We start from the raw sequence: 288,358 nt of genomic DNA, 5'->3' as shown, positions 1-288,358 counted from the left end.
AATAATTAGACAACCGTTATCGGGTGTAAGTTCTAAAGACGAATACAAGGCTCGTGATGAAAAACTAAGACAAATATATTCCAGACGGCCTTGTAACAAATAATGCGATTTTATATATACAGTTTCTAACCACAGTTCATGGTGTATAAAAACATTGTGCAAGTAGTCCTTCGCATGTTTTTTTTTAAATTTTTATTGTGATATAAAGGTTCATGATCAAGTATGCCCCGAGAAGCCAGTGGTCTGCGACGACTGTAAGGGCGAGGTTCTACGGAAGGATGAGTCCAAGCACGCCTCCGAGTGTCCAATGCGTGTTGTGTGCTGCGAGAACTGTGAAGGATCCTACGCCTACTCTTCAGAAAAGGTGAGCAATAAACTTGGTTCTACTATACGGTACGTGGACAGCGTCTTCGACTTGTGTGTTTAGGGTCCTATCGCGCCCTGACGTAACATGGTCATGTTATTGGATGTTGCGATCCTGGCGTTTGGTGCTACAAGTCGTGGCCAAAAGTACGGGTAGACGCGAGTGTCGCTGTCGTCGTAGAGACCCAACTCCTGGCTGTTAAAGCTTCCGTTCCACTGTGAAGGTGGAAAGCGACCTGCAGCTCTATAGGCGTCTGGCCGATTCACAACCGCTGCCGTAAAACCGCCAGGTTCACGCCTGGCGACAATATGAGACTTCCTTAATTTCATCAGGCGAAGCCGGAGGGACTACTTTTTAGGGGGCGGGGGAACACTCCAGTCGTAGACGCGTGCCATTCACCGTATAGTTGTACGTAGTAGGATGCCCTACTCGTGAAGGTATTATAATGTACGCTAGAGGTTCAACTGGCTCGAGTGCCTATGCGACTTCCGGGAGGCAAATTGAAGCACACAGCAACCAGTCTACTTTCGCGGTGCTCCTGTGCATTCCTATGGGAAAACGCGTGTGAATTTTTTCTCATCGCCGGGAAATAACTCGGAACATCTTGGTTATTTGGGTCGTACCGAATAATATGCACCTTAAATAACATTTTAAAAGTGTAATTGCTCTAGTTACAGCATATTTCTTTACGACTGAGCGATGTTAAACTTCGCTATATTTGAGGCCCAAACCTCTGTTCCATGGCAGGTATGTAAAGACGAGTGACGATTCTAAGCAAATAACGATCGAAAGGAATGTTGAGTGTGTTCAAGGTCCGCTAGGATTCCGGTGGCGCTTATATATCGCTAATATGATCGTCCTATCATTATATGAAAATGACTCCGTCGTGCGCATCTTTACGATCGGCTAAAAGACATTCGAACGTAAAAATGAAGTACGTGGGCTACAAAATGTGTGTCTTTTTATTATTTTCTATGTCTCAGTGACGGAAGTGCCAATTGACTTTTTGGAGCAGGCCTTGTAGCAGGCAAATGTTGTTTTGGAGCAGGTAGTGGCCCTTTTGGAGCAGGGTCCGGCACATGTTCGCATATTACTTGAAAATGAAATAATGCTGCATTGCTATATAACGCCCATCTCTATTATTGGAACACAGCGCCTGTCGCCTTTTTAAGGCAGGATATATAAAATTCAACAAAGTAAACACACAAAAAAATTTTTTTAATAAAGTGTACGCTCGTCAGATAAAAAAATACAATTAAATATGTCACACTGAGTTATGACGGTAAAGGATGTTTAGTTTTATCAGCCTGCACTTCTTTTAAGGTATTTGCAGCAGCATCTAACGATCCTCACTGTTGATTGTAGTAGTTCAGATTAGAGTTGTCTTCCGGGCAGCAGCTTCAAATATTGCGGTATCTGATATTCGCTTCAAAACTTCCGATTCATTTTCGATGTGCTAGCGAAGTCACGATCGGATCACGGCGAGTTAACCCGTTGAGTGCGCTCCTTGGCATGCACCGACGTGCCGCAGAGAAGCGACACCCGCGGAGCAGACACCGCCGTCGCGCGAGTCGCGCAGTGCTTTCTGCTCCGAAAAGGACGGTGGGGCTTTACCAACACTACATCCAGAGTTTGGTGAAACTCAAGTATACTTCGTTTCAGCTTCGGTGCGAGCGCAGCCGAAGCTACAAGCGCGCGCATAAAGCCCGTAACGGTGCCCACACTGCACGAGCCCACGCGCGAATCAGGAATGCACAGAGCATTGGGTTCGCGCTAGCTTTGTCTTCGCTGGTAGCTAGCGCACGGGAACAGGGCGGGCCAACATTGAAAACATCCACACGCTCGTGTTTTTTTTCTTTAAATAGGCTGCTCAGTGGGATGGTTCTTCGCTCAGCCTCAGCTGCTTTGGTCTCAGATGTTGCTAACGTTGTTCCTTTCAATGACGATGATGATAATGCGCCCTCGCAGCTTCGGTTTACGTAACAGCTGCGGCGCGGAAAATACCGCGGTACCGCCACGCGCTCTGATAAGACTTCAATTTTAATTTTTTATTGCTACATCTCATCTGGGCGCAGGCATGGCGCAATTCTTCGGTAAAATGACAATTTGGCGTTACATGTAGCAGGATTGCGTCCTTGGCGCAATTTGGCGCAATCGGCGCAGCACTTCCATCACTGATGTCAGGCAGTTTTTATCGCGCACCCGTTCTCTGGCTTCTCCCTATTTGCAAAGATTTTGAGCGTGCGAGTGATGATTTGAACCCAGAACAAGCATCTTCGCACATATATTCATGAGCAGAAAGAATAAAGCAGCACTTATTTACTGGAAAGCGGACTATATTACGTGGCTTTCGATCTATTTCGATCGTCTGCATGCATAAGGAGTTACTTATACAGTATTACTGCGTTTAATTCTCGCCATCTCTTGGTTTTCCACATGTCCTTCGTTCGTTTGGCACGTATATCCCCGATGCTAGAAAGCGCCGACGCCGTGTTCGCGCTAACAGTGTCCGACAGTGCACATAAATACATTTACAAAGTGGTTTTAGCCCCGTTTTTCATGCCACGGATTTAAAATAAAAACGCCGTAACTGACAAATTATTTCGACTGCGTGGCTGAGAAATGTTCCAATATGCCCAGCACGTACGGATTATTCGTGATATTCGCTCTTATAATCGAAATCAGAGAGAAAATGCACTCGCTTTTTCCCATAGAAATGCATTACCGGAAGTCAATTTCGGACTGGCTGCTGTCTGCTCCAATTTGCAGCAGCACACTAGCGCCAGTTGAACCTCTAGCGTGCATTATAATAACTCTATGGCCGTACTCATTGGTCATGTTGTTTGCTCCGAAAACGTGCTAATGTGCGATACAGAAAAGGACTAATTAAAACCATTTAATATTAATATAGACTTGAAGTATATATACTAACGTATGTTTATATATATATATTTTATTTTATTTAATAAGTGACATCTTCGTCTAAACTCCCACTGACTCTAAAAGGAAGGCGATATAAGTTTGGTTTATTCATGATTTCTTTGTAAAGTTAGCACTTGATGTCGCTGATACTAGACACTACAATTTCTACGATGCGTCAAAAAGTACGGGTTTTTTAGGCGGCTATGTTTCTCGCTGTGGAATACAGGCAAAAAAGCTATCATAACACAGCATGATTGGTTGGTTTCGTGTGAGTTCAGGAAGTGGATTACATTTGTAAATTTTGGCTTGCTTTAAATTCGCATATGTTGTACTATGCAAAAGATAACGCTCAGCATTTGAAAGCTGAGATATGTTGAGATTTTAAAGAATAAAATTTTACAGGACCGAAAAGGATGTCGGAATTTTTTTATTGTTGTCTCTGACTTGTCATACTCGTGCTCGAGTTCAAAATGTTTACCGCAAATACATCATACATCTGAAAAGAGAAATTTTTTTTTCCCATTTCTAATAGTATTAAAGCTGAGCAACCAATCTTTTCTTAAAGCCGCGTCAATGATGTTGTAATGCAATATTGACACATTATAGCCTAATCAATTTAAGCGAGTGATTGTAGAAGCACACGTTATTCCAGAAAGAAACTCTGTATGTGAACGAAGCCTTCATTGTAGAAGCGTCATTCGTTTTAATATATTTTATGGTATTAGCGTCAAATGATCATGCTTGCTAATAAGGAATAGTTTTAATAAATAAAATATAATATATAATAATTTTTGACTGGGAATGATTATAATATCTATTATGTATAGCGTTTCCAATATGATACAAATGTGTATTTAAGAATGCAATGTTTGTCCGTCTATATTAATATCATTAAAGCTGCACTAAAATAACTCTGCTCCAAGCAACAATGTTCTAAAAAACAACACATTTAGATAAACAACAACGTGGTGCCTTGACCGCAGGTTCAAAGTTAAGTTTGTACGAAAGAAGATAAACTGCTCGTGCTAGTAGCTCTTGGTTTTGGTTTATAGACAAGACGACATAGTTGGTGTTTTGGTTTATTCTTCTAGAGAGCCTGATCCATATATTTATTTACAGGAGCACAGAAAGCAGTGTGAACTAAAGAAACTTGCTTGCGAGTACTGCAAATTGTACCTGAAAGGCGATGATGAAGTGAGTATGGGTTATAAATGTCAAAACGGACATCTGACCTGATCCTTAGAGATTGATGTTAAAAGTCGGTGTCTATTCTCCCGGCAGCAAGGAAAATAATTTGCCCGAAATTCTACCGGCAGTCGCCTCCTATTGGCGGCGGCAATCAGTTCATAAATCAATGTTTCGTCGACAGATCGCTTCATCGACAAGCAATGTTTCACCGGCAGATCGTTTCATCAACAGCTCAGATTAGATTTGTTTTCTTAATGAGTCGCCCCAGACTGTCACCGCGAAGCGGCGTTAACGGGTGGGCCGAGTAGGTTATCACGCGCTCCAGTGACGCGCGACCAAATGTCCCTGCGGCGTACAATTCGCGTAACGAGTGCCAATGAAACGTATCCATGAAACGTGTATCCACAAAAACTTGTCCACAAAATATGTTTCCAAGAAATGTCGGGAAGATAAAAAAGTTAGTATTCTAACGGCAGTCGCCTCGTGATTTCAGACAACCAAAAGATTCTACCGAGTCACAGTTTAAAATTTTATTACATCGCTTTCTGCAAATTTTAAATTCACCTTCCCACCGTGGACGACCACTTTTCTTAAAGGTCTTGTGCAAAAAACAAATAGTTTTAATAGCTTTCTGAGTTCGCGAGAGAAGTGGTTAGGGAAGCCCGATTTATAAGATATTTTGAAAAGGATATATGTGTCCACGGCCTCGTGAACAACACTTGTGAGAAGATATACTTGGTCGTTGATATGAGACAACTCAAAGATAGAAGCCCAGTCAACACCCGACAGCTGGTGATACATTCCAATGTAGTCCCTCGCTGAATACATGTACGATGTGTGGGGGGAGGGGCCATTACAGAGACTGAGGACCGGAGGATCAAAAACAGAAAGAACTACATCAAGAGCAGGGTGATATCTACCCTCAGAAACCATAGAGAGTTCGCTTTGAGCAACACACGCACCGTCCGTGTTTGAAAAGCATAGATCTAAAGCGCTACCTTGGTCGTTTAGAATGTTATTGGGCTGTCGAAGATCTAAAAAAAGTAAAGTTAAGGAGATAGGTGCACCTTTGTTTACTATAAAAGTTGTCAGCAAGGACATTGAACTGTGTCCAGTTAGTAACTGGAGTTTTAAAATCCCCCAAAATTAATATCTTGCTTCCCTGTAAGTCATTCATTGCAATTTCAATGTCAGCGAGACGTCTGTGGAAATCATCGGGTGTCGTCTTACGAGGAAGGTAAACCAGACCTATTAAAATACGTTTTCTCCTAGAACACTCAATTTCCATTCACAGAGACTCGGCAAATCTTTCCAAATCATCACGTCTTCGTGAGCTATATTGTCTGTCAACTGCGACCAATGGGTCCTCCTCGGCCTCGGTAAGAGAAATTATGATCGTGATGGTAGAGATCAAAACCGGGCGGGAAGAAGTAGGAGCAACTAGCACTAGAACATAATCAAGCTTCCGTTAAGCAAACAATTGAATATTTAGAGACAGTAATGTTCGTAAAGAAACATTGAGCTTTCGTCCGCAGGCCACGGACATTCTGATAAAAGAAATTGATGTTAATTATATTCGTACTTAGTGTTAGGCTTGTGGGCTTCTTCGGACGAGTTAAGGAGCTCTTGACGAACTGCGGCTTTGAAAGGTTTAAAAAGACAATCCGTCGGCCTTAAAGCAGGGTCAGAGAGTTTCTCGAAGTCTTCTGCAACTATAGTGACGTGAAATTAGGCGTAGGTATTGTAGCGAGTCTTCAGTGAGTGGCGCTTCAAGTTTTCCAAATCGAGTGAACACAGGGGCCCAACGAACTATGTCAGTAGAGGTGGTGACCGGATCAATCTTGGGTCACAAACAATGCTCTCTGGCGGGAGGATGAGGGGGCAACACATGCCGCGGACGCTCCGGCTTGCGCAGGGATACGAGCCTTCGGGCTGATCGGGTTTGGCTTAAGCAGGCTGTGCATCATCTTTCGACGCTCACCAGCGCTGAGACCCGTGCCTTCGGGCTGATGGGGTTCGGCTTACCAGGCAGCGCATCATCTTTCGACGAGACGTTCACTGGTGCACCTGAAGATATTGCAGAGAGAGCCGAAGCGGGAGGGGAAGCGCAGGACAGCAGAAAATGTTGTTTTACCACAGAACCCTGCCTGAGCTTCAGCATCAATCTGTGCTCGCTTGCCAAGCACGTCGCGTAAGCTTTAAACTTCCGCCCACAGGCAGGCGATGGAGCCTGCCTGGAGTTCCGCTTGCTGTGTTTGCTAGCGGCGGAGACGAGCGTTGTCTACACTGAGGGAAGCAACCTCCTCGGCGAGGAAGAAAATTCCTTCCAGCACGTCGAGGCTGAAGGCTGGGGGCCCCAAGTGCGTCCAGGTCATCGGGACCGGAGACAGGTAGCGACACCGGACGAGTAGGGTAGGCCGATGGCGGCGGAGGAGAGCGGGTGAACAGGTCGTCGGGGTCATCGGAGACCGCGCCGCTGATGTTAGGCCTAGCTCCCCCGTGTATCTTCACTCAGGCCTAGAGGACAAATGAGCTCACCTCACGCTGAAGAAATGAGCGTTCGGTCTGTGGAAAGCATACGCACTTCGTATGCGCGGAAAGTTGGCACTCAGTGCAGCGCAGAAATCTTTGTCGTGCGTAAAAGCAGCGAGAGTAAATCAGACAGGCGTCCTTACTGGGCAGCATCTTCGCACTAATAATAATAGTAAAATGTATAGCAATAATAATATCAATAATAATAATAATAATTTAATAATAATATTTATTAATAATAATAATATTTAATAATAATTACGAACCAATCATTCAGTCCATCAGTCTCTATTGTACACTGCCCAGGAACAACCCTGAGGTTTTGGTGCTGGTACACTGGTGGATTGACATACATTATACAGAAAAATACAGAAGAATATACTAAACAATATGGCATGGCTCAAAAGTTCAGACATAATGTGTTTCGGGAGAATGAAATGAAAATAAATTTTTAAGCATACTAGGCAGTACAGAAGTAACTAGTAGAATTAAAAAAGATACAAGGTAGCATCAGCAGACACGCAAAACAAGGCTGTATGACAACGAATGCACAACCAAAAGGCGCGCCATGCAGATGACAAAATTCAGTCAAACAAGAGTCATTCTGGAATGCTCAACCTGCTTGAGCAAGTTTTTAATAAAACAAACGTCCTGTAGCATGGGTGAAAAATACTAAGTTTGTAAGGGTAACGACTCAAACGCTCCGCCATTCTAACAATTGGGTTTACCGGACCAAAATTTGCGGAAACCTAAGAAGATGACTGAATCCGAATATGCACACGAGGAACCGTAAGGCACAGTTCAGATAACAGGCTAGGAATATTGATGAGACCATAGAGCGTTTTAAGCAAAAATAGGAACTCCACATTTTTTCAACGCCGTTGCAGGCTAGGCAATCCAGCACGTTGTAACGCAACCTCATATGTTAAACAGTGAACATCCTCCCTAATGTAGGGATGTTTAAAAACAGAAACAATCTTTTTTTTTTTTTGCATATGTCCTATTTTCAAGGGGTGAGTTTTAGAGATTTCATTCCAAACAACTGACGCATACTCTAACTTTGGCCTTTGTAACGAAGAGTACAGCGTGATATAAGCTGTCAGGTTTTTGAACTCTCTGGTTAAGCGAGAGACATTCGCAATGACGACCCAACATTCGCAATGACGAGTTAACGAGCTTACCAACGTGACCAGATAAAAAAAAAAGTCAGAATCAACCACGACTCCGAGATCTTTTATTAAACTTTCTCGAGATATCACCCCTTGAATATTATATCAAAAATATATATTGCGAGTTTTCCGAGTCTCATGACCTTGGTTTTGGACGGGCTCAACAGAAGGTCGTTGTGAGAGCACCATCCGTAGAAAAAAACACGTATCTTCTTTGAGCTTAGCACAATCATATTCAGTGTCTATTTCTCTATAAATTATCGTATCATCAGCGTATTGCAGGAATGAAGAATTTAAAACAGCAAGAAAGACGTCATTTACAAAAATTGTGAACAGAAGGGGTTCTAAAAGATTCCAGAAAAACGCCAGAGCGTGCCATGTATAGAACAAAGAGATAATGTTGTTGACTGGAACGTACGGGTCTATTTCTGACAAGAAGGTATTAAACCAGTCGTGTACCGAGCCGCATACTCCGTAGGAGGAAAGGTTGGATAAAATAATCGTGTGATTCACCACGTTAAAGGCCTTGCTTAAGAAAAACTAGAAAACGTCTAACTCGCCTCTGTTACATATCACACGAGATGCAGCAGACATAAAAATAACAAGATTTGTAATAGTTCATCTGCAGCTCATAAATAAATGCTTATTGGGAATTGCTAAGTTTCATTACTGAAAGACAGGAATTGATGGACAGCTATTTCAAAGATCTTGGAAAATGCAGAGAGAAGAGAAATCGGTGTATAGTTACGAACATCACATTTTTTCCCCGACTTTAGTACCGGACCAACAGCAGGGACTTTCCGTATTTTAGAAAATGTTCCTACACTTAAGAAGCTGCTAAAATACTGAGCGCAATACCGGTGCGAATATGTCGTGATAAGTCTTGGTGGTCATGAACATTTATGAAGGTATACAAGAGTGTGGGGGCAACGAAAGCATTTATTGGCTTTTGTCACGCCGCCAAACTAAACATTATGAAGACAATTATGGAAGAACATCCGTGAAAGGGCAGTAACTGCCGTACAAAAAAAGTCAGCAGAAGAAAAAGGTGAAAAACAGTTAGGAAAACACAAAAAAAGCAAGATAACAATTATGATGCATAGCGGATGAGTACTAGATATAAAAATATTTTGGAAGCATAACCATTAGATAATATAAAATCCTATCATTGTCTTCAGCTGTCTCAGTGACTTAGCGTGCGGAATTTCACAACTCAAATTATTAAAGACATCAGGTACATAATATTCGCGTGTAGACCTGCCGTATCGAGTCCGCACAAAGGAAATTTTGAATGCCTCTTGAAAACAAAACGAACGAAGTAAAGGGTTTTGGTTTTAAAATCATCTCGCCAAAAGTAGCGTAGGACAACACTTTTAATAAATAGTGCTTTGAGACGTGGCAATTTCAAAAAGGGAAACAGTGCAGTGGCGTCAGGAATTAGCATGGCATAGGAAGCATTTTTCAATATATTTTTCAAAATTCAATCACTTTTTTTATGCCACTAGCCGGATCGGTGTCAAAATACAGTTACCCTATGTCTTAATACACTATATGTAAGCGCATGAATGATTATTTTACGTACTGAAAAAGGCATGAGTGATTTGTTATTATATAGCAGGCAGCGAGCACTCCTCAGTTTTGTGCAAAGAGATGTCAGTTGAGTACTCCACGTTAAACCACAGTCGAAAACTATGCCAAGGTATTTTACACATTCGACATATACAATGGAAGACCTTTGCAAGATATATATATTGAGTGATCTTAAATAATGGAAACATTTAAGTGCATGTATTTAAGGGGATTATGGAAACAAATCAGGTTGGTCTAATTTACATCGATGTCCATAAGGTTTTGTTGAAACTAGTCCGTGATCGTTGTCGCAGCGCACGACATTGAACAGGCAGCATCTTCGTAATTAATTTGGCGCGTGAAAATGACCATGTCATCTGCATAATGATAGAGTTCGGCCTCAGAAATAAATGTCTTAGTATCATTAACGAACGAATGAGACATAAGTAGAGAAAGAATGGAACCGCGAGCGACTACGCCCGCTCTCAGTATTGTTCATGTACTTCGCGACTCTGCTGTAAGTACATGTTGTAAATGGTTTGTAAAGTAGTTCGAAAATAAAAGGAAAAACAAACGAATCATGAAACCCAAAACTTTATAACGTCTTCAGTAGGAGTGAATGGCTAACGGTATGAAATGCTTTTGAAACATCTTAAAAAAAAACAAAAATAGCGTAGCTAACATGGTATTTTTCAAAACGGAAAAGTAGCAAACCTTGAAACTCCTTTGAATAGAGGCCTCACAATAGCGGTTTTTGGTTCTTCTGGAATATCGGAACTTATAGAAAAACCTTTGGGCATATACGGTAATAATAATAATGGTAATAACTATATTTGAGTAGGGTAAGGATAATGTTTATGACAATAATGTGGATTTTATCAAAATTAATATTGAGAGTATCAATATTAGTATTTTATTATATTAATAATAATATTTAATTGTAATACAGGATGTGATGCAACGTCGAGCAAGATTTGGTCGCCTCGCAACCATTTTCGGCGCCTCGGTTACTACAGTATCGCTATACCGGGAGCGAGACACAACAGAACGGGGAAGATGAAACTCGCGCCTTGCCGGAAATTCCTCGTGAACAGCTCTATACAGAAGGCGCACCGAAGTAGAAAAACTCTCAGTCTTTCCACTCCGGTGAAGAAGGAAGACCAGCGAAGCTGTACTCTGGTGGGAATGAAGTAATGGCCGGCCGCAAGTCGGCAAGCCAGAGTGGAAAGGCTGGAAAGGTTGCGCCATCTATGAGCGACGGCGGCAACCAGAGTTTTTGTCGACATTTGTTTGGTACCGGACACGATCCTGGGGAACCTAGCTCTTAACAGTTCCGCTGTAATATAAAGAAAGGAAAACGAGAAAAGTTGGAGTGTTCGGCGGGAACGTTAAAAGCCTGGACAGCTTGCTCGTTTAGCACATGCTAGAAGAAGATCGTGTCGTTGGCGTCTGCGTGATTACGTGCAGTGACTGAGCGGGAGCAACCACTCATCTATTGAGCAACAAGCGCGGCTGGCATTCGAGTTTTTAAAGGTTATAGCAATTCAAAACAAAAGTGGCAACTTCGCGTGTTTTTGCAAAAAATTGCAATATTGTAAAGGGTGTCCCCGAAAATATTTCACATCCTTCATTCCAATGATATCTACCACATATTGAAGAGCTGTCAGATTTCTTTGCGTCTGTGTCCGTGGAACGTACGATACAAAAAGCGTAAAATATGGCCTGTTTAGAAAATCGCAAATATACGAGGTGTTTCGAGAAAAAAAAAAGTCGTGTTTTTGAATTACAAATATAAACTACGCATCGCCAAGCGCGGAGTTCCCGTCCAAATGTAGCGCTACCGGGCGAAACCAGACGCCAAAGTTTTGGAAGGAGCCGTTATCTCTTTAAAAAGTTCAATATATTGGAAAATATTTAATGGTTAATTGGTGGCCGAAAAAGCCTACGAATACATGGGTCTGAATGGCAAAAACTACGGAGAGTAAGCCGCGTTTTGCCATTGAAAGGCTTAGAAAATCAGTAAACTTTTGAATAAGACAACGGTTAGTTGTAAAAGTGGAGCCTCGTACACGCCGCTAGCGCTACATTTTATTTAGCCGGAGACTGAACGTTCGGTGATTCACTTTGGCGGTGAAAATATCCCTCCTGCTGTGGTTTGTCGCACGCTGTAGGTAAAATGCCGCCTGTTAATATCTAAGTATCGTTAATTTTGATCTTCCAGAAAAAAGCACATCTTAAAATCTGCGAAGAAGCTTCAATTGAATGTGCTTTTAAAGACTTTGGATGCAAGGAGAAAGTGAGTATATTGTGTTTCGTTACATGAACAGGCGTTATACTGTCAATACTTTAGCTGGATTTAGACACGTATATACATGTATAAAATATTTCTTGGCACCCATGCCCAACAAGTTTATTTACTTTTTAGTAACGCATTTTACCTTGAGTTGATACCTCTTAAGATAGGTGCTCGTACAGTGTTTAAACCCCGAGAAATATGTTCAAAAATACATTTAGACTAATACCTTGCAGTGGATGAAGCGTGTTGCTAAATACGGTGTTTTTCGAAAGACCGCAATCCAAAAACCCTTGTAGTTAACAAAACTTGTAGCATAGATCAATCAATCAATCAATCAATTTTATTTACATCATCATCAAATAGTGATGTGGGCTGCAGAGGCAAAAAGTCAAAACAGTTGTGACTTGACAAGGCCTCTGCAGCCTTACAATTGGCATACGGTAACAAACAACAGCTACCGGGGAAAACAAGCAGACAGCGACATGGGAAAAAAAAATAAAACACTTATATACTCTATTTGCTGTTAGAGGAAGGATTTGACCTCTTACACAAAGAACGAAAAGAAACGACAGCATCTAGTGACTGGATGTATACAGGAAACAAAAATATATAAACCGGATGCATTTACAGCTCACAAAGACAATTTATTTTTTATTTGTGAAAACAAAGTTCTCGAATTTCAATGAGATGTAGGTTTTAAATGTTTGACAAATTTTTTTTTAACTTTATTTAAGACAAGTGGAAGATTATAGCTTAACATTTGAAACCCGTAGTTCGTGCGATTAAATGGAATTTTCCAGCGCTCCCTTTCCCTAACGTCATAAGGTTTAGAAATGGGAGTTAAATTTGAAATACAAGTAAAAAATGGTTCATTACATCGGAGGGTGGATCTGTATCGTGTGAGCAGAGTAAATTCATATGAATCAAGTATCGATGTTAGATGCAGCTCTTTAAACAGAGGACGAGTGTGTATGTCAAAAGACACATTTCGTATAATGCGGACAGCCATTTTTTGAAGAATATGTAATTTATTTAGGTTGGACTGGCTTGTAGTGCTCCACACCAAGCTACAGTAATTTAAAATAGGTTCAAAAAGAGCTTTATATATGAGCAATTTTAAACGACAAGGCAGTATATTTTTAAACTGGTACAATTTTCCCAGCACTTTTGAAAGGTTTTTAGCTATATTGATAATATGATCATTCCAAGACAGGTGGTTGTTAAAATAAACTCCAAGTGTTTTCACATTTTGAACGAGTTCAATTTGAGAGAGGCCAAGAACAATATTAAAATTGGAACTAACATTTCTATTCTTAGGTCTGAAAAGGACCGCCTTGCTTTTGCTCATATTAATTTCTAACGAGCTTACTACACTCCATTCATATAGCTTCTGTAGTGTGGTGTTAGTTTCATACACCAGTTCTTGTATTTCAGTGCCTGAAAAAAATAAGCTAGTATCCTCAGCATAAATGATGAAAGAGGGGGTTCTACTGATGTTAACAATATCATTTATATACAAGTTAAATAAAAGAGGACCCAAGATGCTACCTTGTGGTACTCCAGATCTGATAGGTTGAACGGTAGAACTTTGACCATTTATTACAACACATTGCCGCCGAAAATTAAGATACGATTTTATAATATCAAGTGTTACACCACGGACTCCATAACATTCAAATTTTTTTTAGAGTAATATGATCGATACGATCCAACGCTTTAGAATAATCTATAAAAATACCCAAAATTAATTTTTTTTCTTCGAAAGACTTCAAAATTAGCTCATTCTGTTGTAACAATGCCAATTCCGTTGATCGGCCTTTGCGAAAACCGAACTGAGAGTCTGTAATTATTGCAAATTTTTTACAGAAACATGTTAATCTATTATGAATGATTTTTTCAAGGCATTTAGAAAACACAGGTAATATTGATATAGGTCTATAATTTGAAAAATCGTTTTTGTTTCCACCTTTAAACAAAACAATAACTTTTGCAATCTGCATTTTTGTAGGAAATACACCACTAAACAGTGAGGCATTCACAATATGTGTTAAAACTGGTGCCAAGACATCTAATACATACTTAATTGGTTTGATCTGGAAATCATCTATATCAGAGGAGTATCATAATATCAATTATGAGGACAAATAGGGCTTAGCGGCTATCTATAATAAAGGGCAAGAACCAGCATGCTAATAATTCATGAGCCTGAACTCGCGCACGTTTTAAATACCCTGTCTAAAATATACCGACATTAAGCCAAAGGGACACCGAGTGACTTTGTTGCGCTGTGTGTGACAAATGGGACAAAAGTTGTTTCTTTAAAATTTGACAATAAAAAAGTTTATTTTGGTAATATTTTAAGCTTTAATATAGTTAATGCGTAACCATTATATATTGCTCATACTACAAGCTATTTTGAACAATTGTTTTAAGTTCCCAAGGAAAGAGATGCAGGAACATGAGAAGGACCCACACAATGCACTTCTTAATCAAGTGATCCTTGTGAGTATACGTTGTTTTTCTGCTGTGTTCCTTGTATAGGCGTCTAGTGGTCTGTCTAGTGCACTCGTATGTGGAGCGTTCCGCGAGCCGTTCGCCAAATTGTATCCGCGAAAGGTACGCATTTCTCAGAAATGGTTTGTCACCTTGGTGTCTGCGAAGAAGCCTATTTAGAAAAAACAACCTAAAAACATTTGGTATATTTAGATTCTTAATAACCTTCATTAATTAACTAATTAATAATTAAGTTTCATGTAATGGTTTTACTTATAATCTTACTTTTTCATCATTGAAAACTAGGATATCAGCGGGCCAATGGAACTTTAATTTAAATGGTCCAATTTATTCAATGGGGTGCCAATGACAGCACAATATTGTAAAACATTAGAAGCCTGTTGGCACTTCATTGGGAGTGGTATCCAACTTATCCAAAGGGGTGCCAATGAGTGCCCAATATTTGAGAACATTGGATACCCATTGCCACTTTGTTGTAAATGGTATACAATTCATCCATTGGGGTGCCAATGACCGCCCAATATTGGGCGACATTGGGAGCTCATTGGCACTTCGTTGGAAGTTGTATCCTATTTATGCAATGGGGTGCCAATGACTGCCCAATATAAAACAACATTAGGATCCCATTGGAAATTTATTGAAAGTGGTATCCAATTTATCCGTTGGGGTGCCAATGACCGTCCGATATTGGGCGACATTGGAGGCTCATTAGCACCACATTGCAAGTGGTTTCCGATTTTTCCAATAGGATTCGAATGGTATCCCAATGTTGGTCATAGAAAAGATAAAACGGGACAATCATCGCCCATTTTCTCAATACATTTTCAATATTGGTTACAGGGAGAACACAATGGGCCGCTGATGGCCCTCTTTTTCTGAGATATGCCCAATATTGGACCAATGGCCTCTGCTGCTTGGGGAGTGTTTGTTTTATTGTGTTTTCAATTACAGAAGGCGATGGACACGATTTCGGAGCTTCAACAGAAAATAAAAGATATGGAGCGGTGCAACGTATGTATATTAATTTTCAGTAAACAACAATAAAGTTAAATGTTTTTACTAGAAATGCACGTGCAACTTGTATATACTTAAGCAGTGAAATTTAATCTTTGTTAAAAACGCTTGCGAGTGTACTAACATTGAACACTGCAGCGTTCTCAATATGATCCAGATTAGCTTCGCCCGATGATCAAAAACAAAACTGCCACGCAGAGAAATTTCTTCAAGCATGTAGGAATGAACTCTTCATGTGCAGGTTTTACTCGTAGCACTTGCGAGAAATATTAATTTCTGCATTTCAGAGACTTTAAGGATTTACAAATTCCATGCTCCGTGCGAGGTTAGGGGCATTAACATACGATCATATCAGATATGATTTAGGTTAGGAGGCTCCTCACCTCATGTTAACCTGAATCGGGTACCGTGGGTCTGCACAAATGTTACTGTGCTAAAATACGGCCCACGGCCTTGTACACGTTTCTAAAAAAAAAATATAATTTAACAAATTTCAAACATTTTAGCTTAGAAATTATTCAATTAGATTACTTGATTACTAAATAATAAAGTAATTGTTCGTTACTTGAAAAGGTAGCCGTTACTTTTCCGATTTCTTTATTCTCAAGGCGTCAGATTTTTTTTGGCGGTTTGAAAACCGGTTTTTTTATCTGTTCAATATTGCATTAGGATCCACAAATCATACACTAATTATCTTCTTAAGCAAGCAATTTTTCATAAATTACCCTTCTATCGGACACTTGGTTTGATGATTTATTTGTACAGAAACCTGTAGGAACAAAGGCGCCTTTAGAAAGAAAGGGGAGGAAAAAAAATAACTTGGAAGTAATTTTGATACTTCCAAAAGTAATAAAAAATGTTTGCCATTGCTTGGTAATAAATGTATATAAATGATTAAAATTGCTACAAAATATTTTCAAGTACAAGTAAATTGATTAATTGTAGTGGGTACTGCGCAGGTGTGAATAGGGATAGTGTCAGGACCTCTGCGGCTCGCATGAGGAGCCTGGTGTAGGTCGCGACAGGTGTCGACATTGGTGCTTCTCGGGAAGGTTGGTAGAGTTGGGAGAATGCGCCGTGATAGGCAAGTTGCGATCGTTTGTAAACGCCTTGAGCAATATCTCTGAAGCTTTGCGGGCTGCAACGAATTTCTACCGTCGTGACGTCTGCCGCACCGTGATTGTTTACGCATGCAGCCTCAGAAGCTCCCATTGCCGAGTCACCTCGGTCCTAACACTACTCCACCCTCTATACTCGTAGACTGTAGAATCGTCTCCAGCCCTCCTCCTCTTTTGTCATCTCACATGCTGTCTATGATGATTTAATTCCACCCTCTTCAATTCAGTTCTGCAACTCTAAGCCAAATTTCTTATCAACGCAATTTTCGGCGTTCTGTGCCTTCGCGATGTAAATATAAAAATTGCGATGTAAAATCGCGTTGTAAATATAGGGATACGGAATTCGCAAAGTTTTTTGTGATGGTATTATTTTGAAGTCGCAATGGCATGGACATAAAGTCAAATTATCATGATTATATTTATTTATGTATGGATAAACAAGGAAATGCATCCTTCAGTGAACATAATTACTACTGTTTATTTTTTTCCAGATGTCTCTGCAGGAGGAAGCGAAAAATGAAAAAGCGAAGCTGGTAAAAAAAATACAAGAACTGGAGAACCGTCAGGTAGAGCCAAATACATTTCACTGGAATAATATTTAAATATTTCTTCGTTTTGTAACCTACCTTTAATATTAATATTAAAAATAATAACACTAATCATAATAATAATCTTTATATTCGTGTGCCGAGAAACCAGCCGAATGCTTTCACTTTAGCGCACAAAGAACGTGTAAACACCAAATTAACAGAAAACAAACAAAACACATATCAGAGATGGGTAGCGATCGCTTGCAATTTCTTGTGGTAAACAGAAAAAATCACTGAATATTCTGATACCTGGATGGTCAAAGAGGTCGAACGGTGATTGTATGCGTGACAAGGGGACCTGCAGATAGTCTTGACATAAAAGTTACAGTGATTCCTAGTCAAACGGGATGGGACATGCATTTGATGGCATTCGATTAAAGCGAATCATTATGTATAATTATATTTACTATACTGTGCAAAAAAATATATTCGCATTCTGTTCTTCTGTCAGACAGTGACCTCAGCAAGAACTTATCGAGAAGAAAGTTCTAAACAAAATAAAAGCGGCGCTGAAGATTGCGGTCGTAAACGATGCGTTTTTGTACTCTTTAAATTTTTTGTTGACTGTGTTTCTAACAACCAATTTCAAGATGCAGAACAGAATTCAAGCGTTCACCTAACTAGAGAGCAAAATAAACAAATAATGCAGGCAGGGTTTTTAAATTTCTGCAGAATGCAAGATATCAGTCAGGTAAAGTTTGTAGTTGTTTTTCCTCCTGGTGGTGTGGGAGGCAGGTTCCGCTCCGATGGTCTGGAGCGTGGTGGCACGGACGTCGCTGAATGTTACGGGTCGACTCACTGCTTGTAGAAAACTATGTGCATTTATTTACACTCTGGTTACAAGTCCCAACTTGGGAGACCATTCTGCCTCGTCTAAAGTCTCGACCCCCGTCTCCAATTTCTCTCAATCAAATCCAAAGTCCGAATCCCTCAAAATCCTCTCCGCACTCTTTTTGTAGGCCCGTAGGGGCCTCCATTTCCCTCAGGAACCGACCAATCTCTTCAAATTCCACCACTCACACGTGGTACACTGTTCTCCAATGGTCGGCGAGCTGTCATCCCGGCGCTCGAACCGCCAAACCCGAATTCCACGTAGAGTTGTTCTCTGCAATTTTCCCTGTCCAACTGGCGCCAACCACTAAATTATTGCATCGGGCAAAAAGGACAAATTTATACTAAGCGGAAAAACCCTCTACGTACATGCACATTCGCTAATAAGCCACAAGCATCTTCAAGCGCGGGCTCTCCCGGTCCCGGTCCGAGCAGACTCCCGAAACCCGAGACGTTTCTTAAAGGGACACTGACACCCCCCAAAATTTTTTTTAAATTTTTTGCCAGGCGCTTTATTATGGTGTCGGAGGACTACCCAATTAATATTTTGCAACAGAGTAGCGTATTTTTTTAATAAAGCCAAAAGACGCAACTGCTCGAAACCGAAACCGAAACCCGACGGAGGTCGGAGAAGTGGAGAGAAGAGAGTGAGTGGCGGAAGTCACGTGGCTACACCCGACCGTGTTTTTTTTTTTTTTTTCCTTTCCGGTAGCAGACGACATGCGGCGTATGGGAACTGTTCGCCGTGGGATTCTTTTGCAGTTATGTACGTTCCGCTCGTTGTTCTGTGCTCCAAGATGAGTTGTTTTGTACACTGAGGAGTTGGAGATGAGTAGTGAGTGCCCGTGGTGAATCTTGATCGGCTCCGAAAAGAATACACCCAAGATGTTGCGTGAAGAGCTGGCTCACATGTCCCTCGTCCGAAACAGAAGTGGCATTGTGCGACAGAGTTTCCGAAAGACCAACGAGATCGGGACCAATGGCTGTCTGCAATTCCTGTAGACCATTTACGGGCACCTCGGAAAGCGGACGCTACCTGATTTATATGCTCCTTGCATTTTGTGGAAAGTGATTACATTGAGTTCGCAGGTGTCAAAAAGGAAATCCCATACCATTTAATTCAGTGACGTGCCGTCCACAACATTTGCTTCTTATATTTTTTTTGTTTGTTCCTTCAGTAATAATTGTAAAAAAAAAAACAGAAATGTAGACATCAAAAAATATTAAAAAAAAAAAAAAAAAAGTTTCACGGGAGATCGAACCCGGTCCTACCGCGTGTGAAGGGGACGTCCTTCCCACTGAGCTACTGGGGCATAACGAAACTGAGGTATCTCTTTCCTTGGTAATAATTCAGCCGATAAACTGTAAGTTGGAAAGTTTTCTGCCGATTTTCCTCTAGCAAAAGCACTCCCGGGTCGAAGTCGGGATGCACCACGCATTGGCGACATTCTCACCTAGTAAAGAAATCGTACGCGTGCATATTCAACTCGAAGTAGACACGTCGCGCTTGACGTTTGCGCGAGCGATGTCTTCAGCCACAAGAAGGGAGCGACGGCTCGGTGACGTCTTCGTGCAAATCGGCTTGGTGGTCGGGCGTGTCGTACGGGATGAATACCCATTCTGTTGACCAGTCCCAAATTTCTCTTTTAAAGGCAGACAAAATGTGCCGGTACCGCGAACGACAGTTCTGAAATAGAGGTCCCAAGCCGTCCCTGCGAGTCCCATGATACGCGAAACGACGCACGCACAGAATGCTTCCGGTTGTCTGTGGAACTTTTTTTTCAATCAACGTATTTGCAGCTTTTTAGAAGCCGCAAAAAATGGGTTTCATATTTTTTTCTATTTTTAATATTGCGTGTGTGCCTTCAGTGACCCACGACTTTGATTAAATTTGGTGGTCGCATCGATACCTTAGAAAATGGCCCGTGACCGCGGAAAAGAGAGTGAGCGAGACTCGAACCGGCCAGTTCTTGATCGGCGGTTTTCGGGCGGAAAGAAACCGAATTTCGAGCCGCAAATTCTGTTCTGGGTAGTTGAGCTCTCATATGTCACGTACAACTATAAACCTCGGCGAGCATAAATACCCTGTCAGTGTCCCTTTAACGACCGCGGGGGAACAGCTCCCGCATTGCGGCCGCTCTGGCCCCGCCGACACAAACATAGAAAGCTAGAAAAAACAATGCCTACTGAACTCTGGAAAGATAAACTTTCCTAACAAAAGAAAACACCTTAATTAATAAGCATGATTTTTATATACTTAACTTCAGTCTCAACATCTTTCTCGCCCTCCCAACAATAGTGGACACATCCCAAGCAGCACGGATTTTGGCCAGGCAATGGCCAGTGGCTCGGGATGGTCTTGTTGCCAGTGGCCAAAGAGTGGCCATTCATAAGCCAATGCTTGGCCGACGGCTGATGGCCAGTGGCCAGTGGCCAATGGCCAGATAAATGCCAGGCATCGGCCAATCACTGGCCACTGTCTGGCCACTGGCCAAAGGACCATTGCCAGTCATTGGCCAATGACTGGCCAACTCTGTGCTGCTTGTGATGCAAAGAAAACTTCAGTTCATTATCTATGCTCACGCCAAGGTCTCTCAAAACAAAGGTGTGTTTGATTGAAAATACTTTTAATACATAATAGGTATGTAAAACTTTTCGACGGTTGCACAAGAACAGGACGTTTGTTTTGAAAGGATCAGTGACAAGCTATTCAGTTTTCACCAGTGAACTATGCGTGACTCATCATTTTGTAAAGTTTCGAAGTCGAAAAGGGTATGCACATTCACAAAAAAGCTTAATGTCATCTGCAAAGAACGAAAACTCGGCATTTTAAATAGATGAGACTACATCAATTACGAAGATAAGAAATAAACAGGGTGAAGTATAGATCCCTGGAGAATGCCGGAATTGGAAAAAAGAGTTATTGAGCGACTATTACCTATTCGAACACGGTTGGGACGAAATGATAAGTAACTTTGAAACAATTTGCACAACCCTGCACAACAATCATATACAAATAATTTATGTAATAACAAGTCATGGCTTACTTTATAGAACGGTGTTTACAATTTAAAATATATATAATCAATCTCACCTCTGTTCATAACTACAAGAGAACAGAAGTTAATAAAAGTGCACAAGTTACTTTCAACTGACTGTCCCGTCAGGAAACCGTGATGACAAGCTAGAAATTTCAGGCGGTAGTAAGAATAAATTCTGTTATGCATTACGCGTTCAAACACCTTAGAAGACCTAAACAACAAAGCTATGGGTCGATAGTTATTCGTAACAGAAGTGTCATACCCTTTGAAAATAGGTGCAATCACCGCGTTCTTCCAAAGCGATGGAAAAACACCGGAACTAAGGGAGAGGTTAAAGATGGTGCTTCAAAATAGGTTAAACAATTCACGACAACCCTTAATAACAAAAAGAAAAAGGAATTGAGTCAGCCCCAGGAGATAATTTTGGTTTTAGTTTCTTTACAGCTTCAGCGATTTTTTCGATATTTACTGTAATACCCGAGAAAAAGTCATGGAATTTCATTTCAATAACCTTTGGCTGAACCTTCTCTTTTTTTTTTTTTTTTTAGCGGTGGAGCAACAGTCATGGAAGTAATCGGCAAAGATATCTCCAACCTCTACAGGGTCGGAAGCATAGTTATCGTTATGTGAGCGGTCGCGTAGTCAACGAATTTGGCTAGTATCGCGCGTGTGCTCTTTTGCAAACCTCCAAAAAGCTTTTGGAATTCGGTTCAAGCAGCACTCTATTTGGTCAAGGTTTAAGCGCTTATCTTTAGAGTACAACCTTTCAGCTAAAGCACGATAAATGCTAAACTGAGTATAACATAAATCAGGCACGTAGCCAGGGGGCGGGGAAGGGGGGGCAGGGTGCATGGGGCCTGCTCCCCCCCCCCCCCCCCCCCCCCCCCCCAGAAACAAAATCCTGGCTACATGCCTGCCATAAATGATTGCCAGTTCGTTTGAAGAGTCTTTGAAAGTGAATTTGTTTTACGACGCAAACATGTTTTTTAAATCTTCGGAAAACCATTCGGGATAAATTGAAAGCCTGAATAATCGCTGAGGCACAAAAAAAGTATGAAGAACGTCTTTAACAATCGTCGAAAACGTTTCAGTCACCGTTTCCGTGTCAGTAATTGCTACAACCCCGTTCCAATCAGTTTTTGAAGTATCTGTATGTGCCAGGATAATCTAATTGGGCATAATTGTCAGTGGAGTAACTATGGAATGTTGGTCTTTTTTCGTGGAAGGTAGAAGATAACCTCGAATGGTGGTGAGACTCACCTATTCGCACTAAGTAATTTATAACAGAGGTCACAGAATTGACTGACATGTTAGATAAAACAAGGTTTAGAACACTATCAGCGCTATTTTAATTGGGTTAAGTTAATCAAGACAACACTAGTTCATGAACGAATGTTACCATGAAGCCTCTTTTGATGTTATAGGATTGTTGGCATTAACAAACCTCAGCGGACAGTCCACTCCTGGATGAATAAATCTCCATACATCTGTAATTCATGTTTCTAAAAAGGAACTTGTTTACGAAGTGTCCCCTTACAAAAATAGACATGGGCGTCCTGTGTTAAGAGTAGTGCCATTCAATTATTCCTATGTTTATCCTATAAATTCCTGTAGACAGTTCATGAACCATTTATGGACCGCTGGTTTGTCATAGAACGGCCGTAAGAACAATATAGGAATATCCCGATACAAAAGCATTTTTCATTTCTTCCCATTGCCATGCTGTGGCGCTGGTGAGTCTATGGGCACCCTAGTGCCTCTCGATAGTGTGAGAAATAGATTTTTAGATTAATAAAATGATGCCGGTAGATGTATTAATTAGTTCTAGGGAGGTGCCCGAGTTGAAGAGTTGTTAATTAAGCGCCGGGCATCAATATGTTACATTGATGTCTAGAGACATGTCCAACTTCAGGGCATATTCCATGTGGAGGTGGAAGTGTTCAGTATGTACCGAAATAATCCTTACCTTTTGTTATCTTCTTTTGTTATCTGTTATCTTATTCTGAATATGACAACAACGCCACCCTTTAGCGACGAGTTGAAACATGAAAGTTGCTTTGTACGGCTAATGCTAGAGATACTTAATGTTCCCAGAGTACCGAAACTACCAGGCTCGAGGTGCCAAGATGGCGGCTCAATGTTGTTTTCTTTACTGTGGTCATCATGAGCTTTTAGAAAGCATGTTTTTGCACAAAAGAGAAAAAAAGCTGTTTTCCTACGAGCCTTTATTGGAAATTAGTACAAAATGACCGTCGCGTGATGTTTTTTAGAATCTTTAGCTTACAAGGCTTTGCGGCAGAATTAATAGTGTTTTTTTACATGCCTGTCTCACCGGTGGTTTCAGGTAGCGGGTCTCTAGCTGAGCGCGTCCTAATTTCGGTAGTAATTCGTGGCGCGTCCGCTTGGGGGTCGGGGTTGGCATCCCTGAAATCCATTCTACCGTATTTGCTTAGGCGCCAAAATGACCGTTCAAAGCCAATATAGAAGAGTCGCAGCGGACGCAATCGAATGCGATACTCTCGAACCAATACAAGCAACTGTGCAACTGTGCAGTTCCCCGAATGGTCGCTGCAGGGGAATTGGCGGCGTTGCGATCACTAGTATTTCGGTTCTCGAGTACGGATCGGTGCCACATTTTCAGGGCAGGCTCAATGGAAGTTTCCCAACTGGGTTGTTTGAGCAACATTCGTCTCTGCGGAGCCCGTAGCTATACCCCCTGCAGACTGAGTGGCTTCTCTATGGACCCCGTTGGGGCTTCGTGGACACCCTGTATTGCTTCTCTGCAGGCAACATAAGGACCCTGTGTAGACCCTGTATAGCTTCCCTGCGACCCCCGCAGGTGCTCCCTTTTAGACCTTGAATGGGTTCTTTGCAGGCACCCTATAAACACCTTATGGATCCTGTGTAGACATTCTGTAGGGTCCGTATAGACTCTATAGCAGTGGTCTCAAACGCATTCGAGTGTGGGGGCCAGACAGCCAACACCGGAAAGGTCGCGGGCCAACGTAAGTGGGGGAGTTTTAAAGAGAAGATACCTCGCCCTCATACTTTTTGTAAAATCAGAGTTTTGCCGGTAACGTCTTTCGACTTCATTTGTTTTGTGACCACTTTGGGCCCTGATCTGATGCGATAACAAGAATTAAAATTACAGCTTCCCGCACGTGCTGGCATTTTTAATGGAACAAGAGAAGTACACCATCGTTCCCGTTGCTCAATTGGCGCAGGAATTAACCAAGCTCAACATGCCTCTAAAAAACAGTCAGCTAATTTGAGAGTTGTTGCTTTCCCGACGATTTTTATTACAACACTTTGAACTAATACTTGTAATTTGATGGTGAAATTTTTTTGAAGGCTAGAATCCTGAGCCCGTAGCTTTATGTTTGGCAGTTGCTCCTGCTGATCGAGAGTTCGCGCAGCCGAGATCCTTCCTTCCATAGGCGAAAACTTCGGGGGGGGGGGGGGGGGGGGGGGGGGGGGCATCGGGGGCTCGTGCTCCATTGGTGAAATCCGGGGAGGGGAAGGAGCAGAGGGGCCCCCCCCCCCCCCCCCCCCCCCCCCCCCCTGGGCCCGGGCCATGATTCTCACCGAGACGCTGTTTACGTGCCATGGTGTAAACAAAATAACGCCCATGTTGCCTTCATCGACAAAATACATGGGAAATGGAATTCCAGCGTGCTCCAGTTCTGGCACGCTGGGATATTCAGTTCTCGCAGCAATCTCCAGTTCTGGCGAAAAAATAACGCGCCGCGGGAAAATGGAAAGTCTACGCCACTGCATCCTTCAACGAATAGCTCGCGCTTGCAGCCTAGTAGCGGAATCGTTGTACATTGAGAAAAGCTGGGAGGCAGAACATAAAGTGAAACAAAGGGCAAATGAACACAGAAAAGCACAAAATATTTGAATATCTTAAAAGAGCAGAGCTACTTTTCGAGCGAAAATGAATAGACGACATGAGATCACTATGGTCCAATACGATATTTTCTATGGTGCATTTCTAGCGCACGTAGCCGGTAGACTCGTAGCCGGTTGCCTGCGGGCCGCGTACCATCGAGTCGCGGGCCGCGTGTTTAAGACCCCTGCTCCATAGGGTGTCTTAGTGTAAATATGGTAAAGGATGGCTTTACATCGTCACTAGAGTAGGACGTCCATAGAAAGTTCGTTGGCCAATAATAGGGCGGCCATAGGATGACTTCAGGAAGGCAACAATAGTCGTGGTCTGCCTATAGGTTCTTCCCAAGGACGCTGCTCTAAAGAACGTCTTCGGAGTGTCCATAGATATTTTTGTAAGGGTCTTGAATTGTTTTATAGAATTTACTTCATCGGACAGTGGTAGAAAATATTAGTTTCCAACCAGATACTGTAAGCCCATCGCATGCCTTAATCTCTACCCAGACACACTCAGAATATGATTCATGGTCAGAACGACGATGTGACCAAAGAAATGTATCGGTAGCAATTGAAACGCCACCACCAAACATTTGACCAGTAGACTACTAATCCCGGTCCCGGAAATACACTTCGAAACTAGGAGTAAAATATCTGTTATCGGGTATCCCATTACAGAACCAAGTTTCCCTAAGGCCGAAAAACGTCAAACTTCTGTTATCACTATGTTGGGCATGAACCCGTCAGCCTTCGGTCGCAGGTTATTCAAGCGTTGACAGCAGACACCAAGTGTTGCAGCCATTCTCGCGTGGTACCATTTTCTAATTTGTAACACGCGCATTGTTAAGGCGTCCGAAAAACCGGTGGCAGGCACTGCCCTCGTGCCAAATTTCGGATTTCTTTAGAGCTGCCAACGGTGTATCGTCGCAAGCAAAGTGAACTACGAGTACGATAAAAGTCTAGTTGTCATCCCAGATGAGACAATCGTTCTACGTTCTAGGAAAGGCTCAATCAGGAATACTATGGAAATAACAGATGTGCTCGGGTCAAGCGTGGACACAAATGGCGCGATCCGTCATACCGGGGGAAAACAGCATTCAGCTTGTCCGATTTTGCGGCCCAGACGACGGATTGGCTCGTCGCCGGGGCTTGACCAGAATGAAACCGTCATCCGTCGTGCTCGCTGAATTTGCTCCGTCGACACCCCGTCATCCAGAAAGCAGCGTCCGAAAACTACGCTCGTCGGCACTTACGGTGTCCGGTCGGCTTGTCGAACGATCCGGTAGATTCTCATAACCAAGCGTCGACGAGGGTCGACCTTGCACGTTCTGCGGCGACCGTGTTGACACAGAAGGGGCAAAAACCTAGGATGCATTTTTGTGTCCGAGACCTTTGTGGTGAAGCCGTGGAATTTGGTCGAGAACGTTCTTGCGCAGCTACAGAACTTTAGAGCGAAGACTTCGGTTTTCCGCTCTCGGAATTCAGGGATTGTTCGTCCTGTTGTCCATGACACGCATAAAACTCTCTGGAATGGACAGGCATTCTTGCGCTGCAACTGACTGACCCTCCAGGGCGTACAAAATGTCATTGGCGGTGGAAGCAGAATCGCCAGCAGCGTTCGGTGATAGGTAGGGTTCTGAGTTTTTGTTTTTTATTTTTAGAAAATTCGGCGTACCTTTTTTGGTTTTTATTTGAAAAGTAAATTTTCGCTTTTTATCGATGAATATATATATGAATGAAAATTTCCCGGTTTCTTTCGGTGAATATGTGATGCGAAATGCACTCTTTTTCAGCATGTTTGTCCAAACTATACTAGGCGAATATTTTTCATATCGGTTCCTTTCTTTTCAGTTTCACTTAATTGATTCAGACAGTGTACGGATTCCCATTTCATGTGAAGTGCAGACTTGACGTTCTCTTCTAGTGGTACTCAAGTCCTACTGTGACCTGAATTAATCGTCGCGGGAAGCATTCTCAGAGAGGACTAACATGATCTTGGCTTCCACTCGCGTCGGGAGCACACACTTTGCCTAGAGCGCGAAACACATGTACGACGAAACCATCCGATCCGACGTCCGATCAGGCAATACGACGGTCGGACGCGGCTGGTTTGGTCGTGTCGCAACGTCGGAACGGCGTTGCGGCATGCGACCGACTGTCCAGGGGTGGTAGCGGTGGTCGGATGGCTGCAGTCATTGACGACGCAGGTTCGCGGGAACGTCATGGGGACGTCAGGTTTTTGGGAGCGGGCAATACAGGAGCGAGGATACGGTTGCGAGTCCCTCTTCCTTTTCTTAGCATTTCCGGGAAGAGGAAGAGAACCCGCGCACCACTTTTTTCAGGGCTCAAAATGAGAGGGGGAACGCGTGCCTGTACCTTCCACTGCATTGCCAAGAAAAGTAGGAAATGAGGCAACACACACTGGTTACAGAACTGGGCGGAGCCGATCGCAACCGTCCGAACGACGTGTCGCAAGCTCGGTCGGAAGCAGGTGTCACGAAGAATCGTTTGCGGCGAGTCGGAGCGACGATCGGACGTCGGATCGGACGTCGGATCGGGCGTCGGATCGAACGCTTTGGTCGTACATGTGTTTCGCTCTTAAATCGCGGAATTCGCGAGCATTCGCGCCGTGATTGTTGTCTACACACGCAGCCTCAGGAGTTCCGATTGCCGAGCCGCGCCGGTCCCAATTCTACCCCATCCTCTCTTCTAGTAGACCAGTGTGGCACACGTTCCTAAAAAAAAAAAAAAAAGAAAAAGAAAGGCGAAAGTTTTTTTTTTGTTTTTTTTTATTTTTGGAACGCGTTCCCGTTACAAGTTCTATATGTGAAAAAGAAACTCGTTCCCGTTACACTTAAAAAAGTGGAACGTATCGCCACATATACGCTACTTTTGTATTTTGCAGATTACCATATTTAATTATATCAAGCAAAGTTGTTTAGTTTTGTTTTTATATCTATCCCATCAAATGGCAACATACGAATTCGACTGCAGTGATGGAAGGGCAGCAGAAGAAGACCAGCGAAAGCACGTTTATATTTGTTGATATATTCATTTTTAAAAATTTCAGCTTTTAACCATCTTTTGTGCTGGGCAGTTTAGACGAGCCAAATGTGCTGTTAACCCACATTGCCACGAGCGTTTCACAACAACCTCACACATTTTAATCTAACAAAGTCCCTTGTTCGAACTTAACAGCAGTTGCGTCTTGATGTTGCTGTCCGCAAGACGAGCAAGTGAAGAAGAGGGTAGTGCTTTTGGAAGGTCAGACTTGGAAACTACAAGCCCTTCTTTGTGATGGTTTGTTCTGAAAAAAGGTCGTGCGTCTACTTCGCCACAAAACACTCGAATAGCCAATCACCGCAACTTACGGAGGCAGCTCAGCGAATGTCGATGCCAAAACATGTTTAGACCAAAAAACGCAGTCTGAGTTGTGACATTAAGCTATGCAAGAGTGACGTTTGGCATTGCTTAATGACACAATTCAGATCGCGTTTTTTGGTCTAAACATGTGTTTCGGCATCACGATTTGCTGAGCTGCCCCCGTAAATTGCGGTGATTGGCTCTCCGTGTGTTGCGCGGGAAGGTAGACGCACGGGCTTTTTTTTGAGTTGGATTCGTTGTTCAGTTTGAAGGTGGGGGACAAGAAGAGAAGAAATAAATATTTTTTTTTTGTATCTTTTAAGTCACCAATATTTGAGATATAAGGGTGTGTTCGATGTCAGGTAACCTGTTCTCTTGTTGTAACTGTAGGTCTCTTTGTGGAAGTTCATTGATGGCTGTAGTCTGCCTTAGATTTTTGGGTGTCTGAGGATTCGTGGAAGCAAAGAAAGTAGCCGAGTTTCAATCGTCCCTCTTTCTGTGTCTTTTTCTTAGAATAAAACTTGTGCTTTTAGTACCGCGGTCTCGGGCACAAAAAAAAAAAAAAAATAACAATAATGAGTGTCATCTAGCTCTCCTACACCCGACTGTTACAAAGCGAGGACAACACAAAATAAACCCTAAGATAGGTAACCAAAATGTTAACAAGATCATATTCTTTGTATATATATTGTTTTTATACTTTTAGAATTTCCGCTTAGAAATAAAACACAAGATACCACACTGGACGAAAAAAATGACCGCATCTCCACGTGGTGAATGATGTTGATTGGGGCGAATCTCCGGTGGTGCTTGTATGCGGAGATGCTGAGCCGTAGCATGCCGTGCCTTTCATTCGTTTTCATACATGTCAGAAAGAGAATCTGTGGTATGGATCGTGGTTATATACGCATTCGAACATCTGACCGCAACGCCCTCTCCTGTATAGGCGTTGAGCGGCTACATGCAACTTCCATCCATGATATCCGCAGCTCTTGAGTTACTACCACATCACACAGCCCCCTACTCGTCCCACAGTAGTGGCCGAGTGAATAAGGCGATGGACTAGAAATCCATTGGGGTCTCCCAGCACAGGTTCGAATCCTGTCGACGGCGCAAACACTTTTTTTTATATTTTTTTTGCCCTGCACGAGCACATGAGCTCACGAGCACGAGCACCAGCAAGATCGATGTGAGCACGGACCCCGGACGGACAAGGCTAGACCCTAAAGGGGTATTCACACGAGGGAGAAATCCCCAGGATTTCTCCCTCGTGTGAATACCCCTTAAGGAGCTTCGCCCCTGAAAAAGGAACGCCGTTCCTTTTTCCGTTCCAGTCGAAATGTAACGAGTTTCCGTTCCAGTTCCACCGTTGCAAAATAAAACGGCGGCGTTCCTGGAACGCGTTCCTCCTCAAAGGAACGCGTTCCAGGAACGCCGCTCCGTACAACACCGCAGTAGACTGTAGAATTGTCTCCAGCCCTCCTCTTTTTTTTGTCATCTCACATGCTGTCTATGATGATTTAATAGCACCCTTTTCAGTTCAGTTCTGCAAGTCTATGCCAAATTTCCGAAGAACGCAATCTTCGTTGTTCTGTGCCTTTGCTACGTAAACATAAACATTGCGATGTAAAATCCCGTTGTAAATATAGGAATATGGAATCCGCATTGTTTTTCCTCTTGGTATTATCCTGAAGTCTCAATGGCACGGAAATAAAGTCAACTTATCATGATTACATTTATGTATCTTCGAATGAACAAGGAAATACGTCCTTGAGAAACATAAATACGAGTTTTTTTTTGTTTTTTTTTTGTTTTGTTTTTTCAGATGTCTAAACAAGAGGAAGCGAGGAACGAAAACGCGAAGTTGGTAAAAAGAATACAAGAACTGGAGAACCGTCAGGTACAAGCAAACACATTTAACTAGAATAATATTGAAATGTTTATTTTTTAAGCTTCCTTTAATTCGGAAGAACAACTTACTTTGCATGTGGTGAAAGGTGCTTACGAAACTAATTTCAGCTTGAGGCGGATCAATATCGCATTGACCTTGAAGACGACGTTAAGGTCCACAGGACTGTGCTGCAGGTAGGTTCAAAATTTGACTTGGGAACTTCAAACACTCCACAGAATTTGCCATAGAAACTATAAGGCGCACACCCAGCTCGACGCGCGTGAAGCGAAAGCTCGCGCTGCAGAACCCAGGGATCTTGAGTTCGAGCCCCACCCCTGCCCGTTTCGATCTGGATGAGCATCGTACCGGTGTGCGGTCGTGTATCACTACTGCGTGGTGCACGTTAAAAACCCCAGGCTAGCGGTTGTACTGCACTGGCTAAATTGCTCATCTACAGCGTGTGACTCGTCGAAACTTTAACGGCTGATCAACTACACACTGTATAAATATCCCCACAACCCCAATAAAATAGAAACTAAAGATAATAGACACCATGACACCCTGTAGAAATGTTTTTTTGTTTGATTGCCAAAAATCGTCGTTATAAATTACGTTTACATTCATGTCTTTGTTGGGAAGGTGACTTATCCACACGCAATTATGACAGGTGCAGGCGATACCACCTAAGAAGCATTCACCCACACCCTCCACAGCCACCCAAGCATGATTTATTTACTCATTAATGCAACCTCTTTGAGGTTTCAGCATGATGAAGACTTTCCTGAAGCAAACTAGACAGCAGTCTTGTCTAAATGTTAACATGGCATTAATGAAGACACCCTTCAAACTTGAATCCCTGTGATCTAGAAGAAGAAAAAAAAAAAAAGACGTAGGTAGGTAAGGTGCTATCTTCTATAGCAAAAAATCTGAAAACACTCGTGTCTTCTGCAAGTGTGAGGGGCACTTCTTTACATGATTACCCATCAATTCCCGAATAAAGGGTCGTTCCCACTACAGTTGAGACTAAAGCCAAAGCTACAAACGCTATACTCCGTTCAATGATATTGTAGTGAGTGCGGAGGCGAGCTGGTGGAAATTAACCATTCTAATGTTAGCCTGAGACTGAGGCAGGAAAAGAGGAAGTTTCAAAGTAGAAGAAAAAGGAAGTTTCGACAGTTCCTTTTTCTTCTACTTTGAAACTTCCTCTTTTCCTGCCTCAGTCTCAGGCTAACATCAGAATGGTTTATACTCCGTTCACCACTTGCAGCTCAGCCTTCAACGCGGGCTCGCTGGCTTCCGCGCTGCTTTGGTTGCGCGTGCCCGCGTGTTCACACTTGTGTTAGCAAAGGCAGAAAGCTCGCGCTGAAGGCCGAGATTCTAGTCTCAGCTTAAGGGTGAACGGGGTATTCGCGGCGAGAAGTTTGGGTATCACCGCCTGGTGGAATTTGTTCACAACCCAGAGTGAGGATACTTCAACTTCCTCTGCTGGTGTAAGCATGTGCAATTCCAAGCTTCCATGCACTATGAAAATTAAAACATAACTGCGTGGGTAGCACGTGCACTACTCGCAGTGTGGCAGAGCCGTTTATTGGGAGAGTTTGGCCATACATTGGCTTGAATAGGCGAGCATTTCGGGGCCAAATATAGGACTCGAAACAGCCTTTAGCGGTGGTCGTGAGCTGCACATATGTGACACGACTAATTTAAACCGTTTTCGCGTTGCTAGAGTGAAAAGGCATAACTCTCGGTGATTGAAAACTTGGCGCATACGAGGTTTTCGTCACGTCCGTATTCAACGGCAGAATGAACGCACGTGCGCCCCAGACACAGGGCCGACTTGCTAGAAACAGCGTCTGAGCTGAGACTGGGGGGAAGAAAGCACCGCCAAAGCCAGCGCACGAGCTGAGCGGGGCTCATTCCACGTCTCGAGACACTCGTGCGCTCCAGCCTTTAGACTGTTTTCTTTCCGTCAGTCTCAGCTAAGACGCTGTTCTACCAAGCCGGCCCAGAGCAAACTGTCACTGAGATTACAGTGTACTAGAATACTGTACCGAGACGCCGAGATTGAACGCTTCAATTTCACGCTCTAAATGCAGTTTTCAATACTGTGACGTCGCGGTCTGCTGATTGGTCGACACTGTGTTGCCCTTTTAGTTTACGCTCTAACCACGGGGGCAGTATTCGGCGCTGGCGGCGACCTTTGCTCCACCCATAGGCCAAACTCTCCCAATATACGTCTCTGCAGTGTGGAAATCAGACTCGCCCCTAGCGAGCTTCTCACCTCGAATAGCTTGCCCGGGAGATCGGGGCTTTGAAACGTTCTTCTGCAGAACGAGCTCTCGCACTGGAAAGGGACGTCTCAAAGCCAGTCGCGTGGGCTAGTTTGCGTTTCTAGCCTTAGCTGTAGTCTCAGCATGTTTAAAGGAGCTGTGCAACGATATTCAATTGGAATGTTTTTCTCTCTACACTAGCTTACTGGCACACCTCGGACTCAAGGATACTCACACGCAACACCATTGGCCAAGAAACTCCTTTGTTGTGGTGTAATTTCAAGGACAAAAGCGATCATTTTCATTCAATCTCTCCTTTGCAAAATTTGATGACGTAACTCGGGGATCCCAGTACACCCAAGTGACGATATTTGAATGCGGTTCATAGATTGGACCCGAGCATTGCGTGGGCACTCGACTTGGGCTCGTGACAATTGCTAGCTCGAGAAGCATTCGGGTTGTGACCCGTGTCCAATCGCTGCAACGACGACAACAGCCGAGCCATAACAATGTCTGGAACTCAGCGCGTGTCCTGCGCTTTGCCAACCCCTGCGCGTGGCTATGATCAACACTGGCGGCATATAATCGGCTCCAGATCACGTGGCCGCTTGTTCTGGCTGCGAGTTGAGGGGGTGAACGCCGCTCGCTTTTCTTAAATTTTTTTCTGGGACTTCTATTGCGTGGGGTGAAAAACGAACGCGTGTTTCATAGGTCATTAACGTTAGGGATCCGATTTAAGCGGTATTTGTGCACAGTACAAAAATTGTTGCATCGCTCCTTTAAGAAGTATTAGCGGCGAGTTGTTTTGGTGGCGCCCTCCTATGGTTCCCCTTTGTGACGTCATTACCTTGCGAACAACAACTTCGATGGTGTTTGCAAATAGCATGGTGCAAGCCTGAAATCATTGCGCTCTCAAAGCAACACTGCCAACACCGTCGAAATTAAAGTTCTTTCATTCCTCTTATTTCCGTCGATGGTATACCCTTTCCGACGTCATAGTCAGCTTTTGCGCCAATCGTGGAAGGCCGACCATAGCGACGCTTTCGGTCGCGCACGTCGTCAATAGGCCGTTGCAAGCATGGCGTCAAAGCCGGTGCCCCCTCCGTGCAAGCACATGCGGCATGCACGTGACGGTACCTTTCCCAGGCTCGCGATTGCGAATGCGTTCTCGCTCAAGTAGAAAGATGGCCGTGGCCAGGTTCTTGCTTGCAATCGTCTGAAGCTCTCGTCAGCATCGCGTCGAACGTCTTAGCAGCGTTTCATAACTAGCGCGACGCTGTCAGGCGGAGACGCCAAGACGGGCGCGTTGCACGCTGCAGCGACCGCCGAAGAGCTTCGGCTTGTTATCCGCTTGGGCCTTCCAGGGGTCCACAAATGAACACGTCACGTATACGCCTTGCATAGGTGATGCATAGGAATTCAGCAGAAACGTAGTATAGGGGGCATAGGTGGAGGTGGAGCTCTTTCGTTTCTCTGGTCGGGCCATGTGCGCTGGGGCCTCGGTGCTGCCTTGGCTGGACGAACTCGGAACCGTTCCATGGAGTGCTCTCGGTCCTGGTTGGATTGACAGGGAGGATACGGCATAACGCCCCCTGAACTTCGACGATTCTTCTACACACATGGTACATTAACTTAAGGGCCGATTGATTATTATCCCTCTATCTCCTCTAGACAACTATACCCCCTTCATTGGTGATATACCATGTACCTTCCGTCGTCCGTTCAGCTTTTATTCGTTTTATACTACGATAAAAGCTATATATGCACAGACACAAGGGTAGTATGAATGTATGCTATATATGACGGATCGTGTTAGAATAATTCCCCCTGAATATACTCGGTTGCTTTTTCGTGTTCAATTCCGGATCGCTCCCTGGCTTCACCCCCTCTCCTTTCTCTCTCACTCGCACATACACACACACATACACCGGGTCGTGTAGATGTTTGAGCGTGTTAATTATTAATTTACGATAAGGAAAGAGGGATATTTAAGACAGGCAAGACCGTGACCAATATATTCAGCAAAAAGCAAAAACTCTCGACTGCCACAAAGTCTTTCTTGGGTGGTCTTTCCCTTTTTTTTCCAGCTTATCTAACCCAATTTATTTATTTCAATTAAATATTGTAAATATGGTGATGGCGCGGTGATAAAGAATGACATGCATTTACGTAGCTTCTGTTTTTCCTTTCTCACCAGAACCTAGAAGATAAAGTCGGTCGCATCTCAAGGGAAGCAGTCACCCGAAGGAGAGTGGAAATGCTCAACGAACGAGTCGAGACGTACCTTGGTCCTTTAGAACGGCTGCTGAACGGCCTGCGTGATGTAGACAAAGAATGAATCGCACTCCCCCACATGTACCTGTCCCCGATTTTGTCTGTATTGAACTGCTGTGTTTCGAGCATTCCAAAACCAACAATTCTGTCGACTGCATGCAAGTGGCCAGAATGCTATGATTAGACTTGGAGTTTTCAAAAGTACATGTTTTCAGGCGTTAAATAAAATTAGTGGTTTCCAGATATATACATTCTTCGTGCTTCATGACGTGGCTTGCGGATTCTTATTTTGTTCAGAAATCCGAAGTATCTTTTGTGAAGAAAACCTAAAAGATGTTGTGAATTCGCTATCTTCGCGTTAGCATGGTAAACAATAGGGAGTTTTAGTACATCGTTTTCAAAGGCCCGCTACCGCTACAAGCGCGCGCTTCAGAGCATGCATCGAAGGGGCAGCGCAAGCTCCCGCTACGATTAGCGTGGCCTGAAAACACAATCTACTAAAACTCTCTATTAATGATTTTTTTTTATTACCCGCCCTATTTAAGACAACGGTGTACATAGCGTTTACTACATAATTGCGTCTTGTCATGTGGCTGCACAATGTAAGTTTTAAATTCCGTAAGGTTAGTTCTGAATTCGCCTGAAACTCATTAAGGACATTAGATTTTTATACAGAACTATAGACAATTCCAATACTTGCCATCTCCGAGCCGCCATGTTTTTTTACTTGGCCGTGGAACGCATTCTAAGCATGTGCCGATTTTTTTTTCTTTGGAATTTTAGTGGGTGCGCACGCAACATTCGATGTACCGCAATTCTGATATTGCTTGAAATTTATAGGTTTTCTCATCTTATAATTGACTCGAAGTCGTAGTGTGAATATGTCTAGCCAACAGTATGCTGTTCACGTCATTATCTTAGTGGTATGTCTTTACGCCATGACTGCGCAAACTAGGAAATCAGGTCCGGGCCTGACACCAGGCACCCGTCGACAAACTGGTTGAACACGTGTGGCAGCCAGTCTTGGCGGTAACGCGTTAGCTGTAAAGGCGTTACCGGTAACGGTTGGATTTCCTTTAACGTAGTAACTTACAAGCTAAATTTTTTATGAACAGTAACGTATAACGTACTTGCGTTACCGAATTCAAGGAATTGGTATCGTTGTTACGTAACTAATATCTCTTCCCCCCCCCAAAAAAAAAAAAAAAAACTAACAAAAAAACCATTACGTTTGGGAACGTTTTTGTGTTTGTAAGTGCCAAGTTAAAATAATTCTGGCGTTTTTACCTTTTTATTTCGCGCTATTTTCCCCGAGCATTCAGCTGGAACCTTGAACAAGAAAAGGTAATTATATACAATTCTCCATGAACATTAAGGCCTGTTCGCACATACAGCGGAGCGCTATTAGCGCCGAGATATTTCGGTGGCCCCCTCTAATGGTTTCCATCCGTGACGCCACGACTGGGATTTGCCTCGTCGTGACGTCACCAGTTGTTATCCTGGCTACTTACCATCAGGTGCGACGACGAGTTCGGTGGTGTCTTTAAAAAGCACAGTGGAAGCTAGGAGCCCTCGCAATCCGAAACCACCACCGTCAAAGTTGGCAATTTGACAATGCTCATATGCCCATGGTCCGGCCAATCCTGGAAAGCTGACCACAGCGACGCTTCTGGTCGCGCACATCGCTAATTGGCAACGAGATGTTTTGGCGGCGCCCTCCTATGGTTTTCTCTCGTGACGGCATTACCTTGCGAACAAGAAGTTCGATGGTGTTTGTAAGGAGCATGGTTGAAGCCTGAAATCACTGTGCTCCGAAACCAACACTGCCAACACCGCCAAAATTAAAGTTCTTCCATTCCTCTTATTTCCGTCAATGAGACATATCTTGCTGACGTCAAAGTCATCATTCGGCCAATCATGGAAGACCGACCACAGCGGCGCTTTCAGTCACGCACGTCGCCAATAAGCACAGCGCGGACTGCGCTAAGCGCGTGATAACGGGAGCGTTCTCCAGATTTTTATCGCACCATCAAAATGTTTGCTCATAGCAGACGATAAGTAGCCGACGGCACGTGAACAGCGCTGTTGGCGAGGTGCGCGATCGAAACCGTCGCTGTGATCGGCCTTCCACTATTGGCGGAATGCGGAGTATGACGTCAGCAAAGGATTTCTTCGACGAAAATTAGAGGAATGTAAGAACTTTTATTCTGTTGGTGTTGGCAGTGTTGGTTTCAGAACGCTATGCATTTCAAGCTCCCACCATGCTCATTACAAACACCATCGAACTTGCAGTTCGCAACGTGATGGCGTCACGAGACGTAAACATACGAGGGCGCCACCAAAACATCTCGCCGCTAATATCAGCGTTCCACTGGATGTGGAAACCGGTTAGGAATACTTCTAACGTCAAGAGTAAAAAGTTTAAATTCAGAGATAAAATAAACACGAAAAGTAATCTCGCCAACTTTAGCACAACCTAGGTTTGTAACGCGTTCCTTTTATTTGCAAGTTCGGAAAAAACGTATTTCTTTATTTTTCTTCAGTAACGCGCCTACGACACGAGTGTCAGCAGAACGCTGACTCAGCGCTGATGTCCGATCTGTGCCGGCACTCGGTCAAGGTGTGATGACGGAACACTAAGTTCACAGGCCTTTCTAAACTGAACTCTGTTCTGTTTAGAAAGGTCGTGCAATAAAAAAGCGGTGCAACAAAAAACAAACAAACAGTATTTAAAAGCTTATTTCGGACTTGTATCTGTTTCTAATAATGTTGCGACGAAACCTTTTTTCTCGCAATATTTGCGTTCTCAGACGCAATTTATATGAGGTCATACAAGTCATGGCGGCCGCTATAAGCCCACCCACAAATCAGTGACCTCGCCCATTACTACTGGACTGGCTTGCCTGCTCGACCGAACGAGCTGACAACGTGGACAAGTCTAGTGTCTCCTTTTCGCGAAATCCGATTCGTCTAGTCTGGCGTCGTATACTGCCTGCTAGTCGTGTGAGCAGACGCGCGGCGGCCTGCAGCATCGTTTGCTATTTCACCACCGTCTATCGTCGTCTGCAATGCACGTGAGAAGCGAACACAAAAGCTGCACTTCGGCGTCCTGTTTTCGCGTCCGCCCATCCGTTATTCCGTCCCCGTCTAAAAACTTCTGCAACGCTTAGAAGACTCGACCATGAAAGTGGCGTTCTAGCGTTCCATCGTGCATGAGCCAAGAATCAATGCGGCGACCAAGTCGCCTGCTTCTTGCGCAGGTGTTGCGGTGGGGTCAGAACGACGCTGAGCTCTGATTGGCTTTCAAAGGAAGGATAGTGGGTAGACCTCAATGCTAGATGCCTTGAGGTCTACCCACTATTGTTTCAAACAGCCAAAAAAAGCTCCGCGCTCTGACATCATCTCAACCCCTGTGCAAGAAGCAGACGAACTTGCACTCCAGATACAAGCTTATGTCAGCGTCTATCGATGTGCAGGAATAAGCAACCGAAAGGACTAAAAAACAACAACAAAGTAAATATGCAGTCCTTCCAGCTTTAGTGTTCTTGTGTGTGTTCTTTTTTTTGCATTGCATTCTTGAGCAAGGTGGGTAAACGTCATGACGCACATCTAAAACCCGACGTAGAAATATTCGCTTTGGTAGGCTAGGTGCGCTGCAATACTTGAGATCTACTTGCTTTTCGATGAGAAATGACTGAAACATAAACAAACTAACGCTCGATTGCCTAACCAAAGTTCTCGCAAATTCTCACCCGTGAAGGTAGGCATTTTCTCGGTATTCAACCATGGTTACAATCACAACGGTTGCTCACTACCCAGAGTAGCGGGGCCGTTTTGACGGGAACCAACATCTTCATTCATCATCATCACGGCCGAAGAGAGAAATCAAGCCAGATATGTGCAAATAGTTGATCTGGGATGCTAGGCTTAGGGCAGTCCCGCTACGAAAACAAGCATCAGTAGCACCTGAACTTGCGGCAGTCGTTTGTTGCAAACTACGTCGGTTGAGGAGATCTTCCTCTAAACAGCTCCGTGAACTTAAAACCACTCGCACTCATCAAAATTGACGAGCTCAACGAGCTTCGCTCGTTCAGCACTCTGCAGACGCTGGCAGTCACGTTTGTTAACGTTCCAAACAGAAGCTAGAGAAGTAATCTTACAATACATTTGATAACAACAATGACTATCTTGATTATTTGCTTCTCAAGCATTAAAGAAGAGTCGATTAAAATACTATTACGGTACGGAGATACAAATTTACAACCAACCTTTCACACGTCAATCATCTCTCCAGCCAATGAGAGATGCAAGTAGTTTGTAAGCACGAGGCGGGGATTATTGGGCTGCGACCTCCTCCTTCTGCACCTGAATTGCGTCTGACAGGAAAAATATTGAGCAATAATCTTTTTTTTTGTGGAAAAATTGTTTTAAAAATAACATGTACCATTTTTTGCCCCTTAAATCCTTTTTTTATCGGTGGCCCTTTAATGTGAAACAGAGCATAAGCGGTGTGTTCATAGCTTACTAACATGCAGTGAAGGTATCGCCGAAGTTTCAACAAATCCGTCAAAGGAGCCGGCGTGTCACACTACGCTTGTTTTATATCATGGAGGTTGGTTATACAAGATGAGTCAAAGGAATCATTAGCCCTTTAATGGCATCGCTTGAGGGCCGCACTTCTCATACACCATACAAAAGACAGTCTGCAAACACAAGTCGACGCAATATCCGTGGTCCGAATGCCCCATGCCAAACGTTTCTCCCTGAACTCATTAATTGCCATGCGGCATTCGAAGTACTGATATCGCGGTGACTCGCGTTCGAATTTGTACGGAGAATGTGTTTTGTATGATGTATAAGCAGTGTGACCTCGGCTGAACATATCGTGCTTAGACTTTGTGAAAAGGGTGCCAAAGACTGTTCCTTTCCAAGGATGAAATTACCTGAGTAAAGAATACAAAGTAACGAAGCTGATTACCCGACCTTGGGCCTCCGTCTGCTAACAAAAGACGTCTTATTGGCGCAACAGTAGGCTGATAGTGGCAAGTAGGGATGCCGCGAACTTTTTTCGAATCGAAGTTTCGATGATCGAATCAAGCGGTTCGAAAGGTTCGAAATATTTCGATTTTTCGAATTGTCTATACCGTAAAATTCGACGGAGGTCGAATTTTCGAACTTGTTAAGCTAAGAAGTTCGACGCTTTTCGAACCGTCGAACTTATTACGCTAAAAAATTCGATCTTTTTCAAACTTTCGAACTTATTGCGCTGCAAGGTTCGATGCTTGTCGAACTTTCGAACTTGACTGACCAAAAAATTCGATAAATTTCGAACTTTCGAACTTATTTATCAAGAAAATTCGAAAAGTTTCGAACTTTCGAATTCTGAAAAGTCAGAAGTTCGACGAACTCGAACTTATAGGGTAAAAGTTCGACGTTCGTCGAACTTCGAAAGAACGGCGGATGGTTTCATTTGATTTCAAGTAGTGGGGTACATTCGTAATTTTTTTTCTCGAACTTTTACACGCGGTGCTGCGTTCCTTACGAAAGACAATGTCATTTATTTCAATGTTCTGGCATGCTTAGGTTTAAAGAAATAAATCCCCGAAGGGGCGAGGACGGACGACGGGTTTTTGACGATTATCGTTTGTGCCAGATTTGAAGCACGCTGCAGCCGGAGCAATTTATGGTAGATATGTTATACTTTTTTTTAAGAATGATCTATGTATAGCGTAGGTAAGTGCCGTCTTAAGATGTGATTATTGTTATTCAACGTGAGTTTCGAAGAAATGTCCAAACATGTATCTGCATGCAATTATGACCTAAACTTGATATTTATTTTCGTCTAAGTTGTTTGAGGTATCGCATTTAAATTAATACCACAGACAGTACATATCATTGCCATCTGCAGAATACAAAATAATATATTTATTGTTTTTTCACGTTAAGGAATAAATTAACTCATGGCAGAAGATTTCTAGTAATGTTCAAGTTCAGCACGTCATTAAAAGAAAACTTTTTTTTTTTTCGCTTCACGTTCCTGGGACGTGTTTCTTTTAGCCTGTACACATTTTGGTAAAAGAAACTTGTTTCGAAGTTCTGAACCTCGGAATATGCAAGAATAGAACACTTCCGACGAATTCTTGATAGTTTTTTTTTTTTTCTCCTGCTTTTTATTCCCGCATTTATTCTTTTTTTTTTTTTTCTTTTGTTACTATCGGCACAGGTGTTTAGGTCGAAAAGACAGCTTTGAACTTCCGAACCACTAAGCATGTGACGAGCAGTGCCTTCTGACAACGAGTTTCTAACAATGACCATCTACGCAACCTTTTATGCAGTGAAGAGCGACAGTAGCTATACATATGCATAAATAGTTTCAGATTAAAATAAGCTCGAACACGCCCTCTTTCCCCGTATTGTTTTCTTTAACAGTTCGAAATACCTGCAAGAAGGAGAAAGAGACTGAAGCCCCCCCCCCCCCCCCCCCCCCCCCCCCGCTACCCTCTTTCCCCCCGTTTTTCCTTTTCCGACGCCACTTGTATGGTAGAACGCTCCTCGACCTCGAGTTGTGTCGGCTTTTGTGCTTTTTGCGAGGCGATTCCTCCGTCCCAGAAAATAAACCTCCAGTACAATTATAAACTTCACCGGATCGGATTACTACCAGCGTGCAAGGGGTGGCGAGCTAGTTTTCCAGGTCGCTTCAAGGTTTCTCTGAGCCTCAACCTCCTGCTTGCCCCTGGCCGTTTCGAACTGGATGAGTCTCGTAAAACAGTGTGTTCGTGCAATCACTACTGCATGATAAAGGCCCGACCCCCCCCCCCCCCCCCGGGGGCTGGCGGTCACAATTCTGCACTGGCAAATATTCTAGCACGTCCGGGACACTCGTCGTCTCATTTAATTGCCTTACCAACTTCGCAGAATCTAGATATCACACCCTAACTTTTCTAAACTTGATTTTGTGAAAACAAGCGAGTCGTGAAAACGTTATTTGAAACTGAAACTGTAGAAAAACCTGAAAATCGGACTTCAAACTTTGAAAACTTGGATTAAAAAAAATTCAAAATCTTCAAAGTTTTTTTTTTTTTTTTGAATTTAGCGTTATAAGAGAATCGAAACTTTCGAACTTTTCGAACTTTATGCCAAAAGAAATTCGAAATCTTCGAATTGTTCGAACTTCATGTCTATAAAAATTCGAAGCGTTCGAAGTTTTCGAATTTTTTTTACAAAGAATTTCGAAATCTTCGAATTTATCGAACCTGAAGTAAAAAAATATTCGAAATATTCGAATTCGAAATTTTAGAAACCGTGAAAGCTTCGAAATTTTCGAATTCGAAACTCCGCTGTGGACAAAAGTTGCGAATTTTTCGAAATCGAACCTCGGTCGGTACGAAAATATCGAAATTTTTCGAAATCGAACCTAAGTTCGCTTTGCAAATATCGAAACCTTTCGAAGTCGAACCTAGGGTGGTTCGCGACATCCCTAGTGGCAAGTAAGAGTAGGGGCGTGGTGGGGGAGGTCTGTAAAAGATGACGTGACGGGACAAGCGTTGCACAAATTTGTTTTATTGACCTAATTTCTGCCACGTCACCAAAAACCAAACATTTCTACATTTGTTCCCAAAAATGCTGTTGTATGGTGTTCTTTCCATTAGAAAGGTGACGTCGATGAGCTTAGGGGAGCACTCGCTCCCCTAAGCTGATCTAAGCTCATTGTATAGAAGTATACGTCACATTACGGGTCGTACAAGTTTAAGGGAAACAAGACAGTGATCTGGTGTATTTAATAAACGTAATACCCTAATTGGTTTTCCAGTTCGAACTACCTTATTTATTTAATTATGCATTTCAATAAATAATTGAAAGTTATGGGAATGCCGTTGTGATAAATCTAAAATAGATTCACCGTAGCTAGCTCACTTTTTAGTTTTGTTTCTCACCAGAACCTAGATGTAGGTAGTCGGGCGCATTTTAAAGGAAGCAGTCACCGAAACAAGAATGGACAAGCTCAGCGAACAAGTCGAAACGTACCATTGGTTTTTTTGGGACGGCTGCTGAACGGCCTACGTTATGTGGATGAAGAGTGACTGGCAATTTTCTTCCCTGCGCCTCCCCCCCCCCCCCCCCCCCCCCCCCTCTTCTGTACAGTGCTAATCGAGCGGCTTTCTCCGGGGAGCGCTAGACTGGTGGCATTCGCGGAAACTAAGCTAGTCACGTGGACCAACATAGAACGGCCCGCTCGAGGGGTGTCCTGCCCACTCTATCAGCTTGATAAGCGATAAAAGTAAAGTGCTTTATGTTATATTTTTGTTTTTTGATAACGACATCGTTGTTACGTTTTCATGTGTTTATTGTTCTAGCAATGATGTTTGTAAAAAGCGTGCAAGCAGCCTTCCGCGTTCGCCGCCAGCTGATAGAGTGAACAGGACGACACCCCTCGAGCGGGCCGTTCCATGTTGCGCCACGTGACTAGCTTAGTTTCCGCGAATGCCACCAGTCTAGCGCTCCCCGGAGAAAGCCGCACGCACGCGCGTTATAGACAAGTGTGATTAGCGCTGTACCTTTCCACAATTCAGTCGGTATCAATCTGCTGCGTTCCGAGCACTCCACCGCCAAGAATTCTGACGGCTAAATGCGATCGGCCAGAATACATTGATTAAACACGGCGTCTTCAAAAGTGAAAGCGTTGAGGCGTTAAAATAAAGGAGTGCTTTCTCCATAGATTATATCTATCGGGCTTCACAACATTGCTTGGGGTTTCTTATTTTGTTCAGAAATCCGGAGTACCTTTTGTGAAGACAACCTAATGAACGTTGTTGTGAATTTGTTTGCTTTGCGTTAATGCGGTAAGCACTAGTGCTATATACCCCTCTATTTTAAGACAGCGGTATACATAGCGTTCACTACATCAGTGGTTCTCAACCATCGATATTTCGCGGACCTCTTGTGGATTGGCGGAGATGACGGAGGATCCCGTTCGTGGTGAGGGGAAGGGAAAGTATAGGTGAAATAATAATAATAATAATAATAATCTTTATTTTTCGGGTGCCCTAAAACGGCCGAGCGGCCTTCTCTTAGGTACACCAACTCGTACAATAAAAACTCTTAAACAAAAATCCTACTCATTAAAAAGAAATAGATATGCATATACACTGACGCGCTATGAAGTGACGAAAAGTTGTCCAACTGACAGCGAAATGTAGGTAGGGGTGTGGTGATGTCAACTTGAGGTGGCACAATGCTGTTATACAATGTCTGTAAACGAGAAAGAGGTGACACACGGCATGGTGAGCAAATATCAAAACAGGTGAGCTGTCTCGTCGCACGGAAAGGAACATGGAAATAGATTTTACTAATAAGCTATGAAGAATCAGTGGCACCATTAATGATCTTATGCAGGAATACCAAGTCAAGGACTGTTCTTCTGTGCGATAAAAGCTTCAGCGAAAATCTATTCAGTAAGCATTCATAGTCATAATACATGCGTCGTCCAATCCATCTATCATAAACAATTCGTACAAATCTTTTTGCACAGGTTCTATGATCAAAGCCTGTGTTACAGATATTGAATTCCAAATCACAGAAGCAAACTCAAGCCTTGAAACCACTAAGGAATGAAAAAGATGTATTGAACAATGGGGCTTTTTAAAATGCTTGGTCAAACGCGATATAACTCCTAGAACTTTCATTGCAGAGCTGAGAACAAAAGAGACATGATTTTTAAAAGTTAATCCGCAGTCAATGAACACACCAAGATCCCTTACAATTGACACTCGTTCATTCGGATTTCCCTCAAGATTATAAGTGTTATTTATGATCGCACGGCGTCTGCACAAAGATATCACTTTTGTTTTTAAAGGATTAAGAAATAACTGATTTTTTTTTACACCACTGTGCTATATTAGACACATAATGTTGTATCAGATCACAATCTAAAGGACAGTGAACACTCTTGAACAACTTGATGTCGTCAGCAAATAAAAGCAGTTCAACGTTCTTTACACATGACGCTATATCATTTATAAAAATTTAAAACAGTAGAGGACCCAAAATTGAACCCTGGGGCACGCCTGATATTGAAAAAAAACTCTTTGGAATAACTGCCAGCGACCCGAACACTATTTGATCGGAAAGACAAATAACTCTTAAACCAGTTACACAATTCTGTACAGACACCATACAGATGTAACTTGGACAAAAACAACACGTGACTCACTTTATCGAAGGCTTTTGACAAATCAAAGTATATTGCATCTACTTGTTCTCTGTTTAAAACAAACGGCACACAGTAATTTAAAAAGGTACACAAATTTGTTTCCACAGACCTACCCTTTAAGAAACCGTGCTGCAAGGGCGTTATTTTTTGACGGAAATAAAAAGTCATCCTGCTATGCACAACAATCTCAAAAACCTTGGAAAAAGCACAAAGCAGAGAAGCTGGACGGTAGTTCGCAACTACAGATGCGTCACCGCCTTTTAAGATAGGAACAACAACTGATTTTTTCCAGAGCGAAGGGAAAACGCCTGAACTGAGTGACATATTAAAAATGTGTTTCAAAATAGGAATGAACGGCTGACCGCAACCTTTGATAACAAAGCCTGGTACATTATCTACACCAGAACAAAAATTGGGTTTTAACTTTCTTATCGCCTCGGCAATATCAAGAGAGTCCACTCTTATGGAACTCAAAAAATCGTGACAAATCAGCTCCTTATCCTCCGGTAGAACGGATTGCTGATTGTCAGAGAAACATTTGGCAAAATAATCAACGAAAACATCTGCAACTTCATGAGGTGATGAAACATAACGATATAATAAATGAACATATCTTGGAACGCCTACTACGAATGCGCTAGGGCTTATAAATCAGCAATAAATCACGCCAAAACCAAATTCTATAGTATCGACCTCCCCAACATACTAAACACGAAACCAAAGAAGTTTTGGAAAATAATCAATCCGGCACTTTCACTTCCTTTGCAATTTGTAGATGACGACGGACTTCCGCTTTCTGATAAACACGGCGCTCTTGCTATTAACAATTTCTTCTGCTCCATCTCTACTAACGAGGACTTACTAAATATTCCCGACTCGTGCCAATCCATTCACCCTCTCATGGATCCTATCGTAATTGACCGTACTGGAGTACTTAAGGCTATAGATCAACTAAAGGTGTCCTCCAGCTCCGGAGATGACCAAATTAACTCTAAGGTATTAATAAACACTAAACACATTTCTTCCACTTTCCTCTGCAACATATTCTCTCAATCTCTTAAACTCTCTGAAGTGCCATCAGACTGGAAAGTTGCTAACGTCATACCCGTTCATAAAACAGGCGATCGCCAGCTAATCAGCAACTATCGTCCCATCTCGCTCACCAGCGTTTCATGCAAACTCTTGGAGCACATTCTCTATTCTAACATAATAAATTTCCTAGACTCTCATAACCTCCTTTTTAAGCACCAGCACGGATTTCGCAAGTCCTACTCATGCGAAACTCAGCTAACAGCATTTCTAACTGACGTTTACTCAAATTTCGATTCCAATGTTCAAACTGACGCCATCTTTATTGACTTCTCCAAAGCATTTGACAGGGTCCCTCATCAACGTCTTTTAATGAAACTAAGAAATATTAATCTTCACCCCTCAGTAGTCAATTGGATTTCTGAATTCCTTACTAATCGCACACAGTACACTTCTATTAACAATATAAAATCTACCACAAGCGCAGTAACGTCTGGCGTCCCTCAGGGAAGCGTTCTTGGCCCCCTTCTTTTTTTAATCTACATTAATGATCTCCATCATTGCATCACTTCTGAAGTACGTTTGTTCGCCGATGACTGTGTCATATATAGACCCATTCATTCACGCCACGATCAGCTAACCTTGCAAAACGATCTCCAACTTATAATTCAGTGGTGTCATAAATGGCAAATGGCTTTAAACTATAATAAATGTAAATCGCTATCTTTTTCCCGCAGTTCACATGTTCTATCCTCCTCTTACCACTTTTCTGGCATCCCAGTAACTGCTTGTTCATCGTATAAATATCTAGGAATTCATCTGACATCTGACCTGTCATGGACCACTCATATAACAACTGTCATCGCCGATGCTAACCGCACTCTCGGATTTCTTCGCCGTAACCTCAGACAAGCTACATCCCCCGTAAAACAACTAGCTTATACTACCTTGGTCAGAACTAAATTAGAATTCGCTTCTTCCATATGGCCACCGTGGCAGGCATACCTAACTAACAACCTGGAATCCGTTCAAAGCAGGGCCCTCCGTTTTATTTATTCCGACTATTCCCCATACGCAAGCATATCAGGACTTCGCCAATCAGCTAACCTTGACACTCTTTCTCACCGCCGCAGGGTGTCTCGTCTTTCTCTTCTTCATCGGATCTTTTATTACAACAGTCATCTCAGACAAAGTTTGTTATCACCTCCTTACCGCATTTTCCCTCGTCTCGACCATTCTTGTAAACTCCGTCCGATTTCATCGTCAACCGTCACTCACCAAATGTCTACTCTACCATTGGCCATTGACGACTGGAACTCACTGCCTGACGTAATTGTTACCTTATCTGATACTAAGAAATTTTCTGCAGCCATTAGCTTATTTTTTCTAACCCATAACTAGATTGCAGCGTGTTTTTGTAGATAAATTGTTTTGTTACTTGTTTGTTTTTTAAGCGTTCACTCCCTTGTGTAATGCCCCCTGGGCCTTCAAGGAATAATAAATGATGATGATGATGAAGGGCTACTGTGAAGTAGTCCTGTGTTGTTGACATACACGCAAGATAACTCGCCCGAAAACTGAAATCTTTTTCTCGATCTGAAAAAGAAAGACAACTTTTGTTGCCGTGCTTGATTGATGAGGCAGGGTTTCGCGGACTCCTAGAACGTCTTCGCGGACCTCGAAGGGTCCGCAGACCCTTATTTGAAAACCACTGCACTACATAATTGCCTGTTCTTATGCGACAGAAAAATGTACGTTCGAAACTACACTAGGCTAGTTCTGGGGTAGAAACTCGTTAATCGGAATATATATGTTATCCGAAACTATAGTTAATTCCAATAATCGCCATCTCCGAGCCGCCATGTTTTTCTGCTTGGGCGTGCAACGCATTCTGAGCATGTGACGTAATTGTTTTTCGCTCGGATTATCAGATGCTGTGCATGCAACATCCAATATCCCGAAATTCTCATATTCACTGAATTGACATAGTGCTTGACATTTATATGTTCCCCCATCTCAAAATTAATTGGAAATCATAGTATGACACCCGAAACCCGTCTCTGACAGATATCTTTAGCCAACAGTATTCAGTTTATGTCATTATTTTTCTTAGTGACACTCCATTCTACCACGACTGCACAAACTCGGCAATTAGGCCCGAGCCTGAGGGCAAGTGTCCGTCAACAAACTGATCGAACACGTGTGGCAGCCAATGTTGGCAATAACTCGTTACCAGTAACGCCTTGGCGTTTTCGGTAACGTGTCAAGGTACACGTTACGGATTTTTTTTTCTCTTTACAAAACAGTATTAGACAACGTACTTTCGTTACTGACTTCGAGTAGCGCGTAGCGTTGTTAGGTAACTAATTATAGCTTCCAAAAAGAGACAAAAAAATCTTAATTTTTCGTGCCTCTAGGCACCAAATAATATATGTATTCTTGCGTTTTTACCTATTTATTCCGCGCTATTTCTAACGAGCATTCAGGTGGAACCATGAACAAGATAAGGTAATTGTATTGAATTCCGCATGAACATTATAAATTTTTTTAAATATATAGCGCTGAATACGTCTAACTTCAAAACAGTAAAAAGTTTCAATTCATAACCAACGAAAAGTAACGCGCGTCACTTTTTTTTTATCTGCATGTAACGCCGTTTATTTTTTTATTTTAGCGTAACGTAGGTTCGTTTATGCGTTCCTTTTATTTGCACGTAACAAATAACGTATCCTGTTGCTTTTTATTTTTTTTCTTCCGCACCGCTCACCTACGACGCGAGTGCAAGCTGCACGCTGGCGCACCACTCGTGTGCGATCTGCGCGGCCCTCGGTCGTGGTGCCGTGACGTCACACTTTAAGTTCACGGGCCTTTATAGCCCGCTTTAGTGCTGCCACTGCTACAATGTGATGGAACCATTAGGGAGTGTTTGTACACCGGGTTGGCCCCCTCCGTTAAGCCCTCCGCAACGAGGAAGCCGCGACGTGAAAATCCTGATTGGTCGATAGGGTCATGACGTCACAGCCATATGGCATAGGCTCGACTGTATGGAGGAGCGTAGAGTTTCCATCGGTCGCGGAGGAACGGAAAGTTTCCGTTCGTCGACGAGTTCACCCAGTGGCGCTGCGATTCTGCCTTCATTAAGGTCCCTATATTCTAAGCCGTCAACATCCGTCTGTGGAGAATGCGTACCCCGCCGCGGGACCGCCTCTAGGCCGCCGGGAGAGAACACGTGTGCGATGGATGCGGTGCCGTCCATAAGTACGGGGCGCTCTTCTGAGTCGTCGTCTTCCACGAGTGCGACAGAGCCGTATATGTAGAGAGTTTGGCCATTCGTTGGGAAGTATAGGAGACAAATGAGGAGGCGCCATTGGCTGAAAGCGGGCTGGGCGTGTTCCAGGGCGTCTTCAGAAATTCGAATGTGACCAACCAGAAGCCGGAAATAATACTCTGGCGGTGGTCGCGAAAAACAAACCTGATAACTGCATTGGAGTAACTCTCGATGACTGAAAATATGGTACACATGATGTTTCAATCACGCTCATCCAAAATGATGGTAGAAGAGTGCGACTAGCGGAACGATCGACATAATCCGTACGCCAAGTACCGAGGGCCGGGAATCTGCCGTCCGGGCGGTCACACTCTGTCCGAAAAAAACAGAGTTGAGCGGCGCATTCGTTTCTTACATCTTTCTTCATGATCATGATCAAAACAACACGTGCACCTTATTTTCAATCACAAAGAGTTACTACATTTTACTCTTACGCGCTTATTAAAACCATTTAGGAACATAGACCTTTGATCAGAACTGTTTCTCGCTATCACCGCTAGGGGATTCTTTTCGGCTTCTGGTTGGTCAAGAGAGCATGCCAAGCCCTCTTTCCGAGTCTGGTGCAGGCCTTGGCGCTGCCCGCGGCTCCCCATTGACCAAACTCTCTACATATACGGCTCTGGAGTGCGAAGGCTGCATCCACGTCTGCTCCTGCTCGTCGACGGGGTCGGCTGCGTAAGACTGAAGCCGAGATGGCGGAGACGAAGGCTAGGCGTGCAGAGGCGATGCGCCACAAGCGGGCCGAGGATTTGAGGACGCTATCGCGTCCCACTCTTAAAGGTGAAGCTTAAGCGTTCTGCGACATTTCTCGGCTCTCATTGGTTGGAGAGGTGATTGACGTGTGAAATGTTGGTCGTAAAATTGTCTCACCATGTCATAATAGTATTTATATCGACAATATTTTTATATTTGGGAAACAAATTATCTAGATATAGTCATTATTGTTTAAAGAAAAAAATATCCCGAGTTTGCCTTTCCGCTTCGGTTGTGTGAATATTTTTAGGTCCAGCTTTAGTTGTACGTCATGACGCTCACTTATCTTGCTCGCGGATGCCATGCGAAGAAATAACAAGAACAGAAAAACTGGAAGGACTACGACGAAAATAACCCCTGGAGATAATCATAACCTTAAATTGCAAGCTTCACCCCTGTTCGTGTTAGACTGGTGGCAGCTAATAAAACCCCTTTCTCTACTGGCGTCTAAAACCTGGAGGAGGGGAACAAGAGGGACAAAGGACAAACACAAATAGGCGACTGGTGCGCGACCGAAAAAATCCGCCTGGTCCGGGTATCGAACCCGGGACCTCTCCATTACAGGTGGAGAACTCTACCAACTGAGGTAACCAGGGGTTGATAGACGTGCTGCGCTGCGAAGTTCTACAGAATAAACGCGTGACTAAAAAATTGAAAATGAAAAGGATGAGTTTACATTGAGATGAGGAGAAACACAACGAACACAAATGGGCGCAGACTAACAACTCATCAGTTGTTAGTCTGCGCCCATTTGTGTTCGTTGTGTTTCTCCTCATCTCAATGTAAACTCATCCTTTTCATTTTCAATTTTTTAGTCACGCGTTTGTTCTGTAGAACTTCGCAGCGCAGCACGTCTATCAATGTACAACCAACTAGCCCAAACCCAAGTCCAAGCTTTATTAACCAGGGGTTAGACGTCAGTAGAGAAAACGGGTTTTATCAGCTGCCACCAGTCTAACGCGAACAGGGGTGAAGCTTGCAATTTAAGGTTATGATTATAATGTAATGAAGTGCTAGGGTGCAAGCGATCTGGACAAGAATGACGAAAATAATCGTTGGAGAAGGGGAACAAGAGGGACAAAGGACAAACACAAATCTCCAAACACAGCTAGGTGACTGGTGCGCGACCGAAAAAATTTTTCTACTGACGTCTAACCCCTGGTTAGCTCAGTTGGTACAGCGCTCCACCTGTAATGGAGAGGTCCTGGGTTCGATACCCGAACCAAGCGGATTTTTTCGGTCGCGCACCTGTCGCCTAGCTGTGTTTGGATATTTGTGTTTGTCTTTTGTCCCTCCTGTTCCCCTCCTCCAGGGATTATTTTCGTCATTCTTGTCCAGCTTGCTTGCAACTTTGTATTTAATTGCATTATAATCAAAAACAATTTGGAAGGACTTCATATTTATTTTAATGATATTTTTTTTTTAAGTCTTCTCGGTAACTTTTACCGCACTTTGACAGATGCCGACAGAGTCTTGACTTGGACCGTGGCTCGTACATTATGGAACGCTAAAAAGCCGATTTCTAATCACGTCTTGCAAGCGTTGCAGATCTTTTTAGACAGGGGCGGAATAGCAGACGGACGTAGGCGAAAACGGACGCCGACGCGCAGCTTTCATGTCCGCGTCTGGGCATTGCAGGCGACGATACACGGTGGTGGGGAATAGCAGACGATGCCGGAGGCTGACGTACGTTTCCTCGCACGGCTATCTGGCGGCGCCAGACTTCCAGACTCGGCGCACCGGATGTCGGGAGAAGGGAGACAATAGGTTTCCGAGCATGTTCGGCCGAGTAACTAAGTAAATCCAGTAGTAATGGAAAAGGCCGTGACCTACACCTAAATTTCCTCTAGCGTCGTAAATATTTCACAACCTTTTTTTTTTTTTTTTTCGTGCAATATTATGAAAAACGACACGTGTCCCAGATATGCCGTTCAAAGAAAAAGCGTAGTTTTTTTCACTTCCGTGCTGTTTAATATAAAAGAGCGTAAGCGCATCTTGTTCAGCCTACATAGCTGCCACGTAGCGGAGAATCGCCGAGGTGTTAACAAAATTCGTTAAAGAAGCCAGCGTTTCTACGCGATGTCATTGTTCTGGAGCTTAGTTATACAAGGCGAGTCAAAAGAATCGTTAGCCGTTTCATGGCACCGCATAAATCAGTTCCTTAACGTGTCGTGCAAAGGTTTTGTATGCAGGTAGCCGATGATTGTATATTTCAAAGAGGGAACTTACCCGGGAAAAGATTACAAAAATACAAACCTGGTTAGGCGTCCTACGGACTTGGTCTGCTATCAAGAGGCGTTTGATTGGCGCAGAGGCAGACCGATAGGGGCAGGTAAGGGTGGGGGCGGGTTCGTCGAGGTCTGTATAAAGCCCCTTCATGTTTTAAAAGTAGCGCAATGTTCGTCGATGCACGAGGCACGTGCCACGTGCAGCCCTTGGGAAGATCATGGCGGCACAGCGCAGCACTGAGCTAGATTTCAGACGCCATGAATTTCCCAGAAGTGGCGCGCGGCACGTGCCTCGAGCATTTCTACAACAATGAATGACGCCACTTTTCCCAGTATGGAGGGGCTTTAGGTCTGCAAAGAGGGGACGTCACGGGCGAAGCGTTGCACACATTTGTTTTGTTGACCTAATCACTGCCGTGTCTCCAAAACTAAATAATTCTACATCTTTTTCCAAAAAAACTACTGGTGTATGACGAGCTCAGGGAAAGGGTTACCGCCCCCCTTCCCTTAAATCTGCCCCTGGTCACAACCCGTTGACAAACAGAAACACACACAAAACGAAACATTAGAAGTCACGCTCCCTTTCAAATGCTCTTTTTGTGATTTTTGTTCTTGTTCATTCGTCGGGCGACGCTAGCTCCAACTGATATGATTATCGCGTTGCCACGGGCGACTGTGCTGTGCTGCGAGAATGCCGCGGTTATCAAAACGGAAAACCGGGATACGTCTGCGAACCGAAGAAGCCCGTCGGACTTCGTTGCTTTCGGCGTGGATCGCAAACATCAACATCAGGATGGCGGACGGGACGCTGCAGCCCGAGTAAGCTGCTGTCTGTTTTGCACTTTGAGCTTTTAATTCCCAGCCTGTAGATGATTAACAACGCACCCACTGTGGCGGTTGCTTTATGTGTTGGCAGAGTCAGCTGAAGTTTTAGCCAAACCTGTGGTCTTTCTTCTGTATATTCGTTGGAGTGTGGTGTACGTTACCCGTTGGTGGCGAAATTTATGGCGGTATACTGGTTGGTGGAGGGTGTGCCAATTATCTTTGGCTGATGTATAGAAGTTTTCCAATTATGTGGCGGTTGAAACAAAGGCTTTATAAAAAAACACTTACAGAACCCGTAAGGTGAAACACTGCGACAGCTGAGACGTGATGTCAGAGCCGCTGTTTCGGACCATCTGGACAGAATGCATGGTAAAAGTGGGAGCTCGCACCATAAGATCCGCATAAGCGTTTCGTATTAAACCGAGGAACGCACCGGACGAAAATTACATACCGTTTTGGAACCAAAAAAGGTGTATTAAGTAGAGAATTTAGCTGTCTGCATAAGAGGAGAGCGTGTTTTGGCACGTCACTTCGGTACAATTAGTCGCACGTGCTAAACGAAAAGCGCCGAATAAACATGGACAAGGATGTAGACAATACGAAGTGCTTAATGTTTTGGCTAATTCTGGGTCACATGGAAACCTATCCCAGTTCACTGCCAGATTGCCCGGCAGGGATAGTTTTACTGACGATGCATATTATTAAGGCGAAAGACTTGTATGTCCCATTACGCGAAAAGGCGTCGGCGTTGTGCCCGAAAGATGGCCATAAAATACGTCCACAAGCACGCGCTGCTCAAGGTCAAAGCGGACGCGCCTCTGAAATAAAATACAAAGAAAACCATAACAACGCAGATGATTCGTCACGAAGCCGTGAAGCTGGCGGTGGCACTGCGCCTGCGCAATGGGAGAGCGTGATGTCACCGCCGGAGCGCCGTGTGCGATAGGTGCGCTTCGGACTTCATCGGTGCTCGTTGTGTGCTTCGTGCAATGGACTGTGAGGTGACCGCGCGGGATAATAATGCTTTCGCATTCCTACACGTAAGCGGTCTTAAGTGTTCCGTAATTTTCTTACTATCTTGCCTGACCACGCACGTTATCTTGCTTGCTATCTGGTTATCAGCGGCCCGTGGAATGCTTTTGGCGGGGAGCCGAAAATGGCCGGCGTCCATGTGGAACATGGTCGACGGCTCGAAACCGCGTGGTGTTCCACTAACGGCTGTCGCCGTAAATCGCTGTGATATCGCTGCAAAAAAGCGAAAATAGCTTTGGCACTAATATTTTGCTGCCAAAACTTATTTGGCCCAAGTTGGGCACACAGGATTGGCAACCTTGGTCTAAGTTCTGCGTTGACCTAATGTGCTGCCCAGGATTGTAAATACCATCCTAAATAATTTTGATGTTAAATGGAAAGTTGTAGATTGGGGGGCTTTGCAAAACAGCATACTAAGTTGGTTAAAAATGGTACGTTTTGAGCTCTGATTTTGTTTCTGCCTAAAACAAACAGAAAATAAATTGACAACGCGCCTCTTCTAATTACGACTCGCGATCAATTGGCTTTCTTTTGGGGCTGTAGAAAAGCACAGAAATCGTGTCACTCGGGCCTTTACAGGGCGCTCTATGGCTTTCCAATTGATGAGACGGCCATTGGAAACATTCGGAGAGTTAAATAATTAAGCGTAACAATGATTAAACTAGGCTCACTCAACAAAGTACTGGCCCTTTCGCAAGACGATTGGTATCAAAACACGGCTGGTATCCTTCGCGGAAGGTGAGTTTTTTTGTAGCCTTCGCGTATGTTGAGACACTCGGTGTATAAAGAATTTCACGTTTTAACGCCAGCTGAATCTACGTGTTTACTAATTACCGGAATGCAAGACTACCAAATGCCACTCCTTGTCGTCATGTTCTGTCCACCTTCGCTGTTTTTTAGGGCCAAAACAGCCACGGTGTGCTACCTAGTATCTTGAGAAATATGTAATCCTCAATACAACATTCGGCGTTTTTTTTTATAGGTTCAACATTTCTTACCGTGAAGTGAAGGGATTCACCGGGCTAGGCGTGTGTGTCCTGAGATTTCCATACCAGGTGCCGGACCACGCAAGATGTAAACATTGCAACTGCATTCCGAGAAGAATCTATCACCTTCTGTGCTTTCGCCATGGCCTCTGTTTTCACTGCAGAAAAGATTGCGATGGATATTATTGCGATGAATGTCGTATAGACATAACCCCTGAACAAGTAAGCAGATATGATTTTTGTTCGAGAGCTAGAGGAGAAGGGCGAGTTTATGAAGATGACTAACAACTTTTTATTTCTACATAAGAACCTTTGTGTAGCTTTATTCACTTTTACCAAAATTGTTTTCCTCTGAAGGCATTCCAAGAATCCTTACTCCCCGTCCTAATTTTCATGAAGTAGCGTAATTTTTAAAATTAAAATTAATAAGACAGGTGAGCAAATTATTTGGGGTTCATATGAAAAAAAAAATGAACCATAAGTTTCTTTCTGAGCAGATATGGCAAAATATAGAAAATTTGAACGCATCGCAACTACAAACGTTGTCTAGCTGTCCTTTTAGTAGCTGTTTTCCCATTATTTTTGGTGGCGTTTGCCGGTTAAGGCAGCCGCTAAATCCTAATGTTCAGACGATATCATGTTATTCATTTATATTCTGCAAAATGCCTTATTATAAAATAAACCTGATATACGAAACGAGGCAAATAACATCAAATGTTGTTGTCATTAATTCTCCTTCCATACTATTAATGGTACGATTATTTTCTATCTGAAATACAAGTAAAGAGTAAATTCAGCCCTATGCTCGAGGTGGCGTTAGTGAGGCGTCGGAAAGATGCAGTGTAACTTCGCTCTTCCTACATGCATGCATCAGCGTGAGAAGCGGTCGGTTTTACTGACTGCAAGCAATCTTACCAAATGCAGAAGCAAGTGATCGTGATCAATTGTTTGGAGTAAACAATGCAAAGGGTACGCAACGCCTGGGGACGATAGTTATTTAACAACAGTGAACCGAGGGCTCTGGTAGATTACGAGCAGAAATATTTGAATATGATAAATACAAGATAATAAATAAAATGCCACAGACAACATTCTAGCCTTTATCCACCACAAAGAACCCTTCCTGTAAAAGTAATATTTTAAATTGCGTTTTCTTCCGCGAGCTTTTAGGGAGCGGAACATGTTGCACTTAAAATAAATTTGCTTGAATATCTATTCAGATTAACCAATTGGGAATATCGTGTTCTTGTCTGCATTGTTTGACGTATTGCTCTGTTTGTTATTTTGAAATGTCTTACTTTTAACAACCGTTGGTTTTATTCAAACTGTCTTTGCTTACACTAGACGTAAGTATTCGCTCACTTTTTTCTTGTCATCTATTCTTAAAGAGCAACTCCGGTCCATACTTTCGATTTTGGGATTATGACTGTTTTTAGCGCAGTCAGCGTCCCTGAAGGTGTAATTTTTTTTTTCTCGTTATTGTGCGTAGTTTTAAAGATATCGACGCTTCAAAGTTTTGTATGGGGCGCGGCCAACAAAACCGAAACTAGCCGCTCGAGGCCCCGGCAACACTAGAAATCAGCCGCTATGTGAACGTGACGTCAGGATCGTTCTCGTTCAACGAGTACGCAGGCCGAGCGGCACCTACCTCTGCTGCGCTAGCCGTCTAAAGATAGGAAGTAAGCTGATTTTGTTTTAATTCTGTATGCGTGGTAGTTATCCAGCATATGTAGCAAGAGTTAGTGCGTATACCCAAAAGCTAGCGACTTGAAAAGCCGTGAACTCGAACGGTGCCGTACTCGGCCGCCGCTGCCGTGTGTGCGCTATGCCGTACTCGTCGCTTGTATACCCAAAAGCTAGCGGCCGGAAAACGAGGGAACTCGTTCGCTGCCGTACTCGTCGCTAGGCCTAAATTGTCATCGGTGCTCCGTGGATGGAGCGGCGTTGCTCTACGCCGCGCTGCCAGTGACGTACAGTACTGGGGGCCCTCTCGCTTTCGCGCTTCGGGTCAGTCCCAGACACGAAGCTTTGAGGCTCTCCGGCGCGGGCCGCGGCGCCCGAACACACGTGTGCTGGGCTGTACGCGTCTGTCTTTTCGTTCTTTTTTCCTCAAACGCCTAAAAGCGGAAGTCCACACTCCACTCGTCGAACAGCGTTCACCCACACCTTCTTCAATTTCCGGTCCGTTGAAAGCTTGTGAAAAAGCACCTCCTGGTTGCGCAGCGGGTTGTTTGAGCAGCCCACAGCGCTACAAGTTGCACTCGGCATCTTTTGAGGAACAGCTGGGCAGTTTTAGGCGCACCGAGTTGCTCGCTAAAACGAGTCTTGGAGTCCTCACAAGCAAATAAACAAAAGGCTACACCAAAGCTACACGGGCTACAGATAAAAGCAACGGCTAAACACGCCAATCACAACCCGAAGTAGCGGTGGTAACGGCTCAAAGAAGCGCACGCCGTGCAACGCTCGGACCGGAGGAAAAAAAAAAGAGAACGATACTGACGTCACGGCCCAATGTTGCTTTAGCGATCGAAAACCCGCTGATTGCCCGCTAAAGAGCAGCGGCTCGCGGCGGGTCGCATTTTTATTATCGGCGTTAGTTGAGAATGCGGCGTCCCACGGACGTAATATTTTGGCTGGGGTCGTATTTTGTGTCACTACAGCGATACCAGTAATTTATTTAATTTTGAGTTTTGGCCGGAGTTGCCCTTTAAGTGTGATCTATTTGGCAGGTGTGTCATATTGAAGGTATAATTTGGTTAACGGGCATTTTAATCGATATATATGTGGGAATTTTGATTTACGGCAATAATTAAAATAGAAAAAGTTTCTCCCTGGTTTTTTTCACTGCTGAGAAAGTCCTGGGTTGAGACTAATAGTATTAATGAACCAATAAAATTATTTTCAGCTTGGCGCTCTCCGCTCAGATTACAACCTTGATGGTATACTGCTGAAAGTGCTATGTGGCGTGTGCGACAAGGAACTTCCCCTTGGAGAGCTGGAGGTAGGAAAATACCAAAAACGGTCCGTTGTAAATCTATGGCGCGTCAACAAAAAAAAAAAAAAAAGATCTAAAGGAATTTAGGTGCCCGATTGGCGGGTGGCGTCAGTGTTGTCCAAAACTTAAAGATTACGCCATATTTGAAAAAAAACAACAGCGAAATGCTCAAATTTTATGAGTTATTCTACTCTTGCGAACTTCTCGCAGGTGGCTGAATATCGAGTTGCCATTTTCTAAACTGTTACATTGTGAACAAAAACAAAGCAAAAAGTTCCTTAAAAATTGTTTGCCAATACAAGGTGTCAATTGCGTTTGGACAGTTTGTTTGTGGTACTTATCAAAGCGATACAACGCAATTATCCTCGCTTACATATAAAAGGATGAGTTTCTCCTAGTGCAAACTCCCTCCTCGCCCCTTGCTGGATGCCACAAGCTAGTTTCCAAGGTTAGCAACCAGGGACAGCTCTCGTTGTGAAGTACAGTCACGTTTCATCGCATAGACTTTGTGCATTTTTGCAATATTCGGCTACATATACTCAAACGATACATTGGCGTGAGCAGTTGCTGTAGATCAGCTGGATCATTTATGTGCCTTGTTTATAACGTTACAATGCATTTTAAACGAGATTAATGAACCGTATGGCCGAATTCGAAACATACCAAACAGCTATTAAAGTTTTCTAACAAAAAATATGAAAAGAGCAGTGGTACAGCATGGTGTCCCATTAATTACTCATCCGCCCTTCGGTCAGTCTTCATACAAAGCTGAGTATAATCATGAACCACGACAATGACCTCGCAATATAATCTAGCATCTCAATAACACTGTTGGCAACGCATGCATTTGAAATCTCGAATTTTTTAGGAACACCTGTGTAAGCACACTAATCAGGGTCGCATGGAGGCTTCAAAAGTTCAACAAACGGCAAATCAGGTAAGCGGTAATTTGAGATATGTTGACATATTAGAGGTGAAATAAACTAATTAAGAAGGGTTCTTGGCACTGGTTTAACGTACTGCCGCTCGAACTACAACGGCTTGAAATCTTGATTTCTACGACCGCAGCTATAGAAGTTCAGGGAACTAGATTTGTGGAAAGACATGCCCAGACCCTGGACGCGGAGCACCGTTTGGGCATAGCACGTTTGAATTTTTAAAATGTAGTGCGCCACAACTATGTCTTAGTTTGAAAACTACAATAGATAAGGAATTGGATCTATCGAAGGGATTTGATAATAAATACTGAAGATGAGGACAAACCAACTAGCATTCTACATTTCTAGAACCATTTAACGAGTGTATTGAAGCTTATATCTTAAACAACACATCTTCAAAATAAAGCAATACTAGAAACTGGAGCAGAAGGACTGAACAGTTACACAATAAAATCTGGAAAACAACGTACAAAACAAAAAACAAAAATATCGCTTTTTGTTTTTCGAAGTGACTTGTCTTTAAGCTCCTCGTCTTTCCGAAAAGTGAATGTATAGTTTTTATGATCCCGTTCAAAAAGTCATGTAAATGTGCGTAATGCTTATAGTGTATACACGCAGGGATCAAGAAAATAGAAAATGCTAAAAAAGTTTAACAAGTACAATAAGTGGCATTACACCTGTGAGCAATCGCAACCCCACCACGTTCTTTGTGCAATACCTATGTTCACTTTTCTCCTTTTGCGTATTAAAATTAGTGTTACTTAGCGCGGAGGTCGATATCTTCGATAGTAAAAGCTAATTTAAAGATGTCCAAAACACTCAGTTTAATTAATGTCAGTAGTTTTGTTTTGTGCTTGTGTTATTTTGTTGCTTTAGTATGTTTTAAGATAGTATGTGTGTGTACCGGCACTTCGGCTTCGACTGCTCCTGCACTCAAGAAAGAAAGAATAATACGTGATATTATAATTGGGGTGACGCTATAAGCGTGGAGTGTCATTTCACTATTAATATATTACTTGATTTTTGTAATTTAATATTAAAATGTTGATACATTCCGACGCGTTGCGAAACGTTTCTTGGGGAAACAATTAAAATTAACTATTTCGTCGTTTACTCTGAGACTGTTTTTTTTTAGAAGAGCAGAAGTAACAGAATTCTGTTACTTCTGCTCTTCTAAAAAAAACCAGTCTCAGGGTAAACGACGAAATGGTTGACTTCCACCAGCTAGCCTTTACTTTGACTCTTTTCTAATTAAAATTAGTCGGGTGACGCTTTCTTCGTGTCCAGGGAACGGTATATACCAACATCTCTCTTATGAAACAAGCAAAACGAATATTTTGGCTGTTTTTTACGTTTTTAATTTGTATTACCGCAGTAGGTTCCTTGATGCCCAGTTATTCATTCATCCTTCAGACCTGAAATCTCTATGCGTACAAGCCTGGTATTCGGGACGTCAATACAAAAAAACCTGGAATTCTAGATCAGTCTTGCGCACGTTTTTAGTAATTCTGTTGCACCTGTACACACGAAAGTTTGGAAAAGAAGGGAACAATTCAGCATCTCATATGTCGGGATTCAGCCATGTTTCAGTAAGAACAACGAAGTCAGCGTTACATGTTTGAATCAAGGAATTCACATAATCCCTCTTTGGGATAAGGCTTCTAATGTTAGTAAAGAAAATATAATTAATAGAAGATATCGAATTGATAATATGGGGATTCGCAGTTTGATTGTGAGTGGGCCAACGGGAAAAACACCGGCATTGCTACGTGCATCTTTCAGTAGCCGAGCCAATAGCGTCATTGAATACAAAACACTTGCCATCTATAAACAGTTTATCGTGACGCAGCTGAAAAGGCGTTCCCTTTGGTCTGGCAAAATCAAAAGACGACGGCGTGCAAGCCTTGCGGAAAGTGGAAAATCTTCGTTAATTACAACGCGTGAGCCCTTAAGCTTGTGCGCAGAACCAAGAATGCCCTCTTTTTCTTCGGACGATGAAAACTTGACAATGATGGGATGACTTTTCTGCGGATAGAATGCTTCTAAACGGGGAGCTCCTTTAATTCCGGAAGGTACGAATTTGATACCAAGTTCCTCGCCTACTTTTCGTCGCGATCAGTCGGCTAATTAACAAAGACATGTTTCTCTTAACTTCTTAATAAACCACTGCTGCCAAAGCGGTGACGCGCCCGAGCGAGCGTATGGTTCCTTATCATTCGCCTTTTTCCCTGCTAGCGTTGTGCCTGTTGAACCAGCGGTACATTTAACGTAGTGCTGAGTTTCTGAACGGTGCCAAGCAAGTTTGAACCCTATGTTTACATTCAATAAAAAAATAGCTAAAACGTTTATTTAATCATGCGACTTATCGTGGCGATCAGCCCACTATTTTATATCTCTGGTCGTCCAACACCCTCGCACGCACCACGTTAGTGTATCCTTCCGGATTTTTAAAAACAAATCTAATTCCTAAAAATAAAAACAAAAACACTCTTAGCTCCAGGGCAGTGAACAGGAGGCGCTTCAGTCGGCTGGTAGTCAGCGCGGCTGGTGGCCAAAAAGGGCAACTTTGGGAAGGCAAAGTCACCTAGCAGTTGGACACGAGCGCTGCCTCGCAGTTCGGAACAGCGCTCGGAGGTTTACGCTCAAGATCGGGTCCAATGATCGAGGCTGTGGGTCGTCTCACAGTTGCGAAAATTTGCATTAACAAATGATCACTTGTGGGTATAATATAATGAAAACATGTCCTATCTCATCCTTTTTATTGTGCGCACCACTAAAATATTATGATTTCGCTACATACCAGCACCAAACCCACTGCAAAAAGTTTAAAGGGCTGTGAAACTAAAGGCTATCCTAAGAATAACTGTACCGACGATGTTTTTCTGACGCTGTTAGTAGTCCGGAGGGCATTTGTGTTATGTACGAAAAACATTATTAATTAATAATAAATAATAATAGTAATAGTGATGCAAGGTGATAATGACGATGACTACGACGATGATGATAATAATGATGATGATCTTTCCTCAAATTGCCACGAAACAAATACAGTTGTCTTTAGTATATAGTTAACCTGTATGAGCAAGTACGGCGGACGAACACAGAGAAGTGTGCAAGGACAAGGGGAGCTTCCAACTGTTCTTGCCCTTGTCCACTCTTTCGTGTTCGTTATCTGTGTTTGTGTACACAAGTTTACTTCCTACCGTGAACCAACTAGCCCAATAACAAGTCTTGGTAAAATGGTCTTTTGATTGGAGCACTTCCACAAAAACACCCTAAAAGAGAGAAATACATACTGGATTACATTGTAGACGCGCTGATACAAATATAGTGCAAGACGCAAATAAAAACACATATGAGGTACTAAATATCGAATTAATGTACAAACGGCTGAACTCCAGGCTGATCCTCGGATGTCTAGGTACTAAGTGGCGACACTGTTGTAAAGATTCTGAATCCGAGAAAGGAATTAAAAGTTGCAGAGCAAGCAAAAAAAAAAAAAAAAAAAAAGAGAGAAAAAAAAATGCCGAGTAGTTCCGAAGTAGACGTAAAAATTAACTTTACAGAGATATGAGCTGAGTCAATATCGCTATTTGCAACCTTATGTAGAAGAACAAAGTCACGCGCCTCCCTCCTTTTTCTTAAAAGAGTGAAAGATATTTTCCTTGCAGATTTTGATAGTTAAAAAAAATATGGCATTCTAAGTGAATGTCGTAAGCCATACGAATAATTTTTTTCTGAACTCGTTTGATATTCATGGCTTATGCTTTTGATAAAAAATTCTCACCACGAGTCGCGACCATACTGAAAAGTTGAAAATATTATTTAAGCTAAAAGGGTTCCTGAAATTTAAAGAACGCGTGAAAAAAGTCCCAATACTCTTAGTTAAACATATAAAATAGCTAAAAAGAAGAAGAAGAAAAAAAAAAACGGGACAAGTAAACAAAACAAGTGATAACTTTCATCCAGTTTTACTCAGGAAGAGCGAACCGTATATAAACACGCCACACGCGAAGCGGCAACACATAAAAGTTACCATTTTAGTATCCCATCATTAAAAAACTGAAATTAATTCCCATGGAGCACAATTGACGTGTCGCTGACACATGCCGTCCCACTTTTATTATTATTATTATTATTATTATTAAGACGACGACGACGATGATTATTATGAACGCCTTCAAAAGTTCACGAGCGACAGTCTCACGGCTTCCCCTCAGAATTCTTATCTGCTGAAGTCGTGGAACATTGCAATGTAGGCAAATGCGAGCCGTATTTAATTTTTACTGATAGTGCCTGCTCTCGTGCTCGGTTATTGACGCACCGCCCCGTTTGGCCGATGTAGACTTTACCCCAACCCAGTGGGATATCGTAGACCACGTCCACTGTACAGTTCACGTAAGGGGTGACGCGTTTTTATCACATGGCCTTTTTGCTTTTCAACAGAAATGCGGGAGCACAATCCAGCCAACTTCGTTTTTGGGGCAGAAAAGACAACAAGCGCATCGTACTTGTTTTGTTGTTTACCACTTTCTTTAGATTGTGGGCAAGGTTATGGACGTACGGAATAACTTCTGGTCTTTTTGTTTTTTGCCTCGTTGGGATCTTTCTTTTAAGCCCCCTCATTTTTTATAGGGCAGTTTCCGCGACAAAAACCAAGACCAAACACGGGAAGCCAGCCAATTTCAGTCTAGAAATCTGGTATTTCACCAGGACTTCACTGCTGAAGTCCTGGTGGTCACAGGACTTCAGCAGTGAAGACCCCAGGCACGAAGTCGCACTAGCTCTCCTAACCTTCTTCGAATGAGTTCACCAAAAGGAAGTAACTCTTTGCGTGCGCGAGGTCGATACACCCAACACACACGTCGCTCGGTGATGGCGATGTTAATATCTAAAAACTGCAACTGATTGTTGTTACGGAGCTCATGAGTAAAGCGAAAACCTTTCCCATGTTGTTCGAAAGACGACAGAACGGTTTGTACAGTATCAAAGTGCGTCACAGAGGTGCTAGTTCTTAAAAGTAGAAGAAATCTTCCCCATATCTAAAATCCTCAAGAACATTGTTAGCGCCGAAGACTAAATTCAATTCACGATCAACAGCGGACAGAAAAATGTTACAAAGCACAAGAGGGACACATGACCTAACACAAATGCCCTTGCGCTGGATAAACAGCTTGTCATCGAACGACATAAACCTGCTACCCAGATAAAATTCCAGTAATGCCATGAAGCTGTCCAGAAGAATACCAAACGCATTCTGGAAAGCCACCACACCGCCTTTTTCGATACAGGCAATAACAGAACGGCACATTTCTTTTTGCGGCACTAAATAAAACAAATTTCCTATCCATCAATAGAGAAAGCGCACCCACAGAGCTAATAATTCTTAATTCTTCTATACTTTAAATATTCTCATCGCGCTGCCCACAATAAATGATACATGATTTTCAAATGTTAAGGCACTAGCTATACACACGCCAAGACCTTTCACAAAAGAGACTCGCTGCACAAGCATTTCCTCAAGATTATATGTGTTGTCAACACGAGTACGACGTCGGTAGAACGAAAACGCTTTTCTGTTTTTGTTTTTGTAGGGTTCGGCAGCAGCTGATTCTCTTTTCACCATAGAAGAGTACGTGAGACGTCGGTTTGTAATACACTGCCGTTTTCTGATGACTGGATTTTTTTAAACGACAGAACGTCATCGAAAAAAACAAACAAACAGCATGTCAGAACATTAACCACATAAGACTATATATAAAAAAAAATTAAAAATAGAACCAGGCACAAACCCGATTTTTGAGGAACGCCAGGCGTTGAAGTAAGGCTGAGGGAGAAACTGTCTTTAACATGAACTGTGTTCGTGCGAAGCAACAAATAGCCATTAAACCAATTACATAACTTGGGACAAACACCATGTAGGAAAGGTTGAAGTTTGGGCTAGTTAATGTGACATTTTTAAAAAAGGTTAAAGCAGCGGAAACGACGATGGACGAGAAGCACAAGGACACATACACAGCGCTGTGTATGTGTCCTACTGCTTCTCGATCCTCGTTGTTTGCGCTGTTTTAACCTTTTAACCATGTAGGAATAACTTGAGCAACAATAATTTGTGACAGACTTTGTCAAGCGTTTGGCCATGTAAAAAAATCTTGCATAAACTTGCCCCTTATTCGTGAAAAATGCAAGGTTACTACTTGAGCGTCTCAAAAGCGTATTACAATTTAGCTTTAGTTTCAAGTTATTTTTTATGACAGAAAAGGTCATGAGAGCAGTATATCTGAGCACCAGAGATAAATTAATGCGGTAACCCTAGAACAAGGAGCTTATTTCCGAGGGTTACTATAAGTCTAAAACCAAATCGCTTGCATTCTGGCTTTAGAGATAAAAAAAAAAGTAAAGATAATTTTGCAAGAAAGAAAATTATGTATACCAACAAATGTGTACAAAAATACGCGGAACTTGATGTATGACTCTAAAATGATTCTTCAAGGAAGTAAGTGTGATTTTCTAGTCATCCCTGTGGGAAACATGTTTCAAAAAGTCCAATTTGAAGTTGAATCTGTACATAGTTTTTTATTCTTTTCTAGGAGCACTATGAAAATAGCGGTGAAGACCCAGTTGCCTGCTCTCTTTGCCACTTGCTTGTGCAACGTGACAAATTTTGGAAACATGCTCTCTTTTCATGCACAGAACGTGAAATTTACTGCAAGCTTTGCAACTCTTCATTTCACTGCTCGACGGAAGAGTTAGGAAACAAAATTTGTTAATTATTGAATTCACATATTATTCTTTGTGGTACTGTGTTTGAAATCTGTTGCGTTAAAATAGAAAAAAGGCGAGGTTACATAAACTACGAAATTGGATGAGTGCATTTAGACACGTTTTTTTTTTTTTTTTTAGATGCGGAGCATCTCTTGCTCGGGTCTATGTCCCGCGGCGTCGTAGTCCGCACTCACACTACGCATGCGCAACTCTCCTCCTTCCCTCTCTCCAGCAGCTGCGCGTTACTCTCTCCGCTCTCTCTCTCTACCAGCTGCGTGCACTTCGTGTGCGTTCACTTCTACTCACACCGCGCGCGCATGCGCAACTCTCCTCCTCTAGTCTCCTCTCCTTCAAGTGTGAATTAAGCAGCGGTAGCGCGCGTTCAAGGGGAGGAAGTGGCCGAGTGGGCTAACGCGTCTCAGCTCGGAGCGTGGAGCGAAAGCTTGCGCTGGGAACCTCCTGGGTTCGATCCCCCCCGCCCGTTTCGATCTGGATGAGTTTCGTACCGGCACGCGTTTGTGTGATCACTACTGCGTGATGCACGTTAAAAAATTACACCATCTTTCCGAGGGGACCATTGAGCGATGCGGAGCATCGCGGATTTTCGCACAACGTTCACGCGATGTGTGGTAACCAACGCAAGTTAACAACGTAATAACACGCAAGTTAACAACGTTACTAACACCATTAATAACAATCCGAGGTGCTCCGCATCACCCCAAGGTTCCCCTCGGGAAGATGGTGCAATTTTTTATTGTAACAAGCGTTTGGCTTCAATTTTTACCCAAATGTTTTTTGTATGGTTATATCACCTTACAACAAGAATTGATGTGTTATTCAAACAGGGTTTGTAGAACGTCAAGAAGCAGCAGTACGTAAAGTTGGTAATATGCAACTTTTACGTAATTTTAGAATTCATGCAATAACTTCGAGCCGTCGTCAGGAAATAATTATATGAAAATAATGCAATTATTAAAAATACACTTTAGTATCCCTGCTTTATTGCGCCGCTTTAGAATACAAAGTGATACTTTTGTAATGGCAATGTTTGCGTTTTCGACACAAATACTCAAAACAATTTTAACAGCTGGCAATTATAAAAGAAAGTTAACTCTTGGCATTGAAAAATGCCCTCCGATGTTAAGAACGGTACTTTTCAACATGAAAGGGGCTGTAGCCTCTTCCATACCGATCCAGTTTTTCGAAGTCAAACTCAATCCTTGGATCGCAAGTTGCCTTTAACCTGAACAGTGGCCTCTAGTCACCCAATTGCTTAAATACCGGAATGACCTGAGACTTCGCACGGGTTGTGGAACAAATATTACACTGAAGCAGTTCTATTATATGTCAATTAAAGGTTTTGCATAAAAAAAACACGGAACAAAATGTTGGGAACACATAGTAATGACAAGTAATCATGTAAATGCCTTCATAAAAAGAGAAGTCGCATAGCCTTAGGACCTATCGGTGCCATTTTCAAGGTACCGGCTGCCCTCTGACGCATGACTACCGCACAGAACCTAAAAAATTGAAGTTTTTTTTTGTGCGATGAACGGCTTGTTTGTGAACCTGTTGATGTACTGGCGGGTTTATTTTATTTTGATACCGAAAGTTTCTGCGAATACCTTAAATATTCACATAAAATTTACCAAATAATGTTTTAATTTGTGAAAATATACATGTGGCTCCAATTAGAAATTTGATGAGCGTCACTAAAAAACCAAAAGTCCGTAAATTTAAGAAAGACTTGAACCACGCGGAAGGTCGAGGGTGCGCTAAAGTTCCCCTTCGTGCAACAGCCTTAAGGCTGACGATGCGAAAACACTTTAGGAAGACGATTATCTACGTTTTTGCATCGCCAGCCTTCCGCACGCTACACGAGTGGTAACTCTTGGGCACGCCCGTGCTGGCCACGTGCTTCAAGTGTTCCTAAAATTAACTTATTTAGAGGCTTTTGATGACGCGCAGCAAGTTTGTAATGAAAACCATGTTTATTTTCACTAATTATATAGTAATAAGTAAATTTTAGGTAATTATAATGCTAATGAGTGTGTTTTTGTTTGCAATCCAGGACGTTCGCCGCAACTGTATGTTCGTGACAAGTTTTTTTTTCTCAACCATCCTATTTTTTAGAGATTTCTGAAAGCATTCTCAAAAACACCTAGTATTTTTTTTTCTGATAGTCAGCAAAATGACTGAGATTTTAATTATCTGTTTCCAGTTTGTAACCCACTCTGGATTTTTTATAAATACTCTTTACCAATGCGTGCACAAGTGTATGATTTTTCCCAGACACCCATGTCTCAGTGTCCGAAGATAAAAAGGGAGTGTTCGGACTGCGGTGTCAACGTTCTCAACGAATACCTACAACATCATCTAGACACGGAGTGCCAGAAGCGAGTGGTTCTTTGCGGCGCCTGCAACAGTATGATGCGTTACGATGAATGTGGCGTAAGTTGTTTTTAAGCCGTGGAAATAGATGGAGCACTTGTTTGTCTCACTCTCACGTTGTTGTTTTAAAACGACATGTTTTAAATAACGCTAAATAATAAAAAAAAACTAAGTAATTCAAAATTGCACAAAAAAAAAAGCGCCCGAAGCCCCGCTTGCCAAACAACAGTAACGTACTTATTTTTGCAATGTGGTCCATATCTCAACGGAGCGTTGTCGGCACCTCCACTAAGGACGCGCAACCGAAATAGTGAGTTCGTCCGTATTACATGCACCAGCTGCACTCGGTATTGCAGACTGCCACGGGTGAAGCCTATCTGAAAAAGCAAGCGGAAGTATATCGATATGCACTTTCCTGCACCGGTGTAGGCTAATGCAGGTAAATCGAATGAGTCGAGTGACAACGTGACTAAGGCGACAACGTCACTCTTGTAAACATAATTGTGAGCAGGGCTTCGGGCGCTCTTTTTGGGCGCAATTTTGAAGATCTGGCGAAGAATGGCGACAACACGTCGATGGCTTAAAAAGCCATTGCCTGTAAGCAAACTCTTTAAATTGGCGTGGCCCCTCAGTAATTTCCGCCAATAACGCAATTGCAACGTGACCATAAAACCAATATTTTTGAAAGTTAATCAACACGTGTTAATTAATTAGAAAACTTAAGTTACGGCTAGCTCTTAATTAATGTCCGTTGAGCCTGATAAATACGTGCTGGATGTAAAGCCATGTTATTCTCAGCATTTGTTTTAAAGAAGTCAGGTAAAAATAAAACTAAACAGCATGTATTTTTTATGGCGTGGGGAACATACTGATTTTATTTGACGTATGGCAATAGCTCCTAGATGATATCATTGTAGCGTGACGAGCAGTCTTTTTAAACGTCAACGAAACTAATATTTATTTTATTTGTTCGTAAAGCTGACCTGTTCAATATTGAAAACATGCTACAATCAGCCTTTGCGGTCAGTGAAAGTTGTCGACCGCATTCTTAATAAAAAAAACACTTTAATAAATATACTTCCCGAAGTTTTAAAAACGTTTGAATTTCGGAGAGCAATGTGATGGGTATACAGTCAAACTCGTTTATTACGAACCGCAGGAAAGGCTACGATCAGTTCGATATAGCAAGTAGTTCGATATACCAAATAAAAAACACATTTACAACGAACTTCCGCGATGAGTTAGTTGTAAGGCCCGAGAGCTTCTCTTTCTTTCTCATCTCTTGACTTCCGCCTTGTAACAACGCGCTGAAAAGTTTTTTTTTTTTTTTTTTGCAAGCGTGCAGAATTTTTTTAAAGCTTATCTCCCCTTCTTAATCGCTTCTCTTCGTGGGGAAGCGCTTTGGGATGATAAGTTTTTTTTTTGTGCGTGCGTGCAGAGTGTATTCTTTAGCTTTCTCCCTTTCTGAATTGCTTCTCTCGCTCAATTTCGTTCGCAACTTGAGCTTATGGAATTTTCTTTCCTTCCTACTTCTTTTTTGGGGGAAGGGACAGGCTACGCGTTTTTAAAAGCCTTCCCGGGGAAAAAGTTCGATATAGCCATTATGTTGTTCGTCATAAAACATACTTTTTACATGCATTTTTGTTTAAATTTTCCGTGAGTTCGATATCGACAATAATTCGCTGTACGTGGGTTTGTTCTAAACGGATTTCACTGTACTACGATATTTTACCTTGAATGAACTAATAAGGTCAAGATAAATTAGTTGATACTATTTCTATATTTTTTTTATTTTTTCCCCTGTTTTTACTGCACATCAAGACTTTGTAACAGCTCGCCCCCGAAATTACTTTCGTTTAAAGAATAGAAGCAACAATACAAGCCATTAACAACTGGAGCGAACCTGGCTTCGTGTCAAACATATTATGATAGATTTTATTTTTCATCATTACATAACCGAAACAAACAACCGCGTTACATACGAGTAAACAAAAAAAGCGCCCTTGGAAGAATATTTAAACAACAGTTATCGAGTCTAAGCTCTAAAGACGATTACAAGGTGATTCGTGAAAAACTAAGCTTAAAAATACAATTATAATCTTGACTGCCTTGTCATTAATACATCAATTTTATATGCATAGTTTATGACTACAGTTCGGCATGTATGAAAAACATAATGCAGGGAGTCCTTAGCATGCTTTATATTTTTATCGCCATTTGAAGGTACATGATCAAGAATGCCCCGAGAAGCCAGTGGTCTGCGACGGCTGTGAGTGTGAGGTACTACGGAAGGAGAAGTCCAAGCATGCCCCCGAGTGCCCAATGCGTGTTGTGCACTGCGGGAACTGTGGAGGATTTTACGCCTACTCTTTAAGGCTCTGTTATACTCCGACGTAACGCGTGCGCGCGTGCGAGCGCGTCACAGCGACGCTACGTCGGCGAAAACCCGACGCTCTATACTCCGGCGTCTTGGCGTAACCGACGCGACCGGCGGCGTTCGACGCAGCATAACCGCCTCGGCGCCAAAATGGAGCATGCCGTATTCCGCGCCGGCCGCGCCAGCGACGCCGGACCAGGATGCATCACGCGCTGGCTCCCAGTAACCCTCGCGGCGAATACGAGCAATAGCAGACGACGGGAGCACCACTCCGTGTGGCGTCATGTTTGAAGAATCGGACTCGATTGTCGACAAGCTGATTGTGGGAATTCGTCCTCACCCGTGTGTCTACGACACGAGGAAGCTTGAGTGCCGTAGACCGTGCGCTTGTCAAAGATGTACCGTGTGTACATTGACCGCCTAGGCTTGCGGCGCAAGCTGTGCACCAACAGTGCAAGCGTCAGTTTTCGTCGTGCAAGGTACGTCCACGGAATCGCTCGAACTTGGCCATCAAGAAGCGCGAGAATTTTTGTCTGCTATTTGAAACAAAAATTAACCGGAAGTGGCCCACTCTCGCAGGAAACGGGTCCTCGTAGTCAGATTCTGCGCATGCGCCGCGCCGGTGGCCCACCGACGCGCGCCGCGGGAGTCGCCAGGGCCGCCGGCATGCCGCCGGAGTATTCGCGACTCCAGCAAAACGGACGCCACCAAGCGGGAAAACCGGGAACCCGCCGGTCCAGGTCGCTCCTCGCCCCTCCGCGTCTCCGGTGGCTTTCGCGGACACGTGTTGTCGGCGCGGTGGTGGACAATGTATATTGACTAATTGGTCCGAACATTTCTTAAGTTTGCTGAGAGTTCATTACTGTGGTGAAGCCTCGGTAGATTGTTTCCTTCCATCACGTTTTTGAAAGCCCATTCGAAGCACACGGTCGCGTGCTTTCGATTTCTTGGATGGGGGGGAATCACGGAAAAACGTTTTGATTTCTTGTCTGTCTCGAACCACATTGAAAGTGACGACTAGTTGGTAACTGATGAGTGGTTTCTTCATAAGGATGTAGAACAGTGGGAGGACGACAGACGAGGCATTTCACTGGAGGGAACACCAATGTTGCAGTCAAGTAAATGAAAAGGTTCAATAGCTGCTTTTTTTTTTTTTTTTTTTTTTTTTTTTTTTAGTTTGGTTGTATTCGGTTAGCTTCAAGTTTGAGCCACCCACGCCGGTCGGTGCGTTGGCTATTCATCTTGGCTGTTTTTCGCCGAAAAAGCCTCTGGACCACACTGAAAGAGTTTGGCTGATTTCGCAATTACTTGATTCAGGAAAACCTGCTCGCTGCAAATGATGAATGAGGGAAATTATCTGTTTTTAAAAGGCGAGGGACGAGTCTCGCAACGTTAGAGGCTGTCACGGCATTTTGATCTATCGCGCCTCCCAACATTAATATTATACCCCCATTGAAGCCAGCAGCAATATACGTCTGCATTCCTCAGGCTGACCGGCCACAAAATATACTCATTTTCTCCGTTCAGGATTCGAAGCAAAATTCAATGCAGAGAGGTTCTGCGTGAATCTCCAATGAAGACTCTGTTCAGTTTGTCTTCGTGCTGCCGGCTAGAACCATTTGGCTAAGTTTAAGTAGCCTCTCTGTCTGTGAAATATATTTTTGTTCAGCAGTTCGCCTAATAGGTAGTGAACTAAGCTCATATTTCAACCCGAAAAATATACTAATATCGTTTTAGTGGGACATAGTGCGTAATATAATACATAACCCGCTCGTCAAAATGGCCTCTCCATTGCTACTAAAACCTCAATTGAAATACGAGTATCAGCTACTTAGTGGGGCGCCAGCGGGTTAACATACTCTTTGGCTCAAGAAGCGCTTGCTTAATTTTCGTAATTTTCCTGCAGCCTGTGTTGTTGACCGAGCAGATGACTGGAGCTGTTTCTTAAACGCGGATACGCACAAAAGTTCGATTTCGCGGACAGATAAGTCGTATGGTCGAGGCATGCTAATTGGCTGAAAATTACTCTCGGTGGAACAATTCTGTAGTCATCGCCACTTTCCTTAGATGATCAAAACTGATTAGTATATTACCGTCTCTCCGGAGCCCATAGTTTCGGTTTCGAACGAAATTTTCGAAACGAAAGTTTGATATGAAAAGAACAAAAAACACCGGGAAAACAAAACTATGCTTTGCAAGTTTATGTGCACCGGCTACACTTAACCGTCTCAGTTCAAATACCTATAAAATTGGGCATTAAACATAAGAAAATCGGTTAAATTGAATGCGCCACCTGTTCAGGCAGCCCGGCCGAGCCAACGCGACCTGGACTCAGCCGCCATGTTTCTTTGGTGGTGGCGCCCCCTACAGGTCGCTGGAGTCGCGAATAGAGAGGGCGAATTTTTGACGCGCGCGGCGTGACTGACGTGACGTCGCCGACTTCGGCCAGCGTTCGCTTGCGCGCGCGTTACGTCGGAGTATAACAGAGCCTTTAGAGAAGGTGAGGAAAATGGTCGCGATTCGTTGTACTAAGGTGCCTGAAGCGTACCTTCGACTTCTGTGTTTAGCGTCCAATCGCGTCCATGCATTAAAAGTGGTAAAGAAGGGGTAACAAATCACGTCACAAAAGCTAAATTGTTATGTTATCGGATGTTGTGATCCTGGCGTTTGATGCTACAAGTCGTTTACAAAAAGTAAGGCTGAACGCAAGTGTCCCTGCCGTCGTGGACACCTAACCCCTGGCTGCTAAAGCTTCCATGCCACTGTCAAGCTGGAAAACGATTTGCAGTAGAACAGGCGTCTGCCAGAGTCACTACCGCCGCTGTGACACTGCTTGGATTGCGGTCGGCGACAACGTTACGCTTCTGTGACGACATTAGGCGGAAAATGGACAGACTACTTTTTAGAACAAGGTAAACACACAAGGCGGACACGCGTTTCATGTAACGTAGTTGCACGTATTGCGCTGCCGTCACAAAATTTAAGTAGTCACGTTTTTTTTGCTGCAACGCGCTAATGTAAGGTACAAAAAAGGGCTAGTCAAAACCTGATAATATTGTTATACACTTGAAGTATACAATAATATATGCCAACATATTTCTTCATTTTTTTTAAAACTCCTAGTCATTCTGAAGGGAGGGCGATAAGTGGGGTTTGTTTAAGCTTTGTTTTACGCGATGAAATACAAAAGAAAAGCTGTCAAAACACAACATTGTTGGGTGGTTTTATTTGAGTTCTGGAAATAACGTACCCCTGTAATCTTTTTTGTGTTGGGGCGTGAATTAAAAAAAAAAAAGACGATTTTCTATCTTTCAAAGCTGAGATATGTTTAGTTTTTAAAGAATAAAATTCACCAGGAGCGTGAAGGACGGCGGAAATCTTGTTATTGCAGTGTCTAACATGTTACATTTCCTGTGTAGTCCAAAATAGTAGCCAGAGATACTTTATACACCTGAAAAAGAAAGTATTTTCGTTTCCTATTTCTATATGTACGAAAGACGCGCAAGAAATCTTTTCTTTCAGCCAAGTCAATGATGATGTCACGCAATATTGTCGCAGTATAGTCTTTAATCAATTTGAGCAAGTGTTCGTTCTCCAAAAACAAATTTTGTTGGCGAGCAAAGCCACCTTTTAAGGTATTAGCATAGAAAGATTCAATTCAATTCAATGTTTGATTTCTCGTGCTTACCGGCAGCTCAAAGGCCTTTGCGGTAAAGCACGAAGCATAAAAACTTATTCATCACAAATTTACAAACTTCAAATTTTACACATGTTTTAAAACTTATGCATATGCTTTACTGTAATACACATGATAAAAGTTTAGGCAATGTTAGAGCAACCCTGTACAAACAAGAGGCAATTTTGTACCAAAATATCAACATTGCAAACCTTCGTGTCTAAAACATGTTGAACACGTGATACCGGTGGCAAGTGGCTATGAATATCTGGGTAAAAAAAAGATTTCTAGAGTTTACACTGATCGGAATGCGGAAGTCTAAAGAAGCAAGAAGTGCAGGACTGTCTATGAACCCATGAAGCAACCTCTGCCAAAACTTAACATTCCGGACAGATCTCCTGTTACGTAGAGTGCACGGTTTTAGTTTTGGATAAAATAAAATTATATTCAAAATAATATTTACGACCAAAATATCTGTCATAGACAATCCGCAGAACAGATTTTTGTGTATGTTCAATTTTTTTTACTCGTTAGAGTTCCAATTGACGGATGCAAATATAAGTTTAGAGTGTACATGAGTACTGAGGAGTCGCAACAGACAATAATGAGTGCTGAATGGTCTAGTTATGCTGGCCAATACCCAAAATGCGCCGACTCTGGTTAACAGTGGAGTTCACACGAGAATAAAAAAAAAGTTGATCATTCACAAACACCCACAGATCTTTAAGTATTGTGGTCCGGCTTATAGTTTCATTTCTCACAATACATATGAGATAATGTGCTACGCTTTCTGGACGGAGGCATCACTTAGGTTTTGCGAGGGTTCAGAACTAAATTGTTCAGAATACACCATCTTTGTACTTAATAGGCACCTTGCAGCAAAGCAGAGTCAGTGACAATGTTCACCTCCCGAAACAGTTTCACGTCGTCTGCAAAACATGAGCACCCACGAGTATTTCACGTAGAACAGTAAATCATTTATAAAATAATAAACAACAGCGGACAAAGATTCGAGCCCTGTGGTACACCCAAAATAGACATTAAAGGTTGTGACAAGTAGGCAAAAACACTAACACGGTTCTGTCTTTCATGTAAAAAACTCCCGAACCACGTACTGTATTCAAGACAAAGCCCATAGTCCCAAAGTTATATCAATAGTAGTGCATGATTGACCTTGTCGAAGGCTTTGCACACATCCAAAAATACTGCATCTACCTGACTCCGGCTCTGAACAGTTGGCATTGAACAATTGAGAAATGTGCGTAAATTTGTTTCAACGGATCTTCTTGCTAGAAATCCATGCTGTATAGAAACTATCTTTCGTTTAAAATAATTATATAGGCGGTTGTACATCACCTTGTCGAATACTCTTAAGAATGCATTGAAAAGAGATATTGGACGATAATCGCAGACGTCACTAGAATTGCCAGATATAAAAATTGGGACAATATTTGGATATTTCCAAAAACACCCGTTTGCAGCGACAAGCGAAACAACTTCTCAAGAATAGGAGCAAAAATTTCGCAGCAGCCCTTTACGAAAAAAGTGAAAATACCATCGCATAATGTTTGCTAATAAATTATACGCTTTTGAATAATTAAAAAAAAATAAATGAATGCTAGCTGAAAATAATTATAATTCCTATTTGTATAGCGTTTCCAAAATAGCACGAATATGTATTTAATAATGGAATGTTCTTTCGTCTGTATTAATTAGATAATAAAAGTTGTACCAATGTAACTGTTTCAAAACAACAAAGTAAAAGAAAATAGTTTAACAACAAAGCGGTGCCTTGACCGCAGTACTTGAGAGCTAGGTTTGTGCAAAAAAAATTCAGATAAACTAATAGAGCTAGAGGCTCTTGGTATTGTTCTATAAACAGGGTGACATTGATTATTGTAGTTGATGCTTTCGATTATTCTTCTAGATAGCCTGAACTATATATTGCCACCCGCAGAGCCGAGAAGGCAACGCTCGGTCACGGTCTTCTAGAAGATTCCCGGTCATTCTCGCAGCAGACGTAACTTTCCTTCTGCTTTGTTATTCTCGAAAGTGCCAGTTCATCCTCGCCCCGAGCGCGCGACGCTCGAACCTTCTTTGCCGAACTTTCGAGATAGTGACGCAGGGTAGATAAGCGGCTCCCGCGACCTTGTCGAGTCAGTCCCAGTCTCGCTAGCGCTCTGTAGAGCCGCCGAACCGCCGCCCGTTTTTTTTGCTACCTCGACGCACTTTCGTTATTTATTTTTGGTTGGCACAAGTTCGCCCATTAAATCTTTATTTTCAGTTCACTGTTTGGCTTTTCGTCACCTTCATTCGTGACATTTTTGGTGGAGGTGCGGGGTACTTTGCACGGATTTCATACGGTCTACTGCCGAAGAAGACCAACCAGTCGACGAAGCCGACCATGGACCCCCAGTCGTCGCAGTCCCCGACTGTCGCCCCCGTCGTCTACCTGCCCGTCGCCCCTCGTACACCGACGTCCTTCCACGGCGAGATCTACGAAGACGTCGAAGATTGGTTGCAGCAATACGAACGGGTGGCTCTGCACAACCAATGGACTCCGGAACAGCGTCTTCAAAACGTCTATTTTTCCCTCGAGGGAACGGCACGACACTGGTTCGAGAATCGTGAAACCTCGATTACGTCATGGGACCAGCTGAAAGGAGAGCTCCGAGGGACGTTCGCCAGTCAGCACCGAAGGGAGAGAGCCGAAGACCTCCTTCGGACGAGGACGCAAGGCCCCAACGAAAGCGTCACCAGCTTCGTTCAAGACGTCCTGCGACTGAGCGCGCGTGCCGACCCACAATCCACCGAAGACAAGAAGCTGCGTGTCCTTATGCGCGGGGTGAGGGACGGCATCTTTGGGGGCCTCGTCGGCTACCCGCCGACCACCGTCGAAGCGTTTGTCACGGAAGCAACGAACATGGAGCGCGCCCTCCAAGCACGCGCCTCCTACTACCAACGACATCCCGGCGTCGTTGCCTCCACCGACATCGGCGCCCGCACCCGGGACATACGCGACGTTATCCGGGACGTCGTCCGAGAGGAGCTCCGAAAGCTGCTCCCCGCCACTGAGCGCCCGGCGTCGCTGTCAGTCGCCGAGATCGTGCGCGACGAGGTACAGCGGGCCTTGCAGCCTGAAACTCCCGTCAACGAGCAAGCCCCTGAGGAACCGAGGCTGACCTACACCGCCATGGCCAGACGACCGCCGCAAGCTCCCCGCCAAGCTACGGTGCCACCACGACGTCAACCTCCTGCACCGCAACGACGAGACACACCAGCACCGCCGTACCTCCGACGTCTCGACGACCGACCTCAGTGCGTCCGGCGAGAACAACCGGCGCCCAGGAAGACTGACGTGTGGCGGACGGCTGATCGACGCCCCCTGTGCTACCACTGTGGTGAAGCAGACCACATCTACCGACGATGCCCCTACCGACAGCTGGGCTTACGAGGCTTCCACCCCGACGACCCGCGACCACGTTACGGAGAGCGACCTAGGGACATCGACGAATACCTTCGCCGTTCGCCATCCCCAGGACCGTCTCCCCGCCGCGGTTACCGATCGCCATCACCGCAACGCCCTGCATCGCCTCATCGTAGGTCCCGCCGAGAGAGCCTGTCTCCCGTGTCCCGCCGGGAAAACTGAGTGCGGCAATACCGGGAGGTGGTATTGCCGATGACGAACGACGCCAATATCCTCCACAAACGTCGGAGGGCTCCCACACTAGCCACGAGACGGATAGGAACGACGGTTCTTTGACGGTGTCGAATAACCTCGACGTTACCATCGACGGCCACGACGCGAAGGCGCTCATCGACACCGGAGCAGACTATTCGGTTTTAAGTGGGAAGCTCTCTCGCCGCCTTCGGAAGGTGATGATGCCGTGGGAAGGTCCGAAAATACGAACCGCCGGTGGACATCTCATCACACCAGTGGGAAGGTGTACTGCGCGCGTGGACATCCACGGAGAGACCTGCCCCGTGAAGTTCGTCGTCCTCAAAGACTGTTCGAGAGACGTCATCCTTGGCATGGACTTCCTCTGTGAGTACGGTGCAGTGATCGACCTTGGAGCAAACAGGTTGACGCTGCGAAAGCCCGTGCTACCTCCAGAGGGATCCAAAACGTCGCCAGCCGCCGTCCGAGTCATTGCGGACCACGTGAACCTGCCGCCACGGTCGAGTGTTCTTGTGCCCGTCGTTACCGACGCAGTTGCCAGCGGGAAAGTTCTTCTGGAAGGCAACGTCCAACTGCTTCTCGGAAGAGGAATAGGCGTCGCAAGGGGCGTAGCAGAGCTGCAGGATGGACGTTGTGTGGTCCTCGTGACGAACTTTCGACCGGAGACGCAGCATCTCACGAAAGGTGCCACTATAGGACACGTCGAGGAACTCCAGGCCGACGCCGAAATCGCCGCGATCTCCGACGAGCCCTCGCCATGTCAGCCGTCCAGTACAGTGCCGCCACAGCTCGACGTTAACCCCAAGCTCAGCACCACGGAACGACGACAGCTCGGAGACCTCCTCGCCGAGTTCGGCGACTGCTTTGCGACGACGTCGAGGGTGCGCCAGACAACAGTTGCGAAACACCGCATCATTACCAACGAGGACGCGCTCCCTGTGCATCGGCCGCCGTACCGGGTCTCCCCAAAGGAACGAGAGGCCATCCACGAACAAGTACAGGAAATGCTCAACGACGACATCATTCAGCCTTCAAGCAGCCCGTGGGCCTCTCCAGTCGTGCTGGTAAAGAAGAAAGACGGAACGCTTCGATTCTGCGTTGACTACCGGCGGCTCAACGCGGTCACGAAGAAAGACGTGTATCCGCTCCCCCGCATCGACGACACGCTGGACCGGCTGCGCCACTCCCGATACTTTTCGTCGATGGACCTTAAGAGTGGCTACTGGCAGATCGAAGTCGACGAACGGGACCGAGAAAAGACTGCCTTCGTCACGCCCGACGGACTGTTTGAGTTCAAGGTGATGCCCTTCGGACTGTGCACGGCGCCGGCAACGTTCCAACGTGTCATGGACACCGTCCTGGCAGGCCTCAAGTGGCAGAGCTGTCTCGTTTACCTCGATGACGTCGTGGTATTCTCGGCCAACTTCGACGAGCATTTACGACGCCTTCGGGCCGTTTTAGAGGCAATCAGGACCGCAGGACTCACCCTCAAGCCGACGAAGTGCCGGTTTGCCTACGGAGAACTGAAGTTCCTGGGCCACGTGGTGAGCAACGAAGGTGTAAGTCCTGACCCTGAGAAGACTCGCGCCGTAGCGGCCTTTCCACCGCCCACCGACAAAACTGCCGTCCGAAGATTCCTTGGACTTTGCGCATACTACCGGCGATTCGTTCAGGATTTCGCCAAGCTTTCTGCGCCGCTAACGCACCTTACGAAAGACGCCGTGAACTTCGACTGGGGTGAAGAACAACAACAGGCATTCGACGAACTAAAGCGACGGCTCCAGTCACCACCGATTCTCGGCCACTTCGACCAATCAGCCGAAACGGAGGTCCACACGGACGCCAGTAATACAGGGCTCGGAGCGGTACTGGTCCAACGACAAGACGGTGCGGAGCGCGTGATCGCATACGCTAGCCGGACGCTGTCGAACGCGGAACGCAATTACTCAACGACCGAGAAGGAATGTCTGGCCGTCGTCTGGGCCATCACGAAATTCCGCCCATACCTGTACGGGACTCCTTTTCGGGTGGTCACCGACCACCATTCGCTGTGTTGGTTAGCGAGCCTGAAGGACCCATCGGGACGCCTCGCTCGATGGAGCCTACGACTGCAAGAGTACGACGTAACCGTGGTCTACAAGTCAGGCCGAAAACACAGCGACGCCGACTGCCTGTCCAGAGCCCCTGTCGAGTCAGCTGCCGGATGTGCCAAAGACGACGACGACGACCACTTTCTTGGCCCGGTGAGCATTCACGGCATGGCAGCGCTCCAGCGGGACGATCCTGAGCTGCGTGCATTGATCGACCACTTGGAGGGACGAGGGGGTACGATTCCCCGAGCCTTCTCACGTGACCTGCCAAGATTCGCCGCCCGGAGAGGTATCCTCTATAAAGAAAACTTCGGGGACAACAACTCGACGTGGTTGTTAGTGATTCCTGCTAGTCTTCGAGAAGAGATCTTCCAAGCCTGCCACGACGACCCAACATCTGGTCACCTTGGCTACAGTAGGACTCTTGCTCGAATCCGAGAAAAATACTACTGGCCCAAGCTTCCGAAGACTGTCCACCTCTACGTCCGTTCGTGCCACGAATGCCAACGACGCAAGAAACCACCGACGAAGCCGGCAGGTCTCTTGCAACCGATCGCGCCCCCGACTGCACCATTTTAGCAGGTTGGAATGGATCTTCTCGGACCTTTCCCACCGTCGGCGCAGGGAAACCGGTGGATAATCGTGGCAACTGATTATCTCACCAGGTACGCCGAGACAAAAGCCCTCCCGTCGGGGACCGCCGTGGAAGTAGCCAAATTCTTCGTGGAGTCTATCGTCCTCCGACACGGCGCTCCCCAAGTCCTGATTACGGACCGAGGATCCTCGTTCATGGCGCAACTGACACAAGAGATACTCCGCCTGAGCCACACCGACCACCGCCGGACCACGGCATACCACCCGCAGACCAACGGGCTGACGGAGCGACTGAACAAGACCATCTCCGACATGATTTCTATGTACGTGGACGTGGAACACAAGACGTGGGATGAAGTGCTGCCCTACGTCACGTTTGCGTACAACACGGCGATTCAAGAAACTACCGGCGTTACACCCTTTCAGCTGGTGCACGGCAGAAAGGTGACGACGATGCTCGACGCCATGCTGCCCCACGACCCGACGGATGACGGCACTGACGACGCCCAGCTGGTCACCCAACGAGCAGAAGAAGTACGCCAGCTAGCCCGTCTTCGAATAAAGGACCAGCAACGTGTGGACGCTGGCCGGTACAATCTTCGCCGCCGCGACGTGGAGTTCCAGCCCGGAGACAGGGTATGGGTGTGGACGCCCATTCGCCGCCGCGGCCTCAGCGAGAAACTGTTAAAACGCTACTTCGGACCCTACAAGGTCATCCGCCGCCTTGGGGACTTGAACTACGAGGTGCTCCCCGACGGAACTCGCCCATCAGGACGCCGCCAGCCACGACCCGAAGTCGTCCACGTAGTTCGACTTAAGCCGTTCTACGCGCGTTAGGATTGTGAAACTGCATGTTTCTTTTGTTTCGCCGTAATTGTTTTAGCCATTTCCGTTTTCCTTTCGTTTTGCATCGGGGCGATGCACTTTTAAAGGGGGGGATAATGCCACCCGCAGAGCCGAGAAGGCAACGCTCGGTCACGGTCTTCTAGAAGATTCCCGGTCATTCTCGCAGCAGACGTAACTTTCCTTCTGCTTTGTTATTCTCGAAAGTGCCAGTTCATCCTCGCCCCGAGCGCGCGACGCTCGAACCTTCTTTGCCGAACTTTCGAGATAGTGACGCAGGGTAGATAAGCGGCTCCCGCGACCTTGTCGAGTCAGTCCCAGTCTCGCTAGCGCTCTGTAGAGCCGCCGAACCGCCGCCCGTTTTTTTTTGCTACCTCGACGCACTTTCGTTATTTATTTTTGGTTGGCACAAGTTCGCCCATTAAATCTTTATTTTCAGTTCACTGTTTGGCTTTTCGTCACCTTCATTCGTGACAATATTTAATTACAGGAGCACAGGGAGCAGTGTGAAAAAAAGAAACTTGCTTGCGAGTACTACAAATTGGAACTGAAAGGCGATCATGAAGTGAGTAGGGGTTATAAACGTCAAAACGGACATTTTACTTGATTATGACAGTACCATGTTAAAAGAAAGTGCCTATTCACCCGACAGCAAAGATAATAATTTCCCCCAAACTCTACTGGCAGTCGCTCCTCATTGGCAGTGCCAATCGGTTCATGGAACGACGTTTTGTCCATAGGCAGTGTTTCATCAACAGCTCAGATGAGCTTCATTCTGTAATGAGCCGCCCCAGACTGTCGTCGCGAAGCGGCGTTAACGGGTGGGCCGAGTGGGTTATTGCGAGCTCCAGTGACGCGCGACGAAACGTCCCTACATTGTGCAATTCGCGTAACGAGTGTTAATAAAACGTGTTCATTAAACGTGTTTCTAGGAAATGCCGGAATAATAAGAAAGGCAGTACGCTAACGCTAGACGTCGCATGATTTCAGACAGCTAATGGGAGATGACTGCCTGTAGAATTTTGAGGAAATATTCTGCCGGGTGCCACGAGAGCAGACACTGTAATGTTTAGATTGTTTAGGGCGGCGCGAAACGCACTTATTGTTTTCACGCACGACAGTATCAATTGTTCATCTAGTTCTGGCCCGACGAAGATTGATCTGCAAATTGGAACTTATTTTTCGTTGTGTCAAATTATTCATTAGGGGCAGCTTCCTCTCAGAAAAAGAATCCTTCGTTTCCACTACCATCGTGGCAAGGGCAATTTTAATACTGGATGTGACACAGGCTAGACTCGATCGCAGTGCCGCTGTTTTCAACTCCGCGGCAACTCCAGTATGAACTCCGGGAGCGTAACATAAGACAACGGAGAAGATGAAACTCGCACTGTGCCGCGAATTCCTCGTGAACGGCCCTATACAGGAGGCTCACCGGAGTGGAAAAAGAAGAAAACAAGAAGATAAAGATAGGAGTGCTGGGCAGGAACGCTAAAAGCCCGGACAGCTTGCTTGTTTCGCACGAGGAGATGAGCACGTTGTCCGCTCTTAGAAATAGGGGATGAACAGGGGTACATCCCTTGCCTCATATGTAACACCCCAAAACTACATTTCGTCGTTCTGTCCACTGACGTCGAGCTGGCGATAGCAACTTTTACGAGCGGCGTTATAGGTGTTGGATATTACGTACTAAATAGCTTATGTGCGCATCAAAGACTGAAAAAGTATCACTGAAGTTTTGCAGCAGGGTCAAAACCTTTATTTTTTTACTGCAGCCTTTAATGAGTGCATTAGCTATTTTAAAAGCTAATGTACTCATTAGCTATGTACATATTAGCTATTAATGAGTAAATATATGATGTACTTAATAGCATACGCGCTCATCTGTTTAACTCTTTTAATAAGTTGTATCGCTCGACCATCAAGCCTCTTAAAAGTTGGTATCGCCAGCTGTACGTCGGTGGACAGAACGTCGAAATGTAGTTTTGAGGCGTTACATATGAGACAAGGGGCGTGCCCCTGAACACCGGCTATTTCTGAGAGTGTTGGCATCTGCTTGGTTACGTGTTTGACACCACGGTAGTAACTAGGCAACTACTGACCAAGACGAGCGGCTGGCCCTCAAGTAACTTGCATCTACTCAAGAAAACGCGAGGCTAGCACTCGCGTTTTTAAATGCTCATTTAAAAACACGTGTGGCCAGCTCCTCGCGTTTTCGATTATGATTGTAATATTATGAAGGCTGTCCCCAAACATTTTTCATATCCTTCATACTATAGATATGTACCATACATTGACGAGCTGAGAGACTTCTTCGTGCCCGTGTTCGCGGAATGTACAATACAAAACGATAATTGCGAATATACAAGGTCCAAATGTAGCGCTAGCAGGCGGAACTAGACGCCAAAGTTTCGCAAGGAGTCGTTATATCGTTAAAAAGTTCGATATTTTGGGAACTTTTTAATGGTAAATTGGTGGCCGAAAAAGCCTACGAATACATGGGCCTGAACGGCGAAAACTACGGAGAATAAGCCCCGTTTTTTTATTGAAAGGCTTAAAAGATAAGTAATCTTTTGAATAAGATAACGGTTAGTTCCAAAACTGGAGCCTCGTACAGACCGCTGGCGCTACATATTGTTTGGCCGGAAACTGAACGTTCTGTGATTCATTTTGCCGGTGAAAATATCCCTGCTACTGTGGTTTGTTGCACGCTGTAGATAAAATGTCGCCTGTTAATATCAAAGTATCGTTAATTTTGATCTCGCAGAAAAACGCGCACCTTGAAATCTGCGAAGACGCTTCGATTGAATGTGCTTTTAAAGAGTTTGGATGCAGCGAGAGAGTGAGTATATTGTGTTTCGTTACATAAACAGGTGTTATACTGTCAATACTTTAACTGGATTTAGACACGTACATACATGTATAAAATATTTCTTGGCATCCATGTCCAACAAGTTTATTTATTTTTTTAGTAACGCATTTTACCTTCAGTTGATACCTCGGAAGATAGGCGCTCGTATAGTGTTTCGACCCAGACAAATATGTTCAAAAATACATTTAGACTAATACCTTGGAGTGGAGAAAGCATATTGCTAAATATGGTTTTTTTCGATAGACTGCAATCCAAAAACCCTTGTAGTTAACGAAAACATATAGCATAGATCAATTATTAGGACGAATAGGGCTTAGCGGCTATCTATAATAAAGAGCGAGAGCCAGCATGCTAATAATATGAGCCTAAACTCAAACACGTTTTAAATACCCTGTCTAAAATATATCGACATTAAGCCAAAGGGACACTTGTGACTTTGTTGAGCTGTGTGTGTTTGCACAAATGGGACAAAAGTTGTTCTCCGTAAAATTTGACAACGAAAAAGTTTATTTTGGTAATATGTTAAGCTTTAATATAGCTAATGCGTAACCACTAGATATTGCTCATATTACAAGCTATTTTAAACAAGCGTTTTAAGGCCCCAAGAAAAGAGATGCAGGAACATGAGAAGGACCCACAAAATGCACTTCTTAATCAAGTGATCTTTGTGAGCATACGTTCTTTTTCTGTTGTGTGTCTTGTATAGGCGTTTAGTGGCCCTTGTCTAGTGCACTCGTATGTGGAGCGTTCCGTGAGCCGTTCGCCAAATTGTATCCGCGAAAAGTACGCGTTTCTCAGAAAGAGTTTGTCACGTTGGTGTCTGCCAAGAAGCCTATTTAGAAAAAAAACAAAAACAGCCTAGAAACGTTTGGTATAATTAGATCCTTAATAACCTTTGATAATGAACTAATTAATAAATAAGTTTCATGTAATGGTTTTACTTACTTTTTCATCATTGAAAACTACGATATCAGCGGGCCAATGGAACTTTAGTTTAAGTGGTCCAATTTATTCAATGGGGTGCCAATGACAGCACAATATTGTAAAACATTAGAAGCCTGTTGGCACTTCATTGGAAGTGGTATCCAACTTATCCAAAATGGTGCCAATGACTGTCCAATATTTGAGAACATTGGACACCCATTGCCACTTTGTTGTAAATGGTATCCAATTTATCCATTGAGGTGCCAATGACCATCCAATATTGGGCGACATTGGGAGCTCATTGGCACTTCGTTGGAAGTTGTATCCTATTTATGCAATGGGGTGCCAATGACTGCCCAATATAAAATAACATTAGGATCCCATTGGAACTTTATTGAAAGTGGTATCCAATTTATCCGTTGGGGTGTCAATGACCTTTTGATATTGGGCGACATTGGAAGCTCATTAGCACCACATTGGAAGTGGTTTCCGATTCTTCCAATAGGATTCCAATGGTTTCCCAATATTGGTCATAGAAAAGATAAAGCGGGCCAATCATTGCTCATTTTCTCAATAGATTTTCAATGTTGGTTACAGAGATAACACAATGGGCCGTTGATGGCCCTCTTTTTCCGAGATATGCCCAATATTGGACCAATGGCCTCTGCTGCTTGGGGAGTGTTTCTTTTATTGTGTTTCCTATTACAGAAGGCGATAGGCACAATTTCGGAGCTTCAACAGAAAATAAAAGATATGGAGCGGCGCAACGTATGTATATTCATTTTCAGTAAACAACAATATAGTTAAACGTTTTTACTAGAAATGCTTGTGCAACTTGTATAGACTTAAGCAGTGCAATTGAATATTTGTTAAAAACGCTTGCGAGTGTACTAACATTGAACAGTGCATCGTTCTCAATATGATCCGGATTAGCTTCGCCTGATGATCGAAAACAAAACTGCCACGCAGAAGAAATTTCTTCAAGCATGTAGGAATGAACTCTTCATGTGCAGGTTTTACTCGTAGCATTTGCGAGAAATATTAATTTCTGCAATTCAGACTTTAAGAATTTACAAATTCCATGCTCCGTGCGAGGTTATGGGTATTATCATACGATCATATCAAATATGATTTGGGTTAGGAGGCTCTTCACCTCGTGTTAACCTCAATCGGATACTGTGGCTCTGCATAAATGTTACTGTGCTAAAATACGGCCCATGGCCTTGTACACGTTATAAAAAAAATTATAATTTAACACATTTCAAACATTTTAGCTTAGAAATTATTCAATTAGATTACTTGATTACTAAATAATAAAGTACTTGTTCGTTACTTGAAAAGGTAGCTGTTACTTTTCCGATTCCTTGATTCTCAAGGCGTCAGATTTTTTTTGGGCGGTTTGAAAACGGGTTTTTTGAAGTGTTCATTATTGCATTAAGATCCACAAATCATACACTACTTATCTTCTTAAGCAAGTAATTTTTTATAAATTACTCTTCTAACGCAGACTTGGTTTGATGATTTATTTGTGCAGAAACTTGTAGGAACAAAGGCGCCTTTATAAAGGGGAGGGGAAAAAATAACTGTTGGAAGTAATTTTGATACTTCCGTAAGTAATAGAAAAATATTTGCCATTACTTGGTAATAAATGTATATAAATGATTAAAATTGCTACAAAATATATTCAAGTACAAGCAAATTGATTAATTGTAGTGGGTACTTTACAGGTGTGAATAGGGGTAGTGTCAGGACCTCAGCGGCTCGCATGAGGAGCCTGGTGTAGGTCGCGAAAGGTGTCGACATTGGTGCTTCTTGGGTAGGTTGGTAGAGTTGGGAGCATGCTCCGTGATAGGCAAGTTGCGATCGTTTGTAAACGCCTTAAGCAATGTCTTTCAAGCTTGGCAGGCTGCAGCGAATTTCTGCTATCGTGACGATTGCCGCGCCGTGATTGTTTACACATGCAGCCTCATAATCTCCCACTGCCGAGTCGCCTTGGACCCAACACTACCCCACCCTCTATTCTCGTAGACTGTAGAATCGTTTCCAGCCGTTCTTCTCTTTTGTCACCTCACATGCTGTCTATGATGATTTAATTCCACCCTCTTCAATTCAGTTCTGCAACTCTAAGCCAAAGTTCTTAAGAACGCAATTTTCGGCGTTCTGTGCCTTCGCGATGTAAATATAAAAATTGCGATGTAAATTCGCGTTGTAAATATAGGAATACGGAATTCGAAAAGTTTATTGTGATGGTATTATTTTGAAGTCGCAATGGAATGGACTTAAGGTCAAAGTATCATGATTATATTTATTTATGTATGGATAAACAAAGAAATACATCCTTTACTGAACATAATTACGACTGTTTATTTTTTTCCAGATGTCTCAACAGGAGGAAGCGAAAAATAAAGAAGCGAAGCTGGTAAAAAAAATACAAGAACTGGAGAACCGTCAGGTAGAGCCAAATACATTTCACTGGAATAATATTTAAATATTTTTTCGATTTGTAACCTACCTTTAATATTAATACTAAAATTAATTTTGCTATTAATAATATTTATTATTAATAATTGTTATTATTAATAATAATATTTATTATTAATAATAATATTTATTATTAATAATTGTTAATATTAATACTTGTTATTAATAATAAAAATAATCATAATAATATTCCTTATATTCGTGTGCCCAAAAATTTTTTTCACTTCAGCGCACAAAGAACGTGTAAACACCAAATTAACACAAAACAAACCAAACACATATCAGAGATGGGTAGCGATCGCTTGCAATTTTTTGTGGTAAACAAAAACAAAATCACTGAATATTCCAATACCTGAATGGTCAAAGAGGTTAAACAGTGGTTGTATGCGTGACAAGGGGACCTGCAGATAGTCTTGATATAAACATTACAGTGGTTCCTAGTGGAACGGGAGGGGACATGCATCTGATTGCATTTGATTTAAGCGAATCATTATCTATAATTTTATTTACTATATTTTGAGAAAAAATACTATTCGCATTCTGTTCTCCTGTCAGACAGTGACCTCAGCAAGAACTTATCTAGAAGAAAGTTCCAAACAAAATAAATGCGGCGCTGAAGATTGCGGTCGTAAACGATGCGTTTTTGCACACTTTCAATTTTGTTGACTGCGTTTCTAATAACCCATTCCAAGATACAGAAGAGAATTCAAGCCCCGACCTAGCTAGAGAGCAAAAGAAACGAATAATGCAGGCAGAAATTTTAAATTTCTGCAGGATGCAAGATATCAGTCCAACATCTTTGTCGCACTGCCAAGAATAGTGGACACATAAGAAGAAAACTTCAGTTCATTATCTATGCTCACGCCAAGGTCTCTTAAAACAAAGATGTACTTGATTGAAAATACTTTTAATAAATAATAGTTATGTAATACCTTAAGATGTCTGCACAGGGACAGGACGTTTGTTTTGAGAGGGTTCAGTAACAAGCTATTCACACTTCACCACTGAACTATGCGTGATTCATCATTCTGTAAAGTTTCGAAGTCGAAAAGGATATGAACATTCATAAAAAACTTAATGTCATCTGCAGACAACGACAATTTGGAATTTTCAATAAATGAGTCTACATCAATTACGAAGATAAGAAATAACCAGGGTTAAGTATAGATCCTTGGAGAATGCCGGAATTGAAAAAAAAAAAAAAAGAGTTCTTGAGCGACAATTATCTATTCGAACACGGTTGGGACGAAACGATAGGTAACTTTGAAACAATTTGCACAACTCTGCAAAACAACTATATAAAATAATTTATGTAATAACAAGCCTTGGCTTACTTTATTAAACGGTTTTCACATTTTAAAATATATACAATCAATTTGACCTCTGTTCATAACAACAGGGGCACAGAAGTTAAAAAAATTGCACAATGTACTTTCAACTGACTGTCCCGTCAAGAAACCGTGATGGCAGGCTAGAAATTTTCAGAGGAAGAAAAATATATTTGGCTATACATTACGCGTTCAATCACATTAGAAAACCCAGACAATAAGGATATGGGGCGATAGTTCTTAGTAACAGAAGCGTCACCTTTGAAAATTGGTACACTCACCGCTTCTTCCAAAGCGATGGAAAAACACCGGAACTAAAAGAAAGGCTAAAGATGTGCTTCAAAATATGTTAAACAGTTCACGGCAACTATTAATAGTAAAAGAAGGAATGAAGTCAGCCCCAGGAGATAATTTTGTTTTAGTTTCTTTATAGCTTCAGCGATTTTTTCGATACCTTCTCTATGCCCGCCAAAAATCATGGCAGTTCATTTTAATATTCGTAGGTTGAACGGTTGAGCAACAGTCACTGATGCAATCGGCAATCATACCTGCAACCACTACAGGGACGGAGACATATGTGTCGTTGTGTGAGAGGTCGCGTATTCAAATAATTTGGGTAGTATCGCGCGTTTGCTGTTTCGCAAACCTCCAAAAATCTTTTGGGCTTCGGTTCAAGCAACGCTCTATTTGGTCAAGGTTTAAGCGCTTATCTTTATAGTACAACTTTTAGCTAGAGCACGATAAATGCTAAACTGAGTATACCATAAGGTATTGCCTGTTCGTTTAAAGCATGTGAAAGTGAATTTGTTTTACGCAAACAAGTTTTTTAAGTTTTAGGGAATCCATTCGGGATAACTTGAAGGCTTGAAAATCCGCTGAGGCACAAAATAATGAATCACATCTTTAACAATTCACGAAAACGGCTGAGTCAGGGTTTCTGTGTCAGTAATTGCAAGAGCCCCGCTCCAATCAAAGTTTTTGAAGTATCTGTGCATGCTCAGATAATATACTTGGGCATAGTTGTAATTAGAACAACTACGGTATTGTGGCTTTTTTCGTGGAAGGCAGAAGATAACCTTGAATTGTGGGTGAAACTCACTTATTCGCACTATGTAATTTATAACAGGGATCTCAGAATCGACTGATATGTTAGATAAAACAAGGTCTAGACGATTTCTGCTCTACTTTTAATTAGATTAAGTCGGTCAAGACAACAGTAGTCCATGAGCGACAGTAACCATAAAGTAATCTTTGATGTTATAGGATTGTTGGCAATAGCAAACGACATCGGCCAGTCCACTCCTGGATGATTAAAATCTCCATATATCTGTACTTTGTATTTCTGAAAATTTAGTTGTTTACTAAGTGTCCACCTTACAAAAATAGGTATGGACGTCTTATGCTCATACTATTGCCATTCAATTATCCCTGTGTCCACCCCATGAATTCCCGTAGACAATTCATGGACCATTTCTGGACCGCTGGTTTGTCATAGAATGGCCATAACAACGATAAAGGAATCTCCCGATACAAAAACGTTTTTCATTCCTTCATATTGCCATGCTATGGCCCTGGTGGTCTATGCACACGCTAGTGCTTCTCGATGGTTTGAGCTACAGATTGGTAGATTAATAAAGTGATTCCGGTTAGATGTTTTCGTTAGGTGTAGGGAGGTGGCCGAGTTAAAGAGTTGTTAATTAAGCGCCGGGCATCAATATGTTGCATTGATGTCTAGATACATGTCCAACTTCAGGGAATATTCAATGTGGCGGAGGAAGGGTTCAATATGTACCGAAATAATTCTTACCTGTTGTTATCTTATTCTGTTATCTGTTATCTTATTCTAAATACGATAACAGCGCCACCTTTTAGCGACGAGTTGAAACATGAAAGTTGCTTTGAATGGCTAATGCTAGATATACTTAATGTTCCCAGAGTACCGAAACTCCCAGGCTCGAGGTGCCAAGAAGGCGGTTCAATCTTTTCTTTACTGAGGTCAGCATGGGCTTTTAGAAACCATTTTTTGCGTAAAAACAAACAGAAAAAATGAAAGCCGTTTACAACTCCCTGTAACACCGAATTAGAGCCCAGCTCTTGAGGAGGAGGGGAAGGTACGGAGAAGAGGATATGCCCCTCCTCCTCTCTTGCTCGCCTTTTAATTAGGGGAATATTTTCCGCTAGATATAGCGGGGAAATTGTTTCGCCAAACTTAGCGGGGAAACTTTACCGCTAAATTTAGCGGGAAAATATTTTCCATTAGACTTAGCGGGGTAATTTTTTCGCTACATTTAGCGGGGAGATTTTCCGCTTTAGCGGGGAAATTTTTCCGCTAGATTTACCGAAGAAACTTTTTCCGCTAGATTTATCGGGGAAACTTTTTCCGCTAGATTTAGAGGGGAAAATTTTTCTCTAAATTTAGCGGGGATATTTACCTATAATACACCGCGCGGTTACGCCGACGGCGACGGCGAGGGAGACGCCGACGCCGCTCAAGCCGGAAACGGGCGCCCAAGAGCTGCGGTCTAAAAGCTCCCTTTGTAGTAACGTTAGTTGGAGGTCAGCACAAAATGACTGGCGCATGATGTTTGCTAGAATCTTTAGTTTACAAGGCTTTGCGACTGAAATAATATTGTTTTTATACAAACATGTCTCACCGGTGGTTTCAGAAAGCGCGTGTCGACCTGGGCGCGTCCTAGCTTCGGTAGTAATTCGCTGCGCGTCCACTTGGGGGTCGGGGGTGGGCATCCCTGAAATCCCTTTCGCCGCATATGTTTCGGAGCCCAAATGGCCGATTAACATGAAAATAGAAGGGTCGCAGCGGACGCTGTCGAATGCCATACTCCCGAACCAATAGAAGCAACCGTGCTGAACCCCGAGTAGTCGCTGCGGGAGAAATGGCGGCGTTGCGATCGCTATTATTTCGGTTCTTGAGTACGAATCGGTACCCCACTTTCAGGGCAGGCTCTATGGAGGTTTCCTAACGGAGTTTTTCTAGTAATATTAGTCACTCTGGACCTCGTAGCTACCCCCTGCAGACTGAATGGCTTTTCTAAGGACCCCGTTGTGCAGACCCTGTGTGACTTCTCTGCAGACCCCATAAGGACCCGGACCCTGTGTAGACCCTGTATCGCTTCCCTGCGGACCCCGTAGGTATATACCCTGTAGACCTTGTATGAGTTCTTTGCAGGCACCTTATGGATCTTGGGTAGAAACCCTATGGGGTCTACGTGAACTCTATAGGGTGTCTTAGTATAAATAGGGTATAGGATGGGATATAGGGTGGTTCAAAGCAGAGATATTTAAGAGTGAATATATCAACAAATGAAAACGCGCTTTCGCCCTTCCATCACTGCAGTCAAATTCGTATGTTGCCATTTGATGGGATAGACATAAAAACTGAACTAAAAAACATTTCTTTATATAATTAAGAATGGTAATCTGCAAAATATAAATGTAACGTATATGTGGCGATACGTTCCACTTTTTTAAGTGTAACGGGAACGAGTTTTTTTTTCACATATAGAACTTGTAACGGGAACGCGTTCCAAAAATGAGAAAAAACGATGAAGGAGCTTTCGTTTTTTTTTTTTTTTTTTGTTTATGAACGTGTACAACACTGGTCTACTAGAATAGAGGGTGGGGTAGAGTTGGGACCGGCGCGGCTCGGCAATTGGAACTCGTGAGGCTGCGTGTGTCGACAAAAATCACGGCGCGAATGCTCGCGAATTCCGCGACTTAAGCGCGAAACACATGTACGACGAGAGCGTTCGATCCGACGTCCAATCCGACGTCCGATCCGACGTCCGATCCGACGTCCGATCCGACATCCGGTCGCCGCTCCGACTCGCCGCAAACGATTCTTCGAGACACCGGCTTCCGACCGAGGTTACGACGCGTCGTTCCGAAGGTTGCGATCGGCTCCGCCCAGTTCTGTAAGGGTGTGTTCAATGTCAGGTAACCTGTTCTCTTGTTGTAACTGTAGGTCTCTTTGTGAAAGTTAAGTGATGGCTGTAGTCTGCCTTAGATTTTTGGGTGTCTGAAGATTCGTGGAAGCAAAGAAAGTAGCCGAGTTTCAAACGTCCCTCGTTCTGTGTGTTTTTCTTCGACTAAAACTTGTGCTTTTAGTACCACAGTCTCGTGCACAAAAAAAATAAAAATAATGGGTGTCCACTAGCTCTCCTGCACCCGACTGTTACAAAGCGAGGACAACAGAAAATAAACCCTCAGATAAGTAACCAAAAATGTTAACGAGATCCTATTCTTCGTAAATATATTGTTTTTATACTTTTAGAATTTCCGCTTGGAAATAAAATACAAAATACCACACTGGACGAAAAAAATGACCGCAGCTCCACGTGGTGAATGATGTTGATTGGGGCGAAGCTCCGGTGGTGCTTGTCTGCGTAGACGCTGAGCCGCAGCATGCCGAGCCTTTCGTTCGTTCTCATCCATGTCAGAAAGAGAATTTGTGGTATGGAACGTGGTTATATACGCATTTGAGCATTTGACCGCAGCGCCCTCTCCTGTATAGGCTTGAGCGGCTACATGCAACGTTTCATCCATGACATCCTCAGCTCTTGAGTTACTACCACATTACAGAGCCCCCTACTCGTCCCGCAGCCGTGGCCGAGTGGATAAGGCGATGGACTAGAAATCCATTGGGGTCTTCCAGCACAGGACTGCGCAAACATTTATTTTTTATCTTTTTTTTTTGCCCTGCACGAGCACGTGAGCACACGAGCACGAGCACCAGCAAGATCGATGTGAGGACGGACGACGGACGGACAAGAATGACCCTAAGGAGCATCGCCCCTAAAAAAGGAACGCCGTTCCTTTTTTCGTTCCAGTTGAAATGTAACGAGTTTCCGTTCCAGTTCCACCGATGCAAAATGGAACGGCGGCGTTACTGGAACGCGTTCCTCCTCAAAGGAACGCGTTCCAGGAACGCCGTTACTTGGAATGCCGTTCCGTACAACACCGCAGTAGACTGTAGAATTGTCTCCAGCCCTCCTCCTTTTTTGTCATCTCACATGTTCTCTGTGATGGTTTAATCCCACCCTCTTCAGTTCAGTTCTGCAAGTCTAAGCCAAAGTTCCGAAGAACGCAATCTTCGGTGTTCTGTGCCTTCGCGATGTAAATATGAACATTGCGATGTAAAATCCCGTTGTAAATATAGGAATATCGAATTCGCATAGTTTTTCCTGATGGTATTATCCTGAAGTCTCAATGGCACGGAAATAAAGTCAACCTATCATGATTACATTTATGTATCTTCGAACGAACAATATACGTCCTTGAGTAAACATAAATACGAGTTTTTTTGTTTTTTTTTCAGATGTCTAAACAAGAGGAAGCGAGGAATGAAAACGCGAAGCTGGTAAAAAGAATACAAGAACTGGAGAACTGTCAGGTACAGGCAACTACACTTAACTAGAATAATATTGAATTGTTTCTTCCTTTTTTAAGCTACCTTTATTTCGGAAGAACAACTCACATTACATGTGGTGTAAAAGGTGCTTACGAAACTAATTTCAGCTTGAGGCGGATCAATATCGCATTAACCTTGAAGACGACGTTAAGGTCTACAGGTCTGTGCTGCAGGTAGGTTCAAAATTTTACTTGAAAACTTCAAACACTTCATAGAGGTTGCCTTAGGAATTAAAGATAATAGACACCATGATACCCTGCAGAAATGTTTTTTTTTGTTGACCAAAAATCGTCGTTATAAATTACGTTTACATTCATGTCTTTTTGGGAAGATGACTTATCCACACGCAATTATGACAGGTTCAGGTGATGCCACCCAAAAAACAATGACGGGGCATTCACCCCTACCCTACACGGCCACCCAAGCATAATTTACTTATTCATTAATGCAACCTCCTTGAGGTTTCAGCATGATGAGCACTTTGCTGAAGCAAAGTAGACAGCAGTCTTGTCTAAATTTTAACACGCCATAAATGAAGAAACCATTCAAAGTTGAATCCCTATGACCTAGAAGAAAAAAAAGAAAAGGCGTAGGTAGGTAAGGTGCTATCTTCTGTAGCAAAACATCTGAAAACACTCGTTGTGTCCTCAGCTAGTGTGAGGGGCACTTCTTTACATGATTACCCATCAATGCCCGAATAAAGGGTCGTTCCCACTACAGTTGAGACTAAAGCCAAAGCTACAAACGCTATACTCCGTTCACCACTAGCAGCTCAGCCTTCAACGCGGGCTCGCTGGCTTCCGCGGTGGTTTGGTTGCGTGTGCCCCCGTGTTCACACTTGTTTTAGCAAAGGCAGAAAGCTCGAGCTGAAGGCTGAGCTTCTAGTCTCAGCGTAAGGGCGTACTGAGTATTCGCGGCGAGAAGTTTGGGTATCAGCGCCTGGTAGAATTTGCTCACAACCCACAGTGAGGATACTTCAACTTCCTCTGCTGGTGCAAGTATGTGCAATTCCAAGCTTCTATGCACTATGAAAATTAAAACATAACCTCGTGGGTAGCACGTGCACTACTCGCAGTGTGGCAGAGCCGTTTATTGGGAGAGTTTGGCCATACATTGGTTCGAATAGGCGAGCATTTCGGGGCCAATTATAGGACTCGAAACTGCCCCTAGCAGTGGTCGTGAGCTCTAAATATGTGACACGACTAATTTAAACCGTTTTCGCGTTGCTAGAGTGAACAGGTACAACTCTCGGTGGCTGAAAACTTGGCGCATGTGAAGTTTTCGTCACGTCCATATTCAACGGCAGAATGAACGAACGTGCGCCCCAGACACAGGGCTGACTTGCTAGAAACAGCGTCTGAGCTGAGACTGGGGGGAAGAAAGCACTGCCAAAGCCAGCGTACGAGCTGCGCGAGGCTCATTGCACGTCTCGAGACACTCGTGGGCCTTTAGACTGTTTTTTTTTTTTTTTCAGTCAGTCTCAGCTAAGACGCTGTTCTACCAAGCCGGCCCAGAGCAAACTGTCACCGAGACTACACCGAGACGCCGAGATTGAACGCTTCAATTTCACGCTTTAAATGCAGTTTTCAATATTGTGACGTCGCGGTCTGCTGACTGGTCGACAGTGTGTTGCCCTTTTAGTTTACGCTCTAACGATGGGGGCAGTATTCGGCGCTGGCGTCGACCTTTGCGCCACCCATAGGCCAAACTCTCCCAATATACGGCTCTGCAGTGTGGAAATCAGACTCGCCCTTAGCGAGCTTCTCACCTCGAACAGCTTGCCCGGGAGATCGGGGCTTTGAAACGTTCTTCTGCAGAACGAGCTCTCGCGCTGGAAAGGCACGTCTCAAAGCCAGTAGCGCGGGCTAGTTTGCGTTTCTAGCCTTAACTGCAGTCTCAGCATAAGAGCTTAAGGAGTATAAGCCGTTGCAAGCATGGCGTTAAAGCCGGAGCCCCCTCCGTGAAAGCACATGCGGCATGGGCGTGACGGCACCTTTCCCTGGCTCGCGAGTGTGAATGCTTTCTCGCTCAAATCGAGAGATGGCCGTGGCAAGGTTGCCTGCTTGCAATCGTCTGAAGCTCTCGTCAGCATCGCGTCGAACGTCTTAGTAGCGTTTCATAACTTGCGTGACGCTGTCAGGCGGAGACGCCAAGACGGGCGCGTTGTACGCTGCAGCGACTTTTGAATGGCTTCGGCGTGTTGTCCGCTTGAGGCGGGCCAGGGATCCACAAATGATCACGCCACGTATACGCCTTGCATAGGTGATGCATAGGACCTCAACAGAAACGAAGTATAGGGGACATAGGTGGAGGTGGAGCTCTTTCGTTTCTCTGGTCAGGCCATGTGCGCTGGGGCCTCGGTGGTGACTTGGCTGGACGAACTCGGGACCGTTCCATGGAGTGCTCTCGGTCCTGATTGGATTGGCAGGGAGGACACAGCATAACGCCCCCTGAACTTTGACGATTCTTCTACACACATGGTACATTAACTGAAGGGCCGATTGATAATTATCCCTCCATCTCCTCTAGACAACTATACCCCCTTCATTGGTGATATACCATGTACCTTCTGTCGTCCATTCAGCTTTATTTCGTCTTATATTATGATAAAAGCTATATATGCGCAGACTCAAGGGTCGTATGAATTTATGCTATATATGACGGATCGTGTTAGAATAATTCCCCCTGAATATACTCGGTTGCTTTTTCGCGTTCAATTCCGGATCGCTACCTGGCCCGACCCCCTTCCCTTTCTCTCTCACTCACACAAACACACACACATACACCGGGTTGAGCGTGTTGGTTAGTAATTCACGATAAGGAAAGAGGAATATTTAAGACAAACAGACAAGACAGTGACCAATATATTCAGCAAAAAGCAAAAACTCTCGGCTGCCACAAAGTCTTTCTTGGGCCGTCTTTCCCGTTTTTTTCCAGCTTAATTAACCCAATTTATTTATTTCAATTAAATATTGAAACCTTTGGTGATGGCGCGGTGATAAAGTATGACATATGTTTACGTAGCTTCTCTTTTTTTCTTTCTCACCAGAGCCTAGAAGATAAAGTCGGTCGCATGTCAAAGGAAGCAGCCACCCGAAGGAGAGTGGAAATGCTCAACGAACGAGTCGAAACGTACCTTGGTCCTTTAGAACGGCTGCTGAACGGCCTGCGTGATGTAGACAAAGAATGAATGACACTCCTTCACTTGTACCTGTCCCCGATTTTGCCTGTATTGAACTGCTGTGTTTCGAGCATTCCAAAACCAACAATTCTGTCGACTGCATGCAAGTGGCCAGAATGCTGTGATTAGACTTGGAGTTTTCAAAAGTACACGTTTTCAGGCGTTAAATAAAATTTGTGGTTTCCAGATATATACATTCTTCGTGCTTCATGACGTGGCTTGCGGATTCTTATCTTGTTCAGAAATCCGAAGTATCTTTTGTGAAGAAAACCTAAAAGATGTTGTGAATTCGGTATCTTCGCGTTAGCACGGTAAACAATAGGGAGTTTTAGTAGATCGTTTTCAAAGGCCCGCTACCGCTACAAGCGCGCGCTTCAGAGCATGCATCGAAGTGGCAGCGCGAGCTCCCGCTACGATTAGCGTAGCCTGAAAACACAATCTACTAAAACTCTCTATTACAGATTTTTTTATAACCTGCCCTATTTAAGACAACGGTATACATAGCGTTTACTACATAATTGCCTCTTGTAATGTGACTGCAAAATGTAAGTTTTAAACTCCATAAGGTTAGTTTTGAATTTGTCTGAAACTCATTAAGGGCATTAGATCTTTATACAAAACTATAGTTTTGTATAGTTTTATGGTTTCATTCAAAAGGTTTACATTCAACTCACTCAGGCGATTTAAAAAACGAGGCACTATATATTTCAATGTCTGATTTCCGTAGTTCGTTCTGGAGTGCGGCACTAACCATGCGTCTGCAGACCTAGTTTCATAAGTAACCTCCCTCATCCTAAGGTTGAAAATAGATATGAATATATTTTCTTTTTGGCAAAAATATATTTTCAATGCAAGAAAAAGTTTATAATAATACTGATTAGTAATCTGTACAATATTCAATTTAATAAATAATGGACTAGTATGACTATTATACTCAGTATTACATATGATACGAACCGCTTTTTTTTGTAGAGTATGTAGCAGTTTTATGCTCGTAGTGGTCGTATTCCCCCATACCAAGAAGCAATAATTATATTTTGAGTAGAAAAAGGAATTATATATAAGGAGCATAACCGAGATCGGGAGGATGTAGAAGTAATTATAGCTTCCAAAAAGAGACAAAAAAATCTTAATTTTTCGTGCTTCTGGGCACCAAATAATATATGTATTCTTGCGTTTTTACCTTTTTATTCCGCGCTATTTCTAACGAGCATTCAGGTGGAACCATGAACAAGATAAGGTAATTGTATTCAATACCGCATGAACATTATAAATCTTTTTAAATATATAGCGCTGAATACGTCTAACTTCAAAACAGTAAAAAGTTTCAATTCATAACCAACGAAAAGTAACGCGCGTCACTTTCTTTTTTTTTATCTGCATGTAACGCCCTCTCTTTTATTTTAACGTAACGTAGGTCCGTTTATGCGTTCCTTTTATTTGCACGTAACAGATAACGTATCCTGTTGCTTTTTCTTTTTTTTTCTTCGGCACCGCGCACTTACGACGCGAGTGCCAGCCGCACGCTGGCGCACCACTCGTTTGCGATCTGCGCGGCCCTCGGTCGTGGTGCCGTGACGTCACACTTTAAGTTCACGGGCCTTTATAGCCCGCTTTAGTGCTGCCACTGCTACGATCTGATGGAACCATTAGGGAGTGTTTGTACACCGGGGTGGCCCCCTCCGTTAAGCCCTCCGCAACGAGGAAGCCGCGACGTGAAAATCCTGATTGGTCGATAGGGTCATGACGTCACAGCCATATGGCATAGGCGACTGTATGGAGGAGCGTACAGTTTCCATCGGTCGCGGAGGAACGGAAAGTTTCCGTTCGTCGACGAGTTCACCCAGTGGCGCTGCGATCCTGGCTTCATTAAGGTCCCTATATTCTAAGCCGTCAACATTCGTCTGTGGAGAATGCGTACCCCGCCGCGGGACCGCCTCTAGGCCGCCGGGAGAGAACACGTGTGCGATGGATGCGGTGCCGTCCACAAGTGCGGGGCGCTCTTCTGAGTCGTCGTCTTCTACGAGTGCGACAGAGCCGTATATGTAGAGAGTTTGGCCATTCGTTGGGAAGTATAGGAGACAAATGAGGAGGCGCCATTGGCTGAAAGCGGGCTGGGCGTGTTCCAGGGCGTCTTCAGAAATTCGAATGTGACCGACCAGAAGCCGGAAATAATACCCTGGCGGTGGTCGCAAAAAACAAACCTGATAACTGCATTAGAGTAACTCTCGATGACTGAAAATATGGTACACGTGATGTTTCAATCACGCTCATCCAAAATGATGGTGGAAGAGTGCGACTAGCGGAACGATCGACATAATCCGTACGCCAAGCACCGAGGGCCGGGAATCTGCCGTCCGGGTGGTCACACTCTGTCTGAAAAAAACAGAGTTGAGCGGCGCATTCGTTTTTTACATCTTTCTTCATGATCATGATCAAAACAACACGTGCACCCTATTTTCAATCACAAAGAGTTACTACATTTTACTCTTACGCGCTTATTAAAACCATTTAGGAACATAGACCTTTGATCAGAACTGTTTCTCGCTATCACCGCCAGGGGATTCTTTTCGGCTTCTGGTTGGTCAAGAGAGCGTGCCAAGCCCTCTTTCCGAGTCTGGTGCAGGCCTTGGCGCTGCCCGCGGCTCCCCATTGACCAAACTCTCTACATATACGGCTCTGGAGTGCGAATGCTGCATCCACGTCTGCTCCTGCTCGTCGACGGGGTCGGCTGCGTAAGACTGAAGCCGAGATGGTGGAGACGAAGGCTAGGCGTGCAGAGGCGATGCGCCACAAGCGGGCCGAGGATTTGAGGACGCTATCGCGTCCCACTCTTAAAGGTGAAGCTTAAGCGTTCTGCGACATTTCTCGGCTCTCATTGGTTGGAGAGGTGATTGACGTGTGAAATGTTGGTCGTAAAATTGTCTCACCATGCCATAATAGTATTTATACCGGAAATATTTTTTATATTTGGGAAACAAATTATCTAGATATAGTCATTATTGTTCACAGAAAAAGTATACCGAGTTTGCCTTTCCGCTTCGGTTGTGTGAGTATTTTTAGGTCCAGTTTTAGTTGTACGTCATGACGCTCACTTACCTTGCTCGCGGATGCCATGCGAAGAAATAACAAGAACAGAAAAACTGGAAGGACTACGACGAAAATAATCCCTGGAGATAATCATAACCTTAAATTGCAAGCTTCACCCCTGTTCGTGTTAGACTGGTGGCAGCTAATAAGACCCCCTTTTCTACTGGCGTCTAACCCCTGGAGGGGGGGAACAAGATGGACAAAGGACAAACATAAATAGGCGACTGGTGCGCGACCGAAAAAATCCGCCTGGTCCGGGTATCGAACCCGGGACCTCTCCATTACAGGTGGAGAGCTCTACCAACTGAGGTAACCAGGGGTTAGACGCCAGTAGAGAAAACTGGTTTTATCAGCTGCCACCAGTCTAACACGAACAGGGGTGAAGCTTGCAATTTAAGGTTATGATTATAATGTAATTAAATGCTAGGGTGCAAGCGAGCTGGACAAGAATGACGAAAATAATCCCTGGAGAAGGGGAACAAGAGGGACAAAAGACAAACACAAATCTCCAAACACAGCTAGGTGACTGTTGCGCGACCGAAAAAATTTTTCTACTGACGTCTAACCCCTGGTTAGCTCAGTTGGTACAGCGCTCCACCTGTAATGGAGAGGTCCTGGGTTCGATATCCGGACCAGGCGGATTTGTTTGGTCGCGCACCTGTCGCCTAGCTGTGTTTGGATATTTGTGTTTGTGTTTTGTCCCTCTTGTTCCCCTCCAGGGATTATTTTCGTCATTCTTGTCCAGCTCGCTTGCAACTTTGTATTCAATTGCATTATAATCAAAAACAATTCGGAAGGACTTCATATTTATTTTAATGATATTTTTTTTTAAGTCCTCTCGGTAACTTTTACCGCACTTTGACAGATGCCGACAGAGTCTTGACTTGGACCGTGGCTCGTACATTATGGAACGCTAAAAAGCCGATTTCTAATCGCGTCTTGCAAGAGTTGCAGATGTTTTTAGACAGGGGAGGAATAGCAGACGGACGTAGGCGAAAACGGACGCCGACGCGCAGCTTTCATGTCCGCGTCTGGGCAATGCAGGCGACGATACAGGGTGGTGGGGAATAGCAGACGATGCCGGAGGCTGACGCACGTTTGTTCGCACGGCTATCTGGCGGCGCCAGACTTCCAGACTCGGCGTACCGGATGTCGGGAGAAGGGAGACAATAGGCTTCCGAGCATGTTCGGCCGAGTAATTAAGTAAATCCAGTAGCAATGGAAAACGCCGCTTATTTGTGGGCGGGGCTTAAAACGGGCCGTGACCTACATTTAAATTTACTCTAGCAACGTAAATATTTCACCAACTTTTTTTTTCGTGCAATATTATGAAAAACGACACGTGTCCCAGATATGCCGTTCAAAGAAAAAACGTAGTTTTTTTCACTTCCGTGCTGTTTAATATGAAAGAGCGTAAGCGCATCTTGTTCAGCCTACTACATAGCTGCCACGTAGCGGAGAATGGCCGAAGTGTCAACAAAATTTGTTCAAAGAAGCCAGCGTGTCTACGCGATGTCATTGTTCTGGAGGTTAGTTACACAAGTCGAGTCAAAAGAATCGTTAGCCGTTTCATTGCATCGCATAAATCGGTTCCTTAACGTGTCGTGCAAAAGTTTTGTATGCAGGTAGCCGATGATTGTATATTTCAAAGTGGGAACTTACCCGGGAAAAGAGTACAAAAATACAAACCTGGTTAGGCGTCCTACGGACTTGGTCTGCTATCAAGAGGCGTTTGATTGGCGCAGAGGCGGACCGATAGGGGCAGGTAAGGGTGGAGGCGGGTTCGTCGAGGTCTGTATAAAGCCCCTTCATGTTTCAAAAGTAGCGCAATGTTCGTCGATGCACGAGGCACGTGCCACGTGCAGCCCTTGGGAAGATCATGGCGGCACAGCGCAGCACTGAGCTAGATTTCAGACGCCATGAATTTCCCAGAAGTGGCGCGCGGCACGTGCCTCGAGCATTTCTACAACAATGAATGACGCCACTTTTCCCAGTATAGAGGGGCTTTAGGTCTGTAAAGAGGGGACGTCACGGGCGAAGCGTTGCACACATTTGTTTTGTTGACCTAATCACTGCCGTGTCTCCAAAACTAAATAATTCTACATCTTTTTCCTAAAAAAATACTGGTGTATGACGAGCTCAGGGAAAGGGTTACCGCCCCCCTTCCCTTAAATCTGCCCCTGGTCACAACCCGTTGACAAACAGAAACACACACAAAACGAAACATTAGAAGTCACGCTCCCTTTCAAATGCTCTTTTTGTGATTTTTGTTCTTGTTCATTCGTCGGGCGACGCTAGCTCCAACTGATATGATTATCGCGTTGCCACGGGCGACTGTGCTGTGCTGCGAGAATGCCGCGGTTATCAAAACGGAAAACCGGGATACGTCTGCGAACCGAAGAAGCCCGTCGGACTTCGTTGCTTTCGGCGCGGATCGCAAACATCAACATCAGGATGGCGGACGGGACGCCGCAGCCCGAGTAAGCTGCTGTCTGTTTTGTACTTTGAGCTTTTAATTCCCAGCCTGTAGATGATTAACAACGCACCCACTGTGGCGGTTGCTTTATGTGTTGGCAGAGTCAGCTGAAGTTTGAGCCAAACTTGTGGTCTTTCTTCTGTACATTCGTTGGAATGTGGTGTACGCTACCCGTTGGTGGCGGAATTTATGGCGGTAGTGGTTGGTGAAACGTGTGCCAATTATCTTTGACTGATGTATAGAAGTTTGCCAATTATGTGGCGGTTGAAACAAAGGCTTTATAAAAAACACTTACATAACCCGTAAGGTGAAACACTGCGACAGCTGAGACGTGATGTCGGAGACGCTGTTTCGGACCAGCTGGACAGAATGCATGGTAAAGGTGGGAGCTCGCACCATAAAATCCGCATAGGCGTTTCGTATTAAACCGAGGAACACACCGGACGAAAATTACATACCGTTTTGGAACCAAAAAGGGTGTATTAAGTAGAGAATTTCAGCTGTCTGCGTAAAAGGAGAGCGTATTTTGGCACGTCACTTCGGTACAAATAGTCACACGTGCTAAACGAAAAGCGCCGAATAAACATGGACAAGGATGTAGACAATACGAAGTGCTTAATGTTTTGGCTAATTCTGGGTCACATGGAAACCTATCCCAGTTCACTGCCAGATTGCCCGGCAGGGACAGTTTTACTGACCATGCATATTATTAAGGCGAAAGACTTGTATGTCCCATTACGCGAAAAGGCGTCGGCGTTGTGCCCGAAAGATGGCCATAAAATACGTCAACAAGCACGCGCTGCTCAGGGTCAAAGCGGACGCGCCTCTGAAATAAAATACAAAGAAAACCATAACAACGCAGATGACTCGTCACGGAAGCCGTGAAGCCGGCGGTGGCACCGCGCCTGCGAAGTAGGAGAGCGTGATGTCACCGCTGGAGCGCCGTGCGCGATAGGTGCGCTTCGGACTTCATCTGTGCTTGATGTGTGCTTCGTGCAATGGACTGTGAGGCGACCGCACGGGACTATAATGCTTTCGCATTCCTACGCGTAAGCAGTCTTACAGTGTCCTCCTGTAATTTCTTGCCTATCTTGCATGACCATGCACGTTATCTTGCTTGCTATCTGGTTATCAGCGGCCCGTGGAATGTTTTTGGCGGGGAGCCGAAAATGGCCGGCGTCCATGTGGAACACGGTCGACGGCTCGAAACCGCGTGGTGTTCCACTAACGGCTGTCGCCGTAAATAGCTGTAATATCGCTGCTAAAAAGTGAAAATCGCTTTGGCACTAGCATTTTGCTGCCAAAACTTATTTGGCCCAAGTTGGGCACACAGGATTGGCAAACTTGGTCTAAGTTCTGCATTGATCTAGTGTGCCGCCCAGGATTGTAAATACCATCCTAAATAATTTTGATGTTAAATGGAAAGTTGTAGATTGCCTTGCAAAACAGCATACTTAGTTGGTTAAAAATGGTACGTTTTGAGCTCTGATTTTGTATTTGCCTAAAACAAACAGAAAATAAATTGAAAAAGCGCCTCTTCTAACTACGACTCGCGAGCACGTGGCTTACTTTTTGGGCTGTAGAAAAGCACAGAAATTGTGTCCTGCTGCAATCCCTTCAATCCGGCCTTTTCAGGGCGATCTATGGCTTTCCATTGATGAGACGGCCATTGGAAATATTCGGAGAGTTAAATAACTGAGCCTAATAATGATTAAACTAGGCTCACTCCAAAAGTACTCGCCCCTTCGTAAGATGATCGGTATCAAAATACGGCTGGTATCCTTCGCGGAAGGTGGTTTTTTTTGTAACCTTCGCGTATGTTGAGACACTCGGTGTATATAGAATTTCACGTTTTTAACGCCAGCTGAATCTACGTGTTTACTAATTACCATAATGCAAGACTACCAAATGCCACTTCTTGCCGTCATGTTCTGTCCACCTTCGCTGCTTTTTTACGGCCAAAACAGCCACGGTGTGCTACCTAGTATATTGAGAAATATGTAGTCCTCAATACAACATTCGGCGTTTTTTTTTATAGGTTCAACACCACTTACCATGAAGTGAAGGGATTCACCGAGCTAAGCGTGGATTTCCTGAGATTTACATGCCAGGTGCCGGACCGAGCAAGGTGTAAACATTGCGACTGCATTCCGAAAAGAATATATAACCTTATGTGTCCTCGTCATGGCCTCTGTTCGGACTGCAGAAGAGATTGCGAAGGATATTATTGCGATGAATGTCGTCTACACACAATACCTGAACAAGTAAGCAGATTTGATTGTTGTTCTAGAGCTAGAGGAGAAGAGCGAGTTTACGAAGATGACTAACAACTTTTTATTTCTACATAAGAACCGTTGTGTAGCTTTATTCACTTTTACCAAAATTGTTTTCCTCTGAAGGCATTCCAAGAATCCTTACTCCCCGTCCTAATTTTCATGAAGTAACGTAATTTTTAAAATTAAAACTAATAAGACAGGTGAGCAAATTATTTGGGGTTTGTGTGAAAAAAATGAACCATAAGTTTCTTTCTGAGCAGATATGGCAAAATATAGAAAACTTTAACGCATCGCAACTTCAAACGTTGTCTAGCTGTCCTTTTAGTAGCTGTTTTCCCATTATTTTTGGTGGCGTTTGCCGGTTAAGGTAGCCGCTAAATCCTAAGGTTCAACGATATCATGTTATTCATTTATATTCTGCAAAATGCCTTATTATAAAATAAACCTGATATACGAAACGAGGCAAATAACATAAAATGTTGTTGTCATTAATTCTCCTTCCCTACTATTAATGGTACGATTATTTTCTATCTGAAATACAAGTAAAGAGTAAATTCAGCCCCATGCTCGAGGTGGCGTTAGTGAGGCGTCGGAAAGATGCAGTGTAACTTCGCTCTTCCTACAGGCATGCATCAGCGTGAGAAGCGGTCGGTTTTACTGACTGCAAGCAATCTTACCAAATGCAGAAGCAAGCGATCGTGATCAATTGTTTAGAGTAAACAATGCAAAGGGTACGCAACGCCTGGGGACGATAGTTACTTAACAACAGTGAACCGAGGGCTCTGGTAGATTACAAGCAGAAATATTTGAATATGATAAATACAAGATAATAAATAAAATGCCACAGACAACATTCTAGCCTTTATCCACCACAAAGAACTCTTCCTGTAAAAGTAATATTTTAAATTACGTTTTCTTCCGCGAGCTTTTAGGGAGCGGAACATGTTGCACTTAAAATAAATTTGCTTGAATATCTATTCAGATTAACCAATTGGGAAAATCGTGTTCTTGTCTGCATTGTTTGACGTATTGCTCTGTTATTTTGAAATGTCTTACTTTTAACAACCGTTGGTTTTATTCAAACTGTCTTTGCTTACACTAGACGTAAGTATTCGCTCACTTTTTTCTTGTCATCTTTTTTTAAAGAGCAACTCCCGTCCATACTTTCGATTTTGGGATTATGACTGTTTTTAGCGCAGTCAGCGTCCCTGAATTGCAAGGTGTAATTTTTTTTTTCTCGTTATTGTGCGTAGTTTTAAAGATATCGACGCTTCAAAGTTTTGTATGGGGCGCGGCCAACAAAACCGAAACTAGCCGCTCGAGGCCCCGGCAACACTGCAAATCAGCCGCTATGTGAACGTGACGTCAGGATCGTTCTCGTTCAACGAGTACGCAGGCTGAGCGGCACCTACCTCTGTTGCGCTAGCCGTCTAAAGATAGGAAGTAAGCTGATTTTGTTTTAATTCTGTATGCGTGGTAGTTATCCAGCATATGTAGCAAGAGTTAGTGCGTATACCCAAAAGCTAGCGACTTGAAAAGCCGTGAACTCGTACGGTGCCGTACTCGGCCGCCGCTGCCGTGTGTGCGCTATGCCGTACTCGTCGCTTGTATACCCAAAAGCTAGCGGCCGGAAAACGAGGGAACTCGTTCGCTGCCGTACTCGGCGGCTGTCGCCGTGTGTGCGGTCTTCCGTACTCGTCGCTAGGCCTAAATTGTCATCGGGGCTCCGTGGATGGAGCGGCGTTGCTCTACGCCGCGCTGCCAGTGACGTACAGTACTGGGGGCCCTCTCGCTTTCGTGCTTCGGGTCAGTCCCAGACACGAAGCTTTGAGGCTCTCCAGCGCGGGCCGCGGCGCCCGAACACACGTGTGCTGTGCTGTACACGTCTGTTTTTTCGTTCTTTTTACCTCGGACGCCTAAAAGCGGAAGTCCACACTCCACTCGTCGAATAGCGTTCACCCACACCTTCTTCAATTTCCGGTCCGTTGAAAGCTTGTGAAAAAGCACCTCCTGGTTGCGCAGCGGGTTGTTTGAGCAGCCCACAGCGCTACAAGTTGCACTCGGCATCTTTCGAGGAACAGCTATAGGCAGTATCGGGGAGTTGCTCGCTAAAACGAGTCTTGAAGTCCTCACAAGCAAATAAACAAAAGGCTATACCGAAGCTACACGGGCTACGCATAAAAGCAACGGCTAAACACGCCAATCACAACCCGAAGTAGCGGTGGTAGCGGCTCAAAGAAGCGCACTCCGTGCAACGCCCGGACCGGAGGAAAAAAAAAAGAGAACGATACTGACATCACGGCCCAATGTTGCTTTAGCGATCGGCAACCCGCTGACTGCCCGCTAAGGAGCAGCGGCTCGCGGCGGGGCGCATTTTTATTATCGGCGTTAGTTGAGAATGCGGCGTCCCACGGGCGTAATATTTTGGCTGGGGTCGTATTTTGTGTCACTACAGCGATACCAGTAATTTATTTAATTTTGAGTTTTGGCCGGAGTTTCCCTTTAAGTGTGATCTATTTGGCAGGTGTGTCATATTGAAGGTATAATTTGGTTAACGGGCATTTTAATCGATATATAAGTGGGCATTTTGATTTGCGGCAATAATTAAAATAGTAGACGTTTCTCCCTGGCTCTTTTCACTGCTGAGAAAGTCCTGGGTTGAGACTAATAGTATTAATGAACCAATAAAATTATTTTCAGCTTGGCGCTCTCCGCTCAGATTACAACCTTGATGGTACACTTCTGGTTGTGCAATGTGACGTGTGCGATAAGGAAGTTCTCCTTGGACAGCTTGAGGTAGGAAAATACCAAAAACGGTCCGTTGTAAATCTATGGCGCGTCAATAAAAAAAAAAAAAAAAAGAAAAGATCTAAAGGAACTCAGGTGCCCGATTGGCGGTTGGCGTCAGTATTGTCCAATACTTAAAGATTACGCCACATTTGAAAAAAACAACAACAAAATGCTCAAATTTTATGAGTTATTCTACTCTTGCGAACTTCTCGCAGGTGGCTGGATATAGAGTTGCCACTTTCTAAACTGTTACACTGTGAACAAAAACAAAGCAATAAGTTCTTTAAAAATTGTTTGCCAATATAAGGTGTCAATTGCGTTTGGAAAGTTGGTTTGTGGTGCTTATCAAAGCGATACAACGCAATGATCCTCGCTTACATATAAAAGGATGCGTTTCTCCTAGTGCAAACTCCCTCCTCGCCCCTTGCTGGATGCCACAAGCTAGTTTCCAAGGTTAGGGACCAGGGACAGCTCTCGTTGTGAAGTACAGTCACGTTTCATCACATAGACTTTGTGCATTTTTGCAATATTCGGCTACATATACTCAAACGATACATTGGCGTGAGCAGTTGCTGTAGATCAGCTGGATCATTCATGTGCCTTGTTTATAACGTTACAATGCATTTTAAAAGAAATTAATCAACCGTATGGCCGAATCCGAAACATACCAAACAGCTATTAAAGTTTTCTAACAAGAAATATGAAAAGAGCAGTGGTATAGCATGGTGCCCCCCTAATTACTCACCCGCCCTTCGGTCAGTCTTCATACAAAGCTGAGTATAATCATGAACCACGACAATGACCTCGCAATATAATCTAGCATCTGAATAACACTGTTGGCAACGCATGCATTTGATATCTCGAATCTTTTAGGACCACCTGTGGGAGCACACTAATCAAGGTGACATGGAGTGTTCAAAAGTTCAAGAAACGACAAATCAGGTAAGCGGTAATTTGAGATATGTTGACATATTAAAGGTGAAATAAACTAATCAAGGAGGGTTCTTGGCACTGGTTTAACGTACTGCCGCTCGGACTACAACGGTTTGAAATCTTGATTTCTACGACCGCAGCTATAAAAGTTCAGGAAACTAGATTTGTGGAAAGACATGCCCAGACCCCGGACGCGGAGCACGGTTTGGACATAGCGCGTTTGAATTTTTAATATGTAGTGCGCCACAACTATGTCTTAGTTTGAAAACTACAATCGATAAGGAATTGGATCTATCAAAGGGATTTGATAATAAATACTGAAGATGAGGAAAAACCAACCAGCATTCTACATTTGTAGAACCATTTAACGAGAGTATTGAAGCTTATATCTTAAACAACACATCTTCAAAATAAAGCAATACTAGAAACTGGAGCAGAAGGACTGAACAGTTACACAATAAAATCTGGAAAACAACGTACAAAACAAAAAACAAAAATATCGCTTTTTGTTTTTCGAAGTGACTTGTCTTTAAGCTCCTCGTCTTTCCGAAAAGTGAATGTGCGTAATGCTTATAGTGTACACACGCAGGGATCAAGAAAATAAAAAATGCTAAAAAAGTTTAACGAGTACAATAAGTGGCATTACACCTGTGAGCAATCGCAACCCCACCACGTTCTTTGTGCAATACCTATGTTCACTTTCCTCCTTTTGCGTATTAAAATTAGTGTTAATACACTTAGCGCGGAGGTCGATATCTTCGATAGTAAAAGCTCATTTAAAGATGTCCAAAACACTCAGTTTAATTAATGTCAGTAGTTTTGTTTTGTGCTTGTGTTATTTTGTTGCTTTAGTATGTTTTAAGATAGTATCTGTGTGTACCGGCACTTCGGCTTCGACTGTTCCTGCACACAAGAAAGAAAGAATGATACGTGATATTTTAATTGGGGTGACGCTATAAGCGTGGAGTGTCATTTCACTATTAATATATTACTTGAGTTTTGTAATTTGGTATTAAAATGTTGTGATACATTCCGACGCGTTGCGAAACGTTTCTTGAGGAAACAATAAAAATTAGTCGGGTGACGCTTTCTTCGTGTCCAGGGAACAGCGTATACCGACATCTCTCTTATGAAACAAGCTAATCGCATATTTTGGGCTGTTTTCTACGTTTTTAATTTGTATTACCGCAGTAGGTTCCTTGATGCCCAGTTCTTCATCCATCCTTCAGATCTGAAATCTCTATGCGTACAAGTCTAGTATTCGGGACGTCAATACAAAAAAAACTTGGAATTCTAGATTAGTCTTGCACACGTTTCTAGTAATTCTGTTGCACCTGTACACACGAAAGTTTGGATAAGAAGGGAACAATTCAGCATCTGATATGTCGGGATTCAGCCATGTTTCAGTAAGAACAACGAAGTCGGCGTTACATGTTTGAATCAAGGAATTCACATAATCTCTCTTTGGAATAAGTCTTCTAATGTTAGTAAAGAAAATATAATTAATAGAAGATAATGAATTGATAATATGGGGTTTCGCAGTTTGATTGTGAGTGGGCCAACGGGAAAAACACCGGCATTGCTACGTGCATCTTTCAGTAGCCGAGCCAATAGCGTCATTGAATACAAAACACTTGCCATCTATAAACAGTTTATCGTGACGCAGCTGAAAAGGCGTTCCCTTTGGTCTGGCAAAATCAAAAGACGACAGCGTGCAAGCCTTGCGGGAAGTGGAAAATCTTCGCTAATTACAACGCGTGAGCCCTTAAGCTTGTGCGCAGAACCAAGAATGCCCTCTTCTTCTTCGGACGATGAAAACTTGACAATGATGGGATGACTTTTCTGCGGATAGAATGCTTCTAAACGGGGAGCTCTTTTAATTCCGGAAGGTACGAATTTGATACCAAGTTTCTCGCCTACTTATCGTCGCGATCAGTCGGCTAATTAACAAAGACATGTTTCTCTTAACTTCTTAATAAACCACTGCTGCCAAAGCGGTGACGCGCCCGAGCGAGCGTTTGGTTCCTTATCATTCGCCTTTTTCCCTGCTAGCGTTGTGCCTGTTGAACCAGCGGTACATTTAACGTAGTGCTGAGTTTCTGAACGGTGCCAAGCAAGTTTGAACCCTATGTTTACATTCAATAAAAAAATAGCTAAAACGTTTATTTAATCATGCGACTTATCGTGGCGATCAGCCCACTATTTTATATCTCTGGCCGTCCAACACCCTCGCACGCACCACGTTAGTGTATCCTTCCGGATTTTTAAAAACAAATCTAATTCCTAAAAATAAAAACAAAAACACTCTTAGCTCCAGGGCAGTGAACAGGAGGCGCTTCAGTCGGCTGCTAGTCAGCGCGGCTGGTGGCCAAAAAGGGCAACTTTGGGAAGGCAAAGTCACCTAGCAGTTGGACACGAGCGCTGCCTCGCAGTTCGGAACAGCGCTCGGAGGTTCACGCTCAAGATCGGGTCCAATGATCGATGCCGTGGGTCGTCTCACAGTTGCGAAAATTCGCATTAACAAATCATCACTTGTGGGTATAATATAATGAAAACATGTCCTATCTCATCCTTTTTATTGTGCGCACCGCTAAAATATTATGATTTCGCTACATACCAGCACCAAACCCACTGCAAAAAGTTTAAAGGGTTGTGAAACTAAAGGCTATCCTAAGAATAACTGTACCGACGATGTTTTCCTGATGTTGTTAGTAGTCCGGAGGGCATTTTTGTTATGTACGAAAGACTTTATTAACTAATAATAATAATAATAATAATAATAATAGTGATGCCGGTGATGATGACGATGACTACGACGATGATGATAATAATAATAATGATGATGATCTTTCTTCAAATTGCCACGAAACAAATACAGTTGTCTTTAGTATATAGTCAACCTGTATGAGCAAGCACAGGGGACGAACACAGAGAAGTGTGCAAGGACAAGGGGAGCTTCCAACTGTTCTTGCCCTTGTCCACTCTTTCGTGTTCGTTATCTGTGTTTGTGTACACAAGTTTACTTCCTACCATGAACCAACTAGCCCAATAACAAGACTTGCTAAAATGGTCTTTTGATTGGAGCACTTCCATAAAAACACCCAAAAAGAGAGAAATACATACTGGATTACATTGTAGACGCGCTGATACAAATATAGTGCAAGACGCAAATAAAAACACAAAATAGGTACTCAATATCGAATTAATGTACAGGCGGCTGAACTCCAGGCTGATCCTCGGATGTCTAGATACTAAGTGGCGACACTGTTGTAAAGATTCTGAATCCGAGAAAGGAATAAAATGTTGCAAAGTGAGCGAAAAAAAAAAATGCCGAGTAGTCCCGAAGTTGACATAAAAATTAACTTTACAGAGATATGAGCTGAGTCAATATCGCTATTTGCAACCTTATGTAAAAGAAGAAAGTCACGCGCCTCCCTCCTTCTTGACAAAAGTGAAAGATATTTTCCTTGCAGATTTCATAGTTAAAAACAAAAATATCGCATTCTAAGGGAATGTCGTAAGCCATACGAATAATGTTTTTCTGAACTCGTTCGATATTCATGGCTTATGTTTTTGATAAAAAAATTCTCATCACGGTCGCTATATCAAATCGCGACCATACTAAAAAGTTGAAAATATTTGAGCTAAAAGGGTCCCTGAAATTTAAAGAACTCGTGAAAAAAGTCCCAATACTCTTAGTTAAATATATAAAATAGCGCAAAAAAAACAAAAAAAAACGGGACAAGTAAACAAAACAAGTGATAACTTTCAACTAGTTTTACTCAGGAAAAGCGAACCGTATATAAACACGCCACACGCGAAGCGGCAACACATAAAAGTTACCACTTATAGTATCCCATCATTCAAAAACTGAAATTCATTCCCATGGAGCACAACTGACATGTCGCTGACACATGCCGTCCCACTTTTATTATTATTATTATTATTATTAAGACGACGACGACGACGATGATTATTATGAACGCCTTCAAAAGTTCGCGAGCGACAGTCTCACGGCTTCTCCTCAGAATCCTTATCTGCTGAAGTCGTGGAACACAGCCGCACGTGTTGCAATGTAGGTAAATGCGAGCCGTATTTAATTTTTACTGATAGTGCCTGCTCCCGTGCTCGGTTATTGACGCACCGCCCCGTCTGGCCAATGTAGACTTTACTCCAACCCAGTGGGATATCGTAGACCACGCCCACTGTACAGTTCACGTAAGGGGTGACGCGTTTTTATCATATGTCCTTTTTGCTTTTCATCAGAAATGCGGGAGCACAATTCAGCCAACTTCGTTTTTGGGGCAGAAAACACAACGAGCGCATCGTACTTGTTTTGTTGTTTACCACTTTCTTTAGATTGTGGGCAAGGTTATGGACGTACGGGATAACTTCTGGTCTTTTTGTTTTTTGCATCGTTGGGATCTTTCTTTTAAACCCCTTCATTTTTATAGGGCAGTTTCCGCGACAGAAACCAAGACCGAACACGGGAAGCCAGCCAATTTCAGTCTAGAAATCTGGTATTTAAAACTAGCATCCGCCTGGTGTTCGCAGGACTTCAGCAGTGAAGACTTCAGGCACGAAGTCGCACTAGCCCTCCTAACCTTCTTCGAATGAGTTCACCAAAAGGAAGTAACTCTTTGCGTGCGCGAGGTCGATACACCCGACACACACGTCGCTCGGTGATGGCGATGTTAATATCTAAAAACTGCAACTGATTGTGGTTTCGGAGCTCATGAGTAAAACGCAAACCTTTCCCATGTTGTTCGAAAGACGACAGAACGCTTTGTACTGTAACAAAGTGCATCACAGAGGTGCTAGTTCTTAAAAGTAGAAGAAATCTTCCCCGCATCTAAAATCCCCAAGAACATTGTCAGCACCGAAGACTAAATTCAATTTACGATAAACAGAGGACAGAAAAATGTTACAAAGCACAGGAGGGACACATGACCTAATACAAATGCCCTTGCGCTGGATAAACAGCTTGTCATCGAACGACATAAATGTGCTACCTAGATAAAATTCCCGTAATGCCATGAAGCTGTCCAGAAGAATACCAAACGCATTCTGGAAAGCCACCACATTGCCTTTTTCGATACAGGCAATAACAGAACGGCACATTTCTTCATGCGGCACTAAATAAAACAAATTTCCTATCCATCAATAGAGAAAGCGCACCCACAGAGCTGTTAATTCTTAATTCTTCAATCACTTCCAATATTCTCATCGCGCTGCCCACAATAAATGATACATGATTTTCAAATGTTAAGGCACTAGCTATGCACACGCCAAGACCTTTCACAAGAGAGACTCACTGCACAAGCACTCCATCAAGATTATATGTGTTGTCAACACGAGTACGACGTCGGCAGAACGAAAACACTTTTTTGTTTTTGTTTTTGTAGGGTTCGGCAGCAGCTGATTCTCTTTTCTCCATAGAAGAGTACGTGACACGTCGGTTTGTAATACACTGCCGTTTTCTGACGACTGGATTTTTTTAAACGACAGAACGTCATCGAAAAAAAAAACAGCATGCCAGAATATTAATTACATACGACTATATCATAAATAAAAATTAAAAATAAAACCAGGCACATACCCGATTTTTGAGGAACGCCAGGCGTTGAAGTAAGGCTGAGGGAGAAACTGTCTTCAACATGAACTGTGTTCTTGCGAAGTAACAAATAGCCATTAAACCAATTACATAACTCGGGACAAACACCATGTAGGAAAGGTTGAAGTTTGGGCTAGTTAGTGTGACATTTTTAAAAAGGGTAAAACAGCGGAAACGACGATGGACAAGATGCAGAGGGACACATACACAGCGCTGTGTATATGTCCTTCTGCTTCTCGAGCCTCGTTGTTTGCGCTGTTTTAACATTTTAACCAGTAGGAATAACTTGAGCAACAATAATTTGTGACAGACTTTGTCAAGCGCTTTGGCCATGTAAAAAAATCTTGCATAAACTTGCCCCTTATTCGTGAAAAATGCAAGGTTACTACTTGAGCGTCTCAAAAGCGTATTACAATTTAGCTTTAGTTTCAAGTTATTTTTTATGACAGAAAAGGTCATGAGAGCAGTATATCTGAGCACCAGAGATAAATTAATGCGGTAACCCTAGAACAAGGAGTTTAATTCCGAGGGTTACTATAAGTCTAAAACCAAATCGCTTGCATTCTGGCTTTAGAGATAAAAAAAAAAAGTAAAGATAATTTTGCAAGAAAGAAAATTATGTATACCAACAAATGTGTACAAAAATACGCGGAACTTGATGCATGACTCTAAAATGATTCTTCAAGGAAGTAAGTGTGATTTTCTAGTCATCCCTGTGGGAAACATGTTTCAAAAAGTCCAATTTGAAATTGAATCTGTACATAGTTTTTTATTCTTTTCTAGGAGCACTATGAAAATAGCGGTGAAGACCCAGTTGCCTGCTCTCTTTGCCACTTGCTTGTGCAACGTGACAAATTTTGGAAACATGCTCTCTTTTCATGCACAGAACGTGAAATTTACTGCAAGCTTTGCAACTCTTCATTTCACTGCTCGACGGAAGAGTTAGGAAACAAAACTTGTTAATTATTGAATTCACATATTATTCTTTGTGGTACTGTGTTTGAAATCTGTTGCGTTAAAATAGAAAAAAGGCGAGGTTACATAAACTACGAAATTGGATGAGTGCATTTAGACACGTTTTTTTTTTTTTTTTAGATGCGGAGCATCTCTTGCTCGGGTCTACGTCCCGCGGCGTCGTAGTCCGCACTCACACTACGCATGCGCAACTCTCCTCCTTCCCTCTCTCCAGCAGCTGCGCGTTACTCTCTCCGCTCTCTCTCTCTACCAGCTGCGTGCACTTCGTGTGCGTTCACTTCTACTCACACCGCGCGCGCATGCGCAACTCTCCTCCTCTAGTCTCCTCTCCTTCAAGTGTGAATTAAGCAGCGGTAGCGCGCGTTCAAGGGGAGGAAGTGGCCGAGTAGGCTAACGCGTCTCAGCTCGGAGCGTGGAGCGAAAGCTTGCGCTGGGAACCTCCTGGGTTCGATCCCCCCCGCCCGTTTCGATCTGGATGAGTTTCGTACCGGCACGCGTTTGTGTGATCACTACTGCGTGATGCACGTTAAAAAATTACACCATCTTTCCGAGGGGACCATTGAGCGATGCGGCCATCGCGGATTTTCGCACAACGTTCACGCGATGTGTGGTAACCAACGCAAGTTAACAACGTAATAACACGCAAGTTAACAACGTTACTAACACCATTAATAACAATCCGAGGTGCTCCGCATCACCCCAAGGTTCCCCTCGGGAAGATGGTGCAATTTTTTATTGTAACAAGCGTTTGTCTTCAATTTTTACCCAAATGTTTTTTGTATGGTTATATCACCTTACAACAAGAATTGATGTGTTATTCAAACCGGGTTTGTAGAACGTCAAGAAGCAGCAGTACGTAAAGTTGGTAATATGCAACTTTTACGTAATTTTAGAATTCATGCAATAACTTCGAGCCGTCGTCAGGAAATAATTATATGAAAATAATGCAATTATTAAAAATACACTTTAGTATCCCTGCTTTATTGCGCCGCTTTAGAATACAAAGTGATACTTTTGTAATGGCAATGTTTGCGTTTTCGACACAAATACTCAAAACAATTTTAACAGCTGGCAATTATAAAAGAAAGTTAACTCTTGGCATTGAAAAATGCCCTCCGATGTTAAGAACGGTACTTTTCAACATGAAAGGGGCTGTAGCCTCTTCCATACCGATCCAGTTTTTCGAAGTCAAACTCAATCCTTGGATCGCAAGTTGCCTTTAACCTGAACAGTGGCCTCTAGTCACCCAATTGCTTAAATACCGGAATGACCTGAGACTTCGCACGGGTTGCGGAACAAATATTACACTGAAGCAGTTCTATTATATGTCAATTAAAGGTTTTGCATAAAAAAAACACGGAACAAAATGTTGGGAACACATAGTAATGACAAGTAATCATGTAAATGCCTTTATAAAAAGAGAAGTCGCATAGCCTTAGGACCTATCGGTGCCATTTTCAAGGTACCGGCTGCCCTCTGACGCATGACTACCGCACAGAACCTAAAAAATTGAAGTTTTTTTTTGTGCGATGAACGGCTTGTTTGTGAACCTGTTGATGTCCTGGCGGGTTTATTTTATTTTGATACCGAAAGTTTCTGCGAATACCTTAAATATTCACATAAAATTTACCAAATAATGTTTTAATTTGTGAAAATATACATGTGGCTCCAATTAGAAATTTGATGAGCGTCACTAAAAAACCAAAAGTCCGTAAATTTAAGAAAGACTTGAACGACGCGGAAGGTCGAGGGTGCGCTAAAGTTCCCCTTCGTGCAACAGCCTTAAGGCTGACGATGCGAAAACACTTTAGGAAGACGATTATCTACGTTTTTGCATCGCCAGCCTTCCGCACGCTACACGAGTGGTAACTCTTGGGCACGCCCGTGCTGGCCACGTGCTTCAAGTGTTCCTAAAATTAACTTATTTAGAGGCTTTTGATGACGCGCAGCAAGTTTGTAATGAAAACCATGTTTATTTTCACTAATTATATAGTAATAAGTAAATTTTAGGTAATTATAATGCTAATGAGTGTGTTTTTGTTTGCAATCCAGGACGTTCGCCGCAACTGTATGTTCGTGACAAGTTTTTTTTTCTCAACCATCCTATTTTTTAGAGATTTCTGAAAGCATTCTCAAAAACACCTAGTATTTTTTTTTTCTGATAGTCAGCAAAAGGACTGAGATTTTAATTATCTGTTTCCAGTTTGTAACCCACTCTGGATTTTTTATAAATACTCTTTACCAATGCGTGCACAAGTGTATGATTTTTCCCAGACACCCATGTCTCAGTGTCCGAAGATAAAAAGGGAGTGTTCGGACTGCGGTGTTAACGTTCTCAACGAATACCTACAACATCATCTAGACACGGAGTGCCAGAAGCGAGTGGTTCTTTGCGGCGCCTGCAACAGTATGATGCGTTACGATGAATGTGGCGTAAGTTGTTTTTAAGGCGTGGAAATAGATGGAGCACTTGTTTGTCTCACTCTCACGTTGTTGTTTTAAAACGACATGTTTTAAATAACGCTAAATAATAAAAAAAAAACTATGTAATTCAAAATTGCACAAAAAAAAAAGCGCCCGAAGCCCCGCTTGCCAAACAAGAGTAACGTACTCATTTCTGCAATGTGGTCCATATCTCAACGGAGCGTTGTCGGCACCTCCACTAAGGACGCGCAACCGAAATAGTGAGTTCGTCCGTATTACATGCACCAGCTGCACTCGGTATTGCAGACTGCCACGGGTGAAGCCTATCTGAAAGCAAGCGGAAGTATATCGATATGCACTTTCCTGCACCGGTGTAGGCTAATGCAGGTAAATCGAATGAGTCGAGTGACAACGTGACTAAGGAGACAACGTCACTCTTGTAAACATAATTGTGAGCAGGGCTTCGGGCGCTCTTTTTGGGCGCAATTTTGAAGATCTGGCGAAGAATGGCGACAACACATCGATGGCTTAAAAAGCCATTGCCTGTAAGCAAACTCTTTAAATTGGCGTGGCCCCACAGTAATTTCCGCCAATAACGCAATTGCAACGTGACCATAAAACCAATATTTTTGAAAGTTAATCAACACGTGTTAATTAATTAGAAAACTTAAGTTACGGCTATTCTCTTAATTAATGTCCGTTGAGCCTGATAAATACGTGCTGGATGTAAAGCCATGTAACTCTCAGCATTTGTTTTAAAGAAGTCAGGTAAAAATAAAACTAAACAGCATGTATTTGTTATGGTGTGGGGAACATACTGATTTTATTTGACGTATGGCAATAGCTCCTAGATGATATCATTGTAGCGTGACAAGCAGTCTTTTTAAACGTCAACGAAACTAATATTTATTTTATTTGTTCGTAAAGCTGACCTGTTCAATATTGAAAACATGCTACAATCAGCCTTTGCGGTCAGTGAAAGTTGTCGACCGCATTCTTAATAAAAAAAAAACACTTTAATAAATATACTTCCCGAAGTTTTAAAAACGTTTGAATTTCGGAGAGCAATGTGATGGGTATACAGTCAAACTCGTTTATTACGAACCGCAGGAAAGGCTACGATCAGTTCGATATAGCAAGTAGTTCGATATACCAAATAAAAAACACATTTACAACGAACTTCCGCGATGAGTTAGTTGTAAGGCCCGAGAGCTTCTCTTTCTTTCTCATCTCTTGACTTCTGCCTTGTAACAACGAGCTGAAAAGTTTTTTTTTTTTTTCTTTTGCAAGCGTGCAGAATTTTTTTAAAGCTTATCTCCCCTTCTTAATCGCTTCTCTTCGTGGGGAAGCGCTTTGGGATGATAAGTTTTTTTTTTGTGCGTGCGTGCAGAGTGTATTCTTTAGCTTTCTCCCTTTCTGAATTGCTTCTCTCGCTCAATTTCGTTCGCAACTTGAGCTTATGGAATTTTCTTTCCTTCCTACTTCTTTTTTGGGGGAAGGGACAGGCTACGCGTTTTTAAAAGCCTTCCCGGGGAAAAAGTTCGATATAGCCATTATGTTGTTCGTCATAAAACATACTTTTTACATGCATTTTTGTTTAAATTTTCCGTGAGTTCGATATCGACAATAATTCGCTGTACGTGGGTTTGTTCTAAATGGATTTCACTGTACTACGATATTTTACCTTGAATGAACTAATAAGGTCAAGATAAATTAGTTGATACTATTTCTATATTTTTTTATTTTTTCCCCTGTTTTTACTGCACATCAAGACTTTGTAACAGCTCGCCCCCGAAATTACTTTCGTTTAAAGAATAGAAGCAACAATACAAGCCATTAACAACTGGAGCGAACCTGGCTTCGTGTCAAACATATTATGATAGATTTTATTTTTCATCATTACATAACCGAAACAAACAACCGCGTTACATACGAGTAAACAAAAAAAGCGCCCTTGGAAGAATATTTAAACAACAGTTACCGAGTCTAAGTTCTAAAGACGATTACAAGGTGATTCGTGAAAAACTAAGCTTAAAAATACAATTATTATCTTGACTGCCTTGTCATTAATACATCAGTTTTATATGCATAGTTTATGACTACAGTTCGGCATGTAGGAAAAACATAATGCAGGGAGTCCTTAGCATGCTTTATATTTTTATCGCCATTTGAAGGTACATGATCAAGAATGCCCCGAGAAGCCAGTGGTCTGCGACGGCTGTGAGTGTGAGGTACTACGGAAGGAGAAGTCCAAGCATGCCCCCGAGCGCCCAATGCGTGTTGTGCACTGCGGGAACTGTGGAGGATTTTACGCCTACTCTTTAAGGCTCTGTTATACTCCGACGTAACGCGTGCGCGCGTGCGAGCGCGTCACAGCGACGCTACGTCGGCGAAAACTCGACGCTCTATACTCCGGCGTCTTGGCGTAACCGACGCGACCGGCGGCGTTCGACGCAGCATAACCGCCTCGGCGCCAAAATGGAGCATGCCGTATTCCGCGCCGGCCGCGCCAGCGACGCCGGACCAGGACGCATCACGCGCTGGCTCCCAGTAGCCCTCGCGGCGAATACGAGCAATAGCAGACGACGGGAGCACCACTCCGTGTGGCGTCATGTTTGAAGAATCGGACTCGATTGTCGACAAGCTGATTGTGGGAATTCGTCCTCACCCGTGTGTCTACGACACGAGGAAGCTTGAGTACCGTAGACCGTGCGCTTGTCAAAGATGTACCGTGTGTACATTGACCGCCTAGGCTTGCGGCGCAAGCTGTGCACCAACAGTGCAAGCGTCAGTTTTCGTCGTGCAAGGTACGTCCACGGAATCGCTCGAACTTGGCCATCAAGAAGCGCGAGAATTTTTGTCTGCTATTTGAAACAAAAAATAACCGGAAGTGGCCCACTCTCGCAGGAAAAGGGTCCTCGTAGTCAGATTCTGCGCATGCGCCGCGCCGGTGGCCCACCGACGCGCGCCGCGGGAGTCGCCAGGGCCGCCGGAGGTCGAATTTTTGACGCGCGCGGCGTGACTGACGTGACGTCGCCGACTTCGGCCAGCGTTCGCTTGCGCGCGCGTTACGTCGTAGTATAACAGAGCCTTTAGAGAAGGTGAGGGAAATGGTCGCGATTCGTTGTACTAAGGTGCCTGAAGCGTACCTTCGACTTCTGTGTTTAGCGTCCAATCGCGTCCATGCATTAAAAGTGGTAAAGAAGGGGTAACAAATCACGTCACAAAAGCTAAATTGTTATGTTATCGGATGTTGTGATCCTGGCGTTTGATGCTACAAGTCGTTTACAAAAAGTAAGGCTGAACGCGAGTGTCCCTGTCGTCGTGGACACCTAACTCCTGGCTGCTAAAGCTTCCATGCCACTGTCAAGCTGGAAAACGATTTGCAGTAGAACAGGCGTCTGCCAGAGTCACTACCGCCGCTGTGACACTGCTTGGATTGCGGTGGGCGACAACGTGACGCTTCTGTGACGACATTAGGCGGAAAATGGACAGACTACTTTTTAGAACAAGGTAAACACACAAGGCGGACACGCGTTTCATGTAACGTAGTTGTACGTATTGCGCTGCCGTCACAAAATTTAAGTAGTCACGTTTTTTTTATTGCAACGCGCTAATGTAAGGTACAAAAAAGGGCTAGTCAAAACCTGATAATATTATTATACACTTGAAGTATACAATAATATATGCCTACATATTTCTTCATTTTTTTTAAACTCCTAGTCATTCTGAAGGGAGGGCGATATAAGTGGGGTTTGTTTAAGCTTTGTTTTACAGGATGAAATACAAAAGAAAAGCTATCAAAACACAACATTGTTGGGTGGTTTTATTTGAGTTCTGGAAATAACGTACCCCTGTAATCTTTTTTGTGTTGGGGCGTGAATTAAAAAAAAAGACGATTTTCTATCTTTCAAAGCTGAGATATGTTTAGTTTTTAAAGAATAAAATTCACCAGGAGCGTGAAGGACGGCGGAAATCTTGTTATTGCAGTGTCTAACATGTTACATTTCCTGTGTAGTCCAAAATAGTAGCCAGAGATACTTTATACACCTGAAAAAGAAAGTATTTTCGTTTCCTATTTCTATTTGTACGAAAGACGCGCAAGAAATCTTTTCTTTCAGCCAAGTCAATGATGATGTCACGCAATATTGTCACAGTATAGTCTTTAATCAATTTGAGCAAGTGTTCGTTCTCGAAAAACAAATTTTGTTGGCGAGCAAAGCCACCTTTTAAGGTATTAGCATGGAAAGATTCAATTCAATTCAATGTTTGATTTCTCGTGCTTACCGGCAGGTCAAAGGCCTTTGCGGTAAAGCACAAAGCATAAAAACTTATTCATCACAAATTTACAAACTTCAAATTTTACACATGTTTTAAAACTTACGCATATGCTTTACTATAATACACATGATAAAAGTTTAGGCAATCTTAGAGCAACCCTGTACAAACAAGAGGCAATTTTGTACCAAAATATCAACATTGCAAACCTTCGTGTCTAAAACATGTTGAACACGTGATACCGGTGGCAAGTGGCTATGAATATCTGGGTAAAAAAAGATTTCTAGAGTTTACACTGATCGGAATGCGGAAGTCTAAAGAAGCAAGAAGTGCAGGACTGTCTATGAACCCATGAAGCAACCTCTGCCAAAACTTAACATTCCGGACAGATCTCCCGTTACGTAGAGTGCACAGTTTTCTTTTAGGATAAAATAAAATTATATTCAAAATAATATTTACGACCAAAATATCTGTCATAGACAATCCGCAGAACTGATTTTTGTGTATGTTCAATTTTTTTTACTCGTTAGAGTTCCAATTGACGGATGCAAATATAAGTTTAGAGTGTACATGAGTACTGAGGAGTCGCAACAGACAATAATGAGTGCTGAATGGTCTAGTTATGCTGGCCAATACCCAAAATGCGCCGACTCTGGCTAACAGTGGAGTTCACACGAGAATAAAAAAAAGTTGATCATTCACAAACACCCATATATCTTTAACTATTGTGGTCCGACTTATAGTTTCATTTCTCACAATACATGTGAGATAATGTTCTACACTTTCTGGGCGAAGGCATCACTTAGGTTTTGCGGGGGTTCAAAACTAAATTGTTCAGAATACACCATCTTTGTACTTAAGAGACACCTTGCAGCAAAGCAGAGTCAGTGACAATGTTCACCTCCCGAAACAGTTTCACGTCGTCTGCAAAACATGAGGACCTACGCGTATTTCACGTAGGACAGTAAATCATTTATAAAATAATAAACAACAGCGGACAAAAATTCGAGCTCTGTGGTACACCCAAATTAGAAATTAAAGGTTGTGACAAGTAGGCAAGAACACTAACACGGTTCTGTCTTTCATGTAGAAAACTCCTGAACCACGCACTCTATTCAAGACAAAGCCCATAGTCCCAAAGTTATATCAATAGTAATGCATGATTGACTTTGTCGAAGGCTTTGCACACATCCAAAAATACTGCATCTACCTGGCTCCGGCTCTGAACAGTTGGCATTGAACAATTGAGAAATGTGCGTAAATTTGTTTCAACGGATCTTCTTGCTAGAAATCCATGCTGTATAGAAACTATCTTTCGTTTAAAATAATTATATAGGCGGTTGTACATCACCTTGTCGAATACTCTTAAGAATGCATTGAAAAGAGATATTGGACGATAATCGCAGACGTCACTAGAATTGCCAGATATAAAAATTGGGACAATATTTGGATATTTCCAAAATACACCCGTTTGCAGCGACAAGCGAAACAACTTCTCAAGAATAGGAGCAAAAAATTCGCAGCAGCCCTTTACGAAAAAAGTGAAAATACCATCGCATAATGTTTGCTAATAAATTATACGCTTTTGAATAATTAAAAAAAATTAAATGAATGCTAGCTGAAAATAATTATAATTCCTATTTGTATAGCGTTTCCAAAATAGCACGAATATGTATTTAATAATGGAATGTTCGTTCGTCTGTATTAATTAGATAATAAAAGTTGTACTAATGTAACTGTTTCAAAACATCAAAGTAAAAGAAAATAGTTTAACAACAACGCGGTGCCTTGACCGCAGTACTTGAGAGCTAGGTTTGTACAAAAAAATTCAGATAAACTAATAGAGCTAGAGGCTCTTGGTATTGTTCTATAAACAGAGTGACATTGATTATTGTAGTTGATGCTTTCGATTATTCTTCTAGATAGCCTGAACTATATATTTAATTACAGGAGCACAGGGAGCAGTGTGAAAAAAAGAAACTTGCTTGCGAGTACTACAAATTGGAACTGAAAGGCGATCATGAAGTGAGTATGGGTTATAAACGTCAAAACGGACATTTTACTTGATTATGACAGTACCATGTTAAAAGAAAGTGCCTATTCACCCGACAGCAAAGATAATAATTTCCCCCAAACTCTACTGGCAGTCGCCCCTCATTGGCAGTGCCAGTCAGTTCATGGAACGACGTTTTCTCCATAGGCAGTGTTTCATCAACAGCTCAGAAGAGCTTCATTCTGTAATGAGCCGCCCCAGACTGTCGTCGCGAAGCGGCGTTAACGGGTGGGCCGAGTGGGTTATTGCGAGCTCCAGTGACGCGCGACGAAACGTCCCTACATTGTGCAATTCGCGTAACGAGTGTTAATAAAACGTGTTCATTAAACGTGTTTCCACGAAATGCCGGAATAATAAGAAAGGCAGAATGCTAACGCTAGTCGTCGCATGATTTCAGACAGCTAATGGGAGATGACTGCCTGTAGAATTTTGAGGAAATATTCTGCCGGGTGCCAGGAGAGCAGACACTGTCATGTGTAGATTGTTTAGGGCGGCGCGAAACGCACTTATTGTTTTCACGCACGACAGTATCAATTGTTCATCTAGTTCTGGCCCGATGAAGATTGATCTGTGCAAATTGGAACTTATTTTTCGTGGGGTCAAATTATTCATTAGGCGAAGCTTCCTTTCAGAAAAGGAATCCTTCGTTTCCACTACCATCGTGGCAAGGGCAGTTTTAATACTGGACGTGAGACGGGCTAGACTCGATCGCAGCGCCGCCGTTTTCAGCGCCGCGGCAACTCCAGTATCAACTCCGGGAGCGTAACATAAGACAACGGAGGAGATGAAACTCACACTGTGCCGCGAATTCCTCGTGAACGGCCCTATACAAGAGGCGCACCGAAGTGGAAAAAGAAGAAAAGAAGAAGATAAAAATAGGAGTGCTTGGCAGGAACGCTAAAAGCCTATATAGCTTGCTTGTTTCGCACGAGGAGATGAGCGCGTTGTCCGCTCTTAGAAATAGGGGGTGAACAGGGGTATGTACATCCCTTGTCTCATATGTAGCCCCCCAAAACTACATTTCGTCGTTCTGTCCACTGACATCGAGCTGGCGATAGCAACTTTTACGAGCGGCGTTATAGGTGTTGGATATAAAGTACTAAATAGCTTATGTGCGCATCAAAGACTGAAAAAATATCACTGAAGTTTTGCAGCAGGGTCAAAACCTTTATTTTCTTACTGCAACCTTTAATGAGTACATTAGCTATTTTAATAGCTAATGTACTTATTAGCTATGTACATATTAGCTATTAATGAGTAAATATCTGGTGTACTTAATAGCATACGCGCTCATATGTTTAACACTTTTAGTAAGTTGTATCGCTCGACCAGGGTTGGGCAGAAATACTCAAAAATGTATTTGGAAATACAAATACTGGGATACATCAAAATAGTAGCTAAAATACTGATACTGAAATATATCTGTAAAAATGTATCACGATACGTATCGGAAATACATTTCAAATAGAGGCAAAAAGTGTTTGGAAATACAATTGCAGGAATACATTCAAGGAAGGGCAGAAATACAAATACAGAAATACTGATACTGCAATACATTCTTCGAATTTGCTTGAGATGCCAAATGAGGTGAAGATTGAAGTTGGAAGTGGAAGTTTTTGATCCCGAGATTACTTTCCCGTAGGCATGGCACTATGCCTTGAAGGAAGTGGTTTGGAACGGCTAGGAGTCTTCAATGGAGTCAAAGGAAACGTTTCATCTTGGACTGGCCGCAATCCCTTCTCTGACATCCTGTCTGTCTGACGAGAGATGCGAAAAGACTTCGACCTCTAAAATTCGATGTCACCCTGAATCCCACCAAAACGTCAACACGCCACTGACCAATAAGGATGCCCCTGTCAACATGGATCACATGACGTCACGGCGGAATGAACTCGTATTCTTTATCTGTTGGTGTGGCCTTAAACATGAAAATTTACCACGCTGTTGTATGAAAGGACGATGCGTACTTTCGTTGTAGGTTACCTCGTTGAAGATTGTGCAGGCAGTGTCATTTGGAATTTTTGAGAATAGTGGACTACCTGAAGCATCCTGGAACACGTGTCTTTTCGTCTGTTACGGCTGAAAAAACGATACGTTAGCATCCATGTTGCGAAGGTCCTTTCTGCCGACCCTCCGCCACCGACGCATGGATTGCAGTCCTCAAGTCTCACCTTGCATCATCCAAAAAGACATCGTGGATTGCGACCTTCTACTACCGGCACAGGTACGAGCTCTCCGAGAAACAGCGCGCTTGAGACGAGTCGCAGCTGTACGGAGTCTGAGTCGGCACCGCGAGGCCACGTCTGGCCTCCTTCTTGGGTTTCGGATCGTCAGAGCAGCGGGTCACGTTCACGACGGCTGATCAAGTACCCTTGAGCCGTGCAATATTACGGGCGCAGCCGCAGACGCATTCGAATATGTGTTGAACTTCACTGCGTGAGTGATCCTACTATTTCAAGCCAACCACCGCCCGGCTCGTGCTGCAACGGACTGTGACTCAGCTTTTCCCGCTGGGTGAACTGTGTACGCTAAGGCAAGAAAGACGGTTAGCAGCGAGCATTGGATGCCAGCAAACAATGACTCAAGAAATCCCTACCTAAGGACCTGAGGCACAAGATGCGCCGACTCCACTTCTGGCACGCCACCTGGTTCGAGTCCCCGACTACGCAGCACTTCTCAGAAGAAAGAAGACGAAGCATAGAAAAATAGTTCGGAAAATCGAAAGGAACCTTGGTCAGCACACTAACAATGCCCCAGTACCACCTTGGCCCTGGTGCCCTCAAAAGAAAAAAAAAAAAGCGTCCGGATTTTTTTTTTTCAGGGGGGGGGGGGGGTTAAAAAAATGTAAGGAAATACATTTCATCCTGATTGTATCGCGATACAAAGAAACATACCAAATGTATTTCTATGCAGGAATACAGATACCGGTGAAAAAAATGTATCGCGATACAGAAATACAGATACGAAATGTATTTCTGAAATACTATCGCGATACATTTGTATCGCGATAACCCTGCGCTCGACTATCAAGCCTTTTAAAAGTTGGTATCGCCAGCTCTACGTCGATGGACAGAACGTCGAAATGTAGTTTTTGGGTGTTACATATGGGACAAGGGGTATATATGCCCCTGTACACCGGCTATTTCTGAGAGTGTTGGCATCTGCTTGGTTACGTGTTTTGACACCGCGGGAGTAACTAGGCAACTACTGACCAAGTCGAGCGGCTGGCACTCAAGTAACTTGCATCTACTCAAGAAAACGCGAGGCTGGCACTCGCGTTTTTAAATGCTCATTTAAAAACGCGCGTGGCCAGCTCCTCGCGTTTTCGATTATGATTGTAATATTATAAAGGCTGTCCCCAAACATCTTTAATATCCTTCATACTATAGATATGTATCATACATTGAAGAGCTGAGAGACTTCTTCGTGCCCCTGTTCGCGGAATGTACGATACAAAACGCGTACAGTATGGCCTGTTTGGAATAATTGCAAATATACAAGGTCCAAATGTAGCGCTAGCAGGCGGAACCAGAGGCCAAAGTTTCGCAAGGAGACGTTATATCGTTAAAAAGTTCGATATCTTGGGAAATATTTAATGGTAAATTGGTGGTCGAAAAAGCCTAGGAATAAATGGGCCTGAATGGCGAAAACTACGGATAATTAGCCCCGTTTTCTTATTGAAAGGCTTAGAAAATCAGTACATTTTTGAATAAGATAACGGTTAGTTCCAAAATTGGAGCCTCGTACAGACCGCTAGCGCTACATTTTGTTTGGCCGGAAACTGAACGTTCTGTGATTCATTTTGCCGGTGAAAATATCCCTGCTACTCTGGTTTGTCGCACGCTGTAGATAAAATGTCGCCTGTTAATATCAAAGTATCGTTAATTTTGATCTCGCAGAAAAACGCGCACCTTGAAATCTGCGAAGACGCTTCGATTGAATGTGCTTTTAAAGAGTTTGGATGCAGCGAGAAAGTGAGTATATTGTGCTTCGTTACATAAACAGGTTTTATACCCTCAATTCTTTAGCTGGATTTAGACACGGCCATACATGTATAAAATATTTCTTGGCACCCATGTCTAACAAGTTCCTTAATTTTTTTAGTAACGCATTTTACCTTCAGTTGATACCTCGGAAGATAGGCGCTCGTATAGTGTTTCAACCCAGACAAATATGTTCAAAAATACATTTAAACTAATACCTTGCAGTGGAGAAAGCATATTGCTAAATATGGTGTTTTTGGATAGACCGCAATCCAAAAACCCTTGCAGGTAACGAAAACATGTAGCATAGATCAATCAATCAATCAATCAATCAATCAATTTTATTTACATCATCATCAAATAGTGATGTGGGCTGCAGAGGCAAAAAGTCAAAACAGTTTGGACTTGACAAGGCCTCTGCAGCCTTACAATTGGCATACGGTAACAAACAACAGCAACCGGGGAAAACAAGCAGACAGCGACATGGGGAAAAAAAATAAAGCACTTATATACTCTATTTGCTGTTAGAGGAAGGATTTGACCCCTTACACAAAGAACGAAAAGAAACGACAGCATCTAGTGACTGGATGTATACAGGAAACAAAAATATATAAACCGGACGCATTTACAGCTCACAAAGACAATTTATTTTTTATTTGTGAAAACAAAGTTCTCGAATTTCATTGAGATGTAGGTTTTCAATGTTTGACAAATTTTGTTTTTCAACTTTATTTAAGACAAGTGGAAGATTATAGCTTAACATTTGAAACCCGTAGTTCGTGCCATTAAATGGAATTTTCCAGCGCTCCCTTTCCCTAACGTCATAAGGTTTAGAAATGGGAGTTAAATTTGAAATACAAGTAAAAAATGGTTCATTACATCGGAGGGTGGATCTATATCGTGTGAGCAGAGTAAATTCATATGAATCAAGAATCGATGTTAGATGCAGCTCTTTAAACAGAGGACGAGTGTGTGTGTCAAAAGACACATTTCGTATGATGCGGACAGCCTTTTTTTGAAGAATATGTAATTTATTTAGGTTGGACTGGCTTGTAGTGCTCCACACCAAGCTACAGTAATTTAAAATAGGTTCAAAAAGAGCTTTATATATGAGCAATATTAAACGACAAGGCAGTATATTTTTAAACTGGTACAATTTTCCCAGCACTTTTGAAAGTTTTTTAGCTATATTGATAATATGATCATTCCAAGACAGGTGGTTGTTAAAATAAACTCCAAGCGTTTTCACATTTTGAACGAGTTCAATTTGAGAGAGGCCAAGAACAATATTAAAATTGGAACTAACATTTCTACTCTTAGGTCTGAAAAGGACTGCCTTGCTTTTGCTCATATTAATTTCTAACGAGTTTACTACACTCCATTCATATAGCTTCTGTAGTGTGGTGTTAGTTTCATACACCAGTTCCTGTATTTCAGTGCCTAAAAAAATAAGCTAGTATCATCAGCATAAATGATGAAAGAGGGGGTTCTACTGATGTTAACAATATCATTTATATACAAGTTAAATAAAAGAGGACCCAAGATGCTACCTTGTGGTACTCCTGATCTGATAGGTTGAACGGTAGAACTTTGACCATTTATTACAACACATTGCCGCCGAAAATTAAGATATGATTTTATAATATCAAGTGTTACACCACGGACTCCATAACATTCGAGTTTTTTTATGAGAGTAATATGATCGATACGATCAAACGCTTTTGAATAATCTATAAAAATACCCAAAATTAATTTTTTTTTCTTCGAAAGACTTCAAAATTAGCTCCTTCTGTTGTAACAATGCCAATTCCGTTGATCGGCCTTTGCGAAAACCGAACTGAGAGTCTGTAATTATTGCAAATTTTTTACAGAAACTTGTTAATCTATTATGAATGATTTTTTCAAGGCATTTAGAAAACACAGGTAATATTGATATAGGTCTATAATTTGAAAAATCGTTTTTGTTTCCACCTTTAAACAAAACAATAACTTTTGCAATCTGCATTTTTGTAGGAAATACACCACTATACAATGAGGCATTCACAATATGTGTTAAAACGGTGCCAAGACACCTAATACATACTTAATTGGTTTGATATGGAAATCATCTATATCAGAGGAGTATCATAATATCAATTATGAGGACGAATAGGGCTTAGCGGCTATCTATAATAAAGGGCAAGAACCAGCATGCTAATAATTCATGAGCCTGAACTCGCGCACGTTTTAAATACCCTGTCTAAAATATACCGACATTAAGCCAAAGGGACACCGAGTGACTTTGTTGCGCTGTGTGTGACAAATGGGACAAAAGTTGTTTCTTTAAAATTTGTCAATAAAAAAGTTTATTTTGGTAATATTTTAAGCTTTAATATAGTTAATGCGTAACCATTATATATTGCTCATACTACAAGCTATTTTGAACAATTGTTTTAAGTTCCCAAGGAAAGAGATGCAGGAACATGAGAAGGACCCACACAATGCACTTCTTAATCAAGTGATCCTTGTGAGTATACGTTGTTTTTCTGCTGTGTTCCTTGTATAGGCGTCTAGTGGTCTGTCTAGTGCACTCGTATGTGGAGCGTTCCGCGAGCCGTTCGCCAAATTGTATCCGCGAAAGGTACGCATTTCTCAGAAATAGTTTGTCACGTTGGTGTCTGCGAAGAAGCGTATTTGGAAAAAAACAACCTAAAAACATTTGGTATAATTAGATTCTTAATAACCTTTATTAATGAACTAATTAATAATTAAGTTTCATGTAATGGTTTTACTTATAATCTTACTTTTTCATCATTGAAAACTAGGATATCAGCGGGCCAATGGAACTTTAATTTAAATGGTACAATTTATTCAATGGGGTGCCAATGACAGCACAATATTGTAAAACATTAGAAGCCTGTTGGCTCTTCATTGGAAGTGGTATCCAACGTATCTAAAATGGTGCCGATGACTGCCCAATATATGAGAACATTGGATACCCATTGCCACTTTGTTGTAAATGGTATCCAATTTTTCCATTGAGGTGCCAATGACCGTCCAATATTGGGCGACATTGGGAGTTCATTGGCACTTCGTTGGAAGTTGTATCCTATTTATGCAATGGGGTGCCAATGACTGCCCAATATAAAACAACATTAGGATCCCATTGGAAATTTATTGAAAGTGGTGTCCAATTTATCCGTTGGGGTGCCAATGACCGTCCGATATTGGGCGACATTGTAAGCTCATTAGCACCACATTGGAAGTGGTTTCCGATTTTTCCAGTAGGATTCGAATGGTTTCCCAATATTGGTCATAGAAAAGATAAAGCGGGCCAATCATCGCCCATTTTCTCAATACATTTTCAATATTGGTTACAGGGAGAACACAATGGGCCACTGATGGCCCTCTTTTTCCGAGATATGCCCAGTATTGGACCAATGGCCTCTGCTGCTTGGGGAGTGTTAGTTTTATTGTCTTTTCAATTACAGAAGGCAATGGACACGATTTCGGAGCTTCAACAGAAAATAAAAGATATGGAGCGGTGCAACGTATGTATATTCATTTTCAGTAAACAACAATAAAGTTAAATGTTTTTACTAGAAATGCACGTGCAACTTGTATATGCTTAAGCAGTGAAATTGAATCTTTGTTAAAAACGCTTGCGAGTGTACTAACATTGAACAGTGCACCGTTCTCAATATGATCCGGATTAGCTTCGCCTGATGATCGAAAACAAAACTGCCACGCAGAAGAAATTTCTTCAAGCGTGTGGGAATGAACTCTTCATGTGCATGTTTTACTCGTAGCACTTGCAAGAAAGATTAATTCCTACATTTCAGAGACTTTAAGGATTTACAAATTCCGTGCGAGGTTATGGGTATTATCATACGATCATATCAAATATGATTTGGGATAGGAGGCTCTTCACCTCGTGTTAACCTCAATCGGGTACTGTGGCTCTGCATAAATGTTACTGTGCTAAAATACGGCCCACGGCCTTGTACACGTTTCTAAAAAAAATTATAATTTAACAAATTTCAAACATTTTAGCTTAGAAATTATTCAATTAGATTACTTGATTACTAGATAATAAAGTACTTGTTCGTTACTTGAAAAGGTAGCCGTTACTTTTCCGATTCCTTGACTCTCAAGGCGTCAGATTTTTTTTTGGCGGTTTGAAAACGGGTTTTTTGAACTGTTCATTATTGCATTAAGATCCACAAATCATACACTACTTATCTTCTTAAGCAAGCAATTTTTTATAAATTACTCTTCTAACGCAGACTTGGTTTGATGATTCATTTGTACAGAAACTTGTAGGAATAAAGGCGCCTTTAGAAAGGGGAGGGAAAAAATAACTGTTGGAAGTAATTTTGATGATTCCGTAAGTAATACAAAAATATTTGTCATTACTTGGTAATAAATGTATATAAATGATTAAAATTGCTACAAAATATATTCAAGTACAAGCAAATTGATTAATTGTAGTGGGTACCTTACAGGTGTGAATAGGGGTAGTGTCAGGACCTCAGCGGCTCGCATGAGGAGCCTGGTGTAGGTCGCGAAAGGTGTCGACATTGGTGCTTCTTGGGTAGGTTGGTAGAGTTGGGAGCATGCGCCGTGATAGGCAAGTTGCGATCGTTTGTAAACGCCTTAAGCAATGTCTTTCAAGCTTGGCGGGCTGCAGCGAATTTCTGCTATCGTGACGATTGCCGCGCCGTGATTGTTTACACATGCAGCCTCATAATCTCCCACTGCCGAGTCGCCTTGGTCCCAACACTACCCCACCCCCTATTCTTGTAGACTGTAGAATCGTCTCCAGCCGTTCTTCTCTTTTGTCATCTCACATGCTGTCTATGATGATTTAATTCAACCCTCTTCAATTCAGTTCTGCAACTCTAAACCAAAGTTCTTAAGAACGCAATTTTCGGCGTTCTGTGCCTTCGCGATGTAAATATAAAAATTGCGATGTAAAATCGCGTAGTAAATATAGGAATACGAAATTCGAAAAGTTTATTGTGATGGTATTATTTTGAAGTCGCAATGGAATGGACTTAAGGTCAAAGTATCATGATTATATTTATTTATGTATGGATAAACAAGGAAATACATCCTTTAGTGAACATAATTACGACTGTTTATTTTTTTCCAGATGTCTCAACAGGAGGAAGCGAAAAATAAAGAAGCGAAGCTGGTAAAAAAAATACAAGAACTGGAGAACCGTCAGGTAGAGCCAAATACATTTCACTGGAATAATATTTAAATATTTTTTCGGTTTGTAACCTACCTTTAATATTAATACTAAAATTAATTTTGCTATTAATAATATTTATTATTAATAATTGTTATTATTAATAATAATACTTATTATTAATAATAGTATTTATTATTAATAATTGTTATTATTAATAATTGTTATTAATAATAACAATAATCATAATAATATTCCTTATATTCGTGTGCCCAAAAATGTTTTCACTTCAGCGCACAAAGAACGTGTAAACACCAAATTAACACAAAACAAACCAAACACATATCAGAGATGGGTAGCAATCGCTTGCAATTTTTTGTGGTAAACAAAAACAAAATCACTGAATATTCCAATACCTGGATGGTCAAAGAGGTCGAACAGTGATTGTATGCGTGACAAGGGGACCTGAAGATAGTCTTGATATAAACATTACAGTGGTTCCTAGTGGAACGGGAGGGGACATGCATCTGATTGCATTTGATTTAAGCGAATCATTATCTATAATTTTATTTACCATATTTTGAGAAAAAATACTATTCGCATTCTGTTCTCCTGTCAGACAGTGACCTCAGCAAGAACTTATCTAGAAGAAAGCTCCAAACAAAATAAATGCGGCGCTGAAGATTGCGGTCGTAAACGATGCGTTTTTGCACACTTTAAATTTTTGTTGACTGCGTCTCTAATAACCAATTCCAAGATACAGAAGAGAATTCAAGCCCCGACCTAACTAGAGAGCAAAAGAAACGAATAATGCAGGCAGAATTTTTAAATTTCTGCAGGATGCAAGATATCAGTCCAACATCTTTGTCGCACTGCCAAGAATAGTGGACACATGCGAAGAAAACTTCAGTTCATTATCTATGCTCACGCCAAGGTCTCTTAAAACAAAGATGTATTTGATTGAAAATACCTTTAATAAATAATAGTCATGTAATACTTCAAGACGTCTGCACAGAGACAGGACGTTTGTTTTGAGAGGGTTCAGTAACAAGCTATTCACATTTCACCACTGAACTATGCGTGATTCATCATTCTGTAAAGTTTCGAAGTCGAAAAGGATATGAACATTCATAAAAAGCTTAATGTAATCTGCAGACAACGACAATTTGGAATTTTCAATAAATGAGTCTACATCAATTACGAAGATAAGATACGAAGATCTGTCGTTGTGTGAGTGGTCCCAAATTTAAATAATTTGGGTAGTATCGCGCGTGTGCTGTTTCGCAAACCTCCAAAAATATTTTGGGCTTCGGTTCAAGCAACGCTCTATTTGGTCAAGGTTTAAGCGCTTATCTTTATAGTACAACTATTAGCTAGAGCAAGATAAATGCTAAACTGAGTACACCATAAAGTATTGCCAGTTCGTTTAAAGCATGTGAAAGTGAATTTGTTTTACGCAAACAAGTTTTTTTTAATTTTAGGGAATCCATTCGGGATAACTTGAAGGCTTGAAAATCCGCTGAGGCACAAAATAATGAATCACATCTTTAACAATTCACGAAAACGGCTGAGTCACCGTTTCTGTGTCAGTAATTGCAAGAGCCCCGCTCCAATCAAAGTTTTTGAAGTATCTGTGAATGCTCAGATAATATACTTGGGCATAGTTGTAATTAGAACAACTACGGTATTGTGGCTTTTTTCGTGGAAGGTAAAAGATAACCTTGAATTGTGGGTGAAACTCACCTATTCGCCCTAAGTGATTTAAAACAGGGATCTCAGAATCGACTGATATATTAGATAAAACAAGGTCTAGACGATTTCTGCACTACTTTTAATTAGATTAAGTTGGTCAAGACAACAGTAGTCCATGAGCGACAGTAACCATAAAGTAATCTTTGATGTTATAGGATTGTTGGCAATAGCAAACGACAGCGGCCAGTCCACTCCTGGATGATTAAAATCTCCATATATCTGTACTTTGTATTTCTGAAAATTTAGTTGTTTACTAAGTGTCCACCTTACAAAAATAGGTATGGACGTCTTATGCTCATACTATTGCCATTCAATTATCCCTGTGTCCACCCCATGAATTCTCGTAGACAATTCATGGACCATTTCTGGACCGCTGGTTTGTCATAGAATGGCCATAACAACGATAAAGGAATCTCCCGATACAAAAACGTTTTTCATTCCTTCATATTGCCATGCTATGGCCCTGGTGGTCTATGCACACGCTAGTGCTTCTCGATGGTTTGAGCTACAGATTGGTAGATTAATAAAGTGATTCCGGTTAGATGTTTTCGTTAGGTGTAGGGAGGTGGCCGAGTTAAAGAGTTGTTAATTAAGCGCCGGGCATCAATATGTTACATTGATGTCTAGATGCATGTCCAACTTCAGGGCATATTCAATGTGGCGGAGGAAGGGTTCAGTATGTACCGAAATAATTCTTACCTGTTGTTATCTTATTCTGTTATCTGTTATCTTATTCTAAATACGATAACAGCGCCACCTTTTAGCGACGACTTGAAACATGAAAGTTGCTTTGTATGGATAATGCTAGATATACTTAATGTTCCCAGAGTACCGAAACTCCCAGGCTCGAGGTGCGAAGAAGGCGGTTCAATCTTTTTTCTTTACTGTGGTCAGCATGAGCTTTTAGAACCCATTTTTTCGTAAAAACAAACAGAAAAAATGAAAGCCGTTTACAACTCCCTGTAACGCCGAATTAGAGCGCAGCATTTGAGGAGGAGGGGAAGGTACGGAGAAGAGGATATGCCCCTCCTCCTCTCCTGCTCGCCTTTTATTTAGGGGAATATTTTCCGCTAGATCTAGCGGGGAAATGTTTCCGCTGAATTTAGCGGGGACATTTTTTCCGCTAGATATAGCGAGGAAATTGTTTCGCCAAATTAAGCGGGGAAACTTTACCGCTAAATTTAGCGGGGAAATATTTTCCGTTAGACTTAGCGGGGTAATTTTTTCGCTACATTTAGCGGGGAGATTTTCCGCTAGATTTAGCGGGGAAATTTTTCCGCTAGGTTTACCGGGGAAACTTTTTCCGCTAGATTTACCGGGGAAACTTTTTCCGCTAGATTTAGAAGGGAAAAATTTTCTCTAAATTTAGCGGGGATATTTACCTATAATATACCGCGCGGTTACGCCGACGGCGACGGCGAGGGCGACGCCGACGCCGCTCAAGCCGGAAACGGGCGCCTAAGAGCTGCGGTCTAAAAGCTCCCTTTGTAGTAACGTTTGTTGGAGGTCAGCACAAAATGACTGGCGCATGATGTTTGCTAGAATCTTTAGTTTACAAGGCTTTGCGACTGAATTAATATTGTTTTTATACAAACATGTCTCACCGGTGGTTTCAGATAGCGCGTGTCGACCTGGGCGCGTCCTAGCTTCGGTAGTAATTCGCTGCGCGTCCGCTTGGGAGTCGCGGGGTGGGCATCCCTGAAATCCCTTTCGCCGTATATGTTTCGGAGCCCAAATGGACGATTAAAATGAAAATAGAAGAGTCGCAGCGGACGCTGTCGAATGCGATACTCCCGAACCAATAGAAGCAACCGTGCTGTACCCCGAGTAGTCGCTGTGGGAGAAATGACGGCGTTGCGATCGCTATTATTTCGGTTCTTGAGTACGAATCGGTACCCCTCTTTCAGGGCAGGCTCTATGGAGGTTTCCTAACGGAGTTTTTCTAATAATATTAGTCTCTCTGGACCCCGTAGCTACCCCCCCCCCCCCCTGCAGACTGAATGGCTTTTCTAAGGACCTCCTCGTGCAGACCCTGTGTGACTTCTCTGCAGACCCCATAAGGACCCTGTGTAGACCCTGTATCGCTTCCCTGCGGACCCCGTAGGTATACCCTCTAGACCTTGTATGAGTTCTTTGCAGGCACCTTATGGATCTTGGGTAGAAACCCTATGGGGTCTACGTGAACTCTATAGGGTGTCTTAGTATAAATAGGGTATAGGATGGGATATAGGGTGGTTCAAAGCTGAGATATTTAAAAGTGAATATATCAACAAATGAAAACGCGCTTTCGCCCTTCCATCACTGCAGTCAAATTCGTATGTTGCCATTTGATGGGATAGACATAAAAACTGAACTAAAAAACATTTCTTTATATAATTAAGAATGGTAATCTGCAAAATACAAATGTAACGTATATGTGGCGATACGTTCCACTTTTTTAAGTGTAACGGGAACGAGTTTTTTTTTCACATATAGAACTTGTAACGGGAACGCGTTCCAAAAATGAGAAAAAACGATGAAGGAGCTTTCGTTTTTTTTTTTTTTTTTTGTTTATGAACGTGTACAACACTGGTCTACTAGAATAGAGGGTGGGGTAGAGTTGGGACCGGCGCGGCTCGGCAATTGGAACTCGTGAGGCTGCGTGTGTCGACAAAAATCACGGCGCGAATGCTCGCGAATTCCGCGACTTAAGCGCGAAACACATGTACGACGAGAGCGTTCGATCCGACGTCCAATCCGACGTCCGATCCGACGTCCGATCCGACGTCCGATCCGACATCCGGTCGCCGCTCCGACTCGCCGCAAACGATTCTTCGAGACACCGGCTTCCGACCGAGGTTACGACGCGTCGTTCCGAAGGTTGCGATCGGCTCCGCCCAGTTCTGTAAGGGTGTGTTCAATGTCAGGTAACCTGTTCTCTTGTTGTAACTGTAGGTCTCTTTGTGAAAGTTAAGTGATGGCTGTAGTCTGCCTTAGATTTTTGGGTGTCTGAAGATTCGTGGAAGCAAAGAAAGTAGCCGAGTTTCAAACGTCCCTCGTTCTGTGTGTTTTTCTTCGACTAAAACTTGTGCTTTTAGTACCACAGTCTCGTGCACAAAAAAAATAAAAATAATGGGTGTCCACTAGCTCTCCTGCACCCGACTGTTACAAAGCGAGGACAACAGAAAATAAACCCTCAGATAAGTAACCAAAAATGTTAACGAGATCCTATTCTTCGTAAATATATTGTTTTTATACTTTTAGAATTTCCGCTTGGAAATAAAATACAAAATACCACACTGGACGAAAAAAATGACCGCAGCTCCACGTGGTGAATGATGTTGATTGGGGCGAAGCTCCGGTGGTGCTTGTCTGCGTAGACGCTGAGCCGCAGCATGCCGAGCCTTTCGTTCGTTCTCATCCATGTCAGAAAGAGAATTTGTGGTATGGAACGTGGTTATATACGCATTTGAGCATTTGACCGCAGCGCCCTCTCCTGTATAGGCTTGAGCGGCTACATGCAACGTTTCATCCATGACATCCTCAGCTCTTGAGTTACTACCACATTACAGAGCCCCCTACTCGTCCCGCAGCCGTGGCCGAGTGGATAAGGCGATGGACTAGAAATCCATTGGGGTCTTCCAGCACAGGACTGCGCAAACATTTATTTTTTATCTTTTTTTTTTGCCCTGCACGAGCACGTGAGCACACGAGCACGAGCACCAGCAAGATCGATGTGAGGACGGACGACGGACGGACAAGAATGACCCTAAGGAGCATCGCCCCTAAAAAAGGAACGCCGTTCCTTTTTTCGTTCCAGTTGAAATGTAACGAGTTTCCGTTCCAGTTCCACCGATGCAAAATGGAACGGCGGCGTTACTGGAACGCGTTCCTCCTCAAAGGAACGCGTTCCAGGAACGCCGTTACTTGGAATGCCGTTCCGTACAACACCGCAGTAGACTGTAGAATTGTCTCCAGCCCTCCTCCTTTTTTGTCATCTCACATGTTCTCTGTGATGGTTTAATCCCACCCTCTTCAGTTCAGTTCTGCAAGTCTAAGCCAAAGTTCCGAAGAACGCAATCTTCGGTGTTCTGTGCCTTCGCGATGTAAATATGAACATTGCGATGTAAAATCCCGTTGTAAATATAGGAATATCGAATTCGCATAGTTTTTCCTGATGGTATTATCCTGAAGTCTCAATGGCACGGAAATAAAGTCAACCTATCATGATTACATTTATGTATCTTCGAACGAACAATATACGTCCTTGAGTAAACATAAATACGAGTTTTTTTTTTTTTTTTTCAGATGTCTAAACAAGAGGAAGCGAGGAATGAAAACGCGAAGCTGGTAAAAAGAATACAAGAACTGGAGAACTGTCAGGTACAGGCAACTACACTTAACTAGAATAATATTGAATTGTTTCTTCCTTTTTTAAGCTACCTTTATTTCGGAAGAACAACTCACATTACATGTGGTGTAAAAGGTGCTTACGAAACTAATTTCAGCTTGAGGCGGATCAATATCGCATTAACCTTGAAGACGACGTTAAGGTCTACAGGTCTGTGCTGCAGGTAGGTTCAAAATTTTACTTGAAAACTTCAAACACTTCATAGAGGTTGCCTTAGGAATTAAAGATAATAGACACCATGATACCCTGCAGAAATGTTTTTTTTTGTTGACCAAAAATCGTCGTTATAAATTACGTTTACATTCATGTCTTTTTGGGAAGATGACTTATCCACACGCAATTATGACAGGTTCAGGTGATGCCACCCAAAAAACAATGACGGGGCATTCACCCCTACCCTACACGGCCACCCAAGCATAATTTACTTATTCATTAATGCAACCTCCTTGAGGTTTCAGCATGATGAGCACTTTGCTGAAGCAAAGTAGACAGCAGTCTTGTCTAAATTTTAACACGCCATAAATGAAGAAACCATTCAAAGTTGAATCCCTATGACCTAGAAGAAAAAAAAGAAAAGGCGTAGGTAGGTAAGGTGCTATCTTCTGTAGCAAAACATCTGAAAACACTCGTTGTGTCCTCAGCTAGTGTGAGGGGCACTTCTTTACATGATTACCCATCAATGCCCGAATAAAGGGTCGTTCCCACTACAGTTGAGACTAAAGCCAAAGCTACAAACGCTATACTCCGTTCACCACTAGCAGCTCAGCCTTCAACGCGGGCTCGCTGGCTTCCGCGGTGGTTTGGTTGCGTGTGCCCCCGTGTTCACACTTGTTTTAGCAAAGGCAGAAAGCTCGAGCTGAAGGCTGAGCTTCTAGTCTCAGCGTAAGGGCGTACTGAGTATTCGCGGCGAGAAGTTTGGGTATCAGCGCCTGGTAGAATTTGCTCACAACCCACAGTGAGGATACTTCAACTTCCTCTGCTGGTGCAAGTATGTGCAATTCCAAGCTTCTATGCACTATGAAAATTAAAACATAACCTCGTGGGTAGCACGTGCACTACTCGCAGTGTGGCAGAGCCGTTTATTGGGAGAGTTTGGCCATACATTGGTTCGAATAGGCGAGCATTTCGGGGCCAATTATAGGACTCGAAACTGCCCCTAGCAGTGGTCGTGAGCTCTAAATATGTGACACGACTAATTTAAACCGTTTTCGCGTTGCTAGAGTGAACAGGTACAACTCTCGGTGGCTGAAAACTTGGCGCATGTGAAGTTTTCGTCACGTCCATATTCAACGGCAGAATGAACGAACGTGCGCCCCAGACACAGGGCTGACTTGCTAGAAACAGCGTCTGAGCTGAGACTGGGGGGAAGAAAGCACTGCCAAAGCCAGCGTACGAGCTGCGCGAGGCTCATTGCACGTCTCGAGACACTCGTGGGCCTTTAGACTGTTTTTTTTTTTTTTTCAGTCAGTCTCAGCTAAGACGCTGTTCTACCAAGCCGGCCCAGAGCAAACTGTCACCGAGACTACACCGAGACGCCGAGATTGAACGCTTCAATTTCACGCTTTAAATGCAGTTTTCAATATTGTGACGTCGCGGTCTGCTGACTGGTCGACAGTGTGTTGCCCTTTTAGTTTACGCTCTAACGATGGGGGCAGTATTCGGCGCTGGCGTCGACCTTTGCGCCACCCATAGGCCAAACTCTCCCAATATACGGCTCTGCAGTGTGGAAATCAGACTCGCCCTTAGCGAGCTTCTCACCTCGAACAGCTTGCCCGGGAGATCGGGGCTTTGAAACGTTCTTCTGCAGAACGAGCTCTCGCGCTGGAAAGGCACGTCTCAAAGCCAGTAGCGCGGGCTAGTTTGCGTTTCTAGCCTTAACTGCAGTCTCAGCATAAGAGCTTAAGGAGTATAAGCCGTTGCAAGCATGGCGTTAAAGCCGGAGCCCCCTCCGTGAAAGCACATGCGGCATGGGCGTGACGGCACCTTTCCCTGGCTCGCGAGTGTGAATGCTTTCTCGCTCAAATCGAGAGATGGCCGTGGCAAGGTTGCCTGCTTGCAATCGTCTGAAGCTCTCGTCAGCATCGCGTCGAACGTCTTAGTAGCGTTTCATAACTTGCGTGACGCTGTCAGGCGGAGACGCCAAGACGGGCGCGTTGTACGCTGCAGCGACTTTTGAATGGCTTCGGCGTGTTGTCCGCTTGAGGCGGGCCAGGGATCCACAAATGATCACGCCACGTATACGCCTTGCATAGGTGATGCATAGGACCTCAACAGAAACGAAGTATAGGGGACATAGGTGGAGGTGGAGCTCTTTCGTTTCTCTGGTCAGGCCATGTGCGCTGGGGCCTCGGTGGTGACTTGGCTGGACGAACTCGGGACCGTTCCATGGAGTGCTCTCGGTCCTGATTGGATTGGCAGGGAGGACACAGCATAACGCCCCCTGAACTTTGACGATTCTTCTACACACATGGTACATTAACTAAAGGGCCGATTGATAATTATCCCTCCATCTCCTCTAGACAACTATACCCCCTTCATTGGTGATATACCATGTACCTTCTGTCGTCCATTCAGCTTTATTTCGTCTTATATTATGATAAAAGCTATATATGCGCAGACACAAGGGTAGTATGAATTTAGGCTATATATGACGGATCGTGTTAGAATAATTCCCCCTGAATATACTCGGTTGCTTTTTCGCGTTCAATTCCGGATCGCTCCCTGGCCCCACCCCCTTCGCTTTCTCTCTCACTCACACAAACACACACACATACACCGGGTTGAGCGTGTTGGTTAGTAATTTACGATAAGGAAAGAGGGATATTTAAGACAAACACACAAGACAGTGACCAATATATTCAGCAAAAAGCAAAAACTCTCGGCTGCCAGAAAGTCCTTCTTGGGCCGTATTTACCGTTTTTTTTCAGCTTATCTAACCCAATTTATTTATTTCAATTAAATATTGAAACCTTTGGTGATAGCGCGGTGATAAAGTATGATACATGTTTACGTAGCTTCTCTTTTTTTCTTTCTCACCAGAACCTAGAAGATAAAGTCGGTCGCATCTCAAAGGAAGCAGTCACCCGAAGGAGAGTGGAAATGCTCAACGAACGAGTCGAAACGTGCCTTGGTCCTTTAGAACGGCTGCTGAACGGCCTGCGTGATGTAGACAAAGAATGAATCGCACTCCCCCACATGTACCTGTCCCCAATTTTGCCTGTATTGAACTGCTGTGTTTCGAGCATTCCAAAACCAACAATTCTGTCGACTGCATGCAAGTGGCCAGAATGCTATGATTAGACTTGGAGTTTTCAAAAGTACACGTTTTCAGGCGTTAAATAAAATTAGTGGTTTCCAGATATATACATTCTTCGTGCTTCATGACGTGGCTTGCGGATTCTTATTTTGTTCAGAAATCCGAAGTATCTTTTGTGAAGAAAACCTAAAAGATGTTGTGAATTCGCTATCTTCGCGTTAGCACGGAAAACAATAAGGAGTTTTAGTAGATCGTTTTCAAAGGCCCGCTACCGCTACAAGCGCGCGCTTCAGAGCATGCATCGAAGTGGCAGCGCGAGCTCCCGCTACGATTAGCGTAGCCTGAAAACACAATCTACTAAAGCTCTCTATTACAGATTTTTTTATAACCTGCCCTATTTAATGCAACGGTATACATAGCGTTTACTACATAATTGCCTCTTGTAATGTGACTGCAAAATGTAAGTTTTAAACTCCATAAGGTTAGTTTTGAATTTGTCTGAAACTCATTAAGGGCATTAGATCTTTATACAAAACTATAGTTTTGTATAGTTTTATGGTTTCATTCAAAAAATTTACATTCAACTCACTCAGGCGATTTAAAAAACGAGGTACTATATATTTCAATGTCTGATTTCCGTAGTTCGTTCTGGAGTGCGGCACTAACCATGCGTCTGCAGACCTAGTTTCATAAGTAACCTCCCTCATCCTAAGGTTGGAAATAGATATGAATATATTTTCTTTTTGGCAAAAAGATATTTACAACGCAAGAAAAAGTTTATAATAATACTGATTAGTAATCTGTACAATATTCAATTTAATAAATAATGGACTAGTATGATTATTATACTCAGTATTACATATGATACGAACCGCTTTTTTTTTGTAGAGTATGTAGCAGTTTTATGCTCGTAGTGGTCGTATTCCCCCATACCAAGAAGCTATAATTGTATTTTGAGTAGAAAAAGGAATTATATATAAGGAGCATAACCGAGATCGGGAGGATATAGAAGTGATTATAGCTTCCAAAAAGAGACAAAAAAAACCTTAATTTTTCGTGCTTCTAGGCACCAAATAATATATGTATTCTTGCGTTTTTACCTTTTTATTCCGCGCTATTTCTAACGAGCATTCAGGTGGAACCATGAACAAGATAAAGTAATTGTATTCAATTCCGCATGAACATTATAAATCTTTTTAAATATATAGCGCTGAATACGTCTAACTTCAAAACAGTAAAAAGTTTCAATTCATAACCAACGAAAAGTAACGCGCGTCACTTTCTTTTTTTTTTATCTGCATGTAAAGGCCCGTTCACACTCTTGCGACCGAGTACGACTGAGAGAGACGAGATCTCTTACAACTTCTTAAATGTTTCTAGAATGAGGGAACACACTGACATTGTGGCGCCATCTATGCGGTGACCCTAGAACTGCATTTCACAAAAGCGAAGGTTTTGCGGGATTTCCGAGGTCAAATGTGCGTAATACCCATAGAAAGGCTCGTTTATAACATTGACAAAAGTTTTTCGAGCCAAAAAAGAAAGGATATTGCGCGAGAAATAAAAAAAATATGCCGGACCGCCGAGTTTACACTGCTTCCCAATAGACGGCGCCAGTGTGTTTTCTGGTTTAAGAAGTTTTAAGGAACCCAGGTTTAAGAGGTCGCAAGCAGTCGCAAGAGTGTGAACGGGCCTTAAGAGATCTCGTCTCTCTCAGTCGTACTCGGTCGCAAGAGTGTGAACGGGCCTTAACGCCCTCTCTTTTATTTTAACGTAACGTAGGTCCGTTTATGCGTTCCTTTTATTTGCACGTAACAGATAACGTATCCTGTTGCTTTTTCTTTTTTTTTTTCTTCGGCACCGCGCACCTACGACGCGAGTGCCAGTCGCACGCTGGCGCACCACTCGTTTGCGATCTGCGCGGCCTTCGGTCGTGGTGCCGTGACGTCACACTTTAAGTTCACGCGCCTTTATAGCCCGCTTTAGTGCTGCCACTGCTACGATCTGATGGAACCATTAGGAAGTGTTTGTACACCGGGGGGGCCCCCTCCGTTAAGCCCTCCGCAACGAGGAAGCCGCGACGTGAAAATCCTGATTGGTCGATAGGGTCATGACGTCACAGCCATATGGCATAGGCTCGACTGTATGGAGGAGCGTACAGTTTCCATCGGTCGCGGAGGAACGGAAAGTTTCCGTTCGTCGACGAGTTCACCCAGTGGCGCTGCGATCCTGCCTTCATTAAGGTCCCTATATTCTAAGCCGTCAACATTCGTCTGTGGAGAATGCGTACCCCGCCGCGGGACCGCCTCTAGGCCGCAGGAAAAGAACACGTGTGCGATGGATGCGGTGCCGTCCACAAGTGCGGGGCGCTCTTCTGAGTCGTCGTCTTCTACGAGTGCGACAGAGCCGTATATGTAGAGAGTTTGGCCATTCGTTGGGAAGTATAGGAGACAAATGAGGAGGCGCCATTGGCTGAAAGCGGGCTGGGCGTGTTCCAGGGCGTCTTCAGAAATTCGAATGTGACCGACCAGAAGCCGGAAATAATACCCTGGTGGTGGTCGCAAAAAACAAACCTGATAACTGCATTAGAGTAACTCTCGATGACTGAAAATATGGTACACGTGATGTTTCAATCACGCTCATCCAAAATGATGGTGGAAGAGTGCGACTAGCGGAACGATCGACATAATCCGTACGCCAAGCATCGAGGGCTGGGAATCTGCCGTCCGGGCGGTCACACTCTGTCCGAGCAAAACAGAGTTGAGTGGCGCATTCGTTTCTTACACCTTTCTTCATGATCATGATTCAAACAACACGTGCACCCTATTTTCAATCGCAAAGAGTTACTACATTTTACTCTTACGCGCTTATTAAAACCATTTACGAACATAGACCTTTGATCAGAACTGTTTCTCGCTATCACCGCTAGGGGATTTTTTTCGGCTTCTGGGGACCTATGTTGGACAAATGTTTCGTTTCTCCTAAAAGAAACGGAAGTGACGAATTGCGTCTGATTGGTTGAGGCTCGAATGACGAAAGTTCCCTACGAAAATGTGGGCGGAGGCGGCTAACCGCCCCCACCGGAAGTGACAACACTTTGACGTCTCGTTTCCTCGGTGTTTCGTCTGAAAAGGGAACGAGTCTGTCGATGGTCTCTTCGCGGTAGCGAAATTGGAAACACGGCGTCTCGGAGGCAGAGCGACAGTCTTTCTATTGTTCAACTTTTTTTTTCCTCCGAAAAGGCTCCACCGGCAGCACCACGACACCGCGATGCCTTTGAACTACCGGAGGAAGCTTTTCGGAGGCAGTACCGTCTCACCAAGAATGTGGTCCGTTGATTGTGCGACGAACTGCGCGAGGAGCCAGAGTTGAGGCTGCGAGGTTCGTGGACGGTGATGTCTGTTGAACAGCAAGTGTTGTGCGCACTTCGCTTTTAGCCACGGGGAGCAAACTGTGCGGGGAGCTTTCAGAGCATGGTGGCGAGCGACGAGCACATAGCGAGGAATCAGGCTACAGTCGGTATTGCTGTGCGGGCTCATGTCCCTCGGTATTGTGCAGCCTCTGGGGATCCGGCGCGGATGGATCGACTTTTCCCAGACAACCGGCAAGAGGGAAGACGTCGAGAGGGGCTTCCAACGGCTCGGCAGGATACCCGGCGTCATCGGTTGCGTCGACGGGACGATGATCGCCATCGTCGGTCCGTCACAGAACGACCCCACCGTCACGAAGGCGGCGTATTGGTGCCGCAAACAATTCTACGCTCTGAACGCGATGGAGGTACGTATGGTCGCATATATACTACGTCTCACCTTAGCATGAACTAACTAAGAAGACTGCAAGCGCGAACGGCTTGACTGGAGCACTCGCTGCACGAGCGCTCGTGCAGCCGCCGGGGCTTTATCCAAAGCAGCTAGCTCGCGCTTTTAGTTATAGGTCAATGCCCGTTCTGAATGGGTTTGAAAAAGAGCGTAACGCTTATGCGGTGTGGATATGCCATTTTAGAGAGTTATGAATTGTTAGTACTCGTTCATCCTCCGCACAAGCGTTTGTTCGACGAAGGAAGGGAGGGTTTATTAGCTGAAAAGCTTTCGATCTCTGTTTGTTTTCATGTCGTGTTAGGCTTTTAAGCATTAGTCCCTGTCCTGCTTGACAAAGTGCAAACTCTCCTTTGAAGAAAAATACAAATTTGCCTAAACTATTACGTGGATCAAAGGTAGTCGCTATTTATCATATAATTTTAATCTTTGTAACACAAGCAGCGCTCTGTCTGTGTCCTACTTCATCCAATATTCCGTCGTTTTTTTGCGCTGTCTTAATATTTTAAGTTTGTAAACCACATATTTTATGGTGGTGTGTCGTTCAACATGTAAATAGTGTTTGACAGGGCCCCATGACAATGAGTGCAATCAACTGTTTGTGGATTCAGTTGAATTAATGTCTACATATGTCTCACTATTGCAGGTGTGTAACGCCGACTGCCGGGTGATGAGCATCGACCCACGGTATCCTGGGTCGGTGCACAACTCCTTCGCGTGGCGCTACTCGTGGCTCCGGAGCAACTTCGAGCAAGGCCGGCTGATAGACGATGGCAGGCTCCTGCTCGGTAAGCATACTCCATTTGTTGGTTCTGTACATGATGGCTCTGCACCACTTATAAGCTACAATATCACACATATTGTTCCGAACATGGATAACTGGCATTCGCTCTGGCCATACCTGTGACACGTCTCCTTGAAAACACTCCGACGCAGCTGTCAACTACAGGGGGGGGGGGGGGGGGGGAAGGAAAGGTTGCAAACAGCAGTTTTACCTGCGTAGTTGTGAGCAATTTTAAAGGGATACTACAACGAAATTTCGGTGCTTATTTTTTTGTCTATACGTGTTCAAAAGAGCAGTATCACATCGAACTCATCAATATCTTGTTAAAAAAGGCACTAACAGGCATTTAAATAAATTAGGCAATTAGCAAAGAGCATTTTCTAGATGTCGCTAAAGCTGTAATGCCCGTCTAGGAGCCTTGACAGGTAGGGATGATAACTGTCTTGCCTAGAACTATACATGCTTTGAACCTGACGCCATTCCGACAGCTCTACGGCCAGCAGAAGAGAAAACGGGAGGGAGGAATTCCACAGTCGACGGGACTCTCTTTTGTGTGTCCCAAGATGATAGAAGATTAACCCGTCACTCAAAATTCCCACAAAAGCAGCTTTGGGGTTAGTTGCGGTGGCCCGATCGCTGGCGTGCTTCGACCGCTTTGGTTGCTGGAACAGCTAGGGCATCCTGACGACGTCTGCCTCGCCGCAGCTTTGCTCATCCCGAGATAAACTACATCACAATTGCACTGGATGTGACGTGCTCTCAGCTGGCTGCTCTCCGAGCGCTTGCCAGTGTGGGCTGTTTATAACGAAAAATACAGCCATCAAGCTCAAAATACAAATGTGCAATTGTCATTTACGGGTATTGTGGATCATATTCAGCCTATTTCTGAACACGACGGGTATATCTCAACTGTCGTTGAAGTATTCTTAAAAAAAAAAAAACAGCATTAATATCATACATTTCCTTCTCCGACTCTGCAGGTGACAGCGGCTATGCCTTGGAACCTTGGCTCATTACCCCTGTCCCTGGATTCCACGCGACCTCCACCGCTTGCGGCCGGTTTAATAAGGCACATTCTTCGATAAGGTCCATTGTGGAGCGCTGCATTGGGCTGTTGAAAAGCAGATTCCAGTGTCTGCAAAGACAACGGACTCTGCATTATCATCCAACAACAGCCACCGTCATTATATCGTCTTGTGCAGTGCTCCACAATATGTGCCTTTCATCGAGGGAGGCAGAACCGGACCCTCACGAGCCAGGGTTGGAGTGTGGGCCGAGCTCGGAGGGGTCAGTGGCGGATGACGAGAGGCTAGCTCCTGCCCACCCTCGGGTCAGCCTCTCGGACAGGGGGAGGGCTCTGAGGCAGCGCCTTGTTGCCCAGTTCCGAACTCGCCACAGCCGTGCCTCCCCGGAGCCCCACGCAAGCCACGATGGCAGTCGCGCCCACCAGGGACACCACCAGTGCCAAGGAGTCCGTCGCCACAATGGAGGTCCCGCCCATCAGGGACACCATCGGCGACAGGGAGCCCCTCATCGTCCTCGCCACGGTGGCACTCCCGCACACCAGGGACGCCACCGGCAACAGCGCACCCCTCGTCGTCCTCACCTCGACTGACGCCCTCGCCACCAGAGAAGCCCCCCGTGGCAGTATGTGCCTCACGTGTTGCTCCACAGTCAAGGCCGTCCATAAGCTCCACAGTGTCAACTCCAATGCCTTGCGCAGTTCGTCACAAAACCACCGTGTTACCTTTACGGACATGTAGTACCACCTCCGAAATGCTATTCAGTGCATCACGGTGATGTTGATAGAGCTTTTTTTAATTTGCAAGCAGGGTGCATAAAATGCCTGGAACAATAACAGAACGTTTTGTGGGTTATGTAGCTAGCCAACAGGGCATCTGGCTCGCCCTTGCAGGAAACGGATAACTCAATGAGGCTACTGGTGAGACCCGTTTTGCTTCTTTTACTGCAATATATTGTTCGTATCGGGTTTGGACATCGATTCATTTTCTCTACCCTTCAATTGCCCTGTTCCATTTTACAATCTATTATGGTTACCACAGGGCCAGGTGTATTACTCGATAATCGCATATTGGATTTGTTTTCAGTTTGAATGTATAAAGAAGACAACAAGCAGTGTCTTTGAAAGTGCTTTCCTTTTTTTACAACAATGCCGTAACATGAAAAATAAACATGTTTGAAAGCACAGGTTGCAATACTTTCTTTAAAATTGAGCATGGACTATTAAACACCGTATAAATTCTTTGTCATTATCCAGGATATATCACAGACATTATTTCACACTACACTTCACTTAATTCAGCACATTGCCATTTGGTGTGTGTTTTGTCACACACGGAAGCATGACAGATTCCATATAGTAGAGGTATGTTGAGATCAACAATGATATAAGAAAACAAACAAACGAAAAACACAGGGACACAGACAAAGGAAACAGGACAAAATGCACTCTTAACTGAAGTTTCTTGAAAATTTCACTTCAGTTGAGAGTGCACCTTGTCCTGTTTCCCTTCGGCTGCGTCCCTGTGTTTTTTTCGGCGCTTTTTCTGTTTGCAATGAACGAACTGGCCCAAATCTCCACTTTATTTCGATAAAAAAAAAATGGCAAACCCGGAGGCCAGTTTCAGGCGGGTGGCAAGTTGTGGCTAGAGTGCAGACCTCTTGGTTTCAAATAAAGAAAACCCGGGAGCGCCCAGGGCCGAGTCCTCGCCCACCAGCGCCAAAATACGTGAGTATGATGACGCCAGCGAGCGCACCCGGGCGCCTCCGCCCCCTGTTTGCCTGCGGGTGAAGGAAGTAATTCAATAGCTTGGTCCACACTATGAGTAAACTACGCAAATTACCTCGCCTGTTTCGCCAGCTCCGTAGCCCGCGCCCGCGCCCGCGCCTTCGACACCCGCATGGCCCAGTAGCGTTTCCAACCTTCCGGCTCCTTCCTTGGAGGCTTCCTTGGAGGCCCGAGGAAGTTGAGCTTGGAGGTTAGCTCGTTCTAGAGACGAACTTTGTCGTCTCTGGACAGCGCTGGGCTCAGCTCAGTTGCGCCGCGTACCAGAGAGGCCACATCCTCCTGTTTCTTGAGCAGTCATTAGCGCCAGTAATTTGAACTAGGCGCTCATCCGCGTCCCGCATGTTGTTCTAGCCTTTTATGCGAGTTTACTCTATCTAATATTTTCTGGAACCGCTACAAAATCAGTTGTTTATTTCAATAGAACACGTGTATATTTTTAGTTTGACAAGTTTCTTTAAAATAGAGCCGATGTGAAGGTCGCCGCCGCAAGGGATTGGCTGCCATCGCTTGACTAAAAGCAGAAAATGCTCCTCCGGTTGCCAGAGAAACGGACGCTTGCGTAGGGACTAGGTTCCAGATAGGTACCGCCGAGAAAGCGTAGGTACGGCAGGGGGACAGCGTAGCTACTTCCGCTCTGCGGGGGTTGGCTCTTGACGCCTCTCAAGTGAGTGACAGACGCCAATCTTGCAATGTCGTCACGGCGTCAAAGAGGGCGGTTTCGCGGTGCGCGCCGTTGCTTGGTTACGCTCCTCCTGCCGGTACGTCACTTCTGTTTCTGGTTTCTCGAAAGTCCAACATAGGTCCCCTGGTTGGTCAAGAGAGCATGCCAAGCCCTCTTTCCGAGTCTGATGCACGCCTTGGCGCTGCCCGCGCCTCCCATTGACCAAACTCTCTACATATGTGGCTCTGGAGTGCGAATGCTGCATCTACGTCTGCTCCTGCTCGTCGACGGGGTCGGCTGCGTAAGACTGAAGTCGAGATGGCGGAGACGAAGGCTAGGCGTGCAGAGGCGATGCGCCACAAGCGGGCCGAGGATTTGAGGACGCTATCGCGTCCCACTCTTAAAGGCGAAGCTTAAGCGTTCTGCGACATTTCTCGGCTCTCATTGGTTGGAGAGGTGATTGACGTGTGAAAGGTTGGTCGTAAAATTGTCGCACCATGCCATAATAGTATTTATATCGACAATATTTATATATTTGGGAAACAAATTATCTAGATATAGTCATTATTGTTTAAAGAAAAAATATCCCGAGTTTGCCTTTCCGCTTCGGTTGCGTGAATATTTTTAGGTCCAGCTTTAGTTGTACGTCATGACGCTCACTTATCTTGCTCGCTGATGCCATGCGAAGAAATAACAAGAACAGAAAAACTGGAAGGACTACGACGAAAATAATCCCTGGAGATAATCATAACCTTAAATTGCAAGCTTCACCCCTGTTCGTGTTAGTGGCAGCTAATAAAACCCCTTTCTCTACTGGCGTCTAACCCCTGGAGAAGGTGAACAAGAGAGACAAAGGACAAACACAAATAGGCGACTGGTGCGCGACCGAAAAAATCCGCCTGGTCCGGGTATCGAACCCATGACCTCTCCATTACAGGTGGAGAGCTCTACCAACTGAGGTAACCAGGGGTTAGACGCCAGTAGAGAAAACGGGTTTTATCAGCTGCCACCAGTCTAACACGAACCGGGGTGAAGCTTGCAATTTAAGGTTATGATTATAATGCAATTAAATGCCAGGGTGCAAGCGAGCTGGACAAGAATGACGAAAATAATCCCTGGAGAAAGGGAACAAGAGGGACAAAGGACAAACACAAATCTCCAAACACAGCTGATTGACTGGTGCGCGACCGAAAACATTTTTCTACTGACGTCTAACCCCTGGTTAGCTCAGTTGGTACAGCGCTCCACCTGTAATGAAGAGGTCCTGGGTTCGATACCCGGACCAGGCGGATTTTTTCGGTCGCGCACCTGTCGCCTAGCTGCGTGTGGATAGTTGTGTTTGTCTTTTGTCCCTCTTGTTCCCCTCCTCCAGGAATTATTTTTGTCATTCTTGTCCAGCTCGCTTGCAACTTTGTATTTAATTGCATTATAATCAAAAACAATTTGGAAGGACTTCATATTTATTTTAATGATATTTTTTTTTAAAGTCCTCTCGGTAACTTTTACCGCACTTTGACAGATGCCGACAGAGTCTTGCCTTGGACCGTGGCTCGTACAATATGGAACGCTAAAAAGCCGATTTCAAATCGCGTCTTGCAAGAGTTGCAGATGTTTTTAGACAGGGGAGGAATAGCAGACGGACGTAGGCGAAAACGGACGCCGACGCGCAGCTTTCATGTCCGCGTCTGGGCATTGCCGGCGACGATACACGGTGAAGGGGAATAGCAGACGATGCCGGAGGCTGACGCACGTTTCCTCGCACGGCTATCTGGCGGCGCCAGACTTCCAGGCTCGGCGCACCGGATGTCGGGAGAAGGGAGACAATAGGTTTCCGAGCATGTTCGGCCGAGTAACTAAGTAAATCCAGTAGTAATGGAAAAGGCCGCTTATTTGTGGGCGGGGCTTAAAACGGGCCGTGTACACACCTAAATTTACTATAGCGACGTAAATATTTCACCAACTTTTTTTTTTTTTTTTTTTTTTCGTGCAATATTATGAAAAACGACACGTGTCCAGATATGCCGTTCAAAGAAAAAACGTAGTTTTTTTTTCACTTCCGTGCTCTTTAATATGAAAGAGCGTAAGCGCATCTTGTTCAGCCTACTACATAGCTGCCACGTAGCGGAGAATCACCGAAGTGTCAACAAAATTCGTCAAAGAAGCCAGCGTGTCTACGCGATGTCATTGTTCTGGAGGTTAGTTATACAAGGCGAGTGAAAAGAATCGTTAGCCGTTTTATGGTATCGCATTAATCGGTTCCTTAACATGTCGTGCAAAGGTTTTGTATGCAGGTAGCCGATGATTGTATATTTCAAAGAGGGAACTTACCCGGGAAAAGAGTACAAAAGTACAAACCTGGTTAGGTGTCCTACGGACTTGGTCTGCTATCAAGAGGCGTTTGATTGGCGCAGAGGCAGACCGATAGGGGCAGGTAAGGGTGGGGCGGGTTCGTCGAGGTCTGTATAAAGCCCCTTCATGTTTCAAAAGTAGCGCAATGTTCGTCGATGCACGAGGCACGTGCCAAGTGCAGCCCTTGGGAAGATCATGGCGGCACAGCGCAGCACTGAGCTAGATTTCAGACGCCATGAATTTCCCAGAAGTGGCGCGCGGCACGTGCCTCGAGCATTTCTACAACAATAAATGACGCCACTTTTCCCAGTATGGAGGGGCTTTAGGTCTGTAAAAAGGGGACGTCACGGGCGAAGCGTTACACACATTTGTTTTGTTGACCTAATATCTGCCGTGGCTCCAAAAGCTAAATAATTCTACATCTTTTTCCTCAAAAAATACTGGTGTATGACGAGCTCAGGGGAAGGGTTACCGCCCCCTTCCCCTAATACTGCCCCTGGTCACAACCCGTTGACAAACAGAAACACACACAAAACGAAACATTAGGAGTCACGCTCCCTTTCAAATGCTCTTTTTGTGATTTTTGTTCTTGTTCATTCGTCGGGCGACGCTAGCTCCAGCTGATATGATTATCGCGTTGCCACGGGCGACTGTGCTCAGCTGCGAGAATGCCGCGGTTATCAAAACGGAAAACCGGGATACGTCTGCGAACCGAAGAAGCCCGTCGGACTTCGTTGCTTTCGGCGTGGATCGCAAACATCAACACAGGATGGCGGACGGGACGCTGCAGCCCGAGTAAGCTGCTGTCTGTTCTGCACTTTGAGCTTTTAATTCCCAGCCTGTAGATGATTAACAACGCACCCACTGTGGCGGTTGCTTTATGTGTTGGCAGAGTCAGCTGAAGTTTTAGCCAAACCTGTGGTCTTTCTTCCGTATATTCGTTGGAGTGTGGTGTACGCTACCCGTTGGTGGCGAAATTTATGGCGGTATACTGGTTGGTGGAGGGTGTGCCAATTATCTTTGGCTGATGTATAGAAGTTTTCCAATTATGTGGCGGTTGAAACAAAGGCTTTATAAAAAACACTTACAGAACCCGTAAGGTGAAACACTGCGACAGCTGAGACGTGATGTCAGAGCAGCTGTTTCGGACTAGCTGGACAGAATGCATGGTAAAGGTGGAAGCTCGCACCATAAGATCCGCATAAGCGTTTCGTATTAAATCGAGGAACACACCGGACGAAAATTTCATACCGTTTTGGAACCAAAAAGGGTGTATTAGTAGAGAATTTCAGCTGTCTGCGTAAGAGGAGAGCGTGTTTTGGCACGTCACTTCAGTACAATTAGTCGCACGTGCTAAACGAAAAGCGCCGAATAAACATGGACAAGGATGTAGACAATACGAAGTGCTTAATGTTTTGGCTAATTCTGGGTCACATGAAAACCTATCCCAGTTCACTGCCAGATTGCCCGGCAGGGATAGTTTTACTGACCATGCATATTATTAAGGCGAAAGACTTGTATGTCCCATTACGCGAAAAGGCGTCGGCGTTGTGCCCGAAAGATGGCCATAAAATACGTCAACAAGCACGCCCTGCTCAGGGTCAAAGCGGACGCGCCTCTGAAATAAAATACAAAGAAAACCATAACAACGCAGATGACTCGTCACGGAAGCCGTGAAGCCGGCGGTGGCACCGCGCCTGCGCAGTAGGAGAGCGTGATGTCACCGCTGGAGCGCCGTGTGCGATAGGTGCGCTTCGGACTTCATCTGTGCTCGTTGTGTGCTTCGTGCAATGGACTGTGAGGCGACCGCACGGGACTATAATGCTTTCGCATTCCTACGCGTAAGCAGTCTTACAGTGTCCTCCTGTAATTTCTTGCCTATCTTGCATGACCATGCACGTTATCTTGCTTGCTATCTGGTTATCAGCGGCCCGTGGAATGTTTTTGGCGGGGAGCCGAAAATGGCCGGCGTCCATGTGGAACACGGTCGACGGCTCGAAACCGCGTGGTGTTCCACTAATGGCTGTCGCCGTAAATCGCTGTGATATCGCTGCAAAGAAGCGAAAATAGCTTTGGCACTAACATTTTGCTGGCAAAACTTATTTGGCCCAAGTTGGGCACACAGGATTGGCAACCTTGGTCTAAGTTCTGCGTTGACCTAGTGTGCTGCCCAGGATTGTAAATACCATCCTAAATAATTTTGATGTTAAATGGAAAGTTGTAGATTGGGGGGCTTTGCAAAACAGCATACTAAGTTGGTTAAAAATGGTACGTTTTGAGCTCTGATTTTGTTTCTGCCTAAAACAAACAGAAAATAAATTGACAACGCGCCTCTTCTAATTACGACTCGCGATCAAGTGGCTTTCTTTTGGGGCTGTAGAAAAGCACAGAAATCGTGTCACTCGGGCCTTTACAGGGCGCTCTATGGCTTTCCAATTGATGAGACGGCCATTGGAAACATTCGGAGAGTTAAATAATTAAGCGTAACAATGATTAAACTAGGCTCACTCAACAATGTACTGGCCCTTTCGCAAGACGATTGGTATCAAAACACGGCTGGTATCCTTCGCGGAAGGTGAGTTTTTTTGTAGCCTTCGCGTATGTTGAGACATTCGGTGTATAAAAAATTTCACGTTTTAACGCCAGCTGAATCTACGTGTTTACTAATTACCGGAATGCAAGACTACCAAATGCCACTCCTTGTCGTCATGTTCTGTCCACCTTCGCTGTTTTTTAGGGCCAAAACAGCTACGGTGTGCTACCTAGTATCTTGAGAAATATGTAATCCTCAATACAACATTCGGCGTTTTTTTTTATAGGCTCAACATTTCTTACCGTGAAGTGAAGGGATTCACCGGGCTAGGCGTGTGTGTCCTGAGATTTCCATACCAGGTGCCGGACCACGCAAGATGTAAACATTGCAACTGCATTCCGAGAAGAATCTATCACCTTCTGTGCTTTCGCCATGGCCTCTGTTTTCACTGCAGAAAAGATTGCGATGGATATTATTGCGATGAATGTCGTATAGACATAACCCCTGAACAAGTAAGCAGATATGATTTTTGTTCGAGAGCTAGAGGAGAAGGGCGAGTTTATGAAGATGACTAACAACTTTTTATTTCTACATAAGAACCTTTGTGTAGCTTTATTCACTTTTACCAAAATTGTTTTCCTCTGAAGGCATTCCAAGAATCCTTACTCCCCGTCCTAATTTTCATGAAGTAGCGTAATTTTTAAAATTAAAATTAATAAGACAGGTGAGCAAATTATTTGGGGTTTATATGAAAAAAAAAATGAACCATAAGTTTCTTTCTGAGCAGATATGGCAAAATATAGAAAACTTGAACGCATCGCAACTACAAACGTTGTCTAGCTGTTTTCCCATTATTTTTGGTGGCGTTTGCCGGTTAAGGCAGCCGCTAAATCCTAATGTTCAGACGATATCATGTTATTCATTTATATTCTGCAAAATGCCTTATTATAAAATCAACCTGATATACGAAACGAGGCAAATAACATCAAATGTTGTTGTCATTAATTCTCCTTCCATACTATTAATGGTACGATTATTTTCTATCTGAAATACAAGTAAAGAGTAAATTCAGCCCTATGCTCGAGGTGGCGTTAGTGAGGCGTCGGAAAGATGCAGTGTAACTTCGCTCTTCCTACATGCATGCATCAGCGTGAGAAGCGGTCGGGTTTACTGACTGCAAGCAATCTTACCAAATGCAGAAGCAAGTGATCGTGATCAATTGTTTGGAGTAAACAATGCAAAGGGTACGCAACGCCTGGGGACGATAGTTATTTAACAACAGTGAACCGAGGGCTCTGGTAGATTACAAGCAGAAATATTTGAATATGATAAATACAAGATAATAAATAAAATGCCACAGACAACATTCTAGCCTTTATCCACCACAAAGAACCCTTCCTGTAAAAGTAATATTTTAAATTGCGTTTTCTTCCGCGAGCTTTTAGGGAGCGGAACATGTTGCACTTAAAATAAATTTGCTTGAATATCTATTCAGATTAACCAATTGGGAATATCGTGTTCTTGTCTGCATTGTTTGACGTATTGCTCTGTTTGTTATTTTGAAATGTCTTACTTTTAACAACCGTTGGTTTTATTCAAACTGTCTTTGCTTACACTAGACGTAAGTATTCGCTCACTTTTTTCTTGTCATCTATTCTTAAAGTGCAACTCCGGTCCATACTTTCGATTTTGGGATTATGACTGTTTTTAGCGCAGTCAGCGTCCCTGAATTGCAAGATGTATTTTTTTTTCTCGTTATTGTGCGTAGTTTTAAAGATATCGACGCTTCAAAGTTTTGTATGGGGCGCGGCCAACAAAACCGAAACTAGCCGCTCGAGGCCCCGGCAACACTAGAAATCAGCCGCTATGTGAACGTGACGTCAGGATCGTTCTCGTTCAACGAGTACGCAGGCCGAGCGGCACCTACCTCTGCTGCGCTAGCCGTCTAAAGATAGGAAGTAAGCTGATTTTGTTTTAATTCTGTATGCGTGGTAGTTATCCAGCATATGTAGCAAGAGTTAGTGCGTATACCCAAAAGCTAGCGACTTGAAAAGCCGTGAACTCGAACGGTGCCGTACTCGGCCGCCGCTGCCGTGTGTGCGCTATGCCGTACTCGTCGCTTGTATACCCAAAAGCTAGCGGCCGGAAAACGAGGGAACTCGTTCGCTGCCGTACTCGTCGCTAGGCCTAAATTGTCATCGGTGCTCCGTGGATGGAGCGGCGTTGCTCTACGCCGCGCTGCCAGTGACGTACAGTACTGGGGGCCCTCTCGCTTTCGCGCTTCGGGTCAGTCCCAGACACGAAGCTTTGAGGCTCTCCGGCGCGGGCCGCGACGCCCGAACACACGTGTGCTGGGCTGTACGCGTCTGTCTTTTCGTTCTTTTTTCCTCAAACGCCTAAAAGCGGAAGTCCACACTCCACTCGTCGAACAGCGTTCACCCACACCTTCTTCAATTTCCGGTCCGTTGAAAGCTTGTGAAAAAGCACCTCCTGGTTGCGCAGCGGGTTGTTTGAGCAGCCCACAGCGCTACAAGTTGCACTCGGCATCTTTTGAGGAACAGCTGGGCAGTCTTAGGCGCACCGAGTTGCTCGCTAAAACGAGTCTTGGAGTCCTCACAAGCAAATAAACAAAAGGCTACACCAAAGCTACACGGGCTACAGATAAAAGCAACGGCTAAACACGCCAATCACAACCCGAAGTAGCGGTGGTAACGGCTCAAAGAAGCGCACGCCGTGCACCGCTCGGACCGGAGGAAAAAAAAAAGAGAACGATACTGACGTCACGGCCCAATGTTGCTTTAGCGATCGAAAACCCGCTGATTGCCCGCTAAAGAGCAGCGGCTCGCGGCGGGTCGCATTTTTATTATCGGCGTTAGTTGAGAATGCGGCGTCCCACGGACGTAATATTTTGGCTGGGGTCGTATTTTGTGTCACTACAGCGATACCAGTAATTTATTTAATTTTGAGTTTTGGCCGGAGTTGCCCTTTAAGTGTGATCTATTTGGCAGGTGTGTCATATTGAAAGTATAATTTGGTTAACGGGCATTTTAATCGATATATATGTGGGAATTTTGATTTACGGCAATAATTAAAATAGAAAAAGTTTCTCCCTGGTTTTTTTCACTGCTGAGAAAGTCCTGGGTTGAGACTAATAGTATTAATGAACCAATAAAATTATTTTCAGCTTGGCGCTCTCCGCTCAGATTACAACCTTGATGGTATACTGCTGAAAGTGCTATGTGGCGTGTGCGACAAGGAACTTCCCCTTGGAGAGCTGGAGGTAGGAAAATACCAAAAACGGTCCGTTGTAAATCTATGGCGCGTCAACAAAAAAAAAAAAAAAAAAAGATCTCAAGGAATTTAGGTGCCCGATTGGCGGGTGGCGTCAGTGTTGTCCAAAACTTAAAGATTACGCCATATTTGAAAAAAACAACAGCGAAATGCTCAAATTTTATGAGTTATTCTACTCTTGCGAACTTCTCGCAGGTGGCTGAATATAGAGTTTCCATTTTCTAAACTGTTACATTGTGAACAAAAACAAAGCAAAAAGTTCCTTAAAAATTGTTTGCCAATACAAAGTGTCAATTGCGTTTGGACAGTTTGTTTGTGGTACTTATCAAAGCGATACAACGCAATTATCCTCGCTTACATATAAAAGGATGAGTTTCTCCTAGTGCAAACTCCCTCCTCGCCCCTTGCTGGATGCCACAAGCTAGTTTCCAAGGTTAGCAACCAGGGACAGCTCTCGTTGTGAAGTACAGTCACGTTTCATCGCATAGACTTTGTGCATTTTTGCAATATTCGGCTACATATACTCAAACGATACATTGGCGTGAGCAGTTGCTGTAGATCAGCTGGATCATTTATGTGCCTTGTTTATAACGTTACAATGCATTTTAAACGAGATTAATGAACCGTATGGCCGAATCCGAAACATACCAAACAGCTATTAAAGTTTTCTAACAAAAAATATGAAAAGAACAGTGGTACAGCATGGTGTCCCCTTAATTACTCACCCGCCCTTCGGTCAGTCTTCATACAAAGCTGAGTATAACCACGAACCACGACAATGACCTCGCAATATAATCTAGCATCTCAATAACACTGTTGGCAACGCATGCATTTGAAATCTCGAATTTTTTAGGAACACCTGTGTAAGCACACTAATCAGGGTCGCATGGAGGCTTCAAAAGTTCAACAAACGGCAAATCAGGTAAGCGGTAATTTGAGATATGTTGACATATTAGAGGTGAAATAAACTAATTAAGGAGGGTTCTTGGCACTGGTTTAACGTACTGCCGCTCGAACTACAACGGCTTGAAATCTTGATTTCTACGACCGCAGCTATAGAAGTTCAGGGAACTAGATTTGTGGAAAGACATGCCCAGACCCTGGACGCGGAGCACCGTTTGGGCATAGCACGTTTAAATTTTTAAAATGTAGTGCGCCACAACTATGTCTTAGTTTGAAAACTACAATAGATAAGGAATTGGATCTATCGAAGGGATTTTATAATAAATACTGAAGATGAGGACAAACCAACTAGCATTCTACATTTCTAGAACCATTTAACGAGAGTATTGAAGCAATTATATCTTAAACAACACATCTTCAAAATAAAGCAATACTAGAAACTGGAGCAGAAGGACTGAACAGTTACACAATAAAATCTGGAAAACAACGTACAAAACAAAAAACAAAAATATCGCTTTTTGTTTTTCGAAGTGACTTGTCTTTAAGCTCCTCGTCTTTCCGAAAAGTGAATGTATAGTTTTTATGATCCCGTTAAAAAAGTCATGTAAATGTGCGTAATGCTTATAGTGTATACACGCAGGGATCAAGAAAATAGAAAATGCTAAAAAAGTTTAACAAGTACAATAAGTGGCATTACACCTGTGAGCAATCGCAACACCACCACGTTCTTTGTGCAATACCTATGTTCACTTTTCTCCTTTTGCGTATTAAAATTAGTGTTACTTAGCGCGGAGGTCGATATCTTCGATAGTAAAAGCTAATTTAAAGATGTCCAAAACACTCAGTTTAATTAATGTCAGTAGTTTTGTTTTGTGCTTGTGTTATTTTGTTGCTTTAGTATGTTTTAAGATAGAATGTGTGTGTACCGGCACTTCGGCTTCGACTGCTCCTGCACACAAGAAAGAAAGAATAATACGTGATATTATAATTGGGGTGACGCTATAAGCGTGGAGTGTCATTTCACTATTAATATATTACTTGATTTTTGTAATTTAATACTAAAATGTTGATACATTCCGACGCGTTGCGAAACGTTTCTTGGGGAAACAATTAAAATTAACTATTTCTTCGTTTACTCTGAGACTGTTTTTTTTTAGAAGAGCAGAAGTAACAGAATTCTGTTACTTCTGCTCTTCTAAAAAAAACCAGTCTCAGGGTAAACGACGAAATGGTTGACTTCCACCAGCTAGCCTTTACTTTGACTCTTTTCTAATTAAAATTAGTCGGGTGACGCTTTCTTCGTGTCCAGGGAACGGTATATACCAACATCTCTCTTATGAAACAAGCAAAACGAATATTTTGGCTGTTTTTTACGTTTTTAATTTGTATTACCGCAGTAGGTTCCTTGATGCCCAGTTATTCATTCATCCTTCAGACCTGAAATCTCTATGCGTACAAGCCTGGTATTCGGGACGTCAATACAAAAAAACCTGGAATTCTAGATCAGTCTTGCGCACGTTTTTAGTAATTCTGTTGCACCTGTACACACGAAAGTTTGGAAAAGAAGGGAACAATTCAGCATCTCATATGTCGGGATTCATCCATGTTTCAGTAAGAACAACGAAGTCGGCGTTACATGTTTGAATCAAGGAATTCACATAATTCCTCTTTGGGATAAGGCTTCTAATGTTAGTAAAGAAAATATAATTAATAGAAGATATCGAATTGATAATATGGGGATTCGCAGTTTGATTGTGAGTGGGCCAACGGGAAAAACACCGGCATTGCTACGTGCATCTTTCAGTAGCCGAGCCAATAGCGTCATTGAATACAAAACACTTGCCATCTATAAACAGTTTATCGTGACGCAGCTGAAAAGGCGTTCCCTTTGGTCTGGCAAAATCAAAAGACGACGGCGTGCAAGCCTTGCGGAAAGTGGAAAATCTTCGCTAATTACAACGCGTGAGCCCTTAAGCTTGTGCGCAGAACCAAGAATGCCCTCTTTTTCTTCGGACGATGAAAACTTGACAATGATGGGATGCCTTTTCTGCGGATGGAATGCTTCTAAACGGGGAGCTCTTTTAATTCCGGAAGGTACGAATTTGATACCAAGTTTCTCGCCTACTTATCGTCGCGATCAGTCGGCTAATTAACAAAGACATGTTTCTCTTAATTTCTTAATAAACCACTGCTGCCAAAGCGGTGACGCGCCGGAGCGAGCGTTTGGTTCCTTATCATTCGCCTTTTTCCCTGCTAGCGTTGTGCCTGTTGAACCAGCGGTACATTTAACGTAGTGCTGAGTTTCTGAACGGTGCCAAGCAAGTTTGAATCCTATGTTTACATTCAATAAAAAAATAGCTAAAACGTTTATTTAATCATGCGACTTATCGTGGCGATCAGCCCACTATTTTATATCTCTGGCCGTCCAATACCCTCGCACGCACCACGTTAGTGTATCCTTCCGGATTTTTAAAAACAAATCTAATTCCTAAAAATAAAAACAAAAACACTCTTAGCTCCAGGGCAGTGAACAGGAGGCGCTTCAGTCGGCTGCTAGTCAGCGCGGCTGGTGGCCAAAAAGGGCAACTTTGGGAAGGCAAAGTCACCTAGCAGTTGGACACGAGCGCTGCCTCGCAGTTCGGAACAGCGCTCGGAGGTTCACGCTCAAGATCGGGTCCAATGATCGATGCCGTGGGTCGTCTCACAGTTGCGAAAATTCGCATTAACAAATCATCACTTGTGGGTATAATATAATGAAAACATGTCCTATCTCATCCTTTTTATTGCGCGCACCACTAAAATATTATGATTTTCCTACATACCAGCACCAAACCCACTGCAAAAAAAAAAAAGGTCAGACTTGGAAACTACAAGTCCTTCTTTGTGATCGTTTATTCTAAAAAAAAGTCGTGCGTCTACTTCGCCACAAAACACTCAGATAGCCGATCACCGCAACTTACAAAGGCAGCTTAGCGAATGACGATACCGAAACATGTTTAGGCCAAAAAACGCAGTCTGAGTTGTGACATTAAGCTATGCAATAGTGACGTTTGGCATTGCTTAATGACACAACTCAGATCGCATTTTGTGGTCTGAACATATGTTTCGGCAGCGTCATTCGCTAAGCTGCCCCCGTAAATTGCGGTGACTGGCTCTCTGAGTGTTGCGCGGGAAGGTAGACGCACGGGCTTTTTTTTAGAGTTGGATTCGTTGTTCAGTTTGAAGGTGGGGGACAAGAAAAGAAGAAATAAATATTATTTTTTTTTGTATCTTTTAAGTGACCAATATTTGAGATATAAGGGTGTGTTCCATATCAGGTAACCTGTTCTCTTGTTGTAACTGTAGGTCTCTTTGTGGAAGTTCATTGATGGCTGTAGTCTGCCTTAGATTTTTGGGTGTCTGAGGATTCGTGGAAGCAAAGAAAGTAGCCGAAATTCAATCGTCCCTCTTTATGTGTCTTTTCCTTCGAATAAAACTTGTGCTTTTAGTACCGCAGTCTTGGGCACTAAAAAAATAAAAATAATGAGTGTTCATTAGCTCTCCTGCACCCGACTGTTACAAAGCGAGGACAACACAAAATAAACCCTAAGATAGGTAACCAAAATTTTAACAAGATCATATTCTTCGTATATATATTGTTTTTATACTTTTAGAATTTCCGCTTAGAAATAAAACACAAAATACCACACTGGACGAAAAAAAATGACCGCATCTCCACGTGGTGAATGATGTTGACTGGGGCGAATCTCCGGTGGTGCTTGCCTGCGGAGACGGCGAGCCGCAGCATGCCGTGCCTTTCGTTCGTTTTCATCCATGTCAGAAAGAGAATGTGTGGTATGGATCGTGATTATATACGCATTTGAGCATTTGACCGCAGCGCCCTCTCCTGTATAGGCGTTGAGCGGCTACATGTAACATTTTATCCATGACATCCCCAGCTCTTGAGTTACTACCACATCACAGAGCCCCCTACTCGTCCCGCAGTCGTGGCCGAGTGAATAAGGCGATGGACTAGAAATCCATTGGGGTCTCCCAGCACAGGTTCGAATCCTGTCGACAGCGCAAACATTTTTTTTATCTTTTCTTTTTTTTGCCCTGCACGAGCTCACGAGCACGAGCACCAGCAAGATGGATGTGAGCACGGACCCCGGACGGACAAGGCTAGACCCTAAAGGGGTATACACACGAGGGAGAAATCCCGGGGATTTCTCCACGGCACGCACATCGTGCGACAAAAACGTCAGGCTTTGCGATGGGCAAAAGCCTCGCTTTTTCATGTCGTGATGCGCGCGTGCCCGGGGAGAAATCCCCGGGATTTCTCCCTCGTGTGAATACCACGTTTTCGTAGTGGGATGCGCGTGCCGGGGAGAAATCCCCGGGATTTCTCCCTTTTAAGGAGCTTCGCCCCTGAAAAAGGAACGCCGTTCCTTTTTCCGTTCCAGTAGAAATGTAACGAGTTTCCGTTCCAGTTCCACCGTTGCAAAATGGAACGGCGGCGTTCCTGGAACGCCGTTCCGTACAACACCGCTGTAGACTGTGGAATTGTCTCCAGCCCTCCTCTTTTTTTTTTTTTTGTCATCTCACATGCTGTCTATGATGATTTAATCCCACCCTCTTCAGTTCAGTTCTGCAAGTCTAAGCCAAATTTCCGAAGAACGCAATCTTCGTTGTTCTGTGCCTTCGTTACGTAAACATAAACATTGCTATGTAAAATCCCGTTGTAAATATAGGAATATGGAATCCGCATAGTTTTTCCTGTTGGTATTATCCTGAAGTCTCAGTGGCACGGAAATAAAGTCAACTTATCATGATTACATTTATGTATCTTCGAATGAACAAGGAAATACGTCCTTGAGTAAACATAAATACGAGTTTTTTTTTGTTTGTTTTTTCAGATGTCTAAACAAGAGGAAGCGAGGAATGAAAACGCGAAGCTGGTAAAAAGAATACAAGAACTGGAGAACCGTCAGGTACAAGCAAACACATTTAAGTAGAATAATATTGAAATGTTTCTTCTTTTTTTAAGCTTCCTTTAATTCGGAAGAACAACTTACTTTGCATGTGGTGAAAGGTGCTTACGAAACTAATTTCAGCTTGAGGCAGATCAATATCGCATTGACCTTGAAGACGACGTTAAGGTCCACAGGACTGTGCTGCAGGTAGGTTCAAAATTTGACTTGGGAACTTCAAACACTCCACAGAATTTGCCATAGAAACTATAAAGCGCACACCCAGCTCGACGCGCGTGGAGCGATAGTTCGCGCTGCAGAACCCAGGGATCCTGGGCTCGAGCCCCACCCCTGCCCGTTTCGATCTGGATGAGCATCGTACCGGCGTGCGGTCGTGTATCACTACTGCGTGGTGCACGTTAAAGACCCCAGGCTAGCAGTTGTACTGCACTGGCTAAATTGCTCAAATACAGCTGACCAACTACACACTGTATAAATATCCCCACAACCCCAATAAAATAGAAACTAAAAATAATAGACACCATGACACCCTGTAGAAATGTTTTTTTTTGTTGGTCAAGTTATGCCAAAAATCGTCGTTATAAATTACGTTTACATTCATGTCTTCGTTGGGAAGATGACTTAGCCACACGCAATTATGACGGGTGCAGGCGATACCACCTAAGAAACACAATTATGACGGGGCATTCACCCACACCCTCCATGGCCACCCAAGCATAATTTATTTACTAATTAATGCAACCTCTTTGAGGTTTCAGCATGATGAACACTTTGCTGAAGCAAAGTAGACAGCAGTCTTATCAAAATGTTAACATGACATAAATGAAGACACCCTTCAAACTTGAATCCCTATGACCTAGAAGAAGAAAAAAAGAAAAGACGTAGGTAGGTAAGGTGCTATCTTCTAAAGCAAAACATCTGAAAACACTCGTTGTGTCCTCAGCTCGGGTGAGGGGCACTTCTTTACATGATTGCCCATCAATGCCCGAATAAAGGGTCGTTCCCACTACAGTTGAGACTAAAGCCAAAGCTACAAGCGCCATACTCCGTTCACCACTTGCAGCTCAGCCTTCAACGCGGGCTGGCTGGCGTCCGCGAAGCTTTGGTTGCGTGTGCCCGCGTGTTCACACTTGTTTGAGCAAGGGCAGAAAGCTCGCGTTGAAGGCGGAGCTTCTAGTCTCAGCTTAAGGGTGAACGGAGTATTCGCGGCGAAAAGTTTGGGCATCGCCGCCTGGTGGAATTTGTTCACAACCCAGTGTGAGGATACTTCAATTTCCTCTCCTAGTGCAAGTACGTACAATTCCAAGCTTCTATGCACTATGAAAATTAAAACATAACCTCGGGGGTAGCACGTGCACTACCCGCAATGTGGCAGAGCCATTTATTGGGAGAGTTTAACCATACATTGGTTTGAATAGGCGAGCATTTTGGGGCTAATTATAGGACTCGAAACAGCCTTTAGAGGTGGTCGTGAGCTATACATGTGTGACACGACTAATTTAAACCGTTTTCGCGTTGCTAGAGTGAAAAGGTATAACTCTCGGTCACTGAAAACTTGGCGCATACGAGCTTTTCGTCACGTCCATATTCAACGGCAGAATGAACGAACGTGCGCCCCAGACACAGGGCCAACTTGCTAGGAACAGCGACTGAGCTGAGACTGGGGAGAAGAAAGCACTGCCAACGCCAGCGCACGCACTGAGCGGTGATCATTACACCTCTCGAGACACACGCGCGCTCCAGCCTTTAGACTGTTTTCTTTCAGTCAATCTCAGCCACGGTGGTCTCAGCTAAGATGCGGTTCTACCAAGCCGGTCCAGAGCAAACTCTAAACGAAACGCCGAGATAGAACGCTTCAATTTCACGCTTTAAATGCAGTTTTCAATACTGTGACGTCGCGGTCTGCTGATTGGTCGACGCTGTGTTGCCCTTCTATAGTTTACGCTCTAACCACGGGGGCAGTATTCAGCGCTGGCGGCGACCTTTGCGCCACCCATAGGCCAAACTCTCCCAATATACGGCTCTGCAGTGTGGAAATCAGACTTGCCCCTAGCGAGCTTCTCACCTCGAATAGCTTGCCCGCGAGATCAGTTCTTTGAAACGTTCTTCTGCAGAACGAGCTCTTGCACTGGAAAGGGACATCTCAAAGCCAGTCGCGTGGGCTAGTTTGCGTTTCTAGCCTTAACTGCAGTCTCAGCATGAGAGCTTAAGGAGTACAGGCCGTTGCAAGCATGGCGTTAAAGCCAGTGCCCCTTCCGTGAAAGCACATGTGCCAAGCACATGCACATGCGTCACGCGCATGTGAAAGCACATGCGCGTGACGGCACCTTTCCCTGGCTCGCGATTGTGAATGCTTTCTCGCTCAAGTAAAGAGATGACCGTGGCCAGGTTCCCTTCTTGCAATCGTCTGAAGCTCTCGTCAGCATCGCTGAGAACGTCTTAGCAGCGTTTCATAACTAGCACGACGCTGTCAGGCGGCGACGCCAAGACGGGCGCGTTGCACGCTGCAGCGACTGTCGAAGAGCTTCGGCATGTTGTCCGCTTTCGGCGGGCTAGGGATCCACAAATGATCACGTCACGTATGCGCCTTGCATAGGTTATGCATAGGACTTCAGCAGAAACGAAGTATAGGGGAGATAGGTGGAGGTGGAGCTCTTTCGTTTCTCTGGTCGGGCCATGTGCGCTGGGGCCTTGGTGCTGCTTTGGCTGGACGAACTCGGGACCGTTCCATGGAGTGCTCTCGCTCCTGGTTGGATTGGCCGGGGTGATATATGGCATAACACCCTCTGAACTTCGACGATTCTTCTACACACATGGTACATTAACTTAAGAGCCGATTGATAATTATCCCTCTATCTCCTCTAGACAACTATACCCCCTTCATTGGTGATATACCATATACCTTCCGTCGTCCGTTCAGCTTTTATTCGTTTTATACTATGATAAAAGCTATATATGCACAGACACAATGGTAGTATGAAGTTATGCTATGTATGACGGATTGTGTTAGAATAATTCGCCCTGAATATACTCGGTTGCTTTTTCGCGTTCAATTCCAGATCGCTCCCTGGCCCCACCCCCTCCCCTTTGCTCTCATTCACACATACACAAACACACACACATACACCGGGTCGCGTAGATGGTTGAGCGTGTTGGTTAGTAATTTACGATAAGGAAAGAGGGATAGTTAAGACAAACAGACAAGACAGTGACCAATATATTCAGCAAAAAGCAAAAACTCTTGGCTGCCACAAAGTCTTTCTTGGGTCGTCTTTCCCGTTTTTTTTCCAGCTTATATAACCCAATCTATTTCAATTAAATATTGAAACTTTTGGTGATGGCGCGGTGATAAAGTATGACATATGTTTACGTAGCTTCTCTTTTTCCTTTCTCACCAGAACCTAGAAGATAAAGTCGGACGCATCTCAAGGGAAGCAGTCACCCGAAGGAGAGTGGACACGCTCAACGAACGAGTCGAAACGTACCTTGGTCCTTTGGAACGGCTGCTGAACGGCCTGCGTGATGTGGACAAAGAATGAATGGCACTCCCCCAGTTGTCTCCGATTTTGCCTGTATCGAACTGCTGTCTTTCGAGCATTCTATCACCAACAATTCTGTCGACTGCATGCGAGTGGCCAGAATGCTATGATTATACTTGTAGCTTTCAAAAGGTCACGTTTTCAGGCGTTAAATAAAATGAGTAGTTTCCAGATATATACATTCTTCGTGCTTCATGACGTGGCTTGCGGATTCTTATTTTGTTCAGAAATCCGGAGTATTTTTTGTGACGACAACCTTAAAGATGTTTTTTTTTTTTGTGAATTTGCTATCTTCGGGTTAGCACCGTAAACATTACTGAATTTTTTTTTATATCCCACCCTATTTAAGACAACGGTATACATAGCGTTTACTACATGATTGCCTCTTTTCATGTGACTGCAAAATATAAGTTTTAAACTCCGTAAGGTTAGTTCTGAATTTGTCCGAAACTCATTAAGGGCATTAGATTTTTATAGAAAACTATAGACAATTCCCATCCTTGCCATCTCCAAACCGCCATATTTTTTTGCTTGGCCGTGGAACGCATTCTAAGAATGTGGCGATTTTTTTTCTTTGGAATTTAAGTGGGTGCGCATGTCACATTCGATGTGCCGCAATTCTGATATTGCTTGAAATATATAGGTTCTCTCATCTTATAATTAACTCGAAGTCGTAGTGTGAATACGACTAGCCAACAGTATGTTGTCCACGTCATTATCTTAGTGACATGTCATTACACTACGACTGCGTAAACTAGGAAATCAGGTGCGAGCCTGATACCAGGCGCCCGTCGACACATTGGTTGAACGCGTGTGCCAGCCAGTGTTGGCGGTGACGCGTTAGCTGTAAAGGCGTTACCGGTTACGGTTTGATTTCCTTTAACGTAGTAACTTACAGGTTAAATTTTTTATGAACAGTAACGGATGAATAACTTGCGTTACCGAATTCAAGGAATTGGTATCGGTGTTACGTAACTAATATCTCCCCCTCCCCCCCTCCAAAAAAAAAAAGCCATTACATTTGAAAACGTTTTTGTGTTTCTAAGTGCCAAGTTATAAGAATTCTGGCGTATTTACCTTTTTATTTCGCGCTATTTTTTCCGTGCATTCAGGTGGAACCTTGAACAAGAAAGGGTAATTATATACAATTCTTCATGAACATCAAGGCCTGTTCACACATAATTAGCAGCAAGATGTTTTGGTGGCGCCCTCGTTTGGTTACCTTTCGTGACGTCATTACCTTGCGAACTACAAGTTCGATGGTGTTTGTAGTTAGCATGGTTGAAGCCTGAAATCATTGCGCTCCGAAACCAACACTGCCAACACCGCCAAAATTAAAGTTCTTCCATTCCTCTTATTTCCGTCAATGAGAAATCTTTTGCTGACGTCAAAGTCATCATTCGGTCAATCGTGGAAGACAGACCACAGCGACGCTTTCAGTCACGCACGTCGCCAATAAGCACAGCGCGGACTGCGCTAAACGCGTGATAACGGGAGCGTTCACCAGATTTTTATCGCACCATCAAAATGGTTCCTCATAGCAGACGATGAGTAGCCGACGGCACGTGCTACTACTACTAACAGCGCTATTGGCGAGGTGCGCGATCGAAAGCGTCGCTGTGATCGGCCTCCCACTATTGGCGGGATGCGGAGTATGACGTCAGCAAAGGATTTCTTCGACGAAAATTAGAGGAATTGAAGAACGTTTATTTTGTCGGTGTTGGCAGTGTTGGTTTCAGAACGCTATGGATTTCAAGCTCCCACCATGCTCATTATAAACACCATTGAACTTGTAGTTCGCAAGGTGATGACGTCACGAGACGTAAACATACGAGGGCGCCACCAAAACCTCTCGCCGCTAAAATCAGCGTTCCACTGGATGTGGAAACCGGCCTTTCTTGAAATACGGAGATTAGGAATACTTCTAACGTCAAGAGTAAAAAGTTTAAATTCAGAGATAAAAATGACCACGAAAAGTAAACTCGCCAACTTTAGCACAACCTAGGTTTATAACGCGTTCCGTTTATTTGCAAGTTCCGAATAACGTATTTCTTTATTTTTCTTCGGTAAAGCGCCTACGACACTAGTGCCAGCAGAACTTTTACTCAGCGCTGATGTCCGATTTGTGCCGGCACTCCGTCGTGGTGTGATGACGTCACACTACGTTCACGGTCCTTTCTAGACTGACTCTGTTCTGTTTAGAAAAGCCGTGCAATAAAAAAAACAGTGCAATGAAAAAACATTTTTCAAGCTTATTTTGGTCTTCTATTTGTTTTTAATAATTTTGCCATGAAGAATGTTTTTCGCGAAATATTTGCATTATTAGACGCAATCTAGGTCGAGGTCATGCAAGTCATGGCGGCCGCTCTAAGTCCTGCCCACAAATCAGTGACCCCACACATTACTACTGGACAGACCATGCTTTTTGACCGAGCACTCTCACAACGTTTACAAGCCTAGTGTCTCCCCTTCGGGACATCCGATTCGTCTGCTCTGGCGTCGGATACTGCCCGCTAGTCGTGTGAGCAGACGCGCGGCGGCCTCCAGCATCGTTTGCTATTTCACCACCGTCTATCGTCGTCTGCAATGCCCGTAATACGCGGACACGAAAGCTGAGCTTCGGCGTGCGTTTTGGCCTCCATCCGTCTGTTATTCCGCCCCCGTCTAAAAGACTTCTGCAACTCCCAGAAGACTCGACCACGAAAGCGCCGTTCTAGCGTTTCATCGTGCACGAGCCAAGATTCAATGTGGAGAGCAAGTCGCCTGCTTCTTGCGCAGGTGTTGCGGTGAGGTCAGAACGACGCTGGAGCTCTGATTGGCTTTCAAAGGGAGGATAGCGGGTGGACCTCAATGCTAGATGCCTTGAGGTCTATCCACAATTGTTTCAAACAGCCAATAAAAGCTCGGCGTTCTGACATCATCGCAACCCCTGTGCAACTAGTAGACGAACTTGCGCTCCAGATACAAGCGTATGTCAGCGTCTATCGATGTGCAGTAATAAGCAACCGAAAGGACTAAAAACAACAACAAAGTAAATATGCAGTCCTTCCAGCTTTATTGTTCTTGTGTGTGTGTGTGTGTGTGTTTTTCTTGCATTGCATTCTTGAGCAAGGTGGGTAAACGTCATGACGCACATTTAAAACCCAACGTAAAATTATTCACTTTGGTAGGCCAGGTGCGCTGCAAAACTTGAGATCTACTTGCTTTCCGATGGGAAATGACTGCAACATAAACAAACTAACGCCCGATTGCCTCTAGCCAAAGTGCTCGAAAATTCTCACCCGTGAAGGTAGGTATCTTCTCGGTATTGAACCATGGTTAAAATCACAACGGTTGCTCAATACCCAGAGTAGCGGGGCCGTTTTTACGGGAACCAATGCGGCCCTGTCTTTGAGGCGTCGCAGGGGCGGGACGTGCGAGTGCGGTGCCGGTTGGGGGGCCTCTTTGCGCGAGTGATTGCGCGGACGGGCGCTTTGCCGAGCGGCGGGTGCGTGCCCGGGCCTTAGGCACGGGGTTGGCTAGCTTGAAAGCCTGTATATACTGTACATAGCGCGTTTTCGGGTTTTGGCTTTGTTCTGGGCATGACACCACTGTTGTAAATAAAATTTTCTAAACACATCTTCATTTATCATCATCACGGTTGAAGAGAGAAATCAAGCCAGACAGATGCAAGTTGTTGATCTGGGACGCTAGGCTTAGACAACTCCCGCTACGAAAACAAGCATCCGTAGCACTTGAACTTGCGGCAGTCGTTTGTTGCAAACTACGTCGGTTGAGGAGATCTTCCTCTAAACAGCTCCGTGAACTTAAAACCACTCGCACTCATAAAAATCGACGAGCTCAGCGAGCTTCGCTCGTACAGCCCTCTGCAGACGCCGGCAGTCACGTTTGTTAACGTTCCAAACAAAAGCTGGAGAAGTAATCTCAAAATACATTTGAAAAGAACAATGTCTCTATCTTGATTATTTGCTTCTCAAGCATTAAAGAAGAGTCGAATAAAATACCATTACGGCACGGAGATACAAATTTACAACCAACCTTTCACACGTCAATCATCGCTCCAGCCAATCAGAGATACAAGTAATTTGTAAGCACGAGGCAGGGATTATTGGGCTGCGACCTCCTCCTTCTGCACCTAAATTGCGTCCAAGAGAAAAAATATTGAGCGAAAAATCTTTTTTTCGTGGAAAAATTGTTTTAAAAATGACATGTCCCATTTTTTGCCCCTTAAATCCCCTTTTTTTTTTGGTGGCCATTTAATATGAAACAAAGCGTAAGCGGTGTTTTTTTAGCTTAATTACTAACGTGCAGTGGAGGTATCGCCGAGGTTTCACCAAATCCGTCAAACGAGCCGGCCTGTCACACTACGCTTGTAGTGTGACAGGTTGGTTATACAAAATGAGTCAAAGAAATCTTTAGCCCTTTAATGGCACCGGATAAATCGGTGGTCTAAAGCCGGGGTCACACTTCTCATACACCATACAAACGACAGTCTGCAAACACAAGTCGACGCAATATCCGTGGTCCGAATGCCCCGTGCCAAAAGTTTCTCCCTGAACTCATTAATTGCCATGCGGCATTCGAAGTACTGATATCGCGGTGACTCGCGTTCGAATTTGTATGCAGACTGTGTTTTCTATGATGTATAATCAGTGTGACCTCGGCTGAACATAGCGTGCTTAGACTTTTTGAAAAGGGTACCAAAGATTGTTCCTTTCGAAGGATGAACTTACCTGAGTAAATAATACAAAGTAACGACGCAGATTACCCAACCTTGGACCTCCGTCTGCTAACAAAAGACTTCTTATTGGCGCAACAGCAGAGTGATGGTGGCATGTAAGATTAGGGGCGTGGTGGGGGAGGTCTGTAAAAAGATGACGTGACGGGCCAAGCGTTGCACAAATTTGTTTTGTTTACCTAATTTCTGCCATGTCACCAAAAACTAAACATTCCTACATTTCTTTTTAAAACTGCTGTTGTATGGCGTTCTTTCCATTAGGAACGGGACGTCGAAGAGCTTAGGGGAGCACTCGCGTCCCGCACCCGCACCCCCCCCCCCCCCCCCCCCCCCCCCCATTCCCCACTTTTCAATCTGTGCATGGTCAAAGCCCGCTCAAAAACACACGAAGAAAAAAAAAAAAATGTCATAAATCGCGCTCCTTTTCGAACGCTCTCTTCGCAATTTGATTCAGCTTTAATCTTTTCATAGTTGTGTGATGCCAGTTCCAACGGATACGATTATCACGTTGCCATGGGCGACGGCACCCTGCTGCGAGAATGCCGCGGTTATCTGAACGAGGAACCGGGATACGTCTGCGAACCGAACGAGTCCGTCGGACTTTGGTTGCTCTCGTCGCGCATCGCAAACAAGATGGCGGACGGGACGCCGCAGGCCGAGTAAGCTGCTGTCTTTTTCGTACTACATACCTTGAGCGTTTAATCCCCAGCCTTTAGATGATTCCCAAGGCGCCGACTGTGGCAGCTATTTGACGTCTTGGCGAAGTTAGGTGAATTTTGAGCGAAACTTGGTCTTCTTTCCGTAGATTCGTTCGAACGTAGTATGCGGTACAGCCGGGCGGTAAATTTTATGGCGGTGGAGGGTGTGCCAGACGGGTGTAGCACGATTGCCCCACTTTCAAATTCCTGTCACAAAAGCCCCGTGTTTTTAGCCCCAGGTTTAAAAATACCCCGGGTTAAATTACTGTCACGCCTCGATAAGGCGCTGATCTACCGGTCGGTCGGTGTTCGCGCGACGTTAAGGACTCTTAGCAAACCGTTATCGTACTACCGGTACCGTAAGCCCGACTGCGAATGTGCGACTCGTAACGACGTCACGAGTCTGAAACGCGGTACCGCGGTCACCTGATCGTGATAGCGCGGCCCTTTGTTCAACATGGCGACGTCCACGCACCACCACTGCAAACGTTGGCGACACATGAGAGCTTTTGAATTTTAAAGCATTTTATAGCCAGTGCATTGATCGCGCGCCTGTTGTTTTCCGCTGCGCTTTGGCTACTTTGGCTGTGACTACTGGAGTGAGCGTTTTGTTGTTTATTGCCCAAAGAGCAGCGTAAGCACTCTTTTGCTTTCAAGAGGAGAAAGGAGGCGGTGTAGGCGGAGCTTCACTGCGCTCTTCGCCTTTTACCGCGACTATAATGTTCGTTCTGTGCACCATAATGAGAGCAAGACCTGTAAACGAGACAAAATGTTTTTCTATATATTCTGCTTCAATACTTAGTGATGACTTTACAAAACACTTGTCTTTCTTTTGATAAAAAGGATCAATATACTCGTGTTTGGTAGAGTTGTGCCTGACCCCGGCCGACTAGGGTGAGCTTAAGCGAGGTTAAGGCTGCCCGTGTAACTAGGGCAGCCTTAACCTCAGTTACTACAGAAAGCCAAGCTGATTTCATTTTTTATTTCAGTGAAAAGCACGATACTGGTGCTTCCCACTCGGGGGCAGCTTTTCATGGCATATCAGATGAATTAGAGGGCAGCGTATAGATGTGATCGGTGCCCATGGGTGCGCGAGCACAATTACGCCCGTAGCTTTGACTGCACTGCCAAGAGACGCTGTCTCTGAGTATCGGGAACCAGTTCATTCCAGTCCTTAGTGTTATCCACGAACGGCTTTGTTTCATTATTATTGAAATTTATTGCGCCACCATTGTTATAGAGTATTTTAGTGCCGTCAACAAACTGTCTCCAGCGTATCCTTCAGTGAAGCTCCGATACTACAATACGAGTGACCAGTATGCTACAATAAATGCTTGCCGGATTTGAACGGTACGTCGTCGCGCGTGCGCAGTCGGGCCCACGGTAACGGTAAATCGGTAACGGTTTGATAAAAGTTCATATTGTTAAAAAAATTCTGGAGGCTGTACAAGTAGCCGATTGCATAAATCTGAATCACCAGCAGTGCACTACAGCAAAGGGGAGCTCACACGCAGAATTACATTTTATCTACCTGGATGGATGCAAATCTTTCTTTTTAAAACGACGTAAGAAGAATGTAACTGGTGTTTGGTGCTGTGATAATTATGGCGCCATGAGCTGTAGGTTAACACTTTTGACAATACCCACTTGGTCGGATCTGTGAATCTGCGCGTGCTTCCAAAGTCGACGAAAGCTTTCGTTCAATTCCTATCGATAAAAGCCTTCACTTCAAATGTTTTGCCATGTGACTAATATTTTCTGCTTATGTTTTTTTCTAATGTCGCAAGACGTGAATACGTTTAGCGGACGCCTGAAAAACGAGAGGCTTTATCCACTTATTCCTTACTTGAGGCCCGGGCACTGTACGATTACGTGACACAACGTCGCGTGCACACTTACTGTAGAATGCTCTGCGGTCAGATTGAGGACCCGGCCACCTGACACGGGCGACTTGCGTTATGGTCTTTTGAAACTGAGGCTTTTGCAAAAGGGAAAAAAGAGGTCGGGGCGTTTTCCGCGGGGCATTTAGCACGGGGTTTTTGACATCGGGTGCTTTTGTGCACCACCTTTTGCCGGGCATCCTTCGTTGGTTTTGCAAATAAAAACCCCCAATCTTGAGTTTGGTGGACGGTGATGGTTTTAATGTAATAATTGAAGAATATATCTACCTGGAGTGAATTTTCGTTCTGCTTTATGCTTAAAGTTACTGCCAGGTTAAAACGATATGAAGGAGTAAATCTAACTCGCGTAGTATAAACGCAAATTAGTGCTCAGTGCGAGTAAGGGAATTTATGTACCATCGTGGACACAATTTGCTGTAACATGGCAGCCGTGGCCGTTCCGTACTCCCATCGCCACATAGCAGGGCGTTCTGAATGTCCGCACCTACACCGCCTACCCTGTGCGGTGAAAGTGCCCTAGTTGGCAGTTACTCTCTCGACGTCGGCTAGGCGCAAAGCAGACGCCACCTCAGCACTTGCGATATTTCCTTCCCTGGCTTTTGTGGGTGCCCTTTTCGGTACGGAGATTCTCTGACTCATGGAAATGAGCGACACAAACAACAGACAAAGGAGGCATAGCTAAGACTAATCATTGCCGATGATCGTATTTAATACTGGGGAATGTTGGGCGAGTTGGTGGAACAGTCTCCTACAACATGAAAGACCCACTTGGAGCGCGTGGTCAAGACGGCGGGGAGCGGGGTTGCTCTGCGCTCTTCAGGAGATTCCGTTTGCTTCGAGGGGAGGACACTCACACGGAGCTCAACCGGGCCTGAACACGCTTAACAGTTTTTTGGTTTCAGCTTAACGGAGGAACAAGCTAGATCGGCGCCATGCCCAGAGATATGGTAACGAAGTCTTGAAACAAGCTAGTCATCCCTGGGTTTAATCAGTTTTTTCTCATGTAAAATGTGAGAGCAGGCACCGCCAAATAAACGAGTTTAAACCTGACTCCTATATATAAAAATATAAAATTCGTTGTAAATCGCATTCATTGGCTAGGGTGGCACGAATCTCGTCTTTAACCAAATCAAAATAATGGTCTTGACTCAGGCTAGTGTCACTGGCTTAGGAAGGTCTTTCTCAGAGAGTAATAGACTTGTTCCAAAACTCAATGTGCCTCATCGTGGCGTTATGCCACATTATGTATTGTGTCAATCAGTGGGAAGCAAAATCCGTACGCGCTGCCCTCCTGGCACACAGGTTCCCATAATGTAAAGCGCGCGGTGACAGATTTATGGGAGCAGTCTATTGCGGCGTTAGTAGGACATAGAGACGATTTAAACACGCGCCAGATTGAGCCGCCATTGCCGACCTTCACTTATCTTTCCGAGATGCCAAGCCACTAAAGCGAGCGTTGACGAGCCTCCAGAAAGGCGCCTATGCTGGGGACAAGGACACAGTAGCACCTAGAGTGTCAATGACCTGTCCTGCTGTGGCAATGATGAAGTGAGGCGAATGGAATAACAGGAAACAAAAATTGAAGGGTCGGTTATGGCGGCGCCCATGCACAGCTGCCTTAAAGCGTCTATTGGCGATTGCAAGCAAGGCGACTGGCCGCCGCCATGTCGCCGCTCGTGCGGAGAAGCCCGTGCAACTGCAAGCTTGCAAAGTTATGCACAAGCGTAAGCTGCCTTGCACGCATGGGACTCAAGTAAGGTGCTATGTTGGCAATTGTCTATTGGCGACGTGCGCGACCGAAAGCGTCGCTGTGGTCGGCCTTCCACGATTGGCCGAACGGTGACTATGACGTCAGAAAAGGATTTATCATCGACGGAAATAAGAGGAATGAAAGAACTTTAATTTTGACGGTGTTGTCAGATTTTCTTTGAGGGCGCAATGATTTCAAGCTTCCACCATGCTATTTACAAACACCATCGAACTTATTGTCTACAAGGTAATGACGTCACAAGGGGGAACCATAGGAGGGCGCCACCAAAAGCTAGGGCCACGGGGGGAGATGGCTAGTACTGCAGCCAATACAACAAGTACGTGAGCACGAGGTCATAGCTTAGAAACATTCTTCCGCAGAACGAGCGCTCGTACTGGAAAGGCACGTCTGAAAGACGAGAGTGTGGGCTAGCTCGCGCTTCTAGCTTTGGCTGCATACTCAGATTAAGGTTGAACGGAGTATAGACGATTGCAAGCTGGGCGACTGGCCGCCGCCATGTTTCTGCTCGAGCAGGCACGCCCGTGCGATTACGAGCTTGCCAAAGCTACGTTCACCCGCGCGTTGCACGCGCTTGCACGCATGGGGCACCACTTGTGGCGCCATGCTTGCAATTGTCTATAGACCTTCCCAAAGGGCTCCTGGCCGGTTCCATTTTCAATGTTCATGCGTCTGTCGTGTGATTTGCTCGCTTTCAGAAGTCGCGAACATGCGCGTGCTGGGCCGAGGAGATCGCGCGCTGCGCTGAGGGCATGTAAATATTGGAATGGTATATAATCGTACCATGACGCTGACAAACGGCTCTCCGCCAACATTACTAGATTACATCAGTTGCGATGTTCCTGTGGACGGGGGTACCGCCCTCACTCACTTTAGTCCGCTTCCCGTCGTTTCATAACTGCTTTTTTATAGAGTACGGTGGAACGCCATCATCACGCTGTGCTTCGAAACGTACGTATATCAAAGAATACGCTGTAGTTACCATAGCAGCTGTCCGGCGTGTCGAACGACGGGAATCGAGCTAGGATGAGAGTTGGGGGTACTGCTCGTTCTTGAAGCCTCCATGAGCAGATCCGAAACTGAACTAATCAATCAATCAATCAATCAAGCAATCATTTAATCAATACTTTATTTTCTTTTACAAAAAGATGGCAGCCGGGCCAAAAAGCTGCAACAAGTGCAGCTTGACGCTGCCCCAGCGCCAAAATGGCAGTTAACATTTGACTCCAGTTAAACATGCACTAATACACAGCAAATCAAGCAAAATAAATATGTACACAAAGGCGTACTTTTAGCTCAAAGTAAAAAACAAACAAATTTAACAAACTCAAATATTCTTCTTACTTAGTGCACCAGTTAACAATGCACACATGAAAAGCAATAACAAATAACTGACTTTCACAGGGTAGATAGAATATGCATTAATATTTGAAATGGCAAATTGTGGGAAAAATGTCCTTTATGGTGAAACGTGTTTAGTAAGGATGGTAGAGGGTACCTAATGGAGCATAGCCCACAGTTTGTTCGGGGGGTGGGTGTACACCACTGTTCGTTTAAACGCATGAGATATATGTTTGTATTCCTAAGTAAGTCGGATATTTGGAGAATATGGCTACGTTCGTTTTTTATTGCAACATTGTGAGAAGCTAGGAGGTGGAAGTTATATATGTTTGTAATTCTAACAATCTTAAATCGTGTGGAAAGTGGTTTTTTGTGAAAAAATACGGTACATTCGCGAGAATTCTTAAGGCTCTTTTTGTGTAGGGTTAGCAACAAAGCAAATTGTTGTATGTATGTTTATGCAGTCGGAAGTTAGTCTGCCCCAGTGGGGTGTCTGGTGTCTCAGCTGTAGATGAGCAATTTAGCCAGGGCGGTACAACCGCTAACCTGGGGTCTTTAACGTGCACCACGCAGTAGGGATACACGACCGCACGCCGGTACGATGCTCGTCCAGATCGAAACGGGCAGGGGCCGGAATGGAACCCAGGATCCTGGGTTCTGCAGCGCGAGCTGTAGGGTCAGAAGTGTAGCCATATTCTGTAAGATGGTAGTGCCCCATATAAGATTCGGGTTCTACAGCTCGAGATTTCGCTCCACGTGCGCCCTATTTGGAAAAAAAAAATGTATTGTGGCTGTGTGGCGGTGTAGGGGGGGGGGGGGGGGGAGAGAGAAAGATCAGAAAGAAATTACACAGTTGTTATTCTGCGCCGTTCATGTATGTTGTTTTTCGTCTATTTATGCTTTAGTTTAAACTTTATCAAGAGCGTTTTTCTTGCATCTACGCAACGCAGCAAACCATCACAATGTCTAATCAACTAGCCCACATCCAAGCAATATTTGTAAAATTAGCATCTGTGCTGTTACCGATTCTTATTTGTCATTTACGATTTCAATAAAAAAATTGGGGGGTGTGTGTGTGTTTATGCAGCCTAGAACTTGGTCAGCCTCAACGGGCAAAGAGTCTCCCAGCTGTAGATGAGCAATTTAGCCAGTGCAGTACAACCGCTAGCCTGGGGTCTTTAACGTGCATCACGCAGTAGTGATACACGACCGCACGCCGGTGCGATGCTCATCCAGATCGAAACTGGCAGGGGGTGGGGATTGAACCCAAAATCCTGGGTTCTTCAGCGCGAGCTTTTGCTCGACGTGCTCCGAGCTGGGGGGCTGAGCTTGGCACGGAGAGATCAAGGCGAGTTCTCCCCGCCGAACTCGCCGCCCGCCGCGATTGGTTGGCGTCGTGCATGACGACACACGTCGTCACTCCCTTGATCGTGACGTCACAATGGCGGGTTTGAGGCGGTCGGAGTGTGGCATATTCGTAACTCGCGGCGAGATGCTGTGACGTCATTGTGACGTGGCAAAAGCTGACGCGGATAGGCAGAGCTTGCCGGCTCCGACTTAAGCGAGTTTGGGTGAGTTGGGCGCGAGATGAGAGAGGAGCGTCCGAACTGGCAGCGTATTTGTTCGTGTTTCGCCGTCGGCGTAGCTTTTTAAGCCACGCCAATGTGGACGACGTTGATTTTCAACAACACTATCGCCTCTCGAAAGTTGTGGTAAGGTGGCTGTGCGATGGACTGCGTGGCGAACCGGACTTGAGGCGATGGAGCCGTGAATGGACCGTCGTCCCCGTCGTGAATCCTACATACAAATTCTACAAAGTGAATCCTAGAAACAAATGTGTTTTTACGGCAATCTCCAACCAGGAACGCAATTCATCATTACCTACAGGCTTTTAAAATTTTGATGGTTCGCTGCGCTGCGCAGATGCAAAATGAACGCACTTGATAAAATTTAAACTAAAACATGATAGAAGCAAAGCAATGTACATGAATGGCGCAGACTAACAACTGTGTAATTTCTTTCTCATCTTTCTCCCTTCACACCTGTATTTAGACAAACCAATTGGCCGTTAGTTGTTTATACAGAAGGAGAGCATGGCAGAACATTGTGACATTGCTACCCACTGTAGATGAGCAATTTAGCCAGTGCTGTATGACTGGTAGCCTAGGGTCTTTAACGAGCACCACGCAGTTGTCATCCACGACCGCATGCCGGTGCGATGCTCATCCAGATCGGCACGGGCAGGGGTGGGGATTGAATCCACGATCCTGGGTTCTGCAGCGCGAGCTTTCGCTCCACGTGCACCCTATTTAAAAAAAAAAAAAAAACATATTGTGAAAAAAACGGTTAAAGTGCAGGCGAGCTGGTGTAAGTTATACATATGATTGAAAACCTGTCGACATATTGTGGCTGTGTTGCGGTGTGGGGGGAGAAAGATGAGAAACAAATTATACATTTGTTAGTCTGCGCCATTCCTGTATGTTAACCATTTCGTCGTTTACCCTAAGACTGGGTTTTTTTTAGAAGAGCAGAAGTAACAGAAAAAAACAGACAGGTCTCAAACTCAGCTGTGTTTGAGACCTGTCTGTTTTTTCTGTTACTTCTGCTCTTCTAAAAAAAAAACCAGTCTCAGGGTAAACGACGAAATGGTTGACTTCCACCAGCTATCCTGTACCTTGACTCTTTTCCTGTACGTTGTTTTTCGTCTATTTATGCTTTAGTTTAAACTTTATTAAGTGCGTTTTTCTTGCATCTACGTGGCGCAGCAAACCATCACAATGTCTAGTCAACTAGCCCACATCCAAGCAATGCTTGTATAATTAGCATCCGTGCTGTTAAGTATTCTTATTTGTAATTTACGATTTAAATTAAAAACAATGGGCTGTGTGTATGTTGATACCGCCTAAAACTTGGTCTGCCTCAACGGGCGACGATTCTCCCAGCTGATCAACATCGGAAAGTGCAGGGGTGGGGATTGAACCCAGGATCCTGGATTCCGCAACGGACCTTTCACTCGACGTGCTCTGAGCTGGTGTGCGCTAGCCCACCCGGCCACCGGTCCCCCGATTTAAATAAAATTAAACCCTTCACTGCGGAGCATAGGGACAAATTGGGAGCTACGCTGTGGAACTCGCCGCCGCCAGGGGGGGGGGGGGGGGGGGTCGGAAATGTAAGAGGAGTGGGAAATTCGCTGGGGCGGAGGCAAAAGAAGCTCCTCCCCTCCCCCGTTACGTCGCATCGAAGAGATTCTCGTGGGGAGAAGGAAGTGACGTAGGTGTGAATGAACGTATCTTAGCAGCACCACGCAAAGCGTCATCAGCGACTCCACCAATCAACATCCAAAGAACGTTGTTGACTTCACTTCCTTCTCCCTAGTCTCCTGGAAGTCCAAAACGTGCAACATAGCCCTCCTGATCAAACTATACTCGCACTGACCGCCAGGGATTCAGAAGCTTTTTTTTTTTTTGTCGCGGTGATATTGCGAGGATAAAAAGGATCTATTTTCTTTTAGTTTTGCCTTCGCAAAGCTTGATGACGTTACTGTGAGATCGAAGCCACCCGTCTGTCGATAGTCGAGCTTGGCTCATAGATTGAACGCGAGAACTGCGAGAGCGCTCTCTACTTCGTCTCGTAATAATCGGTGCCTCGGCGGACACTCGGGTAGTGGCTCGTGTCCAACCACTGCTGCGATGAGGAAAGCCGAGCTCTAACAATGCTTGGAACTCATCTCGCGTTTTATACTTTGCCGACCCCAGCGCGTGCCCATGATTAAATGGGCGGTGCAACGATATTCAATTCCAATGTTTTTCACTTTACACGATCTTAAGGTCCGTTCACACGATGCATCTTTTAGGCGCGCAACAGTTTCGCGACACTCAAGTTTCGCGAAATGTGCTCGTTCACACGTACCGCTTCACGTGCAACGTCGATGACGTTTAGACTCGCGAAAATAGTTTGGGTGTTGACCATAAAGGTGGCGCTTCAGTTGAAAGCCAACATCATCATCATCACCATTAGCCATTCGGCGTCGTGTTCTCCATCTCCCGCCACATTCTAAGAATCAAAACGCAGGCGAGCTGGTGAACAATCATAATTAAGAAATAAAACCTTAAGACAAGGAAACAAAAACGGACAGCATGCAGCTGTTATTTACTTCCATTTACCTAATTTACTCTTAAATTGTCATTTACTAATTGTTGAAATATTATTTACTGCCATTTACTTTATTTACTGTTGAATATGTATAATTTCGATGGAGGTTGACAAAGAAGACTGTTGTGGAAGTAAATGAGAGCTGTACGCTGTGCTGGTTTTGAGACGGTACTGTGTACGTCCCTTTTTGTTTCCTTGTCTCAAGGTTTCATTTCTTAATTATGACTAAAATAGACGCGAATTATCATCATCACCAATTACGTCTTCGTCCATCGCTGGATTTTTTTTCCGATATGCTACTCACTTTTCCTTCAGTGGTGCTTCACGTGCTTGCGGAAGCGCCGGCAGTATCCATCGTTCGTGGTTTCGGTTTTTTTCGGATTTGGCTCGGCTACAACACCGGCAGTGAAGTGGTCTTCTCAAACAGCTCGCTCCCCCCTCAAAGGCCACGTGAGAGCGTTTCTGAGTGGCCATTGGTGGCGCCCTCAGAGTGGCTCACAGGAGTCGGCAAAGTTTTAGCAAAAGCTCGCTCCAGAAGCGAGGTGTGCGCGCAACTTTTTTTAGATGCGCGCGTCCTTTTCGGACTCGTTCAGACGGCGCAACCATTTCGCGAAACTACGTTTCGCGACACTAGATGCGCGAGAAAAATGCATCGTGTGAACGGGCCTTTACTGGCACTAGTGGGACTCAAGGATACTCGCGCGCAACGCCGCTGACCAAAAAACTCCTTTGTTGCGCTGTAATTTCGAGGACAAAACCGAGCGTTTTCATTCAATAGGGAGTTTTAGAATAACGTACGCAATTTTAGCGCACGCTAGCGCTAAATTTAGCGCTTGTATTAGCGCACGCGACGCAGGAGAGTTTTAGAATAGCGTTTCTCCGCCGCGACGCAAAAGCCCAAGCATCTCGCGCTTGCGACGCCACCAAGATAGGATAACAATTTTTATTTCACACACGAAATGGTGTAACTTTAGAAAAAAAACGAGTTTTTTGGTCCAGAGTAGCATTTTAACTTTTTTAAACATGAGAACGCGACGCGAGCGGTTGACCGGTCGTGTCCGCTTGCGTCGCCTCGGCAAGAGAGGTCTCGTGTACTGACCTTCGCACATCGTTCGTTCGCCGTGAAATGTTCGCGCGTCGCAAGCATCAAGTTGCCGGTGATCGCTGCCAAACTGAGTACAATGTCGTCCCGTATTGAAAATTGCAGTCGCGAGGATGCCGCCGACGTCGAACTCACGACGCCGCCAAAACAGCCGCCGACATAATCCTGGAAGCCGCCATTTTTTTTAACTGTGCTCGTCTTGGCTTTAGCCAACTTCTCATCACGAATCCTCCTTGGAGAAGCGCAAAGAATCTTTGCGTACGCCCGCTATTTCCGAGAAATAGCGCACGCTAAAATTGCGCACGCAAAGCGCAAAACCTGGTTTGCGTTCGGAGCATGCGCAGTGGCGACGACGCTATTCTTTGCGTACGCAAAGCTTTAGCGTGCGGTATTCTAAAACTCCCTAATCTCTCCTTCGCTAAACCTGATGACGTAGCTGGGCGGTAGCAGTACCGCCCAGTGACGATATTTGAATACGGCTCATAGATTGGACCCGAGCATTGCGTGGGCACTTGATTTCGGCTCGTGATAATCTATAGCTCGAGAAGCATTCGGGTAGTGTCCTGTGTCCAATCGCTGCAATGACGACAACAGCGAAACCATAACAATGTCTGGAACGCAGCGCGTGTCCTGTGCCATGCCAACTCCAGCGCATGGCTATGATCAACATTGGCGGCATATAATCGGCTCCAGATCACGTGGCCGCTTGTGCTGGCTACGAGTTGAGGGGGTGAACTCTGCTCGTTTTTCTTTATTTTTTTTTCTGCGACTTCGATTGCGTGTGGTGAAAAAGGAACGGGTATTTCACAGGTCATTAACGTCAGGGATCCGTTCTAAGCGGTATTTGCGCAAAATGCAAAAATCGTTGCATCGCCCCTTTAACGCTGGCGGCATAGGATAGGCAGCAGGCCACGAGGCCTTCCTTCTGGCTTCGAGTTGAGGGAACGAACGATGCTCTTATTTCTCGAATTTCTTTGGCGACTGCCATTTCATTGAAAGAAAAACTAAGACCAGTTTATTAACCTACTAACGTGAGAGTGTTATTCTAAGTAGTATTTAGCAAAAGGAGAAAATTTGTTTCATGGCTCCTTTAAGATCGTGTTCCTATCTCAGTATATTACGCCTATTAATTGGAAAAAACGCCTGTTCATGGTTTCTTATTGTGTCAGAAATACTGTGCTAATTGTGCTTAGCTTGGCATGCCCCCCCCCCCCCCCCCCCCCCCCGGTTGGATATTTGGCTGACTCGTTTCCATGAGTCAGGGAATCTGAGCACCGAAAAAGAGGCACCCCAATAACCGTGGGATGCAAATATTGGTATTGAAATAGCGGCGTCTGCTTTGCGCCTAGCAGACGACAAGAAGAGGGTGGTTTCGCAACCTGGGAGAGCAATTCGGTCGCACAGTGAAGGGCGGTAAACGGTGTAGGAGTGGTATTTTATAGTGCCTCTGGTATGTGCCGCTGGGGGTATGGAACGGGAACGGCCACGGCTGCCGTGTTATAGATAAATGTCCGCGATAGCATCTAACGCACCTTTTCAAACGTATTTAATTCAGTGTCAAGGATTAGAAATATATAATTATTTTATAGGGAGTATTCACTGGCGGCCATAGTTGTGTGCGCGAATGCTGAGCGCGTGCTGATGGCGAGCTTCCGCAGTTCTTTTGCAATGTGCATTCCGCACCATCAAGAGTGCCGGTCTTAGCGGCCCATTGATGTGAGCTCGTTCTGAGCATGCGCTCTAAACAGCACCCATAAATATGGCGTCTAGTGAATACTCTCTATAGGCAGGGAGGTATCACTCTCCCAAGTTACATCTATACAAGCTGTTAGATTTTCATTCGAACAGATTTGTTAAAACAAATCTGTGAAAGGTAAACTGATGCAGCTTGTGCAGCTGAGTTTTACGGTCAGGGGGACATAACGTAGGGCGAAAATCTTCACGTGAAGTCAGATAATGAACTAGAATTTATTTGTCTTCTCGATCAGTGTAAATAAAGAAATTGTTCTAATTAAAACCATTCTCAGTGTCATTCAAACGAAATCAGACAATTTTAGAGAAACTTGAAGCATGTCGGTAGCGTGAGGGTGAGCCAAAGTTACCATCGTGCAACAGGCGCAAAGCTAACGGTGCAAAAAAGCGGATGATAACCTGAATATTTTCTTGATTTTATTATATGAATCAGTTCAAATTAAAACCAAAAACCCAGTATATCAGGTGTGTGGTAGACCTAGTGAAAATGATATTTTAATTAAAGGAGTAAAAATATGAATCAATATAAACAACAGTTTTTCGGGAGCACGGTGGTATTGGGTAAACGTTTTACGAAAGAATTCCACATAACGTTCTTTTCGAAAAGTTTATATGCAGTTTGTTCCTAAATGTTCAGAGCCGAGAAAACGCGTTCCTTAAATTCACTTTGTAAAATTCGGCTCTTTGATTGAGAATGTATAAGGTTTCTAAGATTGCCACCAAATGATCAGAGACTCGGGGGGATCTTAAACACTCGAATGACTAAAATATCTAGATGTCCAATTCACTTTACAAAAAAAAAAAAAAAAAAAAAAAAAACTAATGAAAGTGTTTTCTGAGAATAAAAAAACTGGGTGCTGCTAGCAAGGTCCTTGTGAGAGAGGCAGCATTTTTTTTAAATACAAGTTTTAAAATATTTTAGAGAGATTCCAAGTAGAACATCTTTCTTGGGCAAAATATTGTTTGTGTGGCAATTTTGTGGCATTTAAAGCCCCCCTATAGAGCCGAAGTTTAAATTTGGTATTGTTTCACCAGAGTCGGTATTTCGTTCCTAAATTGCCAAACAAGTGCCAAAGGTGGTCTTCTCGGCTTGTTGTTCGTTTGTCAGCTGTCTTTTTTCGCATCGTATCCCGAGGAAATGCCAAAATTAGACTTAGCTTCTGGTCGTTTGGTTTTCACCTGTCAAATATGCGCCTAGATTGCCAAATATGTGTCAGAATTATATTTCACAGTGTTTTTTTATTTGTTAGATACGTGGCATCTTTGGCTGTTGTATATAAATTCGACAACTGTAAGGCCATTTAAAAAATAATATAAAAAAGAACACTTACGCAACCCGTAAGGCGAAACACTACGACAGCTGAGACATGACGTCGGAGCCGTGTTTTAGCAGCAGACGGACTGAACGCGCACGGTGAAGGTGCCAGCGCGCACCATAAATCCGCATAGGCCGTTTCGTATTAAACCGAGTAACACGCCGGACGAGAACACCATACCGTTTTGGAACCAAAAACGGTGTATTAAGTAGAGCATGTCAGCTGTCTGCGTAAGAGGGGAGCGTGTTTTGGCACGTCACTTCGGTACAAATAGTCACACCTTCTTAACTTAAGCGCAGAATGAACAGGGACAAAAAAATAGACGAGACGAAGTGCTTGTTTCGGCTAATTCTGAGTGGAAACTTATCCCAGTTCACTGCCAGATCGCCCGGCGGGGATTGTTTTACCGACCATGCATGTTATTAAGGCAAAAGTCTTGTATGTCCCTTTACGGGAAAAGGCGTCGGCGTTGTGCCCGAAAGATGGCCATAATATGCGTCAATAAGCACGCGCTGCTCAAGGTCAAAGCAGACGCGCTTCTGAAATAAAACACAAAGAAAAGCACAGCAACGCAGATGCTTCGTCACGGAAACCGTGAAGCCGGCGGGGGCGCCGCGCCGCCCAGTGGGGGAGCGTGGTGTCACCGCCGGGATTGCCGTGCGCGAGAGGTGCGCTTCGCTCTCCATCTGTGCTCGTTGTGTGCTTCGTGCGATGGACTGTGAGGCGACCGCGCGGGAGTATAATTCTTTCACATTCCTACACGTAAGCAGTCTTATAGTGTCCTCCTGTAATTTTCTTGCCACCTTGCATGACCAAGCAGGTTAAATATCATGCTTGCTATCTTATCAGTGGCGCGTGGAATGTTTTTGGCAGGGTGCCGAAAATGGCCCGCATCGATATGAAGCGCCGTCGAGGACGGGAAACCGCGTTGTGTCCCACTAACAGCTATCGCTGTAAATCGCTGTAATATCGCTGTAAAAAAGCGAAAATAACTTTGACACTATCACTTTGGTGTCAAACCTTATTAGGCCGAATTTAGGCACACAGGATTGTCAAACTCGGTTTAAGTTCTGCATTTATTTATCTAGTGTGCTTCCAAGGATTCTAGCTACCATCCTAAATAATTTTGATGTTAAATGGAAATTTTTAGATTGCCTAGCAAAACACCATACTAAGTTGGTTAAAAATGGTACGTTCTACGCTCTTCTTTTGTTTCGGCCTAAAACAAAAAGAAAATCAATTGACAACGCGTCTCTTCTAATTACGGGTTACAAGCACGAGGCTTTCTTTTTGGGCTGTAGAAAAGCACAGCAATCGTGTCGTGCTGCAATCCTTCAATCGGGCCTTTTCAGAGCTTTTCAGAGCGCTCTATAGCTTTCCGATTGATGGGACAACCATTGAAAATATTATTCAGAGAGTTAACTAATTAATCATAATAATGATTAAACTAGGCCCACTCAACAAAGTACAGGTTCCTTCGCAAGACGATTGGTAACAAAATACGGCTGGTGTCGTTCGCGTAAGCGAGTTTTTTTATTTAAGCTTTCGCGTAACTTAATTGACACATGGTGTATAAGAATTTCATGTTTTTAAGCTATTTTTCATGGCCAAAACAGTCAAGGTGTACTTACTACCTAGTATATTGAGAAAGATGTCAACCTCAATCGAACATTCGACGTTTTTTTTTTATAGGTTCAACATCCCTTATCGTGAAGTGAAGGGATTCACCAGGCTAGGCGTGCGTGTCCTGAGATTTCCATACCAGGTGCCCGACCGCGCAAGATGTAAACATTGCAACTGCATTCCGAAAAGAATATATCACCTTCTGTGCCCTCACCATGGCCTCTGTTTTGACTGCAAAAAACATTGCAATGGATATTATTGCGATGAATGTTGTGTAAACACAGCGCCTGAACAAGTAAGCAGATTTGAATATTGTTGAAAGAGCGAGAGGGGAAGGGCAAGTTTATGACGAGGACTAAAACTGGTTTATTTCTACAGAAGAACCGTTGTGTAACTTTGTTAATTAATATATTTCGCCAAGATTGTCTTCACCTGGAGCCTTTCCAAGAATCCTTACTCCACGTCCTAATTTTGATGAAGTAACGTAAAATTTGAGCGCAGCTCTTAGGCGCCCACTTCCGGCTTGAGCGGCGTCGCCGTATGCGTTTCCGGCTTTAGCGGCATCGCCATGATGCAACGCGCGTTGCATCATGGGACGTTTCTCATAACGGCATCACTTGTGACGTCACGGTGGTCACGAGTGACGTCACCGTGTGACATCACCCTCGTGACATCACACGGCGTATAAAGTTGGCGAAACATTTTTCCACTAAACTTAGCGGAGAAATTTCCTGTTTACATTTAGCGGGAAATCTTGCGTCTAAATTTTTCGAAATGTTTCCGTGAAATCTAGCAAGCAATTGCTTTCCGCCAAGTTTAGCGGGCAATTTTTTGTGCTAAATTTAGCAGGAAAATTTCTCCATAAATTTTTGCCGCTAAATTTAGCGGAAAACGTTTCCCGCGAAATTAAACGGAAAATTTAGTGGAGCAATTTTTAGCGGGGGAATTTACCATGAAATTCTCCCACAATTTCTCAGTGAATTCTCCTCCGTACTTTTCCTTGTTCCACCTCAAGAGCTGCGCTCTAATTCGGCATTACAGAGAATGGTAAACGTCTTTTATTTTTTGAAATTAAAATTAAAGACAGGTGGGCAAAATATTTGTGGTTTCTGTGAAAAAATTAAACCATTAGTTTTTTTTCTGAGCAGATATGGTAAAACATTGAAAAATCCCAGTTTTGAACGCATTGGAACTTGGAACGATGATCTAGTTGTTCTTTTAGTAGCTATGTTTTCCCATTCTTTTTGGCTGCGTTTGCCAGTTAAGGTAGGCTCTAGATAATAATGTTCAAAATACATTATGTTATTTGTTTATTTATGCTTTGCGAAATGTGCAGTTATAAAATAAACCTGATATATAAAGCGAGTTAAATAACATGAAATGATAGTCACTACTTTTGCGTCCTTACCATTTATAGTACGTTTAGTTTCCTCCTGAAATACAAGTAAAGGTATAGGTAAATTCAGCCCCATGCTCGAGGTGGCGTTAGTGGGACGTCGGAAAGAGGCAGTGTAACTTTGTTCTTCCTACATGCATCAGCGTGAGGAGCGGTCGGTTGCTCTGGCTGCTAGAAAGCTTTCCAAATACAGTAGTAAGTGATCGTGATCCAGTTTTTTTTAGTAAGCAATGCAAAAATACGCAACGCCTGATGATAACAGTTGTCTAACAAGAGTGAATCGAGGGCTCTGGTAGATTACAAACAAAAACGTTTGAATATAATATAGACATGAGCAGGGATGGGCAAAATACATGCAAATATGTATCGAAATACAAATAGAAAATACTTCGTCAAAAATGTATTTAATTACAAATCTCATTACATTTTCAAAAAAGCATTTAAGTACAAGATACAAATACAACCAAATGTATTTGGTCCCCTCCAAATACTTTTCCAAATACAGTCCTCAAAATTTGCGTCAGCGACTTCAGGGCACCTGCAACGGGTTTCTGGGTATCTCATTTTAATTTTGCGTCGCACACTCGGGAGTTAATGTGCGAGGCTCTAGTAACGTAATAGAAATATAATCACAAAAAAATTTAATAAGCTTGGACATAATAGGTGAAAAAAGTAGAGCTTCAAGCAGCTTTTTTTGTCGATTAGATTTTGGTATAGACCAGCAAAGAACCGAGACGACCAAGACGCGCAGCACTAGCTAGAAACATTTTTATTGTTGCAACTCGCACCAGTTACGAAAATCTAGACGACCCGTGCATTTAGAATGTTCCAGGCAAAAATATGGAAGGGAAATCAGGCTGGAAAGCATCACCACTTGTCACAGCCACTTATTTAGCCAGCCTGCCTGTGAACGTCGATTTCGTCACTATTCTTGCCCTGGACTAGCACCGTAATCACAAAGTCGCTAAACGCTTGTGCTTGATTGAGAAACACTGCATTCAATGCAGAACGTAGTTCTCTTCCTGTTCTGGACAGTGTCAATAAATTTGAGGGATGTACTTTCGCCCACAAAATTGTATTTAATTACAATTGTATTTGAAATACCCACGTTTTAGTATTTAAATACACACATGAAATAAATTACCCAACTTTTAATTAAATAGAAATGCAAAATACACGAAGTATTTGAAATACGTATTTCAAATACATGTATTTGAAATACTGCCCATCCCTGGACATGAGTATAAACATAATGCCATAAACCACATTATAGCCTTTATCCAGCACAAAGAACGTTCCCATAAAATGATTATTTAAAGTTATGTTTACTTCCGCGAGCTTTTAGGGAGAGGAATATGCTGCACAAATTTGCTTGAATATATATTCAGATTAACCAATCGGGAGAATCGTGTTTTCGCCTGCACTGATTGACGTATTGCTCAGTTTGTTATGTTGAAATGTCAAACTTTCTTTTAACAACCGCACGTTTTATTCAAATTGTCCTTGATTACTGTAGATGTAAGTATTTGCTCACGTTTTATCTTGTCATCTATATTTCTAAGCGTGATCTACTGGGTGTACCAAGGGGAGGCCAGGCTCTTTAAATCGACCGCGAAATTTAGTTTTCTTAACCTATCGCGCTGCTATTTTCTGCAGCGCTGCCCACAGATGGTGCATTTGTTTTGTGAAATTTGCAAAGAGCGAACTTACCTGAGCAAAAAGTAAAGAAAGAAAAAGGCTTAGCTCATATAGAAACGCAGCGACGCCACAGGTCTTCAAACAACACGGCGCCGTTTCGCACGGGAGACAAGAGGTGGCGCAAGCGGTCACGACGGCAATTGCCAGCAATTGCCGCCAACGAACGAGCATACGACGCTGAGAACCGGCGTCTTTAGCAGACAAGAAACTGCAGTTCCTTGTTGTTACCGCGCCTGTTTTTGTTTCTGCGACTGTCGCCGCCTGGGGAATGCGCGCCGCTTTTGAGTCGAAAAGATCGTCTGCTATAAACGCCGGCTCTCGGCGCCTTATGCTCGTTCGTTGGCGGCGTTCGTTGAGCCATCTATTGTCTGCTGTGCGAAACGGCGCCGTGTTGTTTGAAGACCGGTGGCGTCGCTGCGTTTCCATAGGAGCTAAGCCTTTTTATTTCTTTACTTTTTCCTCAGGTACGTTCGCTCTTTGCAAATTTTACAAAAAAAAAAAAAAAAAAGCACCATCTGTGGGCAACGCTGCACAAAAACGTAGCGCGATGGGTTAAGAAACCGAATTTTGCGGTCCATTTAAAGAGCCTGGCCTCCCCTTGATACACCCAGTATGTTGCAGGTGTGTCATTTTGAAGGTATAATTTGTTTAACTGGCATTTTAATCTATCTATAATGGAGCATTTTGACTTGCGGCAGTATTAATGAACCAATAAAATTATTTTCAGCTTGGCGCAATCTGTTCTGATTTCAACCTTCCGGGTATACTTCAGCAAGTCCAATGTGACGTATGCCACAAGGTGCTTCTCCTTGGAGAGCTGGAGGTAGGTAAATATCAAACAGTGCGTTGTAACTCTATGGCGCGTCATGCTAATGACAGATATAAAATAACTGCGCTGCTAACTTGGCGAGTAGCGTCAGTGTTCGTCCAAAACTTGAAAATTGTGCCACATTTGAAAAAAAAAATACAAAAAAAAAACAAGCGCCTAAGCCCTATGGGTTATCCTACTCTTGCGAACTTCTGGCTGGTGGCTGAATATTGAGTTGCCATTTTCTAAACTGGTATACTGTGAACAAGAACAAAACAATAAATGTTCCTTAAAATTATTTGCCAATACAAGGACCCAATCGCCTTTAGACAGTTTGTTGATGGTACTTATCAAAGTGATAAAACACAATTATCCCCTTTTACATATAAGAGGATGAGTTTCTCCTATTGCCAACTCCCCCCCCCCCCCCTTTTCTTGCTGGATGCTACAAGCCAGTGTCCAAGGTTAGGGGCAAGGGACAGCTATTGTTGTGAAGTAGTCACGTTTCGTCACATAGACTTTGTAAATTTTTTGCAATCTTGGGACACATACACTAATATTCAGCCTATACATAAGCTTGAGCAGTTGCTGTAAATCAGTTAGATCATTCATGTGCCTTGTTTCTAACGTTACAATGTAATTTAAACATAACTTGTCAACCATTTAGCTGAATCAGAAACATACCAAACAGCTATTAAAGCTCTCTAACAAAAAACAAAAAAGAGCAGTGGTACAGCATGGTCTCCTATTACTTACTCACCTGCCCTTCGGTCAGTCTCCATACAAAGCTGAGTATAATCATGAAACACGACCATGACTTCGAAATATATTCTAGCATCTCAATAACACTGTTTGCAACGCATCCATTTGAAATCTCGAATTTTTTAGGAACACCTCTTTGAGCACACTAATCAGGGTGACGTGGAGTGTTCGAAAGTTCAAGAAACGACAAATCAGGTAAGCGGTAATTTGAGATATGTTGACATATTAGAGTAAAATAATACAGTTAAAGGTTCTTGGCACTGGTTTAACGGACTGCCGCTCAGACTACAACGGCTTGAAATTCTCTTCATTTCTAGGACCGCAGCAATAGAAGTTCGGGAAACTAGAATTGCCATAAGGCATGCCCAAACCCTGGACGCGGAGCTCTGTTTGGACATAACACATTTGAATTTTAAATTGTAATGCGCCAAAACTACTCCTTAGTTTGAAAACTACAATAGATATGGAATTGGATCTATCAAAGGAATTTGATAATAAATACTGAAGATGAAAAAAAAACTAGCATTCTACATTTCTAGAACCATTTAACGAGAGTATTGAAGCTAATATCTTAAACAACACATCTTCAAAATAAAGCAATACTAGAAATTGGAGTAAAAGAACTCAACAGTAACAACAGAAAATGTGGAAAACAACGTACAAAACAAAAACAAAAATACGCTTTTGGTTTTCCGAGGTGCCTTGTCTTTAAGCACATCGTCTTTCAGAAAAATGAATATATAGTTTTATGATCCCGTTAAAAAGTTAACATGTAAATGTGCGTAATGTTTATTGTGTATACACGCAAAGATCAAGAAAATAGAAAATGCTAAAAACCTTTAGCAAGTACAATAAGCGGCATTACACCGGTGAGCAATCGCCACCCCACCACGTTCTTTGTGCAATACCTATGTTCACTTTCCCCCTCTTGCGTACAAAAATTAGTGTTAGTACACTTAGCATGGAGGTCGATATCTTGGATAGCAAAAGTTCATTTAAACATGCCCAAAACATTCAGTTTTATTAAGGTCCGTATTTTTTGTGCTTGTGTCATTTTGTTGCTTTAGTATGCTTTAAGAGAGTATCTGTGTGTACCAGCACTTCGGCTTCGGCGGTTACTGGACACAAGAAGAAAAAATAATACGTAATATTTTAAATGGGTGACGCTTTAAGCGTGGAGTGCCATTTCACTATGAATATATTACTTGGTCTTTATAATTTCGTATTAAAAAGATGCATCCCGATGAATTGCAAAAGTTTCTTTGGGAAACAAATAAAATTAGTCGGATGACTCTTTTCTTTTTGTGTCCAGGGAACATCTGTATCAGAAAACAAGTTAAATATATATTTTGGCTACTGTATTTTTTTTAGGTTTTTAGTTTGTATTATCTCAGTCGGTTCTTCGATGCCCAGTTTCTCATGTATCCTTCAGAGCTGAAATCTCTCTGCATACAAACCCAGTAATCGGGACGCCAATACAAAGAACCTGAAACTCTAGATGAGTCTTGCACACGTTTCTCGAAAAAAAGTAACTGATGGCGGTTACCATTACCCTTAGTTAAAAAAAGCAATTGGCAGTTGCTTGAATAGTAACTGGAGTTACTTTTCCGATGGCTTCAATTTTTCAAAATAACACATTTTTCTGCCGGTTTGATAAGGTTGTTCCGTGATGTCCATTATTAGATTAGAATCACCAAGTCACAAGAACACTGTTCTAGAAGGCGTTTAGGGGCAATAGTGGCGCACCCTCCGTGAGGCCTTCGAAGCGGATGCCGCCTTGTGGCGCTGGTGTAGTTTCCCTGAGCAGTCGAGCTGGCAAGATGGGGCGGCTTCTACTCGCTATCTAGTGATGTTACGTCCTATCTAGAGATCTGTTTAAGACAGCACACCATTTTATACACCGGTTCATAAGCTCTGCGGTCGTCAGACTGAACGAAAGAGTATTTCAAATGCTTGGAAGGTGTCATGTAGCGGCGATGAGTTTCTTTCTGTTTAACACGGCACAAGTGATAAGCTTGAAACTACACGCCTATGCCGCTACAAGAAAAGTAAACTATAGGCCATTGCTCAGTCAGCTCACTATTCAACAAAATGTAGCTCTAGAGATTCGGATATTGTGTTATGATTCAGAACTGGGATTTATGAGTTATGACTACTCTCCAAAAACTATCAATGAAAAAATAACCCGTTCCTAGAAGCGGACGCTATTCACGCTTATACATTTTGGAAGCTTATACGCTCAGTTATAAAATCAGATCCCAACAGTTAGCTTTTCATTTCGACGTAGATTCGGGTTCGGTGATGCGCAGTTTATTACTGAGGCGAGAAAAAGATGCTTGGTATTTCTCTTCAGTTTATATCTGCTCGATAAATGAAAAGTTCTGATCCACCAAAATTATTTCAGTGTCATGTTTTTACTAGCAGACTGGTTTGGAAGTTGGGGAGATAAATGCAAGCTCGGCCTGGTTTACTTAGCTGCTCACTGTTCATATATGCGGAAGTTTCTTAACGTTTGTGTTCTTCAATTCTTGATATTCCACTGATCTATAGCCGTTACTCCCAATAAAAACACCTCCTCATTTTGTTTGTCATAGCAAAAAAAAAAAAAAATCCCTTACATGCTGTTTAACACAATAGTAACACAACAGGGTGAATAATAAAAATCAAGAAAATTTAAATCTTGATTTAAATAATTATTTAACTCTCCGAAATTTGGCTATAGAAATTTGAGTCGCTCCGATTTTGCTATAATCAACTAAATCAATCACTTTTTCACAAAACATTACTGAACACGTTTTTATTTACCGTTGTCATCAATGCGCTTCCCATCCGTGTTTATTTATTCACGAATTGTTTTACTGGCAGAGCAGTAAATAGTTATATAACGCCGCCATTAAAAATAGAGATCTAATGATAAAAAATTCAATAATTTTGAGCTGAAAATATTTATTTCACGAAAGCTTCATTTTCAAAAAATCTGATTCATTTGATTAAAAATGATTCTTTCCTCTTTTCCACCATCACTTCAAATAACATTTATTTCAACTTAAAAATTAATGATGTTAAGAACACGACCAAGTAAATGAAAAAGGAAACTCTGCCTCATGGTAATAGCAAAAACAAAAACTATCTTGAAAACATGGCACTCAGAGCTGCTCCGACTTATGCATCCTAAAATCAAACGAAGCGAAAAAAAAAGTTACGTGAGGCGTACGCCATGACAATACACACAAAAAGGCACGACGAACACGTTCACGTGGAATCATTAAGGGAAATAATACAATTAGGTGCACAGCAGAAGAGGGCATGGCACAATTACAAAAGTAGAACTTACTAAAAGTACTGAAAGTAAAAAGATGCTTCTGATGGCAAAACTGAACAAAAAAGCTATGCGGACCGACTGTTGAAGCTTCACGTATTTGCCGCTTTATGCTTCTGTACTGTGGCGCGATTGTGTGACTTAAAAAAAAATTCAACCTAGTGGCAACAAAAGTGCTATCACTTCCGGAGCTAATGCTTTGGGGTGATCAGCCCATCTAACCTTTTGGAGAAGCTGCTAAAGCGGTTTCCGCCAAGAGCACCCGATGGATGTTAACGCAAGAGGAAGCAACCGATATAGCCGTTTCCTCCTCCAGTTGTCGACTACAGCGCCACAGGCAGCCATCCGTTTTTTTTTTTGGCACAGCACTTTTTGTTGACGTTGGCCTCGTTTGCGGTCACTACTCCCCATTCTACATTCCAGAACACTGTATTATAAACAACCTATATTCTTAATCCACTAATGTTGGTAAACCGTTCTTTTTTCGGAGACTTGGTTTGAGGGTTTCTAGGTAGAAAACTTTACAGAGGGCGCCGTAGAAAAAGGAAGGAGAATGCAACAGTTACAAGTAATTTTAGTGCTTTCAAAATTAATCAATTGCTCTTCTGAATACTTCCTTATGTATTCCACAAATCACAAAATCACTCTTAGAAAGTAATTGAATACAAGTAATTTGATTACTTGTAAGGGTTACCGTGCAAGTCTGCTCTAGGTTAACTTTTAATTCTCTTAAAGAAGCCTATATGCGAGATAATGCCGTTAAATATGCTTTAGCAAAACTTATTCTTAAGGTTCACTGGTGCGGTGGAATGTCCGTACGCGGAAATTGAAATTTGTGCAAAACACGAATCATTTGCAAACGTTTTTACGTTCATTGCGCTGGGAATTGTTTAGAGGAAGGTTTTATATGTGAAACAGCTGGTGGCATTTTGTTCTGCGAAAAACATTTTTTAGTTTTGTTTAGCACAATAAAACAAGATTGATCTCCTTTTATGAGACATGTTTCTTTGAAGTTCCACGCTAAATGAAGGTCTAATTTATTTTAGCATGAGGATGTATCGGAAAAGCCACTGCGATTTTCGGATGTTGTCAGTGTAAGATGCGACATCTGCAACGAGATTGTCAAGAACAGCGACTACGTAGTGAGTATCTGGTCATAACAACGATTGAAAAGGTTACGGTATCCTGAATAATATCCGAATTTAATTCTCGTAGACAAGAGATTGTCGAGAAGGTCCGCTGGGTATCCCTGCATTCCAAACACCCCCGAAGGTTCCATGCTTTCAGTGTCTACTACCAAGTCCTGGAATATAATGCTGAAACTGAATCTTTTAGTACTTGAAAGAGGTTCCACACATACTACTACGGTTCTGCTGGGATGCTGGTAAACAGCGATTTTTGACTCACTTTAACTTTTAAAGAAACTCGGTTATCCGCAACCTCACATACATCGCGGCGAAGCCTACACTTTGTTTCACTTTACGTGGGTGTAGCACAGCATCTTATACACATTTGACTAAAAAAATGGGAGAGGGCGTTTATGTTATGAGCCATTTTTAACTATTAAAAACTTCTGAAATGTGCCTGATCATCATAGGCTTTACAGTTGCAAAGAAAAAGGCTGTGAACTTTAGAATACATGGCAGCGCTCGAAGATGATGACAAAGAGGAGGAGAACTGGACACCACTGTTGCTCACGGTGTGTCCAGTTCTTTTCTTCTACTCTTGTGGTACGTAGCTTGTACTTTAACATTCAACACCAACTGGCCTATAAGCAAAAGAAATAATTTGTTAAACATTTGCAATATGTTAATTGCATTAACTATAGACAAGTTATTAATTATATTTGTTAAAAGCAAGAGGAGGCAAACTTCCAAATTGTTAACTTTTTTTTATAATTTTAAGTGTTTTGCCTATGACAAGCAACGCAGATGTTCGAACTATTATCCAAGGCATCTCACGTTTCAAATTTGAAGTACTTTGAATCGCATAGAATATGGGGTTTTTCGCAATATTGAGTATTATACTGAAATGCACCTATAGATACATTAGAGATGTGACTAAATCAGCTGCATAATTCGTATTCAACATGTAAAGTATTGTAGTGTGTTTTTAAACACGACTACTCAGCCAAGTGCCAGAATGCAAAGCAAGAGGCAGTTCGTGTCAGTAAGTCAAAATCATGAAGAATGCACGTATATAATGTACGATGTGTTACTGCGCATTTCCTGCGCTTTGGGCAGTGGTCAGGAGAAGCAAAACTAGTCTTGAACTACCATGATGACATTTTCAGATCATGTAGCATATCGGCGATTTAATATGCAAATTGTATGCAAACTGTTCTGAATTTTAATTAACCATTCATTTTGAATATATCAGGCCTAATCAGAAAGGTTTCTTGGGATGTCATATATTTATATAACTAAATAAACTTGTCCCGTACCTTCGCAAAAGGAGTAAAATGCCATGCTGCTCCATACTTTCTGAAGCACATTTTTCTTAACGTTAACAAACTGTTTAACCTAAATCTTTCAATTTATATACTAAATGACAAAATTTGTCACCAAATTACTTTCTATATATACATTCAATGTAGTACTCAATAAATTTAAAACATAGGTTTTACGTATATCACTGCTAAGGAAAGCCTGTGGAAACCAGAAATTGACATACTTAATACCGAATTCTTTAAACAATAAACCGGATATGTTGAGAATTTTACGAAATAAGGTATCACTTAACAGCTTGAAAATATGTAAAACTGTATCTTTAGTTCTGCTCTACGGAATAAATTTGGTTTTCGAAATTATATCTCCATTCCATATATTTGGTTTATCGTTGCGAATACAAATTTCTAATAATAACTTTGCGATTTATTTTTAATGTAGCCACTTTTTTTTAATGTAGACACGAATTTTAGTGTCGGGGCCAGATAGTTCACCCCCGTAAGGTCAAGGGCCGACGAAGGACCAAGGGGGGGGGGGGGGGGCGCTTTATTTAGGCAAATGAGAAAAAATACAGCAGTGGTATTTACGTTGTAAATTAGCCGAGCTTTTCACGGATATATACGAGATTTCCTTGAGATGGGACCTCGTGCATTTTTTCGTAAACTCCCTATTTTAGCGGTGGCATCCTTAGCTTCGATTTCTTTGTAAGACTAGTGTTGGTTGGCCCATCCCCGATGCAATAACAAACTTTAAACTACACCGCGCCGCGTGCGTGCTAGATATTTTTAATAAAAAAAAGAGGATATGCACACTGTCGTTCATGTGTCGCCCAATTGTCTCATGAATTAGCCAGATCCAACATGCCTCGAAGGAAACAACAACACTTCACACGAGATTTTTCTTGGCCGACAATTTCTACAGCAGAATTATATAAAAAAGAAAAATTCCTGCCCTTTAATGGTATTTTTTGACTACTAAAAACTTGAGCTTAGATTTTTTTTATAGTTACTACTGCTGAGCAAGAATTCGTGCAGTCAAGTTGCATCCTGTCTTGCTGGATAGTACCAGTGGCATTCCAAAATAAAATAAAATAGAGAAATATGTGAATGCCTTATAAGAAGTTGAGCTACATGTTTCCAGACTAAACAAACCGACGACATGAGACCGTTATCTGTGACGGATATAGCGCTCGAAAGATGGGAATGGGGTTTCGCAGCCGCCTGATGCTCGGGAGCCGTGTCCCAGCGAGTCACGGACCGCGTGTTTGAGAGCCATATTATTACATATCAAAGTATTTTTTGTGGATATAATAATGTTAATCATTATACTGGTTTCTGCCGATGTTTTCTTATTGCGTTTTAATACTCGTGTCTTCCATTGTCTGCTGACGTAGTTTACAGGGGTGCCCGTCTCGTCAGGCAGAGTGTGCTTGGCAATTTGTCCTTTCCCTCGAAATATTTGTGTAAAAAGAAAAAAAGAAAAACACCAAGCTACGCGGGCAGTTGAAATCTTGAATCTTTCAGGAACATTTGAAGAGGCATACTCAAGAGCGGAACAATCAATGCGATCCAATAGTTCAAGAGACGCCGAATCAGGTAAATGGTTATTTAAGCTACGTCTACATATTATAGGTAAAACTAATGGCATCAAGGAAAGTTGTTATCAAGAGATCAAAGTGCTGCCTTGCAAATTGTGACATCTTGAAAACGTGTGCATTTGTAGGACACCGCTATGGAATTCGAAGAAACCGGGAGTGACGAGACGCACCCCCACACCGACTACAAGGAGCACAGTTTAGACGGGGTATGCAACGTGACCTTGGAATACAAAAATGCAGTACGTCAAAAATTTATTCTCACGAAGCGATGCGACAATCTGAAAAATTGAAAATGAGGAAGAGATTGTCAGCTACCTCACGCTCTAGACAATTTAATATTTTAAACATTGTGTCGTTTCAATTTTATCTTAATCACTTTATTATTTTTTTCTCAAAACGTGCGGTTGAGGTGTTGAAGGACCTCAACAGACATATGGGCATTCTTGCATACACCGACTTCATTACAGGCATTATGCATCGTTTCCTGTCCTAACCATTGGTTGTTTTGAAGTGTTATTTTTTACGGTGTTTTGTTGGTATTTATTTACTATTACTGTGAGTCGTTACATCCCCACTACTTCAATGGCCTCAAATGAGGTTGACTATGCGGAAATAAAAAAATAAAACAAATACTAAGTAATATTCCAACGAGACTAGTGTAAAATTTAAGTTACATACCTACGAAACAAAACAATGAAAACCGGGGACTGTGGAACGCAACAAGATCGGACGCAAACAGGCAGGAATAAGGTACAAAACAAAAACAAGTCTCGCTTATCTTTACGAATATTCACCCTATAAGCGATTCGTCGTTGTCAACATTAGTGGACACGGTATTTATAATTTTGTTAAAACCAATAGACATGTGCTCCTGCGAAACTTGTGTTGAATACACATACCTGTAAATAAAATATAAGGTAAGAAAATTCTTAAAACAAGTAAAATAAGTTGATTAAATTTATCGATGACTATTTGTTTGGAGGTAGTGATCTGAAATTAGACTCCTATTTCACTCCTTAATATATTTTGATATGACTTGGTATCACTCATTGATATCACTTACTGCTTGAAAAAAAACAACAACAATTGGTCTCGTGAGTAAGCCTACATGGCATTGAAGCAATAGTTAATTGATGTGTACCAAAACGGCTTCAAAAAATTAAGTTGTTTGTTTCGTTTTATATTTCTAAATTGCGTTGCCGTAGTGAGTAGTCTATCCAGAGCTCCTCACGCGTGTTCCGCAACGAAAATCTCGATGCCTTGTGATATCAACTCAATAATTGAATCATAAATGCAAACGAACATAAGATTTTTCACCCTTAAAATAAAAAAAAAACGCGCGTTCTTTTGTAGGTACTCCAAGAATTGATGCAGAAAAAGTATAAATTTATATTAGTGTAAAATGGTGTCTCTGAAGCTACCGGGAGTTTTCGTCACAGTTGATGAAAAAATTGTGCCAGTCATCACCAGCAGTATTTTCTGAAGGTGTCCGAATCTCCCATGTACAAGGATAACGCCAAGAAAATATGTTGTATGAGCTCATCATAACGAGCGAAACAGTTGCTGTGTAGAGCACATTATGGCAACCGAATATTTTTCGTATACAAAGATTGGTGGTAGCAGTTGTTGACTGTTTCTTTATTTCAAACATAGTCGGAATTTTTTTTAAACGTTTTTACACGCTTTCTTTCATGAAAGTGATATATATATATCTTAAAGGGGCCCGGCAATCCTATTTAAGCGTCTACCTTTTTTGCGGTTTTTACGTCTCTTGGGGTTCGGGCAAGCCAGTGGGCACGGAGAGAGTAATTAAATATGAGTGCGTCATATTCTAACCGGACGACGCGGAAACCTCCTCCAACTACGGGGGTTACCCGCGGTGCCGAAAGCGCGCAATATGTAACGTCTTCTGTCCTGGGCTTACTACTGGCCAGAGCCGCTAAAAGCTTCTACTTAGTTAAAATACAAAATATAGGTCGCCTGCCCAAACCGTTTCAATTATCTATAAAACTAGTTTTTGTTCACTATTTTCGATAAAAAAAATAGACGAATGCAGATTGTAAAGTACGAAAACAAGAAATGACCCGTCGACATACCCCTAAGAGTAATTGTGACACTTTGTCAAACACTTTGGTAATATAAAAGGATATTGCATCAACCTGCCCCTTATTTCGTGACAAATGTCAGGTTACTAATTGAGCGTCTCAAAAGCGTATCACAATTTACCTTTAGTTTGGAAGTTATTTTTTATGACAGAAAAATACACGAATAAAGCATATCGGAGCAGCAGAGATAAGTTAATATGGTAACACTGGAGCAAGGAGTTTAATGCTCAGGATTAATATAAGTCTAAAACCAGATAGGTTGCAGTCTCGCTTTGGATATAAAAAGATTGTGAAGACAATACAAAGTAAAAAATGTATACCAACAATTCTGTGTACAAAAATACGTGGAGCTTGAACTATGGCACGAAAATCGTTCTTCAAGGACGCAAGATTAGTTTTTTTAATCACCCCTGTGGGAAGCACGTTTCATGAAGTCCAGTTTGGAATTGAATTCGTAGATCATTGTTTATTCTTTTCTAGGAACACTGCGAAAAATGCGATGAAGACCCAGTTATCTGCTCTCGCTGCCGCTTATTTGTGCAACGGAACAACATGCAAAAACACATTTCGCTGTCATGTCCAGAACGTACAATTTACTGCAAGCGTTGCCACTCTTCATTTCCCATTTCGATGGAGGAGGTAGAAAGCAAAACTTATTAATCATTGAAATAACACATTAATCTTTATGGTACTGTATTTTAAATTTGTTTGTTGAAATTGAAAAATTCGAAGTTACATGAACTTCGAAATTGGATGAGTGCATTTAGACACACGTTTTTATTGTAACAAGCTGTTTTTTTTTTAATTTTTAGTAGGACCCCAAAGATTTTTGTATGATTATATCACTCTACAACAAGAACCGAAGTGTTATTCAAAGAGGTCTTAAAAAAGTCAAGAAGTAGCAGTACGTATATCGGCTAATGTACATTTTACGCAATTTTGGAATTCATGAAATAACTCCGAGACGTCGTCAGAAAAATAATTACATGAAGATCCCAGACGTCTGCCGTAACTATATGTTTGCGAGAAGAGTTTTCTTTTTCTCTCAACCATTCTTTTTCTAGAGATTTTTAAAAGTATTCCCCAAAACACTGGGTATTTTTTTTTCTGATGGTCTACAAAACTGCCGTGATTTTATCGTCTGTTTCCAGATTGTAACTTACACTGGCTTTTATTTTTTAATACTCATCACCAGTGTATGCGCAAGTGTATGCTTTTTCCCAGACACACATGTCTCAGTGTCCGAAGATGGAAATGGAATGTTCGGACTGCGGTGTCAACGTTCTCAACGAAAACCTACAACATCATCTAGACACGGAGTGCCAGAAGCGAGGGGTTCTTTGTGGCGACTGCGACAGTATACACTCCGTGCGACGCGACTGGCGCGCCGCCGCGCGGCCGGTACCGAAGGTGGGCAGTGAGAACTCCAGAGAAAACGAAACCGAAACCACGCCGCGTACGTTGGTACGCATTAAAGTCGGAGTGGTGCGATTGCGCTGGGTTCACAGCATGAAGTGCTGCCTGTGCTGCGTCATTAAGTTCTTCAATAGTTATACGTCGTATCTCGTGGAGACAAAGTTTCACAGTTTTTCACCTCGCCGATGTTTTGTGGGGCAGCGACAACGATAAAGCCGTGCCGTACGACGCGAGAAATTTGGTGTCCCGATCATGTCTGCCACTGTGTCGGCACGGCTGACATATTCTACACTGCCGCTTTGCGCTCTGCGTTTGTTTTCGTACCAGTAACGCCTACATGTGTCAGCGCCGATGGGACGAACTGAAATGCCATCCCACACTCGCGGGTATGCTGTGCCAATCTCGTTGGAGGAATGCCCTCCAAACAAGTTTCGTCCCCATCGTACGTGTCGATGATATTTCCGGACAAGTATGGCACGCAATCTGTACTTCATGAAGAAAGATTCGAAGAGTAAAAAAAAGTGACAAATATAAATCTAAAGAAAACAATAATGAAACTCGGAATCACTGGAGAATCGGCGTTTGAGTGTGGAAGTTTATGTGGTGTGCTTTCTTTCTTGATCAGCCTCCTTCTAGATGTGGAAACGCTGACACCCCGAGTTCTGTAGACATTTTTGTTTCTTTCTCGGCTTTAGAGCCACCCATCGCAAAGTGGTTCGAACTGGAAGTACCGTCCACTGGTCCCTTCCTACCAATAAAGTGTGCACCTCCCACGATGAGTGGTAATATCTGACAGCCTTTGATGGTAAAAGCCAGTTCCCATTTGGTTACGCCGCCCAAACTAAATTTCCACCTGGTTTCGCTATGCCAAGCATTTTTGTTATAATAACTGTTGTGCCAAGTCACGGTCATGTCAAAGTACCTGTGCGCCGAAAATCAGCACCTCGCACAACAGGTTATTACACAACAGCTGACCGCAAAAGCCCTTGGCGGCCAAACCGTGTGTTGGCCGACAACTTTGTTTTCTCGGCTTTGGAACCACCTTTCGTAAAGTTGTTTCAATTGGAAGTAGAGTCCACTAGTCCCTTCCTACCTCTAAAGTTTCCACCCCCCCCCCCCGACCAGTGGTATTCTTTTGACAGCCTTTTCATGGTCAAAACCGGTTCCCATTGAGTTACGCCGCCCAAACCAAATTTTCATCTGGTTTGCCTATAACACCTTTTTTTGTATAATAAGTGCGGTGTCATGTTACTGTCAAGTCCAAGCACCTGTGTGCCCAAATCTGCACTTTGCACAGCCCGCTATAACACAACATTTTGGGTTCAATATTGGATATACCGTACAGCTTTATTTTTTTATTCGTTAGAAACCTAACTTTCACACCTGCTGTCTTAATCAAACTTGGCACAGTTCGTGCACAAACTTAGTGAACATCTCACTCGCCTCCAATATCATCGTTCCAGCAGTCCTACGTTTACAGCGACGAGCAAAGTAAATTTCCCACTCAGAGCAATTATGGTGGCGGCCGTCTTTATTTATTATTTATTTATTTCAAAATACTATCAGTCTCTATTGAGACTATGATAGGGTGGGTATACAAGAGTTGGAGCGATTTTTCGGAAAATCGCTCCAACTCCTTTTTTGGCTGCAACTAGAGAATTTACCCCTAATAACGACTCAAACTCAATATATAAGAAGTGGAGAACAGCTAAATGCCTTTCTTAGGTTCGCCCCAGCACTCATGCAATGTCACCCTCAACGTATCGGCTCAAGAAGCAAAAGTTTCGTCCTCGCGCGCTTCCGCCGCCACAACTTGGCATACGAAAAGGCGCCGCAGGCTGCTGAACGCGCCTCACGGTCGAACGCCAGCTCCTCCGCTAGCGGCGCTGCGCGCGTTTTTCAAAGCGCCCCCTATAGTTCCCGCACGGAGTGTATAGTGGTCTACGATGAACGTGGCGTAAGTTGTTTTTAAGGCGCGAAAATAGATGCAGTACTTGCTCTCTCTCTCTCGCGCTGCCGTTTTAAAGTGACAATATATTTTAAACCATTAGTTTTTATATTTTTTTTTATTCCTGTTCTACGATGCAGACAAGATACAATTAACACTTACGAAAAAATAAAAAGAAGGAAAACAAAAAGTTGTTCAAAACTGCACAAAACCAAATAAAAAGCTCCCGGAGCCCCGCCCCTGTTTAAGCCTAGAAGAATCAAGCACTTGTTTCCATCTTGTCGTTCTTATCTGAACAGCGTGTTCTCGACACCTCCGCCAAGGACGCCCACCGATATCGTGGTTACGTTCGATTTGCCTGCACCGGTACACTGTGCATTGGGTGCAACTGTACCAGTTGCACTCGGTGCAGACTGCCAGGGGTGAAGTCTATCTGAAAACGCTCGGAAGTGCAGTCGGGTTCAAATGAAATGCGAACAGCGGAACGTGTGGCCGTCGGTACATGCTGCGTCTTCTGGAAGCTTCTCAAAACTGATAAAACTGCGAGTTGGAGTGTAAGGCGCTGCGAGGATGTGCGTCTTACTCCGATGTGTTTGACCGTCGACCTGCAAAACCCAAGCTACAACGCTGCGCCGGTGATGCGCTGGAAGTTCCGTCCCAGCCGCTCTCGTTGGCTCGGCATGAGCCACGCGAGGAAGCTCGCCGCTCGCAGCAGGAGAAGCCTCGGGCAGGCGTCCGTGGAGCCTTACCGCAGCGTCATGCCCCCTTCTGACTTGTGCAGTTATATTTTCTTCTCTTAATAGCCGTTGTAATTTCTTGTGAACAGTATAGCAGGAACTTTGCGGAATTCGAAATAAAAAAACAAGGGGGGATCCTGGGTCCTAAACTCGTCAAACACAAAGTTGGAGCCGAAAGTTCGCGGACCTGCACAACCCAAGCTTCAACGCTACGCTGATTGGACGCCGGCGACAAAAGTTTGAAGTCATTGTCGTGATAGTTCAATCAGTACACTCCGTGAACTTCGGTCCCAACTTTGTGTTTGACGGGTTTAAAGACCAAGGACAGCTGCTGACGCCTAATTGAAGTCAATTACCTTGCAAAAGTTTATGCATCAGCTTCCAGTGCTCTCCCTGTGTCTCCTCTAGTTCTTGTGTCTCGTGTGTGGCGCTAGGATTGCCAAAATGCAGGTCCGCGAGCTCCCGTATTCACGAAACATGTTAACGCAATGCATTGACATTAACATTATCATTGACATTGACATAACGCTATTCTCGTTAAATTACTACACCGTGTGTTAGAAGTGTGAAATAGAAGTTAAAGCAATGCCTTCGTGCAGGGAAAACCTGTGGAGCTTGATCGAATTATATCAGAACCACGCAGACGTCCTCGTGAAGGACTTAGAGCGCATGACTCCTGTAAAATAGTGAAACAGCGTGAACGGGAAATGTCATGTTTATTGCCAGGGAGCATTTGTGCAAACAGAAATATTAAACAAGTAGAGAAGACAAATACTGAGCCCGGCAAAGGCTGATGCCACGGCCAGCGCCGCTGCAGTACATGTCTCGGCCTCCTTGCTTTCGTTGTTGTATTTCACTAGGTTGGTCTTAGTGAGTGGCCAAATAATAGTTCGTGAAGTTGCCTTCAGCGTCTGCAACGGCAACCATCCAACGACGTCTACCTTCCGTCAGGCGGGATAGCAGGTCCAAAGCTGGCAGCCGCTCCCACTCAGACTTGACTACCATGACATCGCGTATTAAGAAAATAAGAAGAAAAAAAAATCCTGCGGAATTTGGGTGGGAGCATGACGTTCGGTAATGCTCTACAGCCGCGCTCGCGAGGCGCGTGCGCAAGCAGCCTGCTCCTGCTGCGAGCGGCGAGCATCCTTGCATGGCTCATGCCAAGTCAACGAAAGTGCATGGGACGAAAGTTCCAGCGCACCATCGGCGCAGCATCGAAGCTTGTGTTGTGCTGAACGAGGGTCAAACAGATTGGAGTAGTACGCACACCCTCGCGGCGCTCTACACTCCGTCCCGCGGTTTCATCAGTCGGCGCAGCATGTACCAACGGCCACGTGCTCCGCTGTTCGCATTTCATTTGTACCCTATAGCAGTGTTGTACGATCCCCCCCCCCCCCCCCCCCCCCCCCAGAAAAAAAAAAGAACGAAAGCTTGTTCCTTCTGATTTTCGGAACGTGTTCCCTTTAGAAGATCCATATCTAAAACGGGAACACGTTCCCGTTATACCTAAAAAATGGAACGTAATGTTGCATTTACGTCACATTTGTATTTTGCTGATTATCATATTTGGTTGGATCGAGCCAAGTTTTATTCTTCTGTATCCCATCAAATGGCAACATAAGAATTTGAATGACATGATGGAAGGGCACCTGGAGAAGAAAACCAGCGGAAGCAGGAGTTATATTTCTTGATATATTCACCATTAAAAATCTCAGCTTTTATCCATATTCATATTTGTGGTGGGCGATTAAGACGAGCCAATCGCACTGTTACTTCAGACTTCAGGAGCGTTTTACAACCCTTACACGTTTCAATCTAACACAGTCCCGTGTTCGAACTTGACAACAGTTGCTTCTCGATGTTGCTGTCTGCAAGACGAAGAATTGAAGAAGAGGGTAGGGCATTTGGAAGATCAGTCTACAAGTCCTTCTTTGTGAAGGTTGGATTCGTAGTTCAGTTTGAAGGTGGAGGACAAGATGAGAAGGAATAACGGGCAAATTGTTTTGTGAATTTTTTAAGTGACCAATGTTTCGAACAGAAGGGTGCGTTCGATATCTGGTAACATGTTCTTTTGTTCTAACGGTGGGTCTCTCTGTGGAAGTTTATTGACGGCTGTAGTCGGCCTTAGAATTCTGCGTGTATGAGGATTCGCGGAAGCAAAGAAAGTAGTTGAGTTTGAAACGACCTTCTTTTTGTGCCGTTTTCTTTGACTAAAACTTTTGCTTTTTATACCGCAGCGTTGGGCGCTGAAAAACGAATCAATGTCCACTAGCTCTCCCCTCTCTTGTACCCAACCAACTGTTACCTAGCGAAGAGCGCACAAAATAAACCCTAAGATAAGTAATCAAAACCTTAACGGGAAACCTCTCTTCGTAAAGATATAGTTTTTATACTTTTAAAAATTTTCTCTTAGAAATAAAAATAAAATGACATCACTGGACGAAAAAAAAAAAGAACGCCGTTCCTTTTTCCGTTCCAGTGAAATTATAACGAGTTCCCGTTCCAGTTTTACCGATGCAAAATGGAACGATGGCGTTCCTTCGTTCCTCCTAAAAGGAAGGCGTTCCTTAGAACGCCGTTCCGTACAACACTGCCCTATAGTACATTGATTTGCAATTTTCTGCACCGGCGCAGGCTGATGCCGGTAAATCGTATGAGCCCAGTGAAAATGTGACTGAGGCGAGAACGTCTCGCTTTGAAACTTCATTGTGAGCAGGGCTTCGGGCACTATCTTCAGGTGCAATTTTGAAATTTGGAGAAAAATGGCGAAAACCGGTCGATGGCTCAAAAAATCCATTGCCTCTAGGCAAACCCTTTGAATTGACGTGGCCCCTAATAGTAATTTCAGCCAATAACGCGATTTCAACGAGACCCATAAAAACAATTAAGAAGTTAATCAACACATGTTAGTTAAGGAGCGGGAAAGACTGCAATTGCCATCCGGGACATTCTAAATTCGCGCTGGATTTAAGACTATTATGCACAGATACGTTACAGATCGGGAAACAATTATTGTTTGATTTTTTGTAGGTATTCGTAGTAAAGACGAGCAGCCAATATTTTCTTACAGCAGAGCCATTGGCGACTTAATGCGCTATTGATACATTCTACTCAAATAATTTTGGGCAGCTGACCGTTCTGCAGAAGCACGCCCTGTTCGTACAGGAAGTTTTCAACGCAGAGGCGTCATTCGCTGTAATACATTTTTATAAATTATTAGCCCCTAATGAAAACACTGAAGTGCTCATATGTTATACACTTTTAAATAATTTATTACTACATTATATAATTATTGCTTGCTGGCTATAATTACAAATTATACTTTGTATAGCGTTTTGTAAGATGGGACTAAAGAGTATTTAATAATGCAATGTTCCTCTATCTGTGTTAGTGTAGAAAGGGTGCACCACTGTACTTCCACTCGTACTATTTCTACCTAATTGTTTACCTACTAGAATAACTTGATGCTTTACACGGGATGTGCCACAACAATGCATTCCACAAAGAACTAAACAATTATATTATGGTATGTTATTGAAATGTTTTCGCATAAACAGATACTATATACAAACCAAAAGCACATAACAAAATGTTGTGAACCCATTGTTTGAAGTTTAGAGCAATGAGAAGACATCGCGTAAATGCCTGTATAAAAAAGACGTAACTTTAGAACTCGTCGGGGCCATTTTTCATGCACCGTCCTCCCTGTGACTCATTACTATGCGGAAAGCAAGTCATCTGCGTCTTGCGAAAAGGCTGCGATGACGTCAGAATGAAGCCGAGTTCTAATTGGCTTTGGTTGGAAGGTTAGTGGATAGACGTCAATGCTAGATGCTTTGTGATCTATTTAATTATTTTCAATCAGTCAATAAGAGCTCGGCGTTCTGAAATCACGACACCTGTGCAAGAAGCAGACGAACCTGTGCTCCGGATTGCACCACACCCCACAAGAATCGAAGTTTTTTTTCGTGTGCGATGAACAGCATGTTTCAGGGTGTGCCGATGTCCTTGCGGGTTCCTTCTGTTTTTTATACCGAGAGTTTATGCGAAAAGTGTTCTCTAAGAAAGAAACTTTCTTAGGAAACAAACGTTCACCCACGGCGAATGCCAGGGATATTGCAAAGACACTATTTAGCAAACTATGTATCTGAAATTTAAATTTATTTATTTATTCAAGTTCCCTTAAAGGCCCTCGAAGTTCGCTGAAGACTCTGTTATTTATTCTGAAATTACTAATGATTTTGATGTCCAGTCACTTCCAAGTGAACTTAATCATATTTCCCGTCGGTGCGATCAATGGCGAATGAAGCTGAATATCAGAAAGTTTAAATCCATGAGAGTAACACGTCATAATAACACTTGTCCGTCTTACTACATCGAAAATTTTGCACTGGACTCTTTAGCTTCATATAAATTTCTTGGTATACGGATGGCTAACAAACTCTCATGGAACGTTCATATTGAGTATATAATTGATATTGATAATTACATACCGGGCGACCTTGGAAGACACTTCTCCTGTGCACCATCGTCCCTAAAACGTATTTTCTACAAATCCTTGGTCCGCACTAAACTGGAGTACTATGCCTCCATCTGGAATCCAGCCAATACATTTGCATTATCACTAGAAACCGTTCAAAATCTTTCTGTTCGCTTCCTACTGCACAACTTTCACCGCACTACTCGCGTGTCAACAATGAAAATAACCTAAGGCTTTCCTGACCTCTCCTTCCGAAGAAATATTGCTGGTCTGTGTTTGTTTCACAAAATATATAATCATAACCCAAAAATACGTCAGCATTTGTTAATAGAATCATCTTGTGTCTCATCTCGTGTCGATCACCAAAGTAAGGTAGGCATCCCTCATTGTCGGAGATAAGCCTTCAATCAGTCTTTTATACCTTTATGCCTTTTCCCAGAAACACAGGTCTGAGTGTCCGAAGATCGAAAGGAAGTGCTCCGACTGCGGCGTCAACGTTCTCAACGAAAACCTTCAAAATCATCAAGACATGGAGTGTCAGAATCGACTAGTCCTTTGTGACGCCTGCAACGGTGCAGTGTTTTATCATACACTTGGCGTAAGTCGTTTTTAAGGAGCGTAAAAAGTGCAGATTTTTCTGTCTCTTTATTTCTCTTTTATTCCTGTTGAGATGTGGATATGGTCCCGATATTACTAAGAAGAAAAGATCAAAACAAAAACTGGCTCAAAATGGCGCGCACAAAAAGCGTCCGAAGCCCGGCCCACAATGACCTCCAGACGAGTGACGTAGTCGTCAGTCAGGTCGTCACTATCTCAAGAGTGTGTTTGTCGGCCCCACTAACAAGGACGCGCCACCAATATAGTGGTCTGGTTCGATTCACCTTCACCTCCTGCAGCAGCTGCACTTGGTGAAGACCGCCGTATTCGATTTACGGGTGCAGCAGTTCTGAATACAAAGGAAGTATATTAACTCGCATTTTTTCTGCACCGGTGCAGGCTAGTCCAGATAAAAAAAAAGAAGAATATGCCCAGTGACAACGTGATTGAGATTACAAAGTCACTCTTCTAAGTGTCATTATGAGCAGGGCTTCGGGCGCTCTTTTTGGGCGCAATTTTTAAAATCAGGTGTAAAAAACAAAAAGCGACAACTGATCGATGACTCCAAAAATCATTGCCTGTTTGCAATCTCTTTCAAATGCTCTAGCCCCTAATAGTAAAGGCCGGCAATAAAGCAATTGCAATGTGCCCCATAAAACCAACATTTAAAACGTTGATCAAGAGTTGCTAAATTGTCAGACATCTTACAGTGACGGTTATTTCCTTAATTAATGTGCGTGGAGCACGATAAATTTGTTCTGAATACGGCAATCTTGCAATTCTCACTCTTTTACAGAAAACAATTCGGAATAAAATTAAACACTCTGCATATTGTCATGGTGTGAGGCATATATTTATTTTATTTGGAGTATACCTACAGTTCTATGTTCGTGATGCTCACTTTGTGCAACATTAAAACTTTTCTTCAATCGATATTTGCGCTCAGTGGAAGTCGTTGAGGCATTCTTGACAAAAACAATGTTTAATATATGTGTATATGCACTGCCTAGTTTTAAAGGCGTTCGCATTTTTAAGATCACTGTTGATGGGTATTAAATGATATCATATCTCGAATAAACTGAAAAGGTCAAAAGATATTAGCTAATACTATTTCTCTATCTTTTACCTTGTTGCACCTTTTTAGTGCGCATCAAAAATGTGTACCAGCTGACCAGCGATATTACCTATGCTTGAATAATAGAACCAAAGATACAAGCCATTAACAACTGAGGTGAACGTGGTTTCGTGTCAAAACATGCTGTGATAGATTCTATTTCTACCGAATACATTACCTTACAGTACCGAAACAAAATACCGCGTTGCATTCAAGTGAGCGAAAGAAAGCGACATTGTAAAAATTATTAGACAACAGTTATCGAATATAAGTTCTAAAGACCAATACAAGGCGCGTGACTAAGCTAGTCAAAACAAAGTCTTGATGGCCCTACCATTAATAAGGCGATTTCATATGTATAGTTTCTAACCACAGTCCGGCATGTTTTATATATTTTATCGCAATTTGAAGGATCATGGCCAAGAATGCCTCGAGAAACCACTGGTCTGCGAGGACTGTAAGGGTGAGATACTCAGGAAGGATGAGTCCAAGCATGCCTCCGAGTGCCCAATGCGTGCTGTGTGCTGCGAGAACTGTGATGGATTTTATCCCTACTCTTCAGAAAAGGTGAGGAATAATTCGCGATTGGTTCTACTACGGTACCTGGAACGCGTCTTCGACTGATGTGTTTAGGGACCTATCCCGTGCTGGTATCAAAAGGGGTCCCGAAACGATAACAAATGACGTCAAAAAAGTCAAATTGTCTTGTTATTGGATGTCGCGAGGCTGACGTTTGGTGCTACGAGTAACGGCAAAAAGTACGTGTGAACGCGAGTGTCACTGTCGTCTTGGAGTCCCAACTCCAGGCTGCTAAAGCCTCCTTGACACTGTCGATGTGGAAAGCGACATGCAGCAGAACAGGCGTCTGTCAGGTTCACAACCGCTGCTGTGACACCGCCAGGATCGCACCTGGCGACATGACACTTCTGTGACGTCATCAGGTGGAACTGGACGGACTATTTTTAGGTGTCGGGAAACACTCTAGTCGGAGACACGGCCCATGTACCGTACAGATGTACTATCGTGGACACTGTTAGCTGTAACACAGCAGCGGCGGCCGTCCCGTACCCCCAGCGCCACATAGCAGGCACCGTCCGAAACTCCGCGAATACGCCGTGTGGCGGACTCGCTGTTCCCGCCTGCGAGCATACCCTCGCTTTATCGTCTACTAGGCGAAGAGCAGACGACGCAACAGCGCTTGCCAGTGTTCGCTGAACACGGCTTCGTGGCGTATGTTGCGCTGTTGTGGATGATTCCCTGACTCGTCAAAACGTGTCTCCCAAACAACCGGTGACTTTAACGGATAATGTAAGCTAGGCACGACAGTAGCGTAAATCCTTCCATATACTGACGGATGTTGATGGGTTTTTTCTTCTTTCAAATGCTTCCCAATCTGTTTTCAAAATGCGGAATATTAAAATAAAGACACTGCATTAGATAAAGCAATTTATTTCTTTACATCCATTTCGTTCAGTTAATAAAGTGTGGAAAGTGCAAAGGATTTGCTGCCAGAGCAGCAAAAAGCAGCCGGTCCTCTTCAACTGTCGTATATCGAGAACGTGGCTTGCGTGCGGCGTCGCTTATCGGCCCATCGACCCGGTACGCTTGGAAAATACGGTTGACTGTAGGCAGCGGCCTGCCAGTCATTTCCACGATCGCTCGCTGAGAATACTCTTTTAGGCACAGATCGACCATCAGCCGTCTCTGCTCGTCTGATATCCTCGCCAGAGCGAACTAATCTCAAACTCATTTTCAACCGGCGATTTTTATTGGGGCAGACTGCAGAGTCATTGGGACATCAATCCTGTCTACGTTTTTGTTTTTGCTTTTTCAGAAACAGGCTTGCGAAATCCATTTTTAATAATATGCGTTCGCAGACCAGTATGGGTGCAGCAGGTGTGATGCAGAACTAATTGTTATACTCCGTTTCACTTTAAGTCCGAACGCAGCGTACGCTACGAAACGACCGAGCCAGTCAAATAGCGGCAAAGGTGCAACGTGGCGGAGTGCATCACCGGGGTACCCAATCAGGTGCAAAAAGTGCGCTTTTGTCACTGCTTGGTTGGCCCTATCGTCTCGTAGTGTCAGTTGCGCTCGGACCTGAAGTTAAACTACCTGAAGTTAAACTACATAAAAAATTACATTTAGTGGCGATGATTATACTTAGCCAGCGGACACATATCCATGAGTCAGGGGATCAACCGTGGGCTCGTCTTACGCGGTGGTTCGCTTAACCGTGTTCAGCGAAAATTGGCAAGCGCTGTGGCGTCGTCTGCTCTCCGCCAAGCAGACGACAAAGCGAGGATGTGCTCGCAGGCGGGAAGAACGAGTCCGCCACACGGCGTATTCGCGGAGTTTCCGACGGCACCTGCTTTTGGCGCTGGAGGTACGGGACGGCCGCCGGTGCGGTGTTACAGCTAACAGTGTCTACGATAGTAGGTTACCGAACATATTGTCATAGCCACGTGGTTTGTTTCGAAAACGTGCTAATGCAAGACACAGAGAAGGGTTATACAAAGATCAGGATAATTATCTATACTTAAAATATATATTATTGTACGGTTAAATATTTCTTGATTTTATGTCTTAAGGTACACCTCTGTCTAATCTTCTACTGATTCTAAAGGGAGGGCGATTTAAGTGGGGTTTATTAATGATTTTCTTGGAAAGAGAGCAGTTGAGGTTGCAATGCTGATACTAGACACCACACTTCCTACGAGCCGTCAAAAGCATACCTCGGCAAACCTCACTCATGAGGGCCCTCACTCACCCTCACTCACCCTCACTCTTCCTCATCCTCACAGATGAGGTGAGGGTAAGTAAGTTTCTGAACCATGAAAATTCATGAGTATGAGGGTGAGTGAGGGCCGTGAGGACGGTGAGGGGTATGAGGGCCATGAGTGGCGTGAGGGCCATGAGTGCGTGAGGGGTGCGGGGGCGGTGAGGGCCGTGAGTGCGTGAGGGCCGTGAGGGCGGTGAGGGGTATGAGGGCCATTAGTGCGTGAGGGGCGTGAGGGCGGTGAGTGGCGTGAGGGCCATGAGTGCGTGAGGGGTGTGAGGGCGGTGCGGGGTGTGAGGGCCATGAGTGCATGAAAGCAGTGAGTGGCATGAGAGGCGTGAGGGGCGTGAGGGCCGTGAGGGCGGTGAGTGCATGAGGGGTATGAGGGCCATGAGTGCGTGAGGGGCGTGAGGGCGGTAAGTGCGTGAGGCCCCCTTCAGACAGAGCATCTTTCTCAGCAGTTTTGGTGTTGATGGCGGGTTGTTCTCTAGCTTTCCCTAGATCGACACGAATTGCTGAGATAGGGTCCGGCTCGAAATAATCAAGCAACTCGGAGCAATTCGAAGACGTTTGAAGCGGCTGCATCCAATGAGGGACTCAAAATTTTCACGTCATACCTCGTGCCGGAGATGATGACACCGAAAGACTTGGTTCTGGTTTGAAATCGATTGTTTTTGGAAATAAACTGTTTCAGAAAGGTACATTAGTATTCTCAACAAGATTTAAATGCATAAAAACACGTTTATAACGCGTAATTGTGTCTAAATAGTGCAAAAAAAAATTTTATGGTGATGATGGCAAATTGCAGCAATTAATTGCTGCGTGTTAATGCGGGCGGCCCGTGTTGCTGGTGTTGTGACGTCAAGTTTCTGGGCCAAATTACCCCATCTGAAGCTGGCCTGAGTGGCGCGAAGGCCATGAGTGCGTGAGGGGCGTGAGGGCTGTGAGGGCCACGAGGGTGGTGAGTGAGTGAGGGGCGTGAGGGCGGTGAGTGGCGTGAGGGCCATGAGTGCGTGAGGGCGGTGAGTGCGTGAGGGCGTGAGGGCGGTAAGTGGCGTGAGGGCGGTGAGTGGCGTGAGGGCTATGAGTGCGTGAGGGCCGTGAAAGCCGCGACTGAGTGAGTGGCGTGACGGCGGTGAGTGGCGTGACGGCGGTGAGTGGCGTGACGGCGGTGAGTGGCGTGAGGGCAGTGAGTGGCGTGAGGGCAGTGAGTGGCGTGAGGGCGGTGAGTGCCGTGAGGGCGGTGAAGGGCGTGAGGGCCATGACTGAGTGAGGGGCGTGACGACGGTGAGTGGCGTGAGGGCTATGAGTGCGTGAGGGCCGTGAGGGCGGTGTGGGGCGTGAGGGCCATGACTGAGTGAGGGGCGTGACGGCGGTGAGTGGCGTGAGGGCCATGAGTGCGTGAGGGCGGCGAGGGGCGTGAAGGCCGTGAGGGCGATGAGTGCGTGAAGGCCGTGAGGGCGATGAGTGCGTGAGGGGCGTGAGGGCCGTGACGTTCAGTGAGGGCGAGTGAAGGGCTGAATGTGAGTGTGACTGTGAGGACGAGGATGAGTGAGGGGCTGAAGGTGAGAGTAGCTGTGAGGGTGAGGGTGAGTGAGGGGCTTAGGTGAGCGTGGCTGTGAGGGTGAGGGTGAGTGAGGGTGACCAAAATTGCCTACCTCTGGTCAAAAGTACAGGCCTCTCAGATAGCTTTGTTGCACGCTATAAAATACTGGCAGAAAAGCTGTTATCACACAAAATGATTGGTTGGTTTCATTTGAGTTCAGGAAGTGTAGTACATTTATAATTTTTGGCATTCTTTAAATGTTTGTATTAGGGTGAACTATTCAAAAGACACATCTCTACGCTTGAAAGCTCCAATATGTTTTGTTTTTAAATAATAAAAATAAACAGGAGCGTGAAGAACCGAGGAATTTTTTTATTGTCGTCTCTGACTTGCCATATTCGCGCTCGAGAGCAAAATATTAATCACAAATACTTCGTTTTTTATAAAAAAAAAAAAGCATTTTCGTTTTTCAATTATATTTGTAGTAAAGCCGAGCAACCGATCGTTTTTAGAGCCGTTTCAATGATGACGGAATGCAATATTGACATATTTTAGTCTCTAATAAATTTGAGCGAGTCATTGCTTTCCAAAAAACAAATCCTGTTGGCGAACGAAGCCTTCAATGTAGAGGCGTCATTCGCTGTAATATATATACATTCTTGTTATTAGCATCCAATTAATAATGCTTGCTAATAAAATATACAGTTTTAAATAATTCAATAAAATATTAAATATTAACTGCTTCGTGAAAATAACTATAACTTATATTATGTATATCGTTTTTGCAGTGATATAAATATGTAATTCAACATGGGATGTTCGTGCGGCTGTATTAATATAATAAAAGTTGCACCAACGTAACTCTGCTTCAAAGCAACAAAAAAGTAAAAAATAAACAAGAAAACATATTGTTCAACAACAACAACCTGGAGCCTTGACCACAGTACTTCAAAGTTGATCTTGTATACAAGATATTGAGATAAACTGCTAGAGCTAGAAGCTCTTGGCTTTGTTTTATAGATAGGGTGACATTGGTCAAAGTGGTTGATGCTTTCGTTTATTCTTCTAGATAGCCTGATCTATAAATTTCATTACAGGAACACAGGGAGCATTGTGGAAAAAAGAAACTTGCTTGCGAGTACTGCACATTGGAACTGAAAGGCAATGAGGAAGTGAGTATGGGTTATAAATGTAACAGCGAGCATTTGGCTTGATTCTGAAGCGGGGGACACATGAGCGATGAAAACGGGCGCCAGGCGGCAGTATCACAGCAACCGGTGCTGGCGTAATGACGTCACCCCACCTCGGCGCGGCGTCGCTCAGTTGTGATCAGTACAAATAATAGCCGCGCGGGGCGCCTGTGGCGCGCCTAGCTGCGAGCGGCGAGCACCGCGCGGTGAAGACTTTCATCGCTGATGCGCTCCATGCTTTAGAGTACGTGCTTAAAGGCAGCGCCTATTCTCTTGGCAGCAAGGAGAATGATTTTACCGAAATTCTACCGGCAGTCGCCTCCTTTTGGCGTCGGTAATCAGTTCATAGAACGACGTTTCGTCGACAGATCGTTTCATCGACAAGCAATAGGAAGTTTTAGCAGGTCGTTTCCACACGAACGGTTCGCCCTCGAACGCATCCACGACGCCACTGCGCATGCGCGCGCGAGTCGTTCGGAGAGTCGGGAGGCTCTTCTCGTTCGTTTCTCCCATTCCGGCCGCTGGAGTCGTTACCGCAACGCAGCCAGCACCGTTCACGACTGCGGTAAAAAAGTTTATGGGTCACGCTGAAATTGCGTTATTGGCGGCAATTACTATTAGGGGCCACGTCAATTTAAAGGGTTTTGAGCCACGACTTCGCATGCCATAGGAAGCACATTTCAATCTATTTTTCAAAATACAATCAATTTTGTCATGCCAGTAGCCGGAGCAGTGTCCAAACACCGTAACCTAATATCTTAATACACTATATGCAAACGCATTAATCAATGTTTTACGTACTAAAAGATCATAGGTGATCTGTTCTTATAAAAGGCAACAAGTACCCCTCAGTTTTGCAGAAAAAATACAGCAGGACACTTAAGACTGCTTATGTGTAGGAACTCAAATACATTCCTACACGCAGCGCATTCCTACACGCAGCGCGCCCCGCTCTCCTCCGCAGTGGCCTAGCCGGGCGGCGCGACATGTCTCAAAGCGGAGCGAACAACACGTGATACAGTAGTGCACAGGGAGAAGGAGCGGGTGTTTTCGCTCCTCCCTCCCGTCCGGACACTCACTCCTGACACTTGACTTAAGAGGGGGGAGCGAGTGGCGCCCTCGCGCGCGCCACCCTCTCCCTTTTTTTGGCGCGCGGGCCGCAGCGCCAGGAGTGGGCTTCTCTGTGTGGTGGAGTTCCTTGGAACTACGACGCGTCGCAGCCAATGGGACTTCAGGTGCCATTTCGCTCAGCCAATGGGGAAATTGAGAATTTAGGTGCCGTTTTTCGTGGTTAGACACCGCCGGCTTGGCTCCATGGGAATCTCAGTTAAGCCGAAAACAATGCCGAGGTATTATGCACATTTAACATATACTAAATAGAGGCATCTGCAAGATAGCATTTTGAGTGATCTAAAATAATGGAAAAATCCAGCCGAACGTACTTAAGGGGAATATGGAAAGAAAAACGAACTGGGGGTGCTCGTTTCTTGCCACCCTCAGTGTGTGTTTCAAGTTTGCAATAAAGACTGATAGATTGATTGGTTGAAATTCGTTTGGTGTTATTTACATTGATGTTACTAAGATTTCGTTGAAACCAGTTCATGACCGTAGTCGCAGCGCACTGCATTGAAAGGGGGAGAGGGGCAGCATCTTCGTAATTAATATGTCGCATGACAATGACCGTGTCATCTGCATAATGATATGGTTCGGCCCCAGAAATAAATCTTCGAATATCGTTAACAAATTCGACAGAAATGGAGTAAGAATTGAGTCGTGGGGTACATCTGCTCTCATTATTGTTCGCGGACCTCGCGGCTCTGTTAAAATTTCAAGTTGTGAGCGATTTGTAAGGTAGTTTGAAAGAAGAGAGAAAATTAAAAAAACGAACACAAAGCTTAAAACAATACAACTTCTTTAGTAGGAGTGAATGGCTAATGGAATAAAATGCTTTCGGTACATCTAAAAGATAGCACAGCTAACAAAGTGTCTCTCAGTACTGGAAAGTAGTAAATCTGCAAAAGACTTCGAACAATGACCGTGTTCCCCTCCCCTAAACAAAATCAAAGAGAAATGACGACATAACATAAAACGGGTGTTTTTTGAGAATTTGTGCAACAATCGGTAACGCAGAAATCGGGCTGTGGTCTTCAGATTTGCTGCCCCACCTTTGAACAAGGGCCTCGCAATAGCGGTTTTTAGTTCTGGAATATTGCAAATCATAATAAAACCATTAAGCATATAAAGACGTATGTGTTTTATAACCCTGTTAATACAATAAGCATAATAATATTAATTATATTATTATTAATTAATAATAAGACAGGATGTGATGCAGCATCGAGCACGATTCGATCGCCTCGCCGACGTTTTCGGCGCCATGGCAACTCCAGTATCAACACCGGGAGCGAGACCTAACAGAACAGAGATGACGCAACTCGCGCACTGCCGAGAATTTCTCGCGAACGGCCCTATCCAGGAGGCGCACCGAAAGGAAAGTTAATTAGAAAATAAAGAACAAAAGAAGAGAATGATAGCAGTTCTCGGCGAGAACGCTTACAGCCTGGATAGCTTGCCCGTTTAGCAGGTGCTAGGAGAAGAGCGCCTCGTTGGCGTCTACTTGATTACGTGTTGTGACTCCGCGGGTCCAGACGCAGGCGGCGCTACAAGCGCGAGCTCCAGGGTTTCAGCGTCCCTGCTAAGCACGCGCTGTCTGCAACGCAAGCACTGTTCAGGGCCACATGCTCGCGCTCGTTGCGTCGGCTGTGTCTGGACATTAGCTGAAACGAAGCTTGGGCATCTACTCAGGAAGACCAGCACGTCCTAGACAGCTTGCAAGACTGCGCGTCACGTTACATGACGTCACGTCCGGGAGGCCTGCACGGGCGCTGATTGGATAAGAGTGCCACGTCAGCGTTCGCGTGAAACTATGATAGGAAATGAATCCCACGCGAACGCTAACGTGCCACTCGCATCCAATCAGCGCCCGTGCAGGCCTCCCGGACGTGACGTCATGTCAGGTGACGCGCAGGCAGGAAAGCTGTCAAGGAAGTGCTGGCAAGACGCACCCGCTGATACTCGAGTAACTTAAATCTACTCGGGAAAACGCGAGGCTGGCAGTCGAGTTTTTAAATGCTATCGTTAAAAACACGTGTGCCAGCCTCGCGTTGTTGCAAGTAATTGCAATATTATAAGAAGTGTCCCCTAAAATGTTTCACATCCTTCCTACTATTGATATATATCATAGATTCAAGAGTTGTCAAACTTTTTGCGCCCGTTTTCATGGAATGTATACGATATAAAAAATGCGTAAAATATGGCCTGTTTGGGATAATTACAAATGTATACGAGGTGCTTCGGGAAAAAAAGGTGTGTCTTTTTAATTTCAAAAATAAACTACGCATCGTTACACGCGCAGTTCCCGTCCAAATGTAGATCCAGCGGCCGGAACCGGACGCCAAAGTTTTGTAATGAGCCATTATCTCGTTAAAACTTTAAATGCTTTAGGAAGCTTTTAGTGGCAAAACGGAGGCCGAAAACGCATACAAATACATGGCCCTGATTTGCGCATACTACGGAGTTTGAGCCACGTTTACACATTGAAAGGTTAAAAAATCAGTCGTAACTTTCGAATAAGATAACGGTTCGTTCAGAAACTGGAGCCTGGTATGAACCGCTAGTGCTACATATTATGTGGCCAGAGACTGAGCGTTTGGCGATTGATTTTTGCGGTGAAAAAATCCCTGTCACTTTGTTTTATGCCACGCTGTAAAGAAGATGTCGCCTGTTAATAGCCTGGTAATAGCTAAGCCTTGTTGATTCTGATCTCGCAGAAAGATGCGCACCTTAAAGTCTGCGAAGAGGCTTTGATTGAATGTGCTTTTAAAGGCTTTGGATGCAACAAGAAAGTGAGTATATTTTGTTTTGTTACATGAGCAGGTGTAACAGTGCCAATACCTTAGATTAATTCAGACACGTATATTCATGTACAAACTATTTCTTGCCAGTCATATCCAACAAGTTTATTTCTAATTTAGTAACTCATTTTAACTTTATACTTCGGAAGATAAGCACTCGTAGTCTTTGAACCCCGACAAATATCTAAAAAATAAGTTTTAGACTAAAACCTTGTCATGGAGAAAGCATAAGGCTAAATATGGTGTTTTTCAGTAGCCGACAAACCAAAAATGCATGTAGTTAAAAAAAAAAAAAAACATGTAGCATATATCATTTATTAGGGCGAATGAGGCAAAGTGCTGATCTATAATAAAGGACAAGCATCTGATAGTTCGCAAATAAATTTAATAATCTAAACTTACCCACGTTTTAAATGCACTGCCTCAAATATGTTAAGCCAAAAGATGTTAAGCCAAAAGGAAACCGAGTGACTTTGTCAAACTGGGTGTGTATGAAAAAATGGGATGGAAGTTGTTGTCCGGAAAATTGTCCAATGAGAAAATGTATTTTGCTATTGTTTGACATTTTCATATAGCTAATGCGTAACCACAATATATTGCTCATATTACAAGCTATTTTCGACAACCGTTTTAAGGCCCCGAGGAAAGAGATGCAGAAACATGAGAAGGACCCACACAATGCACTTCTTAGTCAAGTAATCCTTGTGAGTATACGTTTTTTTTGTGTTTTTTTTTGTTGTGTTCCTCGTATAGGCGTCTAGTGGTATGCCTTGTGCACTCGTATGTGGGGTGTTCTGCGAGACGTTGGCCAAATTGTATCTGCAAAACGTACGCATTGCACAGAAAAAGTTTGTCCCGTTAGTGTCTTCCATAAAAACTAATTTCTAAAGAAAAACGAACCTAAGAACGTTTGGTATAATTAGACTCTTAATGACTTTGCAGTAATGAACCATTAGTCAATTTCATGTAATGGTTTCACTTGTGTTTCTTGGCATCAACAAAAATAACGAAATCAGCGTGCTTTACCCAAATTACAATGAAACGTAGCATTTTATTGGGTTACAAAAATACAAAAAACAAAAAACAAACAACACCTCAATTTGAAAGCATTTCTGGGATTCGGTTTTCTGTCGGAGAGCATGGTTGCGCCTGGGGTTCTGCTACCCATGACCCAAACGCGCGACTATCGGCTCGTCTATCTCTCTCCTAGGAGCGAAGTATGGTGCGGGTCGGTGAACAAAAATGCTGTGCTGTTCGAATGACAATACAATAACACGGTTTGGTCCTTGGCTTCACCTGCGTCAATCTAAGAATGCATTTTTGCCCAGGTTGGTTGTGCGGTGCTTAGGCGATGGCGTATCAGGACCGCAGTCCCGGAAGTGTCTTGATAAAAAAATATATATATATATATATTTATTTGCTGTTATACTGAGTGTTTCTACGAACGCTTTAAAATGCTTTCACTAGCTGCCATGCAGTTCTGGAGCGAATATGCGGCCAAAAACCCATGAACTTCACCTGGCGGCGCGTTTGGTTTGCGCGCGACGCAACCGCCACTCTTTTCGACGGCACACGCATAGCGAACGCAACCGGGTGAAATTAATCTCTTTTTCGCTCTATGAAGTTCAGCCTTCAGTGGTTTTCGATGGTGCCCACAAAGTCTCTAATTCCAGATATACCTTAAAATTTACTAAAAAAAAAGGTTAATTACTCAAAGGTAATGAGAACCTAACTATACCGAACGTCATTAATTTTCCTAAAAAAATGCCCCTTGTTAGACGCCAATAGGACATGAACTTTTCTTTCTGTGCAATGCGCGCTTTTCGGAGCAGTAGCGATGGGTCCCGTTTCTCGAGAAATAACCTTTATATAGGAGTTCTCCTTCTCTTAGTGACAACTTTCGTCTTTCCTCAGTCTCGGGTTGCCTCAAAATGTTGAATATTCACCAGCTCCCCTGCGCCATTACGTTCTGTTCTGAGAGTATAGGTGCGCGGTACTGATGATTCACATTTCCCAATTTGTTTCAAGGAGCTTGAAAAAAGAATCGAGAGCCTGGAACGGCCGCTCACCGCCCTCGTTAAAAAACTTCGCAATTCGGATTCGGTGGGAACCAGTCAATGATCGCCGACCGAAAGAAACTGCACTGGGCAATGTTGTGCAAGGAAAATTGTCGATACGAAGGGTATTGTGAAGGTCTTCAAATATCTAGCGGTGGTTCGATTTTTTCAGGAGCATTACCATTTTTTGTTTCTTGCTGTAAAACTTTTGACGAAATAAACATTTGAAGAGTTTTCACTGGTTCGATCTTTATTTTGATGAGCTCGTGTGAAAGTAATTGATTTGAGGTGAATTCGGCTACTTGACGCTCATGTTCCTCCTTGTAAGCAACCACACTTGGAGACCGACGACCAGTTCGCGCTTTTCACTTTTCCCTCTCTTCCTCCTCTCCCGTCTTCTAACCTGTCCACCATTGCCTGTTTCCTCCTCCCCCATGGTGAGGAGGATCTTCTGCCTTGCAGAATCTCGAGTTTGGTCGTCGGCCTTTAAGGCGGCAAGCACATGCCGTTGTCTTTTGGTACTAGCTAGCACGGACTCCGGCCAAAGGTATGAAATGCGACGGGGGAGGACGCAGAGAACCACCACGACCAAGCCTGCACTATCAGTGCGACGACCTGACTAGGTCGGAGCGGACGCTAATTTCGCCAGCACCCAACTTGGCGATGTAATAATGAGTTTAATAAATTATATATGTCATTAAAAACCTAATTATTTTTGTAGCACAAAATGAAAGATGTGGTATCCTAAACCAAGTTTGTCCAAACGTTCTGGCTAAGGGGCCGGTGAAAAAAGAGTCCTGTGTCGAATTTTAAAAAAATACAATAAAAAATCTTATATAAGCATTAAATACAGAAATTTAGATTACGGTACAAATTTTAAAATATATTCATGGGTGGGTGAATGCATACTCTTTATTTAAAAATGTGTTGTTTAGATAAATGTGAAAATACACAATTCTATGAACCCTTTCACATGACATGAATCGAAGAGCATATGAACTTTCGCATGTTCACATGGTGCAAAAGACGAAGGAGACGCGTTGAACTAATTACGACTATGTACTATAATTATTACACAAGACACTAAGTAAGGCATACAAGAGACCGTACAGCAATTCTAACGTTGTTTTACAGATAGTAAACTGGGGATTCGCCGGTGATGACAATGTGCAATAAATATTTTGGGCTAGAGGACCCGCGTCACGTTGCAGTTCCCTCGTTTTTTCTGGTATTTTATTTTGCGTGTTTGGTGCGCGTCGCAAAACAATGTTTTTGCGCGCTTTTTTTTTTTTTTTTGCTCGCGGTTTTTGTTGGAGGTGGGCCGGGTTTCACTTCAAAAACCGCAATCAGTTGCCGGTCGGTCTGAATGATTGGAAGGGCCGTATTTGACCCCCGGGCCTGGGTTTAAAAACTCCTGATCTAGATACAAAAAAAAAAAATCGTATTCATGTGTACGAATTCTGCATTTAATACTTGCCGATAAGGACTGAAACACAGCATTGTGCCGAGTTTTACATTTTAATACAATAAAGAAATGAAGTATTACTGACTCTCTTATACTGGAAGATACTGTACACTTGATTACGAACACTTTTTTGGCGAAGCGTGACGGCAATACAAAGAATCCCACGATAAAAACTCGGAGTGGCTATCAATGTTATCAGGTAAACAGTGAAATGAAATAGGAACATTTTAACTCGAATTTAATGATGCATTATTTGAAACATCGAAATAAAAATGATGGCGAAGCGAAGGGGCTTTTGTCTTTTTTTTAATCAATTCCCGAGGTTCCAAGTATTTATAAAACCCGAGTAAGAAAAAACAACTTTGTGAGTCAATTGGTTTTAGAAAGCAATTACCATCAATATAGCGCTCCTAACGCGCATGATAACGGTTGACCAATGATCATTGCTTGAGATGTTCCACAATCTCGAAATTCAGGCGCTCTATATTTCTTATTGGCGCTTGAGACTTCACTCGCAGAACGCCATCCCGTATAAGTACGTCACGACCGCGGATATCTAAAGATAGCTCTATCGTTGGGTGATAAACTTAATATTCACTTTGTCACGTATAATATCGTAAAAAGGCAGATAGGAAATTACGAGCTTTAGCTTGACGTTGGCGCTTGTTTTCGTCCTCAATTTTGTTGTTAGCTTTAAGGTCTATTCATGGTAATGTCCGCGCCATCGGACAATCAGGGCCTGATAAAAATGAAGAAACCAAATAACAACAGGGATATCTTATGAATGTAGACACGTCCGGCCCCCCCCCCCCCCTTTTCCCCTCCCCCCCTCCCCCCACAAAAAAAAAAGCAATCACAACGTGAGTTTTCCGTAATACCGAGACAAAAGTGCACGTATTTACCCAGTTCCCCGAAAATGCTTTCTTCATCTCGGGGTGTCCGCATTAACTGAGTTCGTATTATGGAGCCATGATGCAGTTCCAGGGCAACCGTACATTTCCAATAATCCTAAAGGCTTTTGCCCAATGAACTATGGAACAAACCAAAAGGAAACAAATGCGACAAAATAATAAAAATACTCAAGGGTGGCTCGCACGATTGCCTAAATTCTCAAAGCTAAAAGAAAACGTTTGGCGATTGGTCATTTTGCGTATAGCCGAAGGGTGATATAATATTGGGTCTCACGTGAGTCGTCTACAAGGCAGAGGCAAAAAGTAACCGAAATTTAGCCGTGAGAAGATCAAATCTAGTGATAAAATGCTGCGCTGAAAATATGTGTTGATCTACCGCAAAATTGAGCTGTGCACGCCTGCCTGGCGACTTGATGGGAAATGTGGCGTGACCACAGTACTTTCAAAATGGCCGCCCCCTCGTTAGCACGCACCAGAGAGGAGCAGCGTTCGTTTAAGTAATTTTTGGACGCAGAGGGCGAAAAATTTGAGGATATTCATCGCAGGATGATGAAGCAATACGCCGACACCTGTGTATTGCTTCGGCAGGTGTACAAGTGTTTCAAAAACTTTCTAAGTGGAGCGTACAGTTTGGGGGACTCACCTCGCTCCGGCCGGGCTCACACTTTAACGACGCCGGACGCAATCTCTGCTCTGGAACGGCTCACAGACAGGAAGCGACGTGCGACCATCAATAAAGTGGCTGAAGAATTGAATATTAGTCGCGGCTCGACACAACATATCATTCATGGTACTCTGCAGTACCACAAAGTATGCGCCAGGTGGGTAGCAAAACAAGTTACGCCAGACCTTATGGAGCGGTGTGTGGATGCTTGTGAGACGCCACTGCGACGCTAAAAGCTGATGGAGATCATTTTCTTCGACGCATTTTCACCACTAATGAATGTCGGGTGCACTACGCCCAGCCAGAGACAAAGCGAGCAAGCGAGGAGTGGCAACACACAACGTCAGGAAGGGCAAAGAAGTTGAAGACAGCGTTGACGGTGGGCAATATAATGCTCACGGTATTTTGGGACCATAAAGGCCCAGTAGTTGAATATTGCATGCCCAAAGGACTCACTGAAAACAATGCATCATATTGCAACGTGCTTGATAACCACCTGAAGCCTGCATTTAGGTCAAAGCGTCGCGGACTGCTCAGCTCAGGGGTGTTTCTGCAGCACGATAATGCGCGCCCTCACACAGCACGTACGACAGCGAAAAAAACAAAACAATCAAAGGTGTGTGGTTCGAGTGTATTCCGCACCCACCATACTCGCCATACCTCGCACCGAGTGATTTCTACCTATTTGGACCCCTCAAGGGCGCTTTCATGGAAAGAAGATTGATACAGATGATGACCTGAAAGCGGCGATCAATTTCTGGCCCCAGAGTCAGCCACAAGACTTTTTCTTGCGACATCTATGCAACGGTGATGCGTTGGCGCACATGTGTCGAGCGATGAGGTGACTATGATGAAAAGTAATAAAGGACTTTCTATGATGTCTATTCTACCAGGCAAATGAAAAATAAATAGCGGTTACTTTTTGAGTCAGTCTCGTACTTTGATTGGGACCTTGGTGTGCATCCGCCAGCGTAACTTGATCAACGCAGTTACGGAACTGTCTATGTACGCAGCTTTTGCTAGCAGCTACCCCTCTCTACCCCTGTGGGAACCATGGGCTTCCTTATATCCCTATCTAGGTCTAGCTTCGAGCTTGCAGTGGGAATCGTCCTCACCAACGGCGTCGGCCTCCCGGATACAAGGAACCACGAGGCCGAGTTCCCCGAAGGGGCCGGTTCTCTTTAAACATTTAGAAAGTAAAGACACATAAGATATGTCTCCACCTTCTAAATGTTTAAAAAGCACCAAGACGCTCAAATAGTACACGTTTCGGCCGGTTCTCCTTTGCCCACTTTGGGTGAATGTTGCCTTTGGCATGCCCTTGAAAGTTATAATGGACGCGACTGGTAGTGGCCTCCCAGGGCGCGTCCACATTTCCGAGGCTACATAAGCCTGCCCCGAAGGAGGGCCGGGGGCTCTCGTCGGCGGAGGCCCTGGCTCTACGGAGCTCAGTTTTTCTTTGTGGGCCTCCGACTTTTTGTGAATCTGTCTATTGCGGCAGCGCGGGAAACCGACCGGGTGATACTGGCAATCGAGCCAGCACCCAGACCTTTCATGTCTAAGAGAAAATTGTGTTGGCATTTGAGTCAATAAACACGTCGAAAACAGACTTACTGTGTTGGTGTTGTCTCTCGTCCACCGGTGCGCCAAAAAAAGCAGTCAATGGACGGAACCGGCAGTAGCCGCGCAAAGAGCGGACCACGGAGTGGGTATCTACCTCAATGAGGACCAGGGGGTAAAGTTAACAAATCCCACAACCTTGAAGGGACACCTCCCATCGTTCGACGCGCCACCGTTTAGGGGACGGCTGCTATGGTAACTACAGCCTACTCTATGAAATATTAAGGTTTTAAAGCTCAGCCTCTAGATGGCCCTTCAACATAACGTGTCACAGAGTAACAGCATGTGCTCCGCTTGCGGAGGAGAGCATCCCAGGGGTCCGAGATGTTTACTTTTAAGTATTGCGGGGAAGCGAACTTCGCTCTTGCAGAATACGCGAAGGGCGCGGCGACATGAGGCGCGGTTCACCGCGCATGAGCCGTCGTGTGTCTCTCGGATTCACCAAAGCGCGCGTGCCCTGGCTTGGTCATCGTGGTTGTCGCGTCGTCTACTTGCTCACAGACGCTTTGAAACTGCGCTCGCGTTATAAAAATAGCGCAATTACACACATCTAGGTAGCACACACAATGTCCAAATGTTCAAGACACTTCTTGCTTGTCGTCATACGTCTATGCAATATCTACATTTCGCGAGCACAAAGCGAAATATATGTTCCGCCCCAAACACGGAGCTACTCGAGACGGCTTCCCCTTAAGCAAAGTAGTCACATTTGGCGCATGCGACCCCTTCTCCGCCAATGACGAGTTAAGGCGCATTCACACCGGGGATGGAAGCAGTCGCGCGATGCGACTAGATCGCATCGCAAAAGAATTAACTGGTCACATTGGCGTGCGCGATGACTGGGTCCAACGCCTTCCTTGGCGAGTCGTTTCTCGAACACTCTCACTCCGAACGCCGTTGATTGGCTCAGCCGCTCCGCGACTAGATCGTATCGCAAAAAAATCGGGTCAGCAAGCGACTGCTCAAATCTCGTAGCTTTTTGCCCGCGATAGTCGCTTTTGTGATCAAAGTTATCGCGCCACTAGATCGTATCGCCGGTGTGAACGCGCCTTTAGGGGTGAAAGGGAGAAAAAAAAAGGGCTATAATCTGGTTGTGCTTTTTAGGTCTCCGAAGATTACAAGTTCCAATCACAACCCCTGGATGGCGCAGCGATTGACTGATGGTGACCTAGGGGTGAAGAAGGGGAAGAGGGGGGGGGGGGGAGGCTCGTTTATTTGCGAGAAATACGCAGTCACAGTGTCAGCCACTGTACTTCATTTCAGCTTCGGTCCGGGCGCGGCCGATGTATATGAGCCGAAGGGCCAAGCACCGATAAAAGCGCAGCGTCATGGCGTGCTCTCTGCAGTTGATAGGACCAGCCGGTATTCACCGTCTCTCTGTGCGTGCTCCTCCGCCGGCTAGTCAAGCACAAAAAGCACGCCATGGCGTTGCGCTTTTTACGTTATTTGATTGGCCCTTCGGCTCATGACATTGTCCGCGCTCGCACCTAAGGTGAAATGAAGTATAACTTGATCCACTAAAATTGGCTGCCGAGGACTTCGCTTCCGCCTTATCATAGCTCTGGAGCTTTAAGCATGGAACACATGAGCGGTTGAAACTGGGTGACACCAGAGCCGTATATTGGGAGAGTTGGGCCATTGGGAGGCGCAAGGGCCGCCGCCAGTGCCAATTATTCCCCAAGCGGTTATAGCTTGAACTTTAAGTAAGCCATTTGCACCTATCAGCAAACCGTTACGTCACAACATTGAAAACGACATTGAAGGCGTGTAAGTGAAGCGTTCAGTCTGGGTTCAGTCGGTGTAGCTAGTGTAGCCGGTAGCGGTCGGAGACATAACCGGCGACAGAGCAACGGTGGTCGCCGATTGAGTGCGGCGCGACTGAGGCTACGAAGAAACTGATAAAAACGTTCCCGTAATCGAGACGGTAGTCTCTCTTCCGTGGAAATTAGACTTCGTATTTTGTCAATAACAGGTGAGTGAGCGCCAACCTAATCGAAGAGAGAAGGCATCGGGATTTCCGCTGACACCTAACGGCTCTGTGCAGTGCCTTGCTTACAAGCTGCATGTACCAGAACTTATATTTTGCACCAGAGTGGACTGTAGTACATCCCACCCGGTGTCGGAGTGCGTAGTGACAAGCAACTCGCAACCGGTGGAAGCTAGCAGTATCATGCTATCCTGCGAGGGCGAGCACCTCGCTTTTGTACCCACCTGCGCTGCTCGAGTGTTCGTCGTGGACCGAAGTGGTTGATGCATCGATCAGAGCCCCGATGGGCGGCGCCGGAAAAGAAGCTACACCTCTAAGCCACACAAGCGGCTTGTTTGATTGAAATTTCTCTACCACTTTAATAATTTCTGCCCCGGAAGTATGCTTAGCAGACTCCGCTACCACACCGGCAGTAAAGAAGCTAGATTGAGATGAAGCTCCCCGGGTGTTGCGGTTTTGTCCAGTGGAGGTTGCCTTTTACACCAAATTCGCGTCATATAAAGTCACTCGATCGTTTAGGACAAAGACAACCCTCATTTGGACCAGTGCGTAGAGGAAGCTGAGTGTCAGTAAATATTTTCGAACCACTACTTCATCTGGGCGACATCAGTTAATTTGAAATGTCATTTCTTTTGCTCACGAGAGACGGGGGTAGAGCATGTTTGTTTTTGACAAATAACATGAATGACGATGTAACGTCGGGTAGGGTTATAACATGTCTAAGTGATCATTTTCCAATTTACATGTCTTTTAAAGATGGTGAATTTTTCAAGGGAAAGGCACGACATACTGAGTCGTATATAATGCGAGAAATTAATGCCAAAACTTTGGAAATTTTTCGAGGTGAAATCACAAACATAGACTGGAGTATAGTGCTTGAATCTACAAATGCTGAGGAAGCTTATGAACATTTCATAGCCATCATTAAGCAGGTTTATTATACTTGCTTTAAACTAAAGGAAGTAAAGAAATCTAAAAAATTACGGAAGCCTTGGATGTCAGATGATTGCTTTAGAATGGTCAAGAAAAGAGATGTTTTATATTCGAAATTTGTCAAAACGAGAAACTTGAATGATCTTTCCAAATTCAAAAAATATAGAAATTTTGTGACGAAAGTTTTGCGTAGCGCTAAAAAGGCATATTACGAGAATGTATTCTCAAGTACTCAGAGTGAGGTGGTGTGGCGCGAAATCAACAAACTTTTAAACTGTGGTTCTCACCATAATGAAGAACTACGCTTAACAGTAAATAATAAAACAGTAGTGGGCAATGAGCTTGCAGATGCGTTTAACAAATATTTTACGAACTTAGTCTCAGTGGTGTCTGGAACTGATAGCAGTGGAGTAAAACGATTTCTAGGAACGCCTAACTCAAATACGGCATTTTTTGCGCCGACAACCTGTGAGGAAATCTGCTCTACTTTTATGACACTCAAAAATAGCAAGGCCCGTGACATTGATGATTTAGAAATTAAACCTATAAAGTTTGTATTAGACATCTTAGCGCCTGTGCTTTGTTATATTTTCAACACTTGTTTACTCACGGGGACTTTTCCAGAAAGCATGCAGCGCGCTAGAGTGAGTGTCTTGTTTAAATCTGGCGATAAAAATGACTTTTCGAATTATCGTCCGGTTTCAGTACTGGCTGTTATTTCGAAGGGTTTAGAAAAGATTATATGCAAAAGAGTCTCTTCCTTCTGCGACAAGCACTCAATACTTACGGAGCGGCAATTCGGTTTCCGTCGAGGCATGTCGACTGAATTAGCTTTACTGACACAAAAATAATTCATACTAAACGGATTTGAGAACAATAAATTGACATTAGGTATTTTTATTGATTTCTCAAAAGCATTTGATAGAGTTAATCACGTAATACTATCCACTAAACTAGATCATTACGGTTTCCGAGGAATCCCTGGCGACCTTCTAAAATCATACTTAACCCATAGAAAACAATGTGTTGTAATTAACGGAAAACGCTCTCCTCTTCTAAGTGTCCATTCGGGAGTCCCACAAGGAAGTGTATTGGGACCAGTGTTGTTTAATATTTACATCAACGATATAATAAATTCCATTGAGTGCACAAATTGCTTAATTTACGCAGATGATACCAGTCTTTTTTTCCAGTCAAATAACATTAATGATCTCGTTAGTTTGGCAAATGTTACTCTGAATAACTGCTTGAGTGGACAAGGGTAAACGTCTTAGAAATTAATGTTTCAAAAACAAAAGCCGTACTATTTGCGCCTGTGCAAAAATTAATAACTCGCGATATTAATATACAGCTTGGATCAGAAATGATAAAAGTTACAAATGAAGTCAAAACACTGGGAATAACTTTTAATCAACATTTAAGCTGGAATGCACACGTGGACCGTGTTGCTGGGACCTTGGCAAAGGCTTGCGGTATACTTTGTAGATTCAGACAAATACTAACAACTAAAGTCAAGCTAATGCTCTACAACTCTCTTTTTGCATCCCATATAAACTACTGCAACCTTGTCTGGGGAGTGACGTCGCAAGCTAACAAAACTAAGTTGCATTTATTACAAAAAAAAGCTATTCGTCATATAGTAAATGCCACATACGATGCCCACACAAAAGAATTATTTGCTTCACTCAATGTGCTTCCCTTCCAGCACTTATACAATTTTAATCTAATAATGAAATATAAACTTAGCATTAAAAATAATTCCACTTTTATCAAGTTGTGCAACCTTAAAAGGCCTCATGATGCATCGTATAATATTAGAAAAAAGGATTCCTGGCTGGTACCCTTTTCCCGTACTAATCATGGGTTAGACAGGCTGCAACACCGCATGCCTAGTTGTCTAAACTCTTTAGAGAAAAGGAACCTTGATATACACACCATTTGTAAAAAAACATTGAAAGAAGACTTTTTCACAAAGTGAATAATTGTGCAAAAATTTTGTTGTATTTGCTTTATATCTTTCCTGTAAAGAACTGTCGGAAGACATGTTTTAGTGTGCACGATGTCAGTATTAGTTTATATTTGATGTAAATTGATTACATGTATATTTTTCATAGTTTGAATTTCTGTGTATATGTCTTGTCAATTTTAAACTGTCGGTTTGGTTGTTTCTTATGCCAAGGTAGGGGCAGGAACCCCGTCAAGCTACTGTATTGTAGCTTTTTGTTCCTGCCCTGGCATTTTTTGTTCGACAAGGAATGTCAAATAAAGAATTTGAATTTGAATTTGAATTTGATGTAGGCCGAAGGCCCGAACCAGGTGGCTGTCATAGTGTGTTTGCACTGGATTGGTTACAAGTTTATTACAGCAAAAGATACTTATAGGTGAAGCGAGCACTGGAAAATGTATCTCACTTTGTTGCTGTAATAAAAACAGTCCCAACACATTTAGTTGGGCGTATTTCTTGTCTGCAGTTGCCTATGCGGTCAAATGAGTACCATCTCAGGCTCTACGAGCTACACCACTCAATCTGGCTTTTTGGTACTGTTGCGATTTTCACAAGTGATCTCCAGAGTAGAGAGTTTGGGACTGAAACTTTGTATTCCAGTCCTACTCTTAACCATAACTTCAAAAACAGGAAGATATGTGGCAAAGAAGCAAAAAAAGGCTATATTTAATTAACCTGAGACGGGTAGAGAAGAAACATCAAGACGTAGAAGGGACAGAAAATAGACAGGACGACGTCTCAAACTCACGTAACTTATTTATTTAGTCCACCTCCTTATATAGTCTCAATCTCAAGGTCATCTCCACCAACACAAAATGACGAAATCTATACAGATCAAGCGCCACAGCCTTCATCGCACAATGCAAGAACGTTGACAACGTTTACAGGTCAACGCGATAAGGCAACATCCATCCACCCTCAAACTTGAACAAAAGGATCTCTTCCACTACTACTATTCTATACACAGTTCATACTTCTGTTCAAGTTTGAGGGTGGATGGATGTTGCCTTATCGCGTCGACCTGTAAACGTTGTCAACGTTCTTGCATTGTGTGATGAAGGCTGTGGCGCTTAATCTGTATAGACTTCGTCCTTTCGTGTTGGTGGAGAGGACCTTGAGATTGAGACTATATCAGGAGGTGGACTAAATAAACGAGTTAGCTGAGTTTGAGACGTCGTCCTGTCTATTTTCTGTCCCTTCTACGTTCTGATGTTTCTTCTCTATCCCAGTCTCGGGTTAATTCAACATGGTTAATATTCACCAGCTCGCCTGCACCCTTAAGATTTTTTCTAAAAAAAGGCTGTTGTAGCTCATTGTTTGCAATCAAGTAAAAAGACAATTGGCGAAGTACTTTTTTACATGAGCGGAGCATAAATCCTTCCATATCAGAGCTAAAATGTAAAGTTATGTTTGGGCACACAGGCATGTGCACAAAGTTTTGTGTCCACGTACCTTTTTTGGGCCTGTGCCTTACCCACCTGCTGCAAAACTTTTGCTTCGATGTGCTGGCAGTGCGTCAGTGTGATTATTTTTATTTACCTTCTGTCCAAACGAGGTGAATGGGCCAATAATTTTTCAGCAACACATGCATCGTGCCAAATGTTTTATTAGCACCTCCATAAAACTTGCACTCCTGGCTTTAACAAAAAAAAAAATCTGCATTACAGAGGTATGGCCACTATACCGAGAATCACATCTTAGTATGCCTAAACTTCTCTTTCATTAGTCACGGAGTCTATTATAAACTACTCCCAACGAATTATAATGTGGTGGTACATAAAAAGAAACACACACAGCTACCAGTATGCAAATTTATTTCGAGAGTCACTCACAAAAGGTATAAAATATGCTTTCAGAGAGAGCAGAGCAACTTTGTTGGTTAACGATCAAATGGCGCACTGGAAAGAGTGCAGGAAATTGCACCAATGATGATACATAGAAGAATAACATTGTTGTTTTGAATGCTCAATTATATCAACAGCGTGTCCTTGGTGGATGCACCTCCTAATTATTGTGTTTACGGAATTACTACGTCACTCTTCTACCATTATAGACGCAACTTCTTGTGCACACTTTTTTTTTTTCTAAATTTGGTGACAAACGGCAAACCTTTAACAATAAATTCTGAGAGCCTATTGCCCCTTCATAAATTTTGGAGTACATTACCTTTCTCCACTTGGTGATCCAGACATCCCATTAGAGTTACAGAAAGCATTAAGGCATGTACCACACATTAGAGGGGAAACAGTGTACCACAAATGTTAAAGCAAAAGCATGACATTTTATTATAAAGAGTGTGAGGCAGTGTCAGTTATCCGAGTACCAATCTTCAGTAAAGCCTTTAAGCTTCTTAGAGAAGAATGATTTGTGCACTCCTTAATTTAAAATTGGCAAGTTTTGATATTTGCTTGCAGACTTGCAGCCTACAGTAAAAAGAAGTGTTAGTATAAACAAGTCCTGTCTCATTAGTAATAAAAAGTTTACTGAAAATGTATTAAAAATTACTGAAAAATAATTAACAGTGAAATTTTAAGCCTTATATTGTTCCCATTCAAGCAAGGGGATTCCACTCAAAACTCATCCCAAAAAGAACAGAAGAATGATAAATACTCAAGATAACTTACCATGCTCAGGTGTCCTGTTAATTTTGCAGTAAATGGCATGTTATGCATGTATGATATCAAAATGTGGTTAAAAACAGCTTCCCAAGATCAGTGTTATTGTGCTCTTGGTATAACAAACAAATCTTACCACAATCGCTTTATGAACAATGGGTTAGAATCATAATCCCCAAGTTTGTCAATGGGTTTTCAAGAGTTTCGCAGGTACTCCACCAACTGGTGTTTAAGACAAAGAAACTGGCATTCCTACCAGAAGCTTTGTGCCGTAAAATATTGAGAAACCGCTCATCAAATGGTTGGAGGTAATTGTAAAAAATATGGGATGGGCACTTTGCCGGTTCCAGCGCTGAAAGTCAGAACGGTGCAGGAGCAGTGTTGTAGTCTGGTGGGACCACTATTTTCTTAAAGCAGTTGCACCGCTTGCATCCAGCCAGCTTTGTGCTGGCACTCTCATGTGAAGCTTCATTGCTTCTTACCGGAGTGAGCATGGAAAGCTTCACCGCTCTGCACCAGGGCACTGGGAAATGTGGTTGATGCGGAGGAGCACCTTGTTCTGGCCTGGGTGCTTGATATGTTCTTAATCACTTTTTAAATTTTCAAAAGGGGGGGGGGGGTGGACATCTATTGCGATATGAGCACATGCTCATCATTTTATGGCACATGGAATGGCAGAGATAAAAAAGTAAGCCAAATATTTTGCCTATCACAATGGCGGGTAGTAGAAATGCATCGAAATGATGTGTTATGCGTCACGGAAAGTTAAAAACATGAATGGTTAGTAGTGACTACTGCTGCATTAGAAGGAAGAAGGAAGTGCAGAAAGGAAGGCAAAGAAGTTAACTTGGGGCATTTTATGCTGCATCAGGTAAATTATAGTAAAGTTTATAAAACACAACATTTTAGAGACAACATGCCTCCTATAATTTATACAATTTTCGTCATGGCAACATACCCCCCCCCCCCCCCCATACACATCCCACACATTTAAAACGCTATTGCATGCCATTATAAATAGGGTGCTATGGCAACTATTTAGGCATCTCTCTTGACTTGTAACATAGCAGACATTGTAACATGTCACGGCACAGGCTAGACCGTGAATTTCAAACATTACTAAATCTTAGGCGCAGGAAGACCGAAAGGAGAAGACACAAAAAAAAGAGTGACAACACTGAACGGGATGGTGTGTGTGTTGACCCTCTTTTTTTTTATCTCCTCTCTGTCCCCTTGCATCTTAGGTTTACTGATGCTATGACATGTTCCAATCAATATATCAAGACGTAATCATTTCTAAATTGAGAAATATAACATGCAAAGCATACTGCAAGATCATAGGCGTGCACAGGGTCCTCCTATAGGGGGGGCCAAATTCACTGCAGTGCCCCCCCCCCCCCCCCTCACCCCCGTCTCACCGAGACCCTTACGCCGTAGGGGTAAGGCTCTGGGGGTAAGGTGTTCTAGTGTACCCTAGTAGGAGTGCACTAGAACACCATATTTTAACCGCGAAATATGACTTCCAAGTTCACTTCAGTGTCACTATAAAACTACCTTTCAGTTTACTTTCCCGCGGATTACTTGGAAGTCTAATTATTGCGGTTTACGAATGGAGCCCGGAGAATGATAAGGCTTGAAATATGTTTGAACCTAAAAATTAAATCTGAGCTGTGACACCGAACATGACGTAGTGCCACAAAACGTCATACTTGCCACTGTTACGTGTCATTGTATCCATATCCTCGTAGACCGCAGTAATTGGATTTGCGAGTGCTCTGCGTGAAAGTGGACTTACATGCGCTTTGAAGTGTGGGAGAAATAAGAAGATGAGATAACTTTTCTAACAAAAACGATTTATTGCCAAACAAAAGTGGAGACCCCCACGATAAAGAAACCACAGCTTGCACTCGTAGGGCACAAGCGCCATCACAAAACACAGAAAGAAAATGAATCGCACGAGGGCTCAGACGATACACAATTTCAATTCACAAACGCTACTCTAAAAAAAATTTAACACAACACAACAACAGGGCTGGTGCAAATGAAAACAGTAACACACAGTAAAATTAACTACACTATACAAAAGTACTATTCAAGCTGAGCTGTGCAAAAATACTATTGGTGTGAGAGGCGAACCTTAGTTCGGACGGAATCGGCTGTAAAGCACCCTCTTCCGCCGGCTGTCAACCAATTAAGGATAAACTAGAATTATGTGACATTGTAGGTTAATGCGATAGCATATCCTGCGAAATTAAAACACATTCATAACAAAAGTTTGCGCGTTTTAGTCGTAAAATGCTTTAAGATATTATCAAAACTGATGGATGTTGCTAGGTCCTGCTCCACAAAGGGCAGCATCAGCCAACGAAGCCGTTCCTGCGACATCACGATCTTAACTTGGTCTTTACATGTGCGAGCTTCGAAAATGTCCTTTCGCACGAGCAACTGGTTACAGGAATCGCGGAAAAAAGTTGAAGAGCGCGAGAAAAGTCCTTGAATACTGACTTGTCCAACCCATTTTCTTTGAGTGAATCCAGCCAGTCATAGGCGGTCATGCTGTTTGTTTTTTCGTCGCTGGTTTGGGACTTCAGGAGTTGCATTTCAGCACCCAAGCTGTCGGGATCTACCTCAAAAAGCTACAAATAAGAGATATTTGTTCGTCGCTCACAGAGAGGCCCAAAAGGTTCTGGAGAGCACACACAAGCTCGAAAGTTTCTTGTGTGAACCTTTCCTCGATCCCTCGAACACAGGAGTCAAGCATCGGAAAGAAACACTGACACGAAATTCCTCCTCTTTTGTCGCATAGAAACATTCATTCGCCCAGTTTTGGTCAAATCGCTTCGATACCTTTCTTCTTCGAACTTCGGGAATCTCGATTTCATTCATCTCGCAGATCGAAGAAGCTTCCGCAAACATCTTTTTAAAGACTGCCCCATCTTGCCTCATCTCTCGCAGCGCTTTTTGCAGATGCCTGACTTCATTGAGTGCAGTGGTAAGGTTAATTTTAGGGTCCTGAAGAGCTCGGCTAACCTTCAAAATAAGCTGTAGAATAGGGTGAGCTATTTCCATGCTTCAGACAAAGTCAAAGCTCATCACCTGGGAAAGGAGTCCCTTGCTTTTGCTTTCGTCTCCGGGTGCTTTGTGGAGTCCACACTCGTTCTTACTGCACTCGACAGTTCGCTGTAGCTCTCACAGCGAACTGGCCTTTACTGCTTCAGCACGACAAACCCATCTGGTTGTAGACAAAGACTTCAAAGTTTTCAGCTGTGTGCCGACAGTTTGGAAAGTTCGCTCAAAAACAGCATGGCACACAACACTGTTTTCAATAAAGTTGTACGCAAGTTGCAGAACACCAAAGAAATCAAACATCATTCTGTTTTCTGCTCAAGACAAGCATGCATCGACAAGCACCAGGTTTAAGCTGTGGGCATAGCAGTGAACGTAGACTAGCTTGTTGTTCTGCTCTTTGCACTTTGCTTGAACGCCAGCAACGTGCCCTGACATAGTAGAAGCCCCGTCAAAGCAGACGGAACTCACAGAATTCCAGGAAACATTGATGGTGTTGAGAACTGCTTGCAATGTGGAAAACACAGAGTCGCTGTCTAAATTTTTAAGCCTGTCGAGAGTAAGGAAGACCTCCACTGGCCTGTTCTTAATTTCGCAGAAGTACCTAATAACAACGGAGAGTTGTTCATGATGACTGCAGTCACTTGTTTCGTCGCACATGAGCGAGACTGTTTTACCTTCTATCCGGTGGACAATCGAAGAAAAAATGGCTGCATGCAGTGACTCTAGGATGTCATTTTGTATTCTGTTGCTGATGTAGGAGGCGTTTTTTGGGCCTGACTCTAAGTGGCCCCGCAAAACGGGGTCGTACTTCTTTAAGATATTAACTATCTCTAAATATAGACCTTGCTCTGCGCTTTCCTTATTTTCACTGTGCCCTCTGAATGGCCTTCCTCCTTTTGAGAGAAGAACAACGATGTCAGTAAGGCGCTTTAGCACCTCACGATTTTGTTTTCGTTTTTCTTCAACTTGAGACGCTCGTCGTTCAAAGCTTTCATCCAGCATTGAAGCAATCAATCTGTTTGCTTTTGAGCAATTCCATGACACAACACTGTTAAGATGGCCCTCAGACCTTTCATGCTGATTAAACCTTTCTATCACTTTCTTCCAAGTTCGAAACCCAGTTGAAACAAAGGATGGGTCTAAATGTGCTTTGGATATACCACTGCCCGGCGGAAACGCCCGACAACAAAAGCAAAAGGCTGCATCTTTTGCTGGACTGTATTCTAGCCAGCTGAACTTTGCGAACCAGTGTTCACAAAAGCTGCGCTTTCGATTATTCGTTTCTGTTTGGGCATAGCTGCCCAGATGAGGCTGAAATGGAACCCGTGCTTGCCTGGCTTGCTTGTCCAGGTCGTTAGTCGGCATTGGCAGCGACGGGTCGTCGTCAGAAATTTGGTTCTGATTGGTGGAAAGCGTTGAGCAAAATCTCGGAGGCTCATCTGGTGCACCAGCGATGTGGCTTGGCGTCGGCACACAATTTGGCGTCGTGGCACAGCATGGTGAAGTGGCGCAGTCGTCAGCTTGCTGGTGGCTGGACATCTTTTCCGGTTCATTTTGTTCATGCTGTTCTTTGCAGCTTGTTGACTGTGCTGCAAACAAATAAGAGAAGTATAACTTTTTAGTTTTCTTTTACCTGTTAACATGGCTCTTAGAACACGCTCGAAAAGAAGTCTGAGTAAACAATTACAGAACCAACTGCGCCAATTATATATATATATTTTTGGAAATTTTACGACAGCTTTCTCATCGACAGCTCAGCATAGTCTCTCCAAGCTAACAACAGCAACCGCTGCTCAGAGGCGAGCCAAACACGGCCTGCTGATTGTGTTTTCTACGTTTTAACGTAAACAACCTTTTTGAAAAAACTAGGTTGCTAAAAAGCAAGTTTTTTTTTATGTTGGTGATGTTAGTCGCGTTAAAGTTACTAGTCTGGCCGAGGAGCACTACCTTCTTTGTTCATCGCGACAGAAGTTCGCGCCCTTCTCGTATAGTTAATAATTTCCAGAGAGATAATCCTGCACAGAGCGTATACACGACTCAAACATTTTAAGACTGCGTTTTATTAATGGTGAGCACTGGCGCTGGGCACGGAAATGCCCAGAGTTGCTGAGTACGTCAGTGAAGACAGACGGGGCTCTAATAGAAACGTTGCTAAATTCGTTAGTCACATTTTCCTTTGTGAGGAGTGGGTGCGTCTCTCACTCTCACTGTTGCCCTCGTTCATGAGGCACTTCATTCGCCTCAACAAGATCAGTCGTTTTGCTCAATGGGGTCCTGTTGAGGTGCCACGCTACTGTCTACGAACAGACTTCATAGAATGATACCGACACGTGCTGCTATATAGAGACTTTTAATGAAAAGGATGTGAATAATTTAACCAACTAAACTCAGATCTGGAATGAATGAATTCAACAACGAAGAAAAATACTACAAGGTCAGTTTACTCGTTTTTTTTTTTTTTTGGAAGGATCACATTATGTGAATGAAACGGCCTCTAGGAAGCCTTCATACAAGCACTGAACTTCCCTGAATTGACTCATCCAATCACCAAACCAGTACCGATGTGCACGGTGGACCCCTTCTTTCGTTTCTAATAAATTGCACTGTTCTCTCTTTCTATACTGCTCCGGCAATTTATGGGGTTCTAAAATAGCGGTGTCGTTTGCAGTGGCGGATCCAAGGGGGGGCGATCGCCCCCCCCAAACGCCTCGCCAGGCACCCCCCCCCCCCCGGGGTTCTTCGTCAGCTCGAAGAAAAAACGTAAGCAATCGACGCAGGATGCACCTTGTACAACCAGGTGACCAATTGCTTTTCTTCTCAACTGAGAGAGGAAGCAAATGCTCTGGGTACAGTGTAGTCTGGGTCTGAGCTTCTCCTGAAGACGCTCCGGACTTCCCCACGACCTTGGCTTAAACATAAGCCCGCTTTCGTCCTCGCCTCCATCTCTCACTGAGGATCAGATCAGCGCCGCAGCGCGGAATGCAGAAAGAAGCCGACGAGCGCCAGAAGGGGGAGATATTTCCTCTAATGGGCTTCATACTGCCTGCGGTACGACTTATCGTGGCGGGAAGCTAAAAAAAGAAAGATAAACGGTACGAGCACTCTAAAGGCTGGAGGCTGCTTACGCTAGGGAGCCTTCATGTGCGCTCATGAAGGCACCCTAGCTTACACGGGGTCCTCAAGCCGACGCCGTAGGCATTTATTTGTATACAATGCCGTTTCAACTTAGGGTGGCGGGACATATTTTAGGAAAGGCGCCCCGCTACCCCTTGTCTCCCCTTGGCGCCGTCTTTACTTTTCGAGTTAAACGCGGCTTCTGTGGATTGACGGCAGAGCTTTCGCGCGGCTTTGCAGGAGCGAATATGTGTCTGTCTAATGGAACAGAGGCGGGGCTTGCTGGTTTCCAACTGTGGCTTCGAATTCCCTACCTAAGGGACTTGGGGAAAACGAGCCTTTTCAAAGATCCGACTATACATAAATTAAATAGAGAGTGCCTGTGCCCCTTTGAGTGAACACCGACTCCCAAACATCCATGCTGCAGTCGTGATCGGCCTTTAGCCCAGTTGAGATTCGCCGACCGGACAACCGCTCTGCCCCATCATATCTCTGCACCTGTCCTCTCGACCCTGAGAAATGAGCTAACTACCCAGAAACAAGTAAGTGTTCCTTTCATACAGAAAATATCCAGACGAAGTGCAATTGAATATAATTTGGAAGGATCTATTGCTGGTTTAAGGTCTTATCTAAGTTCAAAAGTTATAGTTGCAGAACTGCAACATGCTTTCATAAATATTCAACATTTATTCGCTTTCGTTCTCTCGAGTTGCATCCAGAACACGTGAAAACACGAGTTTGGGTTGGCAATGCCGCATGTGCTACGCTCTAGGCATTCCAAATATACGGCGAACAACCGACGAACTTGCCTGACAGCTTTCGTTTCGCTCGTGTCAACAGTGTTTTGACGCCGCGAGCAGCGTCGAAGCCGCCGGGCCATTTTTGTCGCTTGTTTGCAACGTACTCGCCCCATTGATTTAAGCCGCTCTTCCCGTTGCCGCAGCAGTTAAGCACTAGCTCCAACCAGAATGTCTGCCAAGGCAATGTCTTTAAGCTTCCCTAAATCGACTGCTCACGTAGTGTCGGTCTGAAACCCAAGTTTCAGAAAGGATAGTGCCACCACAATTTTCGAGATACTTGCCTCTAGCGTGGTCACCCGAAAGGTTTTAATTCAAAAAGTTCATCCCCGACAGGTAAACCGATACAAAAGCTCTCAAGATCTATATTATGTTATCAGAGTTTAGTAAAAACGATAACTCTACAAAAAATATAAACACTCCCTCCCCGCCGTTTTACATCGAGGAACCGCCCCCCTCCCCCCCCCCCCCTAAAATGGAGGTCTGGATCCGCCCCTGGTCGTTTGCATGGGCACCGACAGGACCTTCTTTCTAACATTTGTCACACATTCAGTTTTAATATCCAGCCACTAAACTACCAGTATATACCATGGAAAAGTTCAAAATATTTTCACAATTTGGACACTCAAAAAAACTTCAAATTAATTAATCAGATAGCATGAATGATGTGAAATGACAGAAATCTGATATTCGTCCACCCGAGTAAGTTACCAAGCTTTCACCTAATTACGAAAGATAAAGGCAATGTCACTGATGGGTCCGGCTACCAGAGGGCCAGTACTTCTGAGGACTTTCCTGCGAGCTTGGATGCAAGCAAGTCAGTCGTTCAGCTCGATCACTAGGTAGATAGACTTACATACCTATCTCAACAAGCTGAAAGCCAACCTGAAGGTTCCTGCTCCATGGAATTGCCATGCACTTTGTTATTTCTCAGGATTCATCATCTATAGCATGCAAGCTGCCTGCCTCAAATGTTTCAGCTATTGGCTCCATTCAACCACCTGCTCCGGAAAAAGGTGAAATAGAGGTGTGTATTAAGGGAAGACGACGGCTTTAACAAGGCAAAGCAGACACTGCTGCGTCAGGCTCCTGGTGTATCGCAACCACACTGAGGAACTGATCCTGAATGTGCCACACCTCCAGAGGCAGTTGGACCAGTGTCGTCACACAACATCCACGGAGTCAAAAGGCCCATAGGAGGTTAACCTTCTTCCAAGAATTCCATGACACACGCATGGGTATCAACGCAATGAGGTAAGGCAATGGTTGATGCCGTACAACCTTGAACAATATGCCAACAGGCTGCATTAATGCCACCAGAAGCAGAGCCACAAGCTTGGCCAGAACCCACGGCTTTATGGACAAGAAATTACATGGACTGCACTGCACCTATCGAAGGTAAAACGGTGCTAATTGTGGTAAACAGTTACCAAGATTGAAAGAAACCACTGGCATCAGCAGCCAGCCAACTCCACTGCAACAGTCGAATATCTGAGGAACACGGTCGCCTGGTTAGGACTTCCTGTTTGCTTGGTGTCCAATAATGGAACACCATTCCCCGGCACGCTGTTTACCGACTTCATTACTCAGAATGGAATTGGCCACCTAAGGACTGCACCTAACTATCCACAGTCAAACAGACTTCCCGAGAGAGCTGTCAGAACGATCAAGGACAGTCTAAAGAAACTCTCGGGTGGTTCTTTGGCCGCATAGTTGCCAAGATGGCTCCTTGTGTACCGTCGCACACCGCCTACCACAGGAGGACGATCTCCAACAGAGCTCGTGTTCAACTTTTGTCCTAGGGTTTGCTGCATGGACCTCATCACTGAGACCCAGGAGCCAAAGGTAGACCTGGAAAGGCCTAGCAACCTTAAAGAAAGCAGCCCTGTTTTCGAAAGAAACATGGGAGCTGTAGAACAATGGGGACCAAGATCATCTTCCAGGTTGTCGAAAACTGCATGACTTTGGTAAAATCCACCATGGCACAATGAAGCACCACCTGGACCAGTTGTGCCCCAGACGCTTTAACTCAACTCATTTTTAGTCACATTAGGAAATTACCACTGGGCACTAACTTGATTGGTAGTTAACAAGTGAAAAAACCAGGCTATGGACCAAGAACTGAGCAGGCATTTTAAGCAGTGCAAGGATGCCCCACTCTGGCACGGGCGACACCAACCAAGATGAACCTTTAGCTTGTGCGGCAAAGTGTTGGATCAGGCCACCACCAGGGGTCAGTGTTTCTGGGGGCTTCCCTGTGCAATGGCCATGGGCTTTCTCTCTTTTCCCACACTTTCCAGTGACCATGTAACAAACATGTATGACACGGCCATGTCAATTATTCCCTAATAAACAAATAGGTATGATCCTTGCACTCCATGGATGAAGCAGCCACCAACAATTTCAACATTGGTCTGTATGGAGTCAAAAAACAAGGAAATAAAGGAACTTCTGACACACAATTATTCTTGATGCATGCACACAATAGACTACTTCCATAAAGCCCTGCATGCAACACGGCGCGCGTTGCACTCTGGGAACTAGTTGGCCAGGGAGGAGAGTGGCATGGTTTCGGTTTCGATCGACACGTCGACCAGAGATTACACACAAAGCGTGGACTATAAACGGCCATTATCTCATGTTTTCTGGTCCCGAGAGCGTCATTTGTGGTCTATAAACTAACCTAAATGGCCAGACCTCGAAGCTTTAGCACAAGCCCGAGACGTATATAGCTTCTCTTAATTAACACATGCTTGTTCTATTTTTGTACTTGAGCCTTTTTGTTAGCGTTTCGAGGTATCTGGACGAGCCAGTGCTGGGAATCTCGACGCTGCGAAGCTCGGGGATCTTGCTTATGTACGAATCAACAGGCTGTAGCAACCAATAAGTATGCATACATCAAGCTCGCGCCTTTACATTATATGTTGTTGATCAGGAAGTTTGTTCGTTTCGTGCGTCCATAGAAGAAATATTACTTTTTGCAATTACAGTAAAACCTTGTTATAACAAAATGGGATATAACAAACTAATGGATATAACAAAGCAATCATAATTCCCCTCGCTTGCTAATAGTGGGAAGAAATGGACATTGGCTATAACAAACTAATGGTTATAACGAAATAATTACGAGCGCTTCTTCAACTTCGTTATAACGAGGCTTTACTGTACTGTGTTCTTAATACGCCTGTGTACACGAAGTAAAACTCGGAGGTGCCATTGAAAAGCTCAATTATAACACACTTCTTATCTCTTATCTGTACTGACCCGCAGCACTGCACGAAGCGAAGTCCCCACACACTTGCATTTTACTAATATTCAACATTGCGTATGAACGTAAAGTTATCCTGCAATCGTATAGGCATATTCGCGCATACAAACCGTTTTAAGGAAGCAAAAGTCGAGCACTTGTGTGAAAAATGTTGCACCATTCGCCAGAAGTACGCCGGACAAGTATGAAGCCCTATGCGGTGCGCCAAACGAACGAAATTATTCAAAGTGCATTTGACGGTTGCTAATGGCCGTAATATTTGTCATGTGTTAGCTTTCTTCCTGCCTGAGTATGCCGCGATAATTTCGGACACACCGTTCAGGCACAGATCTTGGGCGTCAGTAAAAGCTCGTCCAAAAAGGCTTAGCGAGGAGTAGGGGACGCTTGTTAGGGCCTCCGTCGTAGCTAGCCCATCTCCACGTTTGCGAAAACTTAATCGTCTATCAGCATAAGATTTGAGTGGGGAATATATGATGACACGAGGAAGACATCATAGTAACTTTGGTGCAGTAGTGAGGTTGAATTTATTGCGTTTCCTTAAAAGTTTACGCGTCAACGCTGGGCTCAACTTTGATACTCCTGTGAGGATGCGGCTTGCTTTTCGCCCAATGAAGTAACAAGAAGCGGACATTTGGCAAACAAAATATGTGTAATGCTCCAGGTGACCGAATTTCACTTGTAGTTCAATGGTACTAGACGGGATTATTGAAATTGAACTCAAAGATGATGTGACTAAGCCACGTCCTACTACGTTTGCATACGCACTCAAATATCCGGTGTTTCGGGAACCAAAAAAAGTGCCCCGGCCTTCGTTTTGCATCGCTCGAGAATGAGTATATTGTACATTCGTAAAAAAGTCAGATAATCGAAATTGCAAGCAGTGCGTTCGGTCGCGGCGTGATAGCATGAGATGAATCTGCTCAGTCGAAACCGAAACTGAGTGGCCAACTAGTTCCCAGAATGCACTGCATGGTATTTCGCCGCAATGGGGCGCGTCGGTTTTGGAAGAAGTCCATTGGCCAGCAGTCTCCTTGCAACATCCTGGACACAGCAACAAAACCCAGCCCTTGCACCTGTTACACTGAGTATGAGCGTCCGACAAAAACTAACTCACAGAAAGGAAATGGCGGCAGTTAGGTCTACTGCAAACGAACTAACACATATATACCTGACAATAATTAAGTCTGCAACTACAATGAAATAAAATGAGACAGACCCAAAAGCTGCAGCCGATGACCATGGAGGGGACATGGGTCTCGTGCCTCTGCAAGGAAAAACGCAGAAACTGCAAAATTAAAATAGGCAAGTGGATAAACCAAAAGGGTCGGAGGCAAAGCATAGGCTCCCAGAAGCGTAAAGGTGCTGCACGGTGAAGGCTCACATGGAAAGCTCATGAAGTAAAGGGATGGCTTGCAAATGTCTTAAGCAAGTGCAGAAGTGAAAAACTCGAGGATACAGAGAGAGTGCATATTTCGAGGTGTGCGAATGACACGAGGAAAGTGAACAGAAGAATGACAGGGGAAAAGACAAGCTAACATGGGCAGGAAGTCTCTGCATACACTGTAAAAAATGGACCGTAAAATTTACGGTCAAATACCAGGCAGCTGATGCTGCCAAACTTGTACAGTAAAAATAACGGTGCACTGTAAATCTGGTTTACGATAAATTTAAACGGGGACCGTAGAAATCTACGGTCGGCCTTCAAATTTACGGTAAAAAGATTTACAGCGCGCCGTTATTTTTACGGTGCATTTTAAACGGCGACCGTAGATTTCTACGGTCCCCGTTTAAATTTATCGTACACCAGATTTACAGTGCACCGTTATTTTTACTGCACAATTTTGGCAGCATCAGCTGCCTGGTATTTGACCGTAAATTTTACGGTCCAGTTTTATGCGACCGTAAAGTGTTGAAAACTATGATACTGGACCACGCCATTATAGTCATTTGAACAAAGTAAAACATAGAGCGTAAAAAAAAAAGGTCGGCCGAGTATTTTTGGGGTTGTTGTGTTGCACTGTTCAACTGACTTTAATCGCGCATATCTAAAGTGAATAAGCAGTTATGCACAGAAAATTTTGTCTGCGGCGAGGTCGGCTGCTCTTGCAGCACCCGATGCATTATTATTCGTGACCGTGCTGTCAAAGAAAAGTAAAAAGATGTTATATCTATTTGCATTTCCATTTATATTCCGACATGTCAATTAACTCAAGAACCTTTTTGTTTACGTATGTTTCCTTGTTTTATATTCGGGTTCCTCGATCAGGGTTGATCCCAACGACATCTGTAAGAACAGATATACGAAGTATTTTTTTTTTACAATCTCAGCTTATAATGCGCGTTAAAAAATAATGAGACAATAAATACCTAAATTGGCCAGTGACTAAAGCTTTTGAAACACAGATCTTTTGAATATGCCTAAGTAGCCTGGCACTTAATCTTGCAAGTTAATAAAACTCCCCCATATGAACTTCTAAATTCACATAGACACTTTTTTACCAAACTCATACCAGGCTAAGGACCGAACAGCCATTCACCGAATTACATATTTTGTTGACTTGTAAAATGCAAATAAAGAACGAAAGGGAATATCTGCCAGTTCTCAACTATAGTCGTTTATAAAGCAACACATTATAACCTTTTACAATTGTAACGAAGGTTGCTATATAGGGAACCGCATTCAAAACTGTATAATAGATCATTGCTTTTTTTCCTCGTTCTGCGCTAATAAATTACTCTCAAATTAGTTGTCTTTATGTTAAGCAACTTGCCTGTCTTGGAATATACACACTGGTATTATTATGTAACAACAATGTTCAATCGAGCCACTTTTAACAAGACCTTTACATCTTCGGGATATTGAAAATGTTTAAGTTCAGAATATATATCTCTACTGGATCCAAAGCTGCAACAGCAGCCCTAGGAACTGATTTATATTTTTGTTCTGTAAAAATTAAAAGTGGAAATAAAAGCCTCGTTATTTTGAATAAACATTTTAAGTCTTTTTGAATGAAGACTAGTCGCCAGTGGCGTCGTGAGGCAGGTATAGTCATTTCTTAGAGTATATAGCTCATCCTAAGTTATAACAGAGACAATGCTATGAAGAAAAAATTATATTTGAATTTTTTAAACGAAAAGTACCACTCATTAAAATATCGTTTGGTAGCATGTATTTGCAAACTACAAAATATATTTGAGTAAGCGAAGGACAGGGAACACGAAATAAAATAATCAGACTTGCTTTTTATTCTACAATATCTCACCATAGCATGCCTCTAGCATTGATAAGAACTCTCGCTGCACAAGTTTTCATGCAAGCAATGGACAATCTAAAAGAAGGAGCTCAGTCTGGAGCCGTTGCTGAAACATGTTAGATCAGATGAAGTATACAAAGGAACAAACAAAAAAACACACCGAATGATGCCAAGAAGCACAAATGAGCTCAGTACCTTTGAATAAACTCCAAGGTGATGCAAATCTCTTCTGTGTACGCAATGTTGAAAACGTAGTACGCGCTGAATAGTACAGCCAGTGCGTGGTCGAACATGTGAATTTCGTCCATCACAGTTATTCCATCAATTGAGATCGAGTACATGCTGGCTGAGTAGATGCTTTCCCCTAGAAAAGAAAGGATAAAGCAGAGGGCGTGAAGGCAGATATAAATTGTAGTAAATTGCAGAACTATAATTGTAGTTAAAAATCATTATAAAATTATAGGTAATATTGATTACTTGGGGTTCGGAAAGTGATCAGTGAATGCTCACCATGAACTAGAATGCATGGGGAGATCGGTGGTGCATCTTGAATCATCTCAGTTACAGACTGGCCTTACTGACAGGCACCATCACAAAATTCCTCCAAAACACCGGGTAAGTGGGACTCGCTGCGAGGCTCGGTAAATACCTGGCCCATAGATTTGTTTTCTAGGGGGTAACATACGGAGCAAACCGGTCCTTTTGACCACAACTACGTCCTATGTACATACTCACCGTTTCCACACAAGGAAAGTGCTTCCTTAAATATGCAGATTTCATGTGTTCTGGAAGAAAGGTGGTAGATTTCAGGTTCGTAACATCATTGTATAATGATGTTATGAACTCAATGATGTAATGAACCTCGACTGAACCAAGCACGTTTTGAAGGCTTTCCGCAAGTTTGCCGAACAGGTATTGTTTGTACAAGAAGTGCCGACGTTGAAATTCATAGATGGTTTTTTGAACTGTTGATACCGGCATAAAAAGCTTTCCGCTAAACTTCAAGCACAAAAAAAAAAAAAAAAAAAAAAAAAACAAGGTCGTATTTTACGGCCGTTCTTTTTTCTTCTGCAGACAGAGACGTTAACACGTCGTAGTTATCATCAGGGGATTGCATCACGTTAACAGAACCGTCTTCATTAGAATCCGCACTAGTCGACTGAGTCGAAGAGTCCTCAACCTGAAGCGGGCCCTGCAGGCGATGCGCTGTCGCCCAAGAAGCCCGTCGCTCGTAAATGCGCCGAGTTCAAATATGTCGTGAACTATGATTTCACACCTTCTGACAGTTGGAGCACGAACACGAAACCAAAATACCGTCGCTGATGTGGCTTTTTAGATGCTTTAGCAAAGCCTCCCTTGTGTGGCACTCCTCTAAGCATGCTGGCAAAGTGCATTGAAAGCTTTCCAAACTCTTCGAAGCAAACCGTACTTACCCTAGGCGTTCAAATGCCTATGTCTTCTCAAAATATGACACCTGAGAGCATCATACGTAGCAAACTAGCGACAGCATCCTTCGTCCACACACGGAAGAATTCGAGAGCTGAAAACGTGCTCATCGAATTGCGCAACCAGCAAGCGTGCTTGAACAGAAACTACAAATTCTGCAAGTAAACATATTTTGGGGTGTTGTATTTATGCCACCGTTACAGTATCTTTGCCAAGCAAGCAGCAGATTGATAATGAAATACCTGTCTCGAGTATCCAGTTGCCTTCCGCTCCAAATTTTCAGGTGCACAAAAATCCGGGAATTCCACGAACGAACGAGGACAAAACGGCGCGGAGGCGGGCGGGAAGGCGGGAAAATGAACCGAACGTTCGCTTCTTCCACTTCTTCCCGCGTTGTCCCAACCAACGTTGCTTTCTTTTGTCGACGCTTCTAGCTCGTCGCATTGTTGCTCTACTGTTTGCTCTTAAGTCTTTTTTTTTTTTTCACAGTTAAGGCAGTTACGTTCTGCGTTGGCGCGGACAAAGAAAGGAGGTGAAGGGGCGAGAGGAGGCTCTCTGGGTTCCCGCAGCTTCCGAAGGTCAAGCGTGGTGACCAATTAGCGGTGTGCGTCTTTTCTTTCTGTTTTCTTGCTCCATGAAGTTTTGCGTTTCCCTCTCGCTCTTTTTTGCTCGTTTACGGTGCATTTCAGGTAATTCCTCTTCACGGCGTTTTTGCAGTTTTTATTAGCGTATAGCGCCGTAAATTTGACGGTTATTTTTTACAGTGTAGGCTTTCATGCAAGACACCAGGAAGGAAAGTGTAGGCTACAAACATCCACATGAAGCCAAAAGGGATGAGTGAAACATAAGCAGTGCACAGCACAAGAAGGAGGACAAGAAAAAAAAAACATGATACAGAAGAGCAAGTTTGCATGACAGCGAAAGCTTCACATAGGCCTACACGCAGAGCAGAAGAAAAAGTGCTCCCCACAAAGAACCGTAGCAAGCGTAAAAAAATTCAGAGGCTTCATGCAGCCATACGCACAGATCACAATAAAAAGAAAAGCTTCCCACAAACATCTGAAGCAAGCGTAAAAGTAAAAGAATATTCTGGAACTTCACTCAGGCTTACATGCAGAGCATAAGAAAAAGCAAGCTTCCCACAAAGAGCTGAAGAAAGTGTGAAAAAAATTTAGATGCTTCACGCAAACTTACACGCAGAGCACAAGAAAAAGAAAGGATTTCCACAAACATCTGACGCAAGCATGAAAAAAATCCAGAGGCTTCATGCAGGCTTGCACGTAGAGCATAAGAAAAAGAGCTTCCCACAAACATCTCTAGTAAGCGTAAAAAAATTCAGAGGCCTCAGGCAGAGCACAAGAAAATGGGCTTCTCACAGACCCGTAGCAAGCATAAAAAAATTACAGATGCTTACAAGCACAGCATAAGAAACTTCCCACAAGCATGTGTAGCAAGCATAAAAAGAAATGCAGAGGCTTCACGTAGGCTTACATGGAGATCACAAGAAAAAGGGCCTCGCACAAACAACCGTTGCAAGAGTAAAAAAAATTCAGAAGTGCCTCGGTAAACAAGGAACGCAAAAAATTAAAGCTGCCCTTAACACAAAGAAGAAAGCAAAGTAAAAAAAAATGAGAACGGGACAACAGTTTCATCAACTAAGGCAATCTAAAACACTAATTAGTTCTCCGAGGTCCTGCCATCGACTGCCGAAGTCCCTGCGTTCAGCTGCCCCAGCCGCCAACTCGCGACTTTTTTTCCCGCAGGAACAGTTGCAGCCGTGCATGGCAGAATCGCCTGATGAGCTTCATTTTGATTTCATCGCAGTCGGGCAGCTGAACACATTGGCTCTCTGCAGCCATCCTCGCCGATAGGCCGTCCAGGATGCCCCGTGCATGCATCAAATCCGCAATGAGGCTGCGAAAGACACTTTCACAAATTGTGAAGAGGGCGCGTGCAGCTTCAGAGGGGCAGGTCAGAGCGTCAGGGACATGACTCTTTAGGCTGAGGAGGCTATTTGCAGGTGCCATGGGGACTTGAACAGCTGCAGCACACGTGTCACATGTAGCATTATTTATTACAACTCTTCGTACCACATACCCGCGTAATAGTCAAAGCTATTCTCCTCAGGTTGTGACATGGTGAGTTCTACCTCCTCAAGAAAAATGTCGGTGGGCACAGAAGGTTGTACATCCAAGTCTGCGAGGTCAGCCAGGTAAAAGGAGGCATCGTCCAGTTCGTAGGACCCTGCCTTGGACGCCTTCAGGTACTGAGAGAGTGTGATGATTTTCAAGGTCATCTTAAACTCCAAGGAGTTGGGATAGGGTTGCCCTGTCGCACTACCGAAAACAAGTTTTCATGGCAGTCCTGCGTGAATCTGGATGTGAGCACAAATGAAAAAGAATGTCTCTCAATGAGACTTTGCTGCAGGTCCAGAATGGACTTGGTAGAGAGGATTACCCCCGCCTGCACTGGCCTGAACGCTCCATCCCCAATAGTGAGGTGGAGAAAAAGATCCTTAAATTTGACCAGAAAGTCAAGGGTATTCTTGTAGCAGGCCTCATTTTGCCTGCTGATCGCAAGGACTGGGTGCCTGCTGCTCATAAGATCAAACCATTTGTTGGCCTGTTCCAAGAACCAAGCCGTGGTGAGGAAGTTGGTGCTCCAGCCATGATTCTCCACCAGGAAGCGCAGGGCAGTGGCTGTGGAGTGACTGAGGACCCGTAGGGCAGTGCTCACCTACAAACACAGAACTGCTTTAGATCATCAAGTGTATGCAATGTTTGGTAAACTGGACTGAAGGAATCAATGATTTGAAACTTCCCCCTCAGTCAATAAAAGAACAGCATGGGCACTAAACGAAGAAAAGGCTGCTAACTTTCATTCCTATTGTCCATACGAATGGTTTTTCTAGTTTTTTACGAGTTTTTGCCACTCTCTTAAAGTTGGCAGTTCCACTTCATGAGCAAAGGTGATGAATGCCAGCACTGAAGTAAAGTACACTCCATGGTTACTTTGGTAGCTGTGCGTTGCTAAAGTGTCACCGACTCCGATTTGTGAACCACTGACTGATTTTGTTGAAAACACTTTAAGGGAAGCTAAAGAGGTTCTCCAAAAAAAATGAGTTCGAGGTAAATTCTTCCGTATTTGTATCCTGCAAATTTGAATATGCACTATTTGCTCAAGAAGTATTACCCAACGCAAAGAAATATTTAAAAAATTCACTCGGCATGATGTCACGTCAAGAACTTTCACCTGGCCACCGAAGCTCAAGCACCATCTCTCGTGCAGTGTTCCGGCACATGTGACCAGCCTTGCCCAATGCAGCGCTTTTTTTATTCTCGTGAAATGGTGCGTCATCTGCTACAGACGCCTAGTTCCCGCTACAATCTTTCACGCCTGACCAACATCCGCTAAATCTTTTATGAAAGTTTATAGGTGTACTAAACTTACGTCAAAACAAACAGGCGAGCGAAAATCGTGAGCATGAGGTGAATCGCACACAATTTGTCGACCACTCAAATAAGCTTGCAATAGCTGCAGAGATTCCGAGGATCCTTGTTGCGACGCTGCTGTCTCTCAGAAATTTCCTCCTAGCTTCTTACACCTCGGGAGGGCGGGCTTCAGCGCTACGGTCAAAATGCTTTGATGGCTACTCCGGGCCTCAAATTGACAAATAATTTTAATATTCGTGATACTGGAGGCCATATGAAGATGATGCAAGTGTTTTTTAAAGGTACAAAACCGCTTTAGTTTCCCCTTAAGCAGGCACGTGCGAATAACGAATTTTATGTTTCAAGCGAATAAGAAGCTAATAGTGACTTGGGTCGAATAATTTCGAATCGCATATTGAATACTTGCGGTGCCTTTCTGATACTGCCATTGCGCTCAGCTTCCGCCATCTTGACAGTGTTGATGTCAAGATGGCGGAAGGTAGCTTAGCTTAATGGTAGCTAACCTAAGTTAGCTTCCAGTCGAGTGTAACTAGCTTAGCTAGCTACAAACAAGCTAAGCTACATGCTAACTTAGCTTAGCACTCTTACCTTAGTACACATTTTTCAAAACATTATAGTATTTGAGTGATGGATGAGTGTGAACGAGTATGAATAAAAAGTCATTTTAGATATGATATAAAGACTGTCATACCTAAAACACCTAATATCAAGGGGCACACAGTAATCCACTGAAATGAGGTTAGACAAGAGTAATTTTGAGTATGTTTTGTTCACGTTCTCAAGGATGTGCGTAAATTCTGCAGTTGTTAATCGAAGCAACAAATGAAGCTTGTCAACAGCATTTTTCCTGTAGAGATAGCTTTCTAGTGCACAAACTCAGCATGTGAGCAATGATTATACTTTGTAAAGGAAAATCGAGCTAGTTTCATTTAGGTTATTCTCAAGTATCTGCCTACCCACTGCCAAGGCTCAGTTAATTCTGATCTAAATTACTGAATGACTCTCGCTTCAAATAAATCAAGCCCTACATAGAGATTGTAAGTAGATGAGAGATTTGTCAGTCCTCTTGCTATACCCAAATATTCGTTTTAAATCTTAGATTAAAGAAATGATGAGCAATGATGCACACTGCTTGACGGGACCTCAATTGTAGAGTAACACATATTCATGGTAAAAGCCAGTTTTTTTGTTTTTTTTTTGGCCTTGAGGTAAGCACTCATATTGACCAGGAACATGAACAATCATTACGCTACATTACAATGTTTTCCTGAATTCGTCGCACACGCGCATGAGCTCTTCTTCTCTGGAGGTGTGCCTTCCACTCAATGCACAATCGCAGTGCCTGCGAAATACGCACAATCACGGTGTTTTCTCTGTAAGTGTCGCTTCTGCACAGCACACCGGTGCTCGTTAAGAAGCGCACTCAACTGCGCTAACTCGCTGCAATCGCGACTTTGCCAGCACTTAGAAACTGCGCACATCACCAAACGAACGGCACGCGGCCAACTCATCGCGAGTCCCAAGGGCAACTGATAAGAGCGCTAGAGCGATCTCGACATCACAGGACACAGGACACACACGATTGGTAGGTGAGATGATGACGTTTTATTCTAGTAGGGCCGTGCCAATCACGGGGTGCAGATTAGACCTACCTTCCACTACATTAATGGGACGCTTAGTACCTGGGAATGGTGACTAGAATGACGTCACGTGAGAACTGTGTATAGCCATAGGCTGGGCATGGCAACATGTGCAGCATGTGCTGAGCTGTAAACAATGTTTCATTTTGGCCATTCGTGTGCAGAGATTAGTCATGAGCTGCCCAAATGTTTGCCGAGGCACTTATTGTCACGAACCCAAGTCAAGTGTTCATGCAGTGCTCGTATGGAATCCATAAGCCTCATTCGACCATCATCACCACTGGGTGCTCTCCTAGACACCGTCAGCATAATTACCTCCATGGTCGCATCAGCAAGGTTACAAAAATTGGGAGTGAAGGAAACACTCCCCTCTAAACTTGAATTCACATCTCGACGCGTGCAAGATACTGAGGTCAAACTAGTGCTGTATGCCTGCGATGAGAGAATCATTCCAACACAATATCAATAATCTACCCCTTCATACCACACTGCAACTAAGTAAAAAAGGAACCATGACACCAACTTATCATTTAAAAATAAATTGTGTAAAATACAAAAACACTACAGTTACTAACAAGGATATTATATCTGCAAATAATCAACACGGAGCTTTGAAGCATTTGAGTAGCCTGACAACAAACTTGCCTTCAAGCCGCCGCCCCAGAGTTCTAGACGACGGCAATGGGAAGCTCCCCTCCAGTAGCAAGTCGTAGCCCAAGCTGCCACATGCAGATCGCATCTGCAGCGACTTCTTCACCGTCTCATTACACCACTTGGACCCCCTGTTGCTGGATCTCGATAGAGCTGCCAGTTGGTCCGCAGTGAAGAACTTGTGCAAGTGAGACCGGAATGTCGCTTCCCTTGTCTTTTGTAAGGCAGCCTGCCTCACCAAGCGATGATTCTCGTTCTCCAGCTGCTTGATCTTCCGGCTCATCTGAAGAAAGACATCTTCAGTGAGCCTAGGTAAAACGGGTGATGGAGAAAGAGGCTGTAGGGTTCGCTCAGAGGTCCTGGCCGCTGGTTGCCACAAACACGGTACAAGAATTGGGTGTTGCCCACCTCATGAGATCACTCCAAGCAGTGCAAGAACCATGACACATACCCAGCCGGTGGAGGCCGCCGACACCAAGGTGCCGAGGGCAGCTGCGCTGGTTGTCACTGGTCACCTGCAGCGAAGGGTGCGGTGGTATTGCTACACGGGGGTACGCAGGACCCTGCAAGATGCTTACGAAGCACGCCCCGCTGGTGGTGGGGAGCGGCTGCGTTAGCAGGCTGCCCTGCAGGGCCGCTCCAGAGGTCCTGGCTGCTGGTTGCTGCAAACACGGTATGAGAATCGGGTGATTCCCACCTCACAAGATCACTCCAAGCCGTGCAAGAACCACATACCCAGCTGGTGGAGTGTGCCGACACCAAGGTGTCGCGGGCAGCTGAGCTGGCCTGGCCGCGCTGGTTGTCACTGGTCACCTGCGGCGAAGAGCGTGGTGGTATTGCTACACGGGGGTACGCAGGACCCTGGAAGATGCTTACGAAGCAAGCCCCACTGGTGGTGGGGAGCGGCTGCTTCAGCAGGCCGACCTGCAGGGTCGCTCCGGAGGTCCTGGCCGCTGGTTGCTGCAAACACAGTACGAGAATCCTCGTTTTGCAGAAATATGGGTTCGAGAATAAATGGATTTGTCGCCCTTTCTCTCTTCATGCTGGCCGAGCTGAGAGGGACGAAGGCTTCTTTGTATTTACCTCGGGGTGAAAGATAATCCTCAAGGGGGACAAAAGTGGTTTTGGGGGAGCTCTATCTAAGTCACTGCGACACAATAAGCCAACGGGACGCAGTGGACGTGCCTGCGGCCAGGGAACTCTCGTATTTTAGCCATGCACTCTCGAACCACTAATTCTGCAAATGGTCCATTGGGTGTTGCCCACCTCACAAGATCACTCCAAGCCATGCAAGAACCATGACAGATACTTAGCTGGTGAGGCTGTCATAACATTACAAGGCAGCTGAGAGTGAGGAATGCCTCATGCATTAACTTCATAGAAGCAACAGAATATGAGTTATTGGATGTTTTGACTTACATTTCCATGAGGCGGGGTTTTGTGCTGTGTCAGGCTGCAACACTGAATGATGGTGTCTCATGCACTCTTGCACAAGGACCACTCCGATTTAAAAAAAAAAGAAAAGGTCTCTGACATGGAATAGAGATGTCAACAGCCTACCAAGTCTACATTATTATAGGTCACCTGTGCCTCTTTCAAATCATATCAGTAAAAACATCTTAACACAAGATAAATTATTGTTTTTAATTCACTCCCATAATCTAGGTAAATACCAAAAGAACAAAAATCTCACTTATCCTCGTTACACGCACTCACTTGACTTTCAGAATGCAGAAACAAGCTCGGAACAGCTGTGGCTTTTAGCCTTCTTCAGCCGTCAGAGCACCTCGTCTGGAACTGGGAGGGCTCGAAGTGGTCCTGCAGCGAATAACGTTTTGGTAGACGTCAAAACTGTGTATTCAGCCGCTCGCGTCACAGTACAGTTATTCCGCTGACGAGAGGCTCACGCTTTCAAAATACGCGATCTTACAAATCCATCATTGCACGACCGCCACAGGCCTGAACCACTCGTCTTTCTGCGGTGAAGCGAAAGCGCACAGGACGCTTCCACGGCAGTAGAGAATAGATCACAAAATACACGGTTTTGTCACCGTGCACTCGCGTCCACCGTGCTCGCGTCACAATATTAACAATGAACAATACCTCACCTCGCAAAGGTACGTTCTGTCGGGAGGTTTCCACCCCGCGCCACGCTTGATTCCTGAAAGCCACAGTTTCCGTCTCCTCGGGGATTTCGGCAGCTTGAACAAGCGAATTCCCCTGGAAGCTCTGTTCCGGCACTTCAGAGCACAACAACGACCCATTTTTCAAACAAGACCGGAACGGCGGAACTCCCGCGGCTACACAAACTTTTGTTTACGTTATTTCAACGCACGTGTCCGCGTGCGCATTCGTTTATTCTACCATTAAAGAAGACTATGACGAAAAGCTCACATGCACCAAGTTTTCAGTCACCGAGCGTTAACTTTTTTAACTCTAGCGACGCTAAAATGAAATTACCGAACCCTGCTTTACTTTTGAGGCTCACGACCACCGCTAGGGGAGGTTTTGCGGCTTGTGATTGGCCACGAGCGGCCTGTCAATCAACTATTCGACCAATAGATTTTCGCCCCATTGATACCAATGAATGGCCAAACTCTCCCAATATACGGCTCTGGGTGACACAAATCTCCAAACTAGGAACCTCCCCACTGGAAATGGAGAGGTCCCTTGTCCGATGCCAGGACCAGGCGGGTTTTTTCGGTCGCGCACCAGTCACCTAGCTGTGCTTGGAGATTTGGTTTTGTTCTCTGTCCCCTTTGTTCCCCTTCTCCAGGGATTATCATTGGCATTCTTGTCCAGCTTTCTTGCACCTTTGCATTAACTGCATTATAGTCACAAGGTTTAAATGCAGGCCGTTCATCCTCGTTGGTGTTAGACTATTGGCAGCTGATAGAAAACGTTTGCTCTACATACGTCGTATTCCTGGATAGCTCATTTCGTAGAGTCTTTCACTGGAAATAGAGAGGTTCCTGGTTCGATAGCAGGACCAGGCGGAATTTTTCGGTCGCACATCAGTCACCAAGGTGTTTGCAAATTTGTGTTTGCCCTTTGTCTCCTTTGTTACCCTTCTCCAGGAATTATTATTGTCATTCTTTTCCAGCTCAATTGCCCCTTTGCATTAATTGAATTAAAATCATAAGCTTAAAATGCAGGACGTTCATTCCTGTTGGTATTTGACTGGTAGCACCTGATAAAACCCGTTTACTCTACAGACGTCTAACTCCTGGTTAGCTCAGCTGGCAGAGCGCTCCAGTGGAAATGTAGAGGTCCCTGGGTCGATCATTTCGATTCCTGGACCACGCGGATTTTATCAGTCGCTCACCGGTCACCTAGCTGTGTTTGGAGAATCGTGTTTGTCCTCTTTGGTCCCCTTCTCCAGGGATTATTATTGTCATTCTTGTCCAGCTCGCTTGCAACCATTGCATTAATTGCATTACAATCATACTTTAGAGTATCTAGTTCAATTCTTACTTTGTCTTTTTAGGATCATATGTCTAAAGAACACCCTAGAGTGCTAGCAAATACGCTCAAGGGTTCCTAGAAGACATAATACAAGCCAGATGTGAAAAAATCTTTTTAGTTGTAGAAGTATAATGCATATTGCAATGAAGGATAAACGTAACTGAAACTATTTTGTTCGCCTTTATTATTATGGTTGAAATAATTACTTAAACGCTTTTGGTAATAAATAATATCTAAACACTGTTTGCTAGAAATGACGAAGAAAATAACATCCGTAGCTTCAGAGAAATTGAAATTATGGTGGATATGATTACAAAGCAATCATGAAAGAATCGCGTAGTTAAGAATTCAGATTTGCAGGTTTGCAACAATGGGGGACGTCCTGATTTCTAAACTGGATAATATTACCTCCGCCATGGTGGAGTGAGATCTAATAAATTTGATACATACTGAACGAAAGCTACGTACCCTGCTCACTTAGATTGCGTCCAGGTTAAGTGCAGGGCCGCATTTGACAAGCAATAAAGCTGGTTTTTCTAGTGGATGTGGAAACATACACAGCTATATTAATTCCTGTGACGTGGGATACAGAATGTTTATCCGGACAGAGGCAGACTTTCACAAAAATGTGCCTCTGTAGATACAAAAAGGCGTGCCGAATTTGATCTAGTGGTCTTGTTGACATTTACATTCCTTTTTTTAATGTACAAAATTCCCCGAAAAAAAATTCTATATTTCTTTTTTACCGAGAAAATAAACTACGCAACGCCGAATGCTCGGTTCTGCCGAAATGTAGTGCTAGCGGCCCGCGCTAGATGTCTGGTATGTGTGGGGGGAACTGCGCCATTCTATTTATAGTCTTCAATTTGGCCGGAAATTGGCAGACCGCACAAACAACAGCTGGTCAATTGATAACCAAAGTAGTTTATAAATAAAATATTTATGAACTTAATAAATGTTTGAAATTACGCCGGCCGCGAGCGTTCCAGGAGGTGGCTTTCTACTAATAACAATGAAAAAAGTCTACTTTTCATTTCCGGTGTGCGTGTCCGGTGGGAAGGCGGGCGAGCGATCCGGGCACCCGCTAACCGGCTTTCGTGGTTGCCAGTATTATATTTTTTTTTGTTCGCAGCTTCAAGGCTCAATAATCCTTTGCAATGTGCAGTAATCTGTGCTCCACGCTAGTTTGTAAGAACAGTGCTACAAAAGGCTTACCTTTATTCTTGCATCGTAGAGAGAAATGAATGCACTCACCAGCAGCAATGGAAGCTGGCCACGTCAAGGTGTTTTTGCGCGAACTGAGTGCCTAAAGAACTAGTGTCACATGAAACATTCTCCCCTCTCCTCGAAATACGAATTGAGCATCTTTCTGTTGTTGGAACAGCTTCAAGAGTGATAATCACAGACTCAAGCCGGCTGTGACCGCTAAGGCATTTGCCGAAAGAGAAGCGCTAATAATATCGAGAAAACAGAGCAGTTACTAGCACTAATCCACATTTAATGCAGTCACATTTGTTGTGCTTCAGTGATTTGTTTTTTTACCGTGAAGTTGTATACGACTCGGTAGGGTTTTCGCGTGTCCGTCGACAAAACAGTAGTCGCCAGAATAATCCACAAAAACTATCGCGCGCATTTTATCACCGTACACGCGCTCCTTATCTATCGTGTTGTTTGACACTTGTTTCAATATGAAAACCCCAAAACAATTGTCAAAACTACAAGATGGATGATAAAGACGCGCGCGCGCGGACGACAAGAAGCACCTAATCTCCCCCCATACGTTTCGCGGTAAACATTCCGGTTGAATAAGCTGCTGCGGCCACGGCAGAGTATGAAGTGGGGAGCGACGTCACTAGCCCGGCTAACAATGTGAAGCACGTAGCGCTCCCCGCACGCATTTCTTGGTAATGATTCCGGTTGATTAAGCTGCCGCGAGAAGGGCAAAGTACGAAATCTTTCGAATGAAAAACAAAATTTTTTGGTACAGTGCATTCACCTTTCTTTTGTTATTTGGTAAAGACCCTTTTGTTGTTTACAAATATGAATTACCGATTACGTCCCAAGCGATTTCCGGTCACACCTTATTTGAAAGCCTGTTAAGCTTGCTTGTTACCAGTGCCTGAAAGCTCAAATACTATACAAATAACAGAGTTGGAGATTAAACAAGGGCCTTCCGCTGTACAATGTGGCATCTTGGAGAAGGCAAGTTGGTGTGCAAGAATACTGGGGGCATATAATAGATCTCGCACTCCTTCGTTCTTTTGGCGTTCACCTGAAGAACTGGTGGTTAAACGTTTCGTCTACATTTCATGCAGGGGTGTTAAGGTGTCCTTTTTTTATTCTTTTTATAAACCGGAAGTTACCTGGGATGTCGAAGACTGGAGCCCCACTTGGTGGCGTTTGCCATAAAAAGTGTCTTTCGTGTAGTGGGCAATCGTTGCAGGTGATGCGGCAGCTTCGCTGGCCATCCTCTTTCACAATGTGAATTGGAGTTCCGACTTTTTTTTATATAAACACTATATATGTCCGCTTCAGACATCGAATCTTGCTCGCGCTACCCTCGGAGTTCCACTCAAGCAGCTGTTCTTTTGAAAGCGAGAAGTGAAACGTCTATATGTAGTTCAAGGATGACTTTAGACATGACTTTCGTCACAATTCGTGCCTGCCATTACAGATGTTTAGAAAGCAGGTTTTGAGCTCCCTTAATATACGAGAGAGCCTTTGCCTGGTTTGTTTGTTGAATGGTATCAAGGACAGGTTCCAGAAAGGCGAGAACAACATTCTTCATGCCTGTAAAAAAGCATTTTTGTTTGGAGTTTCCACAGAAAGGCATAGGTACCCCAATGAAGAAACAATATGCACCCATACGGGCAGCGTAAGAGGGAGTGCGAAGCTGGGTTGAAGCCGCTAAGTAGGGAGGCGACAGCGAACGTAGCAGGAATGACAGCCTCAGAGGAAGGAAGCACTAGTGAACAGGAGGAAGTCAGCGGGATGGGAGTGACTGCTCGACCCTGCAGTGGCGTAGTGGCGCAGGTTACCAGCGAGGCTGTAAAGGACAAGGGGGGGGGGGGAGGGGGGGGGGTAAACCGACAGGCACAAAGCGAGGTAGCCCAGATAGCTGGAGGGAGTTAGCCGCAGGGCAGGGATGGAAGGAGAGCGAGTGAAGACAGGCAGTCAGATGCTAAAAGGGTACTGGTGGTAGGAGACAAGAACGTATAAAGTGTTAAAAAGGGTCTACTGGCCAAGGTGAAAGGGGCGGGAGGGTACGCGTTGTGGAACAGTCAAGAAAGTGCGTCGTAGACGCTATGGCCAAAGCTTGGGAAGAGCTCTGGGGTAACATTGAGAGAGATAACCTAGTAGTAGTGCATTCGGGACTCAATCACGTGTTGGAAGGAAGGAGCAAGAACCTCGGCAGACACATAGAGGTTGGGGTACGTAAGCTGAGGGAGGTCTCTAAGGATGTGCATGTGCTAATGCGCACTATCCCAGAGGTCTGGGGGCAGTCTTTTCAGATGGAGGCGCGGGTGGTTGAATCTAACCGGGTGATTAGGGGATGAGCAAGCGACTTAAGTACGGCGTATTGGAGGCAAACAGGGTGGTGCATGAGGTTTGATGTGCACAGGGCTTCTCCCTGCCCTCCCTGAAGGAGTAACAGACTCGGCCGGAGCCGTAGGTTTTGCTGGCGACGATGGAAAAACGGAAGAGAAAAGGATTACAGTCGCAAAGAGGCTATTAGGAAATCAGTGGGAATTCTCTATGGAAAATTTAATGATGCTCGACAAACTAGCACAGCTGAGGGACAGAGAGGACATGGGAAAATTGGTGACTTCCTTGCCGGGAGGAAGAGGCGGGGGGTGATAGTTTTTAGTTTTTTTGCCGATCTGCCAAAGTTCTTCCTGGGGATATACCACACTGCCTGGTGATAGTTAAGGGGAGAAAAATGGCTTAGAAAAGCGGGAGGAATCAAGTTTGTTTTTTTTTACACAGGCTAAGTGGCCCAAGCTACGCCCGTTACAAAGGGTGTAACCATTAACATCCATCAATACGTCCATAACTTGTGCGCCCTTCGTTAAGAAAGAGGCATATAATATGTCATATGGTTCTGTCATATGGTATGATTGAATATGGGTTTTATGGGTTAAATACTTTCTATGTATGAGGTAGCCATGAAGATGCGTGTCATTTGAAGCAGTCCTGTTTATTTATTATTTATTTATTTATTGATACTGCAATCCCTGAAAGAGATTTTAGCTTTTTTAGATTTTCAAACATATAATACTCTATGGTACTTAAAACTAGTTTGTTTGGGTTTCAAATACTGCAGTCTAGAGAAACATATTTGAGTGCACGAGGCGCAGGTTCCCTGCAGGTTGTCATCAGTGGGTGTCCAAGAAAGAGTCGGAGGATCGTCAGGAAATGTAGTGTCCAGTGAGCTTGGTTTGTTGCAAATACTGATGTAGCAAAATACAGTGAGGGAACTAGATTAAAGAATTGTCTAACAAAAGCTCGCAGTGTGCTGTGTCAACAACGCTACTACGAGCTTTACCGCTGGCGATGCATCTATGCGTGAAACCTTGCACGGGGGTTATGCAATATATTGTTACGGTGATTATGATATACTATATTTTACAGTGAACGAGAGGTTGAAAGATGGCTGTCCTGCGAAGCCCCAGAAGCGCCTTCTGCCTCCTCTTTTTCCTCGACCAGCCGAGCTCAAACGTCCTTCTCCTCTTCGTATCACTACTTGCCCGCCGTAGGAAACGGCGTCTCGCCGTTTCCTCCGGAGGTGAATGCTTCCCCTCTACCTTTACGTCTCACCCATCCTGGACACTCAAGCACGCCGCCGCCTTTACCCACAAGGCGAAATGCCCGATACCGGTACACCGCCCGAAGGTACGCCAAGGGTACCCCGCACCTCCACCAAAAGTGTTACGGTGATTATGGTATACTATATTTTACAGGGTGAAGCAAGGAGACGCCAGGCTCTTTAAATCGACCGGAAAATTCGGGTTCTTAACCGATCGCGCTACGACTTTGTGCACAGATGGTGCATTTTTTTTTTTTTTTTGTAAAATTTGCGAAGAGCGAACTTACCTGATGAAAAAGCAAAGAAAGAAAAAGGCTTAGCTCCTGTGGAAACCCAGCGACGCCACCGGTCTGCAAACAACACGGCGCCGTTTCGCACGGGAGACAAGAGATGGCGCAAGCGGTCGCGACGCCAACTGCCGCCAACGAACGAGCAGACGACGCCGAGAGCTGGCCCTTTTGCAGACAAAGAACTGCAGTTCCTTGCTGTTACCGCGCCTGTCTTTTTTGTTTCTACGACTGCCGCCGCCTGCGGAACGCGCGCCGCTTTTGAGTCGAAAAGATCGTCTGCTAAAAGCCCTGCTCTCGGCGCCGTATGCTCGTTCGTTGGCGGCGTTTGTTGCGCCCTCTCCTGTCTCCCGTGCGAAACGGCGCCGTGTTGTTTGCAGACCGGCGGCGTCGCTGCGTTTCCATAGGAGCTAAGCCTTTTTTTTCTTTACTTTTTCCTCAGGTAAGTTCGCTCTTCGCAAATTTTGCAACAAAAAAAAAATGCACCATCTGTGGGCAACGCTGCACAAAGTCGTAGCGCGATAACTTAAGAAACCGAATTTTCCGGTCGATTTAAAGAGCCTGGTGTCTCCTTGTTTCACCCTGTATAATGAACAAGAGGTCTAAAGATGGCGGTCCTGCAAATCCCCAGAAGCGCCTCCTGCCTCCTCTTCTTCCTCGACCAGCCGAGCCCAAACTTCCTTCTCCTCTTCGTATCAATATAATCAAATTTGAACCTGTCTTTTCTAATTCTTTACTTAATGCTTACCGATAAATATTATTATTTCGCTGGTGCAAACGCACTGTAAAAGATTTCAAGTGTTTAAAGAAAAACAAAATCACCTAAATTACCAGTGCTGACTTGAGGATTTCAGAACTTTTAGGTATTCCGGAAAGCATTTGTAATATATTCTAAGAAGCACTTCGACTACGAATAAAAGCTAATTACAACTCAGCGTGCCTTGGAGCGTATCAAAATATAACTTAGTTTCTAAGAGTAATTTTTCTGGCAGAAACGGTAAAAAAAAAGAAAAAAAGTACACTATAGCAGTTAAAGAAAGTTAAAATGAAAAAAAAAAAAAAAAAAGAAAATGAAGCAAAGGGTTGCTGTTTCCAGGTTTGCTATGAGACTCTCACCGCCGAATTGAGAAACCTCCCTCAAACTACACTCAAACTGAAGGGCCACTTCACTTCCTCGAGCTGGCGCTGGCCAATCGCGACGGCGGATCCGTCCTCGCGATTGGCCAGCGTCGGCCCTCGCGCCTTCCTCGAGGAAGTGGAGGGGCCCTTCAGTTTGAGTGTAGTTTGAGTGAGGTTTCTGAGTTCGGCGGTCACACCAGCTCACTTACTCTGTCGCCTTAAAAAGGAAAGGAAAAAGAGAGGGCGAGCTAATTGTTAAATGAAATAAAAAGTTACAAATGTACACACGAAAAAATATGGCGAATTCGATGTTTGATGACGCGGCATATATTTCAGTCTTATTCATGAGAAGCTTTTCTCTCAGGAATAAGTCTTATTCATGTTTAACATTTTTTCAAGAAACCCAGTTCGTAACAAATGCAGTATAAAATTGTTCAGTATTTTCTAGGAGTACCACGAAGAATGCGCAAAATGCCAACTTACCTGGTGTCACTGCGGCTTATTCGTGCAACATGTCGAAAACGTAGAGGTTGAGTTTGGCCGCTTGTTTTCCGTGTTGTTTGAGGAGGTAGAAAAATAAGTTTCAATTGTTGAAATAACATATTACCGGTACCCTACCTGCACTGGAAATGTGCAGCTACAAAATACAAAAATGCAAAATTCAATAATTTAGAGGGGACGCATCTACCTTCAACTAATTTATTTATATATTTACAGGGCAAACTAAAATGTAGTCGCTCGGAGCGATGTCGGGCGCTGGAATCCTGGAAGCCGATCTTGGTTGACCTCCGCTGTGTGCCTGGTGCCCGTTTTTCATCTTCCTTTTCGGCGCTTCGCTGGAACTGCTATAACTCTAACACAGTATGATAGGAGTGCATTTAGACACCGTTTAACAAGATTTAATTTTTTTTTAAGAATTACGGTCAGATTTTTTTTTGTTAATAGCGCTGCACAGTAAGTGTGTGCATGTTGCAAGTGTGTGCATGTTGCAACTGTACCTGAACGTTATCAACGTTATTTTCTAAGTAATTTAAGGATTTATTTTTTAACTGAGCCGTCGTTAGAAATAGAATATTGTAACAATACATGCTAGGATTAATAGAAAAAGACACCCTTGCTTCCTTGCTTTATAAATGTTCTTTAGGAATGCAAAGTAAAACTTGTTATTGACATTAGAAGTAGTGTTTGCATTTTGTGCGCATATACTCAAACCTATTTTAACGTCCAGCAATAAAGAAAAAAGACGTTACCGCTGGGTATTTTAAAATATTAATCGATCTTAATAACGCTAGTTCTCAGCATGAGAAGGGGCGCCTCTTACATGCATATCGAGTCTACGAAGTCACGCTGAATCTTTAGGTCGCAAATCAGCCATGTAGACGGAGCAGTGGCATCCACTTACCTAATTTTTACCATTCTACCATGTCTCTAAATTTGGCCCAGGATGCACCCTTATATATTACGCCACAAAAAATACTGGTCAATTTTGTAATGATATGATGAGTAATGAAATGTAACCATGTAAATAAATGCCTTTATTCCTCACTTAACCTTGGGACTCATCTGGGTCATTTTTCAGGTACCTGCCCTCTGACTCATGACTATGACACAGATCCCAAGAGATTCCAAATTTATTCAGTGATATTAACAACAACTTCATGAGTGTGTTCATTTTCTTGGGGGCTCATTATATTTATTTTAGGCGGTAAACAAATGTGCTGCAATTTTGTTTTTGTGCAAGCCATGTTTCTGTTTATAGTTAGCTATTAATCATCAACGGTTTAGGCACAAGTGCATGTTTTGTCCCAGATACACAAGTCTGAGTGTCCGAGGACCGAAATGGAGTATTTTGACTGCGGTGTCATCGTTCTCCGCGAAAACCAACAAATCATCTCGACAAGCTGTGCCCAGTGCAAGTAGTTTTTTGTGACTCGTGGAAACAGTCGAATGACTTACGCTTAATTTGGCCTAAGTACTTGCTGTCTCTTTCGCCAAATATTCCTTAAGATAATGCCCAGAATGTGTTTTAGTGTCCAAGTTTTTAGACTTTTCTATTTTTCTTTTATTAATTTGTTATGATGTAGAAATGGATAGACAATAATACTTAGAAGAAAAAAAAAAAAAAAACCAAGAACTTGTTCAAAATTACGCGCCAAAATACCACCCGAAGCTCCGCATTCAATAACGCTTAGAAGAGTAAAATACGTTTCAGTCACGTTGTCACTACATCCACCTTGTGTTGTCGGCGCCTCCTACAAGTAAGTGGCGCCGAGATATTGACAACCTCAATGAGACGACTACGTCAATCTTCTAAGTGTCACTATGGGAAGAACTTCAGGCGCTCTTTACGAGGGCAAATTTTAAACCAGGTAAAATCGCAAAAACTAATTAATAAATATCTAAACAAGAATTGCTCGTTTTACAATTCTCCTAATTTGTCTAGCCTCTACCATTAATGACCGTCAATACTGCAATTGCAACGTGACCCATAAAACCAATACTTAAAAGTTTATTGTAAATTTGTATTAATTGGCCAAATTACGATGGCGATTATTTTATTATTTATTGTCCACCGGGTCAGATAAATATTTGGTGAAGTCGACCCCCTGCAACACTTCTTTTTTTAAATATGTTAGAAGTGAACTGACTCTCCTGGTTTGGTACCCAGGCTTATTTTAAACAGAGATTACCTACAACTCCTTGAAGGCATTATTATCGCATGCCGAGTTACCTTTATGTACATACAACAAGGCTACAAATATATTTGTTGTTCTACGTAATGCTGACTTGATCAACATTAAAAACCCGCTCCAGTCACCCTCCGCGCTCAGTTAAGTTGTCGACAACATCGTTAATAAAAACAAAAACAAAAAGCTGCTCAATACTTGCTCGATAATATTTCCTAATCTTGAGAGTTCACCGTTTTTGAGCATTAACCACGACGTTTTGTCTACTCATCAAGAAAACTACTTATGCTGACTCAAGTAGCAAAAAGTGGGCTCCTAAAGATGGTGAAACAGGGGTCCAATGAAGGCATCCCACGTGGGCCCCACGTCGGTTTCGCAACTTGTGTCTAACTCGGCCCGACTTGGGCTGCCTACAGGGATTCCCCCGTGGGACCCACTGCGGGTCTACTAGGACAGCCCACCTCGGCTTCCCTAGTGGGACCTACAGGGTGCCTATTTGGGCAGCCCACATGGGTTGCCCTAGCGGTACCCACGGGTGCCTCTTATGGGATCCTTTCTTGAGCTACCCTCGTGGAGCCCACAGGGGGCTACCTGGGCAGCCCACATGGGCTCCCCTTGTGGGGTCCACAGTGGGCTTACGTGGGCAGCCCAGTTGCCCCGGGAACCTCTATTCGTTCGGGGGGATTTTATAATTTTCCTACGGTGTGTGGTATCCATATGCAATTCGTTGGTTTGGCAGGTAATCCACCACTTACGGTGTGGGGTATTGCAGTGCATATGAGCCTGCCTCACTTTCCACGTGTGCCTACTGGATATATTACCATTTTGATAGGTTAATAAAACGTCTTGAGCGAATCGATAAACAATGGTCATTTCAGGTGTACGAACAGAAAAAAAAAACAAAAAAACTAGACTGTGAAGAAATGGCTAATGTGAGGCGAGGTGATGCGTATTGATCATGATGCTTAAGGTGCAACCCCACCCCTGGCTAGTGTGATTCTGAACCAACAGATGGCGGTGGGATCGCCTTCCAGGCCTGTACATCAATGTGAGAAATCGTGTGTGGTGGCGCTTCGATACAGTTGGATATTCTTCTATATCCAGAATTTGACATCCCGGGTCCCTTGCTTGGTTTTCGCTGCACGAGCTTTCTTTGAAACGCGCACGGCTGCGCCAGTTCTCGTGCGAGGGGGCCAGTGGCCACGCTCCGAGCTCACGTTACCAGCAAATGTAGGCAGAACAAAACGCGAAAATTGTCCTGAGCCAAATGGCGAGACACATGCACAACAAAACTACCTGCGCGTTGAAAAATATAATATTTTTATATTATCGTTATCGGAGATTTCAGAGGCCAATGACACATATTACAATGGGATCAGATTTACACTGATACGAATGAGGGGGACGAGAGGACGAACAGTGAACTGAAAAATAAAGGTTTAATCGGCGAACTTGTTCCAAACAAAAAAAAAAAGTAAACAAAGAGCGTCGAGGCAGCAGAAAAGCAGGCGGCGATTCGGCAGCGTAACAAAGAGCGAGAGCAAGACTGACTCGACAAAGTCGCTGGCAGCTGCTTATCTAGAGTGCGTCACGTCACCATCTCAAAAGTTTGGCAAAGAAGGTTCGAGCGTCGCGCGTTCGGGGCGAGGATGAACTGGCACTTTCGAGGACAAGAAAGCAGGGCGAAAGTTCCTTCTGGTGCAAGAATGAACGCGAATCTTCCATAAGTTCGTGACCGGCCGTTGCTTTCTCGGCTCTGCGGGTGGCAATATGACGGGCCGGCCTTTCATCGTGCATGTGTTTGGATCTTTGTGGATTTCCTGCAAAACGCGATGACGTCATAGTCTGGTTTCCAAAATTTCAGCTTGAGGAATTAACTACCTAAAAGAAAGGCTATTTTTTGGGCGGTCAGGTGTCTCATTTAGGTAGCTGGGTGTTTATTTTGACCCAAACCACGAGACTGAAAAACACAAAAAATAACACTCAGGTTTACATGTTAAGTTCAGTGAACCCAAAGTAGGACTGGTGCGGGGGTCATAATAAGAAATGCAAAATAAGCTCACAGCAATAAAGAATAATTATTAATTTTAATACGAATTCGGTGATAAATGCAATGACTGACCAGGCAAATATTCTGGGTCTGTTGATAGCTTTTGCACATAGTTTAAGCAACTTGCAGGGTGTCACAAAAGAAAAAAAAATACAGGGTTTCTTTTTACCGCAAGAATAAACTAGGCATCGCCAAACTATCATTCCCCGCCCATAGGTAGCGCTAGAGGTACAACCAGATGTCAAAGTTTCAGCCCAATACGATTCCTTATTAAAAAATTGAGTGATTTTCTGAAAAGTTCAATGGGAAAATAGCGGCCGACGGAGTTTTCAAATACATGGGGCTCTATGAGCACCAGAAACGAAAAACCGGCAAAAATGGGCTCCATTTTTCCCATTGGAATTTTCAGAAAATCACTTATAACTTTTGTATAAGGTGTCCGTTGGGGATGAAACTTTGGCACACGGTTGTGACCTAGTGCTACCTTTGGGCGGAGAATGAGCGTTAGACAATGCGTAGTTTATTTTTGCGGTAAAAAAAACAACCCTGTAAATTGTTTTTGTGACATACTGTGCCAGTCTTAATTTGGTGATTCATGCGCGCATGTAGAGGTGTGCAAAAATGAAAACGACGCAAACGGGTAAGCCTTGACGTTGTATCATATATAGTGTGAGCACGCACATGGTACGCTGATTAAGAATGAAACAGCCCTACGTTTCACACTAGCGTTGAGCGTGTCCAAAGTTAAGGGCGCATCAAAAGCTAAAGCTTGTACACAAATACTGCTCAGGCGATTGTGTTTGAATGCTCATAGTAATTTATTGCCCTCAGATTTGGTGTAAGTTGTCTCCTGATTGCTTACAACAGAAAGAGGGAAACATTCTAAATCTGGGTTGGTAGAAAAACTCCACCTGCTGACGGCCACCAATCATGTCGGCGCCGATTATGAGTATTCACTGCATGCCAACGTTCGCGTGCTTAGAACGAGTTTTTCCCACGTGATTTCAAACGATCGCAATAGACCCTTTGCGAAATTCAGTCTGGCCACTTTACTATCATCTGTGGAACGGTGTCTGTGCCATACCAATGGCGAATTTTCTAGTGACTGATAAAGGAAGACGTTGAAGATGCTCCTAAGCGGATGATGCGAGGCCTGTACATTCGGGGGGTCAGTACGACGCGACGTAGGAATGGAACACAAGTGCTACGTAAGCGTTTATTTATAATAACTTAGATTCAGTCAATCTGTGGGCGGCACACAATCGGCGTTAAAGCACTTTGGTGTATGGAATTTTCTCGAGGCATCTGAGTGGGTTTGAGCTTTGATCTGAGTGCAGGTTCTTGGTCACCATCGAACTGAAAGTGATCGAGAAAGAACTGACTGAACATTTCCTCGAGTGTGCTGTTGACTTACGAAAGTGACGGTGCCGATACAAGTTCATTTCCGCCATTGATGTGGCAAAACCTAAACTGCTCTACGAACCACCAGATGGCACTGAATTTCGGAAAGGGTCTATTGTTCTTGACAAACAACAATGTTTAATCAGGCAAGCGGTCATATGTGAAGCTTAGAATATTTTCTATTGGTTGTGGCACACGTGGCAAGTTGCATATTTTTTTTTATTTTTTTTTTTAGAATCCGCGAAAGAGAATGCTCTTGGGTTACCTTGGTCTTTAATAATTCATGTAGCACAAAAAAGAGCCCAAACTGAATCGCTGTGGGAAACGAAAACAATAATGATAAAAAGGCGTGTAATCCCGCGAAAACTGAGGGCATTGCACATTTACAGAAGGTAAGCTTTGTTTCACTAAATACATTACCAATAAAGTATTTGGTTTTATCCTGCGAGCGAAGCGGAACATACAGGTGCGAGCATACTGTCCTGAACTACACTTCCAGTGAACAAGCGCACCATCCAAAGCACCGAGCTCGCTTTTATAGCGTTTGGTGCGCTCAACGATCCCCCACTGGAACAAGCACACCATCCAAAGCACCGAGCTTGCTTTTATAGCGTTTGGGGCGCTCACCTTTGAAAAGACAATTATAATCAAATCTATTATTGTAATTATTTTATTAAGTTCGCCTATGCGTTTCTCTTTTTTTTTACGTTCACGTGCCATTTTTTTAGTTATATATTATTTTTCCAGAAGTCTGACAACTATAGTCTGTTCCATTATAAGTAAAAGCTACACAATCAAAGATGTAGACAAAAAAATAAAAATAAAAAAAGAACGCGAACACACATTAAAAATGCGATGTAACGGTGCATTCAAAATTAGTCGTTAGTTCTTTAGAGAGCAGCAATTTCGTAGGACGACATTGTGACCCGATGAAGGTTATAAAAGTGCAGTGCAACTGTTAGCTCGGGGTTTTTAACGTGCATTACGGGTATATGTGACACACGATAGCACGACGGTAAGATGCAGATGGGCGACTGAACCCAGGGTCCCTGCTAAAGCCCCTTGATAAAGGAGTTTTTTACAAGTACCGCCAACCATTATTGTGAAAACGCGCAAGACACGTGCCACGAGCGGGCGCTCCGCCGCCATTCGCTTTCAGGGGCCAGTCATTATATACCCGTGCCCACGGTACCCGTGCCCACACGCCCGTGCCCACACGGGCAACTCGAATTCTATTTACAACGAATGATATTTGAAGGATCGGACAATCAGCGCGCGACACTCCGAGCGTGGGGCGTTCCACGAGCGACAGATCGCGAGCCGATTCGTTGATCACATGAATGTCATTCGTTGTAAATGACATTCGAGTTGCCCGTGTGGCGCGCGTGCCACACGGGCAACTCGAATGTATTAGTGCTGCGTCGCCATTTGTGTCCCAGGGCCGGTCGGGACACGGGCCTCGTGCACTGGCACCTTTGAGGTTATTTGAAAGACCAACGCAAATACATCGAGGGGATTTATACTTCGTCTCACCTTAGCATGGACTAACTGCGAAGGCTGTTTAAGCGCGAGCGGGTAGCCTTGACCGCCTTGACTGGAGCATTCGCTGCACGAGCGCTCGAGCAGCCGGCGAGGCTTCATCCCAAAGGAAACAGCTCGTACTTTTAGCATGCGCGGCTAACAATAGTCCATGCTAAGGTGAGACGAAGTATAGTCTTTACACGCTTTGCAGCGGGAGCTCCGTGCTTTGAACGGAGCTCGCACTCGAGCATTTCTCCACGTGCTCTTATCTGCGGTGCCACAACACACTCGGCCAACGATCCCCCACCGCACTTGATTTATCCTGTGAGCTAGACCAAATGAGCTACACTTAGAGTATCGGCAATTTTTCTCCCGATATTGTTTTCGGCGCCGCCATGTTGGTGGTTATTAACAAATCAAATGCGACTGCCGGTCGTCATGATTCAAAAGTGCGACTTCCTCAGCAATAGTTTCGGTGTCAGGAAGCTCACGTAATACTGCTTTGCTTTGTCGCCAACTGTTTAAACATTTGTGGAGGACGGAAAGGCGTTTCCTGTGATTTCAGATAAAGCTTCAGGTAACTGACAACCATCATTTTAAGCATCCATATCTGTATGAAGCGTACCTTATTTAGTGGGTCTAGTTTAGCCCGACCGCATAGGCACAGAAAGAGAACGAACAGCTTAACTTCGCGCTCATGGCGCTGCTTCAGTGGCTTCATCAGCCCGTAGCGTTGGTTGCGCTCCGAATTATGGTAAAGCAAAGCAACTCATTTTAGTGCAAATATTCAGATCTTAGGTTTTCACAAGCCAAACCAACAAAAAGCACTTAACACGCCCAAATGAAGAAAAAAAATTATTGCGGGTTTATTTTGACTAACCGTAGATCTTTTGACGTGCCACCGAAATCTCAAATTGGCCTCCGTCGGATTGCGGGCACCTCGGCCGATATTTAAACATGACAAATATAGATTCATAGGCCAGTGCGTTGGCTGAGAGGAACTTAGACGTTTTAATGTTATTGCCATTTAAGAGCCACCGAGGTGGTTTTTGAAACAAAATAGAGTCGAACCATTCCGACAAGCATTGCTTGATATCGTAAATGATTTATGCAAGTGATAAAAACATTAAAATGTTTTTGCATACGTGGCGGAATCTGAAATGGCAGAATGCATTTCATGGCGCCCATTTCAATTGGATCGCGTCGGGCATGTGTACCGACGCACAGTAGAACGCGCGCAAAAGTAGCTGTGGTGCACCCGTAGCCTCGCGCTTGTTGTTCACATCTCTGGCTCGCTCACTGCGGGCATCCAGGCATCTGACACTCTGACATCTGGCTCTTTTTCTGTCTTTCACGTGGCGTTCCAAGCGGCAGACGACGAAAAAAGCTCATCAAACTGTTCTTGAAGACGTGTCGCCATCTCTACTTTATATTAAGAAACTACAATTCGCCGTAACTGAATGGGAAAAGTTTGAGGTCTTATAACATTCTTAACGTGTAAAATATCGATATGGAAGTTCTGGAAAATGTAATATGGAAGGATGCTTTATAATTTAATGTCTCGTTATTTTGATTAGTTGACGTGATTCCGTTTTTATAGCGCCATAAAATAATATAATTTTAAACTTTATTTGTTTATATTAAAATATACATTATCTGTACAGTTCGTTGCTTACTTTTTTAGTTTATTACATCTAACCGAACGCTCACGTAAAATATCGTGGACGATGGGACGTTATAACTCGAGAAATATTTTTTTCAATATTAGAGACTGTGGTCTATTAAAAGGCAAATAATTAACTAACAAATAAAAAAAATCGTAATATCAAGACATTAAAGCATTGTTGAAAAAGTGCTCTTTAATTTGACACTAACTTTATAATTGTAAGATACATAGAAAGAAGGTTATAAGCCGTCGGAAAAGCACCAAAACGTCGTGCACGGTGGGTTGCATCTTAAAGCTTCCCAGTGTCAGGGTTTGCGGATCATGATTAACAAAACTGTGCATATTTTCATATAAAATCTTGTTGGACAGGTAATCAGGGTACATAACCAGCTTGAGCCGTCTACATACACCGAATCCTAGAACGCATCCGACATTCTGACGGACGTGTTTCGAATTCATTCTCAAATCCAATATTATGCGTAAAAACGCCCACACCTTATAAATTTACCTTCTCAACATACACGCTGATTAGAAAGTTAGTAATAAAGTTTAGCAAGCCTCCAATTTCTCACACTTAAAATTACAATCCTCTGTCGTTTGGCGTCAAAACTAAGCTGATCTCTTATGTTGAATTTCCAGAACATGCAGTAAATATTGTGAATATGAATGGAAAGTGATGTTTTGGGAAATGCACAGAGGGTCCAAATTGGCATGCCCACGCTTCGCCCCCTTGGAGCCTGCATCAACGCTAACCTTGTCCCCGTATAGCCGAAGTGGGAACCAGAAAGGCATTTCATAGACAGCGCAAGTTGGGCATGCCCATACGGTGACTCCGTGGAGCCCGCGTCTTTGCTAAATCTGCAACTGTGGCAGCCCAAGTTGAGCATGCCCACGCGTCACCACCGTGGAGCCCAAATAATCGCGACTTGGCCCCCGCACGGCCAAGGTGGGACCCACGGTGGTTTTACATAGGCGGCCAAACTCGGGCGTGCTCATGCTTTGCCCGTATCGTCGCTAACTCTACTCCCGAATTGATGAGGCGGGACCCACGAGGGTATTACAAGGGCAGCCCAGGTTCGGTATGCTCACTCTGTGCCCAACTTTTCCCTCGCATATCCAAGGTGGGACCCACCGCGGCACTGCGAAGGCAGCCCATGTTGGGAATGCTCGCACTGCGCCCACGTGGGACCAACGTGAGTTTCGTAGAGGCTGCCCGAGCCCCCATTGCCCACGTGGGCCCCACATGGGCCCACCCCCTTCCGCTACTTGAATAATAATAATAAAAAAATCTATTCTCTTGCTAGAACGATTGTTTCTTCGTTTCCATCTATATTTGTGGTAAACTCTATTTTTTGAATATTACTTGTCGCCGAAACAAGACTGGGTTGTTTATTAGTAAATGAAAAGAAGCCCTTATAAATCGAATAAAATAATTAAAAGTTTGCTTTGTCACTATAAAGGCTATATCATATTTAGTTTTTAACTAGAGTGCGGCACGTAAAATAAATATTGTGTAGGTAATCTTTAACATGTTTTATATTTTGTTTATCGAAATATGAAGGATCATGATCAAGAATGCCTCGCATGTTGTGTGCCGCGAGAAGTGTGAAGGACTATATGCCTACTCTTCAGAAAAGGCGAGGAATAAACTCGCGATTGGCTGTACTAAGGTACTTGGAACGCGCCTTCGACTGGTGTGTTAAGGGTCCTATCCCGCCCTGACATCAAAAGTGCTCTCGAAGGGGTAACAAATGACGTCACAAAAGACAAATTGTCTTTTTATTGGCCGTCGCGATCCTGGCGTTTGGACCTACGAGTCATGGCCAAAACTACGGGTGAAGGCGAGTGTCGCTGGCGTCGTGGAGACACAACTCCTGGCTGCTAAAGCTTCCCTGCCACTGCCAAGGCGGAAAGTGACCTGCAGTGGAACAGACGTCTGCCCGAGTCACAATTGCTGCTGTGACACCGCCAGGATCGTGCCCGGCGACAACATGACACTTCCGTGACTCATCAGTTGGAATTTGAGGGACTAATTTTTAGGGCACGGGAAACACTTCGCTCGGATGGCGTTCCATGTACTGTTAGTTGCACGTAGTAGGCTGCTGTACTCATTGTCATAGTGACGTGGTTTGTTCTGAAATCGTGCTAATACAAAATACAAAAAATGGCTAATCGAAACCAGATATTAACATATACTTGAAATAGATATTAATGTATGTTTATATATTGTTTGATTTCATTTATTTATGTGCATCTCTGTTTATACTCCCACTGATTCTAAGGGGAAGGCGATATAATTTGGGCTTATTAATGATTTCTTTGGAAAGTTATCAGTCGAGGTCACTGATACTAGACACCACGATTTATATGATGCGTCAAAGAGTACCGGCTTGTTAGATGGCTTTGTTTCACGTTATGAAATACTGTCACGAAAAAGCTATCATAACACAGCATGGTTGGGTGGTTTCATTTGAAGTATAAATATTTGTAATTTTCGCTTCCTTAAAATTTTTTATATCTTGCAGCGTGAACTATACAAAAGACAACGCTTTACATTTGAAAGCTCAGATATGTTTAATTTTTAGAGAATAAAATTCTACAGGAGCCTAAATGGAGGCGGAAGTTTTTGATTGTCGTCTGTAACTTGTCATAATCGTGCTCGAGTCCCAACTATTAACCACAGATATTTGATACATCCGAAAAAAAAAAATTCGTTTCCCATTTATATTTTGTAGTAAAGCCGAGCAACCAATATTTTCTTACTGCCGAGTCAATGATGACGTAATGCAATATTGACACATTATAGTCTCGTATCAATTTAACAGAGTGATTGTTCTCCAAAAGAGCAAAAACTTTTGATGACCGACTTCTTTATTGTAGAGACGTCATTCGTTGTAATATGCTATTATCATCGAATGATAATGCTTACTAATAAATTCTACAGTTGTATATAATTAGAAATATATTAAATAATATTTGCTTGTTGGAAATAGTTATAATTTCTATTATGTAAAATGATACAAATATGTATTTAAGAACGCAATGTTGGTTCGTCTGTGTTAATATCATAAAAGTTGCACCAGTGTGACTCTGCTTCAAACAACAAAGTAAAAAAAAAAAGAACACATCACGTTCAACAGTAACGCGGTGCCTTGACCGCAGTACTCCAAAGATAAGTTTGTAGACAATAAATTAAGATTAACTGGTAGAGCTAGAAGCTCTTGGTTTTGTTTTATAGACAAGGTGACATTGATGATTGTAGTTGATGCTTTCGTTTATTCTTCTAGATAGCCTGAAGTGTATATTCAATTACAGGAGCACCGAGTGCAGTGTAAAATAAAGAAACTTGCTTGCGAGTACTCCAAGTTTGAACTGAAAGGCGATGATCCATTAAGTAGGGGCTATAAATTTCGAAGCGGACTTTTGGATTGATTTTTAGAGAACGATGTTAAAAGGCAGTATATTTTCTCCAGGTAGCGAGGAGAATAATTTCCCCGAAATTCCACCGGCAGTCGCCCCCTATGCGGAAAGCAAGTTATCTGCTTCTTTTACAGGGGTTGTTAGAACGACGCCGTTCGCTGATTGGCTCTGATCGAAGGATAGTGGGTAAACCTCAAAGCAAGCTGCATTGAGGTCTACTCGGTATCCTTCAATCAGAGCCAATAAGAGCTTGGCGTTCTGACGTCACAACAGCAGACGAAAATGCGCTCCGCATTGGCGGCGGCAATCAGTTCATGGAGCGACATTTCGTCGACAGATCGTTTCATCGACAACCAATGTTTTATCGACAGGTCGTTTCATCGACGACCAATATTTTATCGACAGATCGTTTCATCGACAGGCTAGGTTTTTATTTCCTTTTTTTTTTGTATTGAGCCTTTTTAAACCGTTATCACGAAGTGGCGTTAACGGGTGGGCCGAGAAGGTTATCACGCGCTCCACTGGTTCGCGACGAAATGTCGTTGCAGCGTGTATTTCGCGTAACCAGTTTCAATGAAACATGTGTATGAAACAAGGTTGGGCAGATATGGTCTCAAAAGATTTTAGAAATACAAATACTGGGATACACGGCAAAAACGGCTCAAATATTGATACCGAAATACTCATAAAAATGTGTCGCGATACATAGATGACTTAAATTTAAAAGATTAAAAAGTATATGAAGATACAGATATAGGAGTATATCGTGGTGGGGCTGAAATGCACACAAAAATACATTGTTATAAAAACATTGCATTTTTGTATTTGGTGAACCCCTTACGGCATATGAAGAGCAAAAAAGAAGCAGGCTCTAGATTACGAGATTTTGTCTTTAAACCAGCAAGCGAGTGCTCACCGAATGTTGGAGCTTTAACTAAACTCGAATCAATATTACCGCAGAATCAACATCCTGTATTTTCGGAAATAGTAAGAGAAGCAAGCGATTTTTTAACCGTGGCTGGAGCGCGGTTTAATTTCGGCATGTCTTACCATTCTTCGACAAAATCCCAGGGACATCTAAATCTGTTTTGTTTCCCCCCAAATCAGTTCGACAAGTTACTATGATTATGTCATATCCGGACACCTCTTTCAGCAGTGACCTTATAACATGACCCTGGAATGAATTTCAAGGTACCTGTATCCTTTTATCTGTTAGTTGAGCACGTTGGCAGAGCCCTAACTTCTTAGATCGACTGGAATATTCGACCACTTGCACAACAAAGAAGGGAATCACGTGCCGTCAGAGACATAAAACGTCCCTGACAAAACTGTGTGGAGGTCAAAAATTCTTTTAAAATTGTGACAAAATGCATCGGCCCTAATTATAAGGGGGAACCGAGAATGCACCCGAAATTGTATTTCGATACAGAAATACAAGATACAGTTAAAAAATTGTATCGCGATACAGAAATATGAATACATCGTGTATTCCTAAATACTATCGCGATACATTTGTATCGCTATACTTCCGAACTCTGGTACGAAACGTGTACCCACGAAAAGTATTCCACGAAACACGTTTCCATGAAATTCCAGGATAATAAGAATCTTAGTGTTCTTGCGGCAGCCGTCGCACGATGTGTCACAGTCGTCGCATTTTGGGGGTTGTTCCGCTTGTCGGGAGAAAAGACACGGCCACGTTTAGATTGTTTGGGCGGCACCATAAATATTTATCTGTGCGATCTTGAAACTTTCTGACATCAAATGAATCATTAGGTGTAACGGAACTGCTAGGCGTTGGCGGCGTTTAAATCGACACCCAACTTTATATACAGTATTTAGAGGCAAAAGGTCATCGAAGCCAAGCGAAACGGTTGGAGCGGGCTTGCCCCCCTGCTCCCACTGCTCGTGAATGTCGGTCGATCCTCCCGTGCCCTGTCTTTTTCTCCTGACTTCTTCATCGTGTTCGAGACCGATGTGTCAGTTTTTACACACTGTCCCTATGATGAACTTCGTCCATGTTAAAGGGACCATGAAATTACCTTTTTTACTTTTCCCCAATAAGTTATACACCGCCGAACAGGCACCCATTTTCGTTTCGGTTTATTAACTTCTACACAAAAGAATATTGAAATATCAAGTTCTTCTTCCTCTCCATCTCACCGCAAAACAAGCCGCGGCGTAATTTGACGGTCGTGACGTGCCCTCTCACCGGAACCGGAAGTCCTCTCGGCAGTAAGAGAATGAAAGTGTTAGCGGCGAGCTGGCGGTGTGCCGGTAGGCTCTACCAAAGGATTTTGTTGAGAGGCGCCATCAGCTCAGTTAAACGTCAGGTTTTACTGAGTTGATGGCGCCGATGCCACCAACATATTTTCTGAATCGGCGCCTCTCATCACCGCTATAGCCATGAACACATCGCAGCTGAGCGAAATTCAATTAGATATGCGTATGGTCCCATACGCCGGTACTAAGCGCAGCAGGTCGTCATCACGACAGCCGCTTCCGTGGTATCTCTGAAAAGAAGGGGACGCACTGTCACTCACAGGCGTAGTGAAAAGTGCACAAAGTTTTCTATGGGCTCAAGCTTCATTAACTTTTATTTTGTCAGGATAGGCTCGCAGGGCAGAGTGGATGAAAACAGAAACGAAAAAGATGCAGTACGCCGTCTTGGACGATCACGACTTTAAAACACGACTTTACTGATAGTACAAATCTCGCCACACACCTTTTCTACGATTGTAAACGACAATGTAATCTTTGGAGAGATATAGCAACGTGGATATATAATTTCGTGATCCCATAGACGTTGCTATTGTTGAGGAATGCTAACACTACTTAATCACTTTCCTCGGGTGATAAAACACGTCAAAATTTGCATCCTTCATACACGCCTTTATATACAGTCCCCACCAGTAATATCTTGAAATTGACCAAACGCATGAAATACGCGAGATAAGAAACCCCGGCGACGTTTGGGGGCACAAATGCTAATGAAGCACTGCTGCAGTCGAAGTAAACAAAGAAAACGGCACGACCGTTTCTGCCTTGAGAGTGCTGCCACCAACGTTGCCGCCACAACTTCACTGCACGAGTAGATGGATCTTCTCTTCTAGAACGTGCTACGTCATTATCAAGACACTCGACGATAATTTAGTCTAGGATAGCGCTCTACGCGGAACGATGAGCTTCCACCACGCCGACCACGTCGATCATCATCACCGACGCCATGTTCTTTAGCAGACAGGCGGCTATGCGCAGGCGCAGTGTGATCTTTCTCTTGCTTCGTTTACCAAACGAAAGATGGCGCATAGCTCCAAGCCTTATAAAATTTGGCAATTTCCGTCACATCGCTAATTATTCAACAAAATGTGGATCAGAATATTTGTTAACAAAATTTTTAAGAAACATTCGCCGGAAATTTATTGTTTATGATCGCGTTGCTGATGAGGCAGGCTCTTATCCAACAGGTGATGTGGATTTGGCTGACGTGCCGTGGCACCGCGGATGCATAGCAGTGAAAAGCCAGAGAGCTTTCGAAGGGAGGAAGTAATGAGGGAATCCGCTTTTTTTTTTAAGTGTTGTTGCGAAATTCTTTTGGCTCTCTATTTTTGTGCCTTGGTTTTCTTTTCACAGCTTTTATGACGTGCATGGGACAAAATGCGGTTTAAAAAATCGTTTCATGGTCACTTTAAGCTTCGGAAGTAATACTTCGAAGGGGTACAGTAGCTGAACTGACCGTGTAACTGTTACTCCAGCGGATAAGCTGACCCTACCGGAGCGTATGTTTTCGTCTCTACAGGTAAAGATATCTTCTACAAGTCCCATCTTCCATCGCTCTCTGGGTTGGAAGTTGTCCTTAAGTAAAACTAAATCTCCGGCTTTGATCTTAGGAGATTTTAGGGTGGTCGTTGTGTACGTACTCTTCACTTCGATTAAAGGGGCCCTGCAATCATATTTAAGCGCCTATCTTTTTTTTTCTTTTTTTTTTTTTGCGGTTTCCACGTTCCTCGGGGTTCAGGCAAGCCAGCGGGCGCGGAGAAAGTTACTAAATATCAGTGCGTCATATTTTAACCGGACGACGCGGAAACCTCCTCCACCCACGGGGGCGACCCGCGGTGCCGAAAGCGCGCGAAAGTTCGCGCGTCGGCTTACTACCCGTCAGTGCCCCTAAAAGCTTCTTTTTTTTTTTGTCGAAATACAAAATATAAGTGGCGTGAACCGTTCCAATTATTTAGAAAAGTAGTTTTTATTCGCTATTTTAAATCAGAAAACAAAAACAAATGCAGTTTAGTCCCGTAGCTTTCGGCAGTCATACGTTAACCGGAGCGGAGCGAAACTACTCAACAACCGAAAAAGAGTGCCTGACAATTATTTTTGCGCTTAAGAAGTTTGACATGTACCTTGACGGCGCTTCGTTTAGCATTCAAACTGACCACATGGCTTTCTCGTGGCACAAAGGGCTTCAAAACCCTGCAGGACGACTCGCGCGATGGACCTTTTCGCTCCAGCGCTACAAATACACAATCGAGTACAAGCGTGGAGTGGCTAACCGCGTTGCAGATGCGTTGTCCCGTGCTCCATTTCTCGGGCAGAAAATTCAGGTGAATCCCAACTTGGTGGCACTGGCCAAAGCGGCGTCCATCACACCGGATTCGCGGTGGGGAACCATGGTGAGCAGAGGGGAGCTCCGGGCGGCCCAGCTGTCCGATGGACTTTGTCGGAAGGTGATGCACCAGCTGGCAGAAAAAAAAACGCAGCCGACGCTGTGAATCCCAGAGACTTGGACTCATACCTGCTCAGCAGCGACGGCATCCTGCTGCGATACATCGCCCAGGCGGACGATGGGTCCAGCGGCCCGCCATTTCAGACTGTAATACCACGTAAACTGCGTAAGTAATTTATAAGATATATGCCTTGGCAAGCCACAGCAGTGGGAGCCAAACTTACGAAAAGTTGTCCCAAATTGCAACGTGGCCAGGTATGAGGCAGAATGTAATGAGGTACTACCCAGAGCACTATATAGCTCCTTCGGAACAGAGTACCGCAATCTAGAACGCCGTCTCTCGGCAACTAGCGGCGAACGCGCGGGGGTTCCAACTCCGGCCACAAATGTATGGGGAATGGGAGTAAATCGCTGCTTCCTGATTATTTTGGCGATCTATGAAACGACAATAGTTTTTTACATAATAAGGGAATAGTTTACAATAATTTGCGCTAAGTTGTGCGCCATGAAATAACTTTTTTTTTTCTTTTTTAAATTGCCTGAGCAGCATGATGCCGCAGACGACGCGGCAACGTCACACCGTTCACGTGACCCGCTCCGGCCAATCCATAAAGTCCATCTCCGCTGCGTAAAACAATCGTCTGCTTCAAACGCCATTGCTCTGAAAATTGCCTTCGCAAAATTTTCATACGCATCCAATTTATTAAAACTTTGATAAACTGTTGATTGTTTTACCAACTTCACGACAGACTAGTTTGGAAAAGTGTGAACCTGGCGTTTATTTTTTAATCAGCCGTGTTGAGTCGATCTCCATGTATTCTCCCATAGGGCGGGCCGCCTCCTGGAACCCTGAGTACCAGGTGACTCGCGCCGAGCTGCTCTGTCGGCCATGTTGTCGGCAAAACACGCGGATCAAAGGATTGCGCTACTCTGCTCCGTAGGAGCTATATAGTGCTCTGGTACTACCACGATCAATATGAGTGCGAACACCACTCCGCCTGTCACGCGGTACTATGAGTGCCCCCTGTCGACTTCCCTTTGAAGTGCATGTGCACCTTGGTTTCGAGACGTATCGTCTCTACCGATCGCCGCACCACTCTGCACTTCCGGGTCGTCTGCTAGCGAAAAACGGTCGGCGAAACCGCGAAACGGTTCACCAATAGGGAGTTTTCGTAGATCGTTTTCGCCGTCCCGCAAGGCCCTCCGCAATCCGCTACGATAGCGGGAACTCCACAGTCAAGGCTATCGGCGCGCAGGCGCAGTAGCAACTTCTTCGTTGCGGAACGTTTAGCGGAGGGGGCAACGCGGTCTACGAAAACTCCCTAATGACGAGCTTCCGCAATGAAGGCTGCCATTTTTCGTCCGGGCAAGCGGTCATGCGGCGGGGCCACTGGCTGGATGAATGGTATTGGCTAAACCCTTCGTATCGGGCGTAACTTGCGCCATGGCAGTGGTGCGGTCGCTAAAGTTGCCCTCGGTATCCGGTTCCGTGTCAGCGCTCGGGGGCTCAGGCCGCTCGGAAAAGTGGCCGAGCATTCGGCTGGCGCGCTGTTCCTTTAGCTCGGATTTCGAGGCGCTCCCGTATCTCCCAGAGGATTGGAGCGCTGAAAAACGACCAGCCGAAGATACCTTAAGAATCACGCTCCTTTCCACACGCCCTCTTCGTGATTAGATTAAGCTTTAATCTTTCGACCGTCGGGCATGGATATACACAAGGTAAAGAGCGGACACTGCCATAGGCCCCAGCGGCCCAGATAGACCAGTGACAGGTAGCGCTCCTAGCGGGCGGTATTAAGTATAATCTGATCCTGTTTCCGGTCAAGTTAGTTTCGGTTTCGGTTTGGGCGTTTCTGCTCCGGTTCTCCGGCACACTTCTCTCTGTCTCTTTCCTCCCCGCCTCGCTCGGCTCTCGGGAGCTCCTCGACTCACAAAGCCGCTGTTTTTTTTTTTTTTTTTTTTTTTTTTTAAATACTGACGCACTTTTGCTTTATTTTTTTACAATAGAGTCCGTGCAAAGTGTGTGAAACAATATTTCAACTTACTTCACAAAGCAAAAGTATATATATTTCTTGTTCTTTTTCTATTGTAAAGCATTGAAGTTACACAATCACCGCATTGACCCCTGGCCAGTGGAGCATTTTGGGGTCAACAACAGTAAGTGGTTCGAACATATTTTATTGGATCACATTCATGTATACATGATTTACTTCAGAAGCTCTGTATGTTTTATACGAAAGAGATCGATACTCACAAAAATAAATGAATATGAAGGACTTCGGCATATCGCACGCTTCGTAATAGAATCTTAGCGGAACCAAGTTCACAAAACCTTTCCACGGAGAACATGCTGTATGATACATTCACTTTCACGCCGACTGGGGTACGGGAAGTAAGTGCAAAAATAAATAAGACATCGCTATCATTACCAGTCATAAGAGTATAATAACAGTGCGAAGCACAGGCCGGATAGTAAAAATTCCCGATTTCCGGCAAATATAAAAAAACACCAATTTGCATAGCCTCAAACTCGCTGCGGGCGAGCCATTACCAAACAATGAGAACTCTATTCGAAATCTGACAAGATTCAACGTCTCTAAACATTCCCCGAAATCGTTCAGAAAAGAAATATGGCTTCAGAAAAAAGCGGATAAAAAACTATGGACAGTGGATACAAAAGTGGATACATTTTCTTTCAAATATTTTTAGCCTCTATACACTATTTTCTATCGAAATTTTGTAGAAGGTGGACAAACATTTTTGTTAGGGAGCCGTGATACACATTCGCTGGAAAAAGGGGAAACAAATATTTGGAGAGCAAGCTGCACCGCCCACTTAATAAGCACTTTTCTTTTTGGTTTGTCAACCGCCTCTGTTAATACACTATTAACAGTTAAAGCTGTCTCGTTCTTACTAGCCACTGAAGAGTGCAACCGAACTTTGTCCAAATTCCGGTTAAGAAATCAAACATGTCAACGCAAGCGTATTCTGCAAAACAATTTTAAAAACCCTTTGTGATACTCCTCTGGGCAAAGGCTAAAACTACCCAGACCTCAAAGTGTGCTATACAAGGCGGCACACACTCCTCGAACATGTGTCACACTCTCTATTATGGGAATAAAGGG

The 288,358-nt window shown here is 43.8% G+C and overlaps 5 protein-coding genes and 1 long non-coding RNA gene across 20 annotated transcripts in view; 4 read left to right on the top strand and 2 right to left on the bottom strand.

Annotated features, from left to right (window-relative positions):
- Positions 1 to 97,930, top strand: part of LOC115308579 (TNF receptor-associated factor family protein DDB_G0272098-like) — a 183,088-nt gene extending 85,158 nt beyond the window's left edge. For 3 of the 9 annotated variants that reach the window (XM_040220928.3, XM_040220924.3, XM_040220922.3), the window contains 10 exons: positions 209 to 364; positions 4,406 to 4,480; positions 11,966 to 12,040; positions 14,474 to 14,542; positions 15,506 to 15,565; positions 17,178 to 17,252; positions 30,222 to 30,296; positions 94,508 to 94,582; positions 94,708 to 94,773; positions 97,650 to 97,929. In XM_040220928.3, the coding sequence (XP_040076862.2) occupies positions 209 to 364; positions 4,406 to 4,480; positions 11,966 to 12,040; positions 14,474 to 14,542; positions 15,506 to 15,565; positions 17,178 to 17,252; positions 30,222 to 30,296; positions 94,508 to 94,582; positions 94,708 to 94,773; positions 97,650 to 97,790 (867 nt within the window). In that variant the 3' untranslated portion in view covers positions 97,791 to 97,929. Of the gene's footprint in view, positions 1 to 208; positions 365 to 4,405; positions 4,481 to 11,965; positions 12,041 to 14,473; positions 14,543 to 15,505; positions 15,566 to 17,177; positions 17,253 to 28,253; positions 28,347 to 30,221; positions 30,297 to 30,415; positions 30,482 to 30,954; positions 31,134 to 34,754; positions 35,077 to 94,507; positions 94,583 to 94,707; positions 94,774 to 96,939; positions 97,066 to 97,649 lie in introns of those variants that run through there. The other 6 variants (XM_040220931.3, XM_040220925.2, XM_040220927.3 and 3 more) reach the window with 6 other exon arrangements.
- Positions 97,931 to 102,960: 5,030 nt separating this feature from the next.
- Positions 102,961 to 143,349, top strand: LOC120848880 (TNF receptor-associated factor 5-like). 3 transcript variants are annotated; one of them, XM_040220934.2, is made up of 12 exons: positions 102,961 to 103,351; positions 105,386 to 105,611; positions 108,324 to 108,419; positions 109,287 to 109,355; positions 124,588 to 124,662; positions 128,590 to 128,664; positions 131,111 to 131,179; positions 132,144 to 132,203; positions 133,808 to 133,882; positions 139,886 to 139,960; positions 140,086 to 140,151; positions 143,028 to 143,349. In XM_040220934.2, exons 1-12 carry the CDS (start codon positions 103,224 to 103,226, stop codon positions 143,166 to 143,168), a joined length of 1,155 nt encoding a protein of 384 aa, XP_040076868.1. In that variant the 5' UTR covers positions 102,961 to 103,223; the 3' UTR covers positions 143,169 to 143,349. The 3 variants fall into 3 exon arrangements, with proteins under 3 accessions (XP_040076868.1, XP_040076870.1, XP_040076869.1); XM_040220936.2 differs by lacking the exon at positions 108,324 to 108,419; XM_040220935.2 differs by lacking the exon at positions 124,588 to 124,662.
- A 10,814-nt stretch (positions 143,350 to 154,163) lies between these two features.
- LOC120848883 lies at positions 154,164 to 169,075 on the top strand. Of its 2 annotated transcripts, XM_040220946.2 has the most exons (7): positions 154,164 to 154,457; positions 156,482 to 156,707; positions 159,380 to 159,475; positions 160,340 to 160,408; positions 165,285 to 165,359; positions 165,483 to 165,548; positions 168,758 to 169,075. In XM_040220946.2, the coding sequence occupies exons 1-7, from the start codon at positions 154,288 to 154,290 to the stop codon at positions 168,896 to 168,898; spliced, it is 843 nt and encodes a 280-aa protein (XP_040076880.2). In that variant the 5' UTR covers positions 154,164 to 154,287; the 3' UTR covers positions 168,899 to 169,075. The 2 variants fall into 2 exon arrangements, with proteins under 2 accessions (XP_040076880.2, XP_040076881.2); XM_040220947.2 differs by lacking the exon at positions 168,758 to 169,075 and having other exon boundaries at positions 165,416 to 165,490.
- Positions 169,076 to 174,207: 5,132 nt separating this feature from the next.
- Positions 174,208 to 225,434, top strand: LOC8037135 (TNF receptor-associated factor 5). Of its 4 annotated transcripts, none has more exons than XM_040220950.1 (13): positions 174,208 to 174,295; positions 189,359 to 189,584; positions 193,111 to 193,206; positions 194,080 to 194,148; positions 198,319 to 198,414; positions 201,243 to 201,314; positions 201,442 to 201,522; positions 212,442 to 212,600; positions 214,125 to 214,280; positions 219,136 to 219,210; positions 223,059 to 223,133; positions 223,778 to 223,846; positions 225,171 to 225,434. In XM_040220950.1, exons 1-13 carry the CDS (start codon positions 174,270 to 174,272, stop codon positions 225,261 to 225,263), a joined length of 1,293 nt encoding a protein of 430 aa, XP_040076884.1. In that variant the 5' UTR covers positions 174,208 to 174,269; the 3' UTR covers positions 225,264 to 225,434. The 4 variants fall into 4 exon arrangements, with proteins under 4 accessions (XP_040076884.1, XP_040076883.1, XP_040076885.1 ...); XM_040220949.1 differs by having other exon boundaries at positions 201,442 to 201,555; XM_040220951.1 differs by lacking the exon at positions 198,319 to 198,414 and having other exon boundaries at positions 201,442 to 201,555.
- Positions 225,435 to 249,898: 24,464 nt separating this feature from the next.
- On the bottom strand, positions 249,899 to 251,657 carry LOC121837659. Its single transcript, XR_006078281.1, has 3 exons — positions 251,637 to 251,657; positions 251,097 to 251,265; positions 249,899 to 249,931 (listed from the first exon to the last, which is right to left on the bottom strand). It is a non-coding gene; the product is annotated as an uncharacterized LOC121837659 (long non-coding RNA).
- A 2,873-nt stretch (positions 251,658 to 254,530) lies between these two features.
- Positions 254,531 to 258,538, bottom strand: LOC121048434. The gene is made up of 4 exons (XM_042293367.1): positions 258,499 to 258,538; positions 258,085 to 258,398; positions 254,970 to 255,083; positions 254,531 to 254,613 (listed from the first exon to the last, which is right to left on the bottom strand). Exons 1-4 carry the CDS (start codon positions 258,501 to 258,503, stop codon positions 254,552 to 254,554), a joined length of 495 nt encoding a protein of 164 aa, XP_042149301.1. The 5' UTR covers positions 258,504 to 258,538; the 3' UTR covers positions 254,531 to 254,551.
- Between the last annotated feature and the right edge of the window lie 29,820 nt (positions 258,539 to 288,358).

The sequence above is a fragment of the Ixodes scapularis genome, unplaced genomic scaffold (genome assembly GCF_016920785.2).
Source record: "Ixodes scapularis isolate PalLabHiFi unplaced genomic scaffold, ASM1692078v2 PGA_scaffold4__175_contigs__length_147842914, whole genome shotgun sequence".
Classification (NCBI taxonomy): Eukaryota; Metazoa; Arthropoda; class Arachnida; order Ixodida; family Ixodidae; genus Ixodes; species Ixodes scapularis.
Note: the sequence above shows the minus strand (reverse complement) of the source record. Positions and strands in the feature narration are given on the sequence as shown.

Coding starts and splice junctions, on each gene's coding strand:
- LOC120848883 (XM_040220946.2), top strand. CDS start 154,288: ATGATTATCGCGTTGCCACGGGCGACTGTGCTCAGCTGCGAGAATGCC. Junction 156,708..159,379: donor TAGACATAACCCCTGAACAA/GTAAGCAGATAT, acceptor AATTATTTTCAG/CTTGGCGCTCTCCGCTCAGA. Junction 165,360..165,482: donor AAGAACTGGAGAACCGTCAG/GTACAAGCAAAC, acceptor AACTAATTTCAG/CTTGAGGCAGATCAATATCG.
- LOC120848880 (XM_040220934.2), top strand. CDS start 103,224: ATGCCGCGGTTATCAAAACGGAAAACCGGGATACGTCTGCGAACCGAA. Junction 124,663..128,589: donor AACTGAAAGGCGATCATGAA/GTGAGTATGGGT, acceptor TTGATCTCGCAG/AAAAACGCGCACCTTGAAAT. Junction 128,665..131,110: donor AGTTTGGATGCAGCGAGAAA/GTGAGTATATTG, acceptor AATTGTTTTAAG/TTCCCAAGGAAAGAGATGCA.
- LOC121048434 (XM_042293367.1), bottom strand. Junction 255,084..258,084: donor TCTGGGGCGGCGGCTTGAAG/GCAAGTTTGTTG, acceptor CTGTGTTTGTAG/GTGAGCACTGCCCTACGGGT. Junction 254,614..254,969: donor CGGCTTGGTTCTTGGAACAG/GCCAACAAATGG, acceptor ACACTCTCTCAG/TACCTGAAGGCGTCCAAGGC.
- LOC8037135 (XM_040220949.1), top strand. CDS start 174,270: ATGGCGGACGGGACGCCGCAGGCCGA. Junction 201,556..212,441: donor CCTTGGAATACAAAAATGCA/GTACGTCAAAAA, acceptor GCCTTTTCCCAG/AAACACAGGTCTGAGTGTCC. Junction 223,134..223,777: donor GCTTTGGATGCAACAAGAAA/GTGAGTATATTT, acceptor AACCGTTTTAAG/GCCCCGAGGAAAGAGATGCA.